The sequence below is a fragment of the Hyperolius riggenbachi genome, chromosome 2, assembly GCF_040937935.1.
Source record: "Hyperolius riggenbachi isolate aHypRig1 chromosome 2, aHypRig1.pri, whole genome shotgun sequence".
Classification (NCBI taxonomy): domain Eukaryota; kingdom Metazoa; phylum Chordata; class Amphibia; order Anura; family Hyperoliidae; genus Hyperolius; species Hyperolius riggenbachi.
The window spans coordinates 403045429-403333786 of NC_090647.1; the positions used below are offsets into that span (position 1 = coordinate 403045429).

At 45.3% G+C, this 288358-nt stretch overlaps 1 protein-coding gene across 1 annotated transcript; it reads right to left on the bottom strand.

Moving 5' to 3' along the window:
* Nucleotides 1–68870: 68870 nt before the first annotated feature.
* DPT (dermatopontin) lies at nucleotides 68871–216324 on the bottom strand. Its single transcript, XM_068265596.1, has 4 exons — nucleotides 215994–216324; nucleotides 99223–99348; nucleotides 72762–72869; nucleotides 68871–69196 (listed from the first exon to the last, which is right to left on the bottom strand). Exons 1-4 carry the CDS (start codon nucleotides 216284–216286, stop codon nucleotides 69130–69132), a joined length of 594 nt encoding a protein of 197 aa, XP_068121697.1. The 5' UTR covers nucleotides 216287–216324; the 3' UTR covers nucleotides 68871–69129.
* Nucleotides 216325–288358: the final 72034 nt, after the last annotated feature.

The following is a 288358-nucleotide window of genomic DNA, read 5'->3' on the forward strand; positions in this document are numbered from 1 at the left end:
AAAACTTTTTATGGCTGTAATTTGCTTATCAGTGATGTTTACAATATTCCCATGCCTAGTCAGCAAAATAACACAAGTAAAACAGCCTGGTTATTAATGTTTTGTACTGTGCATACACATGTTTATCTCATCATGTCACATATTGCCTTGGGTACACTTTAAGGTTATACTTTACAAGAATTGACTCTTAGCAGCCATATTTGTTGATTGCGTGATAAGTATGACACTTATCTTTAGCAAACCTGCGAGGAAACAAGATTAGAAAAAAATAGATACTTGCCTAAGTGGTGGGAAGCCCCTGGATGCTCCAGAGGGTTCAATCTGTAGCAGGCAACACCAGTGACGTGTTGTCAAGTGATTGATTTAATAACATTTGTATTATTTCTTCACCTATTGTCATTTGTCCATCGTTCAGGTAAGTTATACTTACCTTTTAAACAGTTTTTAACTGCTTGTCGTTTCCAGCACCTAGATTCTACATCCTAATTAGTGCTGCTGTAGGTTTTTGGATGTAGAATCTACGTCCTGCATTAAGTAAAAAAAAAAATGTAAAGTGACATGGCCCCAATAAAATTACAAGTATTTGTTTTTTTTTAAGCCCCAGTTAATTTTTAAACCCAACCTAGCCTATAAACCCATTATTAACCCCCTTAATACCTGTGCCTGTTTATAAACTTTTAATGACTGCCACCTGTAGCGATCAGATGCGATCGCTAGGGTGAAAGTTTGGGGCCACAATGCTGTACAGATGTATCGCTCTGCTGTTGCCTATCGATGCATTTGTACAGTGCTATGGCCCCCACACTGTTGCCCTAGTGAATGTGTCCGATCACCACAGACACACAGGCTGGCAATAACGGTATGCCACATGCTCAGCTAGTAATAAAATATGGCATACGGGGTATCATTTTTAACCGGAAAGGGCAACACATTTCATTTTTTTGTGTTTTATAACTGTGGGACGTATCGTGAAAATTAGGAAGGGTGAAAAATGATAAAATTGGTATTTTCTGCATTTACACCTAATTTTCCCATAAAATGAATATAAAATAAAATAGTTTTGGGGGAAGAATGTTAACCAAAGAAAGCCTAGGTTGTACTGAAAAAAACATGATATACATCACTAAGATTGCATAAGTAATGAAAAAGTTACTGCTGTATCAAAACGACACAGCTAAAATGTCAAAAATGTCAGGAGCCTTAAGGGGGAAAAAAACATGGAACGCGAACCAGTTAAGCATCAAAATATGCCTCCTCCAAGTGAATTAATTACGGTTTGATCATTTCAGCAATATGTTATCAGAAGTCTTGGTGTAGACAGTTAAGTGTTTTTACCTTCCACTTTATTTTCAGGAGAGCCATGGCTGCATTCAACTGCTATTTGACTGACCATATGCATAGATAAAAGCACTGATTTTATAATTTTTGCAGTGCAAAAAAAATAGTTTGGCTGTGTTCACTCTCCAAATAGGATAGGTGCTACATATCGAAAAAGGAAAAAAGGGTGCATGGGCCCTTACAGAAAAAAGGGCGCAGCCATAGGTTGCCAATATTTGGGGCAAAGCAGGGAAATTTGGGCGCACGGACGTGCCCGATAAAATTCCAATATGAGATTTGTGGTATTTACAGTTTGCGTCCAAATTTACTTTCTTTGCTCTGGGCACCCAAGTTTACATTCTTTGCTGCAAATCGCAGCTTAGCAGTGGCACCTCCAGGCTCACGGCTTTGCGGCAGGGGAGTTGGGTTAAGGTTAAGAGGGGGGTTAATTGATAGGCGTTGGAGGGGGTTACATTTTAGGCACCACCTGGGGGGATTTAAGGGTTAGGCATAGGTAGAGGGAGCTCTTAGGGTTAGGCATCGGTAGAGGGGGGTCTTAGGGTTAGGCATCGGAGAGGGGGGTCTTAGGGTTAGGCATCGGAGAGGGGGGTCTTAGGGTTAGGCATCGGTAGAGGGAGTTCTTACGGTTAGGCATCGGTAGAGGGAGTTCTTACGGTTAGGCATCGGTAGAGGCAGGGTTCTGTGTGAGAGTAGGGTTATGTTAAGATGTAGTAAAATGTCGGTAAACATTACCAATATTTTACTATAGGAGTTAAGTAGTAGGATATCTGTAATTTTACAAATATTTTATTAGTGGCAATCCCACACACCTTTTTTTTTTATTCTAACATGTAGGCACTACATATACCCATGTTTATTAGGTAGCTTTAAGTCCCCTATACATTCTTTACAAAGTCAGATTCTCAAGTCTGTAAATAAAATGTTAGTATTTAACCAGTACGGAAATATAATTTTTGGTTACCCCTTACAAAAAAGCCTTAAATATTAATAGTTTTGCGTTTTGAAACAATTATTGTGTTTGTATAGGAAATGTTTTTTTGTTTTTTGTACTGTGCATCTATAGATATTATCTAGTATTGCATGGCTTCTAAAAGTGCAACATTTGCAGCTTGATTTCATATAAAATATATGTATATTGCCTAAATACATGTATATCATATGTTTACAAGTATTTATTTTGCATACAATATTTTGTGTACACAGCTCACTATTACATTGAATGTGCCTATTTGAGAGTTTTGTTTTGTTTGTTTTTTCAAATTAAGGAAAGGGAATATGTACAGTTCAATAGTTTTCTCTTGAAACTACTTTTTGGTTGCTCACAGTTCAAGGTTTAGTAACAAAGAATGTAACCGCACTCTTGCCTCACTAGTGTGGGCTAAGGCTGTAAGTCATAATATCAAACAAGAAAAAGGGATTCAGCCCTCGAGGAATAGCACTACATCAATTATATATACAAAATATTTATTATTCAATATGTAACTCTACAAAAAGTAGTTAAAAACAATTAAAACGGAAAAACACCATACTCACAAGCACATAGTATTTATCATATCAAATGACATGCCTATAACACTTCATGAATGGTATAGTATAATACTTGCTAGCCACCAAGATGCTCAATTTGAGAGCTCTCTTGGAGCTTCTGTACCTCAGCTGAAAGTTTAAATTAACAACAGTGAACATAACATACATATGCATGTGTAAAAATATGGGTTATAGTGACCCAACAACTACTTAAAGAGAATCTGTATTGTTAAAATCGCACAAAAGTAAACATACCAGTGCGTTAGGGGACATCTCCTATTACCCTCTGTCACAATTTCGCCGCTCCCCGCCGCATTAAAAGTGGTTAAAAACAGTTTTAAAAAGTTTGTTTATAAACAAACAAAATGGTCACCAAAACAGGAAGTAGGTTGATGTACAGTATGTCCACACATAGAAAATACCAGGGCTGTGGAGTCGGTCCAAAAATCCTCCGACTCCTCAGTTTAGGATTCCTCCGACTCCACGACTCCGACTCCTCTAATTTGCATATTACAATTTTGTTGATTAAAAGTATGTAACATGAAATTCGTCTCTTAACTGCCAACGCTTAGGAATTTTACAAGACAACTGAAGTGAGAAGGACATGTAGACTACTATATTTATTCCCTTTAGACTAAAACTAGTCCTTGGTAAGAGTACTTGTAAAAGGTACAAACCGGAACAAAGAACATCTATCAGGCCCTAGGCAATGTAAGTGTGGGTACATGTAAGAATGATGTGCAGGTACTCTGCAGGGGAATGAGGAGATTGTAAACAGACAACACCTCTGTGTTCAATGTGGACAGCATTCTCAGTGGATTCCCTGCAGCTCTGTGGGGAGTGCATATGTAGAGTATAGTACTACTGTGTAACAAAGTAAACCTAAGACAGATGAAATTAAAGTTTTATACATACCTGGGGCTTCCTCCAGCCACCTTCAGGATAATCAGTCCCTCGATGTCCTCCTCCGCCACCTGGATCTTCTGCTATGAGTCCAGGTACTTGAGCCAGTCAGGCGTAGTGCGCATGCACACACTCCGCCGCCAGGAGCATACTACACCTGTGCAGCACTATTGCGCAGGTGCAGAATGTTCCTGGCTGTGGGAGCGGCATGCGGCCGGACAGCGCTGACTGGCTGAATTACCAGGACTCATAGCAGAAGATCCGGGTGGTGGAGGACAGCGAGGGACTGATTAGCCTGAAGGGGGCTGGAGGAAGCCCCAGGTATGTATAAAACTTTTTTACTTTTCATCCGTCTCAGGTACCCTTTAATTTGTAGTCACCAAACCAAATTTTAATAACATATCACATTATTTGATTTCATCAGCAAAGGGAGTGCATACATTTGCATAAATCAGCATCAATGCAGAATCATTTCCATCTCGTTGACCATCTCTATTAGTGACACAGCTACACATCAGGCTTTATTCTTACAGCATAGATGCTATTTAGTATATATGTTACGGCCAGAACCCGAAGTTTGGCCACTTCTAGTTCTGGCCGGCCACTTCGGGTTCTGGCCGGCCAATGCGCGAAGTGGCCGCTGCGCTGCGGCCAATGTTAGAAATTGAATGATTCCTCTGACATTAATGTATCTTCTGGCCGCAGCGCAGCGACCAAACGTAGAACAACTTAGTTCATTTAATGCAATTCAGCCGGCGGCAATGTAACAATTCAAGCCGCCGGCTTTTCCTCTGCCTCTCTCTCCTCCTCTGCCTCTCTCTCACTCTCTTTCTCAAACCCCCCTCCTCTCTCGCTCTCTCCTATGGGCAGCCGTTCGTCGCAGAATCGCGGAATCCTGCCGTTCTTGCAGAGCGGGTGCTGGCAGAAGCGATGTCTGCAGCCTCCCCGCTCTGCTTCCTTGGTGCGACGAACAACTCCCGGGGACACGCGTGTCCCCGCCTGCTGCCCATAAGAGGAGGAGAGAGAGGCAGAGAAAAAGCCGGCGGCTTGAATTGTTACATTGCCGCCGGCTGAATTGCATTAAATGAACTAAGTTGTTCTACGTTTGGCCGCTGCGCTGCGGCCAGAAGATACATTAATGTCAGAGGAATCATTCCATTTCTAACATTGGCCGCAGCGCAGCGGCCACTTCGCGCATTGGCCGGTCAGAACTAGAAGTGGCCAAACTTCGGGTTCTGGCCGTAACATATATAAGAGATTCCTGTGTACACATCATATATACAGTCACAATCAGATATGTATATCTGACCTTAAAAATACGGGGACTGCTTTATTGAAGCAGCACAAGTAACTAATTTTGACTGGTTTATTTCATTTTTGTGGACTAAGCAAAGCTATTACTGTATATATACATTATTTTTAATGACTATTATCTGAGAAATAGAACATTTTATCATATTTTCTATTTTAATTACAGTTACAAATTCATTAGGAGTCGGTGCATTTTTTCCCGACTCAGACTCCGACTCCAGGCACCCAAAATTGCCCGACTCCGACTCCACGACTCCGACTCCACAGCCCTGGAAAATACATTCATACACAAGCAGGCTGTATACAGCCTTCCTTTTGAATCTCAAGAGATCATTTGTGTGTTTCTTTCCCCCTGCATCTCTCATGCACTGAAGTTTCCGGCTCCTTTTTTCTTCCTGCAAACAGCTTTGCCCTTGTCTGAATTTTCTCAGTATGTGAAAGCCCAGCCAGCTCAGAGGACGATTTATCCAGCTTGTAAAAGATAAGAGAAGAGAGAAGCTGCCCTAATCTAAATAATACACAGGCAGTGTGCATAGAGGGGCCTGGAAGGGGGAGTTCATAGCAGAACCACAACACTGAAGAACTTGGCAGCCTTCCAGACACAGGCCGACAAGTCTGACAGGGGAAAGATACATTGATTTATTACAGAGACTGTGATAGCAGAAAGTGCTGCAGTAAGCCAGAACACATTAGAATAGCTTTTGGAACTTGTAGGATGATAAAAAACAGGATGCAATTTTTGTTACGGAGTCTCTTTAAAGAGAGTCTGAAGCGAGAATAAATCTCGCTTCAGACCTCCTAGTCAGCAGGGGCATGAGTGCCCCTGCTAAAACACCGCTATCCCGCGGCTAAACGGGGGTCCCTTACCCCCCGAAATCCCCTCCGAGCAGCGCATCCCCTCTTCCGGATTGAGGCAGGATTAACCGCCGCAGCCCTGCCTCACGCGTGCCTGTCAGCGCGTATCTCCGCCTCTTCCCCGCCCCTCTCAGTCTTCCTTCGCTGAGAGGGGCGGGGGAGAGGCGGCGATGCGCCACTGATAGACGACGCTGAGAGGCAGGGCTGCAGCCGTTAGCCCTGCCTCAAGAGCAGCAAAATCTACGACCAAGTTGGTCGTAGATTTTGCCGGGAGGGAATGGGGGGTCAGGGACCCTCGTTTAGCCGCGGGATAGCGGCGTTTTAGCAGGGGCACACATGCCCCTGCTGACTATGAGACAAGAAGCGAGATTTATTCTCGCTTCAGTGTCTCTTTAACAGTGATTAATATTCTGAACAGGCATTGAAAAATAAATGAAATATCAATTAGTTAGAAGTACGTCTTTTTCTCTTAAATCTGACAGTTATGTAGATTAAATATTATTATACCAGTAGTATTGGCCAATTTGAATTTTTAAGGCGGTACCTTGCATACAGTGCGTAATCCTCTTAATTTTTTTTTCTTTGGGACCAAAATTGTAGAATCTTTCCAGTCTGAACTCTCTTTGGTAATTATTATCCAAGAATATAAATACTTGTTTACTTACTTTTGTAGTGATTGTACTCATATTAGTGCACATGTAATATAAAAAAGTAACATAGTCAAAACCTGTCATGTAATTACTTCAATTTAAGTCCCTTTTTTGTGTAGATTTCCCCTTCACTTGTTGTTTTTATTGACCATGTAACTTGAACAGAAAGGAGGATCTTCATTTGGTGCAAAGACAGCAATAAAAAAAACACCTACATACCATTAAACCTTTCTAAACTCCTAAAAACTGTGATAGGATTGCTGAGGATTGTATTTATTTATTTTTTGTTTTGTTTTCAGATTTATACCTGTCAACTTCTCTATCCTTATCTTTTAACAGTGCCTTGTACCCATTGTTGCACTAATAAGTACTGAAATGCAACAGGAATAGCTGATGTTAAACATATCAATAGGACTACAGCTAATTGCAAGTTAGCCAAACTGGATTGAGTTTGAGTATTTTTTAGGAGGTGTGATGCTCTGTTCATCACAGTAAGGGCTGAGCCACACTGCAGAGTGCTTGCATTAAAATTGTGGTAAAATCGGGGCAAATAGCCGCAATTGCAATTTATCAAAAATGCTAAACGCAATTTTAATGCAAGTCAATGGGAGTGTGTGTTTTTAAAAAAGAAAAGGGATTGAAAATCGCAGTGGGGCTCAGTCCTATTTCTTTATTTTTTGTCCTAAATGCTTGCTAATTTTCTTGTAGCATCCTTTCACACCACATCCATTGTGGTGTGAGGCAATGGACAATTTAGTTGCATCTCAATGAGATGCAATTGTATTCCATTTCCAATGGAACTTACACACTGGTGCATTTGCAGTGCAGTGCAATGAATTGGGTCGGAATAACATAAAGAATGCTGTTGTACTGGACAATGGGCATGGACTGTATGCTCCACTGCTTGCAATGCACTGCACTGGAGAGTGGTGTATTTACTCTATGAAACTTACCAGCCAAGTAAGGGTACTTGGGGGGGGGGGGGGGCTCTGCGCATGTGCAGGGACGCAGAGACACTGGCGTACGGCTTGCAGGAGAGGATGGGGCCAGGAGGGGTGGGCGTGCGCGTGGTGGTGGCCGGGCGCAGGCGTGCTGACATGCGGCAGTGACAAACCTAGAGCCCGTTTTTAAACAGGCTTAGGTTGCCTAGTAAATAATGCAAAAGGCCAAAGTGTAGATGAAAAACACTGTTATATTTAGCGGTGCTATTCCTTATCCTGCATGGCCTGTCTGATTTGGTTCATATGCTAAGGTCTAGGACCCACTACAGGCGCTTTGTGGAATATCAAATTGTGGCAGTGCCTTGCATTACCGGAGCGATTGCGATTTAGCTACTGTAGCCACTCCCTTCCTTTCATATTGCCGGGACAGAATCCGGCAACTGGTGGAGTAGGTGGTGTCCGGCAATGGAGGAATTGCTAATGGCTGCCACCTGTATAACCCTCGTTATGAAAAGAGAAGGGTGAAAAGCATGCACATAAATGCTCATAGGCTTGAAGGAGTGTTTATTTATCTTTGTATGTGTCAGAGTGGTGCAACTAAATATTTTGAATTAAAAAAAAATGTTTGGTTTGGGTCTGCTTTAAGGTCAGCATTTCATTTTTAGATGTGAACAGAGCCTCAATGTTTCCCAGCCCTGAAAGTCGCATGACATTTTCTAATTAGTGAAAAGGTGGTGAAGCTGAAATGATGTACCGGTGTTCCCTCTTGCATATATTTAAAAATATGAAGTTTTGAATCAGGATAATATATTTAAAAATATAATGCCCAGCTCTTTTTGCAATAAAGATGCTAAATTACATTTCATATTTTAATGCAGTTTTAAATTGGTCTTGCATTATTAACAATAGCCCCTTTTTAAAATCAAATGTTTTGAATGTTAAAAACATACTCATTGCCGTATTGGGTCAATTTTGCATACCCTCGCTTTGAATTTTTGAGAGGTCTGTGTTGTATGTATTGTAACACCCAATGGCCTTAATTCTTAAAGGCCATTTGGTAATAAAACAAGCAGAGAAATACTGCATTCAGTATTTCTGTGGGCTTTTTTTTTTTTTTGCTATTCTTAAAAATTTTGCCTTATGCTGCACTCATTTGGGAACTTTCCGAACAAAGTCCATGTGTTTGGAAAGTGTGGGAGAGGGTTGCCGATCTCACAACACTGATCCTTTCTGATGACTCTGCGCTGGGGGTCACTGCAGAGTTCAGGCTGGTGACAATAATCCGGGCTGAGTGCGGGGGCTGCCGGATGCTTTGCTGTCTTGTCACATCCACATATCAGCAGCTCTGTCAGTGCAGTAGCTGACCTCCACCATCCCCTTTATGCTACTCTTGTGTTGTCTCTTATCTCTAGGAGGATCAGCCAGGAGCACACATCAGAATCAGAGCTGCTAACACGTGGGTGTGAGGAGACATCACAGCACCTATTAGGTGGCAGCCGCCCCCTCCTCCAATTGGCTGGCTCCTTTGCCTCGAATACTTTACCGCATGGCTGGCCTAAAAGAATCAACCATTTTTACTGGTTGTGTCTAATGCTCTAATTTTTGAGAATTGACATTTTTTAATAATTATGGATGTATTTACTGCAAAAGTCGGTATTTCACCTCACTGGTCAGTCATTTTACCTTTCCATGTGGTAAACTGCTTATTGAATTCGATTTTCTGTAAAATCAGCGGTTTATCTTTTTTCTGTTTGCTGTTTTTTTTGCATTACCGAAAGCAGTAATCCTTTGAGAATTGAGACCGTTGTCTTGGAGCTGCCTCTGATTACACTCCTACTCCCTTCCTGCCCTCTGAATATCTAATAGGGAATAAATGCAAATAATTCTAAGTTCATGCAATATTAAGCAAATTCTGTATTCAAGTTTAAGCAGCTTGAAAATGAACCAATCGGATTTCACCTTTGTGGGATTCAATTAGAATTTTTCTAATAGTGCACCAACCTGTAATGGATCCACCGGTATGTGGATCCGGCATGAACATATCACTGTGCTTACGTTAGGTAGCTTTTGTCGGGTCAAGTAAGATGAGCATTTTAAGTTGGGTATTAGAGACGGTCAATGAGATGCAAATAATTTGCATCATACTTAAAAGTAAATATTTAAAAAAATATATTGGAGTCCTGCTATATCTTAACTGCTTTCCTCCTTCAGCTTTAAGCTAGCCATACATATATAGATTTCCACCCAAAGAATTTACATGTGGAATTATTTTGCAGTGCAACAGATGTAATGTGAATATACCCTAGAGCCTGGTATACACATCCAATTCTGATTGGCTGATTTTGACACTTCCATGTAATATTAGAGGGATACTGTAACAAAAAGAGCCCCTGGGGGCTACTTACCTCGAAGGGAGGGGGGGAATCTCCTGATCCTAATGAGGCTTCCCCCATCCTCTTCGCCCTATGGGATCTGGTGCTGGCAGCCCCCCGAACAATCAGCCGACGCGCTTGCGCAGTAGATTGGACACAAACATGCTCGGCTATTTCCACCGGAGCTGGACTTGTACAGAAGCGTGGAAGGTAAATATTTACATCACCGCTGTTCAGGGGCTGCCAGCACTGGATCCCAGAGGGTGAAGAGGATAGGAGAAGCCTCAGTATCTAGATGCTTCCACATCCGTAGGTAAGTACCTCCATGGAGCTTTTTTTTTTTTTTTTTTACAGATTTGCTTTAAGTCTGGTACACTCTTTCAGTTATGATTGGCCAACCACTGACCTATTTTTCATATATATATAGCTGGTTTGATGATCCTCCCTGCAGATTTTTGTGATCTGAGTTGTTCTGATCAAGTTGAAAGTAATACTGTTAAAAAAATGATAATAGATCATATACTACAACAACTTATTTGCAAAGCTTTATTGTTAACTATATGTCTCCAAAATTATTTTGTGATCAATTTCACCTGGTTTGTGTTATACACATTTTTTATTAAGTTGTTTATGTGGAGCAAACTTTTTCAGGTATAACAAATCACCAAATTCCAGTCATGTCAAATTTAATATGTTAAATTTCAAGCTCCATGCAAGCTGTAATTATTTGCGTGTCATTTCCAATCTCTGCTAGAGACCAGGTAGATGGAGTCTGCCATGGCCATTGATATTGAAATGGAATATATGCCCTTGGTTTGGTTAAGTGCTGTTGGTTCGAAAACACATTTCTGAAGAATAACTCATTAAAAATGAAGAGGATGCACTGTATGGTAAAATATGAAACATCAAATTTTCTAAAAAAAAATGTTTAATGACAGTTGTTTATATTTAATTTTGGATAAAGTTACAGATCAGTTCATCAACTGTTACTAGTATGTCTTATGGTATTAAAAGTGTAGATCAGTATTGGCACATAATCATTTGTTATTTTTAGCAAAGTTTTTCTAAGCATTTACTGCATTATGTTTTTGTACTGGCTTGTAAATATGTACACATTTTGTATACTTTTGGATTCAACACTTATGTCAGTAAAACAAATTTTACTATTTAAAACAGTCTGGTGTGTTTTATTATTTGAAAAGTCAATTTGGCCAAACTTTTTATCTTTTTTGCTTTCAGGTGGAGGCAGCAATTTATGTAGATAGTAGTAACAAACACTATTATATTTAACTAGTTTCTCACCACTGTATCGTGTATCTACGTCCCTGTGGACTTCAGTTCAGCACCAGGGACATAGATACAGGTACCGTTTTGTTTACAGCGACGTGTGACACCCCCCCCCCCCTAACCCCACCCCTCCCCCACCCCACCCCCGCATCACTGAGATGCCTCCATGATTCACATCTCTTCACTACTTCCTGTAGTGCTGAAATGTGCTGATCCTAGAGGAGCAGTGGAGAGCTTCCACTGCAGATGCCGGTGAGCCCTTGCTGCCAACAGGCTCCATCTCCAGATCAGCTGCCCCCCACGATCCATCTTTTGGGCTGCACCGGCCCTCCCCCGTGGTGCCGCCAGGGGAGCTCCAGACCCATCCTCCACCGCGGCCCCGGAGAAGTGGTGGGCTCGACAGCCAAAGAAACGGGAACAAAAAGGAGGGGAATGGGATGAAATGTATCCTGATCCTTGGACTGTCCATCCTAGGTTTCCCATGAAGTATTCCGTTCATTTAAGATGGTTAAGGCTGTCTGATCTTCTTTGGTCCATAACCGGGCTAAGCCCAAAGGTCCAATACCTGTATGGTGTTCATCCCGAGCTAATTTAGCCTGGTATTCCTTCTTCCGGAATATCTGTTTGATATAGTCTTGTAGGATATCCTTTTAAAGATTGTTTTTAAACCTAGCAAAGTTGAACTTATACACCAATCTTCTTATAGCCTAAGCCATCTTTATGTGGAGCATCCATTCTTTTTTTTTACTTGTAAAAACAAAACAGAGGACACCGAGAGCCCAATAGTGCAATATTGTCTGGTAAGCTCAATATATAAAATAATGTCAAAGGTTCTTATACTCACAAAGGTGGGTTACCATCAGGCAACCACTTGACAGGCAGGTGGGGAGTATTAGTACCTGACCCCACTCAGGTATAAAAGTCGCTCTCTGTAGATAGAAAAATGGGGAAAGAACCCCTCCACCAGGGGTGGACTTAATAGTGCTGTAATATGTACGAACAGAGGCGCTCACACGCTTTATGGACCTGAACCAGTTTTTTATGCTCCTATACTGCCTGATGAAGCGGGACTGTTGACCGCGAAACGCGTTGCGATTTTATGGAGTGGTGAATAAATTGTGTATATATATTTTTACTCTGCATTTGAGTATATGTCCACTACCAGAGGGAGGTAAGTCCACCTCGACTTCCCTCTTTTTATCATTTTTAGAACATTGTTTTACTCTGCTTGGCGCCTCTGTTCGTACATATTACAGCATTCTTTTTTTTACGATCCCAAGTTCTCAATCATACTGTGACCAGTATAAGCGAGTGTGAGAGTAATAACACTAAGTTTAACACACTTGCTCCCCATTCACACCTGAGACCTTCAAACACCAATAATTACCATGACCGCATGAGGGAAAATGTCAAATTTGGCGGAATTTAGGCATTTTTCACTTAGGGGTATACTCACTTATGTTGTAGACATTAATGGCTGTGTGTTATTTCGATGAATGGGCAGGTTTACACCATGAAACAAGTTGTACACTGACTACTTTACATTGCATCAAAGTGTCATATCTTCAGTGTTCCCCCCCCCCCCCCCCAAAAGAAAACACACACACTAAAGATAATAAAGATAATGAACAATGTGGTGTATAAGTTGGATGCTTAGAGTGAACGTGAGAGGAGAGTGATATGGTGGGCAGCGCGGTGGCTAAGTGGTAAGCACTCTTGCCTTGCACCACTGGATCCCTGGGCACTATCTGCACAGAGGTGGTTTGTTCTCCCCGAGTCTGCATGGGTTTCCTCCAGGCCCTCTGATTTCCTCCCACATCCCAAAAACATAAAGATAAATACATTTGCTTCCCCCTAAATTGGCCCTAGACTACCATACATACAGTGCTGTCCATAATTATTCATACCCCTGGAAAAATTTGACTTAAAGTTACTTTCATTCAACCAGCAAGTAATTTTTTTGATGGGAAATGACAAGGTGTCTCTCAAAAGATAATAAGACGATGTACAAGAGGCATTATTGTGTGTGGGGGGGGGGGCATTTCTCAGCTTTTATTTACATTTGAGCAAAACATGTCCAGTCCAAAATTATTCATACCTTTCACAAACTGTCAGTCTGTGGGAAAATCCAAAGTTCTATACCATTCCAAATAGTCCAAGCTCTTCTAAAGCATCCTAATTACTCTGATTAATTGGGAACAGCTGTTTTAATCAACTCAACAGGTGAAAAACTGCAGCTCTCTGCAGTTGCTTTGTGGACAGTCATGGCTGTCAAAGGCAAAGTCAATGGCTGTCAAGGCAAAGTCAAAGGAGCTCATTGAGGACCTGCGGCTCCAAATTGTGGCTGGTCATAAGTCGGGAAAGGGCTACAAGGCCATTTCTAAATGTTTTCAAGTTCCAGTGGCTACGTGCTAAGTATTATTAAAAAATACGAGATGTTTCACACTGTGGAAATTCTCAGAGGACGTGGTAGGAAGCCAAAAGTGACACCTGTGCTGGCCAGGAGGATAGTGAGAAAGGTGAAAAAGAATCCAAGGATCACCACTAAGGCCATCCTGGTGAATGTGGGCTCTGCTGGTGGCAATGTCTCAAGGTAGACAATCCAACAGACACTACACACAGCTGGTTTCCACGGATGGAGACCAAGGAGGACGCCACTTCTCCAGATAAGGCTTACAAAAAGCTTGCTTGGCCTTTGCAAATGCTCATCTGGACAAAGAAGAAGACTTCTGGTCTTCTGTGTTATGGTCAGATGAAAAAAAAAATGGTTTGGTCACAATGATGTTTCCTTCATTTGGCGTAAACAAGTAGAAGCCTTCAACCCAAAGAACACCATCCCCACTTTCAAATATGGTGGTGGAAACCAAATGCTTTTGGGAGTGTTTTGCAGCCAATGGACCAGGGAACCTAATCACAGTAAACTGCACCATTAAAAAAAGAGCAATACATGAGGATTCTCAACAACATCATGCAGTCTGCAGAGAAACTTGGTCTTGGCCCCCTGTGGACATTTCAGCATGAGAATGACCCAAAACACACAACAAAAGTGGTGAAGAAATGGTTAGCAGACAAGAACATTAAAGTTTTGGAGTGGTGTATCCTGACTTGAATCCAATTGAGAATCTGTGGGGGTAGGTTAAGATCAGGGTGATGGCAATAAGACCCTCCAACCTGAAAGATTTGGAGCTCATTGCTAAAGATGAATGGGCAAAAATACCTGTGGAGACGTGCCAAAAGCTGGTCTGCAATTATAGGAAGTGTTTGATTGCTATAGTAGCCAATAAAGGCTTTTCTATTGATTATTGAGAAGAGTATGAATACTTTTGGACTGGACACTTTTTGCTCAAATGTAAATAAAAGTGTCAGGTATAGCAGTATTACCTCACCAGCGGAGAGTGCTGCGGCCGCCGCTTCAGCGTCTGACGTCACCCCGGCGGCGGCCGCATCCTCTCAGAAATCTTGCACAGCCCCTGGCAGGACAGGTCTCTCCTCTGCACATCAGATTAGGTCAGCACGCTCGCGGGCGGGGCGACAGGACCTTTATAGTCTGAGGAGACGGGTCAGCTGATCTTGTGGTCAGCTGACACCAACCTGCCAATCACACGCTGCTGATTGGTTCAGCCCTCTGGGCGGGCGGCTTGAATTTGCTTTCACTATTTAAGCTGGGAGATGTCATTTGCTCATTGTCTGTTGTTGTGAATACTTCGTGTTAGCGCTCAGACCTTTGATAGCTATAATAATTTTATTATTGTGTTTATTATCTGTGTATGACTCTTTGCTTGTTCTGACTACTCTCTCTGCCTTGTGATTCTGTACCTCTGCCCATCTGACCTTGTTGCCGACTTCTGCCTGAACTAACTCTGAGCCTGCCTTTCGATTCTGTACCTTATCTGCCCGTCTGTTGCCTACCTGATCTGTCTGACCACTCTCACTCACCAGTGGGCCCTCGCCACTGGTGAGTGTAACATTTGGTGTAGCAAAACAGGAGTCTGGTTGTTGTGTGATCTGCAGTATCACCAATAAACCAGGCACTATACCTGATTATATGGTGATCTGCAGAATTACCAATAATGCAAGTATAGCTAACAAGGTAATTGCAAAAGTGTTAGTGCTTGGTGCAACTGTAATACAGTTTGGCAGAACCTCACCAGAGAAGCTGGTGGGTACTATCAGTAATGAACCTCACCAGTGACAAGGGCTCACTGGTGAGTGGAGTGGTCAGACAGATCGGATCGGCAACAGACAGGAAGATACAGTACAAAATCGGCAGGCAAGAGGATAGAGATATTTCAGGCAGAGTCAGCAACAGGATCAGATGGGCTAAAGTACAGAATCGTTAAGCGAAAGCGAAGAAGAGAGCCAGAGTCAAACACAGAATATCAAGCAATATAACGACAATGATAATAATAAATCCTAGTCTTGTGTGAAATCCCCGGTTTCCTCCCGGATCAAAGCACACCGGATCTATCTAAGGTCTGAGTGCTAACACGAAGCATTCGCAACAGCAGACAGTTTGCAAGTGACTCCAAGCGGCTTAAGAAGCGGAGGAGACCCCCTCGGCCACACCCATCAGCCAATCAGAAACGCAGAGAGTCTCCTCTGACGTCAGCCGACCGGCAGGTCAGCTGACGCGCCTCCTCCCCGCATAAAGGTCCTGTCTGTGTGCGCGTGACAAAGCCACCCTGTGAGCCACTGACAGTCCCCTCCTCGGCGTGCTAGATGCCGGAGGAACGGTAGAAACGCCCGACAGAGAAACCAAAGCCGCTGCGGGGGTATCCTGACTGCCCGCAGCTGCATCTCCAGAGACTGTTACAGTACCCCCCCCCCCCCCCTTGAGGCGTGGACTCCTGACACGGTCCACCTGGTCTCTCAGGATGTACTTCATGAAACTTTTCCTTAAGTTCCACCGCATGCATGCAATGCCCTGGTACCCAAGATCTCTCCTCAGGCCCATACCCCTTCCAGTGAACAAGGTACTGTATGGAGTTCTGCACCCACCGAGAGTCCAAAATTTGCTCAATCTCATACTCAGGTTCCCCATCAATCACCACAGGGGGGGGGAGAGGAATCCACATGCACAGCAGGCTTCAACAGTGATACATGGAATGACTTTAACCCTCTCATACTGGAAGGTAAAGAGATGACATATGTGACACTATTAATCTTTTTGGACACAGGGTATGGACCTATAAATATGGGACCCAATTTCGCAGAGGGCTGCTTCAAAGCTAAATGCCGGATAGAAACCCACGCCATGTCACCTGATGCAAATTCCCATTCCACAGACCGTCTCTTATCTGCCTGTTTTTTCTGGGTCTGAAAGGCCTTTCCTAGGTTTCTTTTGACCATAACCCAAATCTCCTTCAAAGCTCCCTGCCACACTTCCAGGGCAGGGAAAGGAGACGACACTACTGGCAGTGGAGAGAATTTGGGTGATCTCCCTGTTACTACCTGGAACGGAGAGAAACCTGAAGAGGTACTCTTTAAGTTGTTATGTGCAAACTCTGCAAACGGCAAAAACTTCACCCAATCCAACTGGGCATCTGCCACATAGCACCTCAGGAACTGCTCAAGGGACTGGTTAACCCTTTCAGTTTGCCCATAGAGTTGGGCCGAACGGTTCGCCTGCGAACGGTTCCATGCGAACTTCCGTGGTTCGCGTTCGCGTCCCGCAGGCGAACCTTTGCGGAAGTTCGGTTCGCCCCATAATGCACATGGAGGGTCAACTTTGACCCTCTACATCACAGTCAGCAGGCCCAGTGTAGCCAATTAGGCTACACTAGCCCCTGGAGCCCCACCCCCCTTATATAAGGCAGGCAGCGGCGGCCATTACGGTCACTCGTGTGCCTGCATTAGTGAGAGTAGGGCGAGCTGCTGCAGACTGTCTCTCATAGGGAAAGATTAGTTAGGCTTAGCTTGTTCCTGGCTGCATACCTGTTCTGTGAACCCACCACTGCATACCTGTACTGTGAACCCACCACTGCATACCTGTTCAGTGAACCCACCACTGCATACCTGTTCTGTGAGCCCACCACTGCATACCTGTACTGTGAACCCACCACTGCATACCTGTTCAGTGAACCCACCACTGCATACCTGTTCAGTGAACCTGCCACTGCATACCTGTTCTGTGAACCCACCACTGCATACCTGTTCTGTGAACCCACCATTGCATACCTGTTCAGTGAACCCACCACTGCATACCTTTTGTGTTCAGTGAACCTGCCACTGCATACCTCTTCTGTTCAGTGGACCCGCCACTGTATACCTGTTCAGTGAACCCGCCACTGCATACCTGTTGTGTTCAGTGAACCTGCCACTGCATACCTGTTCTGTGAACCCGCAACTGCATACCTGTTCTGTTCAGTGGACCCGCCACTGTATACCTGTTCAGTGAACCCGCCACAGAGTATCAAGAGAAAAAAAGTGTAGACGGAGTGTGTTTCACACATAAACCCAAAATCAGGGTTTCCACACAGCGTCTCAGAATATAGTGTCAGAGGAAGACATGGAAGAATAGTGATTATAGTCACTAGATATAGTATAGAGTTGGATCTGTCAAAAGGCAACATAAAACTCAAAAGTTGCACATCCGCAGAGTAAGCAAGAGCTGATGAGAAGAATAGAGTAAAATCACCATAGCTGAAAAGTAACATATGCAGCAACCACATGGGGCCTGTAAATACTGGTTCCCGAATGCTGCATTGAAGAAGAAATAAAGACACCCCTAAACGTGACCACAGAGCATTTAAATAGATGATGTGTAAACACCAACCTATATAACCTGTTGGCGACATATGGCAGGAGCAAGAACCAAAAACGGCATCTAACTTAGCAGACGCACATCACACCTAATAGAAAATATAAAGCATAAAAATGACATATACTCTAGAGTACCACACAGCCAGAGAGATCCATTTAGCTTCAACAGCACTACCCCACAAAACATAGTGTCCATTGACTACACCTTTCCATAAATGGTAATATAAAGAAAGTAAAGTACAAAATGGGGTAGACATAAACAGAAATACCTCCTCATATGTTAATCAGAGATGGACATAAAAAAATACTTCAATATGTGTCAAACAGCCCACATAGCAAACCCCATCCCACATGGATACTCCCTACCCTAGATGAAAAGGTCCACAACTACAACACGTCTCCCATATCTTTAAACTGTTCACACTGATATAGGTATTGTTTATCCAAATAGATATATATAAAAAAAAGCTAGCAGATACTTACTATCCTGACGGCAGGTAAATGAGGAACCATGCGGCTAAAGGCAGGAGTGTGGCATGTAATGGCGATCAAGCCATTTAAATGCGGAGTATCCGGCGTCCCCAGAGCACCAGCACGCATGACAGGAAGTGTGTCATGCGGCCAATCATGGGGCACTATAAAGAATGCATCAAGCCCGGCCAATAGCGTCCAGCGTGTGTACGTAACCAGGCTGGAACGCAAACCCGGAAGCGATAGGCAAAAACTTCCGCCCAACCAAAGCCAATCACTGGCAAGACAGGGGAACTACGGAGCGCTTGGCTTAAATAGAGCCAAGCCAAAACACAAATATAAACAAGGAATTATGCGGAAAAGAGGCGGATTCTATGTAAATTGCCCCCATGACAACACCACAGGTTCTATGTGAATTACACCCCTCGCAACACCAACACAATACAATAAACAGCCCAGAGGGAGGGGGGAAAAAAAGGCAAGGGCAACATAAATCACATTATAAACCAATATTAACATTGGTGTTAAACACATGGATGCCCACTCTATACCTAACCAACCTCATCCCAAATAAGGGACAGTATTGTCAAGAAAGAAGGGGAGGGGGGGGAGAAGGAAAGTATAGAGCCAACGGACAGGATTGTGCGGGCAGGCTGTATATAGCCCATGGAAATAGATAAAAAATATATATCCAAATGGTCGCGTTCCAGCGGAAAAAGACCAGACAAAAATTCACATGATTAAAAGGCCCTAAAAAAGGGGCATTCAAATGGAAATATTCCAAAGAAGGCGACCAAAGGATATAGATCGTGTAGGCTCCCCAGAGTACATATCATCAATACCAAGTTTACCTTGTCACCATGCCATATGAGCCAACAATCGATGGATATAGTTGATCTAGAGGCATCATGAACTGTGAGGAAAAACAAAAACAGAATCAAACAAAACTAATTACATATACTTATCATCAAAGGACAAATCACACACAGAGGGGAAGTAATCCAAACTTAACGACACTCTATTGTGGCTTATATTCTATATTTAAACCAAACGGGGTAAGGGTCTGCAGTGATCTAATCCACTGGGCTTCCTTATGTAACAGGAAGGCCTCTCTATCACCACCTCGTCTCAGAGGTGCAATAATCTCCAGCACAAAAAAACGTAACTGGCTTGCCGCATGGCCTCTTTCCACAAAGTGTTGTGCTACAGGTGAGGCTATCTCGTGGACACCCAGGTTTCGGCGCAAAGCCACATTAATGTTGGACCTATGTTCTATTATCCTTTCTTTGACGGGTCTTGTGGTCTCCCCCACATACAGTTTGCCACAGGGACATTTTATGCCATATACAACATATGATGTTTCACATGTGGCATAATGTTGGAATTTAATCTGATGGCCTTTCATAGGATGATTGAAGGTTTTACCCTTCATCACCAACTGGCAACACGAACAATTAAGAAGATTGTTCGTGTTGCCAGTTGGTGATGAAGGGTAAAACCTTCAATCATCCTATGAAAGGCCATCAGATTAAATTCCAACATTATGCCACATGTGAAACATCATATGTTGTATATGGCATAAAATGTCCCTGTGGCAAACTGTATGTGGGGGAGACCACAAGACCCGTCAAAGAAAGGATAATAGAACATAGGTCCAACATTAATGTGGCTTTGCGCCGAAACCTGGGTGTCCACGAGATAGCCTCACCTGTAGCACAACACTTTGTGGAAAGAGGCCATGCGGCAAGCCAGTTACGTTTTTTTGTGCTGGAGATTATTGCACCTCTGAGACGAGGTGGTGATAGAGAGGCCTTCCTGTTACATAAGGAAGCCCAGTGGATTAGATCACTGCAGACCCTTACCCCGTTTGGTTTAAATATAGAATATAAGCCACAATAGAGTGTCGTTAAGTTTGGATTACTTCCCCTCTGTGTGTGATTTGTCCTTTGATGATAAGTATATGTAATTAGTTTTGTTTGATTCTGTTTTTGTTTTTCCTCACAGTTCATGATGCCTCTAGATCAACTATATCCATCGATTGTTGGCTCATATGGCATGGTGACAAGGTAAACTTGGTATTGATGATATGTACTCTGGGGAGCCTACACGATCTATATCCTTTGGTCGCCTTCTTTGGAATATTTCCATTTGAATGCCCCTTTTTTAGGGCCTTTTAATCATGTGAATTTTTGTCTGGTCTTTTTCCGCTGGAACGCGACCATTTGGATATATATTTTTTATCTATTTCCATGGGCTATATACAGCCTGCCCGCACAATCCTGTCCGTTGGCTCTATACTTTCCTTCTCCCCCCCCTCCCCTTCTTTCTTGACAATACTGTCCCTTATTTGGGATGAGGTTGGTTAGGTATAGAGTGGGCATCCATGTGCTTAACACCAATGTTAATATTGGTTTATAATGTGATTTATGTTGCCCTTGCCTTTTTTTCCCCCCTCCCTCTGGGCTGTTTATTGTATTGTGTTGGTGTTGCGAGGGGTGTAATTCACATAGAACCTGTGGTGTCGTCATGGGGGCAATTTACATAGAATCCGCCTCTTTTCCGCATAATTCCTTGTTTATATTTGTGTTTTGGCTTGGCTTTATTTAAGCCAAGCGCTCCGTAGTTCCCCTGTCTTGCCAGTGATTGGCTATGGTTGGGCGGAAGTTTTTGCCTATCGCTTCCGGGTTTGCGTTCCAGCCTGGTTACGTACACACGCTGGACGCTATTGGCCGGGCTTGATGCATTCTTTATAGTGCCCCATGATTGGCCGCATGACACACTTCCTGTCATGTGTGCTGGTGCTCTGGGGACGCCAGATACTCCGCATTTAAACGGCTTGATCGCCATTACATGCCACACTCCTGCCTTTAGCCGCATGGTTCCTCATTTACCTGCCGTCAGGATAGTAAGTATCTGCTAGCTTTTTTTATATATATCTATTTGGATAAACAATACCTATATCAGCGTGAACAGTTTAAAGATATGGGAGACTTGTTGTAGTTGTGGACCTTTTCATCTAGGGTAGGGAGTATCCATGTGGGATGGGGTTTGCTATGTGGGCTGTTTGACACATATTGAAGTATTTTTTTATGTCCATCTCTGATTAACATATGAGGAGGTATTTCTGTTTATGTCTACCCCATTTTGTACTTTACTTTCTTTATATTACCATTTATGGAAAGGTGTAGTCAATGGACACTATGTTTTGTCGGGTAGTGCTGCTGAAGCTAAATGGATCTCTCTGGCTGTGTGGTACTCTAGAGTATATGTCATTTTTATGCTTTATATTTTCTATTAGGTGTGATGTGCGTCTGCTAAGTTAGATGCCGTTTTTGGTTCTTGCTCCTGCCATATGTCGCCAACAGGTTATATAGGTTGGTGTTTACACATCATCTATTTAAATGCTCTGTGGTCACGTTTAGGGGTGTCTTTATTTCTTCTTCAATGCAGCATTCGGGAACCAGTATTTACAGGCCCCATGTGGTTGCTGCATATGTTACTTTTCAGCTATGGTGATTTTACTCTATTCTTCTCATCAGCTCTTGCTTACTCTGCGGATGTGCAACTTTTGAGTTTTATGTTGCCTTTTGACAGATCCAACTCTATACTATATCTAGTGAAACACAAAAGGAAAATATAGGGAGCCTGAATTAATGCAATTTATCAAAATTTAATCACTTATTTAAAGAGAGTCTGAAGCGAGAATAGATCTCGCTTCAGACCTCATAGCTAGCAGGGGCATGCGTGCCCCTGCTAAAACGCCGCTATAGCGCGGCTTAACGGGGGTCCCTGTCCCCCCAAACCCCCTCCGAGCAGCGGGGGAGCGCTTCCTGGTTGGGGCAGGGCTAACCGCCGCAGCCCTGCCCCATGCGCGTCTGTCAGACGCGTACCTCCGCCTCTCCCCCGCCCCTCTCAGTCTTCCTTCACTGAGAGGGGCGGGGGAGAGGCGGCGATGCGCGTCTGATAGACGCGACTGGAGGCAGGGCTGCAGCCGTTAGCCCTGCCTCCAGGAAGATCAGCTCCAGCGACCTTTTTCCGACCCAGGTTTGCGGGGAGTGGGTTGGGGGTGAAGGGACCCCCGTTAAGCCGCGGGATAGCGGCGTTTTAGCAGGGGCACACGTGCCCCTGCTATATATAAGACCTGAAGCGAGATTTAGTCTCGCTTCAGTGTCTCTTTAAATGCCATAAGAACACCACGAGTTTAAAAACAATTAAAAATCTCATTCATACAGCAAAACTACACCAGGCCGGCCAGGTTATTTCAAGACTTCAGGTGCACCTATGTATCTAATGTTACCGGTATATTGCAGAAAAGGTCTTCAGGCCCCTTTAAATCCTGCGCAGTTGCTGTATATAGTCATCCCAAAGGCATATCTTTAATCCACCCTTATATTTATAGTGCCTCTATATAGTCACTCCATTATGGAACACCCCCATTACATGTAGCGTGGGCTACACCACCCTATCACGCCAGGCTTCCACCACAGCAGGTTAATCAAATGACATCCAGCAAATAAGGACTTGTGAACTGGCTTGCTTTAGCAATATCGTTTCATCAGCTCCACAACTTGTCTAGATACATCCACATATGGCTGGTACTCACGCACCCTGACTGGTCAGCAGGGGCTGTCAGTCTTTTACATTGGCTCCGTCCAGGTCACTGGGCTACTGGGAGACCAAGACATCTCTTTGAAGATTAACCGCACAGGTAGCTTCCATCCGGAAAGAAGCCGGCAAGGGATGAGGGGCTGAGGCTCAGGGTGGATCGATGCCGCCGGGGACTCCGGCGGGATGACGTCACTGGACACGTGACGCGTTTCGCCAATAGGCTTCTTCAGACGTGTGCGCATGTGCCTGGGCATAGGGTCTTCTTATGTGCGACCATTGCTACGCCCACCACATACGTAATTCCGTAAGTGTTACCATGGAGATTTCGTAACTGAGCAGACTCCATCTAATGGTCATTATTGAGAAGGCAGCCAGAATTATTTTTACAAAAATACTTTTAGGTTCATGTCACTATTGAGCCCATATGGTTGCATAGAGTTGCATTGATAAATCCAAAAGGACTCTTTCCTCAACAACTGCTGGTCAAAGTCCCCCCTTCTGGGACTTATGTTTAATTTATAAATTCCTTTTGCCTTCAAACATCTAGGATTGGAATTATGGACCATTTTAAAATGCATAGCAACCGGACTTTTTTCATAGCTGTTTTTAATATTGTTGACATGCTCCTGTATACGATCTCTCAGAGGTCTATATGTTTTCCCAATATAGACCTTATTGCAACTACACCTCAGCTGATAAACAACCTTTTCCGTGTTACAATCAATATAATCATTAATCCTATAATTAACAGAGCCATCATAATTTGGAAAAGAATCTCCTTTTTCCATATATGGACACATAGAGCAATCACAGCAACGAAACATTCCCTTTTTATTTCTTTTGACCATACCAGGTCTATCTTTTGGTTTAAATTCGCTGCTCACGAGCACGTCTGACAGGTTTCTGCCCCTTCTTGCTGCCATATGGGGGTAATCGCCCACCAAACTTTTAATAATCGGGTCCCTACCTAGCAAATGCCAATGTCTGCCAAGTATGTCCCTTATTTCATTGTAATGAGATCCATAGGTGGTCACAACTCTGACCAATCCAGGATCATTTCCTTTTAAATTGTCATCTGATCTGTTTACCAACAGATCAGTTCTTCTTTTTGATAATGCCTTATAATAGGCTTTATTGATTATATGTCTAGGAATAGCCTCTGGCTAAGAGCCTCATCTTGAGGTCCTCAGCTTCCATTTTGAAATCCTCAATTTGGCTGCAGTTGCGTCGTAATCGCATGAACTGACCTATAGGTACAGCCCATTTCTGCGATGGCAAATGAGCACTTTTAGCTGACAGCAAGGTATTACCGGCAGTCTCCTTACGGTACGTGCTCGTGATCAGCACATCCCCCAACTTTTTGAATTTTAAATCTAAAAAGGAGATCTCAGTTTTACTGTAAGTGTACGTTAGAAATATGTCTCTATCATTTTTGTTCAATTCTCCGACAAACTCGTGCAATTGGGACTCAGTCCCCTTCCATACTACGAGTATGTCATCCACATATCTTAGCCATAGGGCGACGTGTTCCCGGTACCCACGCATGCCCCTGACCATGGTCTCCTCCCAGAAGCCCAGGTGTAGGCACGCGTAGGACGGGGAACACGCCGCTCCCATGGCCACGCCTTTTTTCTGTCGATACAACTCTCCTTTAAATTCAAAATAATTGTAATTCAAAATGAGCCTCATCATATCTAACACAAACTCAGAATGAGCCTGTTGATCATTATATTTCCTCTCCAAATAATAACTTAGAGCTTCCAAACCCTTCTGGTGGGGGATGGACGTGAAAAGAGCTTCCACGTCCAACCCCACCAAGAGGCAATCCTCCTCAACCTGTACCCCTTCAATCTCCGCCAAGACAGCTTTGGTATCCATCACAAAGGATGGCAATTTTTTCACAATATCTTTAATCTTTTGTTCTACAAACTGAGCGACCTTCTCAAGAGGGCCATTGTTGCCCGAAACAATGGGACGGCCTGGGGGATTTTTAATATCCTTATGGGTTTTGGGCAATATATAAAAGGTGGGCGTAGTATAAATCTCAATTTTCAAAAACTTCATCTCTCTTTCCAAAAGAATTCCATCCAAATAACCCCATATAATTTTGTCATTGATCTTTTCTACCAATTCCTTAAAGGGGTTATTGCGTACTCTTTCATATGTGTTCTTGTCACTCAACAGACGTTTTACCTCCTTCTCATACATTTCCTTCCCCATAACCACTACGTTACCCCCCTTATCACTCTTTTTAATCTCAATGTCTTTATTATTCTGCAATTCCTCTAAAGCCTTCCTTTCCACTACACTTAAATTGTCCGGTCCACCTTTTTTCTTCCAATTTATCAACTTCAAATCCTCAGCCACTAAATCCATAAACATGGATGTGTATTTATTACTGCTCAACGCAGGCATAAAGGTAGATTTTGGGCGTAAATTCGTATGCAGTACGGGCGGAATTTCACCGTGTTCTACCTCATAGAGAAGATCGCTCAAGTTCAAATTATCAATCTCATCCAATTCTTCACCTGTATCGCCAGCTGGCGGAGTTGAAGTGTACATCCTCTTCAAAAGGACACGTCTCAAAAATAATTGTATGTCTTTATATGTCTCAAATTCACAACCTGTTTGTTTTGGGCAGAAAGATAGGCCTTGTTGCAAAACTGATACTTGCTGTTCACTAAGGGGTATATCAGTTAAATTAATAACATCGAGTTTAGCATTCTCTAATAGGAGCAACCGCCCCACCTCCCCTGCTGTCCCCGGGTTTGCATGCCTTCTCTTCTTACCACGTTTTCCTCTCCTTCTGTATTTATGTCTAAAAAATCATCCTCATCACCATTTTGTGCTCCATTTTTATTTTGACCATTTTTCTTTTTTGGCTTTCTTCTCCTATTATTTCTATTTCTGTTGATGTTTTTCCCTGTCTTTTTAAGAATGCCTGATTTACCAGAACCCTCACTTTCTTGTCCTGAGGATTCACCTGCTGATTCCTCTGAGGTGCCGCCCCAACCGACCCTCCTGCCCCTTCCTTTCCTTAGGCCATATTTTTGGCCACTTAAATTGAAAATATCACCTCTTTTATAATCTTCAACATCTCTCATAAACTTTTTTTCTTTATTGTTTTTAATCCGTTCATTTTTTTTTTCTACAATACTTTTCAATTTAGTGTTAAGCTCATCAAAATTGGGATCATTTTTATATTCATTGAGCTTCAGAGTACTTATCTCTAGCTCCTTTTCAATATCTTTAAATTGAATCCTCTCTTCTTTAACGAAAATTTTCATGACCCTAACGCCATGCAATTTACATTCCGTTTCCCATTCTGGGAGCATGCGGAGGGTTTGTAGATGGTCGGCTGGGGCAACCCTCTCACGAATACCACGCGGGATAATCTGTTTGTCAATATATCGATCCATCCCCAGGATCTCCCACTTTTTCCTGACAAATTTTAGGGATATTTTCTGGTGTTGTCTAAACAACCGGACCAAGGTTAATTTAGCTTCATTGGCTACTTCCACCTGCACCTCATCATAGACCTGCTGCTCATCTGAATCTAATTCAAACACTGGTACATAAGCCATGTCAATTATATATTATTATTCAAAAATTAGGGATATCAACCACAACCAACACAATTGAACAAAACCTAATCAATATTGCGGGATATCAACCTGAAATATTCAAATTCTGTCTCACCTATCGATACATATGAAACACAAAAGGAAAATATAGGGAGCCTGAATTAATGCAATTTATCAAAATTTAATCACTTATTTAAATGCCATAAGAACACCACGAGTTTAAAAACAATTAAAAATCTCATTCATACAGCAAAACTACACCAGGCCGGCCAGGTTATTTCAAGAAGACTTCAGGTGCACCTATGTATCTAATGTTACCGGTATTGCAGTAAAGGTCTTCAGGCCCCTTTAAATCCTGCGCAGTTGCTGTATATAGTCATCCCAAAGGCATATCTTCAATCCACCCTTATATTTATAGTGCCTCTATATAGTCACTCCATTATGGAACACCCCCATTACATGTAGCGTGGGCTACACCACCCTATCACACCAGGCTTCCACCACAGCAGGTTAAACAAATGACATCCAGCAAATAAGGACTTGTGAACTGGCTTGCTTTAGCAATATCGTTTCATCAGCTCCACAACTTGTCTAGATACATCCACATATGGCTGGTACTCACGCGCCCTGACTGGTCAGCAGGGGCTGTCAGTCTTTTACATTGGCTCCGTCCAGGTCACTGGGCTACTGGGAGACCAAGACATCTCTTTGAAGATTAACCGCACAGGTAGCTTCCATCCGGAACGAAGCCGGCAAGGGATGAGGGGCGGAGGCTCAGGGTGGATCGATGCCGCCGGGGACTCCGGCGGGATGACGTCACTGGACACGTGACGCGTTTCGCCAATAGGCTTCTTCAGACGTGTGCGCATGTGCCTGGGCATAGGGTCTTCTTATGTGCGACCATTGCCACGCCCACCACATACGTAATTCCGTAAGTGTTACCATGGAGATTTCGTAACTGAGCAGACTCCATCTAATGGTCATTATTGAGAAGGCAGCCAGAATTATTTTTACAAAAATACTTTTAGGTTCATGTCACTATTGAGCCCATATGGTTGCATAGAGTTGCATTGATAAATCCAAAAGGACTCTTTCCTCAACAACTGCTGGTCAAAGTCCCCCCTTAAAATGATCCCAATTTTGATGAGCTTAACACTAAATTGAAAAGTATTGTAGAAAAAGAAAATGAACGGATTAAAAACAATAAAGAAAAAAAGTTTATGAGAGATGTTGAAGATTATAAAAGAGGTGATATTTTCAATTTAAGTGGCCAAAAATATGGCCTAAGGAAAGGAAGGGGCAGGAGGGTCGGTTGGGGCGGCACCTCAGAGGAATCAGCAGGTGAATCCTCAGGACAAGAAAGTGAGGGTTCTGGTAAATCAGGCATTCTTAAAAAGACAGGGAAAAACATCAACAGAAATAGAAATAATAGGAGAAGAAAGCCAAAAAAGAAAAATGGTCAAAATAAAAATGGAGCACAAAATGGTGATGAGGATGATTTTTTAGACATAAATACAGAAGGAGAGGAAAACGTGGTAAGAAGAGAAGGCATGCAAACCCGGGGACAGCAGGGGAGGTGGGGCGGTTGCTCCTATTAGAGAATGCTAAACTCGATGTTATTAATTTAACTGATATACCCCTTAGTGAACCCCAAGTATCAGTTTTGCAACAAGGCCTATCTTTCTGCCCAAAACAAACAGGTTGTGAATTTGAGACATATAAAGACATACAATTATTTTTGAGACGTGTCCTTTTGAAGAGGATGTACACTTCAACTCCGCCAGCTGGCGATACAGGTGAAGAATTGGATGAGATTGATAATTTGAACTTGAGCGATCTTCTCTATGAGGTAGAACACGGTGAAATTCCGCCCGTACTGCATACGAATTTACGCCCAAAATCTACCTTTATGCCTGCGTTGAGCAGTAATAAATACACATCCATGTTTATGGATTTAGTGGCTGAGGATTTGAAGTTGATAAATTGGAAGAAAAAAGGTGGACCGGCCAATTTAAGTGTAGTGGAAAGGAAGGCTTTAGAGGAATTGCAGAATAATAAAGACATTGAGATTAAAAAGAGTGATAAGGGGGGTAACGTAGTGGTTATGGAGAAGGAAATGTATGAGAAGGAGGTAAAACGTCTGTTGAGTGACAAGAACACATATGAAAGAGTACGCAATAACCCCTTTAAGGAATTGGTAGAAAAGATCAATGACAAAATTATATAGGGTTATTTGGATGGAATTCTTTTGGAAAGGGAGATGAAGTTTTTGAAAATTGAGATTTATACTACGCCCACCTTTTATATATTGCCCAAAACCCATAAGGATATTAAAAATCCCCCAGGCCGTCCCATTGTTTCGGGCAACAATGGCCCTCTTGAGAAGGTCGCTCAGTTTGTAGAACAAAAGATTAAAGATATTGTGAAAAAATTGCCATCCTTTGTGATGGATACCAAAGCTGTCTTGGCGGAGATTGAATGGGGTACAGGTTGAGGAGGATTGCCTCTTGGTGGGGTTGGACGTGGAAGCTCTTTTCACGTCCATCCCCCACCAGAAGGGTTTGGGAGCTCTAAGTTATTATTTGGAGAGGAAATATAATGATCAACAGGCTCATTCTGAGTTTGTGTTAGATATGATGAGGCTCATTTTGAATTACAATTATTTTGAATTTAAAGGAGAGTTGTATCGACAGAAAAAAGGCGTGGCCATGGGAGCGGCGTGTTCCCCGTCCTACGCGTGCCTACACCTGGGCTTCTGGGAGGAGACCATGGTCAGGGGCATGCGTGGGTACCGGGAACACGTCGCCCTATGGCTAAGATATGTGGATGACATACTCGTAGTATGGAAGGGGACTGAGTCCCAATTGCACGAGTTTGTCGGAGAATTGAACAAAAATGATAGAGACATATTTCTAACGTACACTTACAGTAAAACTGAGATCTCCTTTTTAGATTTAAAATTCAAAAAGTTGGGGGATGTGCTGATCACGAGCACGTACCATAAGGAGACTGCCGGTAATACCTTGCTGTCAGCTAAAAGTGCTCATTTGCCGTCGCAGAAATGGGCTGTACCTATAGGTCAGTTCATGCGATTACGACGCAACTGCAGCCAAATTGAGGATTTCAAAATGGAAGCTGAGGACCTCAAGATGAGGCTCTTAGCCAGAGGCTATTCCTAGACATATAATCAATAAAGCCTATTATAAGGCATTATCAAAAAGAAGAACTGATCTGTTGGTAAACAGATCAGATGACAATTTAAAAGGAAATGATCCTGGATTGGTCAGAGTTGTGACCACCTATGGATCTCATTACAATGAAATAAGGGACATACTTGGCAGACATTGGCATTTGCTAGGTAGGGACCCGATTATTAAAAGTTTGGTGGGCGATTACCCCCATATGGCAGCAAGAAGGGGCAGAAACCTGTCAGACGTGCTCGTGAGCAGCGAATTTAAACCAAAAGATAGACCTGGTATGGTCAAAAGAAATAAAAAGGGAATGTTTCGTTGCTGTGATTGCTCTATGTGTCCATATATGGAAAAAGGAGATTATTTTCCAAATTATGATGGCTCTGTTAATTATAGGATTAATGATTATATTGATTGTAACACGGAAAAGGTTGTTTATCAACTGAGGTGTAGTTGCAATAAGGTCTATATTGGGAAAACATATAGACCTCTGAGAGATCGTATACAGGAGCATGTCAACAATATTAAAAACAGCTATGAAAAAAGTCCGGTTGCTATGCATTTTAAAATGGTCCATAATTCCAATCCTAGATGTTTGAAGGCAAAAGTAATTTATAAATTAAACATAAGTCCCAGAAGGGGGGACTTTGACCAGCAGTTGTTGAGGAAAGAGTCCTTTTGGATTTATCAATGCAACTCTATGCAACCATATGGGCTCAATAGTGACATGAACCTAAAAGTATTTTTGTAAAAATAATTCTGGCTGCCTTCTCAATAATGACCATTAGATGGAGTCTGCTCAGTTACGAAATCTCCATGGTAACACTTACGGAATTACGTATGTGGTGGGCGTAGCAATGGTCGCACATAAGTAGACCCTATGCCCAGGCACATGCGCACACGTCTGAAGAAGCCTATTGGCGAAACGCGTCACGTGTCCAGTGACGTCATCCCGCCAGAGTCCCCGGCGGCATCGATCCACCCTGAGCCTCCGCCCCTCATCCCTTGCCGGCTTCGTTCCGGATGGAAGCTACCTGTGCGGTTAATCTTCAAAGAGATGTCTTGGTCTCCCAGTAGCCCAGTGACCTGGACGGAGCCAATGTAAAAGACTGACAGCCCCTGCTGACCAGTCAGGGCGCGTGAGTACCAGCCATATGTGGATGTATCTAGACAAGTTGTGGAGCTGATGAAACGATATTGCTAAAGCAAGCCAGTTCACAAGTCCTTATTTGCTGGATGTCATTTGTTTAACCTGCTGTGGTGGAAGCCTGGCGTGATAGGGTGGTGTAGCCCACGCTACATGTAATGGGGGTGTTCCATAATGGAGTGACTATATAGAGGCACTATAAATATAAGGGTGGATTGAAGATATGCCTTTGGGATGACTATATACAGCAACTGCGCAGGATTTAAAGGGGCCTGAAGACCTTTACTGCAATATACCGGTAACATTAGATACATAGGTGCACCTGAAGTCTTCTTGAAATAACCTGGCCGGCCTGGTGTAGTTTTGCTGTATGAATGAGATTTTTAATTGTTTTTAAACTCGTGGTGTTCTTATGGCATTTAAATAAGTTATTACATTTTGATAAATTGCATTAATTCAGGCTCCCTATATTTTCCTTTTGTGTTTCATATGTATCGATAGGTGAGACAGAATTTGAATATTTCAGGTTGATATCCCGCAATATTGATTAGGTTTTGTTCAATACTATATCTAGTGACTATAATCACTATTCTTCCATGTCTTCCTCTGACACTATATTCTGAGACGCTGTGTGGAAACCCTGATTTTGGGTTTATGTGTAAAACACACTCCGTCTACACTTTTTTTCTCTTGATACTCTCTCTGTAGGGTGTTGGTCTTTCTTCAATTTTGTTACATTATATTAATGTTTTTAATTGTTGTCCTCTTTTGGTTTTCTTTGTAGAAATTGCTTATGCAGTGGCCTGATGAAGGGTATTTTTGCCCGAAACGAGCGTGTCGTTGCCAATTTATATACCGTTAATCGATATATTGTTGAATACATTAAGCTCTTGCTACTATTTAATATTCCTGTGACTATCTTATGAGGAGCACCTTACAGAAATTTTCTCCTTTTTAAACCAAGAATTTTTGTACTTGTGTCAATAAAGATGTTTTGATATTTTTGTACCACAAGAACTGAGAAACTTCGTATTTTATATATCTGGTCCTTTCTATGAATACAGTGAGCTGCCTGGGGTGAAGTGGATCACACCAAAAGGGACGATATGGTTTTTTAGTCTTTCTTCCATTTGCTAAAAAGACACACTCCCAAACATAACATTATCATTGATTGTTCCACTGGGGAGAACCAAATAATTTGTAACCTCTTCTAAGACGGTCACACTTTGTGTCTTTCATGTCATCTAACGATCTAACTCCTCTTACGGAGGAATCAGCACAGTCGGCTGGTACAGCTATTTTTTCCTATGTAGATGAAGACATCAAAAGGATTCTAAGTAATGTGGAGGGATGCTGCAGAATCTTGGGTGATTATGATAAATCAACCGTTGATCTGAAAGAGCTTGAAAAGATCGAAAAGTATATCATAGATCTTGAACTACATGGCCAAACTTTGGCAGAATATTATAAGAATCTGAAAATTCCGAGAGGGGTGCGGTCACACATACGTCCCAATATTTTTACGGACGATAGTGAGTTTCTTTGCCGATTTGAGGGCATTTTGAACAAATCATCATTTGATATCCTGCTATTGTATGTTGAGTAGATATATAAGAAGTTGCCTGGATTTAAAGCAGAGGCAATTGATTTGCGCAAAAAACTTTCTAGCCAAGTTTCCAAAGAGTCATTCGATGCACAAGTTGCTTCCCTGGAGGAAAACCTCTTGAAATACAAGAAAGAGGTGTTACAAACAAAAAGGGAAAAATTTCAAAGAGACTGTCGAGACTACACGTCAGGCTAGAAGAACCACCCACATACACCAGGTGGTGGGAGACGTCATCCAAAATCAAGAAAAAGACATCCAAAACAAGTGCTAAATGCCCCAAATTCACCCACACCATCCTCTGGATCATCTGCTTCAGACTCTTCTTTTTTAGGGGTACCAGGACAGGTGCCTCCCAAAGTCCCCAGGAAGAAACCGACACCCAAACAAATACCGAGGAGAGACTATTACTTCAGGGATCGCACATAACAAACGGAACTCCTGGACCAGAACTACAGCTAACCCCTGTGATCAATATTTCTGATTATGTCCTCTCTACCAATGAGATATCTGTGTTGTCCAAGGGCCTCTCATTTAGCCCCACTGCTACACCAAACTTCTTCAATCTAGATGTTGAGTTCGAAAAATTCTTTGACCAACTAAGGTGGAAAGCTTTTTTTTCCAGACCAATGGGTTTACCAAGGTTGGAATCTAATAAAACCATGTATAACGCCAAAGATTTAAAGTTGTTTCTACCAACAGGTAATAGACCACCCCAGAATGATGAACGGGTTGAGTCATATATTAGGTTGGTGAAGAGGGATATGGCGCAGTTGGAAAGGGAGTATAGGAGAGGACGTTTTCCATTCATGCAACATAATTTAAGCAAGGCCGAAAAAGATGCTATGTATGATTTAAAGGGTAATCAGTCTATTTTGATCAAGCCAGCGGATAAGGGGGGAGCGGTTGTGGTCATGAACCGATGTGACTATATTGCGGAAATCCTGAGGCAATTATCTGATGAGGGAGTCTACAAAAAGCTAGACGCCAATCCCACTTTTCAATTTCTTAAAGAGATTAAGGCGGTGTTAGATGATGCACTGGAGGGCAGTATTATTGATCAAAAATTATACGATTATCTGTACAATGACAAACCAATCACTCCAGTCATTTACTGCCTTCCAAAGATCCACAAAAGACTAGAGAAACCACCAGGCCGCCCTATTGTAGCCGGGTGTGATTCGATCTTAAGTCACACGGCCATATTCCTTGATAAAGTTTTGAGGAAATATATGATTAATCAAAAATCGTATCTCAGGGATACATCTGATTTCATCAATCAGCTTAGTAAGCTAGTTTTGCCTCATGATGACTGCTTCTTGGTAACATTGGACATTGAATCATTATATACTTGTATCCCGCACACAGAGGGGAAGGAAGCTGTTAGACAGTCTTTATTAAAAGACGAGACTATTGTAAATACACAGATTAACTTTATTATGTCCTTACTTGAGTTGGTCCTGGAGAGGAATTTTTTTCTTTTTCAGGATACTTTTTATTTACAGCTTAGGGGCTCCTCTATGGGATCTAATGTTGCACCTGTTTATGCCAACATCTATGTTGAGAAGTTCGAGGAGGACTGGGTCTACCAGAATGATTTATTTAAACAACACGCCTGTATATGGCGTCGTTATATTGACGATATCTTTATGATCTGGTCTGGACCCAGGTCCTCCTTTGAGCTTTTCTACAAAGCACTACAGGGGGCATCATTGTCATTGAAATTTACATGCAATATTGAAACAGAAAGAGTTGCATTCTTGGATGTGGACGTGTGTAGATCGAGGCGACTACTGTCCTTTGATCTTTACACTAAACCGACAGATCGAAACACGTTATTAGACTTTAGGAGCTTTCATCCAAAGAGTCTTCGCGAATCATTACCTAAATCGCAGTTTATGCGCGTTCGACGCATTGTAAGTGATCAAACACAGAGTGCCCATCGTATGTCTGGTATGGCGTCTAAGTTCGTTGACAGAAATTACCCTAAGAACCTGGTGGAGCGTACTAAAAAGCAAATCCTGGACCGTTAACGGTCGGAATTGCTACGAACACGCGAAGCTGGGTCCAGGAGGGAAGTTGATCGTATGATTCTTGCCACATCGTATAATGTCATATCCCCACAAATAACCTCTGTGGTTAAACGACACTGGCCTATTCTGAAATCAATGGGGTCTGAAGTGCCATTATTTAGAACTCCACCTATGGTTGCTTATAAAAGGGCACAATCAATCAGAGATCATCTCATTAAGGCAGATATAGGTTCTGGTCGGGCTAATTCTCAAACAGTTCTTGCCCCTGTCCGTAAAGGAACTTTTCCTTGTCTTAATTGTTCGTGTTGCCAGTTGGTGATGAAGGGTAAAACCTTCAATCATCCTATGAAAGGCCATCAGATTAAATTCCAACATTATGCCACATGTGAAACATCATATGTTGTATATGGCATAAAATGTCCCTGTGGCAAACTGTATGTGGGGGAGACCACAAGACCCGTCAAAGAAAGGATAATAGAACATAGGTCCAACATTAATGTGGCTTTGCGCCGAAACCTGGGTGACCACGAGATAGCCTCACCTGTAGCACAACACTTTGTGGAAAGAGGCCATGCGGCAAGCCAGTTACGTTTTTTTGTGCTGGAGATTATTGCACCTCTGAGACGAGGTGGTGATAGAGAGGCCTTCCTGTTACATAAGGAAGCCCAGTGGATTAGATCACTGCAGACCCTTACCCCGTTTGGTTTAAATATAGAATATAAGCCACAATAGAGTGTCGTTAAGTTTGGATTACTTCCCCTCTGTGTGTGATTTGTCCTTTGATGATAAGTATATGTAATTAGTTTTGTTTGATTCTGTTTTTGTTTTTCCTCACAGTTCATGATGCCTCTAGATCAACTATATCCATCGATTGTTGGCTCATATGGCATGGTGACAAGGTAAACTTGGTATTGATGATATGTACTCTGGGGAGCCTACACGATCTATATCCTTTGGTCGCCTTCTTTGGAATATTTCCATTTGAATGCCCCTTTTTTAGGGCCTTTTAATCATGTGAATTTTTGTCTGGTCTTTTTCCGCTGGAACGCGACCATTTGGATATATATTTTTTATCTATTTCCATGGGCTATATACAGCCTGCCCGCACAATCCTGTCCGTTGGCTCTATACTTTCCTTCTCCCCCCCCCCTCCCCTTCTTTCTTGACAATACTGTCCCTTATTTGGGATGAGGTTGGTTAGGTATAGAGTGGGCATCCATGTGTTTAACACCAATGTTAATATTGGTTTATAATGTGATTTATGTTGCCCTTGCCTTTTTTTCCCTCCTCCCTATGGGCTGTTTATTGTATTGTGTTGGTGTTGCGAGGGGTGTAATTCACATAGAACCTGTGGTGTCGTCATGGGGGCAATTTACATAGAATCCGCCTCTTTTCCGCATGATTCCTTGTTTATATTTGTGTTTTGGCTTGGCTTTATTTAAGCCAAGCGCTCCGTAGTTCCCCTGTCTTGCCAGTGATTGGCTTTGGTTGGGCGGAAGTTTTTGCCTATCGCTTCCGGGTTTGCGTTCCAGCCTGGTTACGTACACACGCTGGACGCTATTGGCCGGGCTTGATGCATTCTTTATAGTGCCCCATGATTGGCCGCATGACACACTTCCTGTCATGCGTGCTGGTGCCCTGGGGACGCCGGATACTCCGCATTTAAACGGCTTGATCGCCATTACATGCCACACTCCTGCCTTTAGCCGCATGGTTCCTCATTTACCTGCCGTCAGGATAGTAAGTATCTGCTAGCTTTTTTTATATATATCTATTTGGATAAAAAATACCTATATCAGTGTGAACAGTTTAAAGATATGGGAGACTTGTTGTAGTTGTGGACCTTTTCATCTAGGGTAGGGAGTATCCATGTGGGATGGGGTTTGCTATGTGGGCTGTTTGACACATATTGAAGTATTTTTTTATGTCCATCTCTGATTAACATATGAGGAGGTATTTCTGTTTATGTCTACCCCATTTTGTACTTTACTTTCTTTATATTACCATTTATGGAAAGGTGTAGTCAATGGACACTATGTTTTGTGGGGTAGTGCTGCTGAAGCTAAATGGATCTCTCTGGCTGTGTGGTACTCTAGAGTATATGTCATTTTTATGCTTTATATTTTCTATTAGGTGTGATGTGCGTCTGCTAAGTTAGATGCCGTTTTTGGTTCTTGCTCCTGCCATATGTCGCCAACAGGTTATATAGGTTGGTGTTTACACATCATCTATTTAAATGCTCTGTGGTCACGTTTAGGGGTGTCTTTATTTCTTCTTCAATGCCGCATTCGGGAACCAGTATTTACAGGCCCCATGTGGTTGCTGCATATGTTACTTTTCAGCTATGGTGATTTTACTCTATTCTTCTCATCAGCTCTTGCTTACTCTGCTTATGTGCAACTTTTGAGTTTTATGTTGCCTTTTGACAGATCCAACTCTATACTATATCTAGTGACTATAATCACTATTCTTCCATGTCTTCCTCTGACACTATATTCTGAGACGCTGTGTGGAAACCCTGATTTTGGGTTTATGTGTGAAACACACTCCAAGTCTACACTTTTTTTCTCTTGATACTCTCTCTGTAGGGTGTTGGTCTTTCTTCAATTTTGTTACATTATATTAATGTTTTTAATTGTTGTCCTCTTTTGGTTTTCTTTGTAGAAATTGCTTATGCAGTGGCCTGATGAAGGGTATTTTTGCCCGAAACGAGCGTGTCGTTGCCAATTTATATACCGTTAATCGATATATTGTTGAATACATTAAGCTCTTGCTACTATTTAATATTCCTGTGACTATCTTATGAGGAGCACCTTACAGAGATTTTCTCCTTTTTAAACCAAGAATTTTTGTACTTGTGTCAATAAAGATGTGTTGATATTTTTGTACCACAAGAACTGAGAGACTGCGTATTTTATATATCTGGTCCTTTCTATGAATACAGTGAGCTGCCTGGGGTGAAGTGGATCACACCAAAAGGGACGATATGGTTTTTTAGTCTTTCTTCCATTTGCTAAAAAGACACACTCCCAAACATAACATTATCATTGATTGTTCCACTGGGGAGAACCAAATAATTTGTAACCTCTTCTAAGACGGTCACACTTTGTGTCTTTCATGTCATCTAACGATCTAACTCCTCTTACGGAGGAATCAGCACAGTCGGCTGGTACAGCTATTTTTTCCTATGTAGATGAAGACATCAAAAGGATTCTAAGTAATGTGGAGGGATGCTGCAGAATCTTGGGTGATTATGATAAATCAACCGTTGATCTGAAAGAGCTTGAAAAGATCGAAAAGTATATCATAGATCTTGAACTACATGGCCAAACTTTGGCAGAATATTATAAGAATCTGAAAATTCCGAGAGGGGTGCGGTCACACATACGTCCCAATATTTTTACGGACGATAGTGAGTTTCTTTGCCGATTTGAGGGCATTTTGAACAAATCATCATTTGATATCCTGCTATTGTATGTTGAGTAGATATATAAGAAGTTGCCTGGATTTAAAGCAGAGGCAATTGATTTGCGCAAAAAACTTTCTAGCCAAGTTTCCAAAGAGTCATTCGATGCACAAGTTGCTTCCCTGGAGGAAAACCTCTTGAAATACAAGAAAGAGGTGTTACAAACAAAAAGGGAAAAATTTCAAAGAGACTGTCGAGACTACACGTCAGGCTAGAAGAACCACCCACATACACCAGGTGGTGGGAGACGTCATCCAAAATCAAGAAAAAGACATCCAAAACAAGTGCTAAATGCCCCAAATTCACCCACACCATCCTCTGGATCATCTGCTTCAGACTCTTCTTTTTTAGGGGTACCAGGACAGGTGCCTCCCAAAGTCCCCAGGAAGAAACCGACACCCAAACAAATACCGAGGAGAGACTATTACTTCAGGGATCGCACATAACAAACGGAACTCCTGGACCAGAACTACAGCTAACCCCTGTGATCAATATTTCTGATTATGTCCTCTCTACCAATGAGATATCTGTGTTGTCCAAGGGCCTCTCATTTAGCCCCACTGCTACACCAAACTTCTTCAATCTAGATGTTGAGTTCGAAAAATTCTTTGACCAACTAAGGTGGAAAGCTTTTTTTTCCAGACCAATGGGTTTACCAAGGTTGGAATCTAATAAAACCATGTATAACGCCAAAGATTTAAAGTTGTTTCTACCAACAGGTAATAGACCACCCCAGAATGATGAACGGGTTGAGTCATATATTAGGTTGGTGAAGAGGGATATGGCGCAGTTGGAAAGGGAGTATAGGAGAGGACGTTTTCCATTCATGCAACATAATTTAAGCAAGGCCGAAAAAGATGCTATGTATGATTTAAAGGGTAATCAGTCTATTTTGATCAAGCCAGCGGATAAGGGGGGAGCGGTTGTGGTCATGAACCGATGTGACTATATTGCGGAAATCCTGAGGCAATTATCTGATGAGGGAGTCTACAAAAAGCTAGACGCCAATCCCACTTTTCAATTTCTTAAAGAGATTAAGGCGGTGTTAGATGATGCACTGGAGGGCAGTATTATTGATCAAAAATTATACGATTATCTGTACAATGACAAACCAATCACTCCAGTCATTTACTGCCTTCCAAAGATCCACAAAAGACTAGAGAAACCACCAGGCCGCCCTATTGTAGCCGGGTGTGATTCGATCTTAAGTCACACGGCCATATTCCTTGATAAAGTTTTGAGGAAATATATGATTAATCAAAAATCGTATCTCAGGGATACATCTGATTTCATCAATCAGCTTAGTAAGCTAGTTTTGCCTCATGATGACTGCTTCTTGGTAACATTGGACATTGAATCATTATATACTTGTATCCCGCACACAGAGGGGAAGGAAGCTGTTAGACAGTCTTTATTAAAAGACGAGACTATTGTAAATACACAGATTAACTTTATTATGTCCTTACTTGAGTTGGTCCTGGAGAGGAATTTTTTTCTTTTTCAGGATACTTTTTATTTACAGCTTAGGGGCTCCTCTATGGGATCTAATGTTGCACCTGTTTATGCCAACATCTATGTTGAGAAGTTCGAGGAGGACTGGGTCTACCAGAATGATTTATTTAAACAACACGCCTGTATATGGCGTCGTTATATTGACGATATCTTTATGATCTGGTCTGGACCCAGGTCCTCCTTTGAGCTTTTCTACAAAGCACTACAGGGGGCATCATTGTCATTGAAATTTACATGCAATATTGAAACAGAAAGAGTTGCATTCTTGGATGTGGACGTGTGTAGATCGAGGCGACTACTGTCCTTTGATCTTTACACTAAACCGACAGATCGAAACACGTTATTAGACTTTAGGAGCTTTCATCCAAAGAGTCTTCGCGAATCATTACCTAAATCGCAGTTTATGCGCGTTCGACGCATTGTAAGTGATCAAACACAGAGTGCCCATCGTATGTCTGGTATGGCGTCTAAGTTCGTTGACAGAAATTACCCTAAGAACCTGGTGGAGCGTACTAAAAAGCAAATCCTGGACCGTTAACGGTCGGAATTGCTACGAACACGCGAAGCTGGGTCCAGGAGGGAAGTTGATCGTATGATTCTTGCCACATCGTATAATGTCATATCCCCACAAATAACCTCTGTGGTTAAACGACACTGGCCTATTCTGAAATCAATGGGGTCTGAAGTGCCATTATTTAGAACTCCACCTATGGTTGCTTATAAAAGGGCACAATCAATCAGAGATCATCTCATTAAGGCAGATATAGGTTCTGGTCGGGCTAATTCTCAAACAGTTCTTGCCCCTGTCCGTAAAGGAACTTTTCCTTGTCTTAATTGTTCGTGTTGCCAGTTGGTGATGAAGGGTAAAACCTTCAATCATCCTATGAAAGGCCATCAGATTAAATTCCAACATTATGCCACATGTGAAACATCATATGTTGTATATGGCATAAAATGTCCCTGTGGCAAACTGTATGTGGGGGAGACCACAAGACCCGTCAAAGAAAGGATAATAGAACATAGGTCCAACATTAATGTGGCTTTGCGCCGAAACCTGGGTGACCACGAGATAGCCTCACCTGTAGCACAACACTTTGTGGAAAGAGGCCATGCGGCAAGCCAGTTACGTTTTTTTGTGCTGGAGATTATTGCACCTCTGAGACGAGGTGGTGATAGAGAGGCCTTCCTGTTACATAAGGAAGCCCAGTGGATTAGATCACTGCAGACCCTTACCCCGTTTGGTTTAAATATAGAATATAAGCCACAATAGAGTGTCGTTAAGTTTGGATTACTTCCCCTCTGTGTGTGATTTGTCCTTTGATGATAAGTATATGTAATTAGTTTTGTTTGATTCTGTTTTTGTTTTTCCTCACAGTTCATGATGCCTCTAGATCAACTATATCCATCGATTGTTGGCTCATATGGCATGGTGACAAGGTAAACTTGGTATTGATGATATGTACTCTGGGGAGCCTACACGATCTATATCCTTTGGTCGCCTTCTTTGGAATATTTCCATTTGAATGCCCCTTTTTTAGGGCCTTTTAATCATGTGAATTTTTGTCTGGTCTTTTTCCGCTGGAACGCGACCATTTGGATATATATTTTTTATCTATTTCCATGGGCTATATACAGCCTGCCCGCACAATCCTGTCCGTTGGCTCTATACTTTCCTTCTCCCCCCCCCCTCCCCTTCTTTCTTGACAATACTGTCCCTTATTTGGGATGAGGTTGGTTAGGTATAGAGTGGGCATCCATGTGTTTAACACCAATGTTAATATTGGTTTATAATGTGATTTATGTTGCCCTTGCCTTTTTTTCCCTCCTCCCTATGGGCTGTTTATTGTATTGTGTTGGTGTTGCGAGGGGTGTAATTCACATAGAACCTGTGGTGTCGTCATGGGGGCAATTTACATAGAATCCGCCTCTTTTCCGCATGATTCCTTGTTTATATTTGTGTTTTGGCTTGGCTTTATTTAAGCCAAGCGCTCCGTAGTTCCCCTGTCTTGCCAGTGATTGGCTTTGGTTGGGCGGAAGTTTTTGCCTATCGCTTCCGGGTTTGCGTTCCAGCCTGGTTACGTACACACGCTGGACGCTATTGGCCGGGCTTGATGCATTCTTTATAGTGCCCCATGATTGGCCGCATGACACACTTCCTGTCATGCGTGCTGGTGCCCTGGGGACGCCGGATACTCCGCATTTAAACGGCTTGATCGCCATTACATGCCACACTCCTGCCTTTAGCCGCATGGTTCCTCATTTACCTGCCGTCAGGATAGTAAGTATCTGCTAGCTTTTTTTATATATATCTATTTGGATAAAAAATACCTATATCAGTGTGAACAGTTTAAAGATATGGGAGACTTGTTGTAGTTGTGGACCTTTTCATCTAGGGTAGGGAGTATCCATGTGGGATGGGGTTTGCTATGTGGGCTGTTTGACACATATTGAAGTATTTTTTTATGTCCATCTCTGATTAACATATGAGGAGGTATTTCTGTTTATGTCTACCCCATTTTGTACTTTACTTTCTTTATATTACCATTTATGGAAAGGTGTAGTCAATGGACACTATGTTTTGTGGGGTAGTGCTGCTGAAGCTAAATGGATCTCTCTGGCTGTGTGGTACTCTAGAGTATATGTCATTTTTATGCTTTATATTTTCTATTAGGTGTGATGTGCGTCTGCTAAGTTAGATGCCGTTTTTGGTTCTTGCTCCTGCCATATGTCGCCAACAGGTTATATAGGTTGGTGTTTACACATCATCTATTTAAATGCTCTGTGGTCACGTTTAGGGGTGTCTTTATTTCTTCTTCAATGCCGCATTCGGGAACCAGTATTTACAGGCCCCATGTGGTTGCTGCATATGTTACTTTTCAGCTATGGTGATTTTACTCTATTCTTCTCATCAGCTCTTGCTTACTCTGCTTATGTGCAACTTTTGAGTTTTATGTTGCCTTTTGACAGATCCAACTCTATACTATATCTAGTGACTATAATCACTATTCTTCCATGTCTTCCTCTGACACTATATTCTGAGACGCTGTGTGGAAACCCTGATTTTGGGTTTATGTGTGAAACACACTCCAAGTCTACACTTTTTTTCTCTTGATACTCTCTCTGTAGGGTGTTGGTCTTTCTTCAATTTTGTTACATTATATTAATGTTTTTAATTGTTGTCCTCTTTTGGTTTTCTTTGTAGAAATTGCTTATGCAGTGGCCTGATGAAGGGTATTTTTGCCCGAAACGAGCGTGTCGTTGCCAATTTATATACCGTTAATCGATATATTGTTGAATACATTAAGCTCTTGCTACTATTTAATATTCCTGTGACTATCTTATGAGGAGCACCTTACAGAGATTTTCTCCTTTTTAAACCAAGAATTTTTGTACTTGTGTCAATAAAGATGTGTTGATATTTTTGTACCACAAGAACTGAGAGACTGCGTATTTTATATATCTGGTCCTTTCTATGAATACAGTGAGCTGCCTGGGGTGAAGTGGATCACACCAAAAGGGACGATATGGTTTTTTAGTCTTTCTTCCATTTGCTAAAAAGACACACTCCCAAACATAACATTATCAGTGAACCCGCCACTGCATACCTGTTCTGTGAACCCAACACTGCATACCTGTTCAGTGAACCCACCACTGCATACCTGTTCAGTGAACCCACCACTGCATACCTGTTCAGTGAACCTGCCACTGCATACCTGTTCTGTGAACCCACCACTGCATACCTGTTCTGTGAACCCACCACTGCATACCTGTTCAGTGAACCCATCACTGCATACCTGTTGTGTTCAGTGAACCTGCCACTGCATACCTGTTCTGTTCAGTGGACCCGCCACTGTATACCTGTTCAGTGAACCCGCCACTGCATACCTGTTGTGTTCAGTGAACCTGCCACTGCATACCTGTTCTGTGAACCCGCCACTGCATACCTGTTCTGTTCAGTTGACCCGCCACTGTATACCTATTCTGTTCAGTGAACCCGCCACTGTATACCTGTACTGTTCAGTGGACCCGCTACTGTATACCTGTTCTGTTCAGTGAACCCGCTACTGCATACCTGTTGTGTTCAGTGAACCTGCCACTGTATACCTGTTCTGTTCAGTGAACCTGCCACTGCATACCTGTTCTGTGAACCCACCACTGCATACCTGTTCTGTTCAGTGAACCCGCCACTGCATACCTGTTCTGTGAACCCACCACTGCATACCTGTTCTGTTCAGTGAACCCGCCACTGCATACCTGTTCTGTTCAGTGAACCCGCCACTGTATTCCTGTTCAGTGAACCCGCCACTGCACTCTCGCCATGGTGCGCACCAGTCCAGCACGGCCGTCACTACACAAACAGCTGTTTGCGGTGCGGTACACGGTGAGTTTGGTGTGTCAGTGTGAAGCAGTACCTTAATTACACTACCTGATTGATGTATACACATGCAAGATGTTTTAAAGCACTTTAGGCCTGTCATTTAGCATTCAATGTGATTTCTGCCCTTAAAACGCTGCTTTGCGTCAAATCCAGATTTTTCCCGGGGACTTTTGGCGTGTATCCCACTCCGCCATGCCCCCCTCCAGGTGTTAGACCCCTTGAAACATCTTTTCCATCACTTTTGTGGCCAGCATAATTTTTTTTTCCAAAGTTCGCATCCCCATTGAAGGCTATTGGGGTTCACGAACCTTAACGCGAACCGAACGTTCCGCGAAAGTTCGCGAACCCGGTTCGCGAACCTAAAATCGGAGGTTCGGCCCAACTCTATTTGCCCATTCGTCTGTGGGTGGTAGCCGGAGGAAAATGACAGGTTCATACCCAGATGATGACAGAAAGCCCTCCAGAACTTGGATACGAACTGGACTCCCCTATCTGACACCACATTCTCCGGGATACCATGCAACCAGAAAATGTGGTGAATGAAGAGCTCTGCCAGTTCTTGAGCAGAGGGGAGTCCGTCCAAAGGATCTAAATGGTCCATCTTGCTGAACCTATCGACTACCACCCAAATGACTGTTTTCCCCTAAGATCTGGGCAGCTCACCCACAAGATCCATGGACAGATTGGTCCATGGTTGTTCAGGTATGGGTAGTGACTGTAGGGTGCCTACAGGAGCACGCCTGAACGGCTTACTCCTGGCACACACATGACAAACACATCTGTCCAGCAGCTCCTGCGTTCTGGCAACCCCTGGATGCCCTGCATATTCTTATGAGAATGGAAGACATGAAGAATTTTTAATCAAAACTGTGTAGAGGTACAAAGAGAACCCCATCCGGTTTCCCTTCAGGAACCTCCTGCTAAATAAGAACTCAGAGTAGAAGCCCAATCCTCCCAAGTTTCAGTAGCAGCAAGAATCACTTTCTCGGGAAGGATGCTTTCAGGGGTCGGGGGCTGTATTGTCTCGGGCTCAAAACATCTGGATAATGCGTCTGCCTTGACGTTCTTACTACCAGGTTTGTAGGTAATAATGAATCTGAACCTCGTAAAAAACAGAGACTAACGGGCTTGTCTAGGAATGAGACGTTTGGCCCCTTCAATATACTCTAAGTTTTAGTGATCGGTATAGACTGTTATAAGATGTTCAGCCCCATCGAGTCAATGTCGCCATTCCTCAAACGCAAGTTTGATGGCCAACAGTTCTCGATTCCCAATATCATAATTTCTCTCGGCGGGGGAAAACTTCCTAGAGAAAAATGCGCACGGGTGCAACCTGCCCTGCAGACCGGAGTGCTGAGACAATACAGCCCCAACCCCGATCTCTGAAGCATCCACCTCTACAATGAAAGGGAGAGTAATGTCCACATGTCTCAAAATGGGGGCGGAGCAGAATATATTTTTTAGTGATGAAAATGCAGACTATGCTTCTGCTGACCAATTGTAGGTATCTGCCCCCTTTTTGGTAAGCTCAGTGAGGGGTGACACCACAGAAGAAAAACCTTTGATAAACTTTCTGTAATAGTTGGCAAAGCCAAGGAATGGCTGGAGTGCCTTCAACCCTAAAGGTTGTGGCCACTCCAGGACAGCAGAAACCACCTTGGGGTCCATAGAGAGTCCTGCGGTGGAAATGTATGTACCCCAGGAAGGGAACTTCAGAAACTTCAAAAAGACACTTCTCGAGTTTAGCATACAAAGAATTTTGTCGTAGCTTCCTTAACACATACTTCATGTGCACCCTGTGTTCAGAAATATTAGATGAAAAAATGAGTATGTCATCTAAATACACAAGGACGAGCCGCCCCAGAACCTCTCTAAAGACTTCATTAATCAACTCTTGGAAGACGGCGGGTGCGTTGCACAACCCGGAGGGCATCACAAGTTACTCATAGTGCCCATCGGGTGTGTTGAACGCCGTCTTCCACTCGTCACCCTCTCTTATGCAAATCAGGTTGTATCCCCCTTTGAGATCGAGTTTAGTGAAGACACCCGCATCAGTAATCTGAGAGAACAAGTCATCAATCAGAGGGAGAGGATAACGATTTTTTACAGTAATTTTGTTCAACTGTCTGTGATCGATACATGGCCGTAGGTTACCGTCCTTTTTTTGTACAAAAAAGAAACCTGCCCCGGCCGGGGACCTAGATGGACGGATGAAACCTTTGGCCAGGTTTTCTTTAATATATTCCTGCATGGCAAGTTTCTCAGGCCCAGAAAGGTTATATAAATGGGGGGCATACAACCTGATCTCAACTCAATGGGGCAGTCAAAACTTCGATGAGGAGGAAGTTTGTCTGCCGCCTTGGGACAGAAAACATCAGCAAAGTCTGAATACTGAATAGGCAACACCTCCACTTAAACCTTGGTAGCACATATTGTGACTTTCTCCATACAATGATGATGGCAAAAAGAGGACCAGCTCAACAATTGTCTGGAACTCCAGTCGTTCTGAGGGGAATGTTTTTGAAACCATGGCATACCAAGGATCACAGTGGAGGTAGCCATCTTAAAGAGAATCTGTATTGTTAAAATCGCACAAAAGTAAACATACCAGTGCATTAGGGGACATCTCCTATTACCCTTTGTCACAATTTTGCCGCTCCTCGCCGCATTAAAAGTGGCTAAAAACAGTTTTTAAAAGTTTGTTTATAAACAAACAAAATGGCCACCACAACAGGAAGTAGGTTGATGTACAGTATGTCCACACATAGAAAATACATCCATACACAATCAGGCTGTATACAGCCTTCCTTTTGAATCTCAAGAGATCATTTGTGTGTTTCTTTCCCCCTGTTCTCATGCACTGAAGTTTCAGGCTGCTCTTTTCTTCCTCCAAACAGCTTTGCCCTTGTCTGTAATTCTTCAGTATGTGAAAGCCCAGCCAGCTCAGAGGACGATTTATCCAGCTTGTAAAAGATAAGAGAGAAGCTGCTCTAATCTAAATAATACACAGGCAGTGTGCATAGAGGGGCCTAGGAGGGGGAATTCATAGCAGAACCACAACACTGAAGAACTTGGCAGCCTTCCAGACACAGGCCGACAAGTCTGACAAGAGAGAGATAAGTTGATTTATTACAGAGACGGTGATAGTAGAACGTGCTGCAGTAAGCCAGAACACATTAGAATAGCTTTTGGAACTTGTAGGATGATAAAAAACAAGATGCAATTTTTGTTACGGAGTCTCTTTAAGTACAAAAAATTGTATTTGTTCTTTGTGCAAAGCCCCTATCTGACACAATAATACAGGAGTGTGAGAGAGAGGTTGTTTGCCCTGCAGTGGTGAATCATCCACTGCAGTAACCACAATCTGACGTCCCAAAGAAGAAGAGGAAAACCAAACTTAACGGCAAAATCATAATCCATAAAATTAGCTGTAGAACCCGAGTCTATAAAGGCCTGGGTAGACCGGACTTGATCTTCCCAGGTGATAGAACACGGGAGAAGTAAGCGACTTCTTTTTAGAAGTAAGACAGAATCGCCTAGGGTAGTACCTCCAGCTACACCTAGGCAATAGAGTTTTCCGCCTTCCTGGGACAATTTTGTACCATATGACCCTTCTCTGCACAGTACAGGCAGAGTCTCTCAGTACGTCTCCTGTTTTTCTCAACCTCAGAGAGTTTAGATTGTCCGATTTGCATCGGTTCATCCTGAGGAGGAGAAGAAGAAGGGGCAGGAGCAGAGAAGGGGATAGGAGAAGGTTTTCCTGGCGGTCTACCTCGAGTCTGCCTTTGATAACGAATTCGTCGATCAATTTTGACAGCTAAAGAGATCGCCTCATCCACTGTCTTAGGTTCTGGGTGGCTTAACATCAGATCAGCCACAGCATCAGATAATACCGATAAAAAACAATCTAACAATGAATACTGCCCCCATCTGGCTGACACCGCCCCGCCCATCTTCTAAACTGAGCAGCGTATGTTTCAACAGTATTATGCCCTTGTCGGAGCGTTTTGAGCTTCCTCTCTGAAGTCATAGCTAAATCGGGATCATCATATATAATTGCCATAGCTTTAAAAAATTCTTGAACAGAAGTTAATGCCTCATGACCAGTGGGGAGACTGTAAGCCCACATCTGTGAATCACAAGATAATAAAGTTTTTATAAAAGTAACTCGCTGACTCTCAGAGCCCGAAGATACCGGGCATAACTCAAAATATGATAGGCAACGATGCTTAAAGTTCCGGAAATCAGACCGGTGCCCTGAAAATCATTCAGGGTGAGGCATCTTGGGCTCACTGACTACAGGGGATGACACTGATGCATTGGTCTTTTGAAGTCGGGTCACTACCTCAGACTATAGGTTAATTTGTGTCTGTTGTGTGTTGACCGTATTGGTAAGGTCGTTAACGGCCATGGTCAACAGTTTGACCTGAGTGCATAGTATCTCCATAGACATTTTTGGTCTGCTGTTCTGTAACGATTGGTGTAGCAAAACAGGAGTCTGGTTATTGTGTGATCTGCAGTATCACCAATAAACCAGGCACTCTACCTGATTATATGGTGATCTGCAGAATCACCAATAATGCAAGTATAGCTAACAAGGTAATTGCAAAAGTGTTAGTGCTTGGTGCAACTGTAATACTGATCAGTTTGGCAGAACCTCACCAGAGGAGCTGGTGGGTACTATCAGTAATGAACCTCACCAGTGACAAGGGCTCACTGGTGAGTGGAGTGGTCAGACAGATCGGATCGGCAACAGACAGGAAGATACAGTACAAAATCGTCAGGCAAGAGGATAGAGATATTTCAGGCAGAGTCAGCAACAGGATCAGATGGGCTAAAGTACAAAATCGTTAAGTGAAAGCGAAGTCAGAAGAGAGCCAGAGTCCAACACAGAATATCAAGCAATATAACGACAATGATAATAATAAATCCTAGTCTTGTGTGAAATCCCCGGTTTCCTCCCGGATCAAAGCACACTGGATCTATCTAAGGTCTGAGTGCTAACACGAAGCATTCGCAACAGCAGACAGTTTGCAAGTGACTCCAAGCGGCTTAAGAAGCGGAGGAGACCCCTCGGCCACGCCCACACCTATCAGCCAATCGGAAACCCCGAGAGTCTCCTCTGACACGCCTCCTCCCGGCATAAAGGTCCTGTCTGTGCGCGCGCGACAAAGCCACCCTGTGAGCCACTGACAGTCCCCTCCTCGGTGTGCTAGACGCCGGAGGAACGGGAGAAACGTCCGACAGAGAAACCGAAGCAGCTGCGGGTGTATCCTGACTGCCCGCAGCTGCATCTCCAGAGACTGTTACAGTGAGGTTACCGTTTGTCAGTAACCTCCCTTGCCACCGGTGAGGTTACCGCTGAGGTTCTATCAGTAACTTACTGTTTGCACCAATCACTACACTTTGCAATAAAGCTAGTGACTTTTGTCACGTCTTACACGCCATTTGCTTACTATATCTGTATTGTTGGTGATTCTGCAGATCACCACATAATCAGAAATCTGGTATCCTGCTGACACAATTGTTACAAAAAGCCGATAAATGTTTTTTTTCCACAATAATGCCTCTTATACATCGTATTATTATCTTTTGGGAGACACCTATATCATTTCCCATCAAAAATTACTTGGTGCTTGAATAAAAGTTACTTTAAGTCAAAATTTGCCAGGGGCATGAATAATTTTGGGCAGCTCTGTACATACATGCATAGACATATGATTATGGTAGGGATTAGATTTTGAGCCCCTCTGAGGGACCGTTAAAGGGAACCTTAACTGAGCTATGAAAAAAAAGTTTCACTTACCTGTGCCCGCGTTGTCTCAAACTGATCCTCCGGTTCCCTGCTGGCAGCTAGTTTCAGTTTTGGCAACTGACCAGTGCACCTGCGCGGCTCTGGCTGTACGCGTACTCGACTGTGCTCCGCCACCGTTGTTGTCCTGTGCAGTATGCGTACTATGTACATACATACGCGTAGCATGTGTTCGGCGCCTACACAGTACAGCCACAGTGGCAGGAGCGCAATCGAGAATGCACACGGCCAAAGGTCAAAACGAGATGCGGGGATCCGGAGGATTGGTTTCAGACGGCGTAGGACATCTGCAGGAGGCTGGGGGAATCCCAGGTAAGTGTAACTTTTTTTTTTCATAGCTCAGTTAATGTTCATTTTAAGTGATAGGACAATATACTCTGTACAGTGCTGCGGAAGATGTTGGCGCTATATAAATACTAAATAATAATATAGAGGCTGCCATATTTATTTCCTTTTAAGCAATAGCAGTGGATGGCTGTCCTGCTGATCCTCTGCCTCTAATACTTTCAGCCATAGAGCCTGAACAAGCATATGCTGATCAGGTGTTTTTGACAATGTTATCAGAACGGACAAGATGAGCTGCATGCTTATTTCTGTTGTAATTATAATACCACTGCAACCAAATAGATCAGCAGGATGTCAGGAAACTAGTATTGTTTAAAAGGAAATAAATATGGCAACCTCCATATCACTCTAACCTTGGGTTCACTTTAATACAGGGAGTCCCCGAGATGCAAACAACCCACGGATCCTGTCGCATTTCATTGCACACACTCTTCCTGCACTCCCTCAGCTTAGTGTGTAAATGCGTATCGTGCAACAACAAAAAAAAGTTTGGTAAAGTCAACTTTGGGGGATTTGCTCTATAATAAACCATGCTTGGTCACCTGGCATTGCACGGCATATTGTTACATAGTTACATATAGTTACTTGGGTTTAAAAAAGACATGTGTCCATCGAGTTCAACCAGAAAACAAAGTACAACACCAGCCTGCCCCCCTTACATATCCCTGTTGATCCAGAGGAAGGCGAAAAACCCTTACAAGGCATGGTCCAATTAGCCCCAAAAGGGAAAAAATTCCTTCCCGACTCCAGATGGCAATCAGATAAAATCCCTGGATCAACATCACTGGGTATTACCTAGTAATTGTAGCCATGGATGTCTTTCAACGTAAGGAAAACATCTAAGCTAGCTTTAAATGCAGGTATAGAATTTGCCATAACGACTTCCTGTGGCAATGCATTCCACATCTTAATCACTCTTACTGTAAAGAACCCTTTCCTAAATAAATGGCTAAAACGTTTTTCCTCCATGCGCAGATCATGTCCTCTAGTCCTTTGAGAAGGCCTAGGGACAAAAAGCTCATCCGCCAAGCTTTTATATTGCCCTCTGATGTATTTATACATGTTAATTAGATCCCCTCTAAGGCGTATTTTCTCTAGACTAAATAAACCCAGTTTATCTAACCTTTCTTGGTGAGACCTTCCATCCCACATATCAATTTTGTTTCTTGTCTCTGCACCTGCTCTAAAACTGCAATATCTTTCCTGTAATGTGGTGCCCAGAACTGAATTCCATATTCCAGATGTGGTCTTACTAGTGAGTTAAACAGGGGCAATATAATGCTAGCATCTCGAGTTTTCATTTCCCTTTTAATGCATCCCAAAATGTTATTAGCTTTAGCTGCAGCAGATTAGCATTGAATACGATTATTTAACTTGTTGTCGATGAGTACTCCTAAGTCCTTCTCCAAGTTTGATGTCCCCAACTGTTTTCCATTTATTTTTGTATGGTGCTAGACCATTGGTACGACCAAAATGCATGACTTTACATTTTTCAACATTGAATTTCGTCTGCCATTCATGTGCCCATATAGCCATCCTATTCAGATCCTGTTGAGTTGATGATTCTGCCCAATTTTGTATCATCTGTAAAAATAGCAACATTGCTTTTTACTGCATCTACTGGGTCATTCATAAATAAATTGAAGAGCACTGTACCTAGTACAGACCCCTGTGGGATCCCACTGCTAACAGTCACCCATTTTGCGTATGATCCAATGACCACAACTCTTTGTTTTCTGTCCATTAGCCAGTTCCCTATCCATGCACACAGACTCTTCCCCAGTCCTTGCATCCTCAACTTTTGCACCAGACTTTTATGGGGAACAGTGTTAAAGGCCTTAGCAAAGTCCAAGTATACCACATCTACAGCATTCCCAATATCCACATTGGTGTTCACTACCTCATAAAAGCTGAGCATGTTAGTCAAACAGGACCGTTCTTTAGTAAACCCATGCTGATGCTGAGAAATAATATTATTTTCTACTATGAAGTCATCTATAGTATCTCTTAGTAACCCCTCAAATAGTTTGCATACAACTGATGTTAAGCTTACTGGTCTATATATTCCTGAATCAGATTTTTTGCCCTTCTTAAATAATGGGAAAATGTGGGCTGTACGCCAATCTACTGGGACTCTGCCAGTTGCCTTGTCTATTTTTAATTTGTTTAGTCTTGCCTTCACTTCTTCCTGCGTTAAGTATTTAATATTCCAATTGGAAGATTGAGACTCTTCTGCGTCTGTAATTTGCAACAGTGATGCTTCCCTTGTAAAGACAGAAGCAAAGAAAACTTTTAATAACCCTGCTTTACCTTGGTCATCCACCATTGAGTTCCCACCCTCATCCTTTAGGAGTCCAATACAGTCAACATTTCTTTTTTTAGAGTTGATGTTATTGATTCTTACTTCGTGCAGACCATTTCCCAATTCTTGTTTTGCATAGAGGGTATCTTTTTTTTTTAATTTTTTTCCCTAGAGATCAAGTACGAGTTAATGAGGACTTTGCACGTCACAGAATTCAGAGTATGTTCTTTCCATGACCATCTATGAGTTTAGACGAATGCCTTCTATTAACTATTGTTAGCAAGAAGAGCCCTAGATGACATATTTAAATGTCTGCCTGGTCTGTGCTCTGGTGGATAAAACAAACCTTACTTTGCCCCGTTGGGCTTTTTACAATGGCAAAACAACATGGGAGGTCAGGGAATGCATCTCCGGGCATGTGAAAGGTATTAAAAGCATGTGCTCCACTTTTCCAGTTGGCTTGCGTTTTAACACTCATAGGGGGTGGGATAATAGAGGGTTAAAAAGTTGTGGGTCTGGATCAGATCCACGGATCAATTAGGGAAAGTAATCCTGCTCAGTTACTTCAACAAAAGGAGTGCTGATGGATCTTCAATTTGAAAGCCACATTCCCTCCGGGATTAAACTAAATGGAGGGGTTTGCCTCATTTTTACCTGTATGATTGGGATGTGGGATCCCACTTCTTTGGTCCCTTGATCTGCTAGGTGTTCTTTTGTATCACCTGCAACATGGTTGGGAATTTACTTTGGGTATTTTTCTATACATCTATGTGATGATTTACATTTTTGTGGTGTAAAAGGTTTATCACCACCTTTTTTTTTTTTTTTTTTTTTTTTGGGCCCATTTTTTTGGATGTACATGTCTTTTGAAATGTGGAAGCATGATTTTGTGTGCAGTTGAGGTCTAATGTAGGGTTAATGGTGGCCCTTCGATTGGCTCAGCTTACCCCGCCTGCAATGGCTTCGGCGACTGCGCACGTCTCCCTCCCTCCTCCTGGGCATTTATTAGCTGTTGTGGGGGATTGTATGGGGGCACACACCGCAGTGGCTGTGTGCCCCTTCCTCCCTCTCTCCTGGGCTGAGTTTGCCTGGGAAGCGGTGGTTGGGGGGGGGGGGGGCTGCTATTGGTGATTGCTGATGCTGATTGCTGAAACATGACGTGGTGAGCCATGCCTCCTGAGGAAGCCAGCAAATGCTGGCAAAACATGTTGAGGCTGTTGAGTGGCCTTACTGCTACACCGCCATGCTAATCTGGGCTGTGCCGGACCACGTTGTCACAACCCCTGCTGCCTTGCACTTGCCTGTGACTCCAGCAGTTTACTTTGGAGCCGGTACTAGCCTGCCAGCGTTTGGTAAAAATCCTCATACATTCGCGGATCTGCTGGATATATTTAGTGCGGTGAGTACGTGTCATATCAGCTTTGCCATTCAGATCTGCAATTTAGCTTGACGCTTTAACCTGCTGGACATTGCTGCTGCCTATAATCAGCATAATTGTATTTTGTTTCTACTGCTTTCACTGCATGTCTGCAAGTTTTGCAGGACTTTCAGCATTATGCTGTATGCCCATTTCTGTGATTTTAGTGTTTAACTTGCAGTTACTGACTTTATACTAACTTCTGCACTGTGCTTTGATTGCGCTTGCAGCATGCCTGCCATCTTTATGACACTTTCAACAGTGTTCTACATGCGTGCTACATGTTTTATTTCTAATAGCTCAGTGCTTTATGTGCATGGACTGTATATACATCAGAAAAATATACTTTCTTGGTCTATGCTGGCTTACCATCCGTATTAACTATGCTACATGCCATCTAAGTGGGCAATTGCACCTTGAATCATCAAGTGGTATATATTCTGGCCAGTCCATGCTTTTCAGATTTTATTACTGAAAAAGTCCTCATCTATATTGCTGCCCAGGCGGTTAACTGTATTTGAGATCATTCTGGCCCACATTACAGATATGGAGCATATTGCTATATGAACTAGGCATATAATGTGTGGAGTTGCAGTGCATGAGTGTGGGGATGTGTGGTGTCCATTTATGATTCATGGTGAGGGTTTTTAATGTGACCATTTGATAACAATCAAGTTTAAGGTTTTTTCTACTTTAAATAAGTGTTGTTACCTTCATTGGTGCATACTGCCCTCTATTTTTTACCTTCCATAACGGTATACTTTGATAAAACAAACTTTTTCTATGACTTCTTGGATATGGTCAAATATCACATCCTTAATCTCATTATCTTTGGTACTGCAGGTGTAATCTATAAGTTCACCTGTCCCTATTAATTACATTACATTGGGAAAACAACTCGCCAATTGTGAATCAGGATAGGAGAGAGAGACATCAAACAACCTGATGCTCAAACTCCTGTAGCAGTACATTATAAGAATCACTACAAGAGTGATGTTAGTAGTACCGAAATCAAAGGTATTTTACACATAGACACCTTCCTCTCGTATTTTGAAACACAGACTTGAACAACTTTTTACTCAGCTACGGTATATGTAATGTTGGGGCACATCTAGCTACCTATAGGGAGGCATATCTGATTATACCTGGGGGGAAATTAATACTGGTGGCACACCTGGCTACCTATAGGGGGACACATTTGGCTACTTACACTGGGGGGAACCAACCTAATACTGCAGACACATCTGCTACCTATACTGGAGCAGACACCGTGGGAAGGAGGGGTAGCATGCTCTGAAATCTCTGGTGCTAGAGAACCTTAGTCAGCCCTGCCAGGGGACCATACATGGATGCCACTAGAGTACCAGGGATATCTGTATACCGGAGGGAGAACACGGTTCAAATGAGGAAGTGTAAAATGTAATACTTTAGGCGCTCTTGTTTCATTGCACATGCCAAAAAAAACATTATCGCACTGGATTACATTGAAAAATGGACCTTGAACTATAGTAGGGACTCTCCTCAGTGGCCCTGTGCATGTTATACGTAATGACATCTGATGGGTCATGGAGAAGAGTCAGGCAGCGGAGATAAAGAAAGGGGGTACGGACAGATAAGCACTCTGGGACATATAAGTTGTTATCCAGCCACCAATGTTGCAGGGGCCCCAGTAAACAGTGGGAGGGGGAGAGTCCAGCAGCACAGGAGGGGCCTGGCAGCACTTGGCATCTCTACCCCCTTTGACTTAATGGGAACGCTGGCCCAAACTTTAATGGTACAATCATACAGTGAGCCATACAGTACAGCGAAAGTATGCCTCACTGCCACTGCAAATGCACACGTTACCCAGTAAACACAATGCATGCAGGGCATTATCCCGGTGGAACCCGGTGCTTTCAGCAGTAAAGTGTATGGTACATTAAGCGTTTGTAAATAATATGAACTTACAGCATATTTGATCTAGATTAACGTCTATGAGATTTATATTACTTGGTTTCCCCAAAAAATTGATAATATGGCTTTCTTCATTTAAATCCTTCTTTATGTCTTTTAAGTAAATAATTTTTTTTATTGTATCTAGCCTTTGGGATTGTTTATCATACCTATACAGTGGCTTGCAAAAGTATTCGGCCCCCTTGAAGTTTTCCACATTTTGTCATATTACTGCCACAAACATGAATCAATTTTATTGGAATTCCACCTGAAAGACCAATACAAAGTGGTGTACATGTGAGAAGTGGAACGAAAATCATACATGATTCCAAACATTTTTTTTTACAAATAACTGCAAAGTGGGGTGTGCATAATTATTCAGCCCCCTTTGGTCTGAGTGCAGTCAGTTGCCGATAGACATTGACTGATGAGTGCTAATGACTAAATAGCGTGCACCTGTGTGTAATCTAAAGTCAGTACAAATACAGCTGCTCTGTGACGGCCTCAGAGGTTGTCTAAGAGAATCTTGGGAGCAACAACACCATGAAGTCCAAAGAACACACCAGACAGGTCAGGGATAAAGTTATTGAGAAATTTAAAGCAGGCTTAGGCTACAAAAAGATTTCCAAAGCCTTGAACATCCCACGGAGCACTGTTCAAGCGATCATACAAAAATGGAAGGAGTATGGCACAACTGTAAACCTACCAAGACAATGCCTTCCACCTAAACTCACAGGCCGAACAAGGAGAGTGCTGATCAGAAATGCAGCCAAGAGGACCATGGTGACTCTGGACGAGCTGCAGAAATCTACAGCTCAGGTGGGGGAATCTGTCCATAGGACAACTATTAGTCGTGCACTGCACAAAGTTGGGCTTTATGGAAGAGTGGCAAGAAGAAAGCCATTGTTAACAGAAAAGCATAAGAAGTCCCGTTTGGAGTTTGCCACGAGCCATGTGGGGGACACAGCAAACATGTGGAAGAAGGTGCTCTGGTCAGATGAGACCAAAACAGAACTTTTTGGCCAAAATGCAAAACGCTATTTGTGGCGGAAAACTAACACTGCACATCACTCTGAACACACCATCCCCACTGTCAAATATGGTGGTGTCAGCGTCATGCTCTGGGGGTGCTTCTTTTCAGCAGGGACAGGGAAGCTGGTCAGAGTTGATGGGAAGATGGATGGAGCCAAATACAGGACAATCTTGGAAGAAAACCTCTTGGAGTCTGCAAAAGACTTGAGACTGGGGCGGAGGTTTACCTTCCAGCAGGACAACAACTCTAAACATAAAGCCAGGGCAACAATGGAATGGTTTAAAACAAAGCATATCCATGTGTTAGAATGGCCCAGTCAAAGTCCAGATCTAAATCCAATCGAGAATCTGTGGCAAGATCTGAAAACTGCTGTTCACAAACACTGTCCATCTAATCTGACTGAGCTGGAGCTGTTTTGCAAAGAAGAATGGGCAAGGATTTCAGTCTCTAGATGTGCAAAGCTGGTAGAGACATACCCTAAAAGACTGGCAGCTGTAATTGCAGCAAAAGGTGGTTCTACAAAGTATTGACTCAGGGGGCTGAATAATTACGCACACCCACTTTGCAGTTATTGATTTGTAAAAAATCTTTGGAATCATGTTTGATTTTCGTTCCACTTCTCACGTGTACACCACTTTGTATTGTTCTTTCACGTAGAATTCCAATAAAATTGATTCATGTTTGTGGCAGTAATGTGACAAAATGTGGAAAACTTCAAGGGGGCCAAATACTTTTGCAAACCACTGTATGTAATCCCATGGTTTCCCCTATAAATTCGCATGGGGCTACTTTTAGTAATGGTCTGTAAAGTCTAACTCTGTTGTCTTTGCATTTCTCCCTGGTTACACAAGTCAAACATCTAATTTCAGAGGAAAAGCTTAAAAACGTGTAGTTCATAACTTGTTAAAGATAAAAAACTTAAAAGATATTTTAAATTGTTGTACATATTCAATACCCAATTCAATGACACATTGATATGCTATTAACAGGGGCGTAACTAGAAATCACTGGGCCCCCCTGCGAATATTTGGATGGGCCCCCCCCCCCCCATAGGTGCCAAACAATCGTAATGGGGCAGCGTTTCACTGTAAATTAATTGTAAAGTGGGCAGCATTTTACCAGACAATCGTAATGTGGGCCAGAAAATCGTAATGTGGGCAGAGTTCACCAGAAAATCGTAATGTGGGCCTTTAGAAAATCATAATGTGGGCAGAGTTCACCAGAAAATCGTAATGTGGGCAGAGTTCACCAGAAAATCATAATGTGGGCAGAGTTCACCAGAAAATCGTAATGTGGGCAGAGTTCACCAGAAAATCGTAATGTGGGCACCAGTCACCAGAAAATCGTAACGTGAGCAGCAGTCACCAGAAAATTGTAACGTGGACAGCATTCACCAGACAATCGTAATGTGGGCAGCGTTCACCAGAAAATTGTAATGTGGGCAGCGTTCACCAGAAAATTGTAACATGGACAGCATTCACCAGACAATCGTAACGTGGGCAGTGTTCACCAGAAAATCGTAATGTGGGCCAGAAGATCGTAATGTGGGCAGCGTTCACCAGAAAATCGTAACGTGGACAGCATTCACCAGACAATCGTAACGTGGGCAGTGTTCACCAGAAAATCGTGATGTGGGCCAGAAAATCGTAATGTGGGCAGAGTTCACCAGAAAATCGCAATGTGGGCAGCAGTCACCAGAAAATCGCCATGTGGGCAGCAGTCACCAGAAAATCGCAATGTGGGCATCAGTCACCAGAAAATCCTAATGTGGGCAGCAGTCACCAGAATATCGTAATGTGGGCAGCAGTCACCAGAAAATCCTAATGTGGGCAGCAGTCAGTCACCAGAATATCATAATGTGGGCAGCACACACCAGAAAATCCTAATGTGGGCAGCAGTCACCAGAAAATCCTTATGTGGGCAGCAGTCACCAGAAAATCCTTATGTGGGCAGCAGTCACCAGAAAATCCTTATGTGGGCAGCAGTCACCAGAAAATCGCAATGTGGGCAGCAGTCACCAGAAAATCCTAATGTGGGCAGCATACACCAGAAAATCGTAATGTGGGCAGCAGACACCAGAAAATCGCAATGTGGGCAGCAGACACCTGAAAATCGCAATGTGGGCAGCAGACACCTGAAAATCGTAATGTGGGCAGCAGACACCTGAAAATCGCAATGTGGGCAGCAGACACCTGAAAATCGTAATGTGGGCAGCAGACACCTGAAAATCGTAATGTGGGCAGCAGACACCTGAAAATCGCAATGTGGGCAGCAGACACCAGAAAATCGCAATGTGGGCAGCAGTGACCAGAAAATCGTAATGTGGGCAGCAGACACCTGAAAATCGCAATGTGGGCAGCAGACACCTGAAAATCGTAATGTGGGCAGCAGACACCAGAAAATCATAATATGGGCAGCAGACACCAGAAAATCGCAATGTGGGCAGCAGTGACCAGAAAATCGTAATGTGGGCAGCAGACACCAGAAAATCCTAATGTGGGCAGCAGTCACCAGAAAATCGCAATGTGGGCAGCAGTGACCAGAAAATCGTAATGTGGGCAGCAGACACCTGAAAATCGTAATGTGGGCAGCAGACACCAGAAAATCATAATGTGTGCAGCAGTGACCAGAAAATCGTAATGTGGGCAGCAGACATCTGAAAATCACAATGTAGGCAGCAGACACTAGAAAAAAAATGCACCTGTGAACAAAAAACAATTCACTTACCTGACAGAAGTCTTCTCCTCTCCCGGCATCTGGCTCGCAGCTCCCCGAGTCCTCCTGCAGCACATCTCCCGCGCTGACAGGCAGAGTGCAGGGCTACGGCAAGATGGTTGCCGAAGCCCTGTACTAGAGACACAAATAGTCTCCAGTGCAGGGCTTCTTCGGGGGCCATCTTGCCGTAGCCCTGCTCTGCCTGCCGGAGACTATGCAGGCTGCTGGAGCGGGGCTGCGGGGAATGAACTGGCGCAGCGTCTATTAGACGCTGCGGCCAGTTGAGCACCTTGCTGGGGGGTCCAGAGCAGCGCTCCCCCCACGCACAGTGAGCGGGCCCCAGAGCAGCCCCGGGCCCCCCTGCGGCTGAGGGGGTCGCATCCCCGGTAGGTACGCCGGTGGCTATTAACATTTTCTCCTAAAATTTCTCCTAGGTTAGTGTTTCTCAAACCTGTCCTCGTGACTCTCCACCGCTGCATGTTTTTCAGGCAACCTCAAGTATGCACAGGTGAGGTAATTAGTGTCTCAGCTACATGGAATCCACATAGGTCAGATACTAATTACCCTACCTGTGCATAGGTGAGGTTGCCTGAAAAACATGCACCATTGGGGAGCCACGAGGACCAGTTTGAGAAACACTGTCCTAGGTGATATTTTTGAACTTCTCAATAAAATGCCTTTGAAGCAAACAGAAAGCAAAAACATATTCAGAATAATTTTGATAGAACTTTTTCACCTACTTCTCAGGACAGTGTTTCTCAAACCTGTCCTCGTGACTCCCCAAAAGTGCATGTTTTTCAGGCAACCTCACAAATGCACAGGTGGGGTAATAAGTGTCTCACCTAGGTGGATCCAATGTAGATGAGACACTAATTACCCCACCTGTGTATAAGGTGAGGTTGCCTGCAAAACGTGCTCCGTTGGGAGTCACAAGGACAGGCTTGAGAAACACCGCCCTAGGAGAAAACTCGAGAGAAAAAGGGAATTGCTTTACGGGCCATTGGCCCTTATTAGATTCACTTTTTTAACTAAGTTTTCTCCTAGGTGATATTTTCACAGCTTTTCAGTAAATTGCCTTTTAAGCCAGCAGCAAGCAAAGAAATACATAAATAATTTTGACAATGCTTTTGCACTGACTTAGGCCCGGTTCACATTAGCGGTTTACATCCGGAATCGCCGTGCCGGAGCCGGACCGCATGCAGAACGGACGGAACGGACGCACGGCATAGCAATGAAAGTCTATGCGTCCGTTCACATGTGTCCGTTTCGTCCGGACCGGATCCGGACCGGATCCGGACTCCGGCGTAAGACCCAACATGCGCTATTTTTTGGTCCGGCTCCTCCGGCTGACGTATCCGGAGCGGAGCCGGACTGTTGCATCCGGCCAATAGAAACCAATGAGAAACGGAGAGCGCACAACACACTGGCTATAAAAACCGGACGTTCTACCCCACTTCCTATGCTTTTTCTATGGTATAGTGGCCATTTTGGATGGGGACCACATGGGCCCAGCGTTCACAGAGTGGAGCAGCAGTGATTTCATGCTGGAGCTCTTTGGCAGCAACATGTCTGACGATCTGTCTGATAACGAGGGGGTGAGGCTCTACACAGCAGAAGACCTCATCCTACAGGTGCAGCAGATACCAGCCCTGTGGGACAAGGGGGATGCGGACCACAGCAACGTCAAGAAATGCAGAGGCCTGTGGAAAAAAATTGCCAAGCTGTATGTGGAGGGCTTTGATAACTTGAGCAAGAGACAGCAAGGCACAGAGGGTATGTTGACTAGAAGTGTTTGGGGGGCTGGTGGTTTTGTTTGCTTGTGATGTATTCCACTTTTGCTATTGATTTGTGTCACCGACGTGTTGCCCATCCACCTGTGGCCCACCCACCTGTTCCCCACCCACCTGTACCCCACCTACCTGTTCCCCACCCACCTGTACCCCACCTGTGATGTATCCAACCCACCTGTGATGTATCCAACCCACCTGTGATGTATCCCACCCACCTGTGATGTATCCCACCCACCTGTACCCCACCTGTGATGTATCCCACCCACCTGTACCCCACCTGTGATGTATCCCACCCACCTGTACCCCACCTGTGATGTATCCCACCCACCTGTGATGTACCCCACCTGTGCACATAAAACATACACAATGACCAATTATTAAACAACAATTTATTTTAAAAAATTAACACATTTTAAATCACTTAAAAACTTGAAACTACAAAATATACACATTTCAACAAAACATATTAAAAACCAAACATTCACCCTCGTCCTGGTGGTGTGTTAAAATAAAGTCTCAGTCGGTCCCTGTTCCGCAGTGACACTACCCTTGGCCTGGTTGCATACCTCCTCAGGGGCATTAGTGGAAGCACATTCGGGGGTTCCGGAGTCTCTCTTTTCTCCTGCCGCACAAAGTTGTGGAGGATGCATGCTGCCTTCACCACGACAACTGCGTTGGCCGGTTTCAGCAGCATGGGCGTGTGGAACACCCTCCACTTTGACACCAGGATCCCAAATGTGCACTCCACCATTCTCCTTGCACGGCTCAACCGAGCATTGAAGTGTAGCTGGCTGGCATCAAGTCCCCTGTCTGGGTACGGACGCATTACATGGTCGGACAGGGCGAAGGCCTTGTCCCCCACAAACACATAGGGGTAGGCCGGTGCCCTTGTCCCAGGCCAGGGTCTGTCACGGGGGAGACGCAGTCTGCCTTCCTCCATCAGCCGGCAAAGGGTCGTACGCTGGAAAATTCCAGAGTCATTGGAACTACCGTACGACCCCACGTCCACGTACACAAACTTGTAGTCCGCATCTGCCACTGCCATTAGAACAATGCTAAAGTATTTTTTATAGTTGAAATAATGGCTGCCACTCCCCACGGGTTTCTGAATACGGATGTGTTTCCCATCCAGTGCGCCAACACAATTAGGAAACTTGCACTCGGTCCAGAAGCCCTGGGCGATCTCCTCCCATTTCTTGGTGTCTGGCACTGGCATGTATCTGGCACTCAGTCGCGTCCAAATGATCCTCGAAGTCCTCACGACGATGCCTGCCACCGTGCTCTTCCCAATAGGAAATGTCACATGTAGCGATGTATATGTTTGTCCAGTTGCCATGTACCTACAAGAGAAATAATCAAAATCAAATTTTCATGTCGTTACAGGAGAAAGGTTCAAGACAAGGTGGCGCAATATGCGTGATGCCTACGTGAAATTTCTACGCAGGAAAAAACTTGCCGAAAGAAGTGGCAGTGGCGGGGGAAAGCGCCTAAAGGAATACCAATTCGCCAAGCAATTATCTTTCATAAATGCAAGCTTGGAACCTAGACTGTAAGTACCACTACTGTGGGCAGGAACTGAGAACTCATTGTAGCAGACAACTACCATGACTTCGGACATGTATTGCTATAAACTGGCCTCAATTCCCATGGCTTTAGCAAACTTTTCTCAAAAGCTTTATCAAACGTTTGGTACAAACGGTTGATAAAGTGTTTGATTAGTGTTTGCTAGCTCTGTGAATTGATGCCACATGCTGTTTGGCAAACCAATAAATATTGTTTTTATCTACAGGACTGAAGACAATTTGGAGCAAGAGGAACCGACCCAGGAGGCACGCTTCAGCAGTGAGGAGAGCTTGGTGGATGATGAGGTCACCGATGTGACATATTGCCCCGAGGAGAGGAGTAGGAGGAGGGAGTCCTTCCCTATCGAAGCTCTCGACTTTGAGGATGACTTGGGCGAAGAGAGCTGTGATTTGGAGGTTGCAGGACCGAGTGTGGCAGAAGCTGCACCTCCACAATCGACCGGTATGGAAGCTCCAGGGGACCAAGAGCAAAGAGAGGAGCACAGAGAGACTGCAGCACAACCAGCGCGCAGGGCAACCCCGACGCAGGCCAGAGGACGGGAAGATGCTACCACCCCACCAGTGAGGCGTCGAGGTGCCCTCCCCCCAACAAGAAGAGAGACAGAGTCCCAGATGTCCGGGGCTGTCTTCGGACTTCTCGGGATTCTGCAGAGCCACCAAACTCTCATAACCCGGCAGTTGCAAGATGGGGACAGGGGCCATATCATGGAGCAGTACAAGGCCCACATCAGTTCACTGCAATGTGAGCTCGAAGCTGTACATGGGCACTACAGGGACGAGCTTAAAATGATGCATGAGATGCACAGAGGAGAAATCGACCAACTGCGTGCGCAGCATCATCAGTCGGTGGGCCAGCTGCAGAACATGATGCAGCAAATGCATCAACAAAGTAAGGAACTGCTGAAATTGCAGGCACACCCGTGTTTTCACACTGTGATGTCTCTACTACCGTATTTGGAAAAGGTGCCTTCCCAAAACATGATGGCGTGCCATTCCACTTTGCTGGAGGCGATCAAACAACACATGGACACGCCATTGTTGCAACCACCAATTTTTAGACCCCCACAACCTACAGTGGTGCCCCCCTGGCAATCTTCATCACAGATGTACACTGGCTACAGAGGCAGTCAATATGGACCGCCGCTGTCAGGGTCCAGCTCATCCACGACCAGCACCCAAGAAAGTCCGGATTTCCAGGCAGCAACTCCCACCTTCTCTAGTAGTGGTGTCGATACAATTTGAAAAAAACTGTCATATTGTTCCTGGACATGCTCCTCTGAATATCTCCGAACCTCGGAGGAAGGATACCATCCCAGGGCTTTTTAGCCCAACCTTTTCCCTGCCCCATCTCCTTCAACAAAGGTTCAGAGGTGTTCAGATGACCATGTCAGGGTACTTTTGTTTTTGCTGGACTTGAATGTTAGGGCCTGGTGTCCCCGAAAGACACTACCTGGGTCACAACCTTGTGCCTGTTGCACTGCACCTGTAGTCCTGCACCTGTGCCTTTGGTTCCTCTTGCTCCTCACTTTGTTGTTGTCCCTAACCACTTGCACAAGACCCTTGGAACCATGGATGAAGGACACCTTGACTGGTCGGTGAGAGGCCTAGCCTTTTCACTGACCTGTGTCCTTGATCCATGGCTCAGAGGGTCATGTGCCAGTGGTTAGGTTTTGAAAGCACTAATTTAGGGCCTGGTGTCCCCTAAAGACACTACCTGTAGTCCTGCACCTCTGCCTTCGGTTCCTCTTGCTCCTCACTTTGTTCTTGTCCCTAACCACTTGCACAAGACCCTTGGAACCATGGATGAAGGACACCTTGACTGGTCGGTGAGAGGCCTAGCCTTTTCACTGACCTGTGTCCTTGATCCATGGCTCAGAGGGTCATGTGCCAGTGGTTAGGTTTTGAAAGCACTAATTTAGGGCCTGGTGTCCCCTAAAGATACTACCTGTAGTCCTGCACCTCTGCCTTCGGTTCCTCTTGCTCCTCACTTTGTTCTTGTCCCTAACCACTTGCACAAGACCCTTGGAACCATGGATGAAGGACACCTTGACTGGTCGGTGAGAGGCCTAGCCTTTTCACTGACCTGTGTCCTTGATCCATGGCTCAGAGGGTCATGTGCCAGTGGTTAGGTTTTGAAAGCACTAATTTAGGGCCTGGTGTCCCCTAAAGACACTACCTGTAGTCCTGCACCTCTGCCTTCGGTTTCTCTTGCTCCTCACTTTGTTGTTGTCCCTAACCACTTGCACAAGACCCTTGGAACCATGGATGAAGGACACCTTGACTGGTCGGTGAGAGGCCTAGCCTTTTCACTGACCTGTGTCCTTAATCCATGGCTCAGAGGGTCATGTGCCAGTGGTTAGGTTTTGAAAGCACTAATTTAGGGCCTGGTGTCCCCTAAAGACACTACCTGTAGTCCTGCACCTCTGCCTTCGGTTCCTCTTGCTCCTCACTTTGTTCTTGTCCCTAACCACTTGCACAAGACCCTTGGAACCATGGATGAAGGACACCTTGACTGGTCGGTGAGAGGCCTAGCCTTTTCACTGACCTGTGTCCTTGATCCATGGCTCAGAGGGTCATGTGCCAGTGGTTAGGTTTTGAAAGCACTAATTTAGGGCCTGGTGTTCCCTAAAGACACTACCTGTAGTCCTGCACCTCTGCCTTCGGTTCCTCTTGCTCCTCACTTTGTTCTTGTCCCTAACCACTTGCACAAGACCCTTGGAACCATGGATGAAGGACACCTTGACTGGTCGGTGAGAGGCCTAGCCTTTTCACTAACCTGTGTCCTTGATCCATGGCTCAGAGGGTCATGTGCCAGTGGTTAGGTTTTGAAAGCACTAATTTAGGGCCTGGTGTCCCCTAAAGACACTACCTGTAGTCCTGCACCTCTGCCTTCGGTTCCTCTTGCTCCTCACTTTGTTCTTGTCCCTAACCACTTGCACAAGACCCTTGGAACCATGGATGAAGGACACCTTGACTGGTCGGTGAGAGGCCTAGCCTTTTCACTGACCTGTGTCCTTGATCCATGGCTCAGAGGGTCATGTGCCAGTGGTTAGGTTTTGAAAGCACTAATTTAGGGCCTGGTGTCCCCTAAAGACACTACCTGTAGTCCTGCACCTCTGCCTTCGGTTCCTCTTGCTCCTCACTTTGTTGTTGTCCCTAACCACTTGCACAAGACCCTTGGAACCATGGATGAAGGACACCTTGACTGGTTGGTGAGAGACCTAGCCTTTTCACTGACCTGTGTCCTTGATCCATGGCTCAGAGGGTCATGTGCCAGTGGTTAGGTTTTGAAAGCACTAATTTAAGGCCTGGTGTCCCCTAAAGACACTACCTGTAGTTCTGCACCTCTGCCTTCGGTTCCTCTTGCTCCTCACTTTGTTCTTGTCCCTAACCACTTGCACAAGACCCTTGGAACCATGGATGAAGGACACCTTGACTGGTCGGTGAGAGGCCTAGCCTTTTCACTGACCTGTGTCCTTGATCCATGGCTCAGAGGGTCATGTGCCAGTGGTTAGATTTTGAAAGCACTAATTTAGGGCCTGGTGTCCCCTAAAGACACTACCTGTAGTCCTGCACCTCTGCCTTCGGTTCCTCTTGCTCCTCACTTTGTTCTTGTCCCTAACCACTTGCACAAGACCCTTGGAACCATGGATGAAGGACACCTTGATTGGTCGGTGAGAGGCCTAGCCTTTTCACTGACCTGTGTCCTTGATCCATGGCTCAGAGGGTCATGTGCCAGTGGTTAGGTTTTGAAAGCACTAATTTAGGGCCTGGTGTCCCCTAAAGACACTACCTGTAGTCCTGCACCTCTGCCTTCGGTTCCTCTCGCTCCTCACTTTGTTCTTGTCCCTAACCACTTGCACAAGACCCTTGGAACCATGGATGAAGGACACCTTGACTGGTCGGTGCGAGGCCTAGCCTTTTCACTGACCTGTGTCCTTGATCCATGGCTCAGAGGGTCATGTGCCAGTGGTTAGGTTTTGAAAGCACTAATTTAGGGCCTGGTGTCCCCTAAAGACACTACCTGTAGTCCTGCACCTCTGCCTTCGGTTCCTCTTGCTCCTCACTTTGTTCTTGTCCCTAACCACTTGCACAAGACCCTTGGAACCATGGATGAAGGACACCTTGACTGGTCGGTGAGAGGCCTAGCCTTTTCACTGACCTGTGTCCTTGATCCATGGCTCAGAGGGTCATGTGCCAGTGGTTAGGTTTTGAAAGCACTAATTTAGGGCCTGGTGTCCCCTAAAGACACTACCTGTAGTCCTGCACCTCTGCCTTCGGTTCCTCTTGCTCCTCACTTTGTTCTTGTCCCTAACCACTTGCACAAGACCCTTGGAACCATGGATGAAGGACACCTTGACTGGTCGGTGAGAGGCCTAGCCTTTTCACTGACCTGTGTCCTTGATCCATGGCTCAGAGGGTCGTGTGCCAGTGGTTAGCTTTTTAAAGCACTTTAATTTTAGGGACTGGTGTCCCCGAAAGACACTTGGGCAGCTATGCCCTGCAACTCTTCCCGCACAAAGTTGGTGGTTGGTGTTCCTCAACACTGACCGGGCTATACCATAGAAATGTTTTGTCTTCCATGTTGGAAGAATATTTTCATGTTGAAAAGGTTAATAATTGTTTTTTAAAATAAAAAAAAAATTTGTTTTTACATACCTCAGTGTGATGAGTAGTTGTTCTTGTGGTGTGACTGCTCTCCTGAACGTGGTATGCTTCTTCCTTAGGTCATCCTTCACCATCTCCAAGAGGGTATCAAACCTGTCAGGAGATGGAAAGGAATAAGCTGTAAAGTCTGTTGTGGGACAAGGTGTTGGGTGGAGGATGGGGGAGGTGTGTTTACAGAGGTTTGGGAGTGTTGTGGAGGGTGGGGGTGTAGTCTATAGCTAGGTATACAGGGGTGTGGGGGTCAGGGTGGTGTGTTTAGCTAGGTATACAGGGATGAGGTGTTGTGGGGGTGAGGGTGGGGTGTTTAGGGATGGTGGGGGTTGGTGTATTTAGGCCTAAATACTTACAGGGGAATAGACATCCGAGTGTAGCTGTAGAACTTCTGTGGGTGTCGTCTGAGGTCCCGGTAGAGGGCCTGGAACTCTCCCTTCCTCTGCCTCCTGGCTAGTAGAGGGTGCACCCACCATCTCCTGCGAGGAGCACGCCTTCTCCCCACATAGTAGTAGGTGAACAACAGGAAGGAGAGAATTCCCAGGTAATAAGAGTAAAAAATGACTGGATCCATGGTCCCAACTGCAGTCTCTGTATCCAAGGATGGTCTCCACACGTCCACCTGTCTCCAACAATGACCCCAGAGCTTCTGCTGACCTCCCAGAACCCCAGGTATTTATACAGGTTGTTATCTCTTTAAGAAACCGGATGCGGACCGCAACCGTGTTCATACCGCACGGAAAACGGATGCAAACGTACCGGATCTGGACAGGATCCGGACCGGAACCGTACGGATCAGGTCCGGTCCGGCTACGGTGCGGTCCGGACATCCGGTGCGGTTTTTACAAAACCGCAAGTGTGAACGGGGCCTAATGGTACTTTTTTCTATTGCAGAGTGCTGAAAAGTTATTTTAAACAGAGGATAAAAAATTATGAGAAAAAGTGAATTGAATAGGGGACCTTGAGTGTGTGTGCTTATTAGCATTTCAGATTGTCTGCCCAGGAGCTACTGCAGGATTACATATTGTTATTGTAACATAATCAGTTAAGTACCAAGTGTGTACCGTAGTTTTAGTATTTCAAAACATCCATTTTAATTTTACTGTGCTGAAGTCTGATAACAATTCAGATCAGATGTTTTGCAATTGATGTGGTTTATGTAATATTGTTTACCTCTTATTTAAATAATCCACATGAATTTATGTTTTTATTTTTGCAAATAGTTCACTTTATTTTATAACCCATGCCAGGCAGGTAGACTAACATTTTTTTCTTCATACAGAGTTTACTTCTGTGTGTCGGTTGAGAAGATATTCCATAGCGAACTTTACATAGCGTCAAAATTTGAATGTAACATTTACTTTATTTACACGTGTTGATGCAATACAAAGGCATAATTATATGGCAATGCAATACAAAGGCAATATGTTTATTCCATACAATTTCATTTTTTTCCCCCACATTTTCATGCCATTACCATTCTAATTTTAACAGTTACAGTAATCTTACAAGCATAACTGTACCAGTCAAATATCCAAATACCATATTTATTGGTAAGAGAGAAAGAACTGGAATCACTGAAGGAGCACTGCCTTTCCTGTTTTAGAAGTTTTCAAATTCACAGTCAAAGTCTGTCAATCTGCAGATAATATACTTCCACTGACGATCCCTGAAAAATTGAAATGGAAAATAAGAACTTAAGAAGTTATTGGATTTAGCAATGTAATCATCAGTTTATTGTAATACAGTATGTACCCAACTTATTAAGAGTAAAATCATGAATATAACAGGAGAGCTTTGGTATTTACACATTGTTTTACTATGCATAACATTCACTCTGCCATATAAACACTGCATCTACTAAGTTAATGGGTAAATTGCTTCTCCTATTCATCTCCAAAGAGTAGGAGAAGCATGACAAACAGCTCTGGTTCCAAAGGTCGACAATGGGAAAAACCTAATTATTAGATCCTGAATGTGATCCCGTTCTGGGAGCTGTGGTGCAGTTGCAACTAATCTCTTTTAGCTACCAATCTGCATTCTTATATAAAATTTTCTCTGACTGGTTGCAGCGGGCTATTGCAATCTGCACACCATCATTGCAGGGCCAGTAGTTTACCAGATTATTTTCTATGTTTACAATTCACTGGAGTCAACACTGCACATCTTTTTGGTGCTGATAAGGCATTTTTAGCTCATATTATTCATAAATGTACCAATAATTATAAGTGAGCTAAATCTCATGCTATTTTCTTAATTTGGTATACCTGCTTGCAATAAGTGTGGAGTGACTCAGCTTACTGAAAGTTTGCTAAATTGACCCCTGACATGGCGGGGGAGGCCAGGAATCACCCCGGCAGACAGGTGAGACGCTGCAAACAGGTAAGGGGGGGGGGGGGGTGAAAACTTTACACGTGTCCATCAGGTACAACAGTCATTGCGATATCGAACACTGTTACCGCTGTGCATCTAATCAAGCACTTACAAAATAGATTTTTGAGCATGCCTCATTGAAACATTGATCGGGCGGACATGTTGCGGCACCGATTTTCCTCAGATTCTATAAAATCAGATGGTCGATCAGCCCGCAAAATCTCCTGATATATGGCCACCTTTACAGCTGTAACAAGACTGTAACTTTAAGTTTTAAATGGGAATTAAGTATTTATAGTCCTGTTTAACTGTAACTACTGAAGATGTGTAATGCTGGGGGGGTCATACTTTATGCCCACCCAGCACAACAAGGCTAAGAGCTGGATAATGGAAGAGGCTACACAGGCTGCTCAGAGCAACTGCAGCTCTAGGCTTCCGATATCACTACAAATAAAACGCAATGGCAGCGCAGTGCGATGTTGTGCTGCTCTTGCGATAGCAAACATTCAGACAGATACAAGGCAGGACTAGAGTGAGGTAGCCGAAAGCGACCGCGGAAAATGGCCGCCTCGCAAGAACAGGACTAGGAGGACAGAGGCTGACAGAATGAACGCTTGCTAATCTAGTCACTGCCTCAGTGACAGCAAGCATTCACAAAGACTAGAGTGAGGTAACCAATAGCAACCGCAGCAATGGCTACCTTGCATGAACAGGACTATGCTAGCTAAGCACGGGTGATCATGCTAAGCGCAACCTACCGAAACATGCTAAAAACTGACTAGCTGAACACAGGATATCAACAGTTCGAGTACGTATATATCAGCTGCACTGATATATCACCGTAACACGAATACAAGGAAAATAACAAACTCTGACTAGAATATGTATATATTGGCGATGAACCAATATATAACATAAGCAAGGGAGACTAGCTAGATCTGGATCTGGTTGAACTCGATGGACGTATGTCTTTTTTCAACCCAAATAACTATGTAACTATGTAACAGCGAACTAACTAGGCAATATAAACAATACAAATTCTCTGCACTAGAAGGAGTACGTATATATGTCCCCGTGGGAAATATATAATCGTAGCTCCACAAGGTAACTGAACTAGAAAGTAACAAGACAAGGAATATTGTTCACAGTATCAAAGGACCCAGTAACAGCTTAGACAGAGCTGAAACTATGACGGGCAGGGTCTAAAAGGGGAGGCAGACTTTTATGCTGGCATCAGCCAATGGATGCAAGCATGCAAATCTCCACACAGCTGAATGGTAATCATTCAATCCTGAGCTGGCTTGATTACGATTAGCTAGCTGAAAGACTATCATAACAAATGCATGCAGTACTATGCAAGAACATGCATGCAGGAAATCCAGGGCTATCTGGCTGCCGCTCAGCTGTAGTAAGTCATTGGTGGAATGATGACAGCTTCCCAAGCTGCCCAGACCTGCAGAGCAATTGCAAATGACAATGTGACTCATTGCGAATGCACAACCAAATGCAGGCTGACAAGCCAGAACTGTCCACTTGCAGCTCCACCGCAATGGACAGAACATGCCACAGGAGGAATCCTTACAAGATGTGGCCCCCATACCCATGCAAGAATTAGGAGGCCTAGAGTTGGAAAGCGGCGGCAGTTCTTTCCTCCTTCCAGTTTTTCTCTGGTAGTTTTCAGGGACTGCCATGGAGAGTGGGTGCAGAGAGGTTTTTTTTTTTATAGCTTCCTGGGCCATATGCAATTCACTTTTTCACCTGAGTTTTCTCCTAGGAGAAAATGTTTTATCTTCGATTTATAATAACTTTTTAGCACTTTGTAATTGTAAAAGTACCAAAAAGTACGTGAAAAAGTACCATCAAAATTATTTTGAGTATTTGTTTGCTTGCTGGTTGTTTAAAAGACATTTTATTGACAAGTTTGAAAATTTCACCAAGGAGAAAACTCAGGTGAAAAGGTGAATTGCATATGGCCCCCTGTCCTAGCCCTGAAGTCTCTCTTCTCTTGCCTTTGGCTTGCTCTCTCAGTGACTCTCTGTCTCCAGCTGCTGTTTCTGTGACATCACATGAGACCTGGCTGTGGGAGATGAAGTCACAAGGAGAGAGGAACTGCTGGAAAAGCAAAGCAAACAGCAGTGGACTTCAGTACTGGGTAGGAAGTCTCAAAAAATGAAGCTTCCCTGCTCCCTTTTTTCTTGTGGGAATCGATAACATGACAGTACTGGGGGATAAAGCACTACAGGAGGGAGGGGGGGGGGAGTATGGGTATATATGGGGGTCTATGGAAGTATTCAAGGCTACATTGTGAAACTGACATGGCATGGTACTACTTGGGGGATAGGGCTTTAGGGCCCTTTTCCACTACGGCGTTTGTGACTGCTTAATTGCAAAACCGCATACCGCTAGTGATTTTAAAATCGCTACGGTTTGCTTTTTAACATAGGAATCGCGGTAGGTAATTTCCACTACCGCGATTCATTTTTTACTTGATCGCGATCGCGCCGCGGAACGATTTTTGCCACGATTTTGCTATGCAGACGTCGGGAAAGCGCCGGGAATTTTTTGCTTTTTGCTGATCTGCAATCGCTAACGTTCAGCGCGAACGCTAGCGATTGCAAGTGGAAAAGGGCCCTTACTGACATTGTTACATGAGGGTACATGGCACTGGAGTGAACGGTGGTTTTATTAATCCATCACTTGTTATGGATAGAGGAGGGACATGTATTATTAGGGGAGACATCATGCTGGCTGAACTTATTAAATGACCCATGGCAGGTAGCCCACCCAGGGAACATCAACATATTGCTTGAGGTATCATGATTGGTACTCATTCATCTGGCACTGTTGGTAAATTATCTAACCTCTCAACTCCAGAGAAAGTTGTGCTTGCCCCTCTGATATAATACCCATGGGAATACAGAACCATATCCACATCTTTTCCATAATGACTAGGATAGTCTTGGGTCAACCTGTTAATAAGCAAATAAACATAATTATTGTTATATAATAATTATTAAAAGAAGAGTAAAATGCAATATCTGTTTTCCTTTGAACAAAATACTGAACATCTTTAACTATTACATTTTACACATCCTTAAAACTTTGCTTAATTAAGCTTGTTTGAAATTGCTTGAGTTGAAAAGCTGTTTTTCTATATGTTTTATGTTGTACTCATTTTTTATCCACATTCTTAATACGTTGTAGAAGCTTTTATTTGAGATCAGTGTAGTTGTTTCTGAAAGCTGATAAACAAAGGTCTTTCTGAGGATAGGACAGATAGCTGAGAATATTATACAGCTACATACATAGTTTACAACCACTAGAAACTTTCTTCTTCTGTATCACTAGAGGCTATTTTTTTAAAGCAGCTTAAAGAGGAGCTGTTAGGTATAAGGTCTCAGAGAAAATAAACACATATATCAGTAGCTAAAGATTGGCTGTACTTACATTACATATGCATTTCACTGTCCACGTTTGGATTTCACAGAATTTGTATATAGTATATGCAGAGATAGATGCTCCTGACAGCTCATGGCAGGCTCCATGTTTTTCTGTCAAATGTGTCGTCATGTCCTGCCTGCTTCCTGATCACAGATAAGCTCCTACTTGAACAACACAGTGTGCAGTGAATATTAATGAGCCATGTGGCTAGGAACAATAGCTGACTCCTGCAGAGTACTCTGCCCTGAGATTTATCAGTGCTACACGCTGGACTGATTACAAGCTTCTGTAACGTCTCATTAGCAGCCGAGGGGAGGGCCCCAGAATGCTTTGCAGTGTAGTATGCGGCTTGCGTCCTCTTGGGTTTTAACAGCCTTGCTGATAAGCACACATCAAAGGTAACTGAGATTTTTATCTTCACTAATGGCTTTTGGGCTTCCTTCTAAACTGTTTAACACAGGAGAATAAAGGTTTAAATTAGCTTCTGCAGCCTGACAGTTACTCTTTAAAGTGACCACAATAACTTTGTGCTTATACAATGTATAGCAATGTTCCATTATATCTGTAAATTTTAAGTCACAAGTAATTCCCCCTTCTTTTTAAGAATCTGCTGCGCGTGCTGCCACCCTCCACCCTCCACTCTCCAACCCCTGCCACAAGGACAGTAGGCAGCAGATATAATATGCATGCACAGTACTGTGTCCATGCTGTGCATATTACAACTGCCTATTAGTATATTACATTACAATGTTTTGAAAAACCTTGAATTGAATACATTGATTTAACCCTTCCTTTCTGTGATCTTTTGCACATCTCTCCTGGTTTCCCTCCCAGAAAGTCAGGATCATGTGCAAGGGATGTTGGAAACTACTCTTACCAGCAGGACTTAAATACCGTAACTAGATGAGTTTCACCTCGGGCTCGGTACATGGATGTGTGTGCCATGCAAGGATTGAGGACAGTAATCACCACAGTATATGATGACACTGCATCCCTTTTTAACAAGGTTTTACAATGCTATTTTACTCACTAGTAATTTTGGCGTAGCCCTCCTTTTATATATTTTCATAGCTAATTTATAAAATTGTATAGATATTGTTTATCAAACTATTTTTGAGAAAAACCAGAACAATAACCAAAAAACTTCAGTTAATTTTAGAGTATATGTGTAGAACGCAGGTACCAGCACTGCTAAGCAAAAAAACAAAAATATGTAGCAAACCACACCAAAACCAGTAAATGCTGCTCAACTGTGTTTTAATAAGCATATTTTGCAATATACTTAATAGTATTATTCAATACTTGACAATGCAAGCATATTCAAAAACTATTATAAATTACATCATACTGCTTTGTATAGGTATAACCATCACACATTACAAATCTTGATGTCACTTTGGATCTAGTCTGCAAAATGAATATTTCTCTAAAGAGCCATCCAGCAATGCTGCATAATTTAGGCTTGAATTGCCCTGGATACAATGCTAGAGTACTCATAGAGACCAATTTGCAGAATAAACTAGACCAATGTGATCGGAGATATTAATAAAGTGCTAGAAAGTGTGCTAAAATCATTACTTGCAGATCTGGCGCCAGCTATACGAATAGGGAATTAGGGATTAAACATGAACATTATTTTAACTCCTGCAATTAGGCATCCTTGTTTGCAATATTGGCTAAATAGTATTTTTGGCAAGCAGATTAGTCCAGACAATGCATCTCAGTTGAATATAGCCCTCAATAGCTCAAACAGACAGACTGACAAATCCTTGATATAGTTTAAGTTGGAAAGAATGTTCCACAAGTAAAGCAAGTTTCAACTGCCAATGCAACTGTATATTTAAAGCAAGAACGTGTTGAATAAATGCTGAATGGATCAAACACAGTCCAATTTCCAGCAAAGAATCACATATTATAATTGCCCACAACGTGTAGAAACATTGTTGCCCCCAGTATCCTCTCTGGTGCATGGACAATATAAATAGATACACAGCTTTCACACACGATTAGTTTATTCCAAAAGATCACAGTGCCCTGGCCTTGTCACGTTTAGCAAAGTTTCAAGCACATAAACTCTCTCAAGGTTCTGGACAAATATACTGACTGATGTGCAATACATATAGTTACCAGTCCTCTGGATGTAATTGGAGCTGCACATATAAGTCACTTTCCTCTGTTGCACTTAAGTCATTAGAAAAACTTCACCATGTATTTGCCGGCCTGTGTTTAGTCGGTAAATCCTTGGACTTGATTCCGCTTGCAGAGTTTGCAAACATGCCAGCCTGCGTGTCCAACTGCCATGCGCATCAGCTTCACGCCAGACCTACATTATGACGCAGTGTCACGTTAACATGTTTCGTCCCGCCCACAAGACTTCCTCAGAACATAGGGCACGGAACAGGGGCTTCAAGGCCAGATTGAACAGCAAAGGAGATAAAGGACAACCCTGTCTCATACCCCTCCCCAGGGAAAGGACAGGACCCAGGCTCCCCGGTAAAGAGACCCCAGCCATAGGATTAGCATACGTCAACTTCACATAAGTTAGGAAGCTTCCTTCAAATGCAAATGTTTTAAGTACCTCAAATAACCAGTAACATTCAATACTATCAAAGGCCTTCTCCGCATCAAGTGCCAAGAAGGCCTCTGAAACAGACCAATCCCCATTCAGCCTACTGTATTCCAAGACAGCTAAAGTCTTCTTTATATTTGTAAAAGCACTGCATCCTTTAATGAATCCCACTTGATTATCCATTATAAGAGTAGGGAGGATCTCCACCAACCTATCAGCCAAGAATTTGGACATCATTTTAAAATCTAAATTTAACATCGATATCGGTATGAATAAAGAAGGATCCAAGGGATCTTTTCCCATTTTAGGTATGAGCTTAATTCAAGCGTCATTCACTGTGGGGAGAAATGTTGCATTTTTAATAATACAGTTGTAAAGAGCAGCTAGTGTATCTTTTATACCACCTTTTAATAATTTAAAAAAATTAGATGGAAAAACCATTGGTCCTGGTGCCTTTCCGAGAGTCATTTTTTTAATCACTGAGAAGACCTCTTGAGCCGTTATAGGGGCATTAAGAAGCTCAAGATTCTGATCTGTCAGCTTTGGAAGAGAAATAGAGTTAAGGTAATGCTCCTGATCAGGACCAGGGGAGACCTTAGATTCATATAATTTTTCATAGTAAGAGTGAAAAACTTTTAACACCTCCTGTTGGGTCCGTACATATTTTTCCTAGTGAGTTTATCATCCGGAGAATCATAGCGCGTACCCGTCTTAGCTTAGATAGATTGGCTAGAAGCATCCCCACCTTATTTCCAAACTGAAAGAACTCTGCAGCTCTAAAGGAGCAAAACGTTTTACCATATTTTTCTAACCAGACATCAGCTTCTCTTTTCGCTGCAACCCATTCATCTCTGCTAGACTGAGGGGTCCCCCAGATAAGATATATAACCCTTGAGAGCCTGATCGCAGACATTTTGGTAATTCTCCATGATTTTCCTCCTGATAGATTTGGCATATGCCAGAATTTGGCCCCTAATTACTGCCTTGGCTGTTTCCCAGAAGAGGGTAGGTTGGTGCCAATGTTGCTTATTATTCAAACAGTAGTCTCTCCCCCAGAGCACCAAGTCAGCTACAAACTGCTCATCCATGTATAGAAACTTGGGGATTTTCCCCCCAGAGCTCTAGGGCCACAATTGCAAGTGACAATCAAAGGGGCATGTTCCGAGATGACCATTGCTTTAATTTCAACATTAGTAAAGGATGTGATCAAGTTTGGGGTGACAAATAAGTTGTCTATCCATGAGTGGGAAGCATGCACATAAGAAAAATGGGTTTAATCCTTTTCAAGGGGATGGCAATGATGCCCTGTATCTACAAGGCCAATGGATTCAATAAACAAGTTCAATGGCTTGTCCAGTGTTCTACAGGATGCTAGTCTGCCAGATTGCAGGAGTGGGGACCACATTAAAATCGCTTAAAATAATTATTTTAGAGTGAGTGGGAGCCGAATTAATATCAGCCGCCAAATCTCTAAAGAACGCTGTGCTGTCAGCATTAGGAGCATATATACCCCACAGAAGGAAGACTTGCCCATCAAGTAGAATTTCAATTTTCACCCATCTGCCTTCCGCTGAGTCATGGTTATATACCTGTACCTCTCCCAGAAAGCTTCTGTCAATCAAAGTAACAATTCCCCCGGTTAAGAAACAGTGGGAAACATTCTTAACTAGAAATATACTTAACTCTGTAAGTATGTAACTATCAGGTTAGCTGCTCCCAGCCCCTCCTGAGTTTTCTCAGTAGTAGCAGATTTGCATATGATTTGCATCTGAATTGAATGCGAAGTGTGCAGAAAGTCTATTTAGGTGCTGCACACATGAGCTGGTGGTCATTTCAGATGCTGCCTTAGTGGTATGCGCTGGCGTTCTCCTCGCTGTTCAACAAAATGTAAGTTACACATTTTTCTCGCTTAGCTGCTCCCAAGGTTTTAAATTTAGGTTAGGTCACTTGCTTGGAGGTTTGCCTCATTGTGGTGCAAGTGTCTAGTACATTATACTTTGCATGCAAACCATATTGGAAGCAAAAGTTCCTCCTAGCGTAATAAATGTTAGCATTTGTTTTGGATGCAGGACATGCTTTTTTAAGTCTAGCAAAAGCGGTGTATGCCTGTGCGATTAACCATTCAATTGCAGCATCCACCATCCGCCACCACCAGGACTCCAGATGGATTCCTAAATTTTTGGTGCATGTACATCCCTGCCTAATTTTTCTGCCAGCACTGCAACTGCAACAACAAAACAAAAGGCATGTACATGTGCCAATTCCCCTTCGTGATCATTACCTTGCCGAGGTGAAGGGGCTTGCGTATCACAATGAAGCAATGGGTGTCTCGGGGGATGGGGGGGGTAGTGGTGCGGGGGTGGGTGCGGGATGGGGCGGAGGGGGGCACACCCAAGATTAGATAATACGGTTGTTGCTTCATTGTGGACAGACCAAATTCGATCAGCTGGACAGTCACTCTTGTTCTATCATTGAGCTACCACAGCCCGGCGACCATATGGGCTTGAAAACCGCCACGGCCTGCACTCTCACCATGGTGCGCACCAGTCCAGCACGGCCGTCACTACACAAACAGCTGTTTGCGGTGCATTACACAGTGAATTAGGTGTGTCAGTGTGAAGCAGTACTCTAATTACTCTCCCTGATTGATGTATACACATGCAAGATGTTTTAAAGCACTTTAGGCCTCCAATTTAGCATGCAATCTGGTTTCTCCCCTTAAAACGCTGCTTTGCGTCAAATCCAGATTTCTCCCTGGGACTTTTAGCATCTATCCCACTCATCCATGCCCCCCTCCAGGTGTTAGACCCCTTGAAACATCTTTTCCAACACTTTTGTGGCCAGCATAAATGTTTCTAGTTTTCAAAGTTCGCATCCCCATTGAAGTCTATTGCAGTTCGCGAAAGTTCACACGAACCGAACTTTTGTGGAAGTTCGCGTTCCAGGTTCGCGAACCGAAAATCGGAGGTTTGAGCCATCTCTAGTGATTAGTGCTGCTCTCACACCGGCCCTATTTGTGTAAGGAAGTGGCAGCCCGGTGGGGAATTTCCCCATCCTCCTGGGCCAGTCCACCCCTGCTCACCACCATCCCCCCCCCCCATTGGTTATAGTGCAAAGGAGAAATGAACAGAAAAATCATAAAGGCATAGAACCACATATACGCTTACAATTACTCTCACCTGGTAATTGACTTTCCACGCTGACTCCACGACAGGTCCACTAGGAGACTGGACAGCCCATCCCTGGGACAGGAAGAACAGACAAAGTTTAAATAGCCGCCTACCTTCAGTGCTTTGACTATCACCATGTAAGGGTAGGAGACTTACCGTTTGAGTTGGGGGTGAGTTAACCCACCTGTCATGGAGTCAGCGTGGAAACCCAATTACCAGGTGAGAGTAATTGTAAGCTTCCACTTGACTCCACGACAGGTCCACCAGGAGATATACAATATTACCTCCCTCAGGGTGGGACAACTGCAGACAGTACTTTACGACCAAAACTCAAGTTCTGATTGCTTGGTAGATCCAAACGGTAGTGCTTTATGAATGTATCATAGAAAAACCATGTGGCTGCTTTACAAATTTGTAGAACAGAAGCAGAGTTTCTCTCTGCCCAGGAAGACGGGACAGCCTTAGTAGAATGAGCCTTTACATTCTTTGGCGCTGGCTTTCATGCAATCTCATATGCTTTGTCAATACAAAGTTTCAACCAATTGCTGAGCGTACTTTTGGACGCTTTTAACCCTTTTCGGGCACCCTGAAACTGAACAAACAAATTATCTTCCTTTCTCCGGGAAGAAGTTTTGTCCAAATAAAGTAAAATTATTTTTCTCACATCCAGTGAGCTACATTTTTCCTCTTTTTTTGTTTGAAGGATCCGGACAAAAAGAGGGAATGAAGATTTCCTGCTCTCTGTGGAAATTCGACATCACCTTCGGAGTGAACGAAGGAGGTAACTGAAAATTAATTCTACCTTCTTGGATAGACATAAAAGGCGGCTTGATACAAAGGACCTGTATTTCTCCGATACGCCTGGCCATAGTGATTGCCACCCAAAAAGTTTTTAGGGTTAAATCCTTCATGGATATTTGATCCAAAGGTTCAAAAAGAAACTGAATAATGGAGTTTAGAACTAAATTCAGATCCCAAGGAGGGACGGTAGTTTTTTTCACTACTGTCTTCCTTTTAACCCCCTTGATGAATCTTTTAATCAAAGAATTTGATAAAAAAGGAACATCAAAATAGGCCCCAAAGCAGCAAGCTGTACTTTGAGAGTGTTTAGCTTTAAACCCATCCCTAATCCTTTCTGTAGGAAATCTAGGATATTGGGAATTGAGAAATTAATTAAATTCTCCGGAGAGTCTTTGTTAAATTCACAAAATACATTCCAAACTCTAAGATAAATAAAAGAGACAACAGGTTTCCTGGCATGAAGCATGGTTTCAATGACATCTTCAGACAGACCTCTGTTTAGAAGCAAGCCCCGCTTAAAAGCCAAGCCTTCAGTTTCAGACTGGCCACTGCAGGATGGTACACTTGTCCCTTCTTCAGAAGCCGATCTGAGATTGGTAAGATCATCGGATCTTTTACCATCAGGGAGAGTAGTAACGAATACCAGGCATTCTTTGGCCAGACTGGAGCAATCAGGATCAAATTGACCTGATCTTTTGCAACCTTCTGTAGAACCCTCCCTATCAAATTGAAGGGGGGAAGAGGAAGACATATGCTCTCTCTGGTGCCCAGTCCAACAGGAAAGCATCTACACATTCTGGGGAGCCTTTGGGGTTGAGGGAGCAGAATCTGGGTAGAAGCGTGATGTCCCATGCAGCAAAGAGGCCTATGGATGGAAGACCCCAATTGTTGCAAATCATTTTGAACACATCTTTGTTCAGACACCAGTTGCTCTGATATATTTGTTTGTGGCTCAACCAATCTGCTAGAACATTGTCTTTTCCTTTGAGGTGAACCAATTTTAAGGAAATAACTCTGTTCTCTGCCCAGCCGAATATCTGGAGGGAAAGAGAGATTAGGGGTGGACTGAAGGTCCCCCCTTGTTTGTTTATGTGAGCAACAGCCGTCTGATTGTCTGATTGGATCTTCACATTTTTGTGCAACAACAGGTCTTCCCATTTCTGCAGAGCTTTCCTGATTGCAAGCAATTCCCTGTGGTTTGAAGTGAAATTTTTTTTTAACGGAGACCATCTGTCTTGTATGTAATACTGTTTCAGATGCGCTCCCCAACCCCAGAGGCTTGAGTCTGTTGTAATTACGAGGGGATTTGGATTTGACCAACTTACGCCTCTTTGCAGGTTTGGACGACAAGTCCACCACTTCAGAGAGAGTCTCACTGGATCCTACAACCATATGTTTTTGTCCAGATCCTTCTGTTTGCCTGACCACTGGCATAGGATCGCCAGTTGAAATATTCGAAACCTTGCTTGAGCCCAAGCTACGGCTGGGATACAAGTTGAAAATTTTCCCAGGCGACTCATAGCCTGTCTTGTTGTGAAGGACTTTGATCTCAGAAGTACCTGAATACGTTCGATTAACGGATCGACCTTTTTTTCTGGCAGGAGATCTGCAAGATCGAATTCAGTGAGATTCCTAGAAAGGTCTTTTCCTGTCCTGGGATTAGATCGGATTTCTGAACATTCAGAATCCATCGCAGAGCCTTCAGAACTCCAAGCACAATCTGTATATGCTCCTGGAGCAGATCTTTTGTTTGTGCCGTTATCAGAAGATCATCTAGATAGGGAACTAGAATAATCTTCTGCATTCTTATAAAGACCTCTACCTCTGTCATGATCTTTGTGAAGATCTTGGGTGCACTTGAAATCCCAAACGGGAGAGCTTTGAACTGGATGTGAAGGATCTGGGATTGAATCTTTACGGCAGCTCTCAAATACTTCCAGTGCATTGGATGGATGGGGACATGATAGTATGCATCCATCAGATCGATGGATGCCATGAAGTAGTTCTTCCCCAGCAGGAGAATTGTGGAATGAATGGACTCCATGCGGAATTTCTTGTACTTCACAAACTGGTTTAGAGACCGAAGATTTATGATAAAGCGAAAGTCGCCGTTCGGCTTCGGAACCAGAAAGAGAGCGAAATAGAAACCTTTCCTCCTCTCTGGTGAAGGAACTTCTTCCACAACCCCCTTCTGGAAAAGAGATCCCACAGCCTTTTCCATTGCCGCCTGCTGGACTGGACACCGAAGAGAGTTCGTTACCCTGAAAGATCTCGGGGGAACTTGCATAAAATGAATCTTGTAACCATGTTTGATGGTTCTCCAGATGTATTTGTTGTTTAATACCTTCTGCCATGCCGTAAAGAATTTTTTTTAGCCTGCCTCCCACCCAAGTATAGTCATTATTATGACTTTGGTTTAGAGGGGTTGTCTGAGGGTTTGGGAATGAAGAGGAACCCTTTTGTTTTGTCTTGTCTGTTTTGACATTTTTTTGCCAGAATCAGTTTTCTGACTCCTCCTAGGGGCCCGAAATCTCCTTTTGGAAGATTTATTTTTCTTACCTGCTGGAAAAACTTTTTTCCTTTCCCCTGCTCTTTCGAGTACAGACTCTAAAGCAGAGCCAAACAGCTATTTTCCTTCAAACGGTAGGGCACAAAGTCTTTGTTTTGTGACCCTGTCCCCATCCCAATTTTTTAGCCACAAGAATCTTCTGACAGAGTTAATTAACGCTAGACTGTGGGCAGAAATTCTGAATGCTTCGCTAGTTGCGTCTGCAAGAAATTTTGCAGCAAGTTTCAATGTCGCAACTGACTGAGAAATATTCTCAGGTGGAGAACTACTCTTCAAAAGAGATTGCAATTCCTGCAACCAAATGATCAGGCACCGAGCAGTACAGGTCGCTGCTAAGTTAGGTGCACATGAGGCGGAAACCGCTTCCCATGATTCCTTAAGAAGAGCTTCCATTTTCCTGTCAGAAAGCACCTGTGTCTTCAAATGGGATGGGTGCGTCTTTAGATAATTTTGAAATGGCAAGGTCTAATATTGGACATTTTGTCCATTTAGACTGTTCCTCTTCGTTGAATGGATAGCATCTCTTAAACGCTCTGTTAATTACCAGCTTTTTGCATTGTTTTGTGAACCGGAAACCCTAATCCTTTAGACACTAAATGTTCTGAGTACATCTCATCTTCTACTGTAGAGGGTTTCAGAAAATCATACTGAATATTAAGAGCAGAATAAATGAACTCCAATAATTCATCTGACTATTCAGGGAGTAATTTAAATTTACCCCTAGAGGAGCACCTAGGTGTCTCGTCTTCCTGGCCAGAAGACCCCCCAGCTGTCTCTGCTTCCTCCCGAAGTGGACCCCAAAACCCTTGGCTGTTGAAATGGTCTAGGTAAGTCAGCATCCTCATCTTGCTGAGATACCCTACACTCTGATAGTAAAGCAGTGGAAACATTTTCATTTAGAAACTTTTCAGATAATTGATCCTGAAATTCCGTAAGCATACTATTAAACATGTCTCCCGTTCATGCTTCACCACAGACAAAATGCAAGCATTACATAAGGGTTTTGGATAGGAAACAGCAAGTTTTTTTTACGACAGATCCCACAGGCCCTGGATTCATATTCATCCATGGAGGAAGCAGGTCTTGGGTTCTGAAAAAGAACAGAACCACCATAAGTGAGCTGCCAACAAACTTGCTATCCCCAGCCAGTATAAAAGTACTTACTTGGCTTGTACTGGCTTGTGCGGCTGGCCCCACGGCCTGAGAGGAGGAACGCTCCATGGTGACAGAGGGAGCGGCAGATCCTTCCAGCAGCCTTAGTCAGAGACTGTTGTGGTTGCTACTGACTCTCACTGGTGTCTATTTGAATAGACGCCGCACAGCGCGGCATCCCACATGCTGCCTGGGTCGCCCCCGCTGGCGGAAGAGCCGGGATTTGATGCCTTCTGCCGGAAGCCGCGTCATGGGACGTCCGCCCACCCTGGAATGCACGCGTACGTGCGCCACAACAGGCGGAGGAACTTCCGCATCCACTAAGTGGAGCGGAGTTCCGTTCTTAGGGTAGCACTGTGCCCGACCATGGAGGTCGCCTGGGATCTCCTCTTAAGAGGAATGCTACTAGGCAGCAACGGCACTCCCCCAGACTCACCCTCTGGCCTCGGCAGCAGGGCCGGCCCGCTCATGAGGCGGGGTGAAACTTTTGCCTCAGGCGGCAAATTTCTAGGGGCGGCATCCGCCCGTCGGAGGGTGCGAGGAGCCGGCCGCCCAGCTGGAGGGGTAGCGGGCAGGACGGGGGTATTGGGCCTAGCGGCGGGGAGGGGGGTCGGACCCCCCCTCCCTCGCCTGGGTCCCCCGTCCTCCGCTCCCCTCCAGCCTTAAATCCATCAGAAGCGCAACTCTCGTAAGAGGCAGTGGGCGGGGAAGACTCACCTCTTCCTCGCTCGATCCAGCGTGCGCTCCACTGACGTCACTTCCTGCAACGCCGCCCACTGTATTGTAAATGGACGGCGCTGCAGGAAGGGACGTCAGTGGAGCGCATGCTAGATCGAGCGAGGAAGAGGTGAGTCTTCCCCGCCCACTGCCTCTTACGAGAGTTGCGCTTCTGATGGATTTAAGGCTGGAGGGGAGCGGAGGACGGGGGACCCAGGCGAGGGAGGGGGGGGTCCGACCCCCCTCCCCGCCGCTAGGCCCAATACCCCCGCCCTGCCCGCTACCCCTCCAGCTCGGCGGCGGCGGCCCCCCCCTCCCCCACGGGGGGGCGGCGGCAGCAATAATTTTTTCAAAATTTGCCTCAGGCGGCAAAAAGTCTAGGGCCGGCCCTGCTCGGCAGCACAGGAAACTCTGTCTGTCCTCCCCGGGGACAGGAAGAACACTGAAGGTGGTGGCTATTTAAACTTTGTCTGTTCTTCCTGTCCCAGGGATGGGCAGTCCAGTCTCCTGGTGGACCTGTCGTGGAGTCAAGTGGAAACTCCCCATTGAAACTATTATTTTAGTTTTTGCAATAGAAATTTGTAGACCCCCCAGTCCACGGTTACTCCAAGCAAAAGATAACAGCATAAAAAAGCGAGCAAGATTGTTCAGTCCTCCCAAGTCCTCCCTCCCAAGGAATCTTTCGAATTAGCTGGTATACTAGGACCATCACTCAGGTGAGCTCTCCTGTCTGACACGGACGAATTTGGAGAACTCGGTTCTAAGTCTGCACAAAATTTTCAGCCTCTGATGGTGACACAAACGATGTGGCCTTCCCATCCTCATTATAAACATATAGGGTTGCAGGATAATTCAGAAAGAAACTAATCTTACGTTTGACCAGGGCCTGGCAGACAGGATTGAAAGCTATTAACCTCCGCAGAGTAATCTGCAAAGAGTAAAAGTTTGCGGCTTTGCATGGCCAGCAGCTTGCGGGCCCGATAAGCCCTAGGCAGAGTAGCCTTTTCAGAATAGTCCAGAAATCTCACAATCACCGGGTGTAGGGCCTTCCTATCCGATCTCAGCGGCCCAATACGATGAGCTCTTTCTACCTTCAAAACAATATTAAGGCCCAGGAATGTCTGCGGAGCATAGTACCGGAAGGTCCACTGGCTTAAATAACTCAGGGAGACCAATGATCTGCAGATTATTTCAGCGGGATCGATTTTCCAAGTCATCAATTCGATCCATAGTGGGGTAATCTAGGGCCTCAGGCATGATGAGCAGGTAAAGTTTGGCAGCTCCGTGGAATGGGGAAGACAGCAAGGGGGAAATCACAGACTGAGCCCACAGTCTGTGGCCATCCCTTACAACGCCGGAACCGGAAGTCCAATTTTTATTACAACAGGAGATATTGGCAGCACCTCTAAATACAGGCTGCACCTTTTCCCTGTAATTTGTATTAATTTATGACAAAAATGGATCAAAATTACGATCAGATGGTAAGATTCTGTGAATTGGTTATGGCGAGGGAGCTGGGGCAGATCGACGGCCCACAGTTTTGCACTGTTTTGAACACTGCAACGCTGCAGTTCAATAGATTTCATGGTGAAATTTATTGGAACTCTGTGTGCGGCATATGGGGGGAATTAATCCCTCGCTGATTAGATTCAGATCAGAGAGGAATTGATCTGCACATTGAGCAGAAATCTATGCGTATAAGGCAGCCTTTAGTCAGATGCCTACTTTATTATCCATCATCACAGCTTAAGTACTTAGTTGTGCGAGGATAATGATAAATGACAATGATTATCTATGGAGATAATGTGGTCCCACAACATCTATACTAAAAGCATGTAATAAACAGTCAAGTTGTCTAATGCTTGCTTGGCCTATTTTGTAGATGGCAAAAGATGTGTGCACTTGGTGCTTGTCTGATGTCTACCAAAGATTGGAAGCTTTTGACCACCTATTTTTATTATAAATTCTATCTAGGTCTCACTCTCTCCATCAATTAACATATTGCAGATCCTTCATCCCTGAACTAAAATGGGAATGACCCCCAAAAACTTTTTGGGGTCAATGTAAAGATGAGAGGTTCCTTGCGTACTTAATCTCATCTCAAATTTTGAGGAGTAAGTGTGCCATGATCAGCCTACCTAAGCTCTTAACTGCGGATTAAATTTGTAGCTTGCTAGTAAACTAAATCAATGTATTGTAAGCAACAGCAATGCAGCCACAAATTTTCACGCTACAAAGTTATCTTAGGGCCCCCTACAGAGCAAACTCCCCACCCCACACACATAGTAGCAAGTCATCTCTTCTAGTGTCCCCACCCCTGCACGTAGCGGCCAGTCATCTCTTTTAGTACCTCCCTCCCCTGCAAATAGTGGGCAGTCATCTATTTAGTTATCCCTCACATATGTAGTTACAAGGTGCCTAACAATCGGGGGTGCAAGGGATGCAGCTGCAGTAGGGCCTGGAGCCCCTCCTGGTGCTCACCCTGGGACCATTTTTTGGAGCAGGAGGGGGCACAGCACATGAGGAGGGAACAGTGGCCACACAGAGTGGGAGGGAGGAGTGCCCACTCCCCCTCCCCCCACCTCAGGCTCCCCTTCAGTGCTTCCTCCTCCAGTATTGACGCAGTATCAAGTGGGCATGAAATACAGACATACTTCATGCGTTCCATGCGGCGGTGGTTCTACTCTGTAAGTGCCTAAGACTACTTCTTGTTTATCAGGAAGTAGCGTCAGGTGCTTACAGAGAAGAACCTCCACCACATTGAAAGCAGAAGAGGGGGAGCTTAAGGTGAGGGAGAGGGGAGTGGACCCCCCTCCCCGCCGCTCTGTTTTGCCATTGTTCTCTCAAAATGCGCTGTGTCCTCTACTGCCCACCAAAATACCCATTGTTCCCCCCTCATGCGTTGTGCCGCTCCTGGGACACTGACACCTAACTGGCTATCTATACTAGGGTCACCTATACCTAGCTATACTGAGGGCACCTACAGGGGTTGGACAAAATAATTGAAACGCCTAACATTTTGGCATCATAATCTTTGAACATGTTTTAACCACTTGAGGACCACAGTCTTTCTACCCCTTAAGGACCAGAGCCTTTTTCTCCATTCAGACCACTGCAGCTTTCACGGTTTATTGCTCAGTCATACAACCTACCACCTAAATGAATTTTACCTCCTTTTCTTGTCACGAATACAGCTTTCTTTTGGTGCTATTTGATTGCTGCTGCGAGTTTTACTTTTTATTATATTCATCAAAAAAGACATGAATTTTGTCAAAAAAATGACTTTTTTAACTTTCTGTGGTGACATTTTTCAAATAAAGTAAAATTTCCTATACATTTGAGCACGAAAGTTACTCTGCTACATGTCTTTGATAAAAAAAAAAACATTCAGTGTATATTTATTGGATTGGGTAAAAGTTATAGCGTTTACAAACTATGGTGCCAAAAGTGAATTTTCCCTTTTTGAAGCATCACTGACTTTTCTGAGCACCTGTCATGTTTCATGAGGTGCTAAAATTCCAGGATAGTATAAATACCCCCCAAATTACCCTATTTTGGAAAGAAGACATCCCAGAGTATTCACTGAGAGGCATGGTGAGTTCATATGAGATTTTATTTTTTGTCACAAGTTAGCGGAAAATGACACTTTGTGACAAAATAAAAAAAATGGAAAAAAGTTTCCATTTCTTCTAACTTGCGACAAAAAAAAATGAAATCTGCCACGGACTCACTATGCTCCTCTCTGAATACCTTGAAGGGTCTACTTTCCAAAATGGGGTCATTTGTGGGGTGTGTTTACTGTCCTGGCATTTTGGGGGGTGCTAAATTGTAAGCACTACTGTAAAGCCTAAAGGTGCTCATTGGACTTTGGCCTCCTTAGCGCAGTTAGGCTGCAAAAAATTGCCACACATGTGGTATTGCCGTACTCAGGAGAAGTAGTATAATGTGTTTTGGGGTGTATTTTTACACATACCCATGCTGGGTGGGATAAATATCTCTGTAAATGACAATTTTTTGATTATTTTTACACACAATTGTCCATTTACAGAGATATTTCTCCCACTCAGCATGGGTATGTGTAAAAATACACCCCAAAACACATTATACTACTTCTCCTGAGTACGGCGATACCACATGTGTGACACTTTTTTGCAGCCTAGGTGCGCTAAGGGGCCCAACGTCCTATTCACAGGTCATTTTGAGGCATTTGTTTTCTAGACTACTCCTCGCGGTTTAGGGCCCCTAAAATGCCAGGGCAGTATAGGAACCCCACAAGTGACCCCATTTTAGAAAGAAGACACCCCAAGGTATTCCGTTAGGTGTATAGTGAGTTCATAGAAGATTTTATTTTTTGTCACAAGTAAGCAGAAATTGATTTTAATTGTTTTTTTTTCACAAAGTGTCATTTTCCGCTAACTTGTGACAAAAAATAAAATCTTCTATGAACTCACCATACTCCTAACAGAATACCTTTGGGTGTCTTCTTTCTAAAATGGGGTCATTTGTGGGGTTCCTATACTGCCCTGGCATTTTAGGGGCCCTAAACCGTGAGGAGTAGTCTTGAAACCAAATGTCGCAAAATGACCTGTGAAATCCTAAAGGTACTCATTGGACTTTGGGCCCCTTAGCGCACTTAGGGTGCAAAAAAGTGCCACACATGTGGTACCGCTGTACTCAGGAGAAGTAGTATAATGTGTTTTGTGGTGTATTTTTACACATACCCATGCTGGGCGGGAGAAATATCTCTGTAAATGACAATGTTTTGATTTTTTTTACACACAATTATCCATTTACAGAGAGATTTCTCCCGCCCAGCATGGGTATGTGTAAAAATACACCCCAAAACACATCATACTACTTCTGAGTACGGCGATATGACATGTGTGGAACTTTTTTGCAGCCTAGGTGCGCTAAGGGGCCCAACATCCTATTCACAGGTCATTTTGAGAAAACACCCCAAGGTATTCCGTTAGGTGTATGGTGAGTTCATATAAGATTTTATTTTTTGTCACAAGTTAGTGAAAAATGACACTTTGTGAAAAAACTATAAAAATCAATTTCCGCTAACTTTTGACAAAAAATAAAATCTTCTATGAACTCGTCATACATCTAACAGAATACCTTGGGGTGTCTTTTTTCTAAAAAGGGGTCACTTGTGGGGTTCCTATACTGCCCTGGCATTTTACGGGCCCAAAACTGTGAGTAGTCTGGAAACCAAATGTCTCAAAATGACTGTTCAGGGGTATAAGCATCTGCAAATTTTGATGACAGGTGGTCTATGAGGGGGCGAATTTTGTGGAACCGGTCATAAGCAGGGTGGCCTTTTAGATGACAGGTTGTATTGGGCCTGATCTGATGGATAGGAGTGCTAGGGGGGTGACAGGAGGTGAGTGAGGGTGTCTCAGGGGGTAGTTAGAGGGAAAAATAGATGAAATCAATGAACTGGGGAGGTGATCGGAAGGGGGTCTGAGGGGGATCTGAGGGTTTGGCCGAGTGATCAGGAGCCCACACGGGGCAAATTAGGGCCTGATCTTATGGGTAGGTGTGCTAGGGGGTGACAGGTGGTGACAGGAGGTGATTGATGGGTGTCTCAAGGTGTGTTTAGTGGGAGGAGTAGATGCAAGCAATGCACTGGCAAGGTGATCAGGGCTGGGGTCTGAGGGTGTGGGCGGGTGATTGGGTGCCCTAGGGGCACATAGGGGTCTAATCTGATGGGTAGCAGTGACGGCGGGTTTGCGGGCGATCTAATGGTGTGGGTGGGTGATCAGATTGCCCGCAAGGGGCAGGTTAGGGGCTGATTGATGGGTGGCAGTGACAGGGGGTGATTGATGGGTGATTGATAGGTGATTGACGGGTGATTGACAGGTGATTGACGGGTGATCAGGGGGGATAGTACACAGGGGGGGGGGGGTCTGGGAAGAATCTGAGGGGTGCAGGGCGATCAGGAGTCCCCAGGGGGCAGTTTAGGGAATTTAAAAAAAAATTGCGTTGACAGATAGTGACAGGGAGTGATTGATGGGTTATTAGGGGGGTGATTGGGTGCAAACAGTGGTCTGGGGGGTAGGCAGGGTGGGGGGTCCGAGGGGTGCTGTGGGTGATCAGGGGGCGGGGGGGCAGATCAGTGTGTTTAGGTGCAGACTAGGGTGGCTGCAGCCTGCTCTGGTGGTCCCTCGGACACTGGGACCTCCAGAGCAGGAGGTAGCCTGTATAATACACTTTGTATACATTACAAAGTGTATTATACACTTTGTAGCGGCGATCGCGGGGTTAACTACCCGCCGGTGCTTCCGAACGGCCGGCGGGTTGTCGTCGCGGGTGGGCGGAGCCAGTTGCCGGGGGAAGCGCGCGTCATCAATGACGCGATCGCTCCCCCGGCATGCCGAAAGGACGCAACGAGCTTGGGCGTATTGCGGTCCTTTCGGCGTCCACTTTGCCGCCGCCCATCGGCTGTGGGCGGTCGGCAAGTGGTTAAGCTATCAAAACTTGATATATGTTAATTTTTTTTTTCTTTATTATTTTTGTTATTTGATATGTTTAATTAAAATAATTGTTTTTTACAGATATTTAAACCAAAGTTGGTTATCATTTAGAAAAATTGCAGATCTCTCAGACTTTCAAAGAGGCCAAATTGTTGGTGCTCGTATGGCAGGCGCTACTGTAACAGAAATTGCCCGAATGCTTGGCATTTCAAGAGGTACTTTCTCAAAAGTAATGACTGCCTTTCAAAGAAAAGGAAAAATGTCCTCAGCAAAACACAGTTGTGGCAGAAAGTCGAAGTTGTCTGAGAGAGACTGTCGGACTCTAAATTGAACTGTTGGAAAAGCTCACAAGACCACGGGTCCTAAAATCGCTGCAGAGCTGAATGAACACCTACACAACCCGGTTTCCACAAAAACTGTTTGTTGGGAACTGCACATATCTGGATTCCAGGGAAGAACTGCAATTCGGAAACCTCTGCTCTCAAAGACAAATGTTTCAAAGCGTTTAGAGTGGTGTAGAAACCACCAGAATTGGTCCCTCGAGCAGTGGAAAAATGTGATTTTCTTTGACGAACCATCGTTTACCTTATTTCCGACCTCCGGCCAAGTGTACTTTTGGAGACAGCCGAAAGAAGCATTTCATCCAGACTGCCGTCTCCCAACCGTAAAACATGTCGGGGGTTCTGTAATGATGTGGGGTGCTATTTCTTAGAAATCCACCGGGCCAATGATTTCCCTTCATGGAAGAATTAACAGCTGAGACCATTTAGGAATTTTGGGCGACTAAGTTCATCCTTTGGTTCAAGAACTGTTTCCGGAGGGGAATGCCATCTTTCAAGATGATAATGCCCCAATCCATACAGCTAGAATTGTTAAAGAATGGCGCGAGGAACATTCCAATGAAGTTGAGCATCTCATCTGGGCACCACAATCCCCAGACCTCAACATTATTGAGCATTTATGGTCGGTATTAGAGATTAAAGTAAGAAGTCTATTTCCGCTGTCATCATCTCTAAAAGAACTGGAGGGTGTTTTAACTGAATAATGGGCTAAAATTCCTTTGGAAACAATTCACAATTTGTATGAATCAATACCTTGGAGAATTGAGGCTGTAATTGCCACAAAAGGTGGACCTACACCATATTAAAATATATTTTGTTTATTTTCAAGGCGTTTCCAATATTTTGTGCAACCCCTGTATGTCTGGCTATACTGGGGGCACCTATACCTGTCTATACTTGAAGCACCTATACCTAGCTATACTGAGGGCACCTATATCTGGCTATACTGAGGGCACCTATATCTGGCTATACTGGGGGCATCTGTACCTGTCTATAATGGGAGCACCTATACCTAGCTATACTGGGGGCACCTATACCTGTCCATACTGGGAGCACCTATACCTGTCTATACTGGGGGCACCTTAACCTGGCTATACTTGGGTCACCTGTGCCTGACTATACTAGGGGCACCTATACCTGGCTATACTAGGAGCACTTATACCTGGCTTTACTGGGGGCACCTATACTCGGGGAGAGGGAGCTAGGGGGAGACCCATTCAAAGTTTTGCAGAGGGGGCCCAGTGATTTCTAGTTACGCCCCTGGTAGTTACCAGTCATCTCTTAACACTACAAGCCTCCCCCCTCACCCACACATAGTAACCACTTCCGGCAAAATGGACATTTATGAACGTCCTATATGTTCGCCTTTAGTGTAAATAGGATGTTTATTTAAATATCCATTCTGCCAAAATGCAAGTGCCCGCACGTGCGCCTTCGTATTTTTACCCTTCCAGCACCCATCGCATGAAGAGGTTAATGAGTGATAGCAAAGATAAATTGAACTTTCCTGGTGTATCTTATTCTTATTTTTAATGTGCAGTAGGCACAGCAGCCATGTCCGTATGACATAAAATCAGGTTCACTCATAAATAATTGGCTTTTGAGATTTTTAGCACTCTCCTGTTATCAGGATTGTTTGCTCAGGCAGAAAGTGATTTGGCTTTTATTTACTTTCCAAGAAAGCTGCTGCTGCTGCTACTGCATTTGACTACATTTCTACTGCTTCATTTGCACACATAGGGCTTGATTAACTAAACCGTGATAATTAATATCACAGTCGTGCTAGCGTTTTGCGCACATTATAATGCACGTAACGTTTTTTGCGTGTGAAAATTTGCGATTGCGCGCGTAAACCGATATGCACATTATAACGCGCGCAAAATGCTAGCGTGACCGTGATATCAGTTATCACGCTTTAGTGAATCAAGCCCATAGAACAGGTTCTAAACTCTTGCAATAAATAAAACAAGAGAACCCAGTTAACTTTGGAGGGAGCTTGGTACTGCATGTACCCATGTTTATCTCATCATGTCACATTTCAATTAAAGTATACTTGAAAGGATACATAAGGCAATTTAAAAAGGAAGTTTGTGTTCCTCGCTGTTTCTATGCTCTCAGGCAGTCTACTGGGGTCCCCGCCACAGCAGCAGCCGCCAGATCGCCGTCCTCTGTGCATGCGCAAATGTGGGGCCGTGCTGCTTGTGGTCTGTGCAGAACGCTCCTGGCCGTGGGAGTGCGACCGCAAGGGGTTCATCTTCAGAGGCTGCCAACCCAGTCAGGTTGAAGGCTTCTACAGAGAGGAAACTGCCTTAGAGGAAAAACTGCACCAAAGAACACATAGACTTCCAGAGGCTGGAGGATAGAGGAGGTATCCTTTAACTACTTCAACTGACAGGTGTTTTCACCTTCAGGACGTAAGAAATTTTCCCCTGTCAGCGCTCCTCCCATTCATTCGTCAATAACTTTATCACTACTCATCACACGTAAATGATCTATATCTTGTTTTTTTTCACCACAAATTAAACTGTCCCTATGGATATTTGTTTGCATGGTAACTGGGACGGGAGCTTTGGAAGGAGTTAACCTTCCTGGCGGTTAATTTTTTTTTTCAAATAGTGAAAAAAAAAGTTTTTTTTAATTTTTTTTTGTTTCATGTAAAGCTACCAGAGTGGTAGCTACATGAAACACCACTAGAGGGCGCATGTGGCCCTCTAGTCCGATCGCCGCCGACAACAATAGCAAACAGGGGAACGCGTATATAACGCGTTCCCCTGTTTGGCTTCTCCTGTCGCCATGGCGACGATCGGCATGACGTCATGGACGTCAGCTGACGTCCTGACGTCAGGTGCACTCGATCCAGCCCATAGCGCTGCCCGGAACTCATTGGTCCGGGCAGCGCAGGGCTCTGGCGGGGGGGGGGCCCTCTTCTGCCGCTGCGTGCGGGCGATCGCCGCAGAGCGGCGGCGATCAAGCTGTGCGCGCAGCTAGCAAAGTGCTAGCTGCGCGCACAGCACTTTACATTGTGAAAATCGCCCCACCAGGGGCTGAGATATCTCCCTGTGCGGCATAGCCCGAGCTCGGCTCGGGCTTACCGCCAGGGAGGTTAATCATATTTCTTTTAATGAAAAAAAATCTCTGTTGTGTAATTCAACTTTTCTGCACTAGATGGTACTAAAAAAACTCCCTGGTTTATCAGGAAGTGTTTTGTGTTTTTTTTTATGTAGTTCACTCACGTACTTTACTATGAATGGACATGGCCCCTGATCAGGGTCATGTCCATTCATTACAGTCACTTCAATTTGTTCCAGGAAGCTTTGCTTCCCTTCCCAATCGTCAAAACGGAAAACTGCCGCGGCATGCAGGGCTGTGGCCCCGTGCTCACTGCCGCTTGCAAACTGGACAAGAACACTCATCCAGATAGGCTTAAGTGGTTAAAGAGGAAATGTGGTAAAAAATAACCTGATGAATAAAATTGCTTATTTTTTTTACAATATTACTTTATAAATTATTTAGTCAGTGTTTGCCCTTTGTAAATTTGCATCCTGAAATTTATCACAGATGGTAACATCTTTAGTCCTGCCAGATGATCTTGGAATGTTTGTTTACCAAGAGCTCTATGCACAGAAGGAGATACTGCTTGCTTGGCAGTTGGAAAAAGCAATACAATAAGTTTCACAGACAGTGACAGAAGTTTATTGGATTTACAGAAAGTGCACAATAACTGATTAAATAAAATTAGGCAGGTGCATAAATGTGTACACTGTTGTCATTTTATTGATTCCAAAACCTTTAGAACTAATTATTGGAACTCAAATAAGCTTGGTAAGCTCAGTGACCCCTGACCTACACACACAGGTGAATCCAATTATGAGAAAGAGTATTTAAGGGGGTTAATTGTAAGTTTCCCTCCTCTTTTAATTTTCTCTGAAAAGTAGCAACATGGGGGTCTCAAAACAACTCTCAAATGACCTGAAGACAAAGATTGTTCACCATCATGGTTTAGGGGAAGGATACAGAAAACTGTCTCAGAGATTTCAGCTGTCTGTTTCCACAGTTAGGAACATATTGATGAAATTGAAGACCACAGGCTCAGTTAAAGTTAAGGCTCAAAGTGGCAGACCAAGAAAAATCTCAGATAAACAGAAGTGACGAATGGTAAGAACAGTCAGAGTCGACCCACAGACCAGCACATAAGACCTACAACATAATCTTGCTGCAGATAGTCACTGTGCATGGTTCAACCATTCGACACACTTTACACAAGAAAATGCTGTATGCAAGATTGATGCAGAGGAAGCCTTTTCTCCGTCCACAGCACAAACAGAGCCGCTTGAGGTATGCTAAAGCACATTTGGACAAGCCAGCTTCATTTTGGAATAAGGTGCTGTTGATTGATCAACTAAAATCAAGTTATTTGGGCATAACAAGGGGCGTTATGCATGGAGGAAAAAGAACACAGCATTCCAAGAAAAACACCTGCTACCTACAGTAAAATATGGTGGTGGTTTCATCATGCTGTGGGGCTGTGTGGCCAGAGCAGGGACTGGGAATCTTGTCAAAGTTGAGGGACGCATGGATTCCACTCAGTATCAGCAGATTCTGGAGACCAATGTCCAGGAATCAGTGACAAAGCTGAAGCTGCACCGGGGCTGGATCTTTCAACAAGACAACGACCCTAAACACTGCTCAAAATCTACTAAGGCATTCATGCAGAGGAACAAGTACAACGTTCTGAAATGGCTATCTCGGTCCCCAGACGGGAATATAATTGAAAATCTGTGGTGTGAGTTAAAGAGAGCCGTCCATGCTTGGAAGCCATCCTGAATGAATTAGAGATGTTTTGTAAAGAGGAATAGTCCAAAATACCTTCAACCAGAATCCAACCTCTCATTGGAACCTACAGGAAGCGTTTAGAGGCTGTAATTTCTGCAAAAGGAGGATCTACTAAATATTGATTTCATTTCTTTTTTGTGGTGCTCAAATGTATGCATCTGTCTAATTTTGTTTAAACAATCATTGCACACTTTCTGTAAATCCAATAAACTTCATTTCACTTCTCAAATATCACTGTGTGGATCTCTTATATGATATATTTAACTGACATTTTTTATCATAACAACCAACAATTTATACAGGAAAATCATGACGATTAACAAGGTTGCCCAAACTTTTGCATCCGACTGTACTAGTGCTGACCAAAGAAAGGAGTCTTGCCTTTCATGAAGTGCTATTAACCCCCTTGGCGGTATGAAAAATACCGCCAGGGGGCAGCGCAGCAGTTTTTTTTTAATTTTTTTTTTTTAAAATCATGTAGCGAGCCGAGGGCTCGCTACATGATAGCCGCTGCTCAGCGGCATCCCCCCAGCCCCGCCGATCGCCTCCGGCGATAGGCGATCAGGAAATCCCGTTCAAAGAACGGGATTTCCTGGAGGGCTTCCCCCGTCGCCATGGCGACGGGGCGGAATGACGTCACCGACGTCAGCGACGTCGGGACGTCATTGGGAGACCCGATCCACCCCTCGGCGCTGCCTGGCACTGATTGGCCAGGCAGCGCTCGGGGTCTGGGGGGGGGGGGGGCGCGCGCCGCACCGGATAGCGGCGATCGGGGTGCTGGCGCAGCTAGCAAAGTGCTAGCTGCGTCCAGCAAAAAAAAAAATTAAGTAAATCGGCCCAGCAGGGCCTGAGCGGCACCCTCCGGCGGCTTACCCCGTGTCACACACGGGGTTACCGCTAAGGAGGTTAATTGCACTGTTTGATTAGCCTGATCAAATATGGCTTTATTTGGGGGACTTAGCCCTCCAGCTACACTATCTTGCCAAAAGTGTTGGTACACCTGCCCTTATACACATTTTTTTATCCATGGAGTTGACCCACCCTTTGCAACCATTAAGTTTTTCTAGGAAGGCTTTCCACAAGGTTTAGTATGTTTATGAAATTTTGACATTTTTAACTCAGCATTTGTGAGGTCAGGCTTGAGGTTAAGGCCCTGCGCAGGCCAGTCATGTTCTACGCTAGAATTCACTGAGCTCCTGGGAGTGACCCATTGTTTCACAAATGTGTGCAAGTTCATGCCTTGGTAATTGATTTTATATACCGTACCTGGGGCCATAAAAGTAATTAGAATAACTAAATTCAATGACTTGGAGGGGTATTGCAATACTTTTAGCAATACAGTTTATGTGTGCATTATATCATTATATTGCCAAATTAAAAAAAAACAGCATTATTTCAAATTCCAGAACATCTCATCTGCAATTCACTGTAGTGAATGTGCATCTGGAGCTCAAGTGAAAGGAGGGATAAACAGAAACAGATAAATCAAGACAAAGATGGAAAGGCATGGCTGCTCTGCTGCTATCAGTCTAGCCCCGTATAGTATAAATTGAATTTGTTTTAAACACTTTGAACTGCTGCTGAATGTCTATTCAGACTGGCTAACCTAAAGAACTTCAGTTCTGAATATGAAAGACTACCACAACGGAACAGCGCAATCAAACTGCCAACTAAAAACTAGGAACATCCTATCAGGCGTCATAGTCGCCAAGCTGCAGGACCAAAAGGGTCGTTACTCATGCACAGATCAGAAAGGGCTTTGGGAACAACACCAGAGGTTAAAACCAATAGTTTCTCATAGGTAGAGCAGTCACATAAGAATCAAGGTCCAGACAGACCAATCTAGATTGTCTATAGGAAAGCTTAAGGGTGCCCATACATTATTTGATTTTGCAAGCCAATCCACTTTTTGTAAGAACAACCTAAAGCCAAAGGAATGTGGAGGCTGACATAATTATTTACCTTCAAACAATGCTGATTGCCTGGCAGTCCTGCTGATCCTTTTAGCCATAGACCCTGAAAAAGAGCGAGTGCTCTGACTGAAGTCTCACTGGATTAGCCATATGCTTGTTTCAGGTGTTTGATTCAGACACTACTGCATTGAAAGAGATCAGAGGGACAGCAAGGCAACTGGCACTGTTTAAAAGGAAATAAATATGGCAGCCATATACCTTTAACTTCAGGTTCCCTTTCATGCAACACACATGCATCTGTGAAAGATTGGTGTTTTACAAAAAAAAAAGAATATAAACAGGAGACTAGGAACCTTCCTCAAGAGCTCAGTATGCTGGTCAAGTATAAACTCCAAAGGGTGATTAACGCAGCATAAAAGATCATTGGTGCTCCCCTACTACCGCTAGATCTCCTCCATATCACTAGAATGAGGACAAGAGCCTCCAGGATTTTGTGTGATCCCTCCCACCCAGGCAGTTGCTACTTGGATCTCCTCCCATTGGGCCATTGTTACAGAACCATCCCCTCAAAACCACCAGGCGCAGGAGCTCCTTCTCCCCTCAAACAGTCCTCCTGCTGAACTCGTGTTTTTCCTGGCAGATCTGGCCTCCTGAGGCACTTTAGCCTTCTGGTCAACACTTAGCCACACACTCTGAACTTTAATATCACCTCCTGTGCTGCCCTTTCCCTCCCTCCGGCTGTCCTTGAGTTCCCTATACTTGTCCCCTACACTCTTATTTATGTATCTATGCTTGTCAGAATCAGAATCAGAATCCGAATCAGAATCTTTATTATCGCCAAGCACGACTGGGTCGTGCCCGGAATTGGGCTTGGCACGTACAGGGTACTGATAAAGGATATAGATACAGATACAGGACAAATCAAGCAGTTAGAAAGGAACACAACATTTGCAGAGAGACAATGTAGCATAAGTTACAACCCAAATGTATCAATGTAATCCCTCTTGGTATGTCAATGCTATGTTTGTAATATTTTTTTTACTGCCATGGCCATGTAAAGCACAAATAATTCCGGATACGCCAATTGGCGTACTTGGCGAAATAAAGGTGATTCTATTCTACATTGTCCTCAGAAAATTAGGCCCATGTTTTTAAACATCAGAAACCATTGAGTATACAAATGTGTGGTAATCAAGTAGCAAAACTTTACACACCATAACAGATATTTACTCAGGAAACACTTTCAAATACTGTAGTTCTAACTTCAAACATCAATGAACTGTGGTTACCTCTTCTATCTGTAACTAAGTCATACAATTTTTTTTTTTTGAACTTACCAGCAGCCATAAGAACATCTTCTACTATAGCGACAACAGTAAAACTGCCATTCTCTGTCCAGCACTGAGTCGAAGTACTGACTCTGAAATCCAGCGACTAACCCATTATTGGAACACGTCTGATACCTATAATAAAAATAATGAGACTATAATATATGCATGGTTGATGTATGTGAATTAATCATTTATCATAAACCATCAACAGGAGATAATTAAAGAGCACTGTTATGTTTTTAGTATACCCAACATATTCATTAATTTTATATTGTCATGCATATTGGCTGTAAAACACAATTTCACCTTTCTCATAACACTGATATTGTAAGTAAGCTGTTAACTGCTTCACTACCGTGGTACAAGCATCTCCGATTATCAGACTATGGGCCTGATTCAATTTACTTTTTTTTTCCAAAGATTTCTCCCAGGAGATAATTTTTCATCTTATGTTAAAAATATCTTTTGCACTCTGCAAAAGTACCAAAAACTGGTGAAAAAGTACTGTGAAAATTATTCTGAATATTTTCTAGCTTGCTGGAGGCTTAAAAGACATTTTATTTTTTATAATGGCACTATACAAAAATCCCTCTTCTAATGTAAATGACTCAGATTTTTTGTCTGAAAGGTTTGAAGTCTCGAACGGAGGCAGGCAAGGACGTCCCCTCTCCCCATTAAACTCTAGCCAAAACAATAATATCCACCCTAACATCTGAGATGTTATGGTTCAGGATAAATCATACCCTATCATACCTTTTAAACCTCTTTGTGGACAATGTTATATTAACTTTATCTGACCCACTTAATTCACTACTGCATGTATGGCAAGCTTTGGTCACATTCTCTCAGGTCTCATACTACAAAGCAAACAAAAGCAAATCTTTATTAATAACCTTCTTAGCGGTATGGACGAGCTCAGCTCGTCCATTACCGCCGGAGGGTGCCGCTCAGGCCCTGCTGGGATGATTTTTATCAAATAAAAAGCAGCACACGCAGCCGGCACTTTGCCAGCCGCGTGTGCTACCTGATCGCCGCCGCGAGCAGCGGCGAAAGAGGGTCCCCCCAGCCGCCCGAGCCCTGCGCAGCCGGACCAATCAGTTCCGGCCAGCGCTAAGGGCTGGATCGGAGGCGGCTGACGTCAGGACGTCGGCTGACGTCCATGACGTCACTCCCCTCGTCGCTATGGCGACGAGGTAAGCGAAACAAGGAAGGCCGCTCATTGCGGAGGCGATCAGAATGCCGCGACCGGAGCGCCCTCTAGCTTTCATGCAGCCAACTTTCAGTTAGCTGCATGAAATAGTTTTTTTTTTATTTAAAAAAAACCCTCCCGCAGCCGCCCTGGCGATCTTTATAGAACGCCAGGGTGGTTTAATGGGTATCAACATAAGGCCACAACTGAAGTCAACAAGTTTAGCTAAATTCCACTTCCCGTGGGTGAAAGAACAAATCCCATATATAGGGATTAGAATTACTCCCCACCATAAACACCAATACAAAGCCAACTTTCTGCCACTAATATCCAAAATCCAAATGGATCCTTTCTTGCCTAAGGAAATTCAAGTTTTCATTATTAGAAAAAAATTGCAGCATACTAAATGTCGGTGTTACCTGAAATGTTATACTTAGTTCGCACAATCCCATTGTACCTCCCTAACCAATTTATAATGGAAATGCATAAGCTAATATCAAATTATCTGTGGAAAAGTGAGGCACAGACTTTATACACCCTTCAAACAAGGATGTTATGGCATTCGAAACCTCTTTCTATATCACCAGGCCTATATCTTAGATGTAAAACATCGGTGGTCGAACTATTATGATAAAACGTGGATCCAGTTAGAGTACTCAAAATTACCCCATACGAACACACAAAACTATTTGGCATCATACTTGCTGGGCTCTTCCCGTGTGACTACACAACATCCAACCATTGTCGCCACTTTAAAGGATTGAAGTAGATTTCTTCCAACTATGCAAACAGTGACCCCCGCCAACACTCCCCACATACCTTTATCTACAATCCCCTTAGTGACACCTGATTTTAACCATACAAAATGGGTAGCCTCGTGGGGTCCAATTCTTTAATGATCTGATAGAAGGGGACTCTCTCATACCCTTTAAGAAACTAGTTCATAAATTTCCAGGCATAGAAATCCAGGCATACCAATATTATCAGATGAAACATTGGTTCAAGCATAAATGAGGAAAATCCAAAGATTACTCTTTTATATCTCCCTACTCAAAAACACCTCCAACTCTCCAGGAGGAATCTCAATATGGTACCAATCTCTATCCCAGGTCCAGAAATCCCCTCTAGAAAAATATGGGAACTACTGGACACAGGAATTGCAATCTAATTGATCTCTGCAACAATTTATTAGTGCAGACACCTCACTGAATAAAAACATTCTAGATGCATTACCCATGCTGAAACAACATGCAAAATTTTTCAAAAATAATACCTACCCTGTAGAACACTAGCCCAATTTTCGGGCCAACATTCTCACCTGTGCTGGAGAGACTGGAACTCAACTGGTACACTCCTACATATTTTATGGGAGTGTCCAAACATTAAAGCTCTTTGGGAATAATACATTTCCCAAATAATATTGAGGGTCTTACAAATCGAGTTCTCATTACCCCCCTGAAGAGCTCTTTTACTAATTGACATCCAGCAAATCCCTCTAACACATCGGACACACACACACCCAATCCCAATCAATTAAAACTCGCAACCTAGAGAAACAAGTAACCCCTCTCCTTATCCATGCCAATTTATGCAATCCATTATAACCTAGAGATGGAGGAATGATTTACACCTTTATCGTTACCAACTACAGCTCCTCCACCCCACAAAATAGACTGGCAACAGATCCTAAACCATATGAGTTCAGTCCATCTTTTCCAGCAAGCATCAAGATAACTATAAAACCTCAGGAAGCCTACAACTCAAATTCAAATCCGAGCATACCATGACAATCCCCCTTAGTTTCTTCTTCCCTTACTACCCCCCATCCCACTGCTTAGACATGTTGCTATTTTATCTCCCTCTCTCAGAAGGAACATCCTCATTAGGATGATAGAGAGGTGAAAAGATGTTACCTTGTTAACTTGTTCCTGGTTAATTGTTGACTCCCTCTATGGAGCGAATTGTGCTCCTTATTGAATAGAGCGTGGGCACTTTAGACAACCAAAATTTACCATTTAAGAATCTCCTATCTTTGTCTCTGGTCATCTAGGTGATATATTGGGCTTCATTCACAAAGCAGTGCAAACTGTTAGCATGCTGGTGAAAAGCCCCTTATCACGCCTAAACTCAGTTTAGGCATGATAAGTTTAGGCGTGATAAGTTTAGGCATGATAACTATAGCACCAACTGGGTTAGCACCACAGTGCACAGCTGATCAAAAGTTTGGTGCGCGAAACGTCGCATAGAGTTTAATGGCGCTGCTTTGCGCACTGGACTTTGCGATCTAAACTTATCTAAACTTATCATGCCTAAACTTATCATGCCTAAACTTATCATGCCTAAACTGAGTTTAGGCATGATAAAATGGTTATCATGCCTAAAGTCTTTAACTGGGTTATCACCGCTTTGTGAATCGAGCCTATTGTATGCAGGCTCATGTATACGAATATATATTATAATTGCTTTCTATTTCTTAGACAGCCCTTGCTATGTTAAAGGGTTGCGTTGCACACTGCATGTATCTGATTTATACCAATAATTACTAGTTTATTTGAAAATCTCAATTAATATATTGATATTAAAAAAAAGATATTTTATATATGATGTGAAATTATCACCTAGAAGAAAAAGTAAATTGGATTGGGTCCTATATGTTGCGATTACAGCCCTTTATCTGACAGACATGTAAGGACAAAAAGGGCTTTTTTTTTTGTAACAAATTGTAGTTCCACATATTAAACTGAATAAAAAAGTGAACTTTTCAGAATAAAAACTATTTTTTTTATATTTTGACTTGACAAAAGTCACTTATAAACAACTACATGAAAATCTGTAATTTCTTTTCTATTGCTTATCTATTCAATCATAAAATGATGATTTTAATTGCATTGTTAAATTATTTTTTATTAATAGAATAAAATTAATACAAGATATGCTTTAAAGAAAACCTGAGAGGAAGAACACCTAGGATTTTTACTTACCTGGGACCTCCTCAAGCCCCCTGTAGTCCGTCTGGTCCCTCAGATTCATTTGGTCCCCTTTGTTGCTCCGCACTGAGGCCATGCGCAATCCAAGCCGTGCTCACCACCAAATTGTGCTCCTGTGCCCTGGAGCTTTCTGTGCAAATACAGTTACAGTCTTTGTGAGCTGTGCATGCACAGAACTCTCCTGGCAAAAAGCATGGCTGAAATCGTGCATGCGCTGTGACCCACAACTGTCAGGGCCCTTTTCCACCTGCAATCGCTAGCGTTCATGCTGAACGCTAGCGATTGCTGAATCGCAAAACCGGCGATTCCCCCGACGTTTGCGGCCGCCATTTTGCTATGCTATGCACAGCATAGCAAAATCGCGGCAATTATCGCTCCGCCGCGCGTTCGCGTTCCCGACAAAAGCGAATCGCGGTAGTGGAAATGACCTACCGCGATTCCTATGTTAAAAAGCAAACCGTAGCGATTGTAAAATCGCTAGCGGTTTGCGGTTTTGCGATTCAGCCAGCGCAAACGCGCTGGTGGAAAAGGGCCCTCAGGGCCCTTTTCCACTAGAGCGATTGTGATTGCTGAATCGCAAAATCGCAAATCGCTAGTGATTTTTACATCGCTAGAGTTGTTACTTTATCATAGAAATCATGAGAAGTATTTTCCACTACAGTGATTCGATTTGGAAATCGCTAATCGCAAATCGCAATCGCTTGCTGGAGCGATTTTTACAATGATAATGCAATGCAAATGAAAATCACAAATCGCAATCGCATAACAGAATTAATGAAAAATCGCAATCGCAATCGCTGGCGTTTGTGATTTGTGATTGCGATTGCTAGTGGAAAAGGGCCCTAAGGGCCGGTTCTAGCTACAATGGGGCCCCGGGGCAAAAGTAACTTGAGCCCCCCCCCCCTCCCCTAGCACCACCCGGAAGAAAATTAACCATCCAGGGGCAGGGCCCACAAACTGGCTGCTAGGCCCTATTTAGCTGCCCCCCAACCACAGTCACAATATTATTGGTGTCCATCATATGTCCTCATTGCGTTGTTGGGAGTCCTCATTATTCCCTTCCTCCTTTACCTTACAGATGCAGAGTGTACACACAGCGCAGTGTTACATAATGCAGGACAAAGGAGGCCACTTTGGACTTCTTTTCCATATCGTTCCCTCTCTTCCCTGTTCTCTGCAGCTATTCACCAGAGCTGGAGAGGATGGGGTAGATACTTTCGGGGGCCCCTACAGGCTCTGGGGCCCTAGGGCAATTGCCCCTTTGCCTCTATGGTAGCGCCGGCCCTGGCAACTGTGCCAGTTGGGGAATTTATCGGGCCAGACTGTGGAAGAACGGAGTGGACTGGACAGAATGCAAGGACCAGACAAATTACAGGGGGCTGGAGAGAGCCCCAGGCAACTCTCTCAGGTTTAAAAGTGATAAAAACTTTAAAATTGCTAGGGAAGCAGTGATGGATTTACCTCCGGAAAGCAGACATGAACAACTGTATGAATCAAACAATTACATTTATTAAGAGTACACCAAGAAAGAAGCTGTTCTCAACTGTGTATTCTATTTTTCATGCTAAGTAGAAACTGCTTTGTAGCAGTGGGCCTGATGCACTACTGGTACTGACAGCAGGGAGTGGCGTACGTTACCCTACTAGGACAAAGCACATTACCAGAGTTACTCCGGCGTTACCATAGTAATTGCGTATTATCCTTGTAACACATGGTGCCCTGTGTTAGTACCAGTAAAATTGCTGTGGGCTGCCTGCACACTGTCATTTTACCACAGTTCAGTGCATCAGGCCTAGTGTCTGCTTTTTCATTATACATGTGATCATTGTCAGTAATCCTAGTGATCACATGATATGGCAAGTGACAAAGGACTGCTGTCTATGGAAATCAAAGACAAAGTAATGGTAGATTCCAAAGCTTTGATTCTCATGGAGGGAATGCGCTACTAAATTTGGTCATTTCAAATAGACCAGATAATAAATCAAATGTGCAGGTTCAAGAACATTTGTGGAATAGTGATCACAACATAATTGTTGATCGATATACTCTGGTTTCTCTTCAGTTTGCGTAAATCTTTTGCCTTTTAACATAACTGTTGATTTGGTGATAGGTTGTGCAGCAGTAGAACAACTAAACCTATGAATGTTACAAAAGCAAGTTCAATCAACTCAGGCATGCACTAAGTTTGGTGAACTGGAATTGCATACTACAAGGGAAGGACACTGAAGTCAAATGGCAAACTTTTAAAGTTAGTCAATGAACATTGCAGTAAATATATCCCTTATGGTAACACAACTTCTAGGAATAAAAAGGCCTCTATGGATAAATAGAATGGTGAGAGATAAAATAAAGGTGAAAAAAGAGGCCTTTAACCACTTGAGGACCTAGGGCTTTCTACCCCTTAAGGACCGGCCACTTTTTTTCCATTCAGACCACTGCAGCTTTCACGGTTTATTGCTCGCTCATACAACCTACCACCTAAATGAATTTTGGCTCCTTTTCTTGTCACTAATAAAGCTTTCTTTTAGTGCTATTTGATTGCTCCTGCGATTTTTACTTTTTATTATATTCAGCAAAAAAGACATGAATTTTGGCAAAAAAATGATTTTTTTAACTTTCTGTGCTGACAGTTTTCAAATAAAGTAAAATTTCTGTATACATGCAGCGCGAAAAATGTGGACAAACATGTTTTTGATAAAAAAAAACCCATTCAGTGTATATTTATTGGTTTGGGTAAAAGTTATAGCGTTTACAAACTATGGTGCAAAAAGTGAATTTTCCCATTTTCAAGCATCTCTGACTTTTCTGACCACCTGTCATGTTTCATGAGGGGCTAGAATTCCAGGATAGTATAAATACCCCCCAAATGACCCCATTTTGGAAAGAAGACATCCCAAAGTATTCACTGAGAGGCATAGTGAGTTCATAGAAGATATTATTTTTTGTCACAAGTAAGCGGAAAATGACACTTTGTGAAAAAAAAAAAAAAAAAAAAAAGTTTCCATTTCTTCTAACTTGCGACAAAAAAAAATGAAATCTGCCACGGACTCACCATGCCCCTCTCTGAATACCTTGAAGTGTCTACTTTCCAAAATGGGGTCATTTGTGGGGTGTGTTTACTGTCCTGACATTTTGGGGGGTGCTAAATTGTAAGCACCCCTGTAAAGCCTAAAGGTGCTCATTGGACTTTGGACCCCTTAGTGCAGTTAGGCTGCAAAAAAGTGCCACACATGTGGTATTGCCGTACTCAGGAGAAGTAGTATAATGTGTTTTGGGGTGTATTTTTACACATACCCATGCTGGGTGGGAGAAATATCTCTGTAAATGACAATTTGTTAATTTTTTTTACACACAATTGTCCATTTACAGAGATCTTTCTCCCACTCAGCATGGGTATGTGTAAAAATACACCACAAAACACATTATACTACTTCTCCTGAGTACGGCGATACCACATGTGTGGCACTTTTTTGCACCCTAACTGCGCTAAAGGGCCCAAAGTCCAATGAGTACCTTTAGAATTTCACAGGTCATTTTGAGAAATTTCGTTTCAAGACTACTCCTCACGGTTTAGGGCCCCTAAAATGCCAGGGCAGTATAGGAACCCCACAAATGACCCCATTTTAGAAAGAAGACACCCCAAGGTATTCCGTTAGGAGTATGGTGAGTTCATAGAAGATTTTATTTTTTGTCAAAAGTTAGCGGAAAATGACACTTTGTGAAAAAACACAATTAAAATCAATTTCCGCTAACTTTTGACAAAAAAATAAAATCTTCTATGAACTCACCATACTCCTAACGGAATACCTTGGGGTGTCTTCTTTCTAAAATGGGGTCATTTGTGGGGTTCCTATACTGCCCTGGCATTTTAGGGGCCCTAAACCGTGAGGAGTAGTCTTGAAACAAAATTTCTCAAAATGACCTGTGAAATTCTAAAGGTACTCATTGGACTTTGGGCCCTTTAGCGCAGTTAGGGTGCAAAAAAGTGCCACACATGTGGTATCGCCATACTCGGGAGAAGTAGTACAATGTGTTTTGGGGTGTATTTTTACACATACCCATGCTAGGTGGGAGAAATACCTCTGTAAATGGACAATTGTGTGTAAAAAAATCAAAAGATTGTCATTTACAGAGGTATTTCTCCCACCCAGCATGGGTATGTGTAAAAATACACCCCAAAACACATTATACTACTTCTCCCGAGTACGGCGATACCACGTGTGTGGCACTTTTTTGCACCCTAACTGCACTAAGGGGCCCAAAGTCCAATGAGTACCTTTAGGATTTCACAGGTCATTTTTGTTTCAAGACTACTCCTCACGGTTTAGGGCCCCTAAAATGCCAGGGCAGTATAGGAACCCCACTAATGACCCCATTTTAGAAAGAAGACACCCCAAGGTATTCCGTTAGGAGTATGGTGAGTTCATAGAAGATCTAGTTTTTTGTCACAAGTTAGCGGAAATTGATTTTAATAGTTTTTTTTCACAAAGTGTCATTTTCCGCTAACTTGTGACAAAAAATAAAATCTTCTATGAACTCACCATACTCCGTACGGAATACCTTTGGGTGTCTTCTTTCTAGAATGGGGTCATTTGTGGGGTTCCTATACTGCCCTGGCATTTTAGGGGCCCTAAACCGTGAGGAGTAGTCTTGAAACCAAATGTCGCAAAATGACCTGTGAAATCCTAAAGGTACTCATTGGACTTTGGGCCCCTTAGCGTACTTAGGGTGTAAAAAAGTGCCACACATGTGGTACCGCCGTACTCAGGAGAAGTAGTATAATGCGTTTTGGGGTGTATTTTTACACATACCCATGCTAAGTGGGAGAAATATCTCTGTAAATGACAATTGTTTGATTTTTTTACACACAATTGTCCATTTACATAGAAATTTCTCCCACCTAGCATGGGTATGTGTAAAAATACACCCCAAAACACATTATACTACTTTTCCTGAGTACGGCGGTACCACATGTGTGACACTTTTTTGCAGCCTAGGTGCGCTAAGGGGCCCAACGTCCTATTCACAGGTCATTTTGAAGCATTTGTTTTCTAGACTACTCCTCGCGGTTTAGGGCCCCTAAAATGCCAGGGCAGTATAGGAACCCCACAAGTGACCCCATTTTAGAAAGAAGACACCCCAAGGTATTCCGTTAGGTGTATGGCGAGTTCATAGAAGATTTTATTTTTTGTCACAAGTTAGTGAAAAATGACACTTTGTGAAAAAAAACCAATAAAAATTAATTTCCGCTAACTTTTGACAAAAAATAAAATCTTCTATGAACTCGTCATACACCTAACAGAATACCTTGGGGTGTCTTTTTTTCTAAAATGGGGTCACTTGTGGGGTTCCTATACCGCCCTGGCATTTTACAGGCCCAAAACCGTGAGTAGTCTGGAAACCAAATGTCTCAAAATGACTGTTCAGGGGTATAAGCATCTGCAAATTTTGATGACAGGTGGTCTATGAGGGGGCGAATTTTGTGGAACCGGTCATAAGCAGGGTGGCCTTTTAGATGACAGGTTGTATTGGGCCTGATCTGATGGATAGGAGTGCTAGGGGGGTGACAGGAGGTGATTGATGGGTGTCTCAGGGGGTGGTTAGAGGGGAAAATAGATGCAATCAATGCACTGGGGAGGTGATCGGAAGGGGGTCTGAGGAGGATCTGAGGGATTGGCCGAGTGATCAGGAGCCCACACGGGGCAAATTGGGGCCTGATCTGATGGGTAGGTGTGCTAGGGGGTGACAGGAGGTGATTGATGGGTGTCTCAAGGTGTGATTAGAGGGGGGAATAGATGCAAGCAATGCACTGGCGAGGTGATCAGGGCTGGGGTCTGAGGGCATTCTGAGGGTGTGGGCGGGTGATTGAGTGCCCTAGGGGCAGATAGGGGTCTAATCTGATAGGTAGCAGTGACAGGGGGTGATTGATGGGTAATTAGTGGGTGTTTAGGGTAGAGAATAGATGGAAACACTGCGCTTGGGTGGTGATCTGATGTCGGATCTGCGGGCGATCTATTGGTGTGGGTGGGTGATCAGTTTGCCCGCAAGGGGCAGGTTAGGGGCTGATTGATGGGTGGCAGTGACAGCGGGTGATTGATGGGTGGCAGTGACAGGGGGTGATTGATGGGTGGCAGTGACAGGGGGTGATTGATAGGTGATTGACAGGTAATCAGTGGGTTATTACAGGGGAGAACAGATGTAAATATTGCACTGGCGAATTGATAAGGGGGGGGTCTGAGGGCAATCTGAGCGTGTAGGCGGGCGATTGGGTGCCCGCAAGGGGCAGATTAGGGTCTGATCTGATGGGTAACAGTGACAGGTGGTGATAGGTGGTGATAGGGGGTGATTGATGGGTAATTAGTGGGTGTTTAGAGGAGAGAATAGATGTAAACAATGGATTTGGGAGGTGATCTGATGTCGGATCTGCGGGCGATCTATTGGTGTGGGTGGGTGATCAGATTGCCCGCAAGGGGCAGGTTAGGGGCTGATTGTTGGGTGGCAGTGACAGGGGGTGATTGATGGGTGATAGGTGATTGGCAGGTGATTGACAGGTGATCAGTGGGTTATTACAGGGAAGGACAGATGTAATTAATGCACTGGCGAATTGATAAGGGGGGGGGGGGTCTGAGGGCAATCTGAGCGTGTGGGCGGGTGATTGGGTGCCCGCAAGTGGCAGATCAGGGTCTGATCTGATAGGTAACAGTGACAGGTGGTGATAGGGGGTGATTGATGGGTAATTAGTGGGTGTTTAGAGAAGATAACAGATGTAAACAATACATTTGGGAGGTAATCTGACGGCGGGTTTGCGGGCGATCTAATGGTGTGGGTGGGTGATCAGATTGCCCGCAAGGGGCAGGTTAGGGGCTGATTGATGGGTGGCAGTGACAGGGGGTGACAGGGGGTGATTGATGGGTGATAGGTGATTGGCAGGTGATTGACAGGTGATCAGTGGGTTATTACAGGGAAGAACAGATGTAATTAATGCACTGGTGAATTGATAATGGGGGGTCAGAGGGCAATCTGAGCGTGTGGGCGGGTGATTGGGTGCCCGCAAGGGGCAGACTAGGGTCTGATCTGATAGGTAAAAGTGAAAGGTGGTGATAGGGGGTGATTGATGGGTGATTGATGGGTAATTAGTGGGTGTTTAGAGGAGAGAATAGATGTAAACAATGGATTTGGGAGGTGATCTGATGTCGGATCTGCGGGCGATCTATTGGTGTGGGGGGGTGATCAGATTGCCCGCAAGGGGCAGGTTAGGGGCTGGCTGATGGGTGGCAGTGACAGGGGGTGATTGACGGGTGATTGATGGGTGATTGACAGGTGATTGACAGGTGATTGACAGGTGATTGACAGGTGATCAGGGGGATAGATGCATACAGTAAACAGGGGGGGTGTTCTGGGGGGGGGGGGGTCTGGGGAGAATCTGAGGGGTGGGGGGTGATCAGGAGGGGGCAGGGAGCAGGGTGGGGGATAAAAAAAAAAATAGCGTTGACAGATAGTGACAGGGAGTGATTGATGGGTGATTAGGGGGGTGATTGGGTGCAAACAGGGGTCTGGGGGGTGGGCAGGGGGGGGTCTGATGGGTGCTGTGGGCGATCTGGGGCAGGGGGGGGGTAAAATCAGTGTGCTTGGTGCAGACTAGGGTGGCTGCAGCCTGCCCTGGTGGTCCCTCGGACACTGGGACCACCAGGGCAGGAGGCAGCCTGTATAATACACTTTGTAAACATTACAAAGTGTATTATACACTTTGTATGCGGCGATCGCGGGGTTAACATCCCGCCGGCGCTTCCGTATGGCCGGCGGGATGTTGCGGCGGGTGAGCGGCGCCAGGCGGAGGCGGAGGATCGCGTCACTGATGACGCGATCGCTCCGCCCATGCCCCTACAAGGACCGCCGCCAATTGTCAATACGGCGGTCCTTGCGGGGTGCACTTCCCGGCCGCCAATTGTCAATACGGCGGTCGGGAAGTGGTTAAATAGGAAGGGACTGAGGCTGCATTAAGCAATTACAAGGAGTGCAAAAAAAATTGCAAAAACAAATAAATTAGGCTGGAAAATATTAAAGCTGAAAATCAAAGACTGTCAAATCAAATCCAATTTTTTTTTTACAAGTATATCAACTCTAAAAAAAGAAAGTTGGTGGTTGTTGGATGGCCAAAATAGAATGGAGCTATTGAATGCTTGGTTTGCTTCTGTCTTTACAAGGGAAATATCATTGTTGCAAATTATAGATGTGAAAAGGTCCTAATTTTTTAATTGTAATATTAAATTCTTAAAGGGATACTGTAGGGGGTCGGGGGAAAATGAGTTGAACTTACCCGGAGCTTCTAACGGTCCCCCGCAGACATCCTGTGCCTGCGCAGCCACTCCACCGATCCTCTGGAATTTCAGACTTTAAAGTCTGAAAACCACTGCGCCTGCGTTGCCATGTCCTCAATCCCGCTGATGTCACCAGGAGCGTACTGCGTGGACACAGACCATACTGGGCCTGCGCAGTATGCTCCTGGTGACATCAGCGGGATCGAGGACACGGCAACGCAGGTGCAGTGGTTTTCAGACATTAAAGTCTGAAATTCCAGAAGTGAACCGGAGGCGGGGCCGGAGCATCGGTGAGTGGCTGCGCGGGCACAGGATGTCTGCGGAGGACCATTAGAAGCCCCGGGTAAGTTCAACTCATTTTCCCCCGACCCCCCTACAGTGCCCCTTTAAAGTGACTCTGAAGTGAAAAAAAATGTATGAAATAATGAATTGTATGTGTAGTATGGATAATTCATAGAACATTAGTAGCAAAGAAAAGTGTCTCATATTTTTATCTTCAGTTGTACAGCTTTCATTTATTAAAATTGCATCATTTTCTAATATTTGCAGTTTACAAACTATAATCTGTATTTTAAACTATGAAACAGAGCAGGAGAGTTCAAAGAGTCATTAGCTCTGCAGTAAAACCTTAAACAAACAAGAAACAGTGAGAGAAAGGTTGAAATAAGTGCTTCAGAAAATAGCACTGCTCTCTGACTAAATTAGCCAGAGAGCTCAGAGAAGCTCTTTTGCATAGATAACAACTGAAGTTCATGTACTGGAAACAATATGAGACTCATATCTGTGCTAATGTTTTACAGGGTGGGCTATGGATATACCTTAATAAAATGAGAATGGTTGGTGATATTAACTTCCTGTTTGTGGCACATTAGTATATGTGAGGGGGGAAACTTTTCAAGGTGGGTGGTAACCATGGCGGCCATTTTGAAGTCGCCATTTTAAATCTAACTTTAGTTTTTTCAATAGGAAGAGGGTATTATGACACATCAAACATATTGGTAATTTCACAAGAAAAACAATGGTGTGCTTGGTTTTAATGTAACTTTATTATTTTATGAGTTATTTACAAGTTTCTGACCACTTATAAAATGTGTTCAATGTGCTGCCCATTGTGTTGGATTGTCAATGCAACTCTCTTCTCCCGCTCTTCACACACTGATAGTAACACCGCAGGAGAAATGCTAGCACAGGCTTCCAGTATCCATAGTTTCAGGTTCTGCAAATCTCGTATCTTCACAACATAGACAATTGCCTTCAGATGACCCCAAAGATAAAAGTCTAATGGGGTCAGATCAGGAGACCTTGGGGGCCATTCAACTAGTCCACGACAACCAATCCACTTTCCAGAAAACTGTTCGTCTAGGAATGCTCAGACCTGACACCCATAATGTGGTGGTGCACCATCTTGCTGGAAAAACTCAGGGAACATGCCAGTTTCAGTGCATAAAGAGGGAAACACATTATCATGTAGCAATTTTGCATATCCAGTGGCCTTGAGGTTTCCATTGATGAAGAATGGCCGTACTATCTTTGTACCCCATATACCACACCATACCATCATTTTTTTGTTCCAACAATCTTGGAGGGATCTATCCAATGTGGGTTAGTAAAAACACACGATTGGTTCGCACGATGGCCAGGGGCCCCGGTCCTCTCTCACTGGCCGGGGCCCCAAGGCCAATATGCGATACCTGGAGGGGAGTGCAGGTGGGCCTGGACCTCTCACACCCAGGCTCTGGACCTCTCACATCCAGAAAACCCACCAACACTGCCTCCATACTGAATGCTAAATTCAACACACACAAGCAATAGAACACAGCAGTACATGCATCCAGCTACATATAAGTGGTCAGCAGGTGCTCGTCAGCCAATCAGGATGCACTGTCATACACCCTTTACCTGTGGTATGGCAGGTAAAGGGTGTATGACAATGCATCCTGTGTGTTGCAGTGTGGGTTAGTGTCAGACCAATAGCGGTGGTTTTGTTTGTTAACTACACCATTCACATAAAAGTTTGCCTCATCACTGAACAAAATCTTCTGCGTAAACTGAGGGTCCTGTTGCAGTTTTTGTTTTGCCCATTCTGCAAATTCAGTGTGCCGATCTGGGTCATCCTCGTTGAGATGCTGCAGTAGCTGGAGTTTGTAAGGGAGCCATTTGTGAGTAGATAATATGCGCAGAAGGGATGTTCGACTAATGCCACTCTCCAGTGAAGCTAGGGCAGCTACTGATGTTTCTTCATTAGTGACATATTTCATGTGTCCACTGTCCACATTTTGGCAAATCCAACACTGAACCAGTTTCACGTAACTTAGCAAGCAGTTTGCTAACTGTAGCATAGGAGATGCATGGTCTTGTAGGGTGTCTTGCATTGAAATCTGCTGCAATGACCCGGTTACTACATTCACCAGACATCAACACAATTTCTATCCACTTCTCACGTGTTAATGTCGGCGACATGTCAATGGCTGTAAACAAAGAGAAACTAAGAGAAACTAAATAACTCCTGAAAGAATAAAGTTAAGTTAAAACCAAACACACCATTGTTTTTCTTGTGAAATTCCCAATAAGTTTGATGTGTCACATGACCCTCTTCCTATTGAACACACAAACGTTGGCTTAAAAATGGCCGACATCAAAATGGCCACCATGGTCACCACCCATCTTGAAAAGTTCCCCCCCCCCCTCACATATACTAATGTGCCCCACACAGGAAGTTAATATCCCCAACAATTCCCATTTTATTAGGGTGTATCCATATAAACGGCCCACCCTGTATTTCTTAGCTGTACTACACATGTAAATCATTATATCATAACTTTCTTTTCACTTCAGATTCTATTTAATGTAGGATGGCGTGAAGGCAAGACTAAATAAAATCAAAACTGATTAGGCACCAGATGCCATACATCCTCGTTGCTAAAGGTATTACGTTAAGTTATCAATAAACCCCTTTGTTTTTTATTTTTTGACTCTCTTTCAAATGGGATAGTGCCAACAGATTGGCATACAAGCCCATGTTACTCATTATTTATGAACTGCAAAAACTCAGATCCAAGAAATTATAGACATGTAAGCTTAGCATCAGTTGTGTTCAATCCATTTGAGGTGTTCCTAAGAGATGCTATACAAGACTTCATAGCAGAGAATAATCTAATTTCACAGCATCAACATGGGTTTACTAAGGACAGGTCTTGTTTGACTAACATGTTCAGCTTTTATGAGGTGGTGAATGGTAGTGTGGACATTGGGAATGCTGTAGATGTGATATATTTGGACTGCAAAGGTCTTTAACACTGCTCCCCACAATAGTCTGGAGCAAAAGTCAAGGACTGGGGAAGAATCTGTGTGCATGGATAGGGAACTGGCTAATGGACAGAAAGCAAAGAGTTGTGGTCAATGGGTCATGTTCAAAATGGGTGACTGTTAGCAGTGGGTTCCCACAGGGGTAGGTAATGGGTGCAGTACTCTTCAACTTATGTATTAATAGCTTAGTAGATGAAGTAGAAAGTAATGTTGCCATTTTTGCAGATGATACAAAATTGTGCAGAATTATCAACTCTCGGGAAGATAGTGACATATGTACAAGGACCTGGATAGGATGGCTATATGGGCACATAAATGGCAGATGAAATTCAATGTTGAAAAATGTAAAGTCAAACATTTTGGTTGTAGCAACGGTTCAGCTCCATACATTATAAACAGGATACAGATGGGTAAATCAAACTTGGAGAGAGACTTACGAGTTCTCCTCAACAACAAGTTAAATAATTGTTTTCAATGCCAAGCAGCTAAAGCAAATAAGATGCATTGAAAGGCAGAGACGTAGCAATAGGGGGTTGCAGAGGGTGCGACCGCATCGGGGCCCTTGAGCCAGAGGGGCCCCGTTGGGCCCAGCCTCAACAGCAGTACTATCTCTTTATTGTGTCAAGTAGTTGAACTGCGTTCTCCACTTTCCAAATCACAACCACCTCAGAGCCAGGTGGATCTAGCGTATTTTTCACAAACAAGCTCCAGGCGCTTTAAAATCTTCAGTTCTTAGTTTAATATCACTCTCCGGACTCATAAAATATAAACATATAAATATTATATGTTTATATTTTATGAGTCCGGAGAGTGATATTAAACTAAGAACTGAAGATTTTAAAGCGCCTGGAGCTTGTTTGTGAAAAATACGCTAGATCCACCTGGCTCTGAGGTGGTTGTGATTTGGAAAGTGGAGAGCGCAGTTCAACTACTTGACATATTTCTGCATCTGGAACCCTGATACAGCGATCCCACTACTAACTGTAGTGAACATTGACTGCTGGAAGCACTGAATGATATGTTTTGGAACTCTTAGTATTAAGATATAGGAATTCTGCTCTGAGGACTATAAATTGACAGATCTAAACTGATAACTATATATTGAGGAGGGCTATTCGGGATATTGGCATGGTGTATTGCGGATTGTGACAGGAGAAGTTGGCAGCGCAGCCTTGTTTATTTACTGACTATCTCTTTATTGGTCCTTTGCTGGTAATAATCACATCTATTGATGCTTTGAATAGTGGTAATTATTAACACGCTGTTCCCCATCCTCTTCTTCCACCTCTGACACTGTGGCTGCCCTTGTCAGGTTTTGGTGCGCCATATCAATTGTTATGTATAGAGTGCTTAGGGGGGCCCAGTGTAAACTTGGACCGGGGCACATAGCTTCTTAGCTACGCCACTGTTATTATTATTTTTTTATAAAGAAGAGGTTTATTGAAGTGCATAACATCAGAAATTACCAGCATAACGTACATTTAAAATTTGTCAGATCAGATGAGCACATCAAAAAACGGAAAATAACAGAATATACTGAGCCAACTATAGCATAAAAAAAAAACATTTAAACCTCATGTGTGGTCAAACCCATAACCAGCTCCCCTCCCCTCTCCGCCTCCACAGAATGCCAACCTAAGTAAATGAATCGAAATATAACAAATATGTCTAACATTGTCCCCTATATATTAACCAAGTTTCCCAGATTTTGTTAAAACGATCCAAGTTCTCATTTCCTAAATAAAACACTCGGTCCATCAGTGAAATTAAGTCCAGACGGTGTTTCACCAAGTCAATATCAAGAGTAGGCGTTTTCCATTTAAAAGCAATGGTCCATTGCCCTGCACAAATTAAATATCTGAAGAATGTCAGACGCGAACCCACAACCGACCCATCAGAAGCATACAGGAGGGCCTGAGAGGGACCTAGAGTGATGGAAACTTTATAAATGTCAGAAAATAAGGCCCTTACATCTGACCAAAATTGTGTTGCAATTGGGCAATCCCAAAATATGTGAAACAATGTTCCAGGACCACTACATCCACGGAAGCAATCAGGGGATACATGCGGATATATTACGTGCAACCGTGCAGGAGTAAAGTACCATCTTAGTAATAATTTTACCGGGGTGTCCTTAAGAATATTTGATTTAACTACTTTCGACACCGCCTCCCAACAAAAAGACCATTGTGAAGAGGATAATTAGTGTCCCAGGTCCTGTTCCCAGGCCCTCATATATTGTAATTTGTCATTATCTTCCATCCGATTAGATAAAAGAGCATATAAAATGGAGATAGCCCCCTTTTGCCTGACTGAGTTAAAATATAAATTTTCAAAAGTAGAAAGCTCACAAGACGGAGGAGTAGGAAATTGAGATTTATAAAAGTGCTTGATTTGGCAATAGCGAAAGGCCTCCCTCAAAGGAGCATCCAAACTGAACCTTAAATGTTGAAAGGAAACAAACGTGTTGCCAGACCAAAAACGAGAAGTTGTTATTAAACCTTTTTCCAGCCACCAAGCAAATTGAGAAGGACTTTGGAATGCTGGAACAAACCTAGGGTTACACAGGAAGGATAATTTGGCAGATGGGGACTTAATTAAATTAAATTTAGGAGCAATATCAATCCATAATTTAGCAAAAGAGGCAACAATCTTGTTGAGTTTAACAAGGGGGAATATATCTTGGCTAGTCACTACCGTAATCAGGTGAGAAAGGAAATAAGGGCGAACAGTCACCGTCTCAAAACTCAGCCAAAGTGGAGGAGAGGCAACAAGGCTCCAATCCAAAATTTGGCCTAATTTTGAAGCAAGGTAGTAGTGCCATAAATTGGGTAGGCCTATACCCCCCTGAATGGGATGTCTATATAAAGTTTGAGCCCTAACTCTAGCTGGTTTAGAGTTCCAAATGTATTTATTAATCTGAGATTGCATAGGGTTTATTACTTTTTTGGGAAGGGTAAGTGGTAGCATACGAAATAAATAGAGGATTTTGGGAAGTATAATCATTTTGCATAATCATCGAAACAAAGGAGGATAATTAGCTGCAAAAAGATTACGATATAATGGTGTAAGCAAAACTCCAAGATATTTAAATGTATTCTTACACCATTTAAAATCAAAGTTTGCCTCCAATAATTTTACCGTATGTGGCAATAAATTAATTGGCATAGCAGTTGATTTGGAAGTGTTGACATAGAGTCCTGAAAAGGACGCAAATAAATTTAGGAGAGAAAATAAATTTGGAAGGGTAGTGACCAGCCGAGTTAAAAATAGAAGCGCATCATCTGCGTAAAGAACTATTTTGCAATTATCAGGACCATATCCTGCAATATCCGGGGGCTGACGGATCGCCACTGCCAATGGCTCAAGAGCTAAAGCAAAAAGCAGAGGCGACAGTGGGCAACCCTGCCTCGTACCGCGTTTAAGACCTATACTCGCAGAAGAAGCTCCAGGTATACGGATAATAGTACAGGGGTTATCATACAGGGAGAGAATTGCTGTGAGAAAAGGGCCCGAAAAGCCAAAGCATTGCAATGTTTCAGATAAATAATGCCAACCCACCGAATCGAAAGCCTTGCTAATGTCAAGTCCTAACATTAGAAGTCTATTGTTATTTAATTCTACATCTTGAATTATATTGACTGCAAGCCTGACATTATCTGAACCCTGCCTCCCTGGAATAAAACCTGTCTGGTTAATCCCAACAAGGTGACCAACAATGGAACCCAGTCGCACAGCTAGGATTTTGGCAAAGACCTCGTTTGGTTCCTGGACGTAGTTTCTACGTCCAGGAACCATGCGCGCTACCGCGCGCTCCCGCGGCCGATCGCGCGCGTGCACGCGCACTCCCGGCCGTGGATTCGGTAGCCAGGGAATCAATGTATCGGGCTATGGTGCCCGATCATTGATTCCTCTCCCCCGCTGAAAAAGCGACAGCTTCTCTCGGAAGCTGCGCCTTTTCTGGCCGTTCCCTCTCCGATGAGTCACTCTAAGCGTGTGTTACGCTTAGAGTGACATCATGTAAACAAACTCATGGCCGCCATCTTGAGGCCAAAAAGTAATACTACACCTGTAAGAAAAAAAAAATACAAATTAACACACATTTACATTATAAATCTATTGTTTACCTCCCACCCTCCCAAAACTACCCAAATAAAATGTTTACTATAAAAAAAAAAAACCATTACAATAAAAAACAAACAAACATGTAAATATTTACCTAAGGGTCTAAACTTTTTAAATATCAATGTAAAGATGAAATATTTCTATATTTTTTTTATTTTAAACTTGTAAATAGTGATAGATGCAAAATGGAAAAAATGCACCTTTATTTCCAAATAAAATATTGTCGCCATACATTGTGATAGGGACATAATTTTAACGGTGTAATAACCGGGACATATGGGCAAATACAATACGTGAGTTTTAATTATGGAGGCATGTATTATTTTAAAACTATAATGGCTAAAAACTGAGAAATAATGAATTTTTCCATTTTTTTCTTATTCTTCCTGTTAAAATGCATTTACAGTAAAGTGGCTCTTAGCAAAATGTACCCCCCAAAGAAAGCCTAATTGGTGGCGGAAAAAACAAGATATAGATCAGTGCATTGTGATAAGTAGTGATAAAGTTATAGGCTAATGAATGGGAGGTGAACATTTCTCACGTGAAAACGACGGAACCTGAATGGGTTAATATCGTTATTAAGTATGGATATTGGCCGAAAACCTGCTGGAGTGGAATGATCTGCTGCTGGCTTAGGTAAAAGAGTAAGAGAAGCTTCGAGCATTTCATGGGGAAATTTCCCACCTTTAAGGATATTATTAAAAAGTCCAGTAAGAGGGATAGAAAGGAGGTCCGAAAATTTCTTATAATATTGAGGGGTACACCCATCAGGCCCTGGGGCAGTGGACGATTTGAGTGATTTTATGGTAGTTTGGACTTCAGACATAGTGATAGGGGCAGTAAGAATCTCTAACTGGTCATTGGATAGTGTAGGAAGATTAAGTTGGCCTAGCCAAGATCCCAGTGCGACCGAGTTCAAATTGGGAGCCTGACCCAATAATTGAGAATAGTAGTCCTCAAATATTTTTATTACGCTAAGAGGTAAGGTTTCCACAACTCCTTTTTTGTTTTTTACCCTTTAAGCATGAGGCGGCTTATAGTACTCCGTGAGCTTGCGGGCAAACTGGGTGGAAGGATTGTTACCCCTCAAAAGGAATCTAGCTTTAGAAAATTTTAAGGCCTTCATATGCATAGAATTTAATACTGTGTCCAACTCTGTCCTTTTTAGGGTAATTAATTGCATAATATCTGGGTTAGGATTAGGGAAATGCCGCTTATAAAGATTATCCAATTCCTTGGACAGAGAAAGATTTTTTTCAGATCTTTGTTTTCTGGCTTGAATCGCTTTACGGATAAGAACCCCTCTAATCACAGGTTTATGGGCAGCCCAACGTAATGCAGGGGGGGTATTGTCTTCATCATTATGTAGGAAATAATCTTCCAAAGCACTAGCTATTTCAAGCCTGCTTGCATGATCAGCAATCAAGGAGTCGTTTAGTCTCCAATGTTTGAGTTGAAAAGGTAAACCAAATCCTTTAAGTGTGGAGGAGACCATGTGGTGATCCGACCAGGCGCAGGTGATGATATCAGATGCAGTTGAGTTAGAAGCAATTATAGGGGAGAGAAACATGTAGTCAAGGCGAGCATATGATTGCCTTGGATGGGAGAAAAAAGTGTACTGACGACATCCAATGTTATGAGCTCTCCAAATATCAATCACCTGGGCCTTAGTCAGAATCCCAGAAAGTCTTCTAGGAAAACTATGTGCAAAGGGAGAAAGCGTAGAGCGATCCAAGACCGGATTTGCTACAGAATTGAAATCCCCTGCTATTATCATATGAGGGGAATTACATTTTTCAATTAGTGGGGCAAATTTTTTAAGAAATTCAGTTAGTGAGGCATTTGGAGCGTAGCAATTAATTAAGGTAACAAGTTTACCATCCAGTGTGCCCTTGAGGACTAAAATTCTACCCTCGGGATCTTTGTAAGAGTCAAGCAGATTGAAGGGAACATAATTTGCAAAAAAAAATCGCTACCCCTCTAGCTTTTCTACTGAATGTAGAGAAGTATCCTCTACGATATCTCTTGTCAAAGTATGTGGGAATTCTATTGTGCACTAAATGTGTTTCCTGCAAGAATAATAATGAAGCATGCTCCTGAGCATAGTTATGAAAGGCCTTACGCCTCTTAACGGGATCATTGAGTCCCCTAACATTATGAGTAATTATCTTCAATTCAGAGGACATTAATATTAAGAATTATACATATACCAAGGGAGGCAAAGAGGGGAGAAAGTAGGCTGGACCACACCAAACAAACAAACTTGAACATACACAAACACATAACAAGCAATTCTACTCTTAACGAGATTGCCCTCTGGGCTATACACCCTTTAATATCCACCTATCCACTTGCCCAGGAACTCTCAGTGGGAATAACCACTCACCGAGAGGGGGGGGGGGGAAAGCGTAAAAGCGAACAGTCCAAGACGGGGAGATGAAATATCTACACCCACCAAAGACTGAGCGCATCTCATAATCAGCAAAAAGCTGCAAAAGAGTTACCAGAGAGAAAGATTCACTGAGAGACTCCCGCCATAGGCAAATAAACGAGCATAACTAAAATAATCATATAAAAAAAAAAAAGAAAAATAAACTGATCAAACTCCAAAAACAGGACCTTAAAGAGAGAGACATATCCTAAGTAGTGAACACTAATAGTTCTCAGAACTTACTAAGAAGAGAGCAAATATATATGAAACAGCATTGAAATCACAAAGCCATCCTATTATTGCGCCTATAGGAAAAAAAAACGGTTAGCTTTAACACACATGTTATAGCAGGGGAACTGCCATAAAAATATGTTATATGAGCATATTATTGGAAAAAATGTTGCAGCGAGAGAAAGGCCAAGCGATAAGCATCTAGCCAAAGAGTGCATAAAAATGATCCCCAAAGAAAAATAGTGTGCCAAGTCAAGCTATAAGCATATAACTGTAAGAGTCATAAATGTAATGACCAGGAGATCATTTTAAGCGATCCTAGCAACTGGAGAAATATATAAAAATATCAGTCCTCAGATCTGGGAGAAGCACGAGGTGCCTTGGGCCTAGTATCAAGCCAGTCACGGACTTCCTTTGGAGTTGTAAAAAAAAGTTTGATCATCGGCGACTACTCGAAGTTTAGCGGGATGAATCATTGCATACGAAAGGGCAGAGTCACGTAAAGCACGCTTCACATTTGCAAATTGGGCTCGTTGTTTCTGCACCTCTATTGAAAAATCCGGATAAAATGAAAGTTTGCAGTTTTCATACGAAATTTCACCCAATTCCTGGGCGGCGCGAAGGACAGTGTCTCTGTCCCTATAATTGAGTAATTTAAAAATAAAGGTGCGGGCCGGGGCGCCTGGATTAGGCATTTTAGCAGGGATTCTATGCGCCCGTTCGATTACGAAGACAGATGAAAAACGATCACGCCCAAAGAGATTAATGAGTAATTTTTCAGCGAAATCTTCCGCGGATGTACCCTCGGCCCTCTCAGAGAGCCCCACTAACCATATGTTGGACCGCCGATTACGGTTCTCTAAGTCCTCCTGTCTGGCCTTGATTGTACCAATATCACTCCGTACTTCTTTAACTGCTGGTGGTAGAGGTTGGACATCATCTTCCAGAGTGCTGATACGGGCCTCAGTCTCTCCCACTCGCGTACGCAAGTTTTGCAAGTCGTGACGCAGGAGAGAAACATCGGTCTTTACCTCATCCAAGGTTGATGAAATGGATGTTAAGCTACCCTGGCACGTAGTAATGGCTTCCATAATCTGTGTCAGGGTAGGTCCGGAAGCCGATGTGTCCTCCTCGGTGATCTCGTCATCATGGCCAGCGCACTTAAACTGCCGGAGCTTCGCAGCAACCTCAGATGCTTTATCACCGGCTTTCCCCTTGGTGTTTCTGGTATCCATCTGTTCCAGGGAGGCTTATGGATCAAATCCACTACTTCGCGAGCTGGAGTTAGTCAGGTAATTAATAAAAATTCGTATTTTTCAGGATGCCTCGGCGGGAGCTCAGAGAAAACACGTCCGCTCTACATGACTTCCGGCCACGCCCCCCGCCACTGTTATTATTATTATTATTTATTTATTTATTTATAAAGCTCCAACATATTCCGTGGCGCTGTACAATGTAAGAAAACAAACAAGGGATACATAATGATACAGACAATGATATTCATAAAATATGAACACTGGTACAAAATACAGAACAGGTGATTACAATAGCAAATTTAACATGATGACTAAAATGTATAAATGTATAACAGAGTGCAAGCAATTAAAATAACATTCCATGAATCAAAAGGGTGAGAGCCCTGCCCTTGCGATCTTACAATCTAAAGGAATGGGGTGGAAACAAGAGGTGGGGGAAGTATACAGTGTATGTACAGGCAGTGTGTGATCGGGTTATTTAGTGAGGAGTAAATGCATATGCGAGGTTGAAGGGTGCAAGCTAGAGAATATGCTTGTCGGAAAAGGTGGATTTTGAGGGAGTGTTTAAAGATTTCAAAGGTGGCAGAGTGGCGGATGTGCTGTGGAAGAGCATTCCAGAGGAGGGGTGAGGCACGTGAGAAGTCTTGTACCTGTGAATGTGAGGAGGTAATTGTAGAAGAGGGTAAAAGAAGCTCGGGAAATTAAAAATAACTCAGGATGCTAGCATAATACTGCCCCTGTTTAACTTATCTATTAAGGCCACATCTGGAATGTGGAATGTGGAATTTAGTTCTGGGCACTGCATTACAGGATGGACATCTTAGTTTTAGAGTAGGTGCAGAGATGAGCAACAAAACTGATTAGAGGTATGGGAGGTCTCACTTACCAGAAAAGGTTAAATGAACTGGGCTTATTTAGTCTGGAAAAAAAAGACGCCTCAGATGTAATTAACATGTATAAAGGGCAATATAAAAGCCTGGTAGATGAGCTTTGTGTCCCTAGGGTTTTGCAAAGGACTAGGGGACATGATCTGCACATGGAAGAAAAAAGTTTTATCCATATATTTAGGAAAGGGTTATTTACAGTAAGAGTGATTAAAATGTGGAATGTATTGCCAAAGGAAGTAGTTATGGCAAATTCTAAATCTGCGTTTAACCACTTCCCGACCGCCTAACGCACAGAGGCGGCCGGGAAGTGGACCCCGCAAGGACCGCCGTATAGACAAATGGCGGCGGTCCTTGTAGGGGCATGGGCGGAGCGATCGCGTCATCCGTGACGCGATCCTCCGCCTTCGCCTGACACCGCTCACCCACCGCAACATCCCACCGGCCATACGGAAGCGCCGGCGGGATGTAAAACCGACGATCGCCGCATACAAAGTGTATAATACACTTTGTAATGTTTACAAAGTGTATTATACAGGCTGCCTCCTGCCCTGGTGGTCCCAGTGTCCGAGGGACCACCAGGGCAGGCTGCAGCCACCCTAGTCTGCACCAAGCACACTGATTTTACCCCCCCCTGCCCCCTGATCGCCCACAGCACCCCTCAGGACCCCCCCTGCCCACCCCCCAGACCCCTGTTTGCACCCAATCACCCCCTTAATCACCCATCAATCACTCCCTGTCACTATCTGTCAATGCAATTTTTTTTTATCCCCCCCTGCCCCCTGCCCCCTCCTGATCACCCCCCCACCCCTCAGATTCTCCCCAGACCCCCCCCCCCAGACCACCCCCCCTGTGTACTGTATGCATCTATCCCCCTGATCACCTGTCAATCACCTGTCAATCACCCGTCAATCACCCATCAATCACCCATCAATCACCCCCTGTCACTGCCACCCATCAATCAGCCCCTAACCTGCCCCTTGCGGGCAATCTGGTCACCCACCCACACCAATAGATCACCCGCAGATCCGACATCAGATCACCCACCCAAGCGCAGTGTTTACATCTATTCTCTCCTCTAAACACCCACTAATTACCCATCAATCACCCATCAATCACCCCCTATCACCACCTGTCACTGTTACCCATCAGATCAGACCCTAATCTGCCCCTTGCGGGCACCCAATCACCAGCCTACACGCTCAGATTGCCCTCAGACCCCCCCTTATCAATTCGCCAGGGCATTATTTACATCTGTCCTTCCCTGTAATAACCCACTGATCACCTGTCAATCACCCATCAATCACCCCCTGTCACTGCCACCCATCAATCACCCCCTGTCACTGCCACCCATCAATCAGCCCCTAACCTGCCCCTTGCGGGCAATCTGATCACCCACCCACACTAATAGATCGCCCGCAGATCCGACATCAGATCACCACCCAAGCGCAGTGTTTACATCTATTCTCTCCTCTAAACACCCACTAATTACCCATCAATCACCCCCTATCACCACCTGTCACTGTTACCCATCAGATCAGACCCTAATCTGCCCCTTGCGGGCACCCAATCACCCGCCTACACGCTCAGATTGCCCTCAGACCCCCCCTTATCAATTCGCCAGGGCATTATTTACATCTGTCCTTCCCTGTAATAACCCACTGATCACCTGTCAATCACCCATCAATCACCCCCTGTCACTGCCACCCATCAATCACCCCCTGTCACTGCCACCCATCAATCAGCCCCTAACCTGCCCCTTGCGGGCAATCTGATCACCCACCCACACTAATAGATCGCCCGCAGATCCGACATCAGATCACCGCCCAAGCGCAGTGTTTACATCTATTCTCTCCTCTAAACACCCACTAATTACCCATCAATCACCCCCTATCACCACCTGTCACTGTTACCCATCAGATCAGACCCTAATCTGCCCCTTGCGGGCACCCAATCACCCGCCTACACGCTCAGATTGCCCTCAGACCCCCCCTTATCAATTCGCCAGTGCAATATTTACATCTCTTCTTCCCTGTAATAACCCACTGATTACCTGTCAATCACCTATCAATCACCCATCAATCACCCCCTGTCACTGCCACACATCAATCACCCCCTGTCACTGCCACCCATCAATCAGCCCCTAACCTGCCCCTAGCGGGCAATCTGATCACCCACCCACACCAATAGATCGCCCGCAGATCCGACGTCCGATCACCTCCCAAGTGCAGTGTTTACATCTGTTCTCTACCCTAAACACCCACTAATTACCCATCAATCACCCCCTGTCACTGCTACCTATCAGATTAGACCCCTATCTGCCCCTAGGGCACTCAATCACCCGCCCACACCCTTAGAACGCCCTCAGACCCCAGCCCTGATCACCTCGCCAGTGCATTGCTTGCATCTATTCCCCCCTCTAATCACACCTTGAGACACCCATCAATCACCTCCTGTCACCCCCTAGCACACCTACCCATCAGATCAGGCCCTAATTTGCCCCGTGTGGGCTCCTGATCACTCGGCCAAACCCTCAGATCCCCCTCAGACCCCCTTCCGATCACCTCCCCAGTGCATTGATTGCATCTATTTTCCCCTCTAACCACCCCCTGAGACACCCTCAATCACCTCCTGTCACCCCCCTAGCACTCCTATCCATCAGATCAGGCCCAATACAACCTGTCATCTAAAAGGCCACCCTGCTTATGACCGGTTCCACAAAATTCGCCCCCTCATAGACCACCTGTCATCAAAATTTGCAGATGCTTATACCCCTGAACAGTCATTTTGAGACATTTGGTTTCCAGACTACTCACGGTTTTGGGCCCGTAAAATGCCAGGGCGGTATAGGAACCCCACAAGTGACCCCATTTTAGAAAAAAAGACACCCCAAGGTATTCTGTTAGGTGTATGACGAGTTCATAGAAGATTTTATTTTTTGTCAAAAGTTAGCGGAAATTGATTTTTATTGTTTTTTTTCACAAAGTGTCATTTTTCACTAACTTGTGACAACAAATAAAATCTTCTATGAACTCACCATACTCCTAACGGAATACCTTGGGGTGTTTTCTTTCTAAAATGGGGTCACTTGTGGGGTTCCTATACTGCCCTGGCATTTTAGGGGCCCTAAACCGTGAGGAGTAGTCTACAAAACAAATGCCTTAAAATGACCTGTGAATAGGACGTTGGGCCCCTTAGCGCACCTAGGCTGCAAAAAAGTGTCACACATGTGGTATCGCCGTACTCAGGAGAAGTAGTATAATGTGTTTTGGGGTGTTTTTTTACACATAACCATGCTGGGTGGGAGAAATCTCTCTGTAAATGGACAATTGTGTGTAAAAAAAAATCAAAAGATTGTCATTTACAGAGATATTTCTCCCACCCAGCATGGGTATGTGTAAAAATACACCACAAAACACATTATACTACTTCTCCCGAGTACGGCGGTACCACATGTGTGGCACTTTTTTACACCCTAAGTGCGCTAAGGGGCCCAAAGTCCAATGAGTACCTTTAGGATTTCACAGGTCATTTTGCAACATTGTTGGTTTCAAGACTACTCCTCACGGTTTAGGGCCCCTAAAATGCCAGGGCAGTATAGGAACCCCACAAATGACCCCATTCTAGAAAGAAGACACCCAAAGGTATTCCGTTAGGAGTATGGTGAGTTCATAGAAGATTTTATTTTTTGTCACAAGTTAGCGGAAAATGACACTTTGTGAAAAAAAAACAATTAAAATCAATTTCCGCTAGCTTGTGACAAAAAAATAAAAACTTCTATGAACTCACCATACTCCTAACGGAATACCTTGGGGTGTCTTCTTTCTAAAATGGGGTCATTAGTGGGGTTCCTATACTGCCCTGGCATTTTAGGGGCCCTAAACCGTGAGGAGTAGTCTTGAAACAAAAATGACCTGTGAAATCCTAAAGGTACTCATTGGACTTTGGGCCCCTTAGCGCAGTTAGGGTGCAAAAAAGTGCCACACATGTGGTATTGCTGTACTCGAGAGAAGTAGTACAATGTGTTTTGGGGTGTATTTTTACATATACCCATGCTGGGTGGGAGAAATACCTCTGTAAATGACAATCTTTGGATTTTTTTTACACACAATTGTCCATTTACAGAGTTATTTCTCCCACCCAGCATGGGTATGTGTAAAAACACACCCCAAAATACATTGTACTACTTCTCCTGAGTACGGTGATACCACATGTGTGGCACTTTTTTGCACCCTAACTGCGCTAAGGGGCCCAAAGTCCAATGAGTACCTTTAGGATTTCACAGGTCATTTTGAGAAATTTTGTTTCAAGACTACTCCTCATGGTTTAGGGCCCCTAAAATGCCAGGGCAGTATAGGAACCCCACAAATGACCCCATTTTAGAACGAAGACACCCTAAGGTATTCCGTTAGTAGTACGGTGAGTTCATAGAAAATTTAATTTTTGTCACAAGTTAGCGGAAATTGATTTTTATAGGTTTTTTTCACAAAGTGTCATTTTCCGCTAACTTGTGACAAAAAATAAAATCTTCTATGAACTCACCGTACTTCTAACGGAATACCTTGGGGTGTCTTCTTTCTAAAATGGGGTCATTTGTGGGGTTCCTATACTGTCCTGGCATTTTAGTGGCCCTAAACCGTGAGGAGTAGTCTTGAAACGAAATTTCTCAAAATGACCTGTGAAATCCTAAAGGTACTCATTGGACTTTGGGCCCCTTAGCGCAGTTAGGGTGCAAAAAAGTGCCACACATGTGGTATCGCCGTACTCAGGAGAAGTAGTATAATGTGTTTTGGGGTGTATTTTTACACATACCCATGCTGGGTGGGAGAAATCTCTCTGTAAATGGACAATTGTGTGTAAAAAAAATCAAACAATTGTCATTTACAGAGATATTTCTCCCACCCAGCATGGGTATGTGTAAAAATACACCCCAAAACACATTATACTACTTCTCCTGAGTACGGCAATACCACATGTGTGGCACTTTTTTGCAGCCTAACTGCGCTAAGAGGCCCAAAGTCCAATGAGCACCTTTAGGCTTTACAGGGGTGCTTACAATTTAGCACCCCCCAAAATGTCAGGACAGTAAACACACCCCACAAATGACCCCATTTTGGAAAGTAGACACTTTAAGGTATTCAGAGAGGAGCATAGTGAGTCCGTGGCAGGTTTCATTTTTTTTTTCGCAAGTTAGAAGAAATGGAAACTTTTTTTTTTTTTTTTTTGGTCACAAAGTGTCTTTTTCCGCTTACTTGTGACAAAAAATAATATCTTCTATAAACTCACTATGCCTCTCAGTGAATACTTTGGGATGTCTTCTTTCCAAAATGGGGTATTTGGGGGGTATTTATACTATCCTGGAATTCTAGCCCCTCATGAAACATGACAGGTGGTCAGAAAAGGCAGAGATGCTGGAAAATGGGAAAATTCACTTTTTGCACCATAGTTTGTAAACGCTATAACTTTTACCCAAACCAATAAATATAGGCTGAATGGGGTTTTTTTTATCAAAAACATGTTTGTCCACATTTTTCGCGCTGCATGTATACAGAAATTTTACTTTATTTGAAAAATGTCAGCACAGAAAGTTAAAAAAATCATTTTTTTTGCCAAAATTCATGTCTTTTTTGATGAATATAATAAAAAGTAAAAATCGCATCAGCAAACAAATAGCACCAAAAGAAAGCTTTATTAGTGACAAGAAAAGGAGCCAAAATTCATTTAGGTGGTAGGTTGTATGAGCGAGCAATAAACCGTGAAAGCTGCAGTGGTCTGAATGGAAAAAAAGTGGCCGGTCCTTAAGGGGTAGAAAGCCCTAGGTCCTCAAGTGGTTAAGGAGGGCTTACATGATTTCTTTTGTTGAAAGGCATCCATGGCTGTAATAACTAGGTAATTCCCAGTGGTGTTGATCCAGAGATTTTATCTGATGCCATCTGGAGTTGGAAAGGAATTTTTTTTCCCTTTTGGGGCTAATTGGACCATTACTTGTAAGGGTTTTTTGCCTTCCTTTGGCTCAATAAGGATATGTGAGGGAGCAGGCTATTGTTGTACTTTATTTTCTGGTTGAACTGGTGGACGTATGTCTTTTTTCAACCTAAATAACTATGAAACTATATATGGGCCCTGGAGCTCAATAGGCTGAGACACCAGGAGATCATGAGAACTGATGCTGGGTGAAATGTTTGTGCCATGACTGGACTCGAACAAAGAAAATATGATGAGGATAGCCAATAGCCAAGTTGGTGTATGAGTTGCAGAGAAAGTCCTGACTAATTTAAATATTTATGAATTTGCCTAGTGCCTTTTTATACATTTTCATTTGTATGTTTAAATGTTGTATTGCTGCATGTCTGGTTTAAGAGTATGTTAATGCGAAAGGTTCATCATTCATGTTCTACAACCACATTTATCTTTTTTCTTTAGGACGCAATGGTGCATTAAATGTCAGTTTAATCAAATTATTTTATAAAAGGGAAGCCCATAATGGTCGAGTAATTAGTAACTGATCTGGTGCATGGGCAGATCACAGCTCAGAGGAAGCAAATTAATTTCTTATGAAATTTCTATGCTACAACTTGCCGCCACAGGTAATCAAATTATACCAAGCTAACTTTGACTTCAAGTGGGTGTCCGTGATGTCCTATCTAGGGATAAAGCTATCGTCCGATTTTGGAGGCCTAGCCAATGCTAATTACATCCCTTTATTACAAAACATAAAAAAATGGCTTAAAGACTGGACTACATATAAAATTTCGTGGTTAGGGAAAATCACAGCAATTAAAATGGTAATATTGCCCCGCCTCCTCTACATCATGAGAGCACTACCAATAAACCCCGGTAGAACACTGATAATGAGATTTCAGAAAGTAGTTACCGTAACTCTTTTATCTGGAATAATAAGCCAGCTCATTTTAAAAATTCATATCTCTATAGAAGGACTACAGACGGGGGTTTGGGAGTTCCACATTTCTGGAACTATTTCCTAGCGGTAAGATTTGCTCAGATCAGGTTATCTTGACAATGAGGGGATGATTTGATCCCTTGGATAACTTTCGAGTGAACTTCCACATTACCAATTAATATCTCTGTGGGTATCTATCTTGGGCACACCCACTTGAAGACAATTTTTAAGCATAACCTCATAGTAGGAGACAACTTGACTCTCTGGCACCGCTATGAAGATCAGTTTCACCTTTGCTCTGATAAACTCCCTAAGCTCTCATTCATTGGCCATCCTGATTTTACACCTGCTTTCTATGACTCCTCTAACTTTTCATGGTGGATCCAACATGGTTATACTACCTCTAATCGCTTCTGGATGGGAGGAAAATGTATATCTTTTGAAATGTTACAGTTTGGTAAAGACCTGCCTAGAACCCAATATCTTCAATATTGTCAGTTACGACATTTCTTTACCTATAACTCGAACTCCTCAGGTTTAGCTGAAGCTACATATTATGAAAATGTATTCTTATCATCCCAGCTACATTCTGGACAAATATCACAAATTTACTCATTGCTTAATAGTGCTTCCTCTGATCAAAAATCTAAATATATGACGGATTGGGACCAAGATCTCCAACAGGATCTTACATGTACTGACTGGAACAATATTATTAATAACCTTCATAAAGAAACTAAAACATCTGCAGTTAAGGATACAGCCTTAAAACTTGTCACCAGATGGTATAGAACCCCAGCCCGACTACACAAAATGTATCCTTCCGTATCACCTTGTTGCTTCAGAGGGTGTATGGAGAGTTGTTCAATCCTTCATATATTTTGGGACTGCCCAAAAATAGGAAATTCGTGGGTTAAACTGGTGGAAAATATAAATAATATTTCCGGTAATAATATTACACTGACACCTGCACAAGCTTTTTTATTTGCCCCTAACCACTCGGTTCCAAGAAAATGGAAAATAATATATTATGTATTCATTAGGGCTACCCTTTAGGCGATAGCTAGAAGTTGGAAGAAGCCCACTGTCCCATTTAATTTAGTTCTATCCAGAATGGAAGACCTGAGAGTTATGGACGTTATATATCATTCTGTGTCAAATACATTGCATAAATATCAAGGATATTGAGATGATTGGAGTATAATTAAGATGTATCCTAGCAAAACTTCTTTAGGTACTACTGATAGATAACTATTATACCTTGATGCTGTGGCGGGATTCGGAATGCTCTTTTGAAGATATAAATAGTTTATTGTTTATTTGTTTAGTTATTACTTGCTGCTTTGTGAAGCCTTTCTTTATAGCATGTACCACAATCTGTAATCTTTTTGCTTAATCCTATGTCCTATTTACATCATTATAGACCGGAAATTGTATAATTCGCTATATGAAGGCTTTTCTCAATAATATTCATCAGTACAGCTGTAATGATTTATGCTATCTTCAATATTTGTAAAATAAATTTCTATGCTAAATTAAAACTGCAGTCACAGATTTACGGTAAATATACCATCTGATAACTAAGCATTGTTACTTCAGTGTTAAAGGAAACCTGAAATTAACATTAAAAAATGAGTTTCACTTACCTGGCAGGGGCATAACTAGAAATCACTGGGCCCCCCTGCAAAACTTTGGATGGGGGCCCCCTCACCCTCCTTGTCTGCACAATTAAACTGAGAACCAACGTTATTCAATTGGCTAGTGCACACTTGAATGTGTTTTCCCCATGCAGATAAAACAAACAGCAGTGAATCACTGCATGCATTTTCTCTGTTAATTACATTAGCTTCAGTGATAAAACATGCATGTTTTCAGACATACAGATACAAATGGTGTGCAGAAAATGCACACAGAAAACCCACAGACGAGTGCGCTCCCAGCTTCAGCTTCTCATTATAGTCACTCTGTTTATCTCTGATGGAGCAGAACTGGCTCTGCAGACTTCTCCAGCATCCCTACAGTACACAGCACTTGGGGAGGGGTAGAGAGTTTGGGGGCTGGGCGCTGTAGAGAAGAGCCTGCTGCACACTGAATAGGGACTGTCTACAAATCTTTGTCCACAAAACTTTGTATGATTCATTATCAGTAGCTGAGCAGATGCAGTCACTAGGACAATTGTGCAGAGTATAGAAAGCTTTTTCTCTCCGTGCTCAGACTCCTCAAGCACCACTACAGGACACAGCACTTGGCAAAAAGGGTAGAAAGGCTGTGGGTAGAACAGCGCTGTAAAGACCCTGCTGAACACTGAACAGGGACTGTCTACAAATTTTTGTCTGCAAAACTTTGCATGATTCCTTATCAGTGGCTGAGAAGATGCCGTCATTAGAACAAATATGTAGAGAGCAGAAAGTTTTTCTATCTTTGCCCTTAGTTCTCAGTCTCTCGGGACAGGCCCCCCTGTGGCTTCTGGGCTCCCCTGCGGCTGCATCCCTTGCAGGGTCTCTTATTATGCCCCTGAGTTACAGGCAAAAGTGTATACAGACATAGCGTTCAGCTACAGCTGAGCGACATACTGTTTCTTTGGAGAGAATGGACCATGGCACAGCATGCAAAGGAGCAGCTGGCAGTGGGCAGGGTAACAAGGGAGATATTGGCATGTTGGATCTCTAAAAAGAGCTCCTGTTTGTCTATGTTAAAGTAAACCTGAGATAAGAGAGAGACACCGAGAGCCCAATATAGTGTAGTATGTACAGGATAACGTATAAATGATAAACAGTGAGATGTATACAGGTCCTTCTCAAAAAATTAGCATATTGTGATAAAGTTCATTATTTTCTGTAATGTACTGATAAACATTTGACTTTCATATATTTTAGATTCTTTACACACAACTAAAGTAGTTCAAGCCTTTTATTGTTTTAATATTGATGATTTTGGCATACAGCTCACGAAAACCCAAAATTCCTATCTCAAAAAATTAGCATATTTCATCCGACCAATAAAAGAAAAATGTTTTTAAAACAAAAAAAGTCAACCTTCAAATAAATATGTTCAGTTATGCACTCAATACTTGGTAAAGAATCCTTTTGCAGAAATGACTGCTTCAGTGCGGCGTGGCATGGAGGCAATCAGCCTGTGGCACTGCTCAGGTGTTATGGAGGCCCAGGATGCTTCGATAGCGGCCTTAAGCTCATCCAGAGTGTTGGGTCTTGCGTCTCTCAACCTTCTCTTCACAATTTCCCACAGATTCTCTATGGGGTTCAGGTCAGGAGAGTTGGCAGGCCAATTGAGCACAGTAATACCATGGTCAGTAAACCATTTACCAGTGGTTTTGGCACTGTGAGCGGGTACCAGGTCGTGCTGAAAAATGAAATCTTCATCTCCATAAAGCTTTTCAGCAGATAGAAGCATGAAGTGCTCCAAAATCCCCTGATAGCTAGTTGCATTGACCCTGCCCTTGATAAAACACAGTGGACCAACACCAGCAGCTGACATGGCACCCCAGACCATCACTGACTGTGGGTACTTGACACTGGACTTCAGGCATTTTGGCATTTCCCTCTCCCCAGTCTTCCTCCAGACTCTGACACCTTGATTTCCGAATGACATGCAAAAGTTGCTTTTATACGAAAAAAGTATTTGGACCACTGAGCAACAGTCCAGTGCTGCTTCTCTGTAGCCCAGGTCAGACGCTTCTGCCGCTGTTTCTGGTTCAAAAGTGGCTTGACCTGGGGAATGCGGCACCTGTAGCCCATTTCCTGCACACGCCTGTACATGGTGTCTCTGGATGTTTCTACTCCAGACTCAGTCCACTGCTTCCGCAGGTCCCCCAAGGTCTGGAATCGGTCCTTCTCTACAATCTTCCTCAGGGTCCGGTCACCTCTTCTCGTTGTGCAGCGTTTTCTGCCACACTTTTTCCTTCCCACTGAGGTGCCTTGATACAGCACTCTGGGAACAGCCTATTCGTTCAGAAATTTATTTCTGTGTCTTACCCTCTTGCTTGAGGGTGTCAATGATGGCCTTCTGGACAACAGTCAGGTCGGCAGTCTTACCCATGATTGCGGTTTTGAGTAATGAACCAGGCTGGGAGTTTTTAAAAGCCTCAGGAATCCTTTGCAGGTGTTTAGAGTTAATTAGTTGATTCAGATGAATTGGTCGGATGAAATATGCTAATTTTTTGAGATAGGAATTTTGGGTTTTCGTGAGCTGTATGCCAAAATCATCAATATTAAAACAATAAAAGGCTTGAACTATTTCAGTTGTGTATAATGAATCTAAAATATATGAAAGTCTAATGTTTATCAGTACATTACAGAAAATAATGAACTTTATCACAATATGCTAATTTTTTGAGAAGGACCTGTATATACTCACAAACAAGGGTTACCACTCAGGCAACCACTGTAAATGCAGGTGAGGAGATTAGACCTGTCCTCACTCAGGATTAAGATGTCGCTCTCTGTAGATCGGAAAGGTAGGAGTAGGTCACCCCTCCACCAGGGGTGGACACAGTGTATTTGCTAGAGAACAGAAGCGCCAACAGGATAAAAAGTGATAAAAACTTTAACATTGCTAGGGAGGCAGTGGTGGACTTACCTCCGGAAAGCAGACATGAACAACTGTCTGAATCAACCAATTGAATTTATTAACACAGTCAGCAAATAAAAAGCTCTCATAAAGTGTAAAAAATGTTTTTGTACCACAATTGGTAGTTAAAATTTTGATATTTTTTTTTACCCCCTCTCCGTTGCTTGCTGAAAATGAGGTTAAGCCACGCCCCCTGTAGGAAGGGGTGCCATGACACTGCACTGCTCTGACCCTCTCCCAGAAGAGGGAGAAATGTAGCCTCCCCACTGACAAATTTCTACCATTACAGTATTTAAGAGGAAAGATAGGCCACTGGTTTCTACTGGAGGATAGAAACCAGGATGGGGCAGAGGGCTGGAGCTTCGTTTGGGCAAGGGATGGAGCTTCATTCAGGTGAAGCCCTGCCCCTTGCCCTTTTTTGGGTGAGGGGCAGGGCTTTGTTTGGGAGAGGGTCAGAGCTTATGCAAAATAGGGTAGAGGCTTCTTGCGGTGGGGCTATCATTCCACCCCCTTCGGCTAGCAGCATGGTCCACAGAATTCAAAGGACCCTCTACCAAAAGGCTCCCTTGCTGATCACGCTGGCTGATTTTGCAAACTCTGGAAGGCAAAATTGATTCTTCTTTCAGCTGCTCTCATCTCCCATCCATCCCTTTCTGCACGAGCCAGTCACGGGTTCAAAGAAATGCTGAGATTCAAGCAGCAGCGCCGTCAGAAGATATTAGTGTGTGCAGTGCCTCAACCATAACCAGTTTACTACTTTACAGACTACAGATGTAGGTGTGTGCAAGATTTACATAACACCACTCCTTCTAAGAAGGAGTTTGTAGTGACATCTTCCGCTGCGCTACCCTAGGATGCTGCTCCCACTACCTGCCGCATTACAGTGCCAATACTACGTCCTGCGTTCACATGAAGGGGTAACAGGTCACCATTTACTGTATATCATGTCTGAGCTTCTCTATTTGATCCCTGGGTTCAAATGGCATAGTGTTTTTTTCACAGATGGTCCTCTTTAAAAACAAAAAGACACCAGCTGTATACCTACTATATACTTGAGCCAAAAGGGGCTGAATGGCCTTCTTCACTGAGTTCTGCCTAGTATGTGTAAGGGGCATACACACGCTAGATTACGGGTAACTGTAGACAGTTCAACACCTCTGCACCCCACTACACACAAACACATAGCAATAGTTGCCAGTATATTACTCCCCCCTCCTGCCATAGCAATTGTGGCAAGTATAGCACCCCTTCCCCTACCTAAGCATAGTCACCCACTCCCATAGCAAGTACACTGACACTCCCCACCCTCTAGCATGGTATGGTCAGTGTAACACTTTCCCTCCATCCCAGCAAGTTTCCTCATGGTTATCCCCTCACCTTATGTAAAGTAGCACAACAGTGAAGATGTATTTGTTGCAGCGCAGGGTAGTCTCCTCTTCAATACAGCTGTTCACTGGGTTGCAGTATATACCTTTGCAAAACAGATGTTGATCCAGGGATTTTATCTGATTGCCATCTGGAGTCGGGAAGGAATTTTTTCCCCTTTTGGGGCTAATTGGACCATTACTTGTAAGGGTTTTTCGCCTTCCTCTGGATCAACAGGGATATGTGAGGGAGGAGGCTGGAGTTGTACTTTGTATTCTGGTTGAACTCGATAGGCGTATGTCTTTTTTCAACCCAAATAACTATGTAACTATGTAACAAGGAAAGGGAGCACTCTGGTGTGCCACCCTTTTACTCAAATATAGCAATAGCGATGGGTAAAAACATTTACAAGGTAAAAGATGAAAAACCGTATATCTCATTAGACCAGGTGATCCTCTTTGCTCCAATGCCACCGTGGCGAGAGGGATCATTTTTTGAAGAGGCTCCACAGACTGATGTGACAGCACATTTCGACGCACCCAGTGTTTTTATCAGGTCGTATTTTAGAATGTACCTGTGTACTGCTCCTGATGCACATCACATGACCTAAATTGGGAGCCTTACAGAAGATGCAGTAGAGTGGGTGGCTGAAGAAGGGGTGAGTACCCCTGCTGAAGCAGATGTGACTGTGTTGTGTTGCTCTGCACTACCCTTTGATTGACTTCACCACTACCACTAGTGTTTGGTGTATTCCTCCTCCTTAGTGCAGAGCTGGCAGCAGAGTGACAGTATCATAGTTACATGTCCCCATAAGTGTTGCCCTCCTTCCTGAGTCTACCTTGTCTGCTCTGCTCTCCCCCCTTCGACTTCGCATCATCGAGAGCAGAGCAGAAACAGAAGACTTGTAAAAGGACAACAGCACTGTAAGGACACATAACTATGGAATAGCTGTTCTTCTGCCAACTCTGCACAGGAAGAGGGTGAGTTGAAAACCCCCCAATCCTGCTATTGCCCAAGTCTGGTGCCTTGCTAGCCTTGTATGAAATCCAGCCCAGCAAGTGAATTATGTAACATCGCTGAAATGTATAAAGGAACACTCACTTTCTGAATTGCACATCAAGCTAGTTGGCTCCCACCTGTGATAACCTGTAATCATTTTGTTTAGTTATTATTATTTATTGTATTTATAAAGCGCCAACATATTATGCAGCGCTGAGTTCAGCATAAAAAGTTCAGCATAAAAAGAATTATTCCTGGAGCATTTTAGTGCTTGCTAATGCAACTGAAAGCAAATAATTAACAATCTATGGCAAGACCTGAGGTTAAAATTGTGGACAAGCACACATCTGTAAATACATACAAATGGTTCAAAGACTGTATCCGTACCGGAACACAATCTAAAATTAAGAAGTGGAAATGTTTGGTCAGAATAGGACCCCTACCAGACCAGGCCCTCCCTTCAAACTGGATGGCGAAAGTCAGAGGAAACTGGTCAGAGAAAGTACCAAGATAGGCTTATGGCAATTTTAAAGCAGTTACAAAATGTATGGAAAAAAAGTACACAGTGTGTGCATGTGACACCAATATTGTTTTGTTTTTTTTAAATCAGCCTTTAATAAAATTGTTCAAACTAGTAAAGTACAAACATTTCACTTGAATATCTTTAACAACAACACACAGAACAGCAGCAGTGATGCTCGGATACCCCTTTTTATTATTCGAGTTAGGTCGAATTCGAATAGTAAATTATTCGAGTTCGGTCGAATAGTTTTTACTATTTGATTCGACCTCGAAATTTGAGCTCACTATTCGAGTCGGTATTCAAGCTCATTATTCGAGCTGACTATTCGAATTGGCCTTAAATAGCTTCCAACACTTGTTTTGGGGGTGAATGATGCAAGAAACATCTTTTTTTCCAAGTAACAACAGCAAGTGATTATGTGGGGATGTTCCTTTAAAAAAAAAAAAAAAAAAAAAGGTGGAAAGAGAGAAGTTGTGTCCAAAATTCTGTTCAGTACTGTATATACTTCTTCTTCTTATTCTATATCTTCTTCTTCTTCTATATCTTCTTCTATATCTTCTTCTTCTTCTATATCTTCTTCTTCTTCTTCTTCTTCTATATCTTCTTCTTCTATATCTTCTTCCTCTTCTTCTTCTATATCTTCTTCTTCTATATCTTCTTCTTCTTCTATATCTTCTTCTATATCTTCTTCTTCTTCATCTTCATCTTCTTCTTCTTCTTCTTCTTCTTCTTCGTCTTCTTCTTCTTCTTCTTTTTCTATATCTTCTTTTTCTATATCTTCTTCTTATTATTATTTTTCTATTTCTTCTTCTTCTTTTTCTATATCTTCTTCTTATTATTATTTTTCTATTTCTTCTTCTTCTTTTTCTATATCTTCTTTTTCTTATCCTTCTTCTTCTTCTTCTTTTTCTATATCTTCTTCTTCTTCTATATCGTCTTCTTCTTCTTCTTCACTTATTTCTCTTCTATATTTTTTTTTTAAAGAAATGCAGCTATTTTGGAGCGTAATAAATAGCTGGTGGCGCATGGTGGAAGCGCCATTGTATGTGCTCCCTGGCAGTGGAAACACACAGACAGCAGGAGGTAAATTCAGCAGCAGCAGCAGGAGGAGGATGATTGTGTGGCAGCAGGCAGTCAATGAGGCAGGCAGCGAGACATAATAGGCTGTGGTACCTAGCGGTGGTACCAAGCCGTAAATACACAGCATGAGGTTCCAGACAGCGGTCGTGAAGCCCACATCGTGTCCAATACACAACTGGGACAACACAGTTTTCAACCCGGACACCTCTAAAAATAATATCACAAAGTATTAAAAAGTATATATATTTTTTTCGTTTTTTTAAAGAAATGCAGCTATTTTGGAGCGTAATAAATAGCTGGTGGCGCATGGCGGAAGCGCCATTGTATGTGCTCCCTGGCAGTGGAAACACACAGACAGCAGGAGGTAAATTCAGCAGCAGCAGCAGGAGGAGGATGATTGTGTGGCAGCAGGCAGTCAATGAGGCAGGCAGCGAGACATAATAGTCTGTGGTACCTAGCGGTGGCACCAGCCCATAAATACACAACAGGAGGTCCCAGACAGCGGTCGTGAAGCCCACATCGTGTCCAATACACAACTGGGACAACACGGTTTTCAACCCGGACACCTCTAAAAATAATATCACAAAGTATTAAAAAGTATATATATTTTTTTCGTTTTTTTAAAGAAATGCAGCTATTTTGGAGCGTAATAAATAGCTGGTGGCGCATGGTGGAAGCGCCATTGTATGTGCTCCCTGGCAGTGGAAACACACAGACAGCAGGAGGTAAATTCAGCAGCAGCAGCAGCAGGAGGAGGATGATTGTGTGGCAGCAGGCAGTCAATGAGGCAGGCAGCTAGACATAATAGGCTGTGGTACCTAGCGGTGGTACCAGGCCGTAAATACACAGCATGAGGTTCCAAACAGCGGTCGTGAAGCCCACATCATGTCCAATACACAACTGGGACAACACAGTTTTCAACCCGGACACCTCTAAAAATAATATCACAAAGTATTAAAAAGTATATATATTTTTTTCGTTTTTTTAAAGAAATGCAGCTATTTTGGAGCGTAATAAATAGCTGGTGGAGCATGGTGGAAGCGTCATTGTATGTGCTCCCTGGCAGTGGAAACACACAGACAGCAGGAGGTAAATTCAGCAGCAGCAGCAGGAGGAGGATGATTGTGTGGCAGCAGGCAGTCAATGAGGCAGGCAGCGAGACATAATAGGCTGTGGTACCTAGCGGTGGCACCAGCCCATAAGTACACAACAGGAGGTCCCAGACAGCGGTCGTGAAGCCTACATCGTGTCCAATACACAACTGGGACAACACAGTTTTCAACCCGGGCACCTCAGAAAAATTAAACCTTTTTTTTTTTATGTTTATTTTTTTTTTTTTTACAGCAAATTACACATATAGCTATTGTTGGACGTAATAGCTGGTGGCAGAGTGGCAGCAGAAGGTAAATCTGTGTACCCTGGCAGTGGGAAACACAGACCGACAGCAGCAGCAGCAGGAGGAATGGAGGAGTAGTGTGAGTGTGGCAGCAGGTAGGCAGCGTGACATAATAGCCCTGGTACCTAGCGGTGATACCAGGGCTGTAAATAAACACAACAGGAGGTCACAGACAGCGGTCGTGCAGCCCACATCGTGTCCAATACACAACTGGGACAACACAGTTTTCAACCCGGGCACCTCAGAAAAATTAAACCTTTTTTTTTTAATGTTTTTTTTTTTTACAGCAAATTACACATATAGCTATTGTTGGACGTAATAGCTGGTGGCAGAGTGGCAGCAGAAGGTAAATCTGTGTTCCCTGGCAGTGGGAAACACAGACCGACAGCAGCAGCAGCAGGAGGAATGGAGGAGTAGTGTGAGTGTGGCAGCAGGTAGGCAGCGTGACATAATAGCCCTGGAACCTAGCGGTGATACCAGGGCTGTAAATAAACACAACAGGAGGTCCCAGACAGCAGTCGTGCAGCCCACATCGTGTCTAATACACAACTGGGACAACACAGTTTTCAACCCGGGCACCTCAGAAAAATAAACCTTTTTTTTTTTTTTTTTAATGGTTTTTTTTTTTTTTTTACAGCAAATTACACATATAGCTATTGTTGGACATAATAGCTGGTGGCAGAGTGGCAGCAGAAGGTAAATCTGTGTACCCTGGCAGTGGGAAACACAGACCAACAGCAGCAGCAGCAGGAGGAATGGAGGAGTAGTGTGAGTGTGGCAGCAGGTAGGCAGTGTGACATAATAGCCCTGGTACCTAGCGGTGATACCAGGGCTGTAAATAAACACAACAGGAGGTCCCAGACAGCGGTCGTGCAGCCCACATCGTGTCCAATACACAACTGGGACAACACAGTTTTCAACCCGGGTACCTCAGAAAAATTAAACCTTTTTTTTTTTTTTAATGTTTTTTTTTTTTTACAGCAAATTACACATATAGCTATTGTTGGACGTAATAGCTGGTGGCAGAGTGGCAGCAGAAGGTAAATCTGTGTACCCTGGCAGTGGAAAACACAGACAGACAGCAGAAGGGCAGTACACAGCAGCCCACTGTAGGTGTAAAATGTGTGGCTACAGGCGACGTAATAGTCAAACTGAACCAGGCTGGCTTAGTAGTGAGCAGGAGCCAGGAGGTGGTAAAGGGTGGTAAGGCATATTAATGATGGTTCCGGCAGCCAGTTCATGTCCCCCTCTCGCCGACAACAGGGGCCAGGAACTCGCCTTCCACCCACGCCTGGTTAATCTTAAGAAACGCCAGTCTGTCCACAGACTTGTGAGACAGACGTGAGCGTTTCTCGGTGACCACGCCACCAGCTGCACTGAAGCAGCGCTCGGAGAGCACGCTGGAAGGGGGACAGGACAGCACTTCCAGGGCGTATTGCGCCAGCTCGCTCCAGATCTCCAGGCGCTTGACCCAATACTCCATGGAATCAACAGGGGCATCGCTGTCAAGCCCGCTGTAGGACCCCATGTAGTCAGCCACCATGCGGGTCAGGCGCTGGCTGTGAACAGAGGAGGATGCTGCTGCATGCACCTCCTCTCTAGTCACTGCTGGAGCCTCTACAGTCCTGTAGAGCTCGTTGCTGAGAGACAGCAGGTCTGTGGGGCGCTTGCTGCTGGATGCACGCACCTGCTGCTGCCTCTTTGCTGGCTGGACAGTGGGGGTGGAAGGCTGGGGAAGGCTTCCTCCAAGCGCTCAACAAGGGCCTGCTGCAAGCTCTTTATTTGTTGCGCTGGGTCTCCTCCTGTAGGAGGCAGGAACTGGCTCAACTTCCCGTTGAGGCGCGGGTCCAACATCATGCTGATCCAGATGTCCTCCCTCTGCTTCATCTGGATCACCCTGGGGTCCCTGTGCAGGCATGTCAGCATGTGCGCTGCCATTGGGAAGAGGCGGGCCACGTGTGCTGGCACATCGACGGCAGTGCTGTCCTCATCCTCCTCCTCTGCCGCCTCATCCTCTCTCCACCCCCGCACCAACTCAGCTGCACTGTGCTGATCCCCCTCATCAGCAGCAAGGTCAGGGACCTCCACCAAGTCCTCCTCCTCCTCCCCCTCAGAGGTGGACTGTGCAGTTGCATGCCGCTCCTGCTGGGCCAAGGCTGCCGCTCCCTGTTCCAGCAAAGCATCGAGGGCCCTGTTCAGCAGACAAACCAGGGGCACCCACTCGCACACCATAGCATGGTCCCTGCTCACCATGTTGGTGGCCTGCAGAAAGGGAGCCAGCACTAAGCACACCTGCTGCATGTACCCCCAGTCGTCATCGGGGACGATGGACGGGATGTTGCTGGTCTTGTCCCTTTTCTGAGCGGCGGACACAGTGGCCAGGGCAAGGTACTGGTTGACAGCGTGCTTCTGTTCAACCAGACGCTCCAACATCGCCAGGGTGGAGTTCCAGCGAGTCGGAACGTCAAGGATCAGCCGATGGCGTGGCAGCTCCAGCTCCTTTTGCACGTCTTCCAGGCTCGCAGAGGCTGCAGGCGAGCGCTGGAAGTGATGCACAACATTCCTTGCCGTTTCCAGCAGTTCGCCCATCCCCTGGTAGGTGCGCAAGAACTTCTGCACCACCAGGTTCAGCACGTGGGCAAGACAGGGGATGTGGGTCAGGTTTCCCCTGTCGATTGCGGCAACCAGATTGGCCCCATTGTCGGCCACCACCTCTCCGACTCTGAGGCCTCTGGGGGTCAGCCAAATCCTCTCCATCTCCTGGAGTTTGGCCAACACATGGGTTGCCGTCAGTTTGGTCTTCCCAAGGTTGACCAACTGCAGCAGCGCTTGGCAGTGGCGTGGCTTCACGCTGCTGCTGAGGCGGGGGGTTTGGCCAGGTGTGCCGGAGGATGGCAGAGGATCGGAGGAACCTGCTGCAGTTCCCCTGACCCTGTGGGGTGGCACCATCCACTGTGTTGCTGCTGCTGCTGTGCCCGCTGCTGCTCTCCCATCCTCACCCCCTTCCACCAAGCTGACCCAGTGGACAGTGAAGGACAGGTAGCGGCCTGTCCCGAAGCGGCTGCTCCAGGAGTCCATGGTGACGTGGACCCTTTCACCAACCGCGTGCTCCAGCCCTTGCTCCACATTGGCCATGACAAAGCGGTGCAATGCAGGCATGACCTGGCGGGCGAAGAAGTGTCTGCTGGGGAGCTGCCAGTCTGGGGCTGCACAAGCAAGCAGCGCATGCATGTCGCTCCCCTCCTGCACGAGCGTGTACGGCAGGAGTTGGGAGCACATGGCCCGTGCCAGCAAGCCGTTCAGCTGCCGCACGCGACGGCTGCTGGGAGGCAGAGCCCTAACCACCCCCTGGAAGGACTCGCTCAAAAGGCTCTGGCGTCGCCTTTTGCTAGCACGGGAATCAGCGGAGACAGCAGAGGAGGCCACTGAGGACTGGCTGCCAGAACAGGCCTCAGTGTCGGTGGCAGGAGTTGCAGAGGGGGGAGGAGCAGTGCGTTTCTGCACTCCTGCTGGTGGTGCTGGAGGAGCAGGAGGGCGGGTGGCTGCTGTTGCTGCTGCTGAAGGCTGTGCAGTAATGGGTGTGGTGCCACTGCCAGCACCAGATGCCTTCAGCCTCTGGAACTCCTCATGCTGGTGGTAATGTTTAGCAGCAAGATGGTTGATAAGAGAGCTGGTGCTGAACTTTAAGGGGTCTGCACCTCTGCTCAACTTCCGCTGACAGTGGTTGCAAGTGGCGTACTTGCTGTAAACTGTGGGCATGGTGAAAAATTGCCAGATTGGTGACAAGAAAAAACCCCTACGGCCTGGAGCTGCTGCTGCCTGTCTCCCTGTGGTGGTTGGGGGGGGGGGGGGGGCTTGGGTGCGGCTGGTGGTGGTACTGGCAGATGCTGCTGCTGCTGCTGCTGCTGAGCCTGAGACACCAGCAGGCTGTGGGACCTGCCTACTGCTGCCAATGCTTGCAATGATGCGCCTCCTTGCAAGGCCCACAAGCGCATCCTCCTCCTCCTCCTCAGAGCTGCTGATGATGACATCCCCAGGTGCTGGTGGTGGCACCCAGTCTTTGTCTGTCACCCTGTCATCATCATCATCATCCTCCCCCTCCTGAAACATGTCCTGCTGGAATGATGACCCCACAAACTCCTCTCCTGATGCATGGATGAGCTGCTTGACTGTCGCCACAGTCTTGCTGTCCAATCCCTCCTCCCCAAAGTGCCCATCAGCATCTCCTCCTCAAAATCGCCAACAACAGCAGACAATTGACTCATGATGCCTGGGGTCAAAAGACTGCTGAATGACAGGTCGCCAACTGACGGTGAACTGGCCTCCTCCCCAGGCCCTGCTGGGCGGCTACTGCGAACAGGGGTGGTGGTGGTGGTGAGGGTGGAGGCCTCGGATGCAGAGCTGATGGCGGGCTGCTCATCCTCCGTCATCAGTTGCACCACAGTGGCTGCATCCTTTTCCTCAATGGGACGTTTCTGACCCGGCTGGAGGAAAATAGGAGCAGGTACTACACGCTGCTGCTGCTGTGTCTCTGCAGCGTGAGTTGCAGATGCTCCTGCTGGGCGCCCAAGGCGTCCACGGCCAGTGGCTATAGGCGGAATGTTAGCCACTGACACAGCTGCTGCTGCTGCGGAACTGTGCATGGTGGCGTGGCTTGCCACAATGCTGCTCCCTCTCCTCCTGATTCCCTTGCTGCCCTTCCCCTTGCCGAAACCGCGCTGGCTGCCACTTCCAGACATCTTAGATGTTTTGGGCGTAAACAAAAAAATTTTTTAAAAGGGCGGGTGAAAAAGTGGGGTACTTTAATGGAGTGGGTTGGTGGGTGAGGTGACACTAATCACTAAGTGATTAGATCGCTAAGTGATTACTAGTACAGTACAAATACAAAATACAATAATCAGTAATCAGTAAGTGAACAGTGAACAGTGAGTGTGTCCCCTAGTACACTAACTAGAAAATACAATAATCAGTAGTAATCAGATTCAGTAGAAGGAAATAGAGTGTGTGTACACTACAGACAGTGCACGCACACACACACGCAGGAGCTAGCCTATGAACAGTGACTGAGTGTCCCTAGTACAGTAAGTACAACTAGAAAGTACAATAATCAGATTCAGTAGTAATCAGATGATTCAGTAGAAGGGAATACTGTGTACTGTGTACACTACAGACAGTGCACGCACACACACACGCAGGAGCTATGAACAACAGTAACAGTGAGTGTCCCTAGTACAGTAGTATAACTACAAAATACAATAATCACTCAGTAGTAAAGGACAAGACAGGGTAGAATACACAGCAGAAACACTGGTATAGATGAGAAATAAACTAACAGAGGACAGCTGCCCACACAGGCAAGGCCCTGAGGCCTAAAGCTGTGTAAGCTTGCCTGCAGCAGCAGCTGTCTCTATGTAACACACAAGCTACTAACTAAAATACAATCTCTATCTAGCTAACAACAATATAGGTGTATATAGCAGGTGTATGTGAGCAAAAACGCTAGGTGATTGACCACAATAGAGCACTTGCTAAGCCAAAGGACAAAGGAGCAGATCTCTCTCTGTACAAGTCAAGCAAGGATGGAAAAACCGAACATGGCGGCCGCTATTTATAGGGTAGGGGCTGGCCAGGGTCCCCCTCTGTGATTGGCTGCCGTCAGAGGGCCTGGAAGCCCTCTGATTGGCTCTAAGGACATCAATCTGGGCTATGACGCTATTCGAGCACGGTATTCTAGAATAGCGCGAATAGTGAGTGGGCTATTCGAATACCGAGCTCGAATAGCTGAAAAAGAGCTCGAATATTCGAGCTACTCGAATATTCGAGCTCTGCTGAGCATCCCTGCAGCAGAGCACTCCAGTTAGCATCACAGGGAACAACAAAACGTAACAGACATCAAAATCATAAAAGTAAGTGGCCCTATCTACTAATATTTCCCATGAGTAGCCTATCTTGTATTAAAGTTGAATCAGGTAGACCAAGGGTATCTGACCATCCTCCCCAAATTTTTCCAAATTTATCTGGGGCCCCCCTATGTGCATAAATTAACTTTTCTAATATTAAATATGCGTTTACTTGCTTAATCCAAAGAGGAACCGAGTGTGCGTCTGAGCTCTTCCAGTTCACTAGAATAAGTTTTCTTGCTTGAAACAGTAACCGCTGGATCATAATTTGTACATGTTCCTGGTTTTTAGTATTAAGGATTAATCCCAAAATACAATACTGTGGGTCCCTCGAGATTTTCTGCTTTGAAACCAGGTCAATTATATCTAAAATTTCAGTCCAATACCTATGAAGTTTAGGACAGCGCCACAACATATGTAGTAAGTCCCCATGATCCCTGCAACATCTAGGACAGGTTGAATCAACCCTAAGATGCATATCAAAAAGCTTTTTCGGAGTGAGTACGTTTCTATACAGGATATTCAATTGGTAAGTTTCTATACAGGATATTCAATTGAGACAATTTATGTGTTGCATTTGTAGATACCATTGGCACTGCCTGAAGTACCTCTACCCAGACCTCCTCAGATAAATTCTCTAGGTCTTGAACCCATTTGTCATAGCATTTGTGAGGGAATTTCTTCAAATACATCCCAAGCAATATAGCATAACACAAGGAAATAAACCCACTTCGAGTATTCTGCTGACTGATAAGATTAAAGACTGGAGAGGGGAAATGGTTTAAAGAGTGGGTTGAACGTTGTTTATTGATAGCATGGGAAAGTTGCATATTTTGATATTCCAATAATACAGTTTTGGGCTTATGTAGGTCATTTAATATCACCGCAAGGGGATTCAGAGCATGACCCTCCATTATTTGTGTAAATGAAGAGATCCCCTCTCTTGACCATTGGTTAAGAAAATTCAAATGTGCCAGTTCTGGAAAGCGAATTATGCTATTAATAGGGGTGAGACTAGTAATTCCATCAATTCCTTGCATAAAGCGTAATCTATTCCACATTTTTTTGCATTAGTTGGAGTGTAGGAAAATCCCCCCCCCCCCCCCCACATTAATACTACATAGGTCAGCCTCAAGTACAGCGTATATTGATTGAGATTCCATAAGTTGGTTTATTAACCACTTCCCGACCGCCGTATATACAATTGGCGGCCGGGAAGTGGACCCCACAAGGTCCACCATATAGACAAATGGCGGCGGTCCTTTTACGGGCATGGGCGGCGCGATTGCGTCATTCGTGACGCGAACGGCCGCCGGCGCCTGGCTCCGCCCCTGGTGTATTATACAGGCTGCCTCCTGCCCTGGTGGTCCCAGTGTCCGAGGGACCACCAGAGCAGGCTGCAGCCACCCTAGTCTGCACCCAAGCACACTGATTTCCCCTCCCCCTGCCCCCTGATCGCCCACAGCACCCCTCAGACCCCCCACCCCCCTGCCCACCCCCCAGACCACTGTTTGCACCCAATCACCCCCCTAATCACCCATCAATCACTCCCTGTCACTATCTGTCAATGTTATTTTTTTTATGCCCTAAACTGCCCCCTGCTCCCTCCTGATCACCGCCCCCACCCCTCAGATTCTCCCCAGAACCCCCCCCCCCCTGTGTACTGTATGCATCTATCCCCCTGATCACCTGTCAATCACCCATCAATCACCCCCTGTCACTGCCACCCATCAATCAGCCCCTAACCTGCCCCTTGCGGGCAATCTGATCACCCACCCACACCAATAGATCGCCCGCAGATCCGACGTCAGATCACCTCCCAAGTGCAGTGTTTACATCTGTTCTCTACCCTAAACACCCACTAATTACTCATCAATCACCCATCAATCACCCCCTATCACCACCTGTCACTGTTACCCATCAGATCAGACCCTAATCTGCCCCTTGCGGGCACCCAATCACCCGCCTACACGCTCAGATTGCCCTAAGACCCCCCTTATCAATTCGCCAGCGCAATATTTACATCTGTTCATCCCTGTAATAACCCACTGATCACCTGTCAATCACCCATCAATCATCCCCTGTCACTGCCACCCATCAATCACCCCCTGTCACTGCCACCCATCAATCAGCCCCTAATCTGCCCCTTGCAGGCAATCTGATCACCCACCCACACCAACAGATCGCCCGCAGATCCGACGTCAGATCAACTCCCAAGTGCAGTGTTTACATCTGTTCTCTACCCTAAACACCCACTAATTACCCATCAATCACCCATCACTCACCCCCTATCACCACCTGTCACTGTTACCCATCAGATCAGACCCTAATCTGCCCCTTGCGGGCACCCAATCACCCGCCTACACGCTCAGATTGCCCTCAGACCCCCCCCCCCTTATCAATTCGCCAGTGCAATATTTACATCTGTTCTTCCCTGTAATAACCTACTGATCACCTGTCAATCACCTGTCAATCACCCATCAATCACCCCCTGTCACTGCCACCCATCAATCACCCCCTGTCAATGCCACCTATCAATCAGCCCCTAACCTGCCCCTTGCGGGCAATCTGATCATCCACCCACACCAATAGATCGCCCGCAGATCCGACGTCAGATCACCTCCCAAGTGCATTGTTTACATCTGTTCTCTACCCTAAACACCCACTAATTACCCATCAATCACCCCCTGTCACTGCTACCTATCAGTTTAGACCCCTATCTGCCCCTAGGGCACTCAATCACCCACCCACACCCTCAAAACGCCCTCAGACCTCAGCCCTGATCACCTCGCCAGTGCATTGCTTGCATCTATTCCCCCCTCTAATCACACCTTGAGACACCCATCAATCACCTCCTGTCACCCCCTAGCACACCTACCCATCAGATCAGGCCCTAATTTGCCCCGTGTGGGCTCCTGATCACTCGGCCAAACCCTCAGATCCCCCTCAGACCCCCTTCCGATCACCTCCCCAGTGCATTGATTGCATCTATTTTCCCCTCTAACCACCCCCTGAGACACCCATGAATCACCTCCTGTCACCCCCCTAGCACTCCTATCCATCAGATCAGGCCCAATACAACCTGTCATCTAAAAGGCCACCCTGCTTATGACCGGTTCCACAAAATTTGCCCCCTCATAGACCACCTGTCATCAAAATTTGCAGATGCTTATACCCCTGAACAGTCATTTTGAGACATTTGGTTTCCAGACTACTCACGGTTTTGGGCCCGTAAAATCCCAGGGCGGTATAGGAACCCCACAAGTGACCCCATTTTAGAAAAAAGACACCCCAAGGTATTCTGTTAGGTGTATGACGAGTGCATAGAAGATTTTATTTTTTGTCAAAAGTTAGCGGAAATTGATTTTTATTGTTTTTTTTCACAAAGTGTCATTTTTCACTAACTTGTGACAAAAAATAAAATCTTCTATGAACTCGCCATACACCTAACGGAATACCTTGGGGTGTCTTCTTTCTAAAATGGGGTCACTTGTGGGGTTCCTATACTGCCCTGGCATTTTAGGGGCCCTAAACCGTGAGGAGTAGTCTAGAAAACAAATGCCTCAAAATGACCTTTGAATAGGACGTTGGGCTTCTTAGCGCACCTAGGCTGCAAAAAAGTGTCACACATGTGGTACCGCCGACCGTACTCAGGAAAAGTAGTATAATGTGTTTTAGGGGGTATTTTTACACATACCCATGCTGGGTGGGAGAAATCTCTCTGTAAATGGACAATTGTGTGTAAAAAAAAAATCAAACAATTGTCATTTACAGAGATATTTCTCCCACCCAGCATGGGTATGTGTAGAAATACACCCCAAAACACATTATACTACTTCTCCTGAGTACGGCGGTACCACATGTGTGGCACTTTTTTACACCCTAAGTACGCTAAGGGGCCCAAAGTCCAATGAGTACCTTTAGGATTTCACAGGTCATTTTGCGACATTTGGTTTCAAGACTACTCCTCACGGTTTAGGGCCCCTAAAATGCCAGGGCAGTATAGGAACCCCACAAATGACCCCATTCTAGAAAGAAGACACCCAAAGGTATTCCGTTAGGAGTATGGTGAGTTCATAGAAGATTTTATTTTTTGTCACAAGTTAGCGGAAAATGACACTTTGTGAAAAAAAAAACAATTAAAATCAATTTCCGCTAACTTGTGACAAAAAAATAAAAACTTCTATGAACTCACCATACTCCTAACGGAATACCTTGGGGTGTCTTCTTTCTAAAATGGGGTCATTAGTGGGGTTCCTATACTGCCCTGGCATTTTAGGGGCCCTAAACCGTGAGGAGTAGTCTTGAAACAAAAATGACCTGTGAAATCCTAAAGGTACTCATTGGACTTTGGGCCCCTTAGCGCAGTTAGGGTGCAAAAAAGTGCCACACATGTGGTATCGCCGTACTCAGGAGAAGTAGTATAATGTGTTTTGGGGTGTATTTTTACACCTACCCATGCTGAGTGGGAGACATCTCTCTGTAAATGGACAATTGTGTGTAAAAAAAAATCAAACAATTGTCATTTACAGAGATATTTCTCCCACCCAGCATGGGTATGTGTAGAAATACACCCCAAAACACATTATACTACTTCTCCTGAGTACGGCGGTACCACATGTGTGGCACTTTTTTACACCCTAAGTACGCTAAGGGGCCCAAAGTCCAATGAGTACCTTTAGAATTTCACAGGTCATTTTGTGACATTTGGTTTCAAGACTACTCCTCACGGTTTAGGGCCCCTAAAATGCCAGGGCAGTATAGGAACCCCACAAATGACCCCATTCTAGAAAGAAGACACCCAAAGGTATTCCGTTAGGAGTATGGTGAGTTCATAGAAGATTTTATTTTTTGTCACAAGTTAGCGGAAAATGACACTTTGTGAAAAAAAAACAATTAAAATCAATTTCCGCTAACTTGTGACAAAAAAATAAAAACATCTATGAACTCACCATACTCCTAACGGAATACCTTGGGGTGTCTTCTTTCTAAAATGGGGTCATTAGTGGGGTTCCTATACTGCCCTGGCATTTTAGGGGCCCTAAACCGTGAGGAGTAGTCTTGAAACAAAAATGACCTGTGAAATCCTAAAGGTACTCATTGGACTTTGGGCCCCTTAGCGCAGTTAGGGTGCAAAAAAGTGCCACACATGTGGTATCGCCGTACTCAGGAGAAGTAGTATAATGTGTTTTGGGGTGTATTTTTACACCTACCCATGCTGAGTGGGAGACATCTCTCTGTAAATGGACAATTGTGTGTAAAAAAAAATCAAACAATTGTCATTTACAGAGATATTTCTCCCACCCAGCATGGGTATGTGTAAAAATACACCTCAAAACACATTATACTACTTCTCCTGAGTACGGCAATACCACATGTGTGGCACTTTTTTGCAGCCTAACTGCGCTAAGGGGCCCAAAGTCCAATGAGCACCTTTAGGCTTTACAGGGGTGCTTACAATTTAGCACCCCCCAAAATGTCAGGACAGTGAACACACCCCACAAATGACCCCATTTTGGAAAGTAGACACTTCAAGGTATTCAGAGAGGGGCATGGTGAGTCCGTGGTAGATTTCATTTTTTTTTTGTCGCAAGTTAGAAGAAATGGAAACTTTTTTTTTTGTCACAAAGTATCATTTTCCGCTTACTTGTGACAAAAAATAATATCTTCTATGAACTCACTATGCCTCTCAGTGAATACTTTGGGATGTCTTCTTTCCAAAATGGGGTCATTTGGGGGGTATTTATACTATCCTGGAATTCTAGCCCCTCATGAAACATGTCAGGTGCTCAGAAAAGTCAGAGATGCTGGAAAATGGGAAAATTCACTTTCTGCACCATAGTTTGTAAACGCTATAACTTTTACCCAAACCAATAAATATAGGCTGAATGGGGTTTTTTAATCAAAAACATGTTTGTCCACATTTTGTATACATGCTGCATGTATACAGAAATTTTACTTTATTTGAAAAATGTCAGCACAGAAAGTTAAAAAAAATCATTTTTTTTTTACAAAATTCATGTCTTTTTTGATGAATATAATAAAAAGTAAAAATCGCAGCAGCAATCAAATAGCACCAAAAGAAAGCTTTATTAGTGACAAGAAAAGGAGCCAAAATTCATTTAGGTGGTAGGTTGTATGAGCGAGCAATAAACCGTGAAAGCTGCAGTGGTCTGAATGGAAAAAAAGTGCCTGGTCCTTAACCCTCCTGGCGGTTTGCAAAAAAATCGCCAGGGGGCAGCAAATCTTTTTTTTTAATTTTTTTTTTTTTTTTCATGTAGCGAGACAAAGTCTCGCTACATGATAGCCGCTGCTCAGCGGCATCCCCCCAGCCCCTCCGATCGCCGCCGGCGATCGGCGATCAGGAGATCCCGTTCAAAGAACGGGATCTCCTGGAGGGCTTCCCCCGTCGCCATGGCGACGGGGCGGGATGACGTCACCGACGTCAACGACGTCGTGACGTCATAGGGGATTCCGATCCACCCCATAGAGCTGCCTGGCACTGATTGGCCAGGCAGCGCACGGGGTCTGGGGGGGGGGGGGCGGCTGCGGCGCGACGGATAGCGGCGGATCGGCGGGTAGCGGCGGCGATCGGGCACTGCACGCAGCTAGCAAAGTGCTAGCTGCGTGCAGGAAAAAAAAAATTATGCAAATCGGCCCAGCGGGGCCTGAGCGGTGCCTTCCGGCGGCATAGCCCGAGCTCAGCTCGGGCTTACCGCCAGGAAGGTTAAGGGGGGTAAAGCCCACGGTCTTCAAGTGGTTAACAATCTACTAGGGTCCAATAAGTCCTAGTTTTCCCAGCCTACCAAGTGTTGTGCCTGGGAAGCTAGGAAATAAACCCAGGGATTGGGAACCGCTAGACCACCCTCTTCTTTAGAGTTCTGAAGGTATTGTAGCTTTATCTTAACCCTTCCTTGCCCCCAGATAAAATCTCTAAAAATCCTATCTATGGTTTTGAATAGTTTTAGATGGAGCCATGTTGGAGCATTATGCAGAACCTATAGAAGCTGGGGCATCGATACCATTTTTAACAAGTTTATACGTGCTACTGGTGAGAGAGGCAATTTGGACCATACCTTTAGTTTCTGCCTAATTGTAGTTATTATTGGAGTAATATTGAGTGTTTCAAACGCTGCAATATCTGGAGATATAATGATGCCTAAATACTTAAATGAAGATACATTTTGTAACTGGGAACAATTTGCTGGTAAATGGCTATTCGGGTTGTCCGAACAAAGAATAGAGGATTTATCCCAGTTCACTACTAGCCCAGAATATTCCCTCAAATATTTTTAAAGTAGACTTAACATTAACTAGTGAGGTATTGGTGTCCTGTAAGAAAAGAAGTGTATCATCAGCATATAATGCTATTTTTTCCTGGATTGTCCCATAGTTAAACCCCTGTATTGACGCATTAGTTCTAATTAGTTCCACCAAAGGCTCTATAGCTATAGCAAAAAGCAAGGGTGACAAAGGACACCCTTGCCTAGTGCCTCTTTCTAAATGGAAGGGATGGGAAACAGCTCCATTAACTCGTAAGCGTGCTGTTGGAGCCTTATAGAGAATCTGCACCCATTTTCAAAAAGATGGTCCAAACTGCATCATCTGTAGGACTGCATATAAGTATTTCCATTCTACACTGTCAAAAGCTTTAGCTATATCTAATGATAGTATAGCTCTATCGCCTACATTATCTGGAGTAAGCTGTAGATTCAAAAAAGTATGTCTAATGCTAATGGCTGCAGATTTAGAGGGTATAAATCCTGACTGATCCGGTTTGCTTATAGAGGAAATTATTTTAGCCAGACAATTTGACAGAATTTTCTCTAATATCTTTATATCTACCGTTAAAAGGTAAAAAGGCCTGTAAGATTCAGGCTTCAAGATATCTTTTCCTGGTTTTGGGAGAAGAATTATAGTAGCTTCAATCACAGAGAGGGGCAGTGACCGTTTTAAAGGATTCATTAAAAACATCCAAAAGGATAGAAAGGAGTGTTTCAGAGTATCTTTTATACACCTCTATCGGTAGGCCATCGCAACCTGGGGCTTTGTTACCTGGGAACGATGCTATTGCAATCTCTAACTCGTCTAGCATAATTGGGGCATCCAACATGGCTCTATCCTCATCAGAGATTTTTAGTAATGGAATGGAATTCAGGTATGCCTCTAACTCCTCATCTTCATACTGAACTTTTGAAGTATAAATTCCCATGTCAAACCTCACAAATTATTCAAGAATACTTGGTGTATAAGTGACTAGGCCACCTGACACGGTATGAAGAGAACTAATATAACTAGTGGGTTCCTGCGCCTTAGTAATAACTGAAAGCAAATGGCCTGTTTGGTTCCCCAGTTCAAAGAAGGCCTGTTTAAGAAAACATTGCTTATGATTAGCTTTAGTTAAGAGGAATTCATTTAAGAGCTCTTGTGCTTGCATCCAGACCATTTTCAGACTATCCTCTTGTGGATTTGCTATATAGGCAGCCTCAGATTCCTCTGCCTTGTTTATTAATGACTCATGCCTCTCTCTAGTACCAGACCTAATTTTATTAATTTTCCTTATAAATATACCCCGTACATATGCCTTGAAAATTTCCCAAACTAGCCCACACTTTGAGGGGTCTTTATTGTGCATAAAGAACATCCTAATATCATGTTCTATATTGGCACGTGATTCAAGTAGTGTCAGCCAGTACGGATTAAGTTTCCAAGGTACCTTAAATTCAGTATTCACTGAAGGGGCTTGATTCACAAAGAGGAGCAAACTGTTTAGCACGAGTGTGCTAAACAGTTAGCACGTGAAGTGCCGTTCGCGGACTTTTGCGCGCGCAAAGTGCCGCGATTTTTGCGCTCGCGGACTTTGCAGCAAATTGCGCGTGCAAATGACCACGATCACGCGAATCGCGGCACTTTGCACGCGCAAAAGTCCGCGAACGGCACTTCACATGCTAACTGTTCAGCACACCCCTGCTAAACAGTTTGCACCGCTTAGTGAATCAAGCCCAAGGTGTTTTAAATTTAACCAACAAAGGAGAATGATCCGAGAGTGAGCGAACTAAGTAAGACACTTTATCAATTGCCGAAGCCATAGGTATATTACCCACTGCTAGGTCTATCCTAGAGAGAGACATATGAGTCCTACTAAAACATGAGCATTTATATTGTTGAGGATGCGTACTTCTCCAGAGATCTAACATATTCAGTTCTGTTAACAGTTTGGCTAGCACCGAAGGTTGACTCTCCTGATTCCTTAACCTAAATCTATCAAATTTCGGATCCAAAAACAAATTATAATCTCCTATTCATAATGAAGGCAAATGTAACTTCTCTTGCAAGAATTCCACAATTGGCTGAATGGTGGAAGGTGAGAAGGGAGGCAGACAATATAATGCCACTAGAATGCATTCGAAAGAGTTGAAAGTGCCATGAATTATCACAAACCGACCCTCAGGAGCTATATGAGATTCTGTTTTTGGATTTTTGGATTTTCGAGTGAATTGAGACTCCTCTTGAATATAAAGTGTGAGTCGAGTGAAATGTGACTGGAGCCCATTCTTAGTAAGCCATTTTAACCTATTTTGGTTCCTGGACGTAGAAACTTCGTCCAGGAACCACGTGCGCTCCCGCGGCCGATCGCATGCGTGCACGCGCGCCCCCGGTCGCGCATCGTTAGCCCAGAAATCAGTGAATCAGGCCATGGTGTTCGATCGCTAATTCCTCTCCCCCGCAGAAAAAGCAACAGCTTCTCTTGGAAGCTTCGCTTTTTCTGGCTGTTGCATCCCCCATGCGTCTCTCTAAGCGTATGTTACGCTTAGAGTGACGTCATGTAAATAAACTCATGGCCGCCATCTTGTGGCCAAAAAGTAAAACTACAATGTAATGGTCCGCTCTGCTGTCTGCACAGACAGACAGCTTTTTGATTATTTTGTAAGTCTGAGCAGTGGCATACCGTTAATTGGATGCAGGGGGGCGTGGCGCACCAGGTGTCACATGCCAAAGGGGGTGTCAAAAAGGCCAGCCCAGTACATTCATAATTATATCAGAGTTGCCAAACTGTGCAATCCGCGGTGGCACTGGCTGATCCCCGTGTAGCTGAGCAGGAGGATTCAATCGAGCCTCCGCACCTCCTTTGTTCCTCCCTCCAATCAGTGACAGGCTTTGGTGCTGGCTCCTCTCTCCCTCCAATGAAAATAGAGCGGCAGCCGAGGGAGCCGCCCACACACATCTGACCAGGAAGCAGCAACAGCGTGCAAGGGAGTGAGAGAGCCGCATGGTGTGTGAGTTGCTGTGCTGTATACTGTACTGCTCTGTACATGGACTTTAGGGAAAAACTGAGGGGAGAGGAGTAGAAAGATCCCGGGGACTGAGAGTTCTGCAGCTTAGTGAGGCTCCTTGTTCTCCCCAGATGGTATCACTGTGTGAATTATGTCCTGCCACATCCAGCTGGGGGGAGAGATCGAGCAGGAGAGGTGATTTTACCCAGTGCACGTTATATTTTACCTCTGGAGCAGAGGATCAGTGCAAAGCGCCCTCCAGGACAGCTTGTCTGTGTGAGACAAGCATTCTCAGCTTGCTGTGGTGTGAAGGGTGGGGGCTGCTGGTAGACCACACAGGCTGGAAACATGCATGGAAGGAGGTCTGCTGATCTGCAGATATCTCTCTGACCCCCTCTGTGTTACTAATCACTCAGGTCTCCTCCTGCCACTTGTTTTTTTCTGGCTTAACCCTTTAGAGGCAAAATTATACACCTCTGGAAACATGGGCCAGCAAGTCCTGTCAGAACATGCAGAGATTTGTAGTAACCAGGAGTACAGGTAATATTTATGAGCTGCACCTCCTCTGGATGATCTGACAAGATATGCTGAGCCACAGACTGTGAATCCAGCGTAAATTGTTTCTAAACTAAACAAATGATTAAGCATCCCCCACTGAACTATTTGCACGCTGGCAGTGATTGGGAGCTCCTCTGAGGATAGTGACATGACTGTAAAGCACTGTGGAAGATGACAGCACTATTTAAATACTAAAAAATAAACAATGGTGCCAGTTTAGACCCATCCACAGCTCTCCTTAAAAGTACGCTGCTGACTCTGCCCCCTGTCCATCTAAAATTTGGGGTGTCCTTATTTTTTGGGCTTTTTGTCTGTGAAAAAGTAGAAATTAGGTTGGCAGCCCTGCATTGTATACCTTTCTGGCTGGAGTCTGGACTGCCGATGGAAGTCAATATATTATGCAGCTGCTGCCTGAGGCTGAGCTACAGCCTACCACAGCCAGCACACTATCTGCTCCACCTGCATCATTGGCATTGCTCAGACCCCCGCCTCCGTCACATCGGTTCATGACACAGTTAAATTCTAGCCTTTTCCTGTGTTGCATGCTGGGAGCCGCCGCTGGAAGCAGTGAGTGGAGGAGTGGATGCCCGGCCTGGCCACCTGGGACAGTGTGGAATAGCAGCAGCAACAGTGGTACTCAGTGGCGGTAACGTCCAACACACTCACACACTCCCTCATGGCCTTGTGTGAGCACTGTCACTCAAGGCAAGCAACGGAATCTGCGTGCTACTGCCTGTGCGACCGCGCCACCAAGTACCACCATTCTGCCGTTATTCCACCATTTCTCTCACAAACTGCCGCTATTCCACCTTTTCCCTCAACACAGACAGATTGGGCAGTGCAAGAGGCAAAAGGGGAGTCTCAGTCAACAGACAGTCCAAGAAGCTCACACTCTAATGCCTACCATAGCCAATGTCTAATGTCCTGCCATATTGTGTATTTATATAGCACTGACATCTCCTGCAGCACTTTACAGAGTACATAGTCATGCCACTGATTGTCCTCAGAGGAGCTCACAATCTAATCCTACCATAGTCATAGTCTAATGCCCTACCATATTATATTATGTATTTATATAGCAATGACATCTTCCACAGAGCTATACGAGTACACAGTCAATTCCCTCATAGGAGTCAATCTAATCCCTACTATCGACGTATTAGACAGCTGTCACTTTTTTTTCGGGGGGGAGGGGGGAGGGGGGTCTGTGGATAATCAGCACCGGGTGTCAAATACCTTAGGTATGCCACTGGGTCTGAGTGCTGCAGGTCCCTGGAAAGGAGACCTGTCTTCACTCTGCAAGTTTCAGAGTTGCTCTGCTGGTGAGGAATTTGCATCCACTTTTCATGCAAATTGCTTAGCTGCTTCCTTTGAAGGCTTGCAGTATAAATACCTTTTGCTCCCAGAATTCCCTGCTGGTTATAGAGGTTTGTTCCTGCTAATTTACCTGAAGTCTCAGCCTTTGCTAATTGTTTGCTAAGATTATCTTAGAGTATTTCCTTGGGAGTGCACTAGCATTCCTTCTAGCGTAGTCAGGTTGCAATTATCTGTATTGCCTTGCCTGTCTATCTGTTGCGATTGTCTTGTCGCCAGCGGCGGTCGACAGGAAATCGTTCTGTCTGTTGGGATCGCATTCGCCCTAGTGGTAGTGGCGGTGGTTCCTTCTGTACTCTGTCTGGGAGTGTAGGCCAGAGCTGCGGTTGCTACTGGTTACTCCTTGTGTCTGTCTTGTCTGGAACGAACGCTTGCTGTAGGCTAGGTGAGGTAACCGTTTAGCAAGCGTTCGCGTTCTCTATTCATTTTCATGTTACATTACGTTAGTTAGGGTTGGCGCGTTTTGTCTCTGTTGCGCTTTTCGTGCGGAGACCGCGCCATTGGCGTGTTTTGTCGCTGTTGCGCTTTTCGTGCGGCAACCGCGCTTAGCGAGTGCGTTTGTTATTTTCCTTGGCGTTCTGATCATTGTTGTTTGCTGTGTCTTTCTCGCTACACTTGTGCTCTGTCTCTACTCGGTCTTGTGTCACTGTTGGCAATCACCACTCTTGCAATTGCGTTCCCACTTGGTTTCTGCTATTGTGTGTTCACCGTCGCCGGTGGCGACTAGATTGGTGGACACACATGAATTCTGTCTCTGTGCTCACTTTCTCTCTACAGGTGTATTGCACCAAAGCTGGGTTCTGTCATTTAATACGCTTGTGGAGGACTTCCGCAGTGTCAGCGCACATCTTGTGCGCTGACCACGGAGATAATTCCACAATCGTTACAGTATGACCAGCCAAGCCGAAATTCCCAGTGTATGGAATTTCTGATTTGTACGACTTTTCTCAGGTTTCATTACCCAAAGCAAAAGCATATGTGGATCCTATTATAGGCAGAATTATACATTATATTAAAGCAGTAAAAAAATCTATGCATGTTCCTGATCCTAACCCGTATGAGTGTTTCTTTGATATAGGGTTGTTTGAGCCTCCATTCGCTCCGTGGGAGATTGGGGCTTTGGTTGAGGAGTTCGAGTTTGATTGGAAGGCGTTTTGCGATTTTTACATCACAGAAAGTGAAGAGATTCTTAATGCTTGTATCGATTCTGTGTATACTTTGATTGACTCTGATGAGTGTGACGAATGTTTTGTGGATCCGGTGATTTGTGTGTGGCAGATGATTTTGAATGAATTGCACACACACCAACCAATTGACTCCAATAAAGAGACACCGTTATCAGATGATTGTTCCTGCCTTTCTGGGGTAAAGCAAGTGAGTTTAAACACTGTGCGATCTGAAATGAATGGGTGTACTACTGTGGTTGACACCTGTGTGAATTCTGAAAGATTTTCTTCTGCTTGTGTGGAGTTTGAATCTGTGCGATATAATTAGAGATGTAGCGAACGGTTCGCCGGCGAACGGTTCCAGGCGAACTTTGGGGGTTCGCGTTCGCCTGGACCAAGCGAACTTTTGCGGAAGTTCGATTCACCCCATAATGCACTATGAGGGTCAACTTTGACCCTCTGCATCACAGTCAGCAGGCACATTGTAGCCATTCAGGCTACACTAAGCCCTGGAGCCCCCCCCCCCCCCCCTTATATAAGGCAGGCTCGCTGGCCATGACACTCACTCGTGTGCCTGCTGCAAATAGACAGACTAGGGAGAGCTGCTGCAGATTTTTTCTTCTAGGGAAAGATTAGTTAGGCTCTTGGCTTGCTCCTGGCTGATTGTTATTGCTAAAATAACACCCCTCAACAGCTCTTTTGAGAGCTCTAATGTTCTCCTGATGTGTTTTTTTTTGTGTGTGTTGCTCACTGACACTGACATTATACAGCCCTATCTGTTGCAGCTGGACCTTGGTAATTGTTATTACTGTGCCAGCCAGGCCCTGCCTAACTACCTATGCCTACCTAACTACTGGGGCACCTACTTACCTATACGGGGACACCTACCTACCTACCTATACTAGGGGACCTACCTATGCCTACCTACGTATACTGGGACTCCTACCTATGCCTACCTACCTATACTGGGTCTCCTACCTATGCCTAGCTAACTACTGAGGCACCTACCTATGCCTACCTACCTATACTGGGTCTCCTACCTATGCCTAGTTAACTACTGAGGCACCTACCTATGCCTACCTACCTATACTGGGTCTCCTACCTATGCCTAGTTAACTACTGAGGCACCTACCTATACTGGGACTCCTACCTATGCCTACCTACCTATACTGGGACTCCTACCTATGCCTACCTACTTATACTGGGAATCCTACCTATCCCTAGCTAACTACTGAGGCACCTACCTATGCTTACCTACCTATACTGGGTCTCCAACCTATGCCTAGCTAACTACTGAGGCACCTACCTATGCCTACCTACCTATACTGGGTCTCCTACCTATGCCTAGTTAACTACTGAGGCACCTACCTATACTGGGACTCCTACCTATGCCTACCTACCTATACTGGGACTCCTACCTATGCCTAGCTAACTACTGAGGCACCTACCTATGCCTACCTACCCATACTGGGTCTCCTACCTATGCCTACCTACCTATACTGGGACTCCTACCTATGCCTACCTACATACAAGAAGATAATAAGGTTGTTGCTTCATTGTGGACAGACCAAATTTGATCAGCGGACAGTCACTGTTCTATCATTGAGCTACCACAGCCCGGCGACCATATGGGCTGGAAAACTTCCACGGCCTACACTCTCGCCATGGTGTGCACCAGTCCAGCATGGCCGCCACTACGTAAACAGCTGTTTGCGGTGCGTTACACAGTGAGTTTGGTGTGTCAGTGTGAAGCAGTACTCTAATTACACTCCCTGATTGATGTATACCCATGCAAGATGTTTGAAAGCACTTTAGGCCTGCAATTTAGCATTCAATGTGATTTCTGCCCTTAAAACGCTGCTTTGCGTCAAATCCAGATTTTTCCCCGGGACTTTTGGTGTCTATCCCACTCCGCCACCTGGGGGTCCAGGTGTTAGACACCTTGAAACATGTTTTCCATCACTTTTGTGGCCAGCATATTTTTTTCTGTTTTTCAAAGTTCGCCTTCCCATTGAAGTCTATTGCGGTTCGCGAACTTTTACGCGAACCGTACCTTCCGCGGAAGTTCGCGAACGGGGTTCGCGAACCGAAAATTGGAGGTTCGCGACATCTCTAGATATAATGCCTGTTTTTCAGGTGTTCCTGTGAGCTTGCCCTGTACCATGAATGAAACTATGATGTCAACTCGAACTGACATTTGTGAGTCCCTTTCTTGCTCTGAGAAAAGTACTGACTTTCCACCCTGTACTCTGGATGAGTCAATGTTGCCTTGCAATAAATCTCCTGCAGGGAGCCCAGAGGCTCGTCTGGGTATTGCAGCTAATTTCATCTGTTTTTCTGCCTGCAGTGAAACTAGACTCAGGGAGTCAGTGTTGGTTTCACTAGATATTCCTGTGCATCCTGTTCATGAAGATGAAATTCAGTCCCAGCGTATGGTAAAACCATCCCTGGGCCCTTTGCCCTCTCCGCAGAATGTATTTGATGTTCGGCCCTGTAACATGGATAGTTCAGAATCCTTGATTGCTTTATCAGAAAACTTGGGAAATGATGCCCCTGAAGTTTTGTTTGATGTTCTGGAGGTCTCCGAGTTCCTCCCTAAGGGTGCAGAACTTTTAGGAGTTGCCTCCTGCCCCGCAGGGCTGTCTGAGGTATTGCTCACTTCAGTAGGCATTGCTGTTATACTGACTACTTTTGCAGCTCTTGTGGAGCTTCAGTCATGGGTAGTCAATGAGGAGTTCTGGTTGGATACAATTACAGTCACAGAGACTTCTAAGTCTTCATTTGAAAGTCCAGTACTTGTGACCACTACTCGTGATGATTTTCTGCCCGGTCCTGGTTTTGGTCTTGTCGTGACGGACTCTGAGGTTGGCAGTTCCTCGACATGTCCTGAGGTTTCTCCTGTGCTAGTGTACCCCGATGCACTCTGTGAGCCAGTATGCCCAAGTGTGTCTCGGTTACCAGCATGCTCAGATGCTTCCTTGGTGGAGGCATGTTCTGATATTGCCTGCCTGCCTGCATGCCCAGAAGTGGTCCCTGAAAGCCCTGTTCTTGATGGTTGTCCTGGTAATCCGGAATCCGGAATCATCATAGGTTCCATAGGGGTTCTTGATAGTTCTCCATGTGAGCCTGGTGAGCGTTCTGGCCTCTTGGGATCCCTGCGGAGCTTCAAAGTGTTCTGGGAGATTCTGAGAGAAATGTTTCTTGGCGCTCTGGATGGGATCAGCAGTGGCTTCTCTGTTGAAAGGGACACTTCGAATGGGTATTGTGTCAGATTTGGTATTTTTGGACGGTCCCTGTAAGGTGGTGGGTATTGCTTGGAGGGTGTCGATGGGGTCATCTCTGGCATTCACAGTTCTGATGAGTGTTATGCTGAGACTTGCAGTACTGATGGGCATGTTTCGGTGGCTTCTGCTTCCGACGAGGTCGGTTTAGAGAGCATTGACTCTGGAATTGGGCCTTGTCGGGCTGACCCGACCATCATGAGTGTTCAGTCAGACTTTTTTGGAAATATCAGTTTTGAGAGACGTCTAGAAGCCGTCTCTAGAGGGGGGGGGGGGGGGGGGTACTGTAATGGACCGCTCTGCTGTCTGCACAGACAGACAGCTTTTTGACCATTTTGTAGGTCTTAGTGCTGCAGGTCCATGGAAAGGAGACCTGTCTTCACTCTACAAGTTTCAGAGTTGCTCTGCTGGCGAGGAATCTGCATCCACTTGTCATGCAAATTGCTTAGCTGCTTTCTTTGATGGCTTGCAGTATAAATCGAAAATTGCGCAAAAGGTGGATCAGCGCAACACCAGGCCGCCTCCGAATGGCCTCCAATCAGAGATGCGCTGAGCACCCCCAGGAACTACAAACGCACCTTGAACCCAAACAGAAGCTCTGCATATACACCAAAAGCATGGCTGTTAAGTGGGAGCAGCTGACCAAAAACAAATTAAATTAGTACATAGCAAGGAAATAAGCAGCGCTACTTAAAAAAAAACTAGTGCCTACCTGCAAAAGAGTGCAAGCCCCACTTGTGGGGTCGAATACACACCGAGCATACACATGACCTGTCTACCACTGGAGGATGTTGGTTTCCTGTAACAGCTTGCATGCAGCCTATTAAGTACCGAGCATGTGTATGCTCGGTGTGTATTCGACCCCACAAGTGGGGCTTGCACTCTTTTGCAGGTAGGCACTAGTCTGTTTTAAGTAGCTCTGCTTATTTCCTTGCTATGTACTAATTGCAGTATAAATACCTTTTGCTCCCAGAATTCCCTGCTGGTCATAGAGGTTTGTTCCTGCTAACTTACCTGGAGTCTCAGCCTTTGCTAATTGTTTGCTAAGATTATCTTAGAGTAATTCCTTGGGAGTGCACTAGCATTCCTTCTAGCGTAGTCAGGTTGTAATTATCTGTATTGCCTTGTCTGTCTATCTGTTGCGATTGTCTTGTCCCAGCGGCGGTCGACAGGAAATCGTTCTGTCTGTTGGGATCGCATTCGCCCTAGCGGTAGTGGCGGTTGTTCCTTCTGTACTCTGTCTTTGGGGTGCAAGCCAGAGCAGCGGTTGCTACTGGTTGCTACATCTGTCTGTCTGTCTGGATCGCATCCGCCCTAGCGGTAGTGGCGGTGGTTCCTTTTGTACTCTGTCTGGGAGTGTAGGCCAGAGCTGCGGTTGCTACTGATTACTCCTTCTGTCTGTCTTGTCTGGAACGTTCTCTATTCATTTTTGTGTTACATTGGTTAGTTAGGGTTGGTGCGTTTTGTCTCTGTTGCGCTTTTCGTACGGAGACTGCTCAATTCGCGTGTTTTTTCACTGTTGAACTTTTCGTGCAGCGACCGCGCTTAGCAAGTGCGTTTGTTATTTTCCTTGGCATTCTGATCATTGTTGTTTGCTGTGTCTTTCTCGTTACACTTGTGCTCTGTCTCTACTTGGTCTTGTGTCACTGTTGGCAATCGCCACTCTTGCAATTGCGTTCCCACTTGGTTTCCGCTGTTGTATGTTCACCGTCGCCGGGTGGCGATTCAATCGGTGGACACACATGAATTCTGTCACTGTGCTCACTTTCTCTCTACAGGTGCATGGCACCAAAGCTGGGTTCTGTCGTTTAATACGCTTGTGGAGGACCCCCGCAGTGTCAGCGCACATCTTGTGTGCTGACCACGGAGATAATTCCACAATCGTTACATACAACTAAAAGTAAAAAAAATAAAACTCAACACACATTTACATTATAAAACTACTGTTTACATCCCACCCTCCCAAAAATACCCAAATAAAATGTTTAATATAAAAATAAAAAAAACATTCAAATATTTACCTAAGGGTCTAATCTTTTTAAATATCAATGTAAAGATGAAATATTTATATTTTTATTTATTTTAAACTTGTAAATAGTGATAGATGCAAAACTGAAAAAATGCACCTTTATTTCCAAATAAAATATTGTCGCCATACATTGTGATAGGGACATCATTTTAACGGTATAATAACCGGGACACATGGGCAAATACAATACGTGAGTTTTAATTATGGAGGCATGTATTGTTTTAAAACTATAATGGCTGAAAACTGAGAAATAACGATTTTTTCCCGTTTTTTTCTTATTCTTCCTGTTAAAATGCATTTACAGTAAAGTGGCTCTTAGCAAAATGTACCCCCCAAAGAAAGCCTAATTGGTGGCGGAAAAAAAACAAGATATAGATTAGTTCATTGTGATAAGTAGGGATAAAGTTATAGGCTAATGAATGGGAGGTGAACATTGCTCAAGTGAAAACGACGGAACGCGAATGGGTTAAAGAGAATCTGTATTGTTAAAATCGCACAAAAGTAAAAATACCAGTGCTATAGGGGACATCTCCTATTCCCCTCTGTCACAATTCTGCCGCTCCCCGCCGCATTAAAAGTGGTTAAAAACTGTTTTTAAAAGTTTGTTTATAAACAAACAAAATGGCCACCAAAACAGGAAGTAGGTTGATGTACAGTATGTCCACACATAGAAAATACATTCATACACAAGCAGGCTGTATACACCCTTCCTTTTGAATCTCAAGAGATCATTGTGTGTTTCTTTCCCCCTGCAGTTCTCATGCACTGAAGTTTCAGGCTGCTCGTTTCTTCCTTGCAAACAGCGTTGCCCTTGTCTAATTCCTCAGTATGTGAAAGCCCAGCCAGCTCAGAGGACGATTTATCCAGCTTGTAAAAGATAAGAGAGAAGAAAGAAGCTGCCCTAATCTAAATAATACACAGGCAGTGTGCATAGAGGGGCCTGGAAGGGGGGGGGGGGGGTTCATAGCAGAATCACAACACTGAAGAACTTGGCAGCCTTCCAGACACAGGCCCGACAAGTCTGACAGGGGAAAGATACATTGATTTATTACAGAGACTGTGATAGCAGAAAGTGCTGCAGTAAGCCAGAACACATTAGAATAGCTTTTGGAACTTGTAGGATGATAAAAAACAGGATGCAATTTTTGTTACGGAGTCTCTTTAAGGACTGTAAGGTTAAGTGTGTTTCCTGTAGACAGTTCCCTGTTTTTGTAGGAAAGACCAAATTGCTTGCCTTTTGATTGGGTCCGCCAAACCTCTCACATTCCAGCTAAGTACAGAAAAGTCAGCCATATCCCTGTCTGTTAAATGCGGAAGAGTAAACTAACTGGCAATCTAGCCCTGAAGAATAATCATTGCTGCTGCGTGAAAAGAAAAATAATACATAACACATAAGATTGGAACAGAATAAACAACCCCTCCTACCCCCATGAGCCATTAAAGTCATCACACTGAGGCCTCGTTCAGACTATGTGCGTTCCTAGCCATTTTTACAGAACGCATACAGGCAGACTTTGCGCATAGAAACGGCTACTAATGTTTTTTAATAGCCTCGTTCACATGTATGCGTATGAGACGCATCCGTTTCTCATCCGCATTGCTGCACGCAGTTCTGTGCATCCCGCACAGAAATGGACGCAATGAAGGTCTATAGATGAGTATCAAAAACACGTACTACTGCGTTTTTAGCGTACATTTCCCTCTGTGTTTCCCATAATTCTTTTCTGTTTCCTGTGTGTGACGTATGTGTGCAAAACGCAATAGAAAACGCATACAAACTTTTTTTACCTTGCGTTTCTTTAAATTTATACGCATTCTGCAAACACTGACAGTCTGAACAGGGCCTGACTGAGCAAATGCAAAGGCCAGACTATCCACCTGGTTGCTTTGCAGACCCAGTGCACTCAAGTTATACAATTCCCCTTAAGGACTGTGCAAAATTCAGTTGACAGATGAAGTATGGGAAGAAAACACACTTCTATCCCCACTTCTCAAACTAAACAAATATTTAAATCGAGTTATAGACCTGTGTGAACAACCCCTTACCCCCCTAATAGTGATTACAAAATATCCTCCCACTTGGAGTAGCTAGCATTAGAGTGCAACATTATATGTATATGCAGAAATACTTGCTAAGAAGAAAAAATAGATAACAGTTCTATACTAAATATAGGCCGAATTAAAAGGGCCTTAGTGCAAAAGTCAGCAGGATTTATGGCTTATTTTAAACCCATAGGAGTTACTTTAAGAAGAGAAAGTTCTTGGCTTTATGTAGATTCATCTTGCTCTTCTTGAGATTTGTAAGACAGATGCTGCTTATTTTGATCCAGCCAGATCATAGCCTCTTTGTGCGAAAGGAAGAAATGTGCTTCATTTTGTGCTATAACTTTAAAGAGGACCTATTGCCAAAAAACTTTGAATAGCAATACATATTTGTAGTCTAGGCATTGTGTACAGTTGGATAAACACATAAAGTTTGCATCTAGTACATCGTAGTGGATAGAACAGACTGACTTTTATTTTTGCTGTAGCACCGCCATCTTGCTTCTCCTGCTGAAGCCTGGGACAGTACACCCTCAGCTTTGTGCCTCCCCCTCCAGCATTTGTCCTTCCCTCCAGTTAGAGTTGGGCCGAACCTCCGATTTTAGGTTCGCGAACCTGGTTCGTGAACTTCCGCGGAAGGTTCGGTTCGCGTTAAAGTTCGCGAACCGCAACAGACTTCAATGGGGATGCGAACTTTGAAAAAAAAAATAATTATGCTGGCCACAAAAGTGATGGAAAAGATGTTTCAAGGGGTCTAACACCTGGAGGGGGGCATGGCGGAGTGGGATACATGCCAAAAGTCCCAGGGAAAAATCTGGATTTGACGCAAAGCAGCGTTTTAAGGGCAGAAATCACATTGAATGCTAAATGACAGGCCTAAAGTGCTTTCAAACATCTTGCATGTGTATACATCAATCAGGTAGTGTAATTAAGGTACTGCTTCACACTGACACACCAAACTCACTGTGTAACGCACCGCAAACAGCTGTTTGTGTAGTGACGGCCGTGCTGGACTGGTGCGCACCATGGCGAGAGTGCAGGTTTTGGTGGCTTTACAGCCCATATGGTCGCCTGGCTGATGTAGCTGAATGACAGAACAGTGACTGTCCAGCTGATCAAATTTGGTCTGACCACAATGAGGCAACGACCTTATTATCGTGGGTGTGCCCCCCGAGACACTCATCTAGGCGCCGGTCATTGCTTCATTGTGATACGCAAGCCCCTTCACCACGGCAAGGTAATGATCACGAAGGGGAATGGGCGCATGTACATGCCTTTTCTTTTGTTGTTGCAGCTGCCCGCAGTGCAGCCAGAAAAATTAGGCAGTCATGTTCACGCACCAGAAAAATTATTACAGCGGCCGCTGCTAGCAGCGGCCTAAAAAATTCAGCAATCCGCCTGGAGTCCCGGACCCTGTTGGTGGTGGCGGAGAAGGTACTCAAGCGGCCTGCAGGCAGACATGTTGTGTGGAGGGACTGGGAGCGACTTAGTCTTCTTGGGGCAGGCCAGGCAGCCAGTCACACGGCGTGCAGGCAGAGATGCTGTGTGTGCGGGGACTGACTTAGTCTTGGGGCGGGCAGCAGCCCTCCGGGATCCATGCCTCATTCATTTTGATAAAGGTGAGGTACTTAACACTTTTGTGACTTAGGCGACTTCTCTTCTCTGTGACAATGCCTCCAGCTGCGCTGAAGGTCCTTTCTGACAGGACGCTTGCGGCAGGGCAGGAGAGAAGTTGGATGGCAAATTGGGACAGCTCTGGCCACAGGTCAAGCCTGCGCACCCAGTAGTTCAAGGGTTCCTCATCGCTGTTCACAGCAGTGTCTACATCCACACTTAAGGCCAGGTAGTCGGCTACCTGCCGTTCCAGGCGTTGGTGGAGGGTGGATCCGGAAGGGCTACGGCGAGGCGTTGGACTAAAGAACGTCCGCATGTCCGACATCACCATGAGATCGCTGGAGCGTCCTGTCTTTGACTGCGTGGACACGGGAGGAGGATTAGTGGCAGTGGTACCTTGCTGGCGTTGTGCCGTCACATCACCCTTAAAGGCATTGTAAAGCATAGTTGACAGCTGGTTCTGCATGTGCTGCATCCTTTCCACCTTCCGGTGAGTTGGTAACAGGTCCGCCACTTTGTGCCTGTACCAAGGGTCTAGTAGTGTGGCCACCCAGTACAGGTCATTCCCCTTGAGGTTTTTTATACGGGGGTCCCTCAACAGGCAGGACAGCATAAAAGACGACATCTGCACAAAGTCGGATCCAGTACCCTCCATCTCCTCTTGCTCTTCCTCAGTGACGTCAGGTAAGTCAACCTCCTCCCCCCAGCCGCGAACAATACCACGGGAAGGTTGAGCAGCACAAGCCCCTTGCGATGCCTGCTGAGGTTGTTCTCCTGCCGCTGTCCCCTCCTCCTCCTCCTCCTCCTCCTCCCCCAAAGAAACACCTTGCTCATCATCCTCTGAGTCTGACTCATCTTCTGCACACGACTTCTCTTCTTCCTCCTCCTCCCCCCTCTGTGCTGCCGCAGGTGTTGAGGAAACAGCTGGGTCTGATGAAAATTGGTCCCATGCCTGTTCCTGCCGTAACGGTTCCTGGTCACGCTCATTCACAGCTTCATCCGCCACTCTACGCACAGCACGCTCCAAGAAGTAAGCGTAGGGAATTAAGTCGCTGATAATGCCCTCACTGCGGCTCACCAGGTTGGTCACCTCCTCAAACGGCCGCATGAGCCTGCATGCATTTTCCATCAGTGTCCAGTTGTCGGGCCAGAACATCCCCATCTTCCCAGACTGTTTCATTCTACTGTAGTTGTAGAGGTAGTGGGTCACGGCTTTCTTCTGTTCTAGCAGGCGGGAGAACATGAGCAGGGTCGAGTTCCAGCGAGTCGGGCTATCGCAAATGAGGCGTCTCACCGGCATGTTGTTTTTGCGCTGAATTTCCGCAAAGCGTGCCATGGCTGTGTAAGACCGCCTCAAATGCCCACAGAACTTCCTGGCCTGCTTCAGGACATTCGCTAAGCCAGGGTACTTTGCCACAAATCTTTGAACCACTAGATTCATGACATGTGCCATGCAGGGTATGTGTGTCAGCTTCCCCATATGCAAAGCGGCAAACAGATTACTGCCGTTGTTGCACACCACGTTGCCTATCTCCAGGTGGTGCGGGGTCAGCCACTCATCCACCTGTTTCTTAAGAGCAGCCAGGAGAGCTGCTCCAGTGTGACTCTCCGCTTTGAGACAAGACATGTCTAAGATGGCGTGACACCGTCTTACCTGGCATGCAGCATAGGCCCTGCGGAGCTGGGGCTGTGTAGCTGGAGAGGAGAACTGCCACTCAGCCAAGGAGGAGGAGGACAGCGAAGAGCATGTAGCAGGAGGAGAGGAGGTGGCAGGAGGCCTGCCTGCAAGCCGTGGAGGTGTCACAATTTGGTCCGCTGCGCCCTGCTTGCCATCGTTCACCACCAGGTTCACCCAATGGGCTGTGTAGGTAATGTAGCGGCCCTGCCCGTGCTTGGCAGACCAGGCATCCGTGGTCAGGTGTACCCTTGACCCAACGCTCTTCGCAAGAGATGACACCACTTGCCTCTCAACTTCACGGTGCAGTTGGGGTATGGCCTTTCTCGAAAAATAAGTGCGGCCTGGCATCTTCCACTGCGGTGTTCCGATGGCCACAAATTTACGGAAGGCCTCAGAGTCCACCAGCCGGTATGGTAACAGCTGCCGAGCTAACAGTTCTGCCACGCCAGCTGTCAGACGCCGGGCAAGGGGATGACTGGCCGAAATTGGCTTCTTCCGCTCAAACATTTCCTTCACGGACACCTGACTGCTGCTGTGGGCAGAGGAGCAGGAACCGCTCAAGGGCAGAGGCGGAGTGGAGGAGGGTGCCTGTGAAGGTGGAAGGGAGAAAGCGGCAGAAGCAGATAATGCACCTGATGGAGGAGGAAGAGGAGAAGGAGGGTGGCTTTGCTTTTGTGTGCTGCTGCTGCTTTTGCTCAGGTGGCCATCCCATTGCTGTTTGTGCCTTTTCTCCAGGTGCCTTCGTAAGGCACTTGTCCCTACGTGAGTGTTGGCCTTTCCACGGCTCAATTTTTGTTGGCAGAGCGAACAGATGGCTTTGGTCCGATCTGAGGCACACACATTAAAAAATTTCCACACCGCTGAGCCACCCTGGGATGTGGGCACTATGGGGACCTCAGCAGCTGATGCTGAAGGGCAAGTTGGCTGGCTGTACATAGGTGGCGATACATGGTGCCGGACTCTGCCACCAGCTGTTTCTGACGAAGAGCTGCCCCAGCTTCTTTCAGCAACTTCTCTCCTCCTACTACTCTCTGACTCCCCCTCTGAACTGTCCCCCTCTTCATCTCCTCTATTGGGAACATACAGAGGATCCCTATTACCATCATCATCGTAGTCATCCTGCCCAGCTTCGCTTGCCTCAGACAAATCCAAACTTGCACCATCAGTAGGTCCTTCATCCTCCTGACACGTTACATCCATAGTGTTGCCGCGTAACTCAGACATATGAGCTGGTGAAAATTCATCTGGCTGTAACAACAATGGCTGTGCATCAGTGATTTCACCACTAAATAATTCTTGCGAAGTGTCAAATGCAGCGGAAGTGGTGCTAGTAGTAGCGCTGGTGGCTGAGCAAGATGAGGTGGTCTGTGTCGCTAAATACTCAACCACGTCCTGACAATCTTGGGAGGTGATGGGACGTGCCTTCTTCCGAGCACTGTACTGTGGGCCAGGTCCACACGAAATTACATTTACACGACCTCGCGCAGACCTGCCGGGTGGCCTTCCTCTGGCTCTGGCACTACCTCTTCCTCTACCTGTTTTGTCCATATCGGGTATGCACGGAGTGGTATATCACACTGCGTGCACTCACGTAGGTAGGTGGGTTCACTTAACTGCACAGGTATGCGCACTGATGCGGTGGGTTCACTGAACAGAACAGGTATACAGTGGAGGGTTCACAGAACAGGTATGCAGTGGCAGGTTCACTGAACACAACAGGTATGCAGTGGCAGGTTCACTGATCACAACAGGTATGCAGTGGCGGGTTCACTGAACAGGTATACAGTGGCGGGTCCACTGAACAGAACAGGTATGCAGTGGCGGGTTCACTAAACAGAACAGGTATACAGTGGTGGGTTCACAGAACAGGTATGCAGTGGCAGGTTCACTGAACACAACAGGTATGCAGTGGCGGGTTCACTGAACAGGTATACAGTGGCGGGTCCACTGAACAGAACAGGTATGCAGTGGCGGGTTCACTGAACAGGTATACAGTGGCGGGTCCACTGAACAGAACAGGTATGCAGTGGCGGGTTCACTAAACAGAACAGGTATACAGTGGCGGGTTCACTAAACAGAACAGGTATACAGTGGCGGGTTCACAGAACAGGTATGCAGTGGCAGGTTCACTGAACACAACAGGTATGCAGTGGCGGGTTCACTGAACAGGTATACAGTGGCGGGTCCACTGAACAGAACAGGTATGCAGTGGCGGGTTCACTAAACAGAACAGGTATACAGTGGCGGGTTCACTAAACAGAACAGTTATACAGTGGCGGGTTCACAGAACAGGTATGCAGTGGCAGGTTCACTGAACACAACAGGTATGCAGTGGCGGGTTCACTGAACAGGTATACAGTGGCGGGTCCACTGAACAGAACAGGTATGCAGTGGCGGGTTCACTGAACAGGTATACAGTGGCGGGTCCACTGAACAGAACAGGTATGCAGTGGCGGGTTCACTAAACAGGTATGCAGTGGTGGGTTCACAGCACAGGTATGCAGTGGTGGGTTCAATTAACAGGTATACAGTGGCGGGTCCACTGAACAGAACAGGTATGCAGTGGCAGGTTCACTGAACAGGTATGCAGTGGTGGGTTCACAGCACAGGTATGCAGTGGTGGGTTCACAGAACAGGTATGCAGTGGTGGGTTCACAGCACAGGTATGCAGTGGTGGGTTCAATGAACAGGTATACAGTGGCGGGTCCACTGAACAGAACAGGTATGCAGTGGCAGGTTCACTGAACAGGTATGCAGTGGTGGGTTCACAGCACAGGTATGCAGTGGTGGGTTCACAGAACAGGTATGCAGTGGTGGGTTCACAGCACAGGTATGCAGTGGTGGGTTCAATGAACAGGTATACAGTGGCGGGTCCACTGAACAGAACAGGTATGCAGTGGCAGGTTCACTGAACAGGTATGCAGTGGTGGGTTCACAGCACAGGTATGCAGTGGTGGGTTCACTGAACAGGTATGCAGTGGTGGGTTCACAGCACAGGTATGCAGTGGTGGGTTCACAGCACAGGTATGCAGTGGTGGGTTCACAGCACAGGTATGCAGTGGTGGGTTCACAGCACAGGTATGCAGTGGTGGGTTCACAGAACAGGTATGCAGCCAGACAGGAACAAGTTAAGCCTAACTAATCTTTCCCTGAGAGACAGTCTGCAGCAGCTCGCCCTACTCTCACTAACGCAGGCAGCACACGAGTGACCGTAATGGCCGCCGCTGCCTGCCTTATATAAGGGGGGGTGGGGCTCCAGGGGCTAGTGTAGCCTAATTGGCTACACTGGGCCTGCTGACTGTGATGTAGAGGGTCAAAGTTGACCCTCCATGTGCATTATGGGGCGAACTGAACTTCCGCAAAGGTTCGCCTGCGGGACGCGAACGCGAACCACTGAAGTTCGCATGGAACCGTTCGCAGGCGAACCGTTCGGCCCAACTCTACCTCCAGTCTTCTGCCCTCCCCTTCATGTAAAGATGCCTGGGAAATCTCGTACAGGTGGTTTGCACAATTCTGCAGCACCTTCTAATGCCTCCTTCTCTCCCCGCTGTGCAGAGGCGTATCTAGAGGGGTGCAGGCATGGCTTGTGCCATGGGCGCCACAGTACCATGGGCGCCATGCCTGCTTCTGTGCTGCACCACCATGTCTCCCATCACTCATACCTTAGATCAGATTAATTATGTTAACTGGGGAACATGTAGGGCCCACTTGGGTTAGTGTTAGAAAAGAGGGTAGAAAGGGAATAAGAAGAGCTATTTCCAGAAAAGTAACTTCAGCAATATCCAGAGCCAAAATACACAAGCAAACATAACAAATGTACGCAAGAAAGGATACTGTTTTTAGAGAGGAGGGGGGGGGGGCGCAATTTCAGAGTTTGCCATAGGCTCTATATTACTCAGATACGCCCCTGCCGCTGTGCACACTTCAGCCTCTGCCTGGCCCCAGCTCCTGTCTGTCCCCACTGTGCAGCCTCTGCCTGGCCCCCGCTCCTGTCTCTTCCCGCTGTTCCTCCGCTTCAGCCCCTCTCCGCAACTCCTAGGTGTCCCTCGTAGCCTTGTCTCCGCAGCTCACCTGTGTCCCTCGCAGCCTCTCTGCCTGGTCTCCGCCGCTCCTGTCCCACGCAGCCTCTCCGTCCAGCGCTCCGGTCCGAATGGCATCACAAAAGAGATGACGCAGGTGTTTACACCATGTCATCTCACGAGAATTTGCTAATTCGAGGGCCGGGCGCAGAAGCTGGGCTTGCCAGTGACATCAGCAATCCCACAATGCTGGGCGTGCTGGCCAGGGAAATCGCCAGGGGCGAAATTGAAGCAGGGGGTGCGGCTTCACAGTTATTTATAGGAATTCATTACCTTGTGGTGAGATTTATTTTCTATCTTTACCATACATCTATATATTTTTAACTGGGGAGGTTTTCTATGAGGAGTAAATTTTAAGCCTAAGAGTCTCTTTAAGCTTAGATGGATACAACATGGCGTATTGTAGCTTTAACTTTTGCAGTCTTTTTTTGACATCATAGAACTTGGCCCTCTGCTTTTGTACCTCAGCTGAGAAATCAGGATAGAAAGAAATCTTATAATCGCCATACATTATATTTCCTTTAAGGCGCGCTTGCCTGAGAATTGCCTCACGATCTTGAAAATGGAGATGTTTTGCAAGTATCGACCTGGAAGGTGTGCCTGGTTTAGGAGGACGCGCAGGGACACGGTGTGCCCGTTCTATGGCATACAGTTTAGAAAAAGAGTCCTGGCCAAACACTTCTAGTAACCATTTTCAATAAACTCAGTAGTATTAGAACCTTCCATTTTTTCCGGGAAACCAACAATATGAACATTATTTCTGCGTAGTCTATTCTCCAAGTCATCTGACTTATCTGTATTAGCAATTGCGTGGCTGATAACTCTGCGCAGATCCCGTACTGCAGGCGCCATAGTAGCATCTTCAATGTCACTAACACGGTTTTCCAGCGCCGATGTCCTGTCTCTTAGGTTAGACATGTCCTGCCTTATTAAAGTTTTATGCCTCCTTTATGCCCCCAGTTTGCTGTGAGAGCAAAGTTATGGCTTCATTGCACATATTCACTGCAGCCAGGATATCACTTAGTGGTGGCTCTTTGTGGTCAGTGTGATCGATATCATGCTCTGGGTTAGCCTGCGTTTGGGCCACAGCAGGTACTTCTGACACCGTGTCAGTTTTCAACTCTGAATCTGTCTATCTATGAATTCTATCTCCGGCTGACTCCCGTCTATCTCTCCCCAATCCTCTTTCTGACGAGGTAAGTTAGATTGCGTAGAATCATCCACTGACCTGTTGTCTTTGTGAGTGTACTTCTCCAAGCGGGCTGCCACATCCTCCGCCTGGACGCCAGCTTTTTGCGAGCGGGTCTGCTGCAAGACCACGCCATCTTGTTTCCTCGGCGTGTCTAGTAGGCCCTTCTCCTCTCGGAGCCTTGACTTGCGAACTCCAGCCATTGCAGTCTCCAAAATAAAACTAGAGGATCTCTAGATACTCTCCTCCACAGCGGGCTCGATCTGAAGCAGAATCGAGGGAATTCAGCCATCACACTGGATCTATATTACAGGATCAGAGTGGGAGCTGTGTGAGACGCGTCTGTGCACATTGCCGTCTGGCCACGCCCCCCGACACCAATATTGTTTAAGTGCTCCTGAGATGTGGCTTGTATTGGGGAGTTTCAAGAAAAAAAAACAATCCTCAAAAAAGGCCACAAACTCAGTTGAGCAGTGCTAAAACACATCGTAGAGAACTAAATGGAAAAAAGTGTTATTGTCACAATAGACCAAAACTGTATTATTTGCCCTTATGAATATACAGTATATGATTAATATATATGATGAAACTCAAATTCAGCCCACTATCCAAAGAACCCTACAATACAATACCTACAGCAAAGTTCATACATTGTAGTATCATATTGCAGGGTTGTTTCTCTGAAGTACAGATTGGGGCACTTGTCAGGAAAGAATGGAAGATAAATGGGACAAAATACTGTCAAAATCTAAGAAAAGGTTAACTTTCCAATTATGACCTGAAACACACAACAAAGTTGACCAACCAAGTGGCTGAAGGAGGAAAAAGTCAGAGCTCAGACCTAATCTCTAATGAAAAAGATTGCAGTACACCAGTGGCGACCGTACAATTTTACTGAGATTGAACAGTTCACTAAAGAAGAGATGACAAATACAGCACCACACAATGTAGATGTGCAAAGTTGGTGGAGAAGCATTCCAACAAATTTAAGGCTGTAATCCACAAAGTACTGACATGATTTGTGATCCATTATTCATTTCAGTGATTCTGTTTTTTATTTCTTATTTTTGTGAAATGGTGCTGTTATATATTTAACTGATCAATTAGTATCAGTGGGTAAATACAGCTGGCAAAAGTTATTTGGGGTGTTTCTTTGTTTTAGGTGATACAGAAGGGGGCAGACTCTGCAATACATCATTGGTGCTGATTGACTCACTATAATGACATGCAACACCATTTGGGAACCACTGATCTGTCTACTATTTTATTACACTTTGTACTGTACATTCCATATTATATATATTATTCATTTGTGCCTCATATTATTCTAGTTTTATGTAGCCCCATAACAAAATTTTGGTCGGGGCCTCCCACAAAAAAAAAGATAAGGCACCTTTGTGCCCTCCCACACACGCCAGTTTTAGGTAGCCAGAGGTGCCCCCCAGAATTAGACAACTCCTCAGTATTGATAGCCAGAGGTACCCCCAGTATTAGGTAGCTGCCCGGTATAGGTACCCAGAAGTTCTCCCCACTAAAGGCAGCCAACGGTGTCCCCAGTCTTTGATAGCTCCCCAGTATGGATATTCAGAGGGGCCTCCAGTAAAAAGTATCCATCCAGTATAGGTAGCCAGAGGGGCCCCAATATTAATTAGCCTCACAGGAAGGTTAGTGAAAGGGTCTTCCAGTAATAGTCCACAGGTATAGGTAGCAGAGGGTCCCTCAGTATTAGGTAGCTCCCATTATGGATACTTTATGTCCTTTGCTCTACTTGTATTACTCTACACCTCAGGGGGCTCAATAAAAGGACCCCATTATCTCTGCTGGACATTGCCACTGCCTCCCCCCCCCCCCCTGGCTATGGGCCCCACAGCAGTGTCTATGACTGCTTTGGTGATCCCTATGCCACTGCCTCTCTGTATATTATAGCTTAGTACAACTCATCATTCTTTATGTTCAGTCCACGTTGTGCCTCGTACCTCACTATACTTCATCTCTATGTCTGCCACTTTAACATACTATATTCCTCTGTCCGATCATTATACCTCAGTATACTCTTTATCTCATACCATACCTCACATACCTCATAACCCATATCTCAGTTTATTCATCATGCCACATTCTTCTCTGTACATTATGATACACTATATGATACACAATGTCTGTAATTATGATACACTATACTTTTCTGCACCTCTCATATCTCATTTACTACATGACTCTTTTTACCTTAGTAAGCACTTTGTATTACATACTTTAAACTTTTAACTTCAAATCCTTATGAAACCTCATTATTCCTCATACCTCATTATACCTCAATTCTCTCCATATGTCATGCACTGAGTGGTATCTGGTATGTCATCAGAGATGGAGTAAGATGTAATAGGGCCCTAGGCAAGGTAGTAGATCCCCCTCCCCTGTGTTCCTTTTGGCAAGCTGAAGTGAAAAGAGGTCAAATAAGGTGGCAGGTGGGCCCCTTGACACCCACTAGGCCCCAAGCACTTGGCTAGGTTGCTGGGTGGATGATCCTGCTCTGTATGCGATATTGCATTATTGTTTCAGTCCTGTTCTGTTGTCTCCTGCCTCATAGCAGCGTATCTATGTCTGTTTCTCATGCAACATTATATTTCAGTCCTGCCTGTACTTTATTCTTCATTGCATCTTACCTCTATCTGTACTTCTTGCTTTCTTGCCTCACTACACCCCATCTGTAACGATTGTGGAACTTTCTCCGTGATCAGCGCACAACGCGTGCTCTGATACGGTGGAAATCCTCCACAAGCGTATAATTGCAGGAACCCAGCAAAAAGGTGCTACGCACCCGTAGAGGGAAATTCCTGTCGGCAGATGGCGTTGGGGAGTGCAGAGGAACCAATCCTCTGTACCTCCACAAATGCCAGACAGGAATTGTACGAAGCACAGAACGCAATCGCAAGAGAAGCGATTGCGAATGAGAACGAGCAAAGGGACAGTTTGTATGTGTGTGCGCCAACCTAGTCGCCAACCCGCGACGGTGCACACACCACAGCAGATATGAAGCAGGAACGCGATCGCGAGAGGTGCGATCGCCAGACGTGACACAAGGCTACAGCAAGGCAGAGCACGAGAGTAGCAAAGGCACAGCAAATCATACAACGAGAAGGTTAAGAAAACAACAAACGCTAACTGAACGCGAACACCGCACTCATTCTGGTAGCAACCGCTGCACCAGCTATATTCCAAGAACAGAGATCAGAACAATTTCCTGTCGACCACCGCTGGGACAGGACAATCGCAACAGAACAAACAAAACAGATAAGCAATCCTAACTGCACTAGGGAAACCTGCCTAGTGCAGTTTCAGGAATTACTCTAAGCTGATCTTCAAACAAAGAGTAAGGCTGACACTCCTCCAGGAGTGTTTCACAGGAATGAATCCTTATGACCAGCCCAGCATTGTGGGAAACACATAGTACTTATAGTACACGCCTCCAATGAATGTGGCCAGGCAATTTGCATGACAACGTATGCAAATTCCTCAGCAAGCACAAGCTGCAAAACTGACAGAAGCTCTCCTTTCCAGAGTCCTGCAGCATGTAAACCTAAACAATGGTCAAAAAGCTGCCTGCCTGCACAGGCAGCTGAGCAAATCATTACAGTACCCCCCCCCCCCCCCCCCCCTCCAGGGTCGAATTCCAGACGACCCTCAAAACTGCTATTAGCAATAGACTCCAACCGAAGACTCATGAAGGTCGGGACAGCCCGACAAGGTCCAATTCCAGAGTCAGTCCACCCGAAACCGACCTCATCGGAAACAGAAGCCACCAAAACATGCCCATCAGCACTACAAGTCTCAGTGTAACACCCATCAGGACTGTGGATACCAGAGAAGAAGCCATCAACATCTTCCAGACAATACCCACCACCTTTCAAGGAGCGCCCGAAAATACCAAATCTGCCACAAAACCTGTTCGAAGTGTCTCTTTCAAAACAAAAGCCGCTGTTGATCGTATTCAGGGTACCAAGCAAAACTTCTCTCGGAATCTCCCAGAACGCCTTGAAGCTCCGCAGAGATTCCAAGAAGCCAGAACGCTCACCAGGCTCACATGGAGAGCTACCAAGCAACCCCATGGAACCTATGACAGTTCCAGATTCAGAATTAGCAGGACACCCATCAAGATCAGGACTTTCAGGGACCACTTCTGGGCATGCAAGCAGGCAGGCTAAATCAGAACATGTCTCCACCGAGGAAGCATCTGAGTACGCTGGTAACCGAGGCACACTTGGGCTTTCTGGGTCACAGAGCACACTGGGGTACACCAGTACAGGAGAAACCTCAGGACACGTCGAGGAACTGCCAACCTCAGAGTCCGGCACGACCAGACCAAAACCAGGACCGGGGAGAAAATCATCACGAGTAGAGGTCACAGGTACTGGTCTTTCAAAAGAAGACTCGGACTTAAATTCAGAATTTTCTGTGACTGTAATATCCTCATTGACTACACATGAATGAAGCTCCACAAGAGCTGCAAAGGTAGTCAGCACAAGAGCAATGCCCACCGAAATGGGCAAAACCTCAGACGGATCTGGGGGGCAGGAGGTATCTCCTAGAAGTTCTGCACCCTTTAGGAGGGACTTGGAAACCTCCAAAACATCAACTAAGACCTCAGAAATATCATTTTCCAAGTTTTCTATGAAGGATTTTGAACTATCCATGTTACCGGGCTGAACATTAAATACCTCCTGCAGGCAGGGCAGATGTCCCAGGAATGGTTCCACCATAAGCTGAGACTGAATTTCATCATCATGAGTGGGATGTACAGGAATATTTACTGGAACACACACTGACTCCCTAACTTCAATCTCACTGCATCCAGAATTCTGCGTAAAAGTCAAACTAGCTTGCAACTCCAAAACTGCAGAAAAACAGGTGAGAATAGTAGCAATAACCGAGGCACACTTGGGCTTTCTGGGTCACAGAGCACACTGGGGTACACCAGCACAGGAGAAACCTCAGGACACGTCGGGGAACTGCCAACCTCAGAGTCCGGCACGACCAGACCAAAACCAGGACCGGGCAGAAAATCATCACGAGTAGAGGTCACAGGTACTGGTATTTCAAAAGAAGACTCGGTCTCAGGCTTAGAGATCTCAATGACTGTAATGGTATCTGACAGAAATTCATCATTGACTACCCATGACTGAATCTCCACCAGAGCTGAAAAGGTAGCCAGCAAGGCAGCAATGCCTACGGAAGAGGGCAACACCTCAGAAGGACTTGGGGGGCAGGAGACATCTCCTACAAGTTCTGCACCCTTTGGGAGGAACACAGAGACCTCCAGAACATCAAACAAGACCTCAGGAACATCATTTTCCAGGTTTTCTAAGAAGGATTCTGAACTATCTATGTTACAGGGCTGAACATTAAATACCTCCTGCAGGCAGGGCAGATGTCCCAGGAATGGTTCCACCATAACCTAAGACTGAACTTCATCATAATTAGCGGAATGTACAGGAATATTTACTGGAACACACATTGATTCCCTAACTTCATTCTCACTGTACCCAAAATTCTGTGTGGCAGTCAAACTAGCTTGTAACTCGAAGCACTGTCTCACTCTTAGATTCGGCTAACAATGTCGAATCCAAGGAATCAAAACGCAAAACCTGCGAATCAAAAAACACTTTAGGTTGTGAAACTGACGCTTCCATAGCGCAAACCTCCGCGATCTGCGGAGCAGACTGCAAGGCATCTAGGACCGAAACACTGGAGCAACTGTCATCAGGCAACGGGCCCCTACAGGTGTGAACAGGGTGAGACAGAGACTCATTTGCAGAAGAAATAGCGACATCAACAGGATAAACTTTATTAGGCATATTAATTTTACTTTTGACGCTTCATAGTCGAGAAATTTTCCCCATAGCAGGGTCACAAACGGAAGATCTCAAAGATCTGTTTCTAAATGAAAAAGGATCCCACACATCCTTGAGGAAACCGGCAGACTCATGCCGATCACAATCTGCAGGAACATCCGAGAAACAGGCATCAGATCGCACAGATTCAAACTGCACACTGTCAGGAGAGAATCCTTCAGGATTCGCACAGGAATCAACCACAGCGGCACACTCATTCATTTCAGATTGCACAAAGTCAAGACTCTCATGCTTTACCCCAGAAAGGCAGGAACAATCATCCGACAACGATGTCTCTTTATTGGAATCAATTGGTTGGTGTGTGTGCAACTCATCCAAAATCGTCTGCCACACATAAATCACCAGATCCACATCACCCTCGTCACATTCATCGGAATCAATCAAAAGGTACATAGAATCGAGACAATCATTCAAGACAGCCTCGCTTTTTGAGATGTAAAAATCGCAAAAGGCTTTCCAATCAAAATCGAATTCCTCCAGCAAGGCCCCAACATCCCAGGAAGCAAATGGGGGTTCAAACAGGCCAGTATCCAGATAATCTCCATATGGGTGGAGTTCAGGAACAAGAACAGATTTTTTAACTGCTTTAATATAGTGTGCGATCCTACCTATTGTAGGATCCACATAAGCTTTGGATTGGGGCAAAAAACCTGGAAACTGATCAGCAGATGCATACTCAACAAAATCGTACAAATCGGAAATTCCGTCTACACTGGAGTTTTGGGTTGGGCTGGTCATACTGTAACGATTGTGGAACTTCCTCCGTGATCAGCGCACAACGCGTGCGCTGATACGGTGGAAATCCTCCACAAGCGTATAATTGCAGGAACCCAGCAAAAAGGTGCTACGCACCCGTAGAGGGAAATTCCTGTCGGCAGATGGTGTTGGGGAGTGCAGAGGAACCAATCCTCTGTACCTCCACAAATGCCAGACAGGAATTGTACGAAGCACAGAATGCAATCGCAAGAGAAGCGATTGCGAATAACAACGAGCAAAGGGACAGGTTGTATGTGTGTGCGCCAACCTAGTCACCAGAAGAGATAGCTGGTAGCAACGGTGCACACACCACAGCAGATATGAAGCAGGAACGCGAGAGGTGCGATCGCCAGACGTGACACAAGGCTACAGCAAGGCAGAGCACGAGAGTAGCAAAGGCACAGCAAATCATACAATGAGAAGGTAAAGAAAACAACAAACGCTAACTGAACGCGAACACCGCACTCATTCGCAACAGTGCATGCGTTTGTGCGCGGTCCCCGCGTGATAAGCACAACAGAGACAAGCACGCCTAACTAACCACCGACAGACAAACATAAAACAGAGGACGCGAGCGCTTGCTTAACGGTTACCTCACCGAGCCTCCAGCAAGCGTTCGTAGCAGACAAGACAGACACACGAAAACAGGAACAAGCGAGAGACAGGATCCACAGCACTAGCGAAAAGAGGCCAGTGCGATCCAGGGAGACAGAACAGAAGGATCCACAGTACCAGCGCAGGATGCCAGTGCGATCCAGGTACAGAGTAGCAGAACAGAAGGATCCACAGCACTAGCGCAGGATGCCAGTGCGATCCAGGGAGGCAGAACAGAAGGATCCACAGCACTAGCGCAGGAAGCTAGTGCGATCCAGGTACAGAGTAGCAGAACAGAAGGATCCACAGCACTAGCGCAGGATGCAAGTGCGATCCAGGGAGGCAGAACAGAAGGATCCACAGCACTAGCGCAAGATGCTAGTGCGATCCAGGTACAGAGTAGCAGAACAGAAGGATCCACAGCATTAGCGCAGGATGCTAGTGCGATCCAGGGAGGCAGAACAGAAGAGATAGCTGGTAGCAACCGCTGCACCAGCTATACTCCAAGAACAGAGATCAGAACGATTTCCTGTCGACCACCGCTGGGACAGGACAATCGCAACAGAACAAACAAAACAGATAAGCAATCCTAACTGCACTAGGGAAACCTGCCTAGCGCAGTTTCAGGAATTACTCTAAGCTGATCTTCAAACAAAGAGTAAGGCTGACACTCCTCCAGGAGTGTTTCACAGGAAGGAATCCTTATGACCAGCCCAGCATTGTGGGAAACACATAGTACTTATAGTACACGCCTCCAATGAATGTGGCCAGGCAATTTGCATGACAACGTATGCAAATTCCTCAGCAAGCACAAGCTGCAAAACTGACAGAAGCTCTCCTTTCCAGAGTCCTGCAGCATGCAAACCTAAACAATGGTCAAAAAGTTGCCTGCCTGCACAGGCAGCTGAGCAAATCATTACACCATCTCTCTCTTTTTGTTGTTCTATAATAAATCACTCTCAGTTCCCGGAACATAATTATAACTCAATCCTTTCTGTACCTCATTGCACATCAGATCAGACCTGTCTGCACCTTGTTCCTCAATAACCCTCATATTATACTTCAGACCTGACCTGTACTTTGGCACAAATAAAGCATCTCTGGATGTGGAAGGACCCATGCAGACAGCGAGGATGTGGTGGGATCCAATATTTTTCTCTTATACATTGGTGATTTGAGTGCCACAGAAATTGTTTTCATTCTTTTCCACTGATAATTATAACTTAATCTTTTCTGTGCCTCATTGTACATCAGCCCTGTCTGCACCTTATTTCTCTATATCCCTCATATTATACTTCAGTCTTTTTTGTATTTCACTTTACCTCAGTGTTCTCTGTATCATTTACAACCTTATATGTCATTATAGCTTAGTCCATTTTGTGCCTCATCTATCTTCTAATTTTCTAACCTCTAGGTACCATTCCCAGATTTGAGGCGTTACAGTATAACTTATCATGCGTATTTCGTCAGAGAATGGGTCCTAGGACTCAACCACTTTTCCAATCAAAAGGTGTAAAAAGCCATAGCGGAACCATGGATTCTTCCTGGTTTGCTCCATGCCCCATAGTCTTCACTGCCACTTAGTATTTTAAAAAGATACACGATAGTGACATGGAAGGAAGTGAGGAAACTATTCAAACTGCCATAGGAATTATTTAAATACATGTCACTTTGGGCACAGTCAAATTTTAAGCCAAGTATGATGCAAGCAACTTGTATACAACGGGAGGACCTGGGGATTTCCCCTTACTAAGATGTTAAGAAAAACAAAAGTTTGCTTTCCTAAAACAGAAAGAATTTGCGATAATTCAGGTTGGAGTGAGCTTGAGATGTCTCCCAGCTTGTTAATTTGTACAGAGCCATACTAATTCAACATGCATACAGACTGTTTTTGATTGTTTGATCCTCATCAGTGCATAGCATGGATTAATTTTGGCTCTATGGAGTAGGGCTTGTAAATCCGAGAGGTACAGACTAACAACTTTTGTTTTTCTTAACATCTTAGTAAGGGGGCTTTTAGGACCATTGTAGTCCCTTACACACTCCAATGAGTTCTGGGTCACCATGAGCTTGCTGGTTAGTCTGTACCTCTCGGATTTACAAGCCCTACTCCATAGAGCCAAATTAATCCATGCCATGCACTGATGAGGATTAAACAATCCGAAACAGCCTGTATGCATGTTGGATTATTATGGAGACATCTCAAGCTCACTCCAACCTGAATTCTTTCTGTTTTAGGAAAGCAAACTTTTGTTTTTCTGGGGATTTCCAAATTAGGTAATTTGTTATCATTGAGACATAATAGATGGCTGTCCTTCCATGAGTTGAGGGCCAGCTACGCTGTCGCACAGTCACACTTTCTAGCTTATGCCCAAATATGGTCATTTAGTTACATAGTTATTTGGGTTGAAAAAAGACATCCACCCATCGAGTTCAACCATTTGTAGCTGAGCACTTGCAAAATATTGCAAGCATAGCATGTCCCACCCCAATTGATTCCTCCTTACGGCCAGGAACAGCCAAAATATCCCTTTCTGAAATACAGTTAGCCCTATTAGATTTAATCCCCTAAAAGATCTATACACAATTTAAAGAGCGGGCAGAAATACATTTCAGTCTCTGGCATGGAGGAACGCATCATTGCAGGAAATAATGTGGTACATGATACTATTACTGGTGAAAACTGAAAACTGGAGAGAGTCCCTTCAGGCGAAATATGCATTCAATATAAAGTACAAAATTCCACCTCCTGGCTATGTGAATAAGTGCCCTAAGTGCTCAAATATAGAGGCTAATTTGTGGCACTGTGTATGGGTTTGCCCGGCCATTAAGAAATTTTGGAAGTTGGAAGGTTCTCTTCTTAAGTTGGCTTGTAGACATAAAAAAAGCTCCTGATCCTCCTATGATATATTTGTTCCACTCTGTATCATTAGAACAAGAAAAAAAATCAACTCCTCGAGGAACCCAGGGGTTCCTGCAATTGCACACTTGGTTCTTCTTGCAGGGAAGAAAAATGATATTCAACCGCTGGATATATCCTAGCACCCCATCAATACAGGATGTCCATGATGAACTGGGCCACTTACGGGAACTGGACAAACTACACTCACTCCTTCATCAGCACAAAGTAAAAGCCCTTTTCAAGAAAGTGAAAGCTTTTCTCTTGTATTCCATGGATGATATCTAGCTTGAAAGTTTAATGGAACTATTCAAATATTCTGCATGGTATGCAACAGAGCAATTGCATGGGACCCTGGGCTGTTTGGAAATAAACTGGCCCTAATCCTGTTCCTGGCATTGAGGACTTCAGTTTGTAAGTTTAATTTAAGATGAGATGAAAGCAGAAGTGGATGGGGGAGGCTCGAGGGAAAGGGACTTCTGTTGGATACGGTTATAAGATGTGATCTCTCTGCTGCTAAGATTTTTACTAATGTATTGGATTATATTTGGATTGGATTAATGACATTTCTGTGATCACAATGTAAGATTATCCAATTTGTATTGTTTAACCCCTTCACCACTAAGGGGTTTTTCCCCATGAGCACCAGAGCAATTTTCACCTTTCAGCGTTCCTCCCTTTCATTCCCCAATAACTTTATCACTACTTGTCACAACAAAATGATCTGTATCTTGTTTTTTTGACTACCAATTAGGCTTTCTTTGGGTGGTACATTATGCTAAGAATTATTTTACTCTAAATGCATTTTAATGGGAATACTAATAAAAAAGGGGGAAAAAAATCATTTTTTCTCAGTTTTCGACCATTATAGTTTTAAAATAAAACATTCTACTGTGGATAAAATCCACACATTTTATTAGCCCTTTTGTACTGGTTATTGCAACATTTAAAATATTTCCCTAGTACAATGTATAGCACCAATTGTATTTGGAAATAAAGGTGCATTGTTTCAGTTTTGGCATCCATCACTAATTAGTAACAAGCCCATAATTTAAAAATTAACAGTAATATACCCTCTTGGCATACATATTACAAAAGTCCAGTTATGTATTTTTTTGTCTTTTTTTATGCAAAAAAATGTTTTGGGTACAATGGAAGAGTGTGGGAGGGAATGAATTAATTTTCAATGTATTTGTGAGTCTTTTATTAAAATACATTTTTGTAGGTGTAATTATGTAATTACTATTTGGCCACAAGATGTCCTTGTGCATTAATTTATGTTGTATACTATTACAAAACAACACAAATAACATTTATATCGTGCTTTTCTCCCGGCGGACTCAAAGCGCCAGAGCTGCAGCCCTATAGGCAGAGGACGCGCTCTATAGGCAGTAGCAGTGTAAGGGAGACTTGCCTAAGGTCTCCTACTGAAACGGTGCTGGCTTACTGAACAGGCAGAACCGAGATTTGAACTCTGGTCTCCTGTGTCAGAGGCAGAGCCCTTAACCATTACACTATCCAGCCACTAGCCACTATCCAGCTATTAGTACACTTAAGAGGAAGTAATGCATGGACGTTTAACTCTGGTAGATACAATGATGCAGGCTTCTCATTGATGGCATTTTAGATGAATTAATGGGAACTACGTTCCCATTCACTGATCTCTGGGCTAACGGGCGGCGACATGAACGAGCGCGGGAGCATGCGCACAAACAAGCAGGAGTGCGGACAGTGGCAGTTGTGGCGGAGATGCATATATCTACACCCCGAGCACTGAGATGAAGTCTGCCGGGGTGTAGATATACTGTACTGAGGCTAGCAAGTGGTTAAAGGACTACTTTTTAAGTCAAAATAAAAAAAATGATTTTTACTCACCTGGGGCATCCCTCAGCCCCCTGAAGCTGTATGGTGCCTTCGTAGCCTCGCTCCGATCCTCCTGTCCCCGCCGGCGGCTACTTCCGGGTTCGGCGACAGCCGCCGACAGGCTGGGAAAGCGAGATATTCTCTGCGTTCCCAGCTGCTATATCACCCTCTATGCTGCTATAGCGTATATGTTATATGCTATAACAGCATAGAGGGTGATATAGCGTCTGGGAACGCGGAGAATCACTCGCGTTCCCAGCCTGTCGGCGGCTGTCGCCGAACCCGGAAGTAGCCGCCGGCGGGGACAGGAGGATCGGAGCCAGGCTCGAGGGCACCATACAACTTCAGGGGGCTGAGGGATGCCCCAGGTGAGTAAAAATCATTTTTTTATTTTGACTTAAGTATTCCTTTAAGTGAAAAAACAATTAAATATGTTTTTTTTAAAATAAATAAATATGGCAGCCTTCATATCACTCTCACCTTGGGTTCCTTTTAAATTTGATATGATGCATTGACAGCCAGAAATATATGTCTGCTTGGGAAAAAAAAGGTTAATAATGAACAAGAACTGATGGAAGCCCCCAGGGATATGTATAATGTGTATCAGTAAAAGAGTGTATCTAAAAAGGTTTATAAAGAACCAGATGGTGCCAGTGACATACTAAATGGTTTACTTGATATACATTTATAATTCATGTCTAAGGGAAGGAACGGAAAGAAAGTGAAAGAAAGCTCTTGAAAAGATACATTTGAAGTTGAAATTACTGCTTTAAGGACCTTCAAAATAATTCCCATTATGAGCTTTCCATTTTTATACTGTACATTAGCAGTTTAGCAACAGAAATGTTGATAAAATAAAAACAAAAATCATGAAAGTGGCCCTGAGTCTAAGTTACAGAAATAAAGCTAAGAGCAAGGGTGCATAGGGGCAGCTTAATTTACCAAACCACAGTGCTGCTTATCTAGGTCTCAGTCTCCCAAGTCCAAATGGGTCCCCAGTGAGGAAACTAAGGTGTTTTTAACATTTCCCCACTCAGTGTGACTATAATACCGACTTTGCACTGGCACAAGGTCTGAAATGTGATGCAAGCAGGGGGCATGCCTGTGATTCCAGTACATGAATGTGCAGGTAGTACAGGCAAGAGTTGGAGACTATTTTTTTTAAAATATGGAATACCATATCTTGATAAAACAAGGCTTCTTGGAATATAGCCATCCCATCATTTCTTATTTAAGGTAGGGATCACTTCAAGTCCATTCCAATAAGAAAATATTTGATTTAGTTATGTGTGCTAAAACCATTTAATGCACTTTATATGGAACACAAACATAAAGCTGGCAATAATGATTTTTAGTTTGCTTAGGTAACTGATCAGATTTTGTTGGATATATGATGACAGTCACACTTTCTGGTTAGTTTTGGCTTCATAGGGTGACCATCTCATATCGATGAAGGCCTATGAACACAACTGTTAAGTGGAAATATAATCTGTAAGGTTGGAAAACATTCACTGTAGTTAACTTTTTTATTATTATTTGTTTTATTTTGAAAACGTTTTCAACAGTTTTTTTTTCACCATTGAAGTATTCAGACAAATAGTATACATCAATATATCAGATCAATAGATTAAGGCAAAAAGACCAAAATCAAAGGTCATACGAGTATAATGGTACAGAGTCTGCACCATTATTGTAGCAATATGTAGTATTGCAGTTTAGCCACTAGGTGTCTCTCTACTGTTATTAAGGATTCAGTTTTGTACAACTCGTTGGTTCCTCCCTGTGTATGTGTAAAGGACACAGGCTTGTGTGATATAGAGATGGGAAGTTCGGATCTTTTCAATGATCCGGATGATTCGAATCGGATCATTGAAAAGATCCGGATCTTTGATCCGAATCTCGGATCATTTTACTACCGAAGCATTCAGGGGTGAAATGAATAGCAGGACAGGTCTTTCCCTGCTGTGGACAGGAGAAGGGGAGGGGGGTGGACACACAGAGAAGGGGAGAAGATGGACAGAGGGCAGGGAGTGGACAGAGAAGGGAGGAGGGACGAGCAGAGAGCATAAATGTTTGCTTGCACACAGTACCCACATGCTGCAATCATATGCTTTACATTAGGGATGGGACGAATCCACAATTTCTTCGAATCCGAATCCGGATCCGAATCTAAAAAGGTTCTCGAATATCTCGAACCTTTCGAATCCCGAATCTAACGAATCCTGCACATACGAATTGTGCGATCCGTGGTATAGTTGCCCGCAGTATAGGTAGCGAGGTAAAGGTGCCTTCAGTATAGCTAGCTAGGTATGGGTGCCTTCAATATTGGTAGCTTTCAGTATAGGTAGCAAGGTATATGGGCCTTCAGTATAGGTAGCAGGGTATATAGGCCTTCGGTATAGGTAGCAGGGTATATGTGCCTTCAGTATAGGTAGCAGGGTATATGTGCCTTCAGTATAGGTAGCAGGGTATATGTGCCTTCAGTATAGGTAGCAGGGTATATGGGCCTTCAGTATAGGTAGCAGGGTATATGGGTCTTCAGTATAGGTAGCAGGGTATAGGGGCCTTCAGTATAGATAGCAGGGTATATGTGCCTTCAGTATAGGTAGCAGGGTATATAGGCCTTCAGTATAGGTAGCAAGGTATATGTGCCTTCAGTATAGGTAGCAGGGCCGGGCCGAGGCATAGGCTGGAGAGGCTCCAGCCTCAGGGCGCAGTGTAGGAGGGGGCGCACAATTCATTTAGCTGTCATTCCTAATTGTGTTTGAAGCAGAAAGAAATAAGACAAGGGGATACATAGCAGTGACTGCAAGCCAGATAACTAGATATTAAGGTGTTGGGGAGGTTGTGGGCCCTGTGGCACCTCTTAGTCTAATAGCAATCAGTGTGTGATGGCTGGGGGGGAGGGATGGAGGGGCGCACTTTGGTGTCTCAGCCTTGGGTGCTGGAGGACCTTGTCCCGCCTCTGATAGGTAGCAGGGTATATGGGCCTTCAGTATAGGTAGCAGGGTATATGGGCCTTCAGTATAGGTAGCAGGGTATATGGGCCTTCAGTATAGGTAGCAGGGTATATGGGCTTTCAGTATAGGTAGCAGGGTATATAGGCCTTCAGTATAGGTAGCAGGGTATAGGGGCCTTCAGTATAGGTAGCAGGGTATATGGGCCTTCAGTATAGGTAGCAGGGTATATAGAGGCCTTAAGTATAGGTAGGTATGTAGGTAGGTATAGGGGCCTTTAGGTAGGTAAAGGGACCTTCAGTATAGGTAGCAGGGTATAGGGCCTTCAGTATAGTTAACAGGGTATATAGAGGCCTTAAGTATAGGTAGGTATGTAGGTAGGTATAGGGGCCTTTAGGTAGGTAAAGGGACCTTCAGTATAGGTAGCAGGGTATAGGGCCTTAAGTATAGGTAGGTATGTAGGTAGGTAGGTATAGGGGCCTTTAGGTAGGTAGGTATAGGGGCCTTTAGGTAGGTAGGTAGGTACGTATAGGGGGCCTTTAGGTAGGTATAGTGGCCTGTAGGTAGGTAGGTAAGTATAGTGGCCGGTAGGTAGGTAGGTATAGTGTCCTGTAGGTAGGTAGGTAGTTAAAGGGACCTTCAGTATATGTAGCAGGGTATAGGGCCTTAAGTATAGGTAGGTATGTAGGTAGGTAGGTATAGGGGCCTTTAGGTAGGTAGGTATAGGGGCCTTTAGGTAGGTAGGCACGTATAGGGGGCCTTTAAGTAGGTAGGTAGGTATAGAGGCCTGTAGGTAGGTATAGGGGCCTTTAGGTAGGTAGGTAGGTAAGTATAGGGGCCTTTAGGTAGGAAGGTAGGTATAGGGGCCTTTAGGTAGGTAGGTAGGTAGGTAGGTACGTATAGGGGGCCTTTAGGTAGGTATAGTGGCCTGTAGGTAGGTAGGTAGGTATAGTGGCCGGTAGGTAGGTAGGTATAGTGTCCTGTAGGTAGGTAGGTAGTTAAAGGGACCTTCAGTATAGGTAGCAGGGTATAAGGCCTTAAGTATAGGTAGGTAAATAGGTAGGTAGGTATAGGGGCCTTTAGGTAGGTAGGTATAGGGGCCTTTAGGTAGGTAGGCACGTATAGGGGGCCTTTAGGTAGGTAGGTATAGAGGCCTTTAGGTAGGTATAGGGGCCTTTAGGTAGGTAGGTACATATAGGGGGCCTTTAGGTAGGTATAGGGGCCTGTAGGTAGGTAGGTATAGTGGTAGGTAGGTAGTATAGGGGGCCTTTAGGTAGGTATAGGGGCCTGTAGGTAGGTAGGTATAGTGCCCGGTAGGTAGGTAGGTAGGTACGTATAGGGGGCCTTTAGGTAGGTATAGTGGCAGGTAGGTAGGTAAAGTGGTAGGTAGGTAGGTAGGTAGGTAGGTGTCGCTCCCCCCCGTGGCCTCCTCCGTCCCCTGTGCCTCCTCGCTCACCCCTGCATAAGTATCAACTTACATGTCCAGTGGAGCGCAGACAGAGCGGCAGACCTCGTCCTTCCTTCTCGGTTCCCTCTAGTGGCCGGACCGGCTTTTACTGATGACGTCATTGTAAAAGCCGTCACTAGAGGGAACCAGGAAGTCAGCGAGAGGTCTGCCGCTCTGTCTGCGCTCCACTGGACGGGTGAGTTGATACAAAGTATGCGGGCGGCCGGGCGGAGGAGGCGCGGGGCGGTCGGAGGAGGCGCGGGTCGGAGGAGGACGAGTGCGAGCGGCGGATGCGCGGCGATGCAGCGTCGGGATTCGGCGGATTCGTAAAGTGGAAAATGGCGTCGGGATTCGAATCCACGAATCTCGAATATTTCCCAATATTCGAGGGATTCGTGGATTCGCCGGATTCGTCGTCCCATCTCTACTTTACATATATTTCACCTATATGCTCATCTGTGTACTTTGAATGCAAACGTCGCACAGTGAAAGAAAGCATTCCCCAAAGCATTCCCAGAAGATAAGTGCAGCTGTTTAGAGCAGTGCAGGAGGATCATATTGCACAGCAATCACAGTGCCTGCAAAGTTACTGAGCTGTGCTGAGCTGAGCCAAAAGCTTCCAATGTGTTCACTGTGCACAACTACGGAACAGACAGCCTATAATCAGCAGCACGTTATAGCCAGTATGTGTGCTCTACACATATCTGGCAGTGGCACCCATGTCCCCTCTCTCTCATCTACCTGTCTCCCTGCAAGGCTGGCTCCCCTCCAACTGAGCGATCCATCTCAGCTCTGCTTCCAGGACCCCACTGCCCGCTGAGAGAGGGCGTGTCGCTCCTGGCCCCGCCCCCTTTGCGATCCGAATCACTCATTTTGATGACTCGGATGATTCGACACACAGAATAGATTCGGATCAAAGATCCGAATCGTTCATGATCCGGACAACACTAGTGTGATAAGCATGATTAAAGCCTCTCAGTTATAATCTACCATGTGTGTCTGCAAATAGAAGAAACCTAACATAACAAACATGGTGACAGCAGTGTACAGGACTTCAAAGTAACAGATCAACAAACTGAACTCACAAGAAGAGGCAGCAAGCCTGCAAGGAAGATACAGCCACAGCAACAGTGAGTAAATTGTCCCTGTACAGATAAAGACAGCATGGAGAGTGGATTGAAACCTCCTGGGAAACTAGATGTGAGTTTATCTAATCTAGTCCAAGCATGGAAACAATGGAAAGAAGAGTTCACATTGTATGTGGTTCTCACAGTAGCACTCAGTGATGAAAAGCGCAAAATAAGTTTCACAGGCTGGACCATTTTCATTGGTCCAGCCTGTGAACCAATGGGGAGCCCCGGCGGCTGAATCAAAGATGCTTTGCCGGGACTCTGTTATTAGTGAGTGTAATTACAGTAACTCGTACACTGTAATTACACAGCGGGGATTTGCGGCGAGATGCGGCGGCCGACGGGTGTAAAGAGGCGGTAAGAAATTTAAGCAGTTCGCTTTGTGGGGGGGGGGGGGGTGCGGAGACGAGCGGCGGCCGGCGGGGAGCTCTGGGGGTCTCCTTATTAAAGGAGACCCCCAGATGCAGCGGCGGAAGATGGCGGCGGATGTTCGGCGGGTTGTGCGCATGCGTGGGGAGCGAGGCCGTGGTGCTGATGGACAGCACCACAGGGTAAACCTCACTCCCCATTGCCCGGGAATAGGGAGCATCGCTCAGGCGTTCGCCTGAGTAATGCTCCCTAACGATCGGCCATCGCACGAGTGAAACTGGCAATAGGATTTGCCGGTAATCCTCGTGCGATGGCAAGGTGATAAGTAGCTCGCATCTGCAAGCTACTTATCACCTGGAATAGCATCAGGCCCATTATGTCTCTGGATGTCTCCCAGCATGTTGGAGCAAAATACAAGTGGTAACATGGATTTACAGTTTGTACGGACACATTATACAGAGCTTTTTGAGGGTGATAGCTGCCTGGAAGGCACATACAAATTTGAAATAGACGCGTCAATACAGCCCTCTAGATTACCAACCAGAAGAGTACCTGTACTTTTAATGCAACCACTAAAGGATGAGCTAAAAGATCTACAGTCCAGACACATAATCGCACCAGTACATGAAAGTACAGACTGGATAAGCAGTTCAGTGATTGTGAAGAAACCCTCAGGCAAACTAAGAATATGCATAGACCCCAAACCTCTGAATAGAGCACTGAAGATAAACCATTACCCCATGCCTATAATAGAAGACATTTTGCCTGATTTGTCAAAAGCTAGGATTTTTTCAGTATGTGATGTTAAAAATGGATTCTGGCATGTGATATTACATGAGCAATCAAGTTACTTGACAATATTTTCGACTCCATTTGGGCATTATCGGTGGCTGAGATTGCCCATGGGAGCCAGTCCGGCTCCAGAAGTCTTTCAACAGAAAGTTAAATCAAAGCCTTAGAAGAACTCCCAGGAATAAAAACAATAGCAGATGATATACTGATAGTTGGAGAAGGCGATGACAAGGAATCAGCAATGAAAGATCATGATCAGAAGATGATACAATTCTTGAACAGGTGTAGAGAGAAGCAAATTAAACTAAATTTGGAAAAAATCAGAATGAAAATGACTGAAGTTCCATACATTGGACATCTGCTAACCTCAAATGGTTTAAAAGTAGATCCTGAAAAAGTGAAGGCTGTACAAGAAATGCCGACACCTACAGATGTACGAGGAGTTTTGCAGTTCCTGGATATGGACAATTACCTTTCTAAATTCTGTAAGCATCTCTCAAGACATGTGTGAGCCGTTGAAACAGTTAACCCATAAAGATGTACTCTGGGAATGTACAGACGTACAGAAGACTGCATTCCAAGAGGTGAAAAAAGTGATTGCAGACACAGCCACCCTTAAATAGTTTAACCCAGAGAAAGCTGTGGTATTGCAATGTGATGCTTCAGAAACAGGCCTTGGAGCCACATTAATGCAGAGAAAACAGACTATTGTTTTTGCAAGCCGAGCTCTCACACCTACAGAACAGACGTATGCACAGATTGAGAAAGAACTACTGGCAGTGCTATTTGGGATGGAAAAATTTCACCAATATACCTATGGACGACAGGTACAAGTGCATTCAGATCATAAGCCTCTGGAGAGTATTACAAAGAAGCCGCTATTAAATGCACACAAAACGACTGCAGCGCATGCTTCTTCCACTACAGAAATATGATTTTGACATCAGCTACTGCCCAGAAAAAGATGTACTTATTGCAGATACGCTGAATAGAGCCTACTTACCCACTGAAGCAGAAGGTGGAAAAGACATTGAGAATATTAACATGTGTGAGTACTTAGCTGTATCAAAAGACCGGTTAGAAGAAATACAGAGCAATACAGAAAAAGACAAGAAACTGCAGATTTTGAAAAATGTCATATTAGAAGGCTGGCCTAAATATAAACAACATGCACTAGTTGAAGTATTGCCCTTTTTTACATGTAAGAGATGAACTGTCAGTGCAGGATGGTGTCATATTTAAAGGTGAAAGAGCAGTTATACCAGAATCAATGAGAAGGAGCATACTAGAGAGATTGCACTCCACTCACACGGGTGTAGAAGGATGTCTACGCAGAGCATGGGAATGTGTTTACTGGGCAGGAATGAATGATCAAATAAAACAATGGATTGCAAAATGCGACATATGTGCATCATGGTCTGACAAGCAGCAAAAAGAAACATTGCAACCACATGCAATTCCAGATAAGCCATGGTCCAAAGTAGGCCTAGATTTGTTTAGCTGGAATAACAAAGAGTACTTGGTAACTGTGAACTATTTCTCCAACTTCGGGGAAGTGGACTACTTACAAGACACAAGGGCAAAGACAATAATCAAGAAACTGAAAGCGCATTTTGCAAGGTATGGCATTCCGGTGATTGTATTCTCTGATAATGGGCCTCAGTTTAACTCGAATGAGTTTTACCAATTCAGCAGGGTGTGGGATTTTCATCACCAAACCTCATCACCTGGATATCCTCAAAGCAATGGCAAAGAAGAGTCGGCAGTAAAGACAGCCAAAAGACTGATGCAGAAATTTGAGTTTGCTGGATTATAGAAATACACCCAGTCAAGGCCTAGAGACTAGTCCAACACAGAGACTTATGAGCAGGTGCACTAGGACTCTATTACCAACCATGGGTCGCCTGTTGAGACCAAAACTTGTGGAGAATTGCAAAGAAAAACTGCAGAGGAATCAAAGTCGACAGGCTTACTATGATAAGTCAGCCAAAGATCTACCTGAGCTCCAGAGAAATGATACAGTACGCGTTTTAGCCAATGAACAAGTATCAGAAACAGTGGCATAAGGCAAAAGTTGTGCGGAAATTAGGATCTCGGTCCTATGAAGTGATAACAGAGGAAGGAAGAAAACTGAGAAGAAATCGTAGACATTTAAGAAAGACTGAGGAAAGATTCAGGATGAGGCCAAGTGAGCCAGCTTGGGACAATTACACTTATCCATCTACATCTGCAGATACAGAAGCAACAAGAGCACTACAAGTTTTGGGGGGGTGGCTTGGGGGTGAAGGGACCCCCGTTAAGCCGCGGGATAGCAGCATTTTAGCAGGGGCACACATGCCCCTGCTATCTATGAGGTCTGAAGCGAGATTTATTCTCGCTTCAGACTCTCTTTAAAGCCTCTCAGTTATAATCTACCATGTGTGTCTGCAAATAGAAGAAACCTAACATAACAAACAACTATATAGTATACAATAGTAAGCCTTAATAGACCATAATCATGGCATAAACTTGTAAATGTATAAAAGTCAAACTACTTGAACAAACATTTCAAACTATGCAATATGCTTAAAGCAACTAAATCAATGGAAGGAAGAAGAGACACTGGTGGAAACAAGGACAAAACCATTGTGGCCTAGGAATCCAGACATGTTTGCCATATCTTGGTGAATTTTGAGTATATTGAATATAAATGTGAGTTTACAATGAGAGTACAGCACCCTTTCAAACTGGATAACCTCAAGGATCAGGTTCTTCCAGTGAGATATCAATGGCTGATCTGGGGAGAACCATTTTAAAATAATATCCTTCCTAGCTAGGAACAAGACTTCTTGTATAAATATTCTATATTAATGCTGCCCAACAATCTCCTCTATTATCCCCAAAAAGCATAATTTGGGGTCCAAAGCAATATATATACTAGGTATTTCAAATAGCATTTGAACAACTTGGATTCAAAAGACCTCCACAACCATACACAACCAAATAAAGTGGACAAAATGTGTGCAGTGCTGCATAATCCTTTTAGAAATAGAGAGTACGAAGACGCTTGTTGACCAATGAAAAGCTGAATGAGGCGGTTGTGAGCTTCTGTGCAGGAGGATCTAACGGATAGATAAAAATATTCAATGTCATCAGTGTGACGCTTATGTGGTCCCAGAGAAAACCGCAAATGTATCATCTGAGTTACAAGCACACATTCCCTTGCAATATAAAAATGACATTTTAACCATCTTAGCGGTATGGACGAGCTCAGCTCGTCCATCACCGCCGATGGCTGCCGCTCAGGCCCTGCTGGGCCGATTTTGCTGAAATAAAGAGCAGCACACGCAGCCGGCACTTTGCCAGCCGCGTGTGCTGCCCGATCGCCGCCGCTCTGCGGCGATCCGCCGCGAGCAGCAGCGAAAGAGGGTCCCCCCAGCCGCCTGAGCCCTGCGCAGTCGGAACAAATAGTTCCGGCCAGCGCTAAGGGCTGGATCGGAGGCGTCTGACGTCAGGACGTCGGCTGACGTCCATGACGTCACTCCGCTCGTCGTCATGGCGACAGGAGAAGCCAAACACGGAAGGCTGCTCATTGCGGCCTTCCGTGTTACTTCTGGCTGCCGGAGGCGATCGGAAGAACGCCTCCGGAGCGCCATCTAGTGGGCTTTCATGCAGCCAACTTTCAGTTGGCTGCATGAAATAGTTTTTTTTTTATTTAAAAAAAACCCTCCCGCAGCCGCCCTGGCGATCTTAATAGAACGCCAGGGTGGTTAAATCAACTTTTTCCCTCCTGACTCTGTTAGCAATCACTGACAGTTTTTAATTACAGAATCTTCCAACCAGGTGTGAAAAGCTTTCTCCTAGCTCCCACCAGACCCCTAGAAGGTTTATAGTCCCATCCATCAGATCAGCTCAGAGATGAATTTAACAAAACCTTGTTAACCACATCTTTAAAGTGAACCTCCAGTTTTGGAGTGAGAGCACATTCCATAGTTCAGATATATTTTCTGTCTCAATGAGGAGGGGATGGCTCATCTCAGGTTCCAAGGGGTGTGTGATCCCCGCCCTCACTCCTCCTTACTGAATGAGGGGTATAACCATGGGAGAGCTCAGGAGCTCAGCGTCCTGTACTTTAATCTGACTAGAAATACCATCAATTGACGGCCCGCTAGGACACAGGCAGGATCGCCTTCTTGGACTATATCTTACAAAGACTCTATGGCTTAAAGGAATTATCAGGCAAAAAAAAAAATGAGTTTCACTTACCTGGGGCTTCTACCAGCCCCATGCAGCCATTCTACCAGCCCCATGCAGCCCCATGCAGCCACGTAGTCACTCACTGCTGCTCCAGTCCCTCGCCGCCAGCTAGTTGCTTACACTTTTTTGCATACCCGCTGGTGCAGGAACATTAACGCATACATTTTTTAGCGTTAGTGAGGCAACACTGACAAATTTTCGCGTTACAACGCTAACGCTAGAATTTGTTAGTGTTACACCGCTAACGCTAAAAAATGTATGCGTTAATGTTCCTGCACCAGCGGGAATGCTAAAAATTGTAAGCAATGCAGCCTACCGACCCTGAGGTTGGCAAAAATGAAACTAGCTGGCGACGGGGGACTGGAGCAGCAGTGAGTGACTACGAGGGCACAGGATGGCTGCATGGGGCTGGTAGACAACCCAGGTAAATGACCAAGGGCTGCTGCATTAACTAAAGCGAGATCCATACAAGATAGCAACTTTAGTGCAGAGGTATAACAAGAGTACGTCAGCACATCCAGGTTCAAAGCCTGCCTAATCAGGCTTCCCAAGTAGCTAATACAGTCACCCCATGCCTTCTGCGTGCCCCATCTTCCCCCCAGAAGCCTATCCAACTATTCATCCATAACTAAATTAAAGTCCACTAATAACAACACAGGACCATGACGATCATTAATTGTACTCAATTAATGATCCATATCGGAGCTAATGATCAAAGACCTTGCAATGTCTCACAGTGTAAATAGATCTTTACTTGGTGCCGAAAACATAAAAACAATTAAAAACATAACATTGTGGGGACAAGAGACTATTTGGGGAAGTATACAATAAATGATTAAACTTGAAATTAGTACACCAAGTTCATAAAATGAATCAATCAATCACAAATAGAACAAGTACTTTAAAGATGGCCACACACCATACAATAAAATGATCACATTTTACAGCAATTCGATAAAAACGATCGATCAGTTGTACTGAAAAATTGAAAGCTTTTTTTTCATTCAGTTGAGAAATCTGATTGAATTTTCCTTTTTTTTTCGATAAAAGAACATCGGGAGTGTTGGATTTTTTCTAATTAATGTATATTAAAATTGAAGGGTAGATTGACAATTTCTTGATGTACAAACCCAATCAATTTTTTCTGACATTGGACAGATTTTTGAAATGTTGCAGTCAATCAGAAAAATTGATTGCAATTTTTAAACCAGCTTGAAGCCAAAATCCTACTAAACAACAGTTTTGACCCATTCCAATCTGGCTTCAGGAAACATCACAGCACTGAAACTGCCCTCATCCAGTGGCTGGATAGTGTAATGGCTAAGGGCTCTGCCTCTGATGTAGGAGTCCTGGGTTCAAATCCTGGCTCTTTCTACTCAGTAAGCCAGCACCTATTCAGTAAGGAGTTCATTGGGCAAGACTCCCTAACACTGCTACTGCCTACCGAGTGCACTCTTGTGGCTGCCTTGCAAGCGCTTTGAGTCTGACAGGAGAAAGGCGCTATACATAAAAAGGAATTATTATTATTATCCAAATATGCAACCACCTGCTCATGGCAAGAGACAGAGGAGAGTGCTCCATCCTGATACTGCTAGACCTTTCTGCAGCCTTTGATACAGTTGACCATGACATCTTGATAAGCAGGCTACAGGAATACCGCGGCATTGATGTGTAACGATTGGTGTCAGCAAGAACAGATTTTCTGATTATTGGTGATCTGCAGTATCACCAATAATACAGATACTATACCTGATTATGTGGTGATCTGCAGAATCACCAATAATGCGAGTATAGCGAGACACAGGACAACCAGATGTAAAGATAGGTGTTTGGTGCAACAGTAATACAGATAGAGATACCAACTCCCCCAGAGAAGCCGGTAGAGGGAGATATCTCTATAAAACACAGGGATCAGCACTCCAGCAAGCTGGAGATGCATATGAACTAGTAATCAGTTCACCCGAGGAGCGGGTGGTGCACAGTAAGACAACGTGTATACTGATCACCTGCGGAGCGGGTGATTCAGACTGTACTGCAGCAGGTGATCACCTGAGGGGCAGGAGATCAAGACTGTACTGCAACTCCTAATCACCTGAGGAGCAGGTGATGAGGACAGTACCGTAGTTACTAGTCACCTGAAGAGCAGGTGATTTAGACTGTACTGCAGCTACTGGTCACATGAGGAGCAGGTGATTAAGACTGTACTGCAGCTACTGGTCACCTGAGGAGCAGGTGATTAAGACTGTACTGCAGCTACTGGTCACCTGAGGAGCAGGTGATTAAGACTGTACTGCAGCTACTGGTCACCTGAGGAGCATGTGATTAAGCTGTACAGGGAATCTCTCACCAGGCACTAGGCTCACTGGTGAGGGCAGGAGAGTCAGACAAGCAGATTCGGCAACAAACGGACAGATACGGTACAAAGACAGAAGGCTTAAATCAGAGTAGTGTTCGGCAACAGGATCAGATAGGCAGAAGCACAAAATCAGTAAGCAGAAGAGTAGTCAAGGCTAGCAGAAGGTCATAACAAATAATACAATTCAATTAGTACTTTAGCTATCAATAGAATCTGACTAAGTGTGGATCCCCAGCTCTTGCTGGTTCTAGCGCACTTTGGGATCTGACAAAGGTCTGAGTGCTAAGACGTAGCACTTGCAACAGCAGACGAGGAGCTACTGACAGGCAGGTCCTATATATACTGAGAGCGCCCCACAGCGCCGCCCCAGTCTCTCAACCAATCAGGAGCACTGCTGACCGGCCGACTCCCCTTCTATTCGCATAAAGGTCCTGTCACCTGGCACGCGCGCGTAGCCCTCAGTCTATGTGCAACTGACGGACCAGGCAAAACTCCACCATGTAACTGCGCGGTGAAGGCCACCGGCTGAGACGCGGAGACAGCCGCCATGCCACTCACCGCTGCGGCGGCATCTCCGCTATCTATTACAGTACCCCCCCCCCCCGTGGGGAGTGGACCCCAGACACTTCTTACACGGCTTTTCAGGGTGTAACTCATGAAACTCTTTCTTTAGATCCTCGGCATGCATGCGGCAATCCGGAACCCAAGTTCTCTCCTCCAGGCCATACCCCTTCCAATGGACCAGGTACTGTACAGAATTCTGCACTAATCGAGAATCTAAAATCTTCTCGATCTCATACTCAGGTTGGTCGTCAATCATCACAGGGGGGGAGGGGGGAGGGAGAGGAATCCACATATACAGCAGGCTTCAACAAAGAAACATGAAATGATCTCACACCTCTCATGCTGGCTGGGAGATCAATCAAATACAGTGCTGTGAAAAACTATTTGCCCCCTTCCTGATTTCTTATTCTTTTGCATGTTTGTCACACTTAAATGTTTCTGCTCATCAAAAAACATTAACTATTAGTCGAAGATAACCTAATTGAACACAAAATGCAGTTTTAAATGATGGTTTTTATTATTTAGCGAGAAAAAAAAACTCCAAATCTACATGGCCCTGTGTGAAAAAGTGATTGCCCCCCCTTGTTAAAAAATAACTTAAAGGTGGTTTATTACACCTGAGTTCAATTTCTGTAGACACCCCCAGGCCTGATTACTGCCACACCTGTTTCAATCAAGAAATCACTTAAATAGGAGCTATCTGACACAGAGAAGTAGACCAAAAACACCTCAAAAGCTAGACCTCGTGCCAAGATCCAAAGAAATTCAGGAACAAATGAGAACAGAAGTACTGTAATTGAAATCTATCAGTCTGGTAAAGGTTATAAAGCCATTTCTAAAGCTTTGGGACTCCAGCAAACCACAGTGAGAGCCATTATCCACAAATGGCAAACACATGGAACAGTGATGAACCTTCCCAGGAGTGGCCGGCCGACCAAAATTACCCCAAGAGCGCAGAGAAAACTCATCCGAGAGGCCACAAAAGACCCCAGGACAACATCTAAAGAACTACAGGCCTCACGTGCCTCAATTAAGGTCAGTGTTCACGACTCCACCATAAGAAAGAAACTGGGCAAAAACGGCCTGCATGGAAGATATCCAAGGCGCAAACCACTTTTAAGCAAAAAGAACATTAAGGCTCGTCTCAATTTTGCTAAAAAAACATTTCAATGATTGCCAAGACTTTTGGGAAAATACCTTGTGGACCGACTAGACAAAAGTTGAACTTTTTGGAAGGTGCGTGTCCCGTTACATCTGGCGTAGAAGTAACACAGCATTTCAGCAGAAGAACATCATACCAACAGTAAAATATGGTGGTGGTAGTGTGATGGTCTGGGGTTGGTTTGCTGCTTCAGGACCTGGAAGGCTTGCTGTGATAGATGGAACCATGAATTCTACTGTCTGCCAAAAAATCCTGAAGGAGAATGTCCGGCCATCTGTTCGTCAACTCAAGCTGTAGCAATCTTGGGTGCTGCAGCAGGACAATGACCCAAAACACACCAGCAAATTCACCTCTGAATGGCTGTAGAAAAACAAAATGAAGACTTTGGAGAGGCCTAGTCAAAGTCCTGACCTGAATCCTATTGAGATGTTGTGGCATGACCTTAAAAAGGCGGTTCATGCTAGAAAACCCTCAAATAAAGCTGAATTACAACAATTCTGCAAAGATGAGTGGGCCAAAATTCCTCCAGAGCGCTGTAAAGGACTCGTTGCAAGTTATCGCAAATGCTTGATTGCAGTTATTGCTGCTAAGGGTGGCCCAACCAGTTATTAGGTTCAGGGGGCAATTTCTTTTTCACACAGGGCCATGTAGGTTTTGAGGTTTTTTTCTCACTAAATAATAAAAAACATCTTTTAAAACTGCATTTTGTGTTCAATTATGTTATCTTTGACTAATAGTTAACGGTTTTTGATGAGCAGAAACATTTAAGTGTGACAAACATGCAAAAGAATAAGAAATCAGGAAGGGGGCAAATAGTTTTTCACACCACTGTATGTCACGTCATTAATCTTTCTGGACACAGGATATGGGCCTACAAATCTGGGTCCTAACTGAGGTGATGGTTGCTTTAACGCCAGATGCCGAGTAGACACCCACACCATGTCTCCTGGGGAAAACTTCCACTCAACAGACCGCCTTTTATCCGCCTGTTTTTTCTGCATCTGGAAGGCTTTTCCCAGATTCCTTTTTACAAGCCCCCAAATTTCCTTCAATGCCCTTTGCCAATCCTCTAGAGCTGGAAAAGGGGAAGATGCCACTGGTATTGGGGAGAATTTGGGAGATCTCCCCGAAACCACCTGGAAAGGAGAAAAACCTGAAGAGGAACAGATTATTATGCGCAAATTCCGCAAATGGCAGAAACTTTATACAATCTGACTGCGCATATGCCACATAACACATGAGAAATTGCTCCAAGGACTGGTTAACTCTTTCTGTCTGTCCATTGGTCTGTGGGTGGTAGCCTGATGAAAATGATAGGTCCATACCGAGCTGGTGGCAAAAGACCCTCCAGAATTTAGACACAAACTGGACTCCCCTATCTGACACCACATTCTCCGGTATGCCATGCAGCCGGGAAATGTGCTGGATGAAGAGATCAGGCAATTCCTGAGCAGAGGAGAGTCCCTTCAGAGGGACAAAATGAGCCATTTTACTGAACCTATCAACTACCACCCAGATGACCGACTTGCCCTCAGTCCTGGGGAGTTCTCCTACAAAGTCCATAGACAAGTGGGTCCATGGTTCATTTGGCACTGGTAAAGGTTGTAGCATACCTACTGGTGCTTGACGAGAGGGTTTATTTCTGGCACACACAGAGCACTCTCTCACAAACTCTTTGCAATCAAGAGCCAACGAAGGCAACCATACACATCTGGCCAGTAGGTCCTGAGTTCGAGCAGCCCCGGGATGCCCTGCATTCTTTTGGGCGTGGAACAATTGCAAGAGTTGTAGGCGAAAAGGAAGTGGCACAAACAGAACCCCCTCGGGCTTCCCTTCTGGAATATCTTGCTGGTAAGGCCCTAGGGTAACCGCCCAGTCTTCCCAGGTTTCTGTGGCTGCCACCACCAGTCTTTGAGGTAAGATGGTCTCAGGGGTTGATGGCTGAACTGTCTCGGGCTCAAAACACCTAGATAATGCTGCTTTGACATTCTTACTTGCCGGTGTATACGTGATGACAAACCTGAACCTTGAAAAGAACAAGGACCAGCGAGCCTGTCGGGGGCTAAGTCTTTTGGCCCCTTCGATGCACTCCAAATTTTTATGATCAGTATAGACCGTGATCGTATGTTCTGCCCCTTCCAGCCAATGGCGCTGATTCTTCAAAGGCTAACTTAATGGCCAAGAGCTCCCTATTGCCAATATCGTAGTTCCTCTCGGCTGGAGAGAACCTACGGGAAAAGAAGGCACAGGGATGTAGTTTGCCTTGAAGGCCAGAGCATTGAGACAGGACAGCCCCAACCCCAATCTCCGATGCATCCACCTCAACAATGAAGGGGAAGGTGACATCCACGTGTCTCAAAATGGGAGCAGAACAAAATAACTTTTTCAACGTAGCGAAGGCAGACTGTGCCTCTACTGTCCAATGGTAAGTGTCAGCCCCCTTCTTAGTAAGGTTGGTGAGGGGTGACACTACAGAAAAAAACCCTTTGATGAACTTCCTGTAGTAATTGGCGAACCCAAGAAATCTTCGGAGTGCCTTCAATCCTACAGGTTGAGGCCACTCCAATACAGCAGCGACTTTTTCAGGATCCATGGAGAGACCTGAAGTGGATATAATATATCCCAAAAAAGGGACCTTAGTGACTTCAAAGAGGTATTTCTCTAACTTCGCATACAACGAGTTCTGCCTCAATTTTCTTAAAACGAACTTCACATGTTTCCGATGTTCGGTTAGATTGGGTGAGAAAATCAGTATATCGTCCAGATACACTAGCACAAATTTTCCCAGAACTTCCCTAAAGACTTCATTGAGGAGCATTACACAACCCGAAGGGCATGACCAGATACTAGTAGTGCCCATCGGGCGTGTTGAATGCCGTCTTCCATTCATCACCGTCCCTAATGCGTACCAGGTTGTATGCTCCTCGTAGGTCTAGCTTAGAGAAGATACTGGCATTAGTCACCTGAGCAAACAAATCGTCAATCAAAGGCAGTGGATAGCGATTTTTCACTGTGATCTTATTTAAAATACAATACAAGGTCGAAGCCCACCGTCCTTTTTCTGTACAAAAAAGAACCCAGCCCCTGCTGGTGACCGGGAAGGATGGAAATGGCCCTTGGCCAAATTTTCTTTAATGTACTCCTGTATAGCCAGCTTCTCTGGCCCCGACAGATTATAGAGATGGCCTCTAGGGGGCATACAACCTGATCTTAACTCTATGGGACAGTCGAAGATCCGGTGTGGCGGGAGTTTCTCTGCTGATTTTGGACAAAACACATCAGAAAATTCTGCGTACTGCACTGGCACCCCTTTCACCTGAACCTTGGTGGCGCAAACAGCAACTTTCTCCAAACAATGATGATGACAATGGGCTGACCAGCTTTGTAGCTGACCTTAAGCCCAGTCGGTCTGAGGGGAGTGTAGTTGCAACCAAGGCATACCGAGGATTATGGTGGAGGTTGCCATTTGCAGGACAAAGAACTGTAGTTTCTCCTTATGTAGAACCCCTATATTACACAACAATAAGGGGGTCTGGGAGAGAGGCTGTCTACACTGTAACGGAGAGTCATCTACCGCTGTGATCAAAATCTGACGGTCTAAAGGAAGTAAGGGAATCCCCAATTTTTTGACAAAGCCATAATCTATAAAATTAGCTGCAGAGCCTGAGTCGACGATTGCTTCTGTGGCCGTGACCCTGCCCTCCCAGGTAATGGAGCAAGGGAGGAGTAAGCGGTTATTATCTAGGGGTAAACACGGCTCGCCTAGGGTATTACCTCTGACTACACCTAGGCGGCAGCGTTTCTCGACTTTTTAGGGCAATTTTGGACAATGTGACCCCCTCAGCACAGTATAGACAGAGTCTTTCTGACCTTCTGCGATTCTTCTCCACTTGTGTTAACCTAGACTGACCGAACTGCATCGGTTCGTCCTGAGGTGACGAGGGTGGAGAAGAGGCGTAGGAAACAGATCTTACAGCATTTCTGCCACAGGTTTATTTTTGATAGCGAAGGCGGCGATCAACCCGCACCGCCAATGAAATTGCTTCGTCTAGAGATTTAGGCTCAGGATGACCTAACATCAAATCAGAAACTGCATCGGATAGTCCTGACAGGAAACAGTCTAATAAAGCATACGTTCCCCATCTAGCTGATACAGCCCACCTCCTAAATTCTGCTGCATAAACCTCCACTGGATTACGACCTTGCCTGAGAGTCTTTAGTTTCCTCTCAGCCGTGATAGCAATATCCGGATCATCGTATATAACTGCCATGGCCTTAAAAAACTCCTGAACTGAGGATAATGCCTCATGCCCTGTGTGAAGACTTTATGCCCATGTTTGTGAATCTCCTGACAAAAGGGTCTTTATAAAGGTTACTCTCTGGTTCTCAGATCCTGACAGATTGGGCCTCAACTCGAAATAGGATAGCACACGGTTTCTGAAATTCTGAAAGTCAGATCTACATATCTACACATACGAAGGTCCGTGACTGAAGGGCATCGCACTGTATCAATAGTCGTTTTAAGTACCTGTACTGTCCCAGACAGTTGAGTGATCTGAGTCTGTTGGGTATTGATCACCCCGGTAAGATTGTTTACCGCGGTGGTCAGGACTTCAACCTAGCTACGCAGTGCGTCCATAATGTTTGGTCTTCTGTTCTGTAACGATTGGTGTCAGCAAGAACAGATTTTCTGATTATTGGTGATCTGCAGTATCACCAATAATACAGATACTATACCTGATTATGTGGTGATCTGCAGAATCACCAATAATGCGAGTATAGCGAGACACAGGACAACCAGATGTAAAGATAGGTGTTTGGTGCAACAGTAATACAGATAGAGATACCAACTCCCCCAGGGAAGCTGGTAGAGGGAGATATCTCTATAGTATACAGGGATCAGCACTCCAGCAAGCTGGAGATGCAGATTAACTAGTAATCAGTTCACCCGAGGAGCGGGTGGTGCACAGTAAGACAGCGTATACTGATCACCTGCGGAGCGGGTGATTCAGACTGTACTGCAGCAGGTGATCACCTGAGGGGCAGGAGATCAAGACTGTACTGCAACTCCTAATCACCTGGCCCCAGCAGCCCTACCAGTCAGCACCTCCAAAAAGTAGTATAAGCTATTTCACTTAAAACATAGCTCTTTATTGAAAGATTTTAAAAATCCATAAAAATGATGGAAGATTGTGGGGCTGATGACCAGCGACAGCCCGCTGTTTCAGACTTCCGCCTTTCTTCAGGCTGGACAGTCCCACATTAACCAAACATTCACAAAGCCACCATCTTACATATCACACATCTACCAATCAGGAGACAGCACCTTGGAGAACCTGATGGAAGACTGCATGAAAGTGCAGTTGGACCAATGAAAATGCAGAAAACGGATCATGTGAATTCAAAAATAGAGAGCACAGGAGCGATCCCTCCGCCATAAAAATAGTGCACTACAATCCATCTCCTTAGCTTGCTCAAGTCCCTTATATCAAGGACAAGCAGCTTCAGTCATTGATTATGTAGTTATTACAAAAGTATTTTCAACTTTCCACTGATCCAATACCTCGGCATCCAGTCGCCAGCATTATCCGCCACATAACAACTTCCGCTCTCACCGCACGGCCTGAGATCATAGTGACGTCATGGACAGACCTGGAACTCCATGCCAAGACGTTGGCTGAATATTATAGGATCAATTCGTGCTCAAGTGGCACCCCCTTTCTTCCCAAGGGATACGAAATTTGTTGATGTCTGGGAGGCGAATTTTGAATAAGACCTCTATGGACGCGATGTTGCATGTGATTGCTAGAATTCAAGAAGAACTTCCTAAATTGAATACAAAAATTATGAAAAATGGAGGATGAACTTAAATCAATGTTGCCAATAGAAGATCGTACAAATTTCCTGCAGGGTTTAAATTAAAAAATGCTTAAACATACCCAGGAAGTGGAAGAAATCAAACGTTCAAAATTTCAGAGGGATACGTCAGATTATTCGAAGGGTTATGTGTATACGTGGCAACTTTTTCCTGGACAAACTCGAGTCCCAGGGAGGGGTAGACCTATAAATAGGAGGAATCCTAAACAACAAATTAAAAAACACCCTCGCAATCCTGGATCTACTTCAAGTGCAGAATCTTCTGGGTCTGATTTTTTACCAACATCGAGGGAAGCCTACCCGAGCACCCGAGGCAACACAGGAGGAGAGGAGGAAGGAAATATCAACTTAAAAAACAAAAAGAATTCCGTCAACAAAATGGTTTTGAGGCAGAAGAAGAAATGAAATTAGTATTCAATATCTCAAATTATGAACTTACTCCAATTGAGATGAAGGTACTTAATCATGGCCTCAACTTTTGCCCTACATTTAAACCTGATTTTTTTCATTTGGATCTTGAACTGTTTAAATTTTTTCGGAACATCAAATTAAAATTATTTTTTAGTAATCCAATAGGCTTTCAAGGCATGAGGGAACCATCATCATCTGATGCCTTCCAACTTAAAGAATTGGAAATGAGAAATAAAAGTTCCTTTAACCCTCCAAGTAACCAAATTATTAATCGATACATGGAAAATGTAAATCAGGATCTGGCTCTTTTGGAAAAATCCTTTTGGATTAAAGAAAATAACCAAAGATTGAATCTCTCAAAGGAAGAACCATTAGCCTTATTTGCCCTGGAGAACAATAAGGAAATTACGATTCGCCCGGCAGATAAGAGAGGAGCAGTGGTGATAATGAATACCTCTTATTACGATATGGAAATTTCAAAACAATTACAGCAGGAGCAAGTATATGAAAAGATGGAAGGGGATCCCATAATGAGTATAAAGAGGAGGATTGAAAAGGTGGTGAATTGGGGTTACTCGAAAGGGGTCATTGATGAACAAAGTCGGCTATTTTTAATCAAGCAGAGTCCTATAACCCCTATATTTTATACTTTACCAAAAATTCACAAAAATCTACAGGAACCCCCAGGCATGCCCATCGTGTCCGGGGTTGACTCTATTTTTGTTCCACTTGCCATCTTCATAGATAAGATCTTACAACCTATCGTAGGGCAACTAGATTCCTTTTTGAGAGACACTAATGTTTTTTTGGAGAGGTTAAAATTATTAAATTTAGATCATGAGCAACAAGTGTTATTAGTGACTTTGGACATTGAAAGTCTTTATACGGCAATGCCACAGAATGACGGAATAGAGGTGGTGGACTGGTATTTACTAACGCAGTCAGACCTTACGAAGGATCAAAGAAAATTTGTGAGGGAATTGCTGACTATCATCCTGTATTGCAATTACTTCAAGTTTAAGGATGTCTTTTATGTGCAGAGGCAAGGAACGGCTATGGGTTCGAACGTGGCCCCGTCCTATGCCAATCTATTTATGGGCGCATACGAGGAGGCTTTTGTATATTCACACCCATTTTTCATCATTTTGCGCGTTGTTGGTGGCGTTTTATCGACGACATTTTTTGTGTGTGGATGGGGCCACGTTCGGACCTTGATAATAGCTTGGCGGATGAGCTTTTTGTCCCTAGGCCTTCTCAAAGGACTAGAGGACATGAGCTGCGCATGGAGGAAAAAAGTTTTAGCCATTTATTTAGGAAAGGGTTCTTTACAGTAAGAGTGATTAAGATGTGGAATGCATTGCCACAGGAAGTCGTTATGGCAAACTCTATACCTGCATTTAAAGGGGGCTTAGATGCTTTCCTTGCGTTGAAAGACATCCATGGCTACAATTACTAGGTTATGCCTAATGATGTTGATCCAGGGATTTTATCTGATTGCCATCTGGAGTCAGGAAGGATTTTTTCCCTTTTGGGGCTAATTGGACCATGCCTTGTGGGGGTTTTTTCGCCTTCCTCTGGATCAACAGGGATATGTGGGGGACGGGCTGGAGTTGTACTTTGTACTGGTTGAACTCGATGGACGTATGTCTTTTTTCAACCAAAATAACTATGTAACTATGTAACTATGATGCCTTCATTCGAGACTTGAAGGGCAGTTGTCCATCAATTAAATTAACAGCACACTCGAGCAGTGAACAGGTTGCTTTCTTGGACACTACAGTTATGCTCCATAATGGAGTATTGAGTACAGATTTATATGTGAAGAAAACAGACAGGAATGCGGTGCTGGAGTATGGTAGCTTCCATCCAAGACATATAGTGGAAAATATCCCTCAGGGACAATATATGAGGGTAAAACGAATAGTCTCAGATCCAGAGGTCTGTCAAACCAGACTAAATGAAATGGAAAAGAAATTTTTTAAGAGGGGGTACCCGAAAACAACTTTGGAAAGACAAAATAAAGAAAAGAAAGTAAGGAATTATTCCAAAGCATGCATTCCATGTGTCACAACATACTCGACAGCCAGTGAACAGGTATCAAAAAATGTTAAAAAAACATTGGAGCATACTCCATGAAGCATATCCAAATATACCTGAATTTGTGGAACCACCGTTGATGTCATATAGGAGAGCTCCATCTATCCGGAATAGGGTAGTTAAGACTCGAAATAATCTTTCCAGGAAACACAAGAAGAAAATAACTGGCACATTTCCGTGTTTGAACTGCCATATGTGCAATAATATCACCAAAGGTTCATGTTTTACTCACCCATCAACGGGAAGGAAGTTTATAATTAAGGACTATTATACTTGTGATTCAACACATGTGGTCTACCTATTAAAATGCCCATGTGGCCTGGGCTATGTAGGCCAAACGACTCAGAAACTCAAAGACAGGATCTGCTCTCATAAGTCCTCGCTTCGAACTAAATGCAAGGAACAATCTGTTTCCAGCCATTTCCTGACTAGCAGACATTCGGTATCGCAGTTAAAAGTTCAGGGGATAGATCAGGTGCCTGTAGATTGGGGAGGGGGAGATAGGAACAAAGAACTGTCAAGAAGAGAAGCTGAATGGATTCGACAACTTAATACTTATGGACCATCAGGTTTATACAGGGAATATGACCTTGCATTTTCCTTGAGATAGAATGGGATGGAGAATGGGGTAGGGGTTCCCTTTTATCTATGATTCTGGGAATTGATTAATGATAGAATTATATGGTTAGGCTGTTACTTGTTTCTATATGTATACATTTAAATACTGCAACTGTATATTGCTTTTTAATGTTTTATTCATTTTTGTCTTTCAGGTGGAAGACGGCACCGAGAGGGACCTTTTTTGGACTGTAAGGGGCAATGTATGTAAGTGATTACTTTTTGGTAGTGTCCCCTTTAACATCGGTATTTATGCTGCCAGCAGATTTTTACACGGCGTTTTTTTTTCATACATTTTGTGACAGTTTAGGAGCATGCCCGACTCCCTACTTTGCTAGTGTACTTTCCGCATTAGAGTGTGTGCTATACACCTTTTGTTTATCGAGCTATTTGCTTATATGTTGGATTGCTCATGCAGGGAGGAGGGTTGCTACGATACTGGCTAGAGTAGCGCTGGACTGCGGCGTCAGTATGACGCGCATTGTGTACATGTCCATGTGCGCTTGTTTGATTGGTTAACAGGAGGCAAGGAGCTCCCTCCATATGACGTCACTATGATCTCGGGCTGTGCGGTGAGAGCGGAAGTTGTTATGCGGCGGATAATGCCGACTGGATGCCGAGGTATTGGATCAGTGGAATGTTGAAAATACTTTTGTAATAACTACATAATCAATGACTGAAGCTGCTTGTCCTTGATATAAGGGACTTGAGCAAGCTAAGGAGATGGATTGTAGTGCACTATTTTTATGGCGGAGGGATCGCTCCTGTGCTCTCTATTTTTGAATTCACATGATCCGTTTTCTGCATTTCCATTGGTCCAACTGCAGTTGCATGCAGTCTTCCATCAGGTCCTCCAAGGTGCTGTTTCCTGATTGGTAGGTGTGTGATATATAAGATGGTGGCTTTGTGAATGTTTGGTTAATGTGGGACTGTCCAGCCTGAAGAAAGGCGGAAGTCTGAAACAGCGGGCTGTCGCTGGTCATCGGCCCCACAATCTTCCATCATTTTTATGGATTTTTAAAATCTTTCAATAAAGAGCTATGTTTTAAGTGAAAGAGCTTATACTACTTTTTGGAGGTGCTGACCACTGCTGCTGGGACTTTGATTAAAAAAAGCCATCCAAGTGGTACTGACCGACGGACGGTCATAGCACTCCTATTTTTTCTGTGATCCTCTGGATGCTGTGGGTGTTGATCACACTACGAGAAACTCCTAATCACCTGAGGAGCAGGTGATGAGGACAGTACCGTAGTTACTAGTCACCTGAGGAGCAGGTGATTTAGACTGTACTGCAGCTACTGGTCACCTGAGGAGCAGGTGATTAAGACTGTATTGCAGCTACTGGTCACCTGAGGAGCAGGTGATTAAAACTGTACTGCAGCTACTGGTCACCTGAGAAGCAGGTGATTAAGACTGTACTGCAGCTACTGGTCACCTGAGGAGCTAGTGAGGGCAGTAGAGTCAGACAAGCAGATTCGGCAACAAATGGACAGATACGGTACAAAGACAGAAGGCTTAATTCAGAGTAGTGTTCAGGCTGAGTCGGCAACAGGATCAGATAGGCAGAAGCACAGAATCAGTAAGCAGTAGAGTAGTCAAGGCTAGCAGAACGTCATAACAAATAATACAATTCAATTAGTACTTTAGCTATCAACAGAATCTGACTAAGTGTGGATCCCCAGCTCCTGCTGGTTCTAGTGCACTTTGGGATCTGACAAAGGTCTGAGTGATAACACGTAGCATTTGCAACAGCAGACGAGGAGCTACTGACAGGCAGGTCCTATATATACTGAGAGCGCCCCACAGCACCACCCCATTCACTCAACCAATCAGGAGCACTGCTGGAGTCAGCTGACCGGCCGATCAGCTGACTCCCCTTCTATTCGCATAAAGGTCCTGTCGCCTGGCGTGCACGCGCGTAGCCATCAGTCTATGTGCAACTGATGGACCAGGCAAAACTCCACCATGTAACTGCGCGGCGAAGGCCGCCGGCTGAGATGCGGAGACAGCCGCCATGCTGCTCACCGCTGCGGCGGCATCTCCGCTATCTATTTCATGTGGCATTTAAAACCAGCACATGAAAGCAAAAAAAAATGAATAGTAACAGTAAACACCATCTTACACAGCATAGGGCACACAAAATAAATGAAAAGATAGAAAAATTCAAATTAAAAGAATTGTGGCATTTAAAACCCATCGTACCAGCACAAGAAGTTAGAGTCCTTGTTTAAACCATCTTGTACAGTTTTGAACAAATGTAAAAACTTCGTTCTTGTGTTAGTCTCATGTTTTCCGATTTGAAGCCACCCATTAATACAGTAACGCGAAAATCGCTAAAACTGTGTCCAGGTAAACAAAAGTGTGTTGGTATTGGTAGATCAGAATACTTTGTAATATCCTTTTTTCTGCTGTTAATAGTGAACCTGTGGTGTGTCATGCGATCACGCAGTGGTTGACTTGTTTCTCCTACATAAATTCCTTTGGGGCATTTTGCACACATGATCAGGTATACCACATATATGAAAGTTAGGGAAAAAGTTATTTGCTTAGTATACAAATTAGTCTGCCTCTCCCAGTCCTTACCTCATTTTGATCATGCAAGCTAGTAATGGGTAGGAAGTTGAAGCTAAAGGGTGTAGGGCTCTGTCCCCTGAACAATACCATATGACTTAACTCTTTATATTTGGAAATACCTTGCAAAGTGAAATGGAAAATCCCCCTCTCCCTTCAGTAAATCTTTCCACCTATAAAGCCCCATGAAGTAGGTGGGAGATATAGTAGTGGGGGGACATATAGTGGAATGTAGTAATCCTCTTTATAAATAAGGGAGACCCCAGATATCCCCCTCCTCCATGGGAAAGAATAGAAGGATAACAGTAGTACACATTACTGCTTCTCACAGAGAGTGTCATATACTCATAAATGCCATGAAAAAATCTTTCAGAGAAAAAAATGACAGAAGACAGAAATAAAATATTTTATTAATGCCCCCTGCTGTAATCCATGCCAATACAAGTGTCCCAAACAATGTAATCCTGGTCTTCAATTTAGAGTCCCCTGATACTGCATCTGCTTATTGTACTGATGCTAAAACACTGACCAGAACCCTCTCCACTGTAATGCTTAAACCCCCCTACTGTTCCCATTGTTTTTTTCATCAGGACCAATAGCAATTCCCAATGGCAAATGAAAATATGCTCTGGTGGGTAATGTAAATGACCTCCAGTATGGCTTTTATACATTTCCTGCCCAACAATGGAACAAACCATGGAAATACAATGAACCAGCCATTAAAATATACATTTTTGAGGTAGAAATTGTTTTTCAAATTAGCAAATCCCTGTGAAACACAACCATTCTATACTGCCTCACACTGTGATCACTTTTCTGTTTTCTTGTTGATCTAGTGGAATTACCTGTAAGCAACACCAGTGCGGGGAACATCGCCTTAAAGGGCCCCGCAATTGTAATGCTTTGAATAGGCTACCTCAGAAAACCTAAAAATAAGATAATGCTTCATTTTATCCTCTCCAGAAACAATACATTGTGAGCATTTGTGAGGGATATGCGTGATGCATATTGTTTAAAGTCCTTGGTAAAGTGCATCAGTAAGATTATAATCACTATATAACTGTAAAACAAATACATAGGCATCTGAGCATTTCAATTTGAACAGGTAATCTATGGGCAGGTAAACAGATATGTACAAAAATGTAACATGTCATCTACAACCCTCTTACATCTGCTTGATAAATCTTAACTCAAACCAACTACAGTCTTATGTATTTCATTCTTCTAATGTACTCATGTAACAACGATTATCATTTAACTTTGAATGCACTGTGGTTTTGACTTTCAAATGGTACAGCAAAAGCATCTATTAGTGTTAATGTTTAATGTCTTCTACAATGTCCTGTTTGTATGAAATAATACTTAGTAAAAAGCAACTTAGAATACATTTATCTATATTGTCTTACCATTCCATTCCAGCCCTGTTGATATCTTCCCACCAGCATTCTGTTGGTTCCCCAAATTCGTAGGGTGTTGGCATACATCCATAGTTCCATTGTCTATCAGATCCTTCTTTTTTGCTGTATGCACTCCTTATTGCAACTACTACCTGTCCATGTGGGCACTGGAAATTGAAACCTTGCCTATAAAGATTAACCCATTCATCATTAGAGTAGTCATGAGGTGAGTAATAGTAATCATGTTGTGCCCAAGCCGCTATCAGCAGCTGCAACAGAAAACCAAGCAGCAACAGTATCATTTTGTTTTTGCTGCTGGCACAGACTGTGGGACTAGTATTCTGATCTTGCTCTTTTTAATCCACTGTAACATTTGGTTTCCAGATGTTCAGTGTTCTGAGCCAAGTGCAATGTATCACAGCTTGGCAACTGGAAAAAATAGAAACTTGGAAATGTTATTAGAAGATAGAATTTTAAGGTGGAGTGATTTTATGAAATGCATTAAAAGGCGTTCAGTATTAGTTTAGATAAAACCTTCTGTGACCAGAGTAAATATTGTGTTTTATACCACGGAGCAGAACCTCACAGATTCATGCAATTTGTTGTGTTATTCTCAGACAAATATGTTATAGCATATCTTCTTTCATCGAAATCACGATATAGAAGGGCCTATGTACAGAGATTGAAATATGTGCCTAAATTATTTTTCCCCAAGTATACAATCCATCTGGCATAAGCTTCTCTATTTTTATCCTGGTTTTACACTTGAAATGTGTGTTTTACAGTGCGATACCCCAGCGCATCACACTGCAACGCACAGAGCCACAAACATATGACCCTGTGGCAGATTGCGCCGACATGGTCATATGCATAGCACCGCCCCTCGCCCAGTGACGCACTACCTGCTGGACATAATGTGAGTCACTGGGATTCTCGGCTTTCTTCATCATATTCCTTTTGTTCCATGCATGCGTACCACTGCTAACATTTCTTACATTACTTCTGCTCCATCACCACAGAAGTCGGCCGGTAACACACTGTTGACTTTGTGGCGGATTGGGTACTTCCCGCACACGCGGTAAGTGTGCTCGGTCCCATTGCCTTGCATTGCCATTGCAATGCTTTGCAGTAAAACAGGGTCATGCAATGCAGGTTTAAAATGAAAAAGTGCAACAGGGACCTTAGGGACAAACAGTGGCGTAGCTAAGAAGCCGTAGGCCCCAGTGTAAGTTTAGCATTGGAGCCCCCCAAGCATGCTATAGATAACAATTGATACAGCACACCAAAACCAATCAAGGACAACCACAGTGTCAGAGGTGCAAGAAAGGGATGGGAAACTGTGTGTTAATGATCACTACTATTCGAATCAACTATAGAAGTGAATATTATCAGCACAGGTCCAATAAAGCGCTTATACTGTGTTTAAGGGGTGGGCCCCTCGGTGCCCCTCTAGCCCAAAGGCCCCAATGCGGTCGCTACCTCTGCACCCCCTATTGCTACTTCACTGGGGACAAATCATGCCAGAACAGTGGACTGAGAGGGATATGCCGGTTGACGTGGTGGCCATACACTCGTTAGATTAGCAGCAGATAGATCATCAGATACATTTCTGATCTATCTGATGTGTTTAGGAACATTTTTTACTAGGAACAGATTTCCAATAGATTTCAGTTTGAAATCTATTGAAAATTGATCTGATGGCATTTTTTTGCCATCAGATTTGCATTGGGGGCAATGCAAATTGATAAGCAATCTCCCCAGATCGATTTTGATTTTCCAACCTGGCCGATTGATTGAAATCGATCAAAATCGGCCGCAAATCGATCGAATCAGCAAACGACTTGCAATCGATCGGCCGTTAATCGGCTGAGTGTATGGGCCCCTTTATTTATTTTCTTTAAAACAATGCAGATTGCCTGGCAGTCCTGCTGTCTCTAAAGCCCCGTCTACACGGGGAGATGTTGGGGAGATGTTGTGGCGATCGGCGGCCTCTTGCGCGTCCCCGAGCGTGCCCGCCGCGTCCCCGCTCGCCGCGCGTGCGCCGCATTCGATTCCCCGCTCGTGCCCGCTCGTCCCCGCCGGCGCCGCTTATCTCCCGCACGATTCCCTGCCATTGTCCCCTCGCGAGGAGCGAGCAGGGAATCGGCGGTGCGGAGATCCGTCCTGTCGGATTTTATCAATCGAGCCGCATTAGCGGCTCGATTGATAAGGAGCATCGCGGCCGCATCTACGCGTGTAGATGCGGCTTAATACCCTTTTAGCCATAGACCCTGGACAAGCATTCAGATCACGTGTTCCTGATTGGAATAGTCACATTCTTGTTTCAGGTGTGTGATTCAGACACTACTGCAGACAAAGAGAAACTGCCGGTCAACAGGTATTTCTACATAATTACATAATTAATTAGGTTGAAAAAAAAAACATACAGTGATGTGAAAAACTATTTGCCCCCTTCCTGATTTTTTATTCTTTTGCATGTTTGTCACACTTAAATGTTTCTGCTCATCAAAAACCGTTAACTATTAGTCAAAGATAACATAATTGAACACAAAATGCAGTTTTAAATGATGGTTTTTATTATTTAGTGAGAAAAAAAACCTCAAAACCTACATGGCCCTGTGTGAAAAAGAAATTGCCCCCTGAACCTAATAACTGGTTGAGCCACCCTTAGCAGCAATAACTGCAATCAAGCGTTTGCGATAACTTGCAACGAGTCTTTAACAGCGCTCTGGAGGAATTTTGGCGCACTCATCTTTGCAGAATTGTTGTAATTCAGCTTTATTTGAGGGTTTTCTAGCATGAACCGCCTTTTTAAGGTCCTGCCACAACATCTCAATAGGATTCAGGTCAGGATTTTGACTAGGCCACTCCAAAGTCTTTATTTTGTTTTTCTTAAGCCATTCAGAGGTGGATTTGCTGGTGTGTTTTGGGTCATTGTCCTGCTGCAGCACCCAAGATCGCTTCAGCTTGAGTTGACGAACAGATGGCAGATGACATTCTCCTTCAGGATTTTTTGGTAGACAGTAGAATTCATGGTTCCATCTATCACAGCAAGCCTTCCAGGTCCTGAAGCAGCAAAACAACCCCAGACCATCACACTACCATATTTTACTGTTGGTATGATGTTCTTTTGCTGAAATGCTGTGTTACTTCTACGCCAGATGTAACGGGACACGCACCTTCCAAAAAGTTCAACTTTTGTCTAGTCGGTCCACAAGGTATTTTCCCAAAAGTCTTGGCAATCATTGAGATGTTTTTTAGCAAAATTGAGATGAGCCTTAATGTTCTTTTTGCTTAAAAGTGGTTTGCGCCTTGGATATCTGCCATGCAGGCCGTTTTTGCCCAGTCTCTTTCTTATGGTGGAATCGGGAACACTGACCTTAATTGAGGCAAGTGAGGCCTGCAGTTCTTTAGATGTTGTCCTGGGGTCTTTTGTGGCCTCTCGGATGAGTTTTCTCTGCACTCTTGGAGTAATTTTGGTCGGCCGGCCACTCCTGGGAAGGTTCATCACTGTTCCATGTTTTTGCCATTTGTGGATAATGGCTCTCACTGTGGTTCGCTGGAGTCCCAAAGCTTTAGAAATGGCTTTATAACCTTTACCAGACTGATAGATCTCAATTACTTTTGTTCTCATTTGTTCCGGAATTTCTTTGGATCTTGGCATGATGTCTAGCTTTTGAGGTGCTTTTGCTCTACTTCTCTGTGTCAGATAGCTCCTATTTAAGCAATTTCTTGATTGAAACAGGTGTGGCAGTAATCAGGCCTGGGGGTGACTACAGAAATTGAACTCAGGTGTGATAAACCACCGTTAAGTTATTTTTTTTTAACAAGGGGGGCAATCACTTTTTCACACAGGGCCATGTAGATTTGGAGTTTTTTTTTTCTCACTAAATAATAAAAAACATCATTTAAAACTACATTTTGTGTTCAATTATGTTATCTTTGACTAATAGTTAAATGTTTCTGCTCATCAAAAACCGTTAAGTGTGACAAACATGCAAAAGAATAAGAAACCAGGAAGGGGGCAAATAGTTTTTCGCATCACTGTATGTCCATCGAGTTCAAGCAGAAAACAAGGTACACACTAGCCTGCACCCTCACATACAGTATGTCATTTGATCCAGAGGAATGCAAAAAAAACCTTGCAAGGCTTGGAACAATTAGTCCTAAAAGGGAAGACAATTCCTTACCAACTGTGGGTGGCAAGCACTAGCAGATAAAATCCCTATATCAACACCACGAATTACCTTATAATTATAGCCATTCATATCCTTCAATGCACAGAAAGCATCTAAGCCTTCATTAAACAAAGATATAGAATTTGCCATAACTACTTCCTGTGGTACTGGTAATGCATCACTCTTACTGTACATAACCCTAAACCTTTTTCCTCCATGCATAGATCCCATAGTTCTTTGCACAAGCCTAGGGAGAAAAAGCTCATCTGCCAAGCTTTTATATTGCCATATCTTGTTCAAAAGCAAATATACATGGCAGACCCCATATCCCTCTCAGTTAAGGTGTACTTAAATCACTACACCACCTTCACCATTAACCACTTCACTACTGAGGGGTTTTTCTCCTCCTGTAACAGAGCAATTTTCATCTTTCAGTGCTCCTTCCATTCATTCATATAATTGTATTAGTACTTATCACAACAAAACGATCTATATCTTGTTTTTTTTCACCACCAATTAAGCTTTCTTTGGGTGGTACATTCTAAATGCATTTTAATGGGAAAAATAAGAAAAAATAGAAAATTTTATTATTGCTCAGTTTTCAGCATTGCCTGTGTATGTGTGTTGGGTAGTGCATAAGCTTAGTCCGTGCATGTAAATGAGCTGGGAAGCCTTTTATGCAGCCATATTTCAGACAGGTGTTCCTTGCTTCAGAGCACTTGCTCTTTCTCTGCCAATATGAACTTCTGTTTTAAGAAGGCAAACTATACTCAGCGTTGCTTTTTGGTAGGAGGACTTTTTGGTCTCTTTTAGCCTCCTATACTTTCCAAGTGTTTCTGGGTCACTATGAACTATCTATTCTGTAGTACTGGTCCACTTTCTTTCCCATAGAGCCATATCTATCCCTGCCATGTACTTATGAGGACCAGAAAGTCCCAAAAATCTGACTGTCTACATATTGGGTTGATGGGGCTCTATAAAATTGATAAGACATAGGCTTGCTATTGTTACATCTCTTGTGCAATGCAATGTGTACAGTGCATAAGAATCACAAGAAGTGTAGATTGTCAGTAATGTGGAATATTCTGAGACCAAACCAAAAGATAATGTTAAAGGTTTATTTATATTATGCAAGCCATTCACAAGTAATAATATGAAAATGGTAAACCAAGGTGTTAATACAAGCAAAATGAACAAATAATACAATGCAAGAAGGTTCTAGTATATCAGATAACCCAGAGTATACACACAAGTGTCCCCTGCATATACTGGATATGCAGAGCAACCAGTGTATAACTGGAAGTGTTTAAATCCAGACTGAAAACCCACCTGTTCAGTTTGGCATTTTCAGAAATATAACTTCTGTTGTGTGAATACTTCATCCTACTACCAACTACTGAATCTGAGAGAGCCTAAGCGCTTTGAGTCCTATTGGAGAAAAGCGCTATAGAAATGTTATTGTATTGTGTAAACAAATAGTTTGCACACAATCCTGGAACCCGTATAACAATTCTGGCAAATATATAGGAGAAAATCTATATACAAATACTGTATACACATGCAAAATAAAATCAGGAAATATATACACAAAGTGGCAGGCAAACAGAACGTCTGACAGGCAGGAATCAAAAACCAGAGAATCAGGCAATATAATAATTACAAGGCAAAGAATCGTCAAGATATAGCAAGAGGTCATAAATGGGCAGGCAAGTAATCAGGATACAGATTCTAGAAACAAGGAACAAGGATCACAGGAAACGGAGGACTAGCACATAGGCTAAACAGCAACAATGAACCAGTAATGTTTGATTTGCAGAGGCTAGCTTAAATACTGAGCAGAGGAGTCAGGTGATAGTTCTGGTCACTAGAATCACCTACCATTAGCAATCAGCATTAGAGGAGGGAATGCTAGATTTCAGGCATGCAGAAGAGTGGGCACACTGTACACCCCCATGTGCGGGGTGCACTTTACACACTATAGCTGTGACATTGCTGTGCAACAGTTATTTGACATTTCATGTCCCCCACAGGTTGACCACAATATGTGTCTGAAATGTGCACCCCAGCATCCCACCTCAAAGCTGCTCTCCTCCCCTTCTTAAAGAGGAACTTTGAAGGGGTTCTGTGGGGGTGTCCTACGGATAAAAATGGACACTTACCTGGGGCTACTATCAGCCCCCTGCAGCGGTAATGTCCCACGCCGTCCTCCTCCGATCCGCCGTTCCCCGCCGCCGGCACCAGGATATTATTCGTCTATTACACAGACGAATAATGCGTGCTTCCGCTCGTGTCATCTGAAGCTTACTGCGCAGGCGCAGTACAAAGTTTTCTTGTACTGCGCCTGCGCAGTAAGCTTCTGATGATGCAGGCGGAAGCGAGCAGGTGTGCGACCACTGCAGTGCAGCCGCAGTTAGATTTCATGCCGCGCTAGACCGGGGCCGGCGGCAGAGAATGGTGGATCGGAGGAGGACGGCGTGGGACATTACTGCTGCAGGGGGCTGATAGAAGACTTAGGTAAGTGTCCATTTTTATCCGTAGGACACCCTCCACAGAACTCCTTTAACCAAGGATTGAACTTTTATGTTTAGCTTTTCTCGAATAGATTATCAGGGGAGGTCTGCATGGCTGATATTGTGGTGAAACCCACAGTGTGATGTCATGACCAAGATGCTGACAGTTTGCTCTCTGTGAACCTTGTTGCATTATGGGAGCAAATAATATTTCCGTCTGTGCATAGATCTCTCAGTAACGAACACCCCATACAGATCACCTGGCAGACCTAAAGATGTTACCACCAATGATGCATTTCAGAAGGTAAATCAGGGTAGGAAAAGATTTTACAATGAGCAAATACTGACTAAATAATCTCTAAATGAATATTGTAAACAATAAGCTATTTTATTAATATTGTTATTTTCACTACAGTTCCTCTTTAAATGACCGTGTCTTCCATTCCTTGTGGCAGCGACTGCAAGGGCAATACAAGGTCCACAGACCAACAAGTGTGCTTAAGGGTTGTGTTGTGCTGCTGACAATGCTTATAATATTATGTTATACAGGTACACACCTGGATCCCTGTCAACAGGAAAGGGGAGAAACAATCCAGATGGATAGATGAACGATGGTGTTTTCTTCATGTATTTTTGCACGGTCCTTAAAAGAGGGTCAAACAAGCCTCCACTGGACACATTGTTATGTTGGTATGCCTTTATTTAACCCCCCTGGCTGTAATCCCAAACTGAGCTCGGGCTGAGATAAATGTGCTGAGAGCGGTAAACCCGAGCTCAGCTCAGGCTAGCCCAAAGTTACCGCACACATTGTTTTCCTGGGTCCTGCGCGTGATCAGTGCTGGTCAGCAGGACCCAGGCTTCTCCCCCCAGCCAATCAGGATGGCAGAACGGCGGTGTGCAGCGGGCGGCCTGTCGTCATTGGGGGGTGGGTAAAAAAACTAACCCGAAATTTTGCACAGAGCAGAAGGAAAACACTGCGCTCAGTATGTATATAGAGAGCTTAGCGCGTGTGTGTGTGTGTGTGTGCGTGCGTGCGTGTGTGGTGATGGCCCGAACCTCCGCGAACCGCAATAGACTTCAATGGGGAGGGAAACTTCGAAAACTAGAAAAATTTATGCTGGCCACAAAAGTGATGGAAAAGATCATTCAAGGGGTCTAACACCTGGAGGGGGGCATGGCGGAGTGGGATAGACGCCAAAAGTCCAGGGGGAAAATCTGGATTTGACGCAAAGTAGCGTTTTTAGGGCCGAAATCACATTGAATGCTAAATTGCAGGCCTAAAGTGCTTTAAAACATCTTGCATGTGTATACATGGAACAGGGAGTGTAATTAGGGTACTGCTTCACAATGACACACCAAACTCACTGTGTAACGCACCGCAAACAGCTGTTTGCGTAGTGACGGCTGTGCTGGACTGGTGCGCTCCATGGCAAGAGTGCAGGCCGTGGCAGTTTTCAAGCTAATATGGTCGCCAGGCTATCGTAGCTCAATGATAGAACATCAGTGACTGTCCAGCTGATCAAATTTGGTCTATCCACAATGAAGCAACGACCTTATAATATCACTTATATAGCCGGCGGTCATTGCTTCATTGTGATACGCAAGCCCCTTCACTGCGGCAAGGTAATGATCACGAAGGGGAATGGGCACATGTACATGCCTTTTGTTTTGTTGTTGTGGGCTTGCAGTTGCAGTGCAGCCAGAAAAATTAGGCAGGAATGTACATGCACCAGAAAAATTATTATACCGGCCCCTGCTAGCAGCGGCCTTAAAAATTCAGGAATCCGCCTGGTGTCCTGGACCCTGTTAGTGGTGGCAGAGAAGGCAGTCAAGTGGCCTGCTGGCAGAGATGCTGTGTGGGGAGCAACTTAGTCTTGGAGCAGGCAGTCACACGGCGTGCAGGCAGAGATGCTGTGTGTGGGGACTGACTTAGTCTTGGGGCGGGCAGTAGCCCTCCGGGATCCATGCCTCATTCATTTTGATAAAGGTGAGGTACTGAACACTTTTTGACTTAGGCGACTTCTTCTCTCAGTGACAATGCCTCCAGCTGTGCTGAAGGTCCTTTCTGACAGGACGCTTGAGGCAGGGCAAGACAAAAGTTGGATGGCAAATTGGGACAGCTCTGGCCACAGGACAAGCCTGCACACCCAGGGCCGGAGCTACCATAGGAAAAAATGGGCAATTGCCCCAGGGCCCCAGAGCCTGTAGGGGCCCCCAAGGTGTCCCTCCCCCATCTTGTTGCTCCCCAGGGACTCTGCAGAGTCTGTTAAGTTGGGAGGTGATTGGGGGAGGGTCAGCAGCCAGCTCAGGGGCCCAGGTGGGAAATTTGGCTGCAACAAAGGGCCTCTAATGACGCTTTTTGGTCGGGGGTGTCTGTTGGGGGGCCCCAAGGCAAATTTTGCCCTAGGGCCCAATTGTTACTTGGACCGGCCCTTTGCACACCCAGCAGTCCAAGGGTTCATCGCTGCTCACAGTGTCTACATCCACACTTAAAGCCAGGTAGTCGGTGTGACAATCCAGCCCCGCGATCCCGTCAAGATCTGCGCCCGTTAGCGTACGCAGGAAGTACGGGTGCAGACGGACAACGAAGACCGGTTGCTGGATCGTCAGAGGAAAGAAAAGTTAATGCGACAGAGCGTGCCAATCCCGTCTAATCTGCTCCCGTTAGCATATGCAGGAAGTACGGTGAACAGACTGACAATGAAGATTGATCGCGCAGCTGCCGACAATATGTAATGGGACAAACATTCACCAATCCCGTATTACTAGGCCACTGTTGCCATGCAGGTCTCATGCACCAGAGACTGCTGGAGGCAAATTCACAGTGTGCGTAGTAAACGGTTAAGATTGGTTGGAGGTGCCCATACATGTAAAATCCCGATTGTACGTACAATCAGTAAACTAAAAATATCGATTTTGCGCTGGAAATCGGGTCAATACACTGCCACCACTCTTCGATTTGATAGGGCGAAGAGACCCCAACGCTATCATAATACGGTAGCCAGCTCAATCACGTTCGACATGCTCCAGTCACCGTTCGGGGAATAGTCACTTCCGACGGCTTACATAATGTGAGCAATGTGACGTTAAAGAAAGGTTACTGGGTCCATATATGATGCAATCTCGATTGTATCCAATCGAGAAACTAAAGTTATTCATTTCGCACAGGAAATCGGGTACTAGCTAATCCTAGAAGGAAGAAATGGTTATTTACAACCTAGCTAGCAAATCAACAATTTATAAGCAAATAATAAAACAATGCAGTAGTATGACTGACTCTTCAGAGGGCAGATTCGTTATAGCAGCAATCAGATGACCAGAACAGGCACAAGACTGAACGATAAAAATCGTTAGTTTTATTCTAAAACTACATACATACAGAGCTTACTTTAGAACAGTTTGGTTTGATAGAAAGAGAGTAGAGATGAAAAGAAACAGAATGTCTGAATATACAGTTCAAATACCGTTATTGGTAGTCCATGCGGCAATCGCAAGTCTTTGGCGTAAAGTCCAAGATGGCGGTTTTGCGCCAGTGTCCAGCTGGCTGGTCGATTGATGCTGCTTTGACATCAGATTTAAGATGATGGACCCTGGACCTTTGTGTCATGGGAGTTTTGTTCCTCACTGTAGGTGGGAAGAGGTATGACACGTACAAGTCCAGCCTTGTGCAATTTGAATAAGGCAGTGCCCCCTTTGGCAGGGAGAGGTTTTGGGCCAATTCATGTTTTGCCCGCTCTCTGGGTGCCCGTAGGTCAGATCAAGAACCTGAGTCAATATTCATAATCAGCGTGATTTTAGGAAACATTGGGTACCAAACACGAGGACCAGATATTACTCATAACACATTTTCTACTTCTCCCCCTTGCAGCCTGGGTTTGGAAGCAACTAGCTTGTCCAAACTCTCTCAGCACCTGCACCAAGTTGAACCTCAGAACTTGTGCACTTTTCAGCGGCCTAGGAACTTTCTATGCCATGAATTATGAGGAAAATGTGGAGGAAATATGGATAATGGGATTCCTGAGGTCACAGTAGGTCAGCTGCTTCCTGAGAGAAGCTGATAAGATCTGTGCATTTGCTAGTTCTGTGTGGAGATGTGAAAGCTAGAGACACCATTCTCCCAGAAACTTGGGCTTTACGATTTATGTCAGGCTTATCTGTGATGGATGGACTATATAACTTCCCAGAAACGCTAGGTGACAAATTTCACACAAAACTGCCAGGGTTTGCTAGTAGAGTCAGGAAGGAGAAAAGTGATTTTAAGCCAACAAATGTCATTTTGGTTGGTTTGCAAAGAAACTTGCGTTTGTGACACCATGACGCATTCGATATGTCATATCGACGGCGTCACAGTCGGCTACCTGCCGGTCCAGGCATTGGTGGAGGGTGGATCCAGAAGGGCTAAGGTGAGGCATTGGACTAAAGAATATCCGCATGTCCGACATCACCATGAGATCGCTGGAGCGCCCTGTCCTTGCCTGCGTGGACATGGAAGAAGGATTACTGGCAGTGGTACCTTTATTCCGTTGTGCTGTGACATCACCCTTAAACGCACTGTAAAGCATACTTGCCAGCTTGTTCTGCATGTGCTGCATCCTTTCTGCCTTCAGGTGAGTTGGTAACATATCCGCCACTTTGTGCCTATACCGAGGGTCTAGTAGCGTTGCCACCCAGTACAGGTCATTCCCCTGGAGTTTTTTTATACGGGGGTCCCTCAACAGGCTGGACAGCATGAAAGACGCTATCTGCACAAAGTTGGATCCAGATGTACTCTCCATCTCCTCTTGCTCTTCCTTAGTGACGTCAGGTAAGTCCTCCTCCTCCCCCTAGCCACGAACAATACCATGGGAACGTTGAGCAGCACAAGCCCTCTGTGACGCCTGCTGCGGTTGTTATTCTGCCGCCACCTCCTCCTCCTCCTCCAAAGAAACACCTTCCTCATCATCCGTGTCTGACTCCTCTTCCCCACACGACTCTTCCTCCTCTTCCCCCTCTGTGCTGCCGCAGGTGTTGAGGAAACATCTGGTTCTGATGAAAATTGCTCCCACAACTGTTCCTGCCGTAACTGTTCCTGTTCACGCTCCTCCACAGCTTGATCCACCACTCTACACACGGCACGCTCCAGGAAGTAAGCGTATGGGATCAAGTCGCTGATGGTGACTTCACTGCGACTCACCAGGTTGGTCACCTCCTCAAATGGCCGCATGAGCCTGCATGCATTTCACATCGGTGTTCAGTTGTTGGGCCACAACATCCCCATCTCCCCAGATTGTGTCCTTTTACTGTAATTGTACAGGTACTGGGTGACGGCTTTTTCCTGTTCTAGCAGGCGAGAGAACATGACCAGGGTCGAATTCCAACGAGTCGGGCTATCACATATCAAGCGTCTCACCGGCAAGTTGTTTCTCCTCTGAATGTCCGCAAAGTGTGCCATGGCCGTGTAAGACCGCCTGAAATGCCCACACAACTTCCTGGCCTGCTTCAGGACGTCCTCTAAGCCTGGGTACTTTGACACAAATCTTTGAATGACTAGATTCAGCACATGTGCCATGCAGGGTACATGTGTCAGCTTTCACAAATTCAACGCGGAAATGAGATTGCTGCCGTTGTCACACACCACGTTGCCGATCTCCAGCTGGTACGGGATCAGCTACTGATCCACCTGTTTGTTAAGAGCAGCCAGGAGAGCTGCTCCAGTGTGACTCTCCGCTTTGAGGCAAGACATGTCTAAGATGGCGTGACACTGTCGTACCTGGCATGCAGCATAGACCCTGGGAAGATGGGGCTGTGTAGCTGGAGAGGAGATTGCGGCACCAGCCAAGGATGAGGAGGAGGATGATGACAGCGAAGAGGATGTAGCAGGTGGAGAGGAGGTGGCAGGAGGCCTGCCTGCAAGCCGTGGAGGTGTCACAAGTTGGTCTGCTGCACAGCCACGTACTCTCTGCTTGTCTGCGGTCACCAGGTTGACCCAATGGGCTGTGTACGTAATGTACCTGCCCTGACCGTGCTTGGCAGACCAGGCATCCGTGGTCAGATGGACCCTTGACCCAACGCTGTGTACCAGAGATGACACAACTTGACTCTCAACTTCACGGTACAGTTTGGGTATCGCCTTTTTAGAGAAATAATTGCGGCCTGGCAACTTCCGCTGCGGTGTCCCAATGGCCACAAATTTACAGAAGGCCTCAGAGTCCACCAGCTTGTATGGTAACAGCTGGCGAGCTAACAGTTCCGCCACGCCAGCTGTCAGACGCCGGGCAAGGGGGTGACTGGCAGAAATTGGCTTCTTCCGCTCAAAGATTTCCTTCACAGACACCTGGCTGCTGTGGGCAGAGGAGCAGGAACTGCTCAAGGGCAGAGGCGGAGTGGAGGAGGGTGGCTGTGAAGGAGCAAGGGAGAAAGCTGCACCTGAAGGAGGAAGAGGAGAAGGAGTGTGGCTTTTCTTTTGTGTGCTGCTTTTGCTCAGGTGCTCTTCTCATTGCAGTTTGTGCCTTTTCTCCATGTGCCTTCGTAAGGCACTTGTCCCTACGCGAGTGTTGGCCTTTCCACGGCTCAATTTTTGGAGGCAGAGACAACAGATGGCATTGCTCCGATCTGAGGCACACACATTAAAAATGTCCAAACCGCTGAGCCCCCCTGGAGTGATGGCACTATGGTGGCATCAGCAGCTGACGTTGAAGGGCATGTTGGCTGGCTGTCCATACATGGCTCCAGACACTGCCACCAGCTGTTTCTGACGACGAGCTCCCCCTGCTACTTTCAGGAACTCGTCTCCTCCTACTCCTCTCTGACTCCCCCTCTGAACTGTCCCCCTGTTGATCTCCTCAATTGGGAACATACATGGCATCCATATAATCGTCATCATCATAATCATCCTGCCCAGCTTCGCTTGCCTCAGACACCTCCAAAACTGCACCAACAGCAGGTACTTCATCATCCTCCTCCTCACACATTACGTCCATAGTGTCGCCTAGCTCACACATATGAGGTGGTGTAACTTGCTTAGCGCCTTCATCTTGTTGTAGCAGTAGTGGCTGTGAATCAGTGATTTCACCACCAAATAACTCCTGCGAAGTGTCAAATGCAGCGGATGTGGTGCTTATAGTAGCACTGGTGGCTGTGGAAGATGAGGTGTTCTGTGTTAAATAGTCAACCACATCCTGACAATCTTGGGAGTTGATGGCATGTGCCTTCTTCTGAGCACTGTACTTTGGGCCAGGGCCGCACGAAATCACATCAACACAAGCTCGCACAGACTTGTCCGGGTGTCCTTCCTCTGGGTCTGCCTCTACCTCTTCCTCGACCTGTTTTGTCCCTTTTTTCCATATCGGGGGGATGAAGTGAAAGGTATGCACTGACTTGACTTATACAATGTGCAGTCACACAGGTGCAGTTAACAGGTATGCACGGAGTGGTACATCACACTGCGTGCACTCACGTAGGTAGGTGGGTGCACTGAACACAACAGGTAGGTATATGCAGTGATGAGGTGGATGCACTCAACACAACAGGTAGGTATATGCAGTGATGAGGTGGGTGCACTCAACACAACAGGTAGGTATATGCAGTGATGAGGTGGGTGCACTCAATACAACAGGTTGGTATATGCAGTGATGAGGTGGATGCACTCAACGCAGCAGGTAGGTATATGCAGTGATGACGTGGATGCACTCAACACAACAGGTAGGTATATGCAGTGATGAGGTGGTTGCACTCAACACAACAGGTAGGTATATGCATTGATGAGGTGGGTGCACTGAACACAACAGGTAGGTATATGCAGTGATGAGGTGGGTGCACTCAACACAACAGGTAGGTATATGCAGTGATGAGCTGGGTGCACTGAACACAACAGGTAGGTATATGAAGTGATGAGGTGGGTGCACTCAACACAACAGGTAGGTATATGCAGTGATGATGTGGGTGCACTCAACACACCAGGTAAGTATTTGCAGTGATGAGGTGGGTGCACTGAACACAACAGGTAGGTATATGCAGTGATGAGGTGGGTGCACTGAACACAACAGGTAGGTATATGCAGTGATGAGTATAACAATGTGCACCTGTCACACACACAGGTAGTCACTGAATGTGCTAGCTGGCAGTGGCACACACAGTATGAATTAGCAAGGCTGTCTATGCAACACAAGTGTCAGTGGGACACACACACAAAAAAATAGATCACAAGAACAAGATTAGCTCTCAAAAGAGCTGCTGAGGGGTGCTATTTTAGCAATAAGAATCAGCAAGGAGCAAGCTAACAAGCCTACAAGAGCCTAACTAATCTTTCCCTATGAGAGAGTCTGATGCAGCTTTCCCTTCTCTAATTAATGCAGGCACATGAGTGAGTATAATGGCTGGCGGGGCCTGCCTTTTATAAGGGGGAGAGTGGCTCCAGGAGGGAGTGTAGCCTGATTGGCTACAATGTGCCTGCTGACTGTGATGTAGAGGGTCAAAGTTGACCCTAATGGTGCATTATGGGGGCGAACTGAACTTCCGGAAAAGTTTGCCTTAGATGGCGAACGCGAACCACCGGAAGTTCGCCGGGAACCGTTCGGGCCTTCTCTCTCTTTCTCTCTCTCTCTCTCTCTCTCTCTCTCTCTCTATATATATATATATATATATACTGTATATATATATACAGAGAGAGATTTTAGCCTGTCTAATTCCTCCTCATTTGTCTCTAATCACAAGTTGTAATTCGATCTCTCCCCTGTGTCACCTGACTGCCATGGCATAGATGGCAGATAAGCTGATTTGAAAGCTCAGGATGTTAACAATATAGCCATTTGGTTCCCAACTGCTTCTGAGCTAAGTGCTTCTGCCTTACTGTTACTGATTTTTGCCTGGATTTTTACTACTCTCTACCTGCTGTCTGCACCGACCTCTGCCTGGATTTTGACTACTCTCTGCCTCCCGCCTGCACCGACCTCTGCCTGGATTTTGACTACTTTCTGTCTGCCTTATTTGTACTGTTTCACAATTTGTTTTAAGTTTATTCATAAATGTATTTTATTTAACAATTTTGTGTTCCAGTCTTTTATTTATATGTGCAGGGGCAAACCCAGTATTTTCAAGGGGAGGGGGGGGGGGGGATTCCTGAAAGGTCTCCCTCTACCGCGTACAATACAGTATAATAACATGGTAGGACTTCATGCTGGGTACACATAATGCATTTTCAGTCTGACTGATAGGATCTGACAGTCAGTCGACGTTGGTAATGAAGGGGAAAGTGAAGCATTCACAAAGCAGGGCTCTGCTCATACCTGACTCTGATTACTTCCCCAGAGCTGCTCCATGCTCTGTACACACACTGCTGCTCCATGCTCTGTACACCCACTGCTGCTCCATGCTCTGTACACACGCTGCTGCTCCATGCTCTGTACACCCACTGCTGCTCCATGCTCTGTACACACGCTGCTGCTCCATGCTCTGTACACCCGCTGCTGCTCCATGCTCTGTACACCCACTGCTGCTCCATGCTCTGTACACCCGCTGCTGCTCCATGCGCCGTACACACGCTGCTGCTCCATGCTCTGTACACCCGCTGCTGCTCCATGCTCTGTACACCCACTGCTGCTCCATGCTCTGTACACCCGCTGCTGCTCCATGCGCCGTACACACGCTGCTGCTCCAGGCTATGTACACACACTGCTGCCCCATGTGCATGTGCACTGATGCTCCATGCTCTGTACACATGCTGCTGCTCCATGCTCTGCACACACGCTGCTGCTCCATGCTCTGTACACCCACTGCTGCTCCATGCTCTGTACACACGCTGCTGCTCCATGCTCTGTACACCCGCTGCTGCTCCATGCTCTGTACACCCACTGCTGCTCCATGCTCTGTACACCCGCTGCTGCTCCATGCGCTGTACACACGCTGCTGCTCCAGGCTATGTACACACACTGCTGCCCCATGTGCATGTGCACTGATGCTCCATGCTCTGTACACATGCTGCTGCTCCATGCTCTGCACACACGCTGCTGCTCCAGGCTCTATACACACGCTGCTGCTCCATGCTCTGCACACACACTGCTGCTCCAGGCTCTGTACACACGCTGCTGCTCCATGCTCTGTACACACGCTGCTTCTCCATGCTCTGTACACATGCTGCTGCTCCATGCTCTGTACACATGCTGCTGCTCCATGCTCTGTACACATGCTGCTGCTCCATGCTCTGCACACACGCTGCTGCTCCAGGCTCTATACACATGCTGCTGCTTCATGCTCTGCACACACGCTGCTGCTTAATGCTCTGTACACACGCTGCTGCTCCATGCTCTGTACACATGCTGCTGCTCCATGCTCTGTACACATGCTGCTGCTCCAGGCTCTATACACACGCTGCTGCTCCGTGCTCTGCACACACTACTGCTCCAGGCTCTATACAAACGCTGCTGCTCCATGCTCTGCACACGCTATTGCTCCATGCTCTGTACACACGCTGCTGCTCCATGCTCTGTACACACGCTCCTGCTCCATGCTCTGTACACACGCTGCTGCTTCATGCTCTGTATGCACACTGCTGCTCCATGCTCTGTACACACACTGCTGCTCCATGCTCTGTACAAACGCTGCTGCTCCATCCACAGTCAACTGTAGCAGGAAATAAAGGGGGCAGTGCTGTGAGCTGCAGGATGCCTGCAGATATTCTGGTGCTTCAACATGTGCCTGTCCCCACCGGCCCTGGTCTGAGGGGGGATTCTGGGCAGCTGTAATCCCCCCCTGCGATTGCATATGATGTAGAATGTCTACCATGGCTTTGATTCTGATATATTTTGGTGAGTTATGACTTAAGAATTGGAGGTCTAAAATTCTTGAAAAAAAATGTACTGCTTTTAGACCCATAAATCCAAACAGAAATGCACCACCTGTGAGGTTAAAAAATAAATAAATCCCATACTGTATTTTTCAGAATATACGATGCACTTTTTCTCCCCAAAAACTTGGGGGGAAAAGTGTGCATGTCTTATATTCCAAAGATACAGAATAAAGTTATGCAGCTCCTGGCTACAAGCTTCTTGCTGTGCTGTCGGTCCTGTGCTAGGGGGGAAAATAAGAAGTTATAGTTAGTATCACTTCCTATTCCCCCCCCCAGGGCAGGACCACCGATGCCCAGTTTGATGTGCACAGAACTATTTTGTACCTCATTCTGCCCATGCTCTGAAAATAAAAATTGATTCTTTGTCAATCAATATCATGGGAACATCTTTAACTATCGACTAATCTTTTCCGTCATGCTCGATTAAGACATTTTGTCGATTCAGCTAAATATTAGCCAATATTCATCGACCGAGCATTATGGAATATACTCGATTCTCCTCTGATTTAATAAATTGATAGAATCGAATGGTCAATTTACCTTAAAAATCGAGTAATGTATGGGGATCTTAAATAAGCCTAGTTTATAAGCATAGTTACCCTAACCTTCCATCCCTCTGATCAATTTTTGGCTCATCTCTGAACCTGCTCCAAAGCTTCAATGTCCCTCATGTAATGCGGTTCTCAGAACTTAAATTGAGCTAAGTGCAGCTGCAGTGGCAACAGCTCCAAAAGGGTGATGATTCACACTTTTGAGCTTCAACTGATGCTTGCCTAGGCAATAACAGAACACTGAAATCTTAAAACATATTTTTGACAAAGTAACAACTTGCTTTAATTGCATATTTGTAGCATCTTTTTTTAATATAATGTGTGTATGTTGCCTCTAGGGGGCTCGGCATGCATCTGTTGGTGGTCATTCACATGTGTATGTGTATGTATATATATATATATATATATATATATATATATATATATATATATATCTATCTGGTGCTTCCTTCAGCCTCCTTCAGGCTCATCTGTCCCTCGCTGTTTTCCAGCCCCCTTCAGGCTCATCTGTCCCTCGCTGTTTTCCAGCACTCTTCAGGCTCATCTGTCCCTCGCTGTTTTCCAGCCCCCTTCAGGCTCATCTGTCCCTCGCTGTTTTCCAGCACTCTTCAGGCTCATCTGTCCCTCGCTGTTTTCCAGCCCCCTTCAGGCTCATCTGTCCCTCGCTGTTTTCCAGCCCTCTTCAGGCTCATCTGTCCCTCGCTGTTTTCCAGCCCCCTTCAGGTTCATCTGTCCCTTGCTGTTTTCCAGCCCTCTTCAGGCTCATCTGTCCCTCGCTGTTTTCCAGCCCTCTTCAGGCTCATCTGTCCCTCGCTGTTTTCCAGCCCCCTTCAGGCTCATCTGTCCCTCGCTGTTTTCCAGCCCTCTTCAGGCTCATCTGTCCCTCACTGTTTTCCAGCCCCCTTCAGGCTCATCTGTCCCTCGCTGTTTTCCAGCCCTCTTCAGGCTCATCTGTCCCTCGCTGTTTTCCAGCCCCCTTCAGGTTCATCTGTCCCTTGCTGTTTTCCAGCCCTCTTCAGGCTCATCTGTCCCTCGCTGTTTTCCAGCCCTCTTCAGGCTCATCTGTCCCTCGCTGTTTTCCAGCCCTCTTCAGGCTCATCTGTCCCTCGCTGTTTTCCAGCCCTCTTCAGGCTCATCTGTCCCTCGCTGTTTTCCAGCCCCCTTAAGGCTCATCTGTCCCTTGTTGTCCTCCTAGGCTGCCTGGATTTTCTACAAGGTGGCCCGTTAATTCAGCCTGTTGGGGGAAACTGCGGCTTGGCCATGCATGCGTGCCCTATCACGCTCATGTTGTCGGGAGCGTTCTGCTCCTGCCCAGTACTACTGTGCAGATGCAGAACATTCGCGACAACTGAAGCACAACAGGGATCTGGTGTGGCCAGATTCTGCCTGCACCAACTGGACCCTACTGGATGAATTACTGGGCCACTTAGTGGAGGATCCAGACAGCCTCGGAGGATGGCGAGGAACCAATGATATGCATCATTTTTTTTTCGATCTTAGGGACACTTTCTATGAGCATTCCCTTGCCTAGAAATTCAGGGCCAGTGACCTTTTACATTTGAAAAAGTTTGTTCCAAAGGAAATTACAACTGTTTACACTAATCAGCATGATTACTTTGCTTGTTCAGTTTTAAATGTAGTTAGGCTTTAAATGTAAGTTATTATTGGGACTTCTAAAAGGGTATGTAATTTAATGTGCCAGGAAAACTATTTTAAAATATATGCATACTAAGTGCAATATGGAGAATGAAGGATGATATTTCAGATTTGTGCTGTTAATGCGACCACTAAAACAAGCAATCTCCTCATGTGTAATCCATTTCATGTTTGTGTAATTTCTACTGTGTCCATATTGTAGTTACAGTGCAATCCATAGGGACCCAGGATCAAAAGGCATGAAGTCCACAGACCATTTGCACATGTTTCCTTTTTAAATACATCATCTGCCAACTCAACAAATTATAGCAATCTGTTATAACATCTTATAGTTGCATGATTTAAGTTATCAGTCTATAGTATAATTTAAACAGAAACTATTCTGATTATGCAATTTTCTAAATAAAATATAAATGTTGACATACATGGGAAATATGTAGCACCAAGCTGGTCAAGTATGTGTGTGAACTATATAAAATATAATCTGTTAGCAATTCAGATGAATGCAGCATAACATCTGTTTCATGGTGGTTTTTCCTGCAGCAGATAATGGAAAACTTGAAAGAGTTTTTAAACTTTAGAAGTATTTTTGTGTGTATGTGTGTAAGGGGTGAGAGGAAGGAATCACATTTATTAGAATTTTTTTCTATTAATGCGCAGTATTCAAATATCCCAGGTTGGAAACTCCATACCATACTCTACTCTATTTAGAAAGATTAAATGTGATTTAGATCTTCAAAGACATTCACTTTGATACACTACAGTGAAGTGTCTCAAAACTTTACCGTAATATGCACTTTTTTATTTTTTTAAATATATTCGAGAAAGGGGGAGTAAGTTGAAAAGGGTAGCATGGTTGATTTAGGGTTGCATGACAAGACATATTTTGCAACATCCTGTTGGCATTATAGGATGCAACTATAATTATTATTGTTGTTTTATAAAGCGCCAACATATTCAGTGGTGCTGTACACAGTAAGAAATGAACATGGGGTACATAATTAATTCAGACAAATGTTATACACCAATATATAAAATACAGAAATGAAGACAGAAGTACAGAATCTATACAAAATACAGAATTGGTAATTATAATGATAAAAGTAACATGATGAATAAAATATATAATGAATTCCAAGAAACAAAAGGTGGAGAGAGCCCTGCTCTCAGGGGCGTAGCTTGGGGTGAGCGGGGCAGGACACGTGCCCCTGGGCGCTGGGTCCCTAGGGGCGCCCAGCCGTGACCTGAGGTTTTTCTTTTAATTTATTACCCCCCAACGGGAGCGCAGAGAAGAGAGAGCAGTGGGCACAGCGGTGTGGAAGGCAGGATGTCTCCCCCCTTCCCTCACCTTAGGGCTCCCCCTCTCTCTTGCCCCCCTCCAGATATGATCGGCGGGCGACTGGCGGCGGCAGAACACTTACTCTCTTCCCAGCGCCGGACAGAGATCTGTGTGCCGCTACTCTGGTCTAGTCTAGACCAGTGTAGCGGAGCACAGATCTTTATACGCGCCGGGAAGAGAGTAACTGTTCTGTTGCCCACCCGCTGCTCATATCAGGGGGGAGCGAGAGAGAGAGGGAGAGGGAAGGGGGGAGACGTCCCCCCACCACTGTGCCCACTGCTCTCCCTCTTCTCTGCGCTCCCGCTGGGGGGACACCTGGCTACCTATTCTGGGTACTATGCCCAGGCCCGCCATCAGGGGGTACAACTGTGACTTCCGTCACAGGCCCGCGCCGGGCCCAGGGCCCGCAGCCTCGGGCCCCCCCCCAGGCATTAACCTGCTGACTGGTCTCTTCCGGCCCCCCTCCCCCAGCGGCCGCCGCTGTTAATACCTTAGCAGCGGCCGCTCTCCCCTCTCCAACGTGTACTTATTATTCCAGCAGCATCTCCCGACTGCTGTGTGTGATGATGCGGCAGGAAGCATGGCTCGGTTCCCATAGTAACGGCGATACACATCGCCGTTACAGGAAGCCGCTGCCCTACTTCCTGCCGCATCACACACAGTAGCTGGGAGATGCTGCTGGAAAGTACAGGCGCCGGAGAGGGGAGAGCGGCCGCTGTTAAGGTAACAACAGCAGCGGGGACGAGCGGGGGGCACCACCTACCCATACTGGGGAACTATACTGGCTATACTGGGGCACTATACTGGCGTGCTATACTGGGGCACTATACTAGCTATACTGGGGCACTGTACTGGCTATACTGGGGCACTACTAGCTATACTGGGGCACTATACTGGTTATACTGGGGCACTATACTGGGGCACTAAACTAGCTATACTGGGGCACTATACTAACTATACTGGGACACTATACTGGCTATACTGGGGCACTATACTGGCTATACTGGGGCACTGTACTGGCTATACTGGGGCACTATACTAGCTATACTGGGCACTATACTAGCTATACTGGGGCACTATACTGGCTATACTGGGGCACTATACTGGGACACTATACTGGCTATACTGGGGCACTATACTGGCTATACTGGGGCACTATACTGGCTATACTGGGGCACTATACTGGCTATACTGGGGCACTATCCTAGCTATACTGGGCACTATACTAGCTATACTGGGGCACTATACTAGCTATACTGGGGCACTATTCTAGCTATACTGGGCACTATACTAGCTATACTGGGGCACTATACTGGCTATACTGGGGCACTATACTGGCTATACTGGGGCACTATACTGGCTATACTGGGGCACTATACTGGCTATACTGGGGCACTGTACTGGCTATACTGGGGCACTGTACTGGCTATACTGGGGCACTGTACTGGCTATACTGGGGCACTGTACTGGCTATACTGGGGCACTATACTGGCTATACTGGGGCACTGTACTGGCTATACTGGGGCACTGTACTGGCTATACTGGGGCACTGTACTGGCTATACTGGGGCACTATACTGGCTATACTGGGGCACTATACTGGCTATACTGGGGCACTGTACTGGCTATACTGGGGCACTATACTGGCTATACTGGCTATACTGGGGCACTGTACTGGCTATACTGGGGCACTGTACTGGCTATACTGGGGCACTATACTGGCTATACTGGGGCACTGTACTGGGCGTGCACAGCAGTCTGTAGGGGGGCCCAGGCTTGATGTTGTGTGAGGGGCCCCAAAATTTCTGATGGCGGCCCTGACTATGCCCCTACACATACTGCTAACATATACCCCTGACTACATATATTGGGGGCATATACCCCTGGCTAGATATACTGGGGACACCTATTTATTCATTTATTTATTGTATTTATAAAGCATCCAGATATGATCGACGGGCGGCTGGCGGCGGCAGAACACTTACTCTCTTCCCAGCGCGGGACAGAGATCTGTGTGCCGCTACTCTGGTCTAGTCTAGACCAGAGTAGCGGAGCACAGATCTTTATATGCGCCGGGAAGAGAGTAACTGTTCTGTTGCCCACCCGCTGCTCATATCAGGGGGGAGCAAGAGAGAGTGGGAGAGGGAAGGGAAGGGGGGAGACGTCCCCCCTTCCCCACCACTGTGCCCACTGCTCTCCCTCTTCTCTGTGCTCCCGCTGGGGGGACACCTGGCTACCTATTCTGGGTACTATGCCCAGGCCCGCCATCAGGGGGTACAACTGTGACGCCCGCAGCCTCGGGCCCCCCCCCCATGCATTAACCTGCTGACTGGTCTCTTCCGGCCCCCCCTCCCCCAGCGGCCGCCGCTGTTAATACCTTAGCAACGGCCGCTCTCCCCTCTCCAACGTGTGTACTTATTATTCCAGCAGCATCTCCCGGCTGCTGTGTGTGATGATGCGGCCGGAAGCATGGCTCGGTTCCCATAGTAACGGCGATACACATCGCCGTTACAGGAAGCCGCTGCCCTGCTTCCTGCCGCATCACACACAGTAGCCGGGAGATGCTGCTGGAAAGTACAGGCGCCGGAGAGGTGAGAGCGGCCCCTGTTAAGGTAACAACAGCGGCGGGGATGAGTGGGGGGCACCACCTACCCATACTGGGGAACTATACTGGCTATACTGGGGCACTATACTGGCGTGCTATACTGGGGCACTATACTAGCTATACTGGGGCACTGTACTGGCTATACTGGGGCACTACTAGATATACTGGGGCACTATACTGGCTATACTGGGGCACTAAACTAGCTATACTGGGGCACTATACTAACTATACTGGGGCACTATACTGGCTATACTGGGGCACTATACTGGCTATACTGGGGCACTGTACTGGCTATACTGGGGCACTATACTAGCTATACTGGGGCACTATACTAGCTATACTGGGCACTATACTAGCTATACCGGGGCACTATACTGGCTATACTGGGGCACTATACTGGGGCACTATAGTGGCTATACTGGGGCACTATACTGGCTATACTGGGGCACTATACTGGCTATACTGGGGCACTATACTAGCTATACTGGGCACTATACTATCTATACTGGGGCACTATACTGGCTATACTGGGGCACTATACTGGCTATACTTGGGCACTATACTGGCTATACTGGGGTACTGTACTGGCTATACTGGGGCACTGTACTGGCTATACTGGGGCACTGTACTGGCTATACTGGGGCACTGTACTGGCTATACTGGGGCACTATACTGGCTATACTGGGGCACTATACTGGCTATACTGGGGCACTGTACTGGCTACACTGGGGCACTGTACTGGCTATACTGGGGCACTAGTATAGCCCCCAGTATAGCCAGTGGTACTGGCTATACTGGGGCACTATACTGGCTATACTGGGGCACTGTACTGGGCGTGCACAGCAGTCTGTAGGGGGGCCCAGGCTTGATGTTGTGTGAGGGGCCCCAAAATTTCTGATGGCGGCCCTGACTATGCCCCTACACATACTGCTAACATATACCCCTGACTACATATATTGGGGACATATACCCCTGGCTACATATACTGGGGACACCTATTTATTTATTTAATGTATTTATAAAGCGTCAACATATTACGCAGCAACATATTACGTACCTATTCTGGGTACTATGCCCCTACACATACTGCTAACATATACCCCTGACTACATATATTGGGGACATATACCCTTGGCTACCCATACTGGGGACACCTATACCCCTGGCTACATATACTGGGGACATATACCCCTGGCTACATATACTGGGGACACCTATACCCCTGGCTGCATATACTGGGGATATATACCCCTGGCTACATATACTGGGCACATATACCCCTGGCTACATATACTGGGGACACCTATATGCCTGGCTACATATACTGGGGACACCTATATGCCTGGCTACATACAGTACACTGGGGACACCTATACTCCTGTCTACATATACTGGGGACATATACCCCTGGCTACATATACTGGGGACACCTATACCCCTGGCTACATATACTGCGCACATATACCTCTGGCTACATATACTGGGGACATATACCCCTGACTACATATACTGGGGACATATACCCCTGGCTACATATACTGGGGACACCTATACCCCTGGCTACATATACTGCGCACATATACCTCTGGCTACATATACTGGGGACATATACCCCTGGCTACATATACTGGTTACATATACCACTGGCTACATATACCCCTGGCTACATATACTGGGGACATATACTGGGGACATATACACCTGGCTACATATACTGGGGACCAAGGTCGGAGCTACCATAGGAAAAAAATGGGCAATTGCCCCAGGGCCCCAGAGCCTGTAGGGGCCCCCAAGGTGTCCCTCCCCCATCTTAACCGTTGCTCCCCAGGGACTCTGCAGAGTCTTTGGCAGAGTAGCATCTCATCTGTGCTGGCAGGGCAGGTGAGACACTACACTGACATAGACACTGCAGAGGTCCTAGGGAGCACAGTTAAGTTGGGAGGTGATTGGGGGAGGGTCAGCAGCCAGCTCAGGGGCCCAGGAGAGAAATTTGGCTGCAACAAAAAGCCCCTAATGACGCTTTTTGGTCGGAAGTGTCTGTTGGGGGGCCCCCAGGCTAATTTTGCCCTAGGGCCCAATTGTTACTTGAACTGGCCCTGCTGGGGACACATATACACCTGGCTACATATACTGGGGACACATAGACACCTGGCTACCCATTCTGGAGACACCTATAGGCATGGTTACTTCCACTGGGGACACCTATAGACCAGGTTACCTATACTAGGGGCACCTATTTTGAGGGAGCTGCTGCCAGATTAATTGTATTTTTGGGGAACCGCTGCTTCCCGATTAAGTGTATTTTGGGGAACAGCTGCCAGATTATATGTATGTTGGGGGAACCACTGCTGCCAGATTATGTCTATTTTGGGGGAACCATTGCCATATTATCTGTATTTTGGAGGAACCTCTGCCAAATTACATGTATTTTTGGTGAAATGCTGTCAGGTTAGATGTATTTTTGGGGGAAACACTATCGCAGAGCTCAAACTTCCCTGGCAGACATTTTTACACCACTGCTAAGGTCAAGTATATTTGGCCCCACCCATTACCACGCTCACATTCTGTTGCATGGCCACGCCCATTTTTTGCAGCGGTGCGCGTTGTCCCTCCTTAGAGGGCGCATTAATAGTCTTTGTCCCCAGACGCTGAAAGCCCTAGCTACGCCGCTGCCTGCTCTTGCAAGCTTACAATCTAAAGGAATAGGGGACGAAACAAGAGGTGGTGTGGTATACAATAAACATACCTAGAGGAAGTGTGTTTTAGGATATCTAGTAGGAGTGCAACTTGGCCTTAGGACAAAGAGGAAGTGGCTTAGTTAGAGCATATGATCGGAAAAAGTGAGTTTTGAGACAGCGTTTAAAGATAACAAAGATTGGAGAAGGGCATTGTGTTGTGGAAGGGCATTTCAGAGGAGGGGTGCAATGCAAAATCTTGTATACGTGAATGTGAGGAGGTGATTCTACATGAGTACAAAAAAAGGTCATGTGCAGATCTGGGTTGGTATCTGGAAACTAGTGAGGAGATGTACAGGGGAGAGAGATTGTAGAGAGCTTTGTAGGTTTTTATCTGTACTTTTTTGCATGTCCCTTGCTTTAACAGACCCAGTACAGTGGGACTCAACTGGGACGTGCACGTGTAAAAGGATGGAAAAATCCTAGTTAGAATAACCAGAATTAACCAGTTATCTGTTAAAAATAATATACAGGAGAAAACAATAGGAAGTAGCTCAGTAGAAAAATGGGCAGAAACACACACATTAAAAAATGGAAGTTGCGCCAAAAGTCAGTAAGGTTAATCAAAAAACAAATGTAGAAAAATGTTTTAGTGGGCTCCTGGCTGGCAGGGCGTAGATCTCAATAACTGTCCTCAGCGCGCATCCGCCGTTTCCGCCGCTCAAAACCGATGATTCTCGACGCATCTCACAGGCTCTGCCTGTCTCTATAATGGCAGAGTCATGTGAGCGGGTCAGGAGCCGATTTCATTGGCTCCTGGCCCTGTCTTTCAATGTAAGCTGTTCCCATTGGCTTACATTGAAAAACAGGGTCAGGAACCAATGAAAGCGGCTCCTGACCGACTCACATGACTCTGCCGTCATAGAGACGGCAGAGTCTGTGTCCTGGGGGTCTCGGCGAGCGGCGATGACAGCGGTTGCGGCGGGTATGTGCGTCGATTCGTCGGGATTCCGTCGGGATTGGACCAGCGGTCTCTGGCCTTTAAGTGCCCAGAGACCGCTGGTACTTAAATGGTTAAAGGAGTCATCAGGCGAAAATTAAAAAAAAAAAAATTTACTCACTTGGGGCTTTCTCCAGCCCCTTGCAGCCGATTGTCCCACGTTGTCACCTCCACTCCCCGCCGCTTTCCCGCTCTCGCCGCACGGTGCAGAGGCCAACTGCAGAGTCTGCCTTACTGCGCCTGCGCGAACCGCCGCTGTCAATCATGGCCACGTGGTCCGCGGCGCACCTGCCATCCCACGTATCAATTTTGTTGCTCGTCTCTGCACCTGCTCTGAAACTTCAATATCTTTCCTGTAATGTGGTTCCCAGAACTGAATTCCATATTCCAGATGTGGCCTTACTAGAGAATTAAACAGGGGCAATATTATGCTAGCACTATTTATGTGCCCATATAGCCATCCTATCCAGATCCTGTTGCAATATGTCCCTATCATCCTGAGAGTTGATGATTCTTATGCATATAGAAACAGATAGCGTGCATCTTCCGTCTTAAGCATGTAGATTTATTGCCAGTGTTATACATCAACATTGTATTCTGTGCATGGCATATTCCATAACTGCATACAAAATCTGCAAAGTATTGCGCATATATAGTACCTTGCGGCTCCTTGTGTGGGCCTGTCAGTGTAGGAGGTGGGAGTGAGGGACTGATGTGGGCCTAGCGACGGCCGTTTCGCGTCCTCCTGGACGCTTGGTCACGCCGTGTTCCACTGCAAGCCGGCGCCGCCTCGCCACTGCATACATACGGGAAGACCCGCCTCCACCGTGGCGTCACAGCGCCGGCTGTGATTGGGGCTCAAGTTTCCACCAATGGGGGAGCCGGAGGAGCTACACCATGCGGACGGTGCCCGGCAAGGACCAATACAAGCGGACAAACTGTCGCATAAACACACGTCGTTAATGACGCGTCTCATGCGGCTCACCTCCAGCGCATGCGTAAATCGCACGCACCGCCGGAGGGCTCATGCACTGGATGAAATATCACCAGTAGAGAGCGCCAACGCTGTATGTCCTTTCTTCAGCCGCCACATCGCAGACGACTGGCACATATATTTCTGTTACCATTAGGTAGGCGCCTCCAGCTCATCCACCGGTGGAAAAATAAAATTAGTGATAGTGCGTGATGTGTCACACCATTAAAATTAATTACTGGGACTGAGGAGCAGGACTTTCACAATTACATTCGTTATTACTTTGGACCGTTACATCTACTCGTGTAACCCGTAACTTCAAGCAGACCAAAAAGCGGAATGGAAAAGGGACAGGGGGAAGATATACCGGCCATCACTGGCCGTCTCAGACATATACATATATTACACTCAAATGCGAACCATTGGATATACACATATTGACTGAACAATCATATAGAGCACTCGTCAGCAGCATACTCATGCCTAACACTAACAATTGGTACTAGCCTCGGCACAAACTCTGCAACACCCCATTTCCTCATAAATCGGTACCCCAATTAATGTCGCTCAACCCAAAGTTTATGGGTCCAAAGTGCTTGCAAGCTCCACCTTGTCATGCCGAATCTGGGCGGCGCGGAGAGAGAGGCCCTCAAGTGGCTGAAACAAAACAAGGACTTGGTGATAAGGGGAGCGGACAAGGGTGGAAACCTGGTTATCATGTCAGCAACTCAGTACAAAAATGAAGCCGAGAGGCAACTGAGTGACACAGCCACCTATTGTCCGCTCCAGGGAGATCCAACTCCTAAATACCAAAGCAAATTACGCACTCTGCTACGCAGAGGCGCGGAGCGAGGATATCTTTCACAAAAACTAGCCTGTGACCTGCTTCCTCTCTATCCGCGCCGTCCGGTGTGGTACCACATACCAAAAATGCATAAATCCGTGACCGCACCGCCGGGACGTCCCATTGTCTCTGGCTGTGGGTCTCTCACTGAGAGGCTGTCCAGGTATCTCGACCATCTCCTGCGCCCCCTCCTTAAGGGTGTGCCCTCTTATTTGACGGATACGTTGGAGGTTCTGCAGATGGTGGAGCGTGCCACATGGGTCCCCAGTGACAGACTGGCCACTATCGACGTGGTCAGTCTGTACAGCCGTATCCCCCAGGATTTGGGGATTGAGGCTGTCAGACATTTTCTGACTCGCACAGACAGAGACGATGAATACATAGACTTCGTCTGTGAATGCCTGGGCTTTGTATTAAAGCACAATGCCTTCCTGTTTGATGGACATTGGTACCATCAGACAGCGGGTACGGCCATGGGGACCCCTGTGGCATGCTCCTTTGCGAACCTCTTTCTGGGGGCGTGGGAAGAGTCTGCTGTGCTCTCGGACAGTAATCCATTCCGCGGGCACATCAGACAATGGTCGAGATACGTGGACGACGTCCTGGTGGTGTGGTCGGGAACGGATGAGCAGTTCGATGGCTTTCTACAGTATATCAACAGCAACACAATTAACATGGAGTTCACCGCTGAGAAAAGCGATATAGAGGTGACCTTCCTTGACCTACGAATTATGGTCAAGAATGGTGTTTTATGTTGCGAGGGATATAGAAAGCCTACGGCAACCAACTCTTTCCTCCACGCTAAGAGCTTTCACCCGCAGCATGTCATAAAAGCCATTCCATATGGCCAATACTTGAGGCTGAGGAGAAATAATACTGACGAAATGCAATTTGAAATGCAGGCAGCGGATCTCACCAAACGCCTGTCCGATAGGGGATATGATGCCAGTTTGTTAGAGGAGGCATATGGAAGGGCTAAACACCAACCCAGACTAGGGCTACTGACACCCAGAAATAAGTCGAGGTCTACGCAGGATCGTATGACCTTCACCTTTGACTATACACCAATGGCTGACATGGTTAGAAAAGCCATCTTTACTAATTGGTCGCTGATAGAGAGGGATGAATCCCTAAAACAGATTGTGGGAGGTCCCCCGAGAGTGGCCTTTAGGAGAGCACCAACGCTAGGGGACATGCTTACCCACAGTGAGTTTACTTCCCCTAGGAAAGATACATGGTTGAGTAAAGATATGCCAAAAGGCAATCATCGATGTGGACACTGTAAGTTCTGCCCTCGCATGATTTCTCAGAAATATGTACAAGTAGGAAAAGAATGCTTGATGGTTAAGGACCTAATCACCTGTCAAACCAAGTATGTGGTCTACGTTCTCTTCTGCCCCTGTAAACGGTTCTACATAGGGCAAACTACGCGTCCATTAAAAGAACGGGTAGGGGAACATCTGGGATCGGTTAAAAGTGGTAGGGTTTGTGCCCGCTTCATCGCCCATATGAGAGAACACCACCAAGGGGATATCAGGGGTTTAAGATTTGCGGGCTTAGAGAGAGTGGATAAGGCAAGACGGGGTGGCAACAGGGACAGGTTATTGTTGAGAAGGGAGACCTGGTTGATTTTACAAACTGAAGCCCTGGGCCCATTAGGCCTTAATGACAAGGTGGAGCTTGCAAGCACTTTGGACCCATAAACTTTGGGTTGAGCGACATTAATTGGGGTACCGATTTATGAGGAAATGGGGTGTTGTGCCGAGGCTAGTACCAATTGTTAGTGTTAGGCATGAGTATGCTGCTGACGAGTGCTCTATATGATTGTTCAGTCAATATGTGTATATCCAATGGTTCGCATTTGAGTGTAATATATGTATATGTCTGAGACGGCCAGTGATGGCCGGTATATCTTCCCCCTGTCCCTTTTCCATTCCGCTTTTTGGTCTGCTTGAAGTTACGGGTTACACGAGTAGATGTAACGGTCCAAAGTAATAACGAATGTAATTGTGAAAGTCCTGCTCCTCAGTCCCAGTAATTAATTTTAATGGTGTGACACATCACGCACTATCACTAATTTTATTTTTCCACCGGTGGATGAGCTGGAGGCGCCTACCTAATGGTAACAGAAATATATGTGCCAGTCGTCTGCGATGTGCCGGCTGAAGAAAGGACATACAGCGTTGGCGCTCTCTACTGGTGATATTTCATCCAGTGCATGAGCCCTCCGGCGGTGCGTGCGATTTACGCATGCGCTGGAGGTGAGCCGCATGAGACGCGTCATTAACGACGTGTGTTTATGCGACAGTTTGTCCGCTTGTATTGGTCCTTGCCGGGCACCGTCCGCATGGTGTAGCTCCTCCGGCTCCCCCATTGGTGGAAACTTGAGCCCCAATCACAGCCGGCGCTGTGACGCCACAGTGGAGGCGGGTCTTCCCGTATGTATGCAGTGGCGAGGCGGCGCCGGCTTGCAGTGGAACACGGCGTGACCAAGCGTCCAGGAGGACGCGAAACGGCCGTCGCTAGGCCCACATCAGTCCCTCACTCCCACCTCCTACACTGACAGGCCCACACAAGGAGCCGCAAGGTACTATATATGCGCAATACTTTGCAGATTTTGTATGCAGTTATGGAATATGCCATGCACAGAATACAATGTTGATGTATAACACTGGCAATAAATCTACATGCTTAAGACAGAAGATGCACGCTATCTGTTTCTATATGCATAATGTTCAAGCCTCTTCCTTCTAAATTGTGGAGCGGAGCACACGTCTTGTATAAGCAATTGTCTATAAGCATATGAAAGTATAGCCTGTCAGCTATCATATCGACCACCTTGGGCACACCGTACTCGCACCAAGACTGGAAGCAACGCACCCCTTAAAGGAGAAGTGCCACGCCATCCTGTTCCCTTCTATATAACGAGTTGATGATTCTGCACAATTTTGTATCATCTGCAAAAATAGCAACATTGCTTACTACTGCATCTACTAGGTCATTAGTAAATAAATTGAAGAGCACTGGACCCAGTACAGACCCCTGTGGGACCCCACTGCTAACAATCACCCATTTTGAGTATGATCCATTGACCACAAATCTTTGTTTTCTGTCCATTAGCCAGTTCCCTATCCATGAACACAGACTCTTCCCCAGTCCTTGCATCCTCAACTTTTGCACCAGACTTTTGTGTGGAACAGTGTCGAAGGCCTTTGCAAAGTCCAAGTATATCACATCTACAGCATTCCCAATATCCACATTAGCGTTCACTACCTCATAAAAGCTGAGCATGTTAGTCAAACAGGACCTGTCTTTAGTAAACCCATGTTGATGCTGAGAAATAAGTTTATTTTCTACTATGAAGTCATGTATAGTATCTCTTAGTAACCCCTCAAATAGTTTGCATACAACTGATGTTAAGCTTACAGGTGTATAATTTCCTGGATCTGATTTTTTGCCTTCCTTAAAGGGAAGGTTCAGGGACGCCTTGAAAAAATAAAAATCCATATCCACTTACCTGGGGCTTCCTCCAGCCCATGGCAGGCAGGAGGTGCCCTCGCCGCCGCTCCAGAGACTCCCGGTCGTCTTCGGTGGCCGACCCGACCTGGCCAGGCCGGCTGCCAGGTCGGGCTCTTCTGCGCTCCAAGGACGGGCTCTTCTGCATCCCACGCGGGCGCGCTGACGTTGTCGGACGTCCGCCGGGCTGTACTGCGCAGGCGCAGAACTACTGCGCCTGCGCAGTACAGCCCGGAGGACGTCCGATGACGTCAGCGCGCCCGTGTGGGATGCAGAAGAGCCCGTCCTCGGAGCGCAGAAGAGCCTGACCTGGCAGCCGGCCTGGCCAGGTCGGGTCGGCCACCAAAGACGACCGGGAGCCTCTGGAGCGGCAGCGAGGGCACCTCCTGCCTGCCACGGGCTGGAGGAAGCCCCAGGTAAGTGGATATGGATTTTTATTTTTATTTCCCTTTAAATAATGGGAAAACGTGGGCTGTACGCCAATCCACTGAGACTCTGCCAGTTGAAAGAGAATCACAAAAGATAAGATAAAGGGATTTATCTATAACTGAACTTAATTCCCTTAGGACCAGAGGATGCGTGTCAACTGGGCCAGGTGCCTTGTCTATTTTTAATTTATTTAGTCTTGCCTTCTTCCTGCGTTAAGTATTTAATATTACAGTTGGAAGATTGAGACTCTTCATAGCAGCCACAGCACACAGGGGAGACCGCAGGCTCTTGGATGTGTTGAACGGGTGGCGGCACTTCTACTTCCGCAGCAGCACCAGACTCTGAAGCAGCACACAGTACACCCCCTGGAGCAAAATGCTCGGGGTAGAGGGTCACCAGGAACCAGATCAGAGGCGCCTATGGCGACAGACTCAGGTGAGGAGAATACTACAGGAGACGATACTGACGACAATGACATAGAAAATGATTATTTTTGGGGGGGAGAGGGTGGGGAACAGGTATTTTTACCCAAAAATGCCCAGCCGGCCTTCCCGCCTAATAATTCACCACCTGACCCCTTATGGTTAGAGCAAATGAATCTGTTGCAAAATATGAGGGAAATGCTGGCAGGGATGCAGAATAGGGCCCAAGAGGAAGGGACTAGCGGGGAGTCACACAGTAGTGTCAGGAGTCGCAGCAGCTCAAGCTCCAGCAGTGCTCGCACAGACAGGGCATCGCGCACAAGCGGCAAAAAACGGTTGTGGAAACGTAATGTTTCTGACGCAGCAAAGAGAAACACCTATATGGTCTATGAAGGACCCCTAGGTACGCATTTAAAAAAGGAAATGGAGAAAAAGGTGTGGAAACGCAAGTATTTTGATATATTCTCACTCCTCCCCCTGGACCGTTTCCCGATGGAGAAATGGGAAAGAGGTAAGGAGCATCGTAAGGACAAGGGTGAGTTCAAGAAGAGGGTCAGGTTAATTCCCCGAACTTTCATTAACTGGTTACAGGCATTTCTCACAATGGGGAGCATAATTGGGGAGAAGACACCAGAACTATGCTCCTCCCTGTTCTACTACCTAGACGGTATAATAGATGCATATCGCGCTTATGGAAGGACAGCATGGTTAAAGTACGACGAGCAATATCGCCAACGGATGGCGGTCTGGCCCTCGCTACGGTGGGACCAAAAAGACCTTGCCCTATGGACACTTCTTTTCACAGACCCCAAAGCGACCTCGTCGGGATCGGCCAGAGCACACGGGGGATTTGGGTACGGCGTGCTGCGAGGTAATCAAACCCCCTTTTCAGGGGCTGCCGGCGGTCTCCAATCAGGGTCGTCGGCACCAAGAAAGAGTGGAGCTTGCTGGCTTTACAATAATGGTGCATGCAAATGGGGCACTAGCTGCCGCTATACGCACAAATGTTCTGCCTGTGGCGGACTTAACCATACATGGGAAAAGTGCTACAAAAGGCTCCAGACAGCGCAGCGAACGCACGAGCAGGGTGGAAAAGGGGAGGTCACCGGTGAACATAGCAGAGATGTAGCCATGGCTGGATAAGTACCCGAATAGAGAACATGCAGAACTGTTGATAGGTTTTACTAACGGCTTTCATATACCTTCACAAACCACTTCGCGAATAACGCATTGCAAAAATTTAAAGTCAGCCCTTCAGTTCCCGCACATTGTGCAGCAAAAATTAGACAAGGAAGTAAAAATGGGAAGAATGATTGGTCCTTTCAAAACTCCCCCCATCTCGAACCTACACATTTCTCCCCTAGGGGTCGTACCGAAGAGGGAACCCGGTAAATTTCGCATGATCCACCACAGGAACATTCCCCCTAGAAATGTGAGCGCATCTTACCAATCGCACAAGGGAGCTAACGTAATGTATGTGTTTGTCAGCATGCACACAGCTTATGCTGGTGTATGTGCATGGTGCGCATGGATACATTACGTTAGCTCCCTTGTGCGATTGGTAAGATGCGCTATCTGTCCCAGGAGAGGACGTCAGGATGTGTGCTTCTAATCCCTAGATAGGTTTGATGCAATGAATGTTTGCATGTCTGCACTATGCATGTTACAGGGCCAGAGTTAGGACACCTATGTTTACCTGGGTACTTCTGCACAGTATAGGTGACTAAGCATAAGAATGCATTCTTCTGTGAACTAAGACCCCGGCTTTTAACTTAGCTGTAGGGATAACAGTGGTGCCTGGATGAGTGAATCTGTGAATGCAGTTGTTTAAACATTTGCATGCGAGAGTGCAAAGGGTTAATAGATTTTTTGGCAGGCTGGGTTAGGCAGTCACTAGCGCACATGGAGGGCGTATTCCCGGGTATGGAGCCAATGGGTGGAGTTCCAGGCCAGATCAGGACCCACGCACGCAGCCTGGAGGGGCGGACAGGGAATGCCTCCTCGCATTTCTAGGGGGAATGTTCCAGAAAGGCTGTTCGCCAGCAGCAGTAGACAGGAGCATGGCCGCTTTAGCCTTCATGTTCAAGCTCAAAGGGGGAGCGATATAACAAAGTACTTCTTGTTGCGTCAGGCGATAAAAGTTTTTCGCATGGGCCCAAAAGCTGCAGATAAAAGACGTCCCATAACTCTTCCGCTACTAAGAGATATCATGGCCAGCATTGACAAGGTATGTCGGGATGACCATGAAAATAAGTTATTCAGATTGGCTTTCTCCCAATGCCAGGGTGCCCCACGTGCCCTCTTGGGCACTTTAAGCAATTTATGCAGAAGCACCCAAAAAGGGGAGGTCCATTGCTCTAACACAAGGATGGGTCATCCCTGTCACGCTATCAATTTATTACAGTTCTAAAACTATGCCTAACTGATGTGGGCTGCAGGGCAGAGGATTAAAGGTCCCATTCGTTTCGCCGCCCCCTCTGTGGGGCAGCCACAGAGGGGGCGGCAAGGGCATGAGTGATCAGAGGCTTTGCAAACTGGGCAGATGGAAATCGGGGAGGTTTAAGCTATATATTCGGCCACACCTAGTACAACAATATTAAGGGGATGGGGAAGGGGACATAGGGGAAGGTAGGCAGACAATATATAAAAAAAAAGCCCCTCTCTAAAATTATTCAATTGTTGCCTTCGCAGGTACACCCAAGTCCAGATGCAAAGTATGGATAGTAGGGCACTCCTACGTGGTATGGGCGGAGCGACGAGCAACACAACATAACGGGGGAAGAAACTTGAGTATGGGTACAGAAGACGTGGAGGTGCATTGGTTTGGGTACCTGGGCCTTACCCTAGATAGGCTTACACTGAAATTCTTCAGGCTGACCTGGCTATGGGGCCCCCTCGACGTGTTAATACTGCATATAGGGGGGAATGATCTGGGCTGGCACTCCACGTACGGCCTGATGGGAGATTTAAAATACTTCATGGTGTATGTTCGAGAACTCTTCCCCAGGGTGGTAGTGGTCTGGTCAGAGATGATACCTAGAATGCGTTGGCGCCCCCCCCCCGGTCCCTTATGCAAAAATCAACTTCCAACGGACTCAAGTCCGTTGGAAGGTAAACAAAGACATTGCTAAATTTGTATGCAAGAGAGGTGGGTTGTCTGTCCGACACAAACTACTGGAAAAAGACTCTTCTTTCTTCAGACACGATGGCGTCCATCTTAATGACGTCGGTAATTATGTGTTCCTGTTTGGGCTGAGGGAGGCTACGGAAGCTGCCCTCAGCGTGTGGCGGGGCATTCAGGGTTGAGGCTCAACTCCCAGAATGCTGTGGCGGGTCCTTTGCAAGGCTGACTTGGAGGCATAAGTACAACAAGGACGGAATAAAGTTACCCGCAGAGCAGAGATGTAACATGGCTTGCGGCTACTTTGGTGATGGCGGCCTTGTAATGGGACTCTTCAACGAGATGATTGATGTTGCCGAGATAAAAAAAGAAAAGGAAAGCTGGTTATGTGAAAATAGTTGTTGTTTTAGTGAAGAGATGATTATTGTATTCTAACACTTTTTTAGTTATGGAATGTAACCAGCACATAACGTTAATATAAGCTGTGGCCTTGGTATTCCAAACAATTGTCGCAGCCTGGTGTGTACAGGGAATGGGGTAACCTATGGGGCTTATCCAGGTCAAGAGAGCTCCAGAGCTGGGCAGGGATAAGCGACAGGAGCACATGACCTGGATGGGAGAAAGGTGACCCCAGGCAGTCTTGATAGGTCAGTTCAGGTCAAGGTGACAAACAAAGGCGGGCTGCAATCTGCTAGCCTTTGATCATTATAAATTGGACAAAGGGACTTCCTTTTCACCTCAAGAGACCAGCAGAGCAGCACCCACCCTCCCGCCCGTCTGGAGCAGGCAGATTTTAGGAGGGAATGAAACAGGGGAGACAATGAAACAATTGTCACAGCCTGGTGTGTACAGAGGAAGGGGTAACCTATGGGGCTTATCCAGGTCATGTTACATTTTCTTGGTTGGCACTGCTAAGGTGCTGTGCAAAGGGAGCAATGGTGTCAAGATTGGATATGGTTGCAGCATTCTAATTTGGTCACCTCTAATTCAAAACTATGTTTTTAAATCAGAACTTGCAATAAGAATAACGACTTTCCAATTCTGAGTAAATACTAATCAGAAGACCGACAAGACTCCACCTCTTCCTCAGCCAATCATCCATTTTCCTGAGCTGGAAACACTCTAGCAGGATCGGGTCAAGGTTCTCCAGCACCAGAGGCACAGATTCAAACGTGCGCCCCCTGAATTGTGCCCACCCAAGTATTTGTAGCAGATGTGTCCCAAGTATTAGGTAGGTTCACCCCCTCCACCCAGTACATGTAGTCAGCTGTGCCCCCAGTATTATGTAGATCTCCACCAAATGGTACTTGAGAACCGCGAGTATTGCTACTGTAATGCGCATTAGTAACGTCAAACTGTACAAATGCTTACGTTACTTGAGTAACGCGGGTTGCAATAATAGCAGAACTCACAATAACAAGCTGCCAGTAGTAACGGTAATATTGCAATGCACTGTCCTCAAACCATATGACTCCTCCAGCTGGGCCACTTAACGAGAGATGCTACTGGAGGAGTCATAGATAGGGGATGCTATGATGTGGCTGAAGAGAGATCCTGGCTAGTGTTGGGCGAACACCTAGATGTTCGGGTTCGCGAACGTTCGCCGAACATCGCCGCGATGTTCGGGTGTTCGCGCCGAACTCCGAACATAATGGAAGTCAATGGGGACCCGAACTTTCGTGCTTTGTAAAGCTTCCTTACATGCTACATACCCCACATTTGCAGGGTATGTGCACCTTGGGAGTGGGTACAAGAGGAAAAAAAATATTTGAAAAAGAGCTTATAGTTTTTGAGAAAATTGATTGTAAATTTTCAAAGGAAAAACTGTCTTTTAAATGCGGAAAATGTCATGTTTCTTTGCACAGGTAACATGCTTTTTGTCGCCATGCAGTCATAAATGTAATACAGAGAAGAGGTTCCAGGAAAAGGGACCGGTAACCGTAACACTAACCCAGCAGCAGCACACGTGATGGAACAGGAGGAGGGCGGCGCAGGAGGAGAAGGCCACGCTTTGAGACACAACCCAGGCCTTGCATGAGGACAAGAAGCGTGCGGATAGCAATGCTTTTTGCCGCCATTCAGTCATAAATGTAATAAAGATGAGAGGTTCAATAAACAGGGACCGGAAACGCTAACCCAGCAGCAGCAGCAGCAGCAGCACACGTGATGGAACAGGAGGAGGCGCAGGAGGAGAAGGCCACGCTTTTTGAGACACAGCATCCCAGGCCTTGCATGAGGACAAATAGCGTGCGGAAATAGCAATGCTTTTTGCCGCCATGCAGTCATAAATGTAATAAAGATGAGAGGTTCAATAAACAGGGACCGGAAACGCTAACCCATCACAGATGGTCATTGTTCATGTTACTTGGTTGGGGTCCAGGAGTGTTGCGTAGTCGTTTCCAATCCAGGATTGATTCATTTTAATTTGAGTCAGACGGTCTGCATTTTCTGTGGAGAGGCGGATACGCCGATCTGTGACGGTGCCTCCGGCAGCACTGAAACAGCGTTCCGACATAACGCTGGCTGCCGGGCAAGCCAGCACCTCTATTGCATACATTGCCAGTTCGTGCCAGGTGTCTAGCTTCGATACCCAATAGTTGAAGGGTGCAGATGGATTGTTCAACACAGCTATGCCATCTGACATGTAGTCCTTGACCATCTTCTCCAGGCGATCGGTGTTGGAGGTGGATCTGCACGCTTGCTGTTCTGTGGGCTGCTGCTGCATGGGTGTCATAAAATTTTCCCACTCCAAGGACACTGCCGATACCATTCCCTTTTGGGCACTAGCTGCGGCTTGTGTTGTTTGCTGCCCTCCTGGTCGTCCTGGGTTTGCGGAAGTCAGTCTGTCGGCGTACAACTGGCTAGAGAAGGGGGAGGATGTCAATCTCCTCTCTAAAGTCTCCACAAGGGCCTGCTGGTATTCTTCCATTTTGACCTGTCTGACCCTTTCTTCAAGCAGTTTTGGAACATTGTGTTTGTACCGTGGATCCAGAAGGGTGTAAACCCAGTAATTGGTGTTGTCCAGAATGCGCACAATGCGTGGGTCGCGTTCAATGCAGTCTAGCATGAATTGAGCCATGTGTGCCAGAGTCCTGCCAGAATCCTCATCATCCTCTTGTGAGCGTTGTGATAGTTGTTGTGATGCATCATAGTCGTCACCTTCTTCCTGGTCTGCTTCTGTGCACCGCTCTGGCCCTCGTCAGTGGTGGCAGGAAATTCCTGCTCCAACTCCAGCTGTTCCTCCTCCTCTTCTTCGTCATAGCTGCTGGGGCCAGCGTTTCCTGATGCGGATGGCCTGATGTTGGTACCATTACGCTGATCGTTTTCTCCTTCAGATTCCCCCAGTTGCATCATGACAGCTGTTTCCTTGATTTTCAACATTGACCTCTTCAGTAAACACAGCAGTGGTATGGTAATGCTGACTGAAGAGTTGTCACTGCTCACAAGCAACGTGGATTGCTCAAAATTTTGGAGGACTTGGCAGAAGTCCAACATGTTGGCCCAATCGGATCCACAGAAGCTTGGCAGCTGTCCGGATGCACCTCGGTACTGCGCCGTCATGTACTGGACCACTGCACTCTTCTGCTCACAAAAGCGGGCTAGCATGTGCAGCGTAGAATTCCAGCGCGTAGGGACATCACACAGCAAGCGATGGTGGGGGAGATTGAAGCGCTCCTGCATCTTGGCGAGTGCCCCCGAAGCAGTACTGGAATTTCTGCAATGTTTGGCCACTCGTCGCACCTTCAACAGAAGATCGGCCACGCCTGGGTATGTCCTCAGGAACCGCTGAACTACTAGGTTCATCACGTGCGCCAGGCAAGGGATGTGTGTCAGCTTAGCCAACCTTAAAGAGCGAATGAGATTACTCCCATTATCACACACAACCATGCCCGGTTTCAGGTCCAGCGGTGCCAGCCACAAATCCGTCTGTTACATTATTCCCCTCCAAATTTCCTCCCCTGTGTGCTGCTTATCCCCAAGGCAGATCAGCTTCAGCAACGCTTGCTGACGCATGCCAACAGCTGTGCTGCACTGCTTCCACGATCCTACTGCTGCTGGGTTAGCGTTTCCGGATGAGGTACAGCTTTGAGATGCGTTGGAGGAGAAGGAGTCAGAGAGGTAGGTGCTGCTGTTGTTATCCAGTGGGAGGGACGGCGGTGCAGCTGTTTGCGGCGTGGGCAACACCCGCGCCGTAGCAGGTGAGGAATCGCTGCCAGGCTCCACAAGGTTCACCCAGTGCGCGGTAAGGGAGATGTATCAACCCTGACCGAACGCACTCGTCCAGGTGTCAGTGGTGAGGTGAACCTTGCAGGCAACGGCATTCTTCAAGCTTCGGGTTATTTTGCTGACCACGTGCTCATGCAACTCAGGCACTGCAGAGCGCGCAAAGTGGTAGCGGCTGGGAACCACGTAATGTGGGATGGCCACTGACATCATGCCCTTGAAGCTGTTTGTCTCCACCACTCGATATGGCAGCATTTCGCAGGCCAGAAGCTTGGCTATGCTGGCTGTTACTGCCACGGCCCGGGGGTCATTTGCTGGCAATTTCCTCTTGCGATCAAACATCTCCGAGACAGACAACTGAATCGTAGGGCTGCACACTGAAGGGCTGTTGGTTGTTGTGTTTGATGAACACTGGGAGACCTCAAGAGCACTACTCCGGAAAGTGACAGCGTCAGCGTCTGATGTTTGTGAATGTTGTGAACCACGCAATGGCTGGGCTACTGCTGCTGCTGAGGCGGGTCTGGTGGTGAGTCTGGTGACCCCAAGGGAGGCAGTGTTGCTGGTACCCTGTCCTGCCGCGTTTGCCCACAGAGTGGGATGTTTGGATAGCATGTGGCGGCTCATGCTGGTGGTGGAGAGGTTGTTAATACTTTTCCCCCTGCTCAGGCGGGTCTTGCACACCTTGCAAATCGCCATAGTACCATCCTCAGTGCAGTCTTCAAAGAAAGCCCAGACTTTGGAGCACCTGCTTTGCTGGCGATTTCTGTTTGCGCCTCTTTTGCCTCTCACTTGAACTTCCACGCTTGTGGTGCCTGAAATTGCGCGCCGCCTACCTTGTGGCACAAGGCGAACTCGTGCAGCAGTGGGTTCTTCAACAGACTCATCTGTGCTGCTGCTACGACGGCGATGTTCTCGTTCACAAACAAAATCTGGGTCTCTGTCCACATTGTCCATACCCTCCTCTTCCATCTCCTGAAACTCGTCATATGTCATTGTGGGGGGCCGCCGCCGTGGAGTAGAGCTCCCCAGAACAACCTCTGCGCAGCTCACTCCAACGTCGTCTTCCAGATCTTGTCGGCCGACCTCCTGCAATTGCAACCCCTCCTGCCCAACTTGCTCTGGGATTTGGGTTTCCGAGTCCTCCTCGGACTCGCCTTGTATTTCAGTGCGCGGTGCATTTCCCACAGTTAATGGTTGTGAATCCGGGCACAACATTTCTGGCTGTTCCTCCATTGACCTTTGAAAGGTGGAAGTTTGTTGGGCTGGGAATAGCTCCTGCGAATACCCCATTGTGTCCTGAGGTAATTCATCGGACTGGTTATCTGGCAGTTGTGTGCGTGGTGTCGCTGCCGGTTGTGTCAGCTTTGTGCCCTCTGGCTCCTTGTAACTGGCTGAGGACTCGGACCTCGTGCGTGATGTGCTGGTGCTGCTTAACCCACTGCTGGACGCTTGAGAGGTCATCCAAGTAATTATCTGGTCCTGTTCTTTTGGATTTGTGAGGGTTGTTGTCCTGGACAACATGGGCGGTATTGAGTGGGTTTTCTTGGGTGCTCCCCTGTGGCCTGTACGTGAACCGTCAGGGGAAACACCTCTTCCCTTGCCCCTCCCTCTTTCACCGGATTTCTTCCTCATTTCACTTATCCTTAAAGTACACGCTGACTGGCAGCAGTACAGTGGCAGTACAGAAATGCTATACAGTGGTGGGTGAGCGGTGTACCACTATTCCCAGCAGCGACACAGAGCACAATGCTATACAGTGGCGGGTGAGCGGTGTACCACTATTCCCAGCAGCGACACAGAGCACAATGCTATACAGTGGCGGGTGAGCGGTGTACTACTGTTCCCAGCAGACACAGAGTGGCAGTAAACACAATGCTATATAGTGTGGCTGAGCGAGGTACACAGAGTGGCAGTAAACAGAATGCTATATAGTGTGGCTGAGCGAGGTACACAGAGTGGCAGTAAACACAATGCTATATAGTGTGGCTGAGCGAGCGGTGTACTACTATTCCCAGCAGACACAAAGTGGCAGTAAACACAATGCTATATACTGTGGCTGAGCGAGGCACACAGAGTGGCAGTAAACAGAATGCTATATAGTGTGGCTGAGCGAGCGGTGTACTACTATTCCCAGCAGACACAGAACAGTAAACAGAATGCTATATAGTGTGGCTGAGCGGTGTACCACTATTCCCAGCAGCGACACAGAGCACAATGCTATACAGTGGCGGGTGAGCGGTGTACCACTATTCCCAGCAGCGACACAGAGCACAATGCTATACAGTGGCGGGTGAGCGGTGTACTACTATTCCCAGCAGACACAGAGTGGCAGTAAACAGAATGCTATATAGTGTGGCTGAGCGAGGTACACAGAGTGGCAGTAAACAGAATGCTATATAGTGTGGCTGAGCGAGCGGTGTACTACTATTCCCAGCAGACACAGAACAGTAAACAGAATGCTATATAGTGTGGCTGAGCGGTGTACCACTATTCCCAGCAGCGACACAGAGCACAATGCTATACAGTGGCAGGTGAGCGGTGTACCACTATTCCCAGCAGCGACACAGAGCACAATGCTATACAGTGGCGGGTGAGCGGTGTACTACTATTCCCAGCAGACACAGAGTGGCAGTAAACAGAATGCTATATAGTGTGGCTGAGCGAGGTACACAGAGTGGCAGTAAACAGAATGCTATATAGTGTGGCTGAGCGAGGTACACAGAGTGGCAGTAAACAGAATGCTATATAGTGTGGCTGAGCGAGCGGTGTACTACTATTCCCAGCAGACACAGAACAGTAAACAGAATGCTATATAGTGTGGCTGAGCGGTGTACCACTATTCCCAGCAGCAACACAGAGCACAATGCTATACATTGGCGGGTGAGCGGTGTACCACTATTCCCAGCAGCGACACAGAGCACAATGCTATACAGTGGCGGGTGAGCGGTGTACCACTATTCCCAGCAGTGACACAGAGCACAATGCTATACAGTGGCGGGTGAGCGGTGTACTACTATTCCCAGCAGACACAGAGTGGCAGTAAACAGAATGCTATATAGTGTGGCTGAGCGAGGTACACAGAGTGGCAGTAAACAGAATGCTATATAGTGTGGCTGAGCGAGCGGTGTACTACTATTCCCAGCAGACACAGAACAGTAAACAGAATGCTATATAGTGTGGCTGAGCGGTGTACCACTATTCCCAGCAGCGACACAGAGCACAATGCTATACAGTGGCGGGTGAGCGGTGTACCACTATTCCCAGCAACGACACAGAGCACAATGCTATACAGTGGAGGGTGAGCGGTGTACTACTATTCCCAGCAGACACAGAGTGGCAGTAAACAGAATGCTATATAGTGTGGCTGAGCGAGGTACACAGAGTGGCAGTAAACAGAATGCTATATAGTGTGGCTGAGCGAGCGGTGTACTACTATTCCCAGCAGACACAGAGTGGCAGTAAACACAATGCTATATAGTGTGGCTGAGCGAGCGGTGTACTACTATTCCCAGCAGCGACACAATGACTGGGGGGACCCTGGCTAGCGTGGCTGGAGCGCGAACTACCCTGCCTGCCTACCCAAAGCTAAACCCACAGACAAATGGCGGAGATATGACGTGGTTCGGGTATTTATTTACCCGAACCACGTGACAGTTCGGCCAATCAGAGCGCGTTCGGGTCCGAACCACGTGACCCGTTCGGCCAATCACAGCGCTAGCCGAACGTTCGGGGAACGTTCGGCCATGCGCTCTTAGTTCGGCCATGTGGCCGAACGGTTTGGCCGAACACCATCAGGTGTTCGGCCGAACTCGAAGATCACCCGAACAGGGTGATGTTCTGCAGAACCCGAACAGTGGCGAACGCTGTTCGCCCAACACTAATCCTGGCACCAAGAGGTGATAGATCTCATCGTTCTGCTTACAAGTTGCAAATCTGCCATTACTGCAGCTGGGGTCGCATCAATTGCTGGGGGGAGGACTCTGCGCTCAGAGGCTGGAGCCTTTGCCTTGGCCCTCTCCTGGTCCCTCCCTAGCTACAAAAGGAAACATATTTCCTGCAAGAGCTTAGTTGGCTTTAGTGAGAGGTGATGAGACAAAGAGCAGTATGATACAGAGAGTTAGGCCTGCATCATAATGCATTGCACGCTGTGCACATTATAACGTGTTATTTCATAGCCTCGTCAGTTTCTATGGACTATGTATTTTAATGTGCATTATCCAGAAACACACTGCAGGCAGCAAGTTATGATAATGTAGTGTTTTGCACCATAAAGCATAGGAATGTGAGTATATATGGCCACTAAGTTGTATGGGCAGTGTGATTGCACACAAAGTAACATTCATAGTGTGAACAAGGTGTTTGATAGAGGAATTAGGAGGTAGAAGAGTGGGGGATTCTCCAATATCTTTCTCATTGTTGTTCCAGGGTCACCTACACAATACAGAAAGCTATACCAGAAGTAATAAAAATAGAAACATTGCTGGCACCTCTCCCCTCCCTGGTGCCAGTTCAGTTATACTTTACCTGCCACCGTCTGTGCTGCTGCCATCCTTATACTTCTACATTTATGCCCCTACCCACGTAGATGCAGGTGTTATAGCACCTGGGGTACATGTGTGACGTCACACGTGCACACCACCTGCTATAGGCCAGTAATCATGTGAGGCCTGAATGCAAAAGAACAAGAACGTCGGCAGCGTGGACTTGGTAACAGGTAAAGTATACCTGCAAGGGCACCGGGAGTGACGTAAAAAATTTGGGAAGACAGTGACCTGAGTTTTCTGCCGCTTCCACCGATTATTGCACCCTGCTACCACCGCGCACCCGATCGAGCATTTTTGCCTGAGATTTTCCAGCATATCTGCTAGATACATGAAGCCTTTTTGGCCCGAAATTGGTTGCATTGTTAATTAGACATGCTCTTGGCGGCACTGATCATTCAATTATAATTATTGTATCGGATCATCGATTGGCTGCCAGGGGGAGTAATCTATGGGTACCTTTAGCTCTATAATTAAAAAGTACCAGCAAAAAAAAATTAAACGATAACTAGTTTTATAACACAAATATAGCTAATCAATTAAAACATTCTCTTTATTCTATGATGTAACTTTATTGCTGAATTGTTCTGAAGATATAGGAAAATTCCTGGCAGCTTGTTATTTATAAACACTTTACTCAATAGAGCACTAAAACACCCTTTTAATTATTTAAAGGACAACTGTAAGGGAGAGGGAGGCTGCCATATTTATTTACTTTTAAGCAATACCAGTTGCCTGGCTATCCTGCTGATCCTCTGCCTCTAATACCTTTAGCCATAGACCCTGAACAAGCATGCAGCAGATCAGATGTTTCTTACATTTTTGTCAAATCTGACAAGATTAGCTGCATGCTTGTTCCAGGTTTGATTCAGGTGCTAGTACTACAGCAAAATAAACCAGCATGGCTGCCAACCACTGGTATTGTTTAAAAGGAAATAAGGCATATTAATACAAAAAGCAGTATAGGAAAACATAATAAAAATGGCACTGATGCTACAACTTGTTGAACCACTGTTTCTATGTACTTTTGTACAATCACAAACATTAAGACAACGAAATTGGCTGCAGAAAGGCAGGGGGAGTTGTGTTCTTTGCAGCTTATAGTCTCAAACGCCCCCAATTCAGTAATTACATTTGTATTTAAAGAGAAATTTGGAACTAATGTTGTATATGAATCCATTTATCTTTACATTTTTGCTGATGAGCTTCCCATCAGCCTTTTTTGCTTCCCAATTTTGGAACAGGAACAGCTTTTCTATTTTAATCACAGCTGGTATATCTCTCTGTTTTCTGTAGGTGACCTTGAAACAAGAAAACTTGTTGAACTGCTGTTTCAACATACTTTTGACATGAATCATAAACATGAAGATACCAGTACAGAAACTACAACAAATTCCATGTGGCTTATATTAAAAGATTTACGAATGATGCTTTCTGCAAAAAGGCTTTTAAGAATGTTAGCTTTAAAACACATTCTTTATTTCTTACTGTATACGGAACATGGTCCATGTATTAGTGCAGCACTTTTCTTGGGGGAGTGGGGTCCAGTAACATAATCCAGCCAGTGGTTCAGTACAGCTTTTTTTCAGCGTAAGTCAAATACACATTTAAGGTGGCAGAATCAAAAGAAATTGGTCAAAGTAAAATAGGTCAATTAGAAGAAAAAAAAACAGTTTTATAAAACTTTGCTTATGAGACTCAAGGGTAACTGACAAACTGCCACTTTTCATGCAAAATGTCAGTGTCATTTTGTGAAAATGACATGCATTAAAGTAAATGAGGATGGCAGAATTGGGCTGAATTTACATTGTTTTTAGATAGGACCTACTTGAATATAAAATGAACTCCACCCATGATCCTATATTCCTTTTTTAGTCCTCCCTGCCAGATAGGACAACAAGTTTTGTATGGATTTTTTCCCTTACTTCCGCTCGATTTTTTGTGGTACCAACCAGGTTCCTGCCTCCCATGGTTCTGAGTCTCAGGCAACTAAAAGTTCCAAAGAAATCAGAAGCCTGCCCTTTTGCGTTTTCTAGGCAGCTATATAAAGCATCTACCAGAGGGCTGGATGGGATGGGAAGTTAATTATAGAACTTTATGATGGTAGCAAGCAGACTGGCTCACTGTACAACCTATAAAACCTTAAAGCATGTTTGTCAAATTTATTAAAAAAATATTTCTAAAGTTATTATATTTGTGTGCTGTTTTTATTAAGGTGTGCATACCATTAGTGTCTGTGTTTTGTGATCAGGTGCCTTCGTAAAACAGTTGTCCTTAGTTGCATGTTGGGCTTCCCACCACTCTTTTGGCAGAGGTTGCAGATGGCATTGCTGGTATCAGAGGCACATAAACCCCAAAAAATTGCCACACTGGTGAGCTTTGGAATGTCGATATTCGGGTGGTGGCAACAGGTGTGTTGGCTGGCTGACCCCAAGTGTATCACTAAATGCATCATGTGTGAATAACTCTTCTGACATATCAAATGGAGCAGCTGTGTTGGTAGTGGTGGTGGTGAGTTTTTGTCTGTGAGGGAGTGCAGGCTGATTGGCTGCCATGTGCCTACTGACTGATGTAAGGGGTGAAATTTTAGCAAATTATGTAGTATGGGGGTGGGGCAAATAGCGCCAAGTGCTAGCGGCGAGCAAGAATACCTGATCTTCGCCGAATAGTGCTGGCTGGCGAACTATTCGCGCTATATCTACTGATGTGGTGGTCAATGTGAGCCTAGCCTGTATCCCGCAGGTGTGGCTCATATGCTGTCACACTGCAGGCAAGGGACTCCCATTGAAGAAGTTCTGTTCTGGAGTAGGTGATGGTGCGCCTGAGAGAAGGGGAGAATGGCTTTTGACAGCTCATGGTGCAGTCGAGCAGTGGGGAGGGCATAGCAAACAGCAGAAAACAGCATGGTCCACACAGGGACATAGCAGGCTCAGGGATCAGGGGACAAAGAGTTAGCCACCGACAGCTCAGGGGAACAAAAAAGCACAGCAAAACATGGGACCAGAAGTTAGCTCAGACCAGGACAAGAGGCAGCAGCACAACCGATTGCCTGGAAACTACAGATAAGTTAAATGGCTTCCCCCTAAATTGGCCCAAGACTACGATACAAGCACTGTACGATACATACATAGACATATAACTATGGTAGGGGTTAGATTGTGAGCCCCTCTGTGGGACAGTTAAGTGACAAGACAATATATAGTCTGCACAGCGCTACAGAAGATGTCGGCGCTTTATACATACTAAATAATGATAATTCTGGTTAACAGCAGTCTGAGAAAAACCTCAGCCTCTGTATGCCTGGATTTTTTTTTTAAATATGCTGAAACTACTGTATAATATATGGGTAGTAGTGGAGGTACAGTTACTGATGATAAGTCAGTAAGATTGACAAATATCACGCAACGGCCCATATGCTATTCACTTTTTTACCTGAGTTTTTTTTCTAGGTGAAATTTTCAAACTTGCCAATAAAATGCTATGCTATTAAACAACTGGCAAGCAAACAAATACGCAAAATAATTTTGATGGTACTTTTTCAGAAACTTTTAGGTACTTTTTCCATTGCAAATGTAACGATTGGTGTCAGCACGCAGAGAGAATCTGATTATTGGTGATCTGCAGTATCACCAAGAATGCAGATATATACCTGATTATTGATGATCTGCAGAATCACCGATAATACAGATATATTGCTAACCTCTGGACACCTAAGGTATGTGAGTGTTTGGTGTAACAGTAATACTTTTAGACATGTACCTGCTGAGCAGGTGATCAGAAGCAGCCTGGAGTACGGCTTTAGAGGACACAAGAACCTTCCAGCAGCCTGAGACTCTCCAAGGTGTGGAGTCAGGCTGGAGATGGGAAGGACCAGCGTGTGAGTGACACCTGAAAGGTGATGTCACTATCTGAGCTGGAGACTATCTCTAGACAGCGAGATAGCTCTCAAGGTCGGACAAGCCAGGTCGGCAACACATGGTCAGATAAAGTACATAGACAGAAAACTGATTCGGTATCCAAGGCAAGCCGGGTTTGGCAACAGAGGATCAGATATGCGAGGTACCGAATCAGATGACAGAAGAATAGTCAGATAAGCAATAAGTCATAACAGATATCAAACAATGCCTAGTCTGGGTGTGAGGTCCTTGGTCTCTACACCCCGGAACTAGTCTGAAGTATAACAAAGTGAAATATACAAGTTCCCTAGTCTTTGGTGCGAGGTCCGTGGTCTCGACACCCTGGAACTAGTCTGGAGTATAACACAGATGACAATACAGTTCCCTAATCTGAGTGCGAGGTCCGTGGTCTCAGCACCCTGGAACTAGTCTGGAGTATAACACAGATGACAATACAGTTCCCTAATCTGAGTGTGAGGTCCATGGTCTCTACACCCTGGAACTAGTCTAAGCATAACAGAATAATAACACAAAGTTTCTGGCTCAGTGTGAATTCCCAGGGGCTCCTGGTTTAAACACACTGTGAGATCTGACAAAGGTCTGAGTGCTTCCACGTAGTGATCGCAACGGCAGACAACTTGAGACTGGCCAGCAGCAAGTATATATGGAGCAGTGTTCTCCAGCACTGCCCCTGAATGATCAACCAATGGAAACTTGCCCTGGCGTCAGCTGATCAGTACGATCAGCTGACCCTCTCCTGTTTAGCATAAGAGTTCTGCCTCTCAGCGCGCGCGCGCGTGTTCCTCAGCCTGTGTGCACTAACAGACCCAGCCACACCAGACCCACGCCGCTCCGCACAGACCGCTGTGCTGGACACGGAATCCGCTGCCTCACTGCTGTCACAGGCGGAGGCCTTTCCGCGTTCTGCCCTGCCACCAGTTGCACGCGTCCGCGTGCAAACCGCCGCATTGGACGCGGAAACAGCCGCCTCCTCAATACCAAACGCGGCGGCTTTTCCGCGTTCTCTCACAGTACCCCCTCCCCGAGGAGTGGACTCCGGACATCTCCTGCCCGGTTTCTCAGGATGCAAGTTATGGAACTCTCTTTTTAAATCCTCTGCGTGCATGCGACATTCTGGCACCCAAGTACTTTCCTCAATGCCATACCCCTTCCAGTGCACTAAATACTGCACGGAGTTCTGCACAAGCCGGGAGTCTAGAATCTTTTCAATTTCATACTCAGGTTGATCATCAATCAACACAGGGGGGGGGGGGGGGGAGCGGAATCCATGTGCACTGCTGGCTTAAGCAAGGACACATGAAACAATCTCACCCCTCGCATGTTGGTGGGGAGATGGATGGCATAGGTGACATTATTGATTTACCTGGTTACTGGAAACGGGCCCACAAACCTGGGACCTAACTTGGCCGAGAGTTGCTTCAGTGCCAAATGTCGTGTGGACACCCAAACCAAGTCTCCTGGAAGAAATTCCCACTCGATGGAACGTCTCTTATCGGCCTATTTTTTCTGACTTTGAAAAGCCCTCCTCAGATTTCTTTCAACCATTCCCCACACTTGTCTTAAAGACTTCTGCCAATCCTCCAGGGCTGGAAATGGGGTGGCAGCTACTGGTAATGACGTGAACTTAGGTGATCTCCCTGTCACCACCTGGAATGGGGAAAAACCTGAGGAAGCACTTTTCAGATTGTTGTGTGCAAATTCTGCATAGGGCAAGAATTTGACCCAGTCAGTTTGAGCATCCGCCACATAACATCTTAAGAACTGTTCCAGAGACTGATTGGTTCTTTCGGTCTGGCCATTGGTCTGTGGGTGGTAGCCTGATGAGAAAGATAGCCCCATGTTTAACTGATGGCAGAATGCCCTCCAAAATTTAGAGACAAATTGGACTCCTCGATCTGTGACTATATTTTCCGGAATCCCATGCAGTCGGAAAATATGTTGGATAAAGAGATTGGCCAGCTCCTGGGCCGAGGGGAGTCCTTTCAGGGGAACAAAGTGGGCCATCTTGCTAAAGCGATCGACTACCACCCAAATGACCGTCATGCCCTCAGACCTGGGGAGTTCATCCACAAAATCCATGGACAGGTGGGTCCATGGCTCACTCGGAACTGGCAGGAACTGGCAGTGGTTGCAAAGTCCCAACAGGTGCTTTACGGGAGGGTTTGCTTCTAGCACATACTGCACATTCTCTTACGAACTCCTTGCAGTCAACGGCCAGTGACGGCCACCAGGCACATCTCACAATGAGATCCTGAGTTCTGGTGGCCCCAGGATGCCCCGCATTCTTGTGAGAATGGAACAACTGCAGTATCTGTAGACGAAAAGGCATGGGTACAAACATGACCCCTTCAGGCTTTCCCTCTGGCACATCCTGTTGGAATGGAGCCAAGGTCTCTGTCCAGTCCCCCCAGGTCTCAGTAGCGGCCAGAACCACTTTCTGAGGGAGAATGGTTTCTGCGTCTGGGGGCTGTGCTGTTTCGGGCTCAAAACATCTGGACAAGGCATCAGCCTTGATGTTTTTACTACCAGGGGTATACGTGATTATAAATCTAAATCTTGAGAAAAATAATGACCACCGAGCCTGTCGGGGGCTAAGTCTCTTAGCGCCTTCAATGTACTCCAAATTCTTGTGGTCAGTATAGACAGTAATGGTATGTTCTGCGCCTTCTAGCCAATGTCGCCATTCCTCAAAGGCCAACTTAATGGCTAGAAGTTCCCTATTGCCTATATCGTAGTTTTTTTCTGCGGGCGAAAATCTATGAGAAAAATAGGCACAGGGGTGTAACCTTCCCTGCAGCCCAGAACGCTGAGACAGCACAGCCCCCACCCCTACCTCTGAGGCATCTACCTCTACAATAAAGGGGAAAGTGGTGTCGACATGTCTCAAAATGGGTGCCGTACAGAACAACTTCTTTAGGGTGGAGAAAGCAGCATGGGCCTCAGGGGACCAGTGATGAGTATCTGCTCCTTTCTTAGTGAGACTGGTAAGAGGTGAAATCACCGTAGAGTACACCTTTATAAACCTCCTATAGTAATTGGCGAACCCCAGGAACCTCTGGAGTGCCTTCAGACCCACAGGCTGAGGCCACTCCAAGACAGCTGAGACTTTTCCAGGGTCCATAGAGAGACTGGAGGTTGAAATAATGTATCCCAAGAAGGCGACAGATGTTACCTCGAAAATGCACTTCTCCAGCTTAGCGTAGAGCATATTCTGTCTCAATTTCCGTAACACAAATTCAACGTGTTTTCTGTGCTCAGAGAGGCTGGACGAGAAGATTCGTATGTCGTCTAAATATACTAAGATGAATCTGCCCAATACCTCTCTGAAGACTTCATTAATTAATTCTTGAAAGACGGCGTTACACAACACCAAGGGCATCGCCCTTCGGGTGTGTTAAAGGCCGTCTTCCACTCATCACTGTCCCTGATTCTCACAAGATTGTATGCACCCCTTAAATCCAGTTTCGAGAAAATCTTAGCATTGGTGACCTGGGTAAACAAATCGTCTATCAAAGGCAAGGGATAGCGATTTTTCACTGTGATCTTATTTAGGCCCCGATAATCAATGCATGGACGGAGGCCTCCATCCTTCTTTTTTACACAAAAGAACCCTGCCCCTGCCGGGGACCGAGAAGGGCGAAAAAAACCTTTAGCTAAGTTTTCTCGTATGTACTCCTGCATGGCCAATTTCTCTGGCCCTGACAAATTATAGAGGTGACTTCTAGGGGGCATACAACCAGACCTGAGATCAATGGGGCAATCAAAAGGACGGTGTGGAGGAAGTTTATCTGCTGCCTTGGGACAGAACACGTCCGCAAACTGTGAATACTGACCTGGCAAACCCTCCATATGAATCTTGGTTTTACCAAAGGTTACTTTCGCTAAACAATGATGATAGCAATGGGTAGACCACCTTGTTAGCTGACCAGTAGCCCAATTGATCTGAGGCGAGTGAATCTGTAACCATGGCATGCCAAGAATGACTGTGGAGGTTGCCATTCGTAACACAAAAAATGATAAACTTTCTCTATGTAACACCCCTATTGTGACCCCCAAGTCTGGGGTCTGAGAGAGGGGTTGATTACTTTGCAGGGGGGAGTCATCCACTGCAGTGACCCGGATCTGTTGTTTCAATGGAGAGATCGGGATCCCCAATTTTTTAGCAAATTCATAATCCATAAAGTTAGCTGCTGAGCCAGAATCTATAAAGGCCTCAGTGGTCTCTGTCTTCTCCTTCCACAATATAGTACAAGGAAGAAGGAGACGTTTATCATCTAGAGGAAACAACCGTTTGGAACAACTCTGAACTTTATGACCCTCCTCCGCACAGTATAGACAGAACTGTTTTGTCTCTCTGCGCTTCTGCTCCACCTGGGACAACTTCGACCGCCCAATCTGCATTGGTTCTGGTAGAGGTGAGTCGGGTGGTGGTGTATCAGATGGAAATGAATCAGGTTGAGGCGCGGTGTAGGAAACATATCTCACATCGTTCCTACTCCGAGTCTGTATCTGATAACGTAGGCGACGATCAATTCTGATGTCCGATGATATGGCCTCATTAATGGATTTGGGCTCAAGATGGCCCACCATCAGATCAGAAACTGCGTCTGACAACCCTGATAAGAAACAGTCTAAAAGAGCGAATGAGCCCCATCTTGCTGATACTGCCCCTTTTATAAACTCTGCAGCATAGTCTTCTACCGAACCTTTGCCCTGCCGCAACAACTTGAGCTTCCGCTCAGCAGTAGAGGCAATGTCCGGATCATCGTAAATTATAGCCATAGCATTAAAAAATTCCTCTACCGAGGTCAAGGCCTTATCCCCTGTGGAAAGACTGTATGCCCAAGTCTGGGAATCCCCTGACAGTAGTGTCTTGATAAAGGTAATTCTTTGTGCTACAGTTCCTGAAGAATTAGGTCTCAACTCAAAGTATGATAACACTTGGTTTTTAAAGTTTCGAAAGTCAGATCTGTGGCCGGAAAACCTTTCAGGTACAGACATGCGTATGTCTGTGCTAGGGGGAGATCGCACTGCGTCCACAGCCGTCTGATAAACTTGCACAGTCCCAGACAAAGCGTTGATTTGAGTCTGGTGACTGTCTAGCACTCGGATGAAAGTTTCCACCAAGGTGGTGAGTGCATTAAGACGGCTGTGAAGTGCGTCCATTTGGGTTTGGTCTGCCGTTCTGTAACGATTGGTGTCAGCACGCAGAGAGAACCTGATTATTGGTGATCTGCAGTATCACCAAGAATGCAGATATATACCTGATTATTGATGATCTGCAGAATCACCGATAATACAGATATATTGCTAACCTCTGGACACCTAAGGTATGTGAGTGTTTGGTGTAACCGTAATACTTTGAGACATGTACCTGCTGAGCAGGTGATCAGAAGCAGCCTGGAGTACTGCTTTAGAGGACACAAGAACCTTCCAGCAGCCTGAGACTCTCCAAGGGGTGGAGTCAGGCTGGAGATGAGAAGGACCAGCATGTGAGTGACACCTGAAAGGTGATGTCACTATCTGAGCTGGAGACTATCTCTAGACAGCGAGATAGCTCTCGAGGTCGGGCAAGCCAGGTCGGCAACACACGGTCAGATAAAGTACATAGACAGAAAACTGATTTGGTATCCAAGGCAAGCAGGGTTTGGCAACAGAGGATCAAATATGCGAGGTACCGAATCAGATGACAGAAGAATAGTCAGATAAGCAATAAGTCATAACAGATATCAAACAATGCCTAGTCTGGGTGTGAAGTCCTTGGTCTCTACACCCCGGAACTAGTCTGAAGTATAACAAAGTGAAATATACAAGTTCCCTAGTCTTTGGTGCGAGGTCCGTGGTCTCGGCACCCTGGAACTAGTCTGGAGTATAACACAGATGACAATACAGTTCCCTAATCTGAGTGCGCAGTCCGTGGTCTCAGCACCCTGGAACTAGTCTGGTGTATAACACAGATGACAATACAGTTCCCTAATCTGAGTGCGAGGTCCGTGGTCTCAGCACCCTGGAACTAGTCTGGAGTATAACACAGATGACAATACAGTTACAATACAATACAATAACATTTCTATAGCGCTTTTCTCCCATAGGACTCAAAGCGCTTAGGCTCTCTCAGATTCAGTAATTAGTAGGATGAAGTATTCACACAACAAAAGTTATATTTCTGCAAATGCCAGACTGAACAGGTGGGTTTTCAGTCTGGATTTAAACATGTCCAGGGATGGGGCTGTCCTGATCTGTTGAGGTAAGGAGTTCCAAAACGTAGGGGCAGCATGACAGAAGGCTCTGGGGCCAAAAGTTTCCAAGTGGACTCTGGGTATGACTAGATTATTAGAACCTGTGGATCTGAGAATGCGGGGATTGCTACGCAGCTGTAACATATCTTTCATGTATCCAGGGCCTAGATTATTCAGGGATTTAAATGTCAGTAGGCCGATCTTGAATAGGACCCTCCATTCTATAGGTAGCCAGTGAAGGGAATGCAGGACTGGCGTTATGTGGCAGTGACGTAGTTGGTTGGTTAGCAGTCTAGCAGCAGTATTCTGTATCAGCTGTAGGCGGTACAAGACCTTTTTTGGAAGGCCAGTGTAGAGAGCATTGCAGTAGTCCAGTCGGGATGTGATGAAGGCGTGGACTAAGGTTGGCAGATCTTCTGGGGGTATGAGGTGCTTGATTTTTGCAATGTTCTTCAGGTGAAAATAGGATGATTTCACCACAGCAGAGATTTAAGTTCTGAAGTTTAAATCCCCATCAATTAGAACTCCCAGGCTACGCACATGATCAGAGCTGCGTAGATCCGTGCCTCCTATTCCCAGTGGTGAAGACTGCAAGTTAAGTTGTTTTGTTATCATGCTCTGCCCTCCAATCAGAAGGACTTCAGTTTTGTCTGCATTTAGTTTCAACCAGTTGTCATTCATCCATTGCTGTAGTTCACGTAAGCAAGCGTTTATAGTTAGAGTTGGGTCTGTCACACCAGGCTTGAAGGAAAGTGTCACGGACGATTGCGGGGACGCAGGCGCGTCCTGGAACCGCCCGTGAAGAAAAGAACGATCGCACTCGATTCCTGCATCAAGTGCGCCTCAGATCAATAGAACCAAGATTTGACGTGCAGTATCCCTCTGCTTAGGAACAGCTGGGAAATCTGTCTTAGCTGAAATGACAGCCTGGGGGGAAGGTGTTAATTAGCTTGGACATATTCCCTGTGGAAGGCACAATTTCCCTTTTGGCTCTGGGAACCAGGTGACACTTAGCTGATCTCATGGAGATGTTAATTAACCAAAGGATGCCTAGGTGCAGCCAAGCAGGCTACGAATCCACGGGAGGTCTGGACACTCTGCTCTCTGCTAAAGATCAAAGGAAAGTCAGCTGTTAGCAGCTAGAACACAACCTCAGTCTCATGGCATAATCCATAACTTCCCAGATCTGTAATATTTCTGGGGTTCCTGAGATGGCCGCTTCACCAAACATGGGGGAAGTGTAGCATGAGCCCCGGTGCTGGTTCTGAGGAAGTTTCAGAACCTTCGGAGGTAAGGACTGCCAGCTAGGCAGTTTCAAAGTGCCCTGATGATACCACAGGGGTCCCACCCCTCATGTCTGGTATCAGGGCGCTGGGTAAATCGAGACAGACCTGAAAATGTTAATAAATCTGCCCTGACCTGTACGGTTCTGTGAGATAGAGCCCATATATGGGTAGATATGATTTCTAGCCCCAGTACAAGGGGAGGGCTCATCTCATCTTTGAAGGGGGTGTATGGCTCCCCGCCCTTACTCCCTCCTACTGAAGCAGGGGCATAAGAATGGCTGAGGACCCAAACTCAGTGTCCTCCACACTGAACCATCTTGCACTCATCAGATGCCAGCTTGAGGATATGCTGGCATCCACCTGGTCTGAACTCTGAACTCTGAACTCTGGACTTTGAAACCAAGAACTTTATGATTCTTCCCACAATAAGGACATCTTTCCAGGAACTAAGTATTTTTCTCCCTTCTTTTATTTTTCATACTGGCTATTACTGTTTTAATAATTGTTGACTTTAATAATTGTCTGTATATATTAATTATTTATATTGCGTGAATAAACGACTTTCTCCAAGTCATTCACTTTCCGCTACCCTGCTTATCAGCACACACAGAACTGATCCCGGGTCTCTGAAGATACGCTACTGTTTGTTTGTTGTTGGCTAGACAGAATAACGTGTGTTTAACCGTTTTATTCGCAGGATTAGTCAGTCAGTTAGTGGGCTCCACGGTCCCATGATAACCGCGGTGGTGGCAGTTTACTCTGAACCAGTAGGTGAAGTTGTAATCACCCGTGTCTCACAGGCTCCCTTCTGAGTTGTCTGCGGCCAATTCTTAACGGTTCCTGCGCATTGACTGCGACCAGAGTTCGCACGATCTGTGCGCTGGCACCGTTTAGAAGGCTAAATGCGGTCAGCCACTAGGGCTCCAGTGACAGTGGTGGCAGCGGTGGGATCTGTGTTGTGCTGAAAGTATCTGCGATAGCGCTAGCGCTATCGAGAAACGAACTAATTCGTTGGTGTAGCTGGAAGGCAATATATTTTTTATATATACAGAGAGACTGTGTAGCCAGTACCCCTCCCCAAAAGTTTTATTTTATTTGGCGTGGAAATGTCCGGGAACTACAAGAAAATGTGCCTGGCGGACCTGCAAAATCTTTGCCAAGAGAGAGGCATTGATGTCGGCCGCAAGAAACAAGGGGACCTGATAACGGAATTGTTTCAATGGGATACCCAGCAACTGCAGGAGCTGGATGTGTCTGCTGAGGTAGACGCTGACCCATCTGACTCAAGGCAAGGGGAACCAGAGACTGAGACTCCTGACCGTACAGAGGTTGTGCATCCTGAGGGCCCTGCATCAACAGTTACGCAGGAGAATGTCAGTGTGGACCCCAATCCCAGAGTTTCTGAAAGTACTCGCCTGGAACCGGCCAGTACTGGACTGTCCGTTTGTACTGATCCGCTAATGCAGCAGGCATTACAAAAGCTGATGGACACTGACCTGGACAAGTACCTGCAGTACATGCGTGAGGAGCGCCAAATGCGGGAGGAACGGGAGCGGCAAGCCGCTGCTGCTGCAGCCGCTGAGCGAGAACGGGAGCGCCAACGACAGCATGAGCTAAACATGGCAAAAGTGCAACAGGCCAGCCGGAGTTCACCGCCCAGCCTCCCTGCTGAAGGAGCTGCACCACCCGTAAGTGCAAAATTTAAATTTGCTAATATTGAAAAAGACACAGACATTGACTTGTTTTTGCGGTCTTTTGAAAAAGCATGCCGTCAGTATCGTCTGTCCCAAGACCAGTGGGCCAGACATCTGACACCTTTGCTGCGCTACAAAGCGCTTGATGCCTTCGCAGAATTGCCTGCGGAGAAGGATAATGATTATGCTGCTATAAAAGACGCTATCATTACTAAGTACCAGCTGACGCCAGAAGCCTATCGGAAAAAGTTCAGGGCCTGGCAGAAAAAGCCTTCTGATTCGTACCGAGATGTGGCCAGCAGCTTGCTCACCACACTCCGCCAGTGGACGCTAAGCCTCACCAAAGGGCCTTATGGCGTCCTGGAGGACTTGATAGTCCTCGAACAATTTCTGAACATTTGCCCTGCTGATGTACGACAGTTTGTGTTAGAACGCAGGCCGGCTTCAGCCACTGTCGCTGCAGACCTTGCTGAGACTTTTGCAACTACCCGGGTGGCTGATACCCGCAGAACTGTCCCATCCAGCTGGAGAGGAGGTCAGCCCAATACCTCGGCAGACCCTCCTGCCCCTGTGAGCCGTCCGCCACAGAGGCCACCCAGCGCAGCTGCTGCACCCAGGCCTGCAGCGCCTGGAGAGGTCACCTGTCACTACTGCCGCCAGCCCGGACACATGAAATTCGACTGTCCGGAGCGGAGACAGACACCACCAGCACCTGGATCCTCTGCATCACCTGCACCTCACCCACAGCAGAGGCAACCCGCCAGCGAACCACAGCCTGGATCATCAGATTTTGTCCTGTTTGCCCGCGGAAAGGAAATCCGCGACCGAACCGACCAGCAGCAACTTGTTATAGTGAACGGCAAAGTTGTCACCGGATTTCGAGACACCGGAGCTGACATCACGTTAGTTCACTCACACCTTGTGCCAAAGGAGAGCATCAGCTCCAGCCGATCCCTTGCCCTTACTGGAGTAGAGGGCACCCTTTTTCACATAGCCCACGTGACAGTGAAGCTGGATTGGGGATTAGGGATCCGCGAAAGGGTTGTTGGGGTTATGAAGGATCTCCCAGTCCCTGTGTTGCTGGGGACTGATTTGGGCAAGCTTGTGTCCTACTATGAACCTGCCACGACCGCCTTGTCGCTCACGGAAGGAGACGGACTCTCCACCCACCACCAGGTACTTTATACACTTGGGGGAGCACCAGGGGGAGGCGGGTTGAATGTGCCCAGTTCAAGGGTACCAGGTTCAATAGTGCCTGCTTCAAAGGCACCTGAGTTTACCGTACAACCTGTCTGTAATGAAAAAATGTCTATACCTGTCAATGTCATTACTGCATGCAATGATGATTTGAGTAATGTCCGTCTGTGCCATTCTGACAGTGTACCTGTGCTAGCAGTACCGCGCAGCTGCACTGCTCAGAACCCGAGCTCAGAACAGGTGGAGGGGGTTCCGGCCTCCTCCCCCTCCTCTGACCGCAGGGATGAGACCTTTCAGCCGCGGGCCTCGTGTGACATGAGCCAGTTGGCTGAAACTGACAGCGCCGTATTCTCAGCCGCACTACAAAGTGACCCAAGCCTGGAGGTGCTCAGGCAGCAAGCCGCTGAGCCCCTCGCGGACGGGGCCGCTTTCAAGGTGTACTGGGAAGGTGGGAGACTGTACAGTGAGTCTGTACAGCCCCCTACAGGTAGATCCCACGCGAATACCAAGTGGCTTGTGGTCCCGAGTGCGTTCAGGGGACATGTGCTGAAATCCGCACATGGTAATCCTCTGACAGGGCACTCGGGTGTCCGCAAGACACTCGCCGGTATTCGGAACCAGTTTTATTGGCCCCGGATGAACAGGGATGTAGCAAACTACTGCGGGGCATGTGCCGTCTGTCAGGAGCTGGGAAGGTCCAGGGATTCCCGCGGGGTTCCCTTAGGTCCACAGCCACTCAGCAGGGGAACCCTGCGTGGGCTGGCTGTTGACCTAACCAACCCACTGCCCGTTGTCAGCAGTCCCGGCAGACACCACGTCCGACTGCAGTGGCGCAAACGCCCTGTCCAGAACGGTCCATGTTGGGTCAACCCTGAGGGTAGCAGACCGCGACCGGTCCAGGGGAACCGAGCCACAGGCTCCAATAGGTTTTCCCGCCGTACCGGCAACTCGAGGCCCGTCAGCCGGGTTAGCGGCGCCGCCACACATCTTGCGGATGAGTGGCTAAGCCACGGACAAGGGGGAGGGCTGTCACGGACGATTGCGGGGACGCAGGCACGTCCTGGAACCGCCCGTGAAGAAAAGAACGATCGCACTCGATTCCTGCATCAAGTGCGCCTCAGATCAATAGAACCAAGATTTGACGTGCAGTATCCCTCTGCTTAGGAACAGCTGGGAAATCTGTCTTAGCTGAAATGACAGCCTGGGGGGAAGGTGTTAATTAGCTTGGACATATTCCCTGTGGAAGGCACAATTTCCCTTTTGGCTCTGGGAACCAGGTGACACTTAGCTGATCTCATGGAGATGTTAATTAACCAAAGGATGCCTAGGTGCAGCCAAGCAGGCTACGAATCCACGGGAGGTCTGGACACTCTGCTCTCTGCTAAAGATCAAAGGAAAGTCAGCTGTTAGCAGCTAGAACACAACCTCAGTCTCATGGCATAATCCATAACTTCCCAGATCTGTAATATTTCTGGGGTTCCTGAGATGGCCGCTTCACCAAACATGGGGGAAGTGTAGCATGAGCCCCGGTGCTGGTTCTGAGGAAGTTTCAGAACCTTCGGAGGTAAGGACTGCCAGCTAGGCAGTTTCAAAGTGCCCTGATGATACCACAGGGGTCCCACCCCTCATGTCTGGTATCAGGGCGCTGGGTAAATTGAGACAGACCTGAAAATGTTAATAAATCTGCCCTGACCTGTACGGTTCTGTGAGATAGAGCCCATATATGGGTAGATATGATTTCTAGCCCCAGTACAAGGGGAGGGCTCATCTCATCTTTGAAGGGGGTGTATGGCTCCCCGCCCTTACTCCCTCCTACTGAAGCAGGGGCATAAGAATGGCTGAGGACCCAAACTCAGTGTCCTCCACACTGAACCATCTTGCACTCATCAGATGCCAGCTTGAGGATATGCTGGCATCCACCTGGTCTGAACTCTGAACTCTGAACTCTGGACTTTGAAACCAAGAACTTTATGATTCTTCCCACAATAAGGACATCTTTCCAGGAACTAAGTATTTTTCTCCCTTCTTTTATTTTTCATACTGGCTATTACTGTTTTAATAATTGTTGATTTTAATAATTGTCTGTATATATTAATTATTTATATTGCGTGAATAAACGACTTTCTCCAAGTCATTCACTTTCCGCTACCCTGCTTATCAGCACACACAGAACTGATCCCGGGTCTCTGAAGATACGCTACTGTTTGTTTGTTGTTGGCTAGACAGAATAACGTGTGTTTAACCGTTTTATTCGCAGGATTAGTCAGTCAGTTAGTGGGCTCCACGGTCCCATGATAACCGCGGTGGTGGCAGTTTACTCTGAACCAGTAGGTGAAGTTGTAATCACCCGTGTCTCACAGGCTCCCTTCTGAGTTGTCTGTGGCCAATTCTTAACGGTTCCTGCGCATTGACTGCGACCAGAGTTCGCACGATCTGTGCGCTGGCACCGTTTAGAAGGCTAAATGCGGTCAGCCACTAGGGCTCCAGTGACAGAAAGATATAGTTGGGTGTCGTCTGCATAGCAGTGGTATGTCAGGCCATGTTTTTGGATTAGTTTTCCCAACGGTAGCATGTAAATCGTGAAAAGCAGGGGAGAGAGGATTGAGCCCTGGGGCACCCCATACTTAAGTGTTACAGGGGTGGACAGGAAGGGCCCCATAGACACTTTGTGGGTTCTGCCACTCAAGAAGGATTGGAACCACTGAAGTACTATGCCAGTATTCCTGTAGCCTGTTTATCAAGATGTCATGGTCAACTGTGTCAAAGGCTGCAGAAAGGTCTAGCAGTATGAGGATCAAGCACTCTCCTCTGTCTCTTGCCATGAGCAGGTGGTTGCATATTTGGATGAGGGCAGTTTCAGTGCTGTGGTGTTTCCTGAAGCCAGACTGGAATGGGTCATAACTGTTATTTTGTAGGATTCTGGCTTCTAGCTGGAGGTATACAGCTTTTTCAATTAGCTTGCCCAGAAAGGGGAGGTTAGAGACAGGTCTGTAGCTGGTCATTGCATCTGGGTCCAGGGAGGGTTTTTTGAGGAGAGGCCTGATGATTTCTTCCTTCAGTAAAGCAGGAAATATCCCTGATTGTAAGGAACAGTTAACAATTTTGAGGAATACCGGTACGAACAGGTCGGGGCAGTTTAACATGAACTGTGTTGGGCCAGGATCCAGGTCACAGGTAGTTAGGCGGACGTGAAGGAGGATGCTTGATGTGACTTCTTCATCAATTTCTTTGAAGTTTGACCAAGGTGTTACGTTGTCTCTGCTAATGGTCTTCAGCGCTATATTAGGCTCAGATGCTGTAAGTTGGATGGCGGACCTTATAGCGGAGAATTTGTCTGTGAAGAAATGGGCAAATTGGTCACAGAGGTCCTATGAAGACTCGATATTAAGTTTTTGACATGCTGGGTTGCAGAGTTTTTCCACTGTGCGGAACAGTTGGGCTGGTTTGTTAACTGCATTTGCAATCTCTTGTGATAGAAAGGATGATTTTTTTCCCGTGATTACCTTTTGGTAGCTCTTCAAGTGGAAGATTAAGGCATGTTTGTCTTCTGGGGACTGAGATTTGCGCCACAGCCTCTCAAGTTTTCAGCCTTGTCTTTTCAGCTCTTTTATAGCGTTATCAAACCACTGTGCATGATGGTGTGGAGTAAGATATTTGGTGCGCAGAGGAGCAATGGTCTCAAAGGTGGAGGACACACATTTGTTGTATTTAAACACCAGAGTATCAGGGTCCAAGCTGGAGTCAGTCAATTCATCAAAGCTAAGGTTATCTCGGATATGTTGAGGTGTTAGCCCTTTTTAAGCGGCGATATTTTATTTGATTCTTGACCTGGTGTTTGACGGCTGGTATTGAGAGGGAGAAGTGGATAGTGTGATGGTCTGACCAGGCAACAGGATTAATTTCCACATTGGCTATTGACAGCCCAGTATGGAATATAAGGTCCAGAGTGTGACCTTTCCTGTGAGTAGCAGAGCTGATTGATTGGAGGAAGCCCAGTTCATGTAAGGCACGAGGTAGCTCTTTTCCAAATTGTGAAGAGGAGTCGTCCACCCATGTATTGAAATCTCCAAGAACAATCCATCTGGGGTGTTCCAGTGTTAGGTTGCATAGGAGGTCTACAAGTTCCTCAAGAAGGTCTGAGTATTTTTCTGGTAGATCAGCAATATGTTAATGTTTTCCTCAGCTGAAAGTTGCACCCCCAAGCATTCAAACGAGTTGGTAGGACCTACAGTAAGTGGTCTGATTTTCAAAGCTGATCTAAAGCAAAGTGCAACCCCTCCTCCCCTGCGTTCTTTCCTGTTGCAGTATATCACGGAATAGTTTGTTGGCACAGCTGCCTCCAGGGTGGGGCCAACAGGTTCAGAAAGCCAGGTTTCAGTCAGGCAGGCCAAATCAGAAGACTCTATTAGATCATGTATGATTGCTGTTTTGTTGTTTATTGATCTGACGTTGCAGAGGACAGCCTTGATGGGGCTAGCCTGGGAGCTGAGGGCTGAGATTGAGGACTCCAGGAGGGAACAGTCTCCAGATGTGTGGCTGTCATCTCTGCTGGATTGTGCTGGAGCTATTAGGGTTGTTGGCTGGGTGTACTCTGTAGATTTTGTCACAGAGTTATTTTGGTTCTGCAGTGAATAATGTATTTTCCCATGTCCCCTGGATCCTCTCTTTGGCCTAGTGCACACCAAAAACTGCTAGCAGATCCGCAAAATGCTAGCAGATTTTGAAACGCTTTTTCTTATTTTTCTGCAGCGTTTCAGCTAGCGTTTTGCGTTTTTGTGTAGCGTTTTTGGTGTAGTAGATTTCATGTATTGTTACAGTAAAGCTGGTACTGAACAGCTACTGTAACAAAAGACGCCTGGCAAACCGCTCTGAAGTGCCGTTTTTCAGAGCGGTTTGCGTTTTTCCTATACTTAACATTGAGGCAGAAACGCATCCGCAATCCAAAATCTGCAGCAGCCCGGGAGTATGCGTTTCTGCAAAACGCCTCCCGCTCTGGTGTGCACCAGCCCATTGAAATACATTACCCTAGCAGATCCGCACCCGCAAGCGGATCGCAAACTGCAGCCGAACTGCTCTGGTGTGTACTAGGCCTTAGTCTTTCTGTAGATTCCAACAGATTTAAGTAGAATTATTGTTGATTTGTCAATTGGATATATATTTCTTGGTTGGTATACAGCTAGAAGTGTCTGTGCTGAATATTGATGTTTACACATTAGGATGGACAAGAGACAGCTCAGGGCTCCTGCTAAGAAAGGCCCTATTTAAAGTCAAGGTGTGAACTTTCACAGCTGTGGCTGGTATCCTGCAGAGATCAAAGGGCCTGTATAGACTGAATTGTCCTTACACAGAGATGTATGGATGGACAGCATGGATTTGAAAACACAGTCCTTTGTTTAGGAGTTTGAAGATATAATATATAATATGTGTAGAAAAATATAGTCTATTGAGCATAGATGCTGTAGATAATCTGAGTGTGAGGTCCGTGGTCTCTACATCCTGGAACTAGTCTAAGCATAACAGAATAATAACACAACGTTTCTGGCTCAGTGTGAATTCCCAGGGGCTCCTGGTTCAAACACACTGTGAGATCTGACAAAGGTCTGAGTGCTTCCACGTAGTGATCGCAACGGCAGACAACTTGAGACTGGCCAGCAGCAAGTATATATGGAGCAGTGTTCTCCAGCACCGCCCCTGACTGATCAACCAATGGAAACTTGCCCTGGCGTCAGCTGATCAGTACGATCAGCTGACCCTCTCCTGTTTAGCATAAGAGTTCTGCGCGTGTTCCTCAGCCTGTGTGCACTAACAGACCCAGTCACACCAGACCCACGCCGCTCCGCACAGGCCGCTGTGCTGGACGCGGACGCGGAATCCGCTGCCTCACTGCTGTCACAGGCGGTGGCCTTTCCGCGTTCTGCCCTGCCACCAGATGCACGCGTCCGCGTGCAAACCGCCGCATTGGACGCGGAAACAGCCGCCTCCTCAATACCAAACGCGGTGGCTTTTCCGCGTTCTCTCACTGCAAAGTGCTAAAAAGTTATTATAAATTGAAGATGAAAAATTATCTCCTAGGAGAAAACTAAGGTGAAAAAGTGAATTGCATATGGGCCCATGTCTGAAAAGAAAAGCACCCAAAAATGTTAAATGGAAATATCTCTGCTATTTGTTGTAATTCTAACAGGCGCAGCGATAGGGTGCTGGTGACCCACTATTTCTCTACAGTTGTGTTGTGTCACACTGAGATGATGGCTGTGATGGAGCGAGCCCTGAGCCTCTCTGCTGCTCTCTCCTCGACCTACCCGCACCAAGTTTTGCAGGAGATATAGTGCTGATACCCCATCAACACTCTCAAGACAGTATTTTCGAAGTGAAGCAGGCACACCATCCGACATCAAATTCTCGGGGTGCTTGGCGAAGTGGTATAGGCAGTGCCACACTTCAAGTTAAAGCACACCTTTTATTGTGCCAATCTCCACAGTATTCCAACAATTGTTTCGGGGGCCACGCAGGGTCCCCCTTTATCAAGGCATGTGGTTACACCGCACATAAAAAACAGTTACTCTACAGGATCTTCTCAAAAAATGAGCATATTGTGATAAAGTTCATTATTTAGACTTTCATATATTTTAGATTCATTACACACAACTAAAGTAGTTCAAGCCTTTTTATTGTTTTAATATTGATGATTTTGGCATACAGCTCATGAAAGGCCAAAATTCCTATCTCAAAAAATTAGCATATTTCATCCGACCAATAAAATAAAAAGTGTTTTTAAAACAAAAAAAGTCAACCTTCAAATAATTATGTTCAGTTATGCACTCAATACTTGGTCGGGAATCCTTTTGCAGAAATGACTGCTTCAATATGGCGCGGCATGGAGGCAATCAGCCTGTGGCACTGCTCAGGTGTTATGGAGGTCCAGGATGCTTCGATAGCAGCCTTAAGCTCAACCAGAGTGTTGGGTCTTGCGTCTCTCAACTTTCTCTTCACAATATCCCACAGATTCTCTATGGGGTTCAGGTCAGGAGAGTTGGCAGGCCAATTGAGCACAGTAATACCTATGGTCAGTAAACCATTTACCCGTGATTTTGACACTGTGAGCAGGTGCCAGGTTGTGCTAAAAAAATGAAATCTTCATCTCCATAAAGCTTTTCAGCAGATGGAAGCATGAACCCACTTTTGAACCAGAAACAGCGGCAGAGGCGCCTGACCTGGGCTACAGAGAAGCAGCACTGGACTGTTGCCCAGTGGTCCAAAGTACTTTTTTTCGGATGAAAGCAACTTTTACATGTCATTCGGAAATCAAGGTGCCAGAGTCTGGAAAAAGACTGGGGAGAGGGAAATACCAAAATGCCTGAAGTCCAGTGTCAAGTACCCACGGTCAGTGATGGTCTGGGGTGCCATGTCAGCTGCTGGTCCACTGTGTTTTATCAAGGGCAGGGTCAATGCAGCTAACTATCAGGAGATTTTGGAGCACTTCATGCTTCCATCTGCTGAAAAGCTTTATGTAGATAAAGTTTTCATTTTTCAGCACGACCTGGCACCTGCTCACAGTGCCAAAACCACTGGTAAATGGTTTACTGACCATGGTATTACTGTGCTCAATTGGCCTGCCAACTCTCCTGACCTGAACCCCATAGAGAATCTGTGGGATATTGTGAAGATAAAGTTGAGAGACGCAAGACCCAACACTCTGGATGAGCTTAAGGCCGCTATCGAAGCATCCAGGACCTCCATAACACCTGAGCAGTGCCACAGGCTGATTGCCTCCATACTGACCATGGTATTACTGTGCTCAATTGGCCTGCCAACTCTCCTGACCTGAACCCCATAGAGAATCTGTGGGATATTGTGAAGAGAAAGTTGAGAGACGCAAGACCCAACACTCTGGATGAGCTTAAGGCCGCTATCGAAGCATCCAGGACCTCCATAACACCTGAGCAGTGCCACAGGCTGATTGCCTCCATGCCGCGCCATATTGAAGCAGTCATTTCTGCAAAAGGATTCCCGACCAAGTATTGAGTGCATAACTGAACATAATTATTTGAAGGTTGACTTTTTTTTGTTTTAAAAACACTTTTCTTTTATTGGTCGGATGAAATATGCTAATTTTTTGAGATAGGAATTTTGGCTTTTCATGAGCTGTATGCCAAAATCATCAATATTAAAACAATAAAAAGGCTTGAACTACTTTAGTTGTGTGTAGTGAATCTAAAATATATGAAAGTTGTAACGATTGCGGAATCGTCTCCGTGGTCAGCGCACCAGACGTGCGCTGACGCGGCGGATTTCCTCCACAAGCGTATTATTGAGGACACCCAGGCTAGGTGCTATGCACCTGCAGAGGGAAATTCCTGTCGGCAGGTGGAACTGTGGAGTGCAGAGGAACAGCTCCTCTGCCCTACCACACACGCCAGACAGGAATTGTATGAAGGGAAGAAACGCAATCGCAAGAGAAGCGATTGAGAGTGAGCACAGAGACAGATTGTGTGTGTGTGCATACAATTAGTCGCCAACCCGCGACTGTGCACACACCACAGCAGATAAGAAGCAGGAACGCGATCGCGAGAGGTGCGATCGGCAGACGTGACACAAGGTTACAGCAAGGCGGAGCACGAGAGTAGCAAAGGCACAGCAAATAATACAATAAGGAGATACGGAAAATAACAAATGCTAGCTAACCGCGAACACCGCACTCGTTCGCAACAGTGCACGCGGTTATGCGCGGTCTCCACGTGATAAGCACAATAGAGACAAGCACGCCTAACTAACCATTAACAGACAAACATGAAACAGAGGACGCGAGCGTTTGCTAAACGGTTACCTCACCGAGCCTCCAGCAAGCGCAGCAGACAAGACAGACACACGAAAACAGGGACAAGCGACAGAAGGATCCCCAGCACTAGCTAAAAGTGGCTAGCGCAATCCCAGAAGACAGAACAGAAGGATCCCCAGCGCTAGCGAAAAGTAGCTAGCGCGATCCCAGGAGACAGAGTAGCAGAACAGAAGGATCCCCAGCGCTAGCGAAAAGTGGCTAGTGCGATCCCAGAAGACAGAACAGAAGGATCCCCAGCGCTAGCGAAAAGTAGCTAGCGTGATCCCAGGAGACAGAACAGAAGGATCCCCAGCACTAGCGCTAGGGCGAGTGCGATCCAAACACACGGCAGACAGAACAGATGAGGTAGGCAGAAACAACCGCTGTTCCAACCTACACTCCAGACTCAATCAGAAGGATCCACAGCCGCTAACGCTAGGGCTTGTGCGATCCAAACACAAGACAGACGGAACAGGCAAAACAGATAATACAACCTGACTGGGCTAGAAGGGGAGCCTAAAGCAACCCCCAGGAATTAACTATACTAGATAGCAATGGCTGACACTCCAGCAGTGTCCATCAGGAACAGACCATGGAAGGGAAATGTCCAGCAAAGCATTCTGGGAGCAGAATGCTTTTATAGTGCCAGTCATCAAAAGAAGGCAGGTAACGGATTTGCATGACTAATGTATGCAAATCCCTCAGCAACACAAGCTGCAAAACTGACAGAAAGTCACTCTTAAAGAGACCTGCAGAATGCAGACGTGAACAGTGGTCAAAACGCTGCCTGTCTGCACAGGCAGCTGAGCAGATTCTCACAGTACCCCCCCTTCTAGGGTCGAATTCCAGACGACCCTCAAAACTGATATCTCCAAACCATTCTAACAGAAGACTCATGAAGGTCGGGGCAGCCCGACAAGGTCCAATTCCAGAGTCAGTCCACCCGAATTCGACCTCATCGGAAACAGAAGCCACCGAAACATGCCCATCAGTACTACCAGTCTCAGTATAACACCCATCAGGACTGTGAACGCCAGAGAAGAAGCCATCGACACCCTCCAGACAATACCCACCACCTTCCAAGGAGCGTCCGAAAATACCAAACCTGCCACAATACCTGTTCGAAGTGTCCCTTACAACACAAAAGCCACCGTTGATCTTATCCAGGGTACCAAGCAAAATCTCTCCCGGAATCTCCCAGAACCTTTTGAAGCTCCACAGAGATCCCAAGAGGGTAGAACAATCACCAGGCTCACATGGAGAATTACCAAGAACCCCCATGGAACCAATGACAATTCCGGATTCAGAATTACGAGGACACCCATCAAGATCAAGACTTTCAGGGACCACTTCTGGGCATGCAAGCAGGCAGGCCATATCAGAGCATGTCTCCACCGAGGAAGCATCTGAGTACGCTGGTAACCGAGGCACACTTGGGCTTTCTGGGTCACAGAGCACACTGGGGTACACCAGCACAGGAGAAACCTCAGGACATGTCGGGGAACTGCCAACCTCAGAGTCCGGCACGTCAAGACCAAAACTAGTACCGGGCAGAGAATCATCATGAGTGAAGGTCACAGGCACTGGACTTTCAAAAGAAGACTCGGATACAAATTCAGAAATTTCTGTGACAATAATATCATCATTGACTACACAGGCGTGAAGCTCCATCAGAGCTGAAAAGGTAGCCAGCAAGGCTGCAATGCCTACTGAAGAGGGCAACACCTCAGAAGGACTTGGGGGGCAGGAGACGTCTCCTACAAGTTCTGCACCCCTTGGGCGGAACTCGGAGATCTCCAGGAGGTCAGACAGGACCTCACGAACATCCTTTTTCAAGTTTCCTAAGAAGGATTCTGAACTATCCGTGTTACAGGGCAAAGCTTGAACTTTATTTTCTGAACCGGGCAGATGTCCTAGGGAAGGTTCCACCATAAACTGAGACTGAATTTCATCATTAGGACAGGAATACACAGAAATATCTAGTGAAACTAACTCTGGCCTTCTGAGTTTCGTTTCATTGCAGGGAAATTCCTCCATAGCAGTCAAACCAGACTGCAATTCCAAAATAGCAGAGAAACAGATAACAATGGTTGCAATACCTAGACGAGCCTCTAGGGACACTGCAGGAGATTTTAAACAAGGTAATATTGACTCATCCAGATTACTGGGTGGAGAGTCAGTACTTACTTCAGAATCAGACCCGCAAATGTCAATGCGAGTGGACATAATGTCTTTATTCATGATACAGGGCAGGCTCAGAGACATCTTCTCTGGACAGAGCAAAGGTGCTTCAGTATCAGGTTCACAAAACCAAAGTGCTGTCTCATTCTTAGACTCGGCTAACGATGTCGAATCCGAGGAGACAGAACGCAAAATTTGCGAATCCACAATCGCTTTAGGTTGTGAAACCGAACACTCCAAAGACAGGGATTCTGAGGTCTCCAGGCTGGATTGCTGGATCTCAGAAACGCCAGCTGACAATGTACCTTTACAAACGTCACCTGAATGACGTACACGTAATTCATTCAGAATCATTTTCCACATACAAATCAGCGGACTCACAAAGTCAAATTCACACCCCTCTTTTTCTCTTAAGGCGGAAGCATAACTTATACATGTTCTCAAGACAGATTCACTTCTGGCAATGTAGTACTCACAAAACGACTCTGAATCGTTCTCCAATTCATACGACAACGCTTCGAGCTGTTTTTTCTGGAACGGGGGCTCCCATTCACACCTGACTAGGTCTGAGCATTCATACTTAACAATGTTAGGGGAAGTTGTGGCAACAACATGAGGAATCATATTAATTTTACTCTTGAAACTGCATAGTTTGGGAATTTCCCCATAGCAAGATCATAGATGGAGGATCTTAAAGTAGTACTGAGAGAAGAAGATCTGTTTTTACATGACAAGGGATCCCACAAATCATTGACAAAACTGACACACTCACGCCGATCACAATCGACAGGAACATCTGAGAAACAGGCATCAGATCGCACAGATTTAACCTCTAAACAAACGGGAGAAACTCCATCAGAATTCACGCAGGTGTCCACAGTCGAGGCACACCCATTCGTTTCAGGTCGCACAGTGTCCAAACTCACTTGCTTTACCCCAGAAAGACAGGAATAATCATGTGACAATGGTGTCTCTTTATTGGAAATAATTGGTTGGTGTGTGTGCAATTCGTCCAAAATAGTCTGCCACACATAAATCACCAGATCCACATCACACTCATCACATTCATCAGAATCGATCAAAAGGTACATAGAGTCGAGACAATCATTCAGGTCATCCGCGCTCTTTGCGATATAAAAATCGCAAAAGGCTTTCCAATCGAAATCAAACTCTTCCAACAAGGCCCCAATCTCCCATGAGGCAAATGGCGGTTCAAACAACCCAGTATCTAGGTAATCTCCATATGGGTTGGGGTCAGGAACGAGGACAGACTTTTTAACTGCTTTAATGTAGTGTGCGATCCTACCTATAATAGGATCCACATATGCCTTTGCCTCAGGCAATGACATCTGAACAAAATCGAAGGTTCCCTCTGCCCTGGGAATTTTGGTTTGGCTGGACATTCTGTAACGATTGCGGAATCGTCTCCGTGGTCAGCGCACCAGACGTGCGCTGACGCGGCGGATTTCCTCCACAAGCGTATTATTGAGGACACCCAGGCTAGGTGCTATGCACCTGCAGAGGGAAATTCCTGTCGGCAGGTGGAGCTGTGGAGTGCAGAGGAACAGCTCCTCTGCCCTACCACACACGCCAGACAGGAATTGTATGAAGGGAAGAAACGCAATCGCAAGAGAAGCGAT

Coding starts and splice junctions, on each gene's coding strand:
- DPT (XM_068265596.1), bottom strand. CDS start 216,286: ATGATACTGTTGCTGCTTGGTTTTCTGTTGCAGCTGCTGATAGCGGCT. Junction 99,349..215,993: donor AACAGGGCTGGAATGGAATG/GTAAGACAATAT, acceptor TTTTTATTATAG/GTATCAGACGTGTTCCAATA. Junction 69,197..72,761: donor ACTTTCTCTGGAGTTGAGAG/GTTAGATAATTT, acceptor TCAATTTTTCAG/GGATCGTCAGTGGAAGTATA.